Source organism: Rhea pennata, chromosome 13 (assembly GCF_028389875.1).
Source record: "Rhea pennata isolate bPtePen1 chromosome 13, bPtePen1.pri, whole genome shotgun sequence".
Classification (NCBI taxonomy): Eukaryota; Metazoa; Chordata; class Aves; order Rheiformes; family Rheidae; genus Rhea; species Rhea pennata.
The window spans coordinates 22,299,677-22,528,347 of NC_084675.1; the positions used below are offsets into that span (position 1 = coordinate 22,299,677).

The window sequence follows — 228,671 nt, forward strand, 5'->3', positions numbered from 1 at the left end:
GAAGGGTCTAAGGGAAGGGCAGGAAGGCCTGGGAACCCCAACGGGGCGGGGGGGCTGCAGACCTCATGGGGGCATTGGGACCCCAAAGGAGGGAGTTTGGGGGAACCACAGCAGGGCTTGGGCACCCCAAAAGGGCGGGGGATTGAGGGCCTTTCAGGGGGGTTGGGACCCTCCAGGGGGTTGGGACCCCCAAAAGAGGGGGTGGGACCCCACAGGAGGCGCTCGGGTGACCCCCAAAGAAGGGGGGAGGAGGTTTCAGACCCCCTCCCCCCCCCCCCAAAGCGGGGAATTGGTGGACCCCAAAGAGGGGGCTGGGACATCACGGCGGGACGGAGGGGGGGGGGGAGGGCTCGTGGGCTCCCCCCACCCCCCGCGGAACCACCGCCCCCTCCCAATGCCCCTCCCAGCCCGGCTGCGCGCCGCCCCCCGGCCCCGCCCCCGCCGCGGCCCCGCCCCGCCCCGCTCCGCCCCGCCCCGCCCCGCCCCGCGCGCGCGCGCGCCCCGCGGCCACGCCATCCGGTGGGCGTGGCCGGCGGTGGGAGGGGAGCGGGGGGCGGCGGCCTATGGGCGGCCGCGCGCGGCGCGCGGCGGGGGCCGGCCCCGCCCCCGTGGAACGTTCCGCGGGGTTGATACATTGCGGGGCCCCATTGAGAAAAAAGAGAAGGGAAAAAAAAAAAAAAAAAAAAAAAAAAAAAAAGCGGCGGCGGCGGAGCGCGGCGGCGGCGGCGGCTCCCGCTCCCGCGCCCGCAGCCGGCCCCGGCCCCGGCCTCGCCCCGGGCAGCGCCGGGCCGGCGGGCATGCGAGCAGCCGGGGGCCCGCACGCCGCCACCCACCTGCCGTCGCGGGCGCCGCCAGCCGGGGCGCCGTGCTCGCCCTTCGCCGAGCGATGTCCAGGAGGAAACAGAGCAACCCCCGGCAGATCAAGCGTGAGTGCGTCCCCCGCCCGCGGCCCCGGCGCCCCGGGGCAGCCCGCCGGCCCGGCCTGCTTTGTCCGCTCCGCCTCGCCTCCCCTCTCCGTCCGGCTCCGGGGCTGCGCCTCCTCCTTCCCCCCCTTCCTCCCTTTGCCTCGCTTCTCAGCGCTCACCGCCTTCCCCCCGCGGTTCGTAACAAGCCGCCCAAGCCCCCGGGGAGCCGAGCCGGGCTCCCTGCCCGCCGTGCCCCGGCGGCCCGGCGCCGCCCCCGGGTCCGGCTGCGCGGCCGCGGCTCGCCCGCTCCTCGCTGCCGCCCTCCCGCCCTTCTCCTTCCCCTCTCTCCTTCCAGCGAGATGTTTCCGATACCGGCGCTCCCGATGAGGGCGCGGATAAAGCTCTGAAATATTCCACTCTGCAAGCCCCGTCCTGATAAGATCGCTCTGTCGGGACGGCCTGAAATTGTGATCTTATCTCCGGCCGCCTCCCGTCCCTCGCGCGGGGCTGCGGCGCGCCGGGGGCCGCCGCCGGCCTTGGCATCGGCGTCGGCGTCGGCATCGCCTCGCCGCCGGCCTGCGCGGCCTCCGCCGGGCCCCCGCCGCCGGGCGCCGCCCGCCCCGCACCTGGGGGGGCGGCGGCCGGGGGCCCGGCCGGCCGGGGCGTCGCGGGGTGCCGGCGCCGGGGCTCCCCGGCCGATGCTGCCGCCTCCGGATTATCGCTCTCCCAGGGATCCGGGCTGATCAGCCGGGGAGGATCTGATTTCAGGGCTGGCGGAGATGAGGCGATTGCTCTTGCATATTCCGAGAAATTCTGTAAAGTGCTGGAACTTTTTCAGCGGCGGGCTCGGCTTGCTTGCTAGCTTTCCCCCCTTTGCGCAGATTGAAGCTGGCGATAGCACTGAGATGGGAGGATAGGGAAGGCTGGCCACCATGTGATAATATAGCTTTATCTCTCTCTTGAAATAATTGCAAGGCTGAGTTGCACCTACCTGTTTCCCTGCCTGGGGTGATTGTTCTGGTGATAAAGCTCAGCTAGACTTTTACCTGGTTAGAGTTAAAAATAGTCCCAGGTGCCTCCTTTTTTTTTTTTTCTTTTTTTCTTGATTTTTTTTGTTTAGTTTTATCCAACTCCTGTAGCTTTCTATTTTTTTCCCCCTCCCTGCAGTTAAGAGGTGAAGTCTGACTAGGAGATTAATCCTTTCTCAGCGACATCTAAGCACACGGGCCGCATCCCTCCATAAGGCACCCGTTTTAATTAGCCCAAGTTAGCACCGAAGCGAGCGGCAGCGTCACTGCTGCGGACGCTCAGCCGCCGGCGTGGCGGTGCTGATGGGCGCAGCGATAGCACGGGCGATACGCGGGCCCTTCACAACAGGAACCCGGCGCCTGGGGCCGCGGGAGCCCCCCAAGGCCGCGGGAGCCGCCGTCCCCGCGGGACCTCCGCGCGGGAGAAGGTGCCGGGCAGCGCTCGCCAGCGCGCTGCCCGCACCGAAGGCGGCTCGTATCTCCTTCCTCCGCTGTTTTCTTCAGCGATGTGAAGAAATGATAAAGTGGGAGGCTGATCTCAAGCCGCCAGCGATGGCCAAAACTGATTAAAAGCTGAAAGCTTGGAACCTTTCCTGTATGTGTCAACATGAAAACAGTCATTAGAAACGTAGCGCGCTGCGAGCGCGTTTCTGCCGCCTGTTCCTGCTCTCTCCTGAGGAGAGAAAAGTATGCATGAATCAGGGCTCCGGTAACCAGACTCCTCTACCGTACAGACCGGACCTGTTTCCACAAAGTCTATCCTTTTTATCATCTCGGCTGAAGCATTAAAACCTCCTCCAGATTCGTATCTCCTTATTTTATTTTCCTCAGTGACGCTATGTTCCCTCTCCTTCTTCATCTTTTTTTTTTCTTTTTTTTTTTTTTTTTTTGTCTTGATGTGAGATGCAGATAGCTCAACGGGGAGATTGTGGGGAGAGCGTGTGATTGCCAAGAGCGATAAGACAAAGCTCAGATACTGGACTATATTTAACCAGCTAGTTTAACCTTTTCTTTTTTCCCCTTTTCCACGCTTTCCGATTCAGCAAGCTGCTTAAAAAGCCAGAGCCGCTTTTCTGCTGCCCCCTGCACACACACACGCGCGCGTGCACCGCGCTGGGAGGTGCCCGGAGGGGCTGGAGGGCGGTGGGGGCCGGGGGCGCCGCGGGGTGTCCCTGCGGCCGTGCCGGAAGGCGGGCGCTCCGCCGAGCATCCCCGCTCTGCTTTAAACTTAGACGGCGTGCGGCATCGCCGGCGGCGGGGAGGGCTGCGCCTCGGCCCCCCGCGCCCGCCAGCCGCTCTCGGAGGCTGCGACAGCGCGGCAACCTCCGTGCAGCTGCTGCTGCTTTTTTTTTTTTTTTTTATTCTTTTTTTTTTCTGTCTTTTGTTCTGCTGGTAGATAGATGCGAGGGGCTGATAGAGAGCAGGAGCTGATCTCCACCCCAGATAGCCTGTTATATTTATTAACTTCAAACATGGGAGTGCGGGCACACGTATGATGAGTGAGGCTCCTGGCAGCTGCGTGTGCATGCAGTTGCAGCGCCGGCCCTCTAGATTAGGGAAGCTGATAAGCAGGAGATTGATCTCATGTTGCTGATGTGCCTCTGTGCATGTTGGGGTTTTTTTTAATACATATATATTTTTCTTCCTAAATTAACTGGAAGTGAACGTTTTTTTTTGTAACAGTTGCAGGGCCTGCCTGTGGGTGTTGTTTTTTTTTTCTTTTTCCCTTTCTATTCTGCTTTCAGCTAGAGGAGATGTGAACCTCGATAAGCGCCGAGGCCCGATCTCCATACTGATACAGATTGCCAAGTGCGATAAGAGCTACTTATCTCTCCCGACCAGACTGGAGCAGGATTCGCTACAATAACAAACACTGAAAAAAGGGGCAAAAGGGCTCCAACAATTTGTTCCATTGCAAATGTGATTAATGCAGGCACTTTAATTATCTGGTGGGGAGGAGGGGGGACTGCCTATATATTTTTACTTCTTAGGGTGTTTTTCCCCTCCCTCGCATGCACGCTCTCTGTGACACGAGCTTCGTTTAGAAGACGAGCTCTCCTCAGCGCCTTTTATCAGCTACAGATGTTGCATTAGTTTGGAGGAGGCTGACTTTCTTTTTTGATCGCTATCTCTCATTCTGCTAAGTGTAGCAAATACATTGGGGGGGGGCGTGTGAAAGCGAAGTGATATTTTCGTGTGTGAATATTCTTTAATTGCTATTAGATGGTGTCAGATAGCAAGCGCGATCTACGCTGTTATCTTCACGATTGGGGTTTTTTGTTTTGTTTTGTCGCTCAGCCGGGGTCCGTGCCGCTCCGGGGGGACGCGGCCGGCCCCGCTGCCTCGGCGTCACCCGGCGCCCCTTGCCGCGAGCCGTGCCGCGAAGCCGAAGCGAATTGCTTGTAAAGATTACAGTAGCCGGCCCGGAGTCTATTTTTAGCGCCGGCGCGGGAAGCCGGTGTCTTCGGAGCCTCCCGGCACGCCTCCTGCCCTCTCCTCTCCTCCCGTGTTTGCTCCCCGTCCGCGCCGGCCCTTCACTTTCGGGAGCGCACGGGTATCGGGCTCCTGCCGCGTCCCCTGCTCCGGCGAAGCGCCGCTGCTCCGTGCCTCAGTTTCCCCCCAACGCGTTATTCCGGGCGGCTCCGCAGGGCTGGGAGTCTCCGCTGCCTCGGCCGGGACCCGGGGATACGCGCCGGCGGTGCCTCCCCGCGTGGCTCCGGCTGCGGGAACGGGTATTTTCTGAGGTCTGCTGGCTGCCGCGGCATCGCCCGCAGCCCACCAAAAAGAGCCTTTCCCGGCCACGATGGCCCGGGAGCTCGGCAGCGCCGCGGGAAAGCCGCCGCTCCGGGCGGGACGAGGGGCTCGGCGGGCCGGGATGCAGCCGGCCGCCGGTGGGGCTGGGCCGTGTCTCTCTTTCCCATCGGTTTTCCAGCCGGAAAACGGCAGCGGTGACCTGTCCGGCATCCGCGGGCGGAGTGGCCCGCAGAGGGCTCGCTGCGCTCCCGGGCCGGGAGTGGAAGGGCAGAGTTTGCCTCCGGCTCCCTCCGGAGCAGGACACGGGTTTGGGGCGACGGGAGCGCTGCCGCTGCCCGGCCGTGCCGTGCCGGGCCGGGAGCCCACGTCGGCCAGGATGGCTCTGGCGTTTCCGCCTGCCTGACGACGTGCCTGGCTGGAGAGGAAGCACGCTGCTCCTCCTCCTCCTCCTCCTCCTCCGGGGGCAAAAGGCAGGTGGGAAAGCGGCGGGGCACCCCGCTCCGCGGTGGGGCAGAGAGGCACTGGGGGTTGTTTGCTTTGTGTCCGATGCCGCTCTTTCTCCTCCTCCTCCTCCTCTTTCTCCTCCCGCCGGTGCCCGGCGGTGTTGCCAAGGGCCGGGCGGCACCACGGCGGGGATGTTCCCGCGCCGGGCAGCCACCTCCAGCGGGCACGGAGACCTCTGGCCGCACGCTGGGGTGGCTGGGCAAGGTCGTATCCTCCTCCGAGAGCCGGGAGGTGCCGAGCCGGGCGCCGGTTCCCACAGGCGATGGGCGTCCCCGGGAGAGGGGCAGCGCCCGGCGCCGTGGGGACCCGAGCCACCCGCTTCTCGCGCGTGCCGGTGCTCCCGAGGCGCCCGGCCCTCGCAGCGCCGCCGGGATGCGCGCGGCGCGGGGCGAGCAAACAGCCCCCGGCGGAAGCGGCAGCGGCCGAGAGGCCCGGTGGCTTTCCCAAATTTCCCCTTTCCTTTCACTTCTTTGGCTTTTAATAAAGCCGAGCGGGACATTGCTGTTGGAGGAGCCCAGCTCTGCTCCGGGATTCCCGCCGTTTCGCCCGTGACCTCGTTTTTCCTATGCAGGATGGGGGGATAAAAGGATATTTCAGGCCGCCTCTTTGCGCGCAGAGTGTGAATGAAACCTGTGGGCCGTGTGTTTCCCCCCTCTTTTTTTCTGCAGCATGTCCCATGACCATTTTTTGTTGCCTGACTCAGGAGTTTTGACCGCATCAGCTTGGCAAAGCCGATGTCCTGCTTCGGATTTTATCAGGAAAGTTCAAGTGCTTCGGGGTAATAAAGTTCCCTCTTCCGATTGCCACGGCGCTAAAGGCTCCTCATTGTTCCTGTAGCAACGTGTTTTTTGGGAAGGGACGAAATGCCGAAAGGAATGCAACCGCTGACCTTGGGCTGCAGCGGGGTTAAGGAGTGTGTGCGCGTGAGTCACTGCAGATAAGAGCCTTCCACGGCTCGCTTTTTTTTATTTTTTTTATATTTTTTTTCCTCCAAAATAATTCTTTATCTCCTCTTTCTCACATCAACATATTTTCTTGACATCTCCCATTCAAGAGCGCATGGAGGAAAAGCGCGTCTCTAGTTTGGTAATCTGATGAAGCATGCATGCACATATATATATATATATATATATGCACATATGTGTATATATATATATGTGCATATGCATGCGTAGATGTATGTGCATATACAAATATATATACATACGTGTATATCCACCCATATATCTGCGTGTGGGGGGACGGGAGGCTGGTCCCGCGGCCGTCGCCTCCTCCCGCCCTGCCGCCTTCCCCTTCCCGCGCCGTTCCGGAGGGGAAGCTCAGGCGCTCGCTCGCTTCCCCGTCTCCCGGCCGAGGCCTCTCGCGCTCGTCGCGGCTCCGATGATAATGCGGAAAGTTGAACTGGCCCCATTACCGCGCCGCGATGGTGGCCGCGATAAGGCGCCGATAATGGCAGCGATAGCGGCGGCTCGGTAGCCAATGGCTCCGCCGCTCCTCCCATTAACATTCCCCACCACGGATCGGCTCGGAGCTGCCTATCTGCTCTCCATTTCCACTCCTCCGCTAGATAAGAATGGAAATACTGACTTCATAGCTCACTGATTAAAGTGTCTGGATTTCTTGATAATACACAGATAAATTATGTTTTTCAAAAAGAAGGTAGGGAAGGGAGTGCGAGGGGAGGGAAAAACCGCCAGCCCTGTTCCTTTTTTCTTTTCTCTTTTTTTTTTCCTCCCACCCCCCTCTCTTTTTCCCTCTTTCTCACCATGCCCCGTGCGTTTTTGGCCGGGAAATGCCCTTCCCGGTGCCGGCGGTCACGCGGAGCAGGGAACGGCTGCGTCCGGGGCCGTTCGCCGCCCCGCCGCGAGCGACGGGGACCTTTGCTTCCCGCTTCCCCGCGAGGCTCCCGCTCGGAGGCGGAGGTCGCCGGCTCGTCCGCGGCATCTGCTCCGGGCTCGAGGACGCCCAGGCGCGGCCGTCGGGGCGGCCGGGCTCGCTCGGCGCGTGCCGACCCAAGCCGTCCCGCGCCACGCCGGCGCCGCCCGGAAATCGCGTTTCCAACGGGGGCTTTTCTTTTTTTTCCCCCCTAATTTTATATTAATTTAGATTGCTAAGCTGTTGCTGGCGGAGGAAACGGGGCTTCCACACTTTTAGGTTCCTTGTGCTAGGAAAAGGTACTGACCGCAAAAATCTAAGTTTGTTTCATCTAAATATAAAACTAAAGAGCAAACAGTATAAAGTTCATTTTTTAATGTGTTGCCCCATTCCAGTTGGGCTGTTCTCTTTATTTTTTTTAAAAGGAACTGTGATAAAAAGCAGCGATAAAGCCAGGACTGTTTTGTGTAGGAGTCGGTATCTGTGTTATCTATCTCCCTTTTTCACTCTCCGAGCAGCTCTGTTGTTTTTTACTCTTATCTCGCTCCACCAAAATGCCAAGAACAGGAAAAAAAGAAAAGAAAAAAAAAAAAAAGAAAAGCCCAGGCGCGCGCAATTGCGCAGACCCAAACTCGGCCTCCGCGGAGCCGGGGCAGAAAGCGCGGCCGCCGCTTCGGGAGCGGGGAAAGGAGAGGCCGGGGGGGGTCCCGGCGCCGTCCCCTGCCCTCGCCCCCTCCTCTCGCCCCTGCAACGAGCTGCGCCCGGCGGAGGGGCGCCCACGGCGCCAGCCCCGAGCCAAGCATCCCGCCGGGACGCGGGGAGCGTTTCGGCACCGGGACGGGACCGGCCGCGTACCCCGGACGGAGCTGCCCTACTGCAATTTCTTTCTTTTTTTTAGGGGGGAAAAAGCAGCAGGACGGGGGGGGGGGTTGCAGCCCCCGTGCCGCTCGCCCCCGGCCTGTGCACCCCATCCCCTTACGCCGCGTTCGCTCGCGCCGCCGCCGGCATTGGGGTTCGCCCCCGCGGCGGAGCGAGCGGTTTGCAGCCGCTTCCCCCCCCGGCCCGGCACCTCGCGGGGTCGCCTCTCCTCGCCCGGCGAAGCGCCCGCAGCTGGGGCCGCAGCCGGCTCCCTCCCCATCTCTCCTCTCCTAAAAACCTATCGGCGCCGTATCGGCCCCATCGGAAACGCGGAGGCGCTTCGGCGTCGCCGCTGCCGCGCTCTCCCTGCCCGGCTCGCCCCGGCTCCCGCGCGCGCTATTAGTGGTAGCGATCGCGTCGCCCCCAGCGCGCCGATCTCCTGTAATCTATCAGCGGTTTATCGGGACTATCTGAGAGCCGGGAACGGCCGGGCTCGGCGATGGCGCCGCGCTCGGGCGCTGATAAAGTTACAGAGTTCAGCCGGTGATGAATGTTAAGTAACTACGCCCCGCGCAGATAGGATACGGACTTGGCAGGGCGAGCAGCTCCGGCTGAAACCAATCTCCCCGATAGCAGCAGGGCTGCTTTTTCTCAGGCTCTGCCTCTCCTCGGCTTTTCTGCCCTCCCTCCCCTGCCCGGTTTCGGGGGCGCCGGCGGCACCCGGCTGCCCCAGCGTTTCGCCCCCGGCGTTGGGGGGCCGCCGAGCCGCGGGAAAAGCCGCGGCGGGTTTATCTCGGCGCGGCCCGGCCCCGGCGTTATCGACCCCTCGCACCGGGGCGATATTAAAAACGCCGATAGCGGGGGCAGCCCGGCGCCCGGGATGCCGCTGCGGAGCTGCGGCCCGGCTGATAGCAGCGGGGGCTTTGCTGCCGGGCGCATCCCGGAGCGCCGGCCGGCGTCGCCCGCTCCTCGCCGTTCGGCGCGCTTTGCAGCCCCTTTCCCGCCCGGTTGCCCTGCCCCGGCTGCGGGCGCCCGGCGCCCGTTTCGGAGCGGGTGAGCGTCACCGGGTGCCCGGGCTGAGCCCTTTTCGCCCGTCCCCGGCGGCTTGCCCCCTTCTTGCAGCGCGGGGACCGGCGCCGTGCCGCAGCCGCTTGGATGCTGCGGCGTTTCCCGCCCCCTCCGTCCTCTGCAGAGCCGCGGCAGCTGCGGGATAAGGTGACCTTTGGGGACCCCGCGCCGTTTCGGGAACCCGAAGCCTCGTTCGCCCTCGGCCGCGCCGTCGGCGTCCGTGCTCCTCGGCTGCCCGGAGGCGCCGCGGGGTCGGGGGCATCCGAGGCCGCCCGGAGCATCGGCGCTGCTCGGAGTCAAACCCTAATAGCCAGCGCGGCGGAAGGAGAAGCTGGGCGAGGGGCGCAGGCGCCCCGCGGACCCGGTGGGAAGCCTCAGCTGGCTCGCTTGCCGTTTTTCTTTTTCTTTTTTTTTTTTTTTTTGAATTGAAGACGAACTCAGGGTCAGCATCGGGATAAGGAGGAGCTGGAAGGACGCAGCGGGCAGGAAGAGAGGAGGCGTCGGGGGCTCTGCCGGGGCCGGCGCGCGGCCCCCCGTGCCCGGGCGCCCTGGGAGCGCGCCGGACCGCGAGCTTCCCACTGGTTTTCGGGGCGGCCTGGGGGCGGTGGGGGCTCTCCCGGCCCGCCGCCGCCGCCGCCCCGCGCGGGCTCCTCCTCCCGCTCGCCAAGCCGGTGGGAAAGTCTGAATCTGTTGCTATTTTCTATCTGTTATCGAGGCCTGTTATCGCTTTGCTCTTGTCTGCGTGCCTGCTTTCGGGTAGCCCAGGGTCTCTCTCTTGGCAGCCTGGAATAAAACCCCTTTTATCCCCCCCCCTTTTATTTAATTTACCAAATACGTGCAAGGAGTGGAGGAGCCGTTCATTGGTCCCGGGCCGGGAGGACCTTGATTCGAGTGAAACGCTCCGCTCTCGTTACCTGGCTAACGAGGTCCCGGGTTTCGGGGACGGCCCTGGACGCAGGGCGCCGGCGTGTCCCCCCCCCCCCCCCGCTCTGCAGGGGGCCGGGGCTCGGGGCGCGGAGCCGGGGGCCGGGCGCGCGCGGCCCCTTTGCAGCGGCGCGCGGGCTGCGGGCTCGGCCGGGCGCTGCCTCCGCGCGTGGTGGCGGCGACGACGACGACCCCCCGCGACTTAGTTTTCCTCGTGCCCGCGCAACCGAGAAGTAACCCCAAAGCCCTGTGCGGCAGGCGCGGAAAGCTGCTCCGGGCGCGTGCGGAGGGCGCGAGCCCGTCCCGGCGGCGGGGTGGCCGGTCGGGCCGGGAGCGCCGCCGGCTCGGGCTCCGGAGGAGCCCCCGTGCCGTCCGGCGGAGCCGCGGTGCCGGCCGGTCCCTGCTGCTGCCGCGAAGCGCCGCGCCCGGGAGCCGGCGTCCGCCCGCGTCTGCGGCCAGCCGGCGCCTGGCGAACCCGGGCACATCGTTGCACATTATTGTAAGTTTTTACAATCGCTATAATTTAAAAAAAGAAATCCTTCCTTGTTATCAAAAAAAAAAAAAAAAAGGAGAGAGAGAAGGAAGGCGGGAGGGAGAAGAGTTAATCGTCTAAGCGGAGTATCTTGGAAGGGAGCATTTTTTGGCTCTTCCCCTCTCTGTAAAGCCAGCCTCAGTAATTCAGTTTTAAAGCATGAAAAAAGGGAGTTGATGAAATTCCACTATCAGCACTGAACCAATATGCAAAATATCTCGCCGAGAATCAAATAGCTATTATGTTTTCATTTCCATTTCAGCGTATTTGCTTAATGAAGAATAGACAGATCAGGCAAGCTGAGGGAGGCTGTGAGAGGTGATAACTGCGCGAGGCTTCCAGCAATCCCGGAGAAATGACGCTCCGCTCCCTGCTCCGGCTCGCGCTCCCTCTCTCTTTTTTCTCTTTCCTTTTTTCCCCCCCCCCTTTTTTTAAAGCTCTTTGGCGGCTCGCTCACCCCGCGCGGCGGCCGCCGGTGCTTCGCAGCCCGGGCACGTTCCCGGGGCCGAGGCCGCGGCGTCGGCGGGCTGGCACGCGGCGCGCGGGGCCGGCAGCGCTCTCGCCCGTCCCCGCGCCGAACCGGCCGCCCGCTCCCGGGAGGGCGGCGAGCGCCGGGGAGGAGGCGACAGTCGGGTTAACTTTATCGGGAGCCCGAGAGCCGTGAAGGCGTGAAGGGAAAAATTAGCCTAACAATGTTTCATTTGCAGCGAGAGAAACGATTTGTTAGCCGGCGATTGTTTCTGAATATTATCAGAGCCGTTTTAATTGTGCTGGAACTGAAATTAGCAGAATTAGAATAAATTGCCTTCCCTTCCTCGGCAGCCTCTTTATTCACGCTCATTGTTGTCTGCTTTGTATAGATTATGGGGCCTTTGTTCTGCCGGTGTAAATATACACGCCTGGAGTCACGGCGAGCGGCGGCCCTGCGCCGCGGCGCCGCGCCGGGGCCCCGCGCTGCAACGCTGCACCACGGCGCTGCAACGGTGCGCCGCGGCGCTGCGCCGGGGCCTTGCACTGCAACGGTGCACTGCAGTGGTGTGCCGGGGCCCCGCGCTGCAACGGTGCACTGCAACACTGTGCCGGGGCACCGTGCTGCAATGCTGCGCTGCAGTGGTGCACCATAGACCCGCACTACAGTGCTGCACTGCAATACTGCGTCGGGGCCCCCCACTGCAACACTGCACTGCAACACTGCACCGGGGCCCCACGCTGCAACAGTGCACTGCAATGGTGCACCATGGCCCCGCACTGCAACGGTGCGCTGCAACGATGCGCCGGGGCCACACACTGCAACGTTGCACTGCAATGGTGCACCGTGGCCCCGCACTGCAATGCTGCACCACAATGCTGCGCTGGGGCACTGCACTGTGGCCCTGCACTGCAATGGGGCACTGCAACGCTGCATCATGGCCCTGCACCGCAGCCCTGCTCCGCTCGCTCTGCCCAGCCGGTCCCCTTGCAGCAGCCTGGGATGGAGCGCGGGGGCGACGGCTCTGGCCGGGGAAGCATTTGCCAACGCCTCTCCCAAGCGCCAGGAACTGAGCACCCCTGCGTGCCCTGAGCATCCCTGCGTGTCGCTCGGAGCCGGCTGCGTTTTTATGTATTTCTTTTCTATTAGTATTATTTATTTATTTAAAGTGCTCGCGGTCTGCTCCTCAGTGGGATGCTGTGTTGCTGGAGACGGCAGCGCCGGCACATTTTGGGGACCATGCCGCGGCGGCGGGGGCGGCCGTCCCCCTGCCCGTGCAGCCCCACGGCGCGACCCTGCGCCGTGCGCAGGCACCGCGGCTTTCGCCCCCCGAGACGTCTCCCTCAAGGACGCACAAATAGGGCCGCCGCGCAAGTTTGTAAAACCAGCAGTAAAATCTGCATTCGCACCCCAAAACCTTTCCCTCGGCGATGCTCAGGTCGAGCCCCCAGCAGCCGCGGGGCGCAAGGGGGGACGGGGTGAGCCGGGGGGCCGAGCCCATCCGCGGCGAGCGGGACGAACCTAACTTCAGCCGGAGCTTTGGGGCGGTTTTCCTCGGAGAAGGAAGGGCAGGGACCCTCCGGAGAGGAAAGGCCCCGTCACCCACCCCGCGCACCCTCGTGTTTCGGCAGGTTCCTTGGGAGAGATGGAGGACGGCGAGGACGCCGCGGCGGGGGACGCCAGCCCCTTGGCCGGGGAGGGGGCCGCCTCGGACCGCGAGGGCTCCGCCGAGCGCGACGCCCCGAGCCCCGACGGCGAGCTTCGCCGCGACCTGCCCGGTAAGCGAGCCCCCGGCGCGCTCCGTCTGCCCAGCGTGCAAATAGCCCGGGGGCAACGGTGGGGGGCTCGGGCCGGCCGGGCGCCGCTCTTGCCGCGGTCTGGGCGGTTCGGGGCAGCGATCTTGGCTTGCACGGGCGCAGCCGGGATGGCGCGAGCCGGGACGCGGCTCGCTCAGCTGCCTTCGCCTGCCCTGGTGCATCCTGGTGGAGGGATGTGCCAAGCGAGCCGCGGCGGCCGGGGAGAGGAGGCGGCTCCGCGCGGCGCGGCGCGGCCGGGTTGCCGCCTGCCTGCTGCCGGCGGCCGGCCGCGCGCCCCACCCCAGAGGTGGCTGCGTTTCAGGGCCGGGCCGAGCCAGTTCCTAGATATCCTCCCGGTTCCTTCCTGGGGAGGTGGGGGCGAATCCTAATCGGTTAATGTTTGCAGCGCCCTTTGCGATAAACGGCGGCGGGGCAAGGCTGCGCGGCGCTAATGGAGCCGCTCGGGCCCCGGCGCCGGAGAGGTGGCTCCGGCGAAGCGCCGGCTTCCTTCCTCCGCCGGGCACCGCCGGCGCGGCCCCCCGCAGCCCGAGGCTTCCCGTGAGCCCCCGGCAGCCCCCGGGCCGGGAGGGGGGACCCCAGCCACGGGAAAGCCCCGAGCTCCCCGGGGAGAGGCGGCCCCGGAGCAGCGCGGCGGGCGGCCCCGCTCCCGCGCGGAGGAAGCGGGTGGCTCCTATCTGATCTGGGTGCGGGGCTGGGGGCGAGGGAGCTGGGAGCCCAGGCGGAGAGCTGCACCTGGCACTAGCCTGTTTTGATAAAAAGGTGATAGCAGAGATAACGCCGAGCAGCAATAACGGCCACTAAAGCTTTCAGCGCGATGGATAAAAATCAATATGCCAGGCACTTTGATTTATAGCCAAAAATAATAGGACTTTTATACCCGGTGATTGATTTATTTGATGTTAATCATTCCGCTTATCACCTGTATTAATAATCTCCGATGCCGGTGACGTCACCCCTGGGTGTTCTCTATGGCGCCTATCGATTGGGCTCTGCTCCGGTTATCCGCCCTGGACGCGAAGGCAAACATGTACTTTGGGCGCTAATCTTCCGCACTGTCATATGCAGATACGCCGTATCTGCTGCATCTCTAACAGCGGCTAATGGAGAAAATAATTGTTATCAAGTTGCTATGAATACGCCGCAAACAGAGCCGCGACAGGAGCGGGGCTGCGCCGGGCGCTTCGACGGGGGGTCCGGGGTGGGACGGCGGCGGGGGGCCGGGGGCGCCAGGATGCGCGGGAACGAGCCCCGAGCAGCGGGGGAGCTGCCCGTGCCGGGATTTGGGCTCCGGGGTTCGGCCCCCAGCGCGCATCTCGGGGAGGGCGCTCCGCCTGGCCGGTGGTCCCGGCTCCGGCGGGACGCCGTATCCGAAGCTCCCCGAGCGTGACGCTGTGTCTTCCCACTCTTGCTGTAGAGGCTAAAGACGCCCCGGAAAGTCCGAAGGAGCCAGAGAAACAGGATCCCGGAGAAAACCCTCCGGAGCCGAACTCCTGGAGCGGGCCAGGTGAGTGCCGCGCGCTCCCCGACGCGCCTCCGCTCGCCCGGGCCGGCCCCGGAGGCTGCCGAGGACTTTGCCGCCTGGGTTTTTTCCCGGCTGCTTCCCGGCTCTCGACCCGCCGGCGGGGAGGTGAGGAAGTGCAACGGGAGGGGCCCGGGCGCTCTTTCCCGAGCGCGGCGGATCCTGCCCCGGCGGAGCGCCGCCCGCGGCGAGGGGGGGTTTGCAGCCGCCGGCTTGCGTTTGCGCGCGCTGGCGAGGGCGCTTTGATAACGTCGGGGGCGACCGCAAGAAGAAAGCTGGAGCGGTTTCGCGATGGTTATCAAAACCCCAAGTAGCGAATGCAGCCGTCTATCACCGTCTCGCCATCTCCGTGCCGAGCCCCGGCCGCCGGCGGGGCCGCGGCACGGCCGGAGGCGCCCCCAGGCTCCGGCTCGTGCTCGGGGCTCCGGCTCGCGCTCGGGGCTCCGGCTGCCGCCGCGCTATCCCGGGAGGTGTTTTTCCAGCAGCCCTGCGGAGCAGCGCGCTTCCTCCCGCCGCAAAGGACGGGAAGGGGCGACCTCGGGGCCGGATAGCCGTCGGCCTCCGGGAGACGCGCGGCCGGGAGGCGGCGCGGGGGGCTGCGCCGTCCCCGGCTCCGTGCCCACTGCGGCTCCGGCCCCGTGCGCCTCCCGCTGCCGAGATGCCCGGTGCCGGGGCAAGGAGGGGATGCCGCGGTGCAGCTCCACGCGGCCGGCCCGGGGAGGAAAGGCAGAGCCGGAGGGCGGCACAGCGCCGGCCCTCCCCCCACCCCCCCGGCGCTCCGGCCTTCCGGGATGCTGCGGCAGGAAGGAGCTGCGGGGCCGGGGCCGTCGCCTCTTCGCCCGCTCCGCGGCCGCCGGGCTCCCGCGTGCCCCGGCACATCCTGCGCCGCGCAGCCCGCCGCCTGCCCCGGGCCGGCCGAACCCGCCGCTCGCGCCTGCCTCCCCTTCCCCCTGCCTGCGCCGCAGTTAGTTATTTGCATTCTTTATGTAAAAGAGATTTTATTATCGCCTTCTCCCAGCCCATCGCTATTCTGGTAATTGGAGTGGTATTAATTTCTGTGTGGCGGGGAGTTGATGGCGGTCCGGCGATGCTGCGGCGATAGGGTGTTCCTCTCGCGCTAACCGCCGCGATAGCCCGTCTATCAGGCGCTCTGCAGGCTCGGCACTTATCAGGGATGGAACGGGCAAAAAGGGAAACTCTGAGCAGCCTGAATTTTCTTTTTATCTGGCAGGATCCGCCGTATGTCAGCAATGGCAGCGGCGGAGATGCGGCGGCGGGGGGGCGGCGAGGGGGCGGCGCGGCCGCGGCTCCTGGGCACCGTGCTCTGCTCCTCGCCGCCCTTCCCGGGCGGCTGCGGCCCCACCGAGCCCTGCGCCGGCGCCGCGTGCGCCCTCGGGCTCGGCCGGCCCGGCCGGGCGCGCTGGACCCTCCCCGCGAGCTGCCGGCCCGCGGAAAGGCTCGCGCGAAGCCCGCGCGGAAGGCGAGGGAGCAGGAGTGGTTTTTTTATCTTTGAAATGACCTTGTTCGCTGGAGGGGGCTGGCTGCTTGAAATTCTGATATGCAAATAGCTGATAGCTATAATCTATAATCCTCAACTTGGGAGCGTTTGCAGATGTACCGTGCCATTTCACTTGCCTCCCGTTCGCTCGGCTGGCTGTGCCGCCCGGCTGGCAAGCCGGGGCCGGGGCCGGCCGTGCCGCCGGGCAGGGGGCGGCCGGAGGGCCGTGCCCGCCGCGCTGCTCTGCCCTCCCGGGGGCTCCGGTTGCTCCGTCCCGGTGCCGGCCCCTCTCAGCTTTCGGGAGAGAGCCCGCCGTGCTGAAGGTGGTGCACGTGCCCGAGGGCGCGTTCGGGGCCGGGCGTCGCGCCCGCTTGGAGAGGGGAGTTTGCATCCTACGGGATCCCCCCAGAGCCTCCCCTGTTCCCCCAGGGCCGGCTCGGTGCTCCGGCTCCCCGCCGGCTCGGAGGCGTTCGGGCGCTCCCGCTCCGGCCCCCCGGCCCGGCGGGCTTCGCGCCTGCAGGACGGGCGCGGAGGGGATCGACCGCGGCGCTGGCCTGGCGGGTGCAGATCCGTCGGAAACCAGGCCCGGCGGCTCCGTCTGCGGGGCGATTCCCTTTCCGCGAGGGACAAGGTGGGATGAAGCAAAGAGGTTTCTGCCTCGGTCCCTTGGCGCTGGCGGTCCGCGCCCGCGCCCCGGCGGGGGATGCTCCTCGCGGGAGCTGCCCCGCGCCGCCCTGCTCCGCATCCCTGCGCCGAGGGATGGAGCAGCCCGGCCAAGCGGCCCCGGCGGTCCCCGGACGCCCGGGGCACAGCTCCCGCCGGGGCGCGCTAACCCAATTTTGCTTTCTCGGCTGTTTATTCCGGGGCAAGCCAGGGCGCCGGCTCTCGGCTCCCAGGGCTTTGCTCTTCCCCGGCATGGCACGATGCCGCTGCCCGGGCGCCAGCCCCGAATCCGGCCTCGCTGCAAACGCTCCGTGCGGCGCGCGGGGCAGGGCTGGGGCGCGAGCATCCCCGCGGGCGCACGTGTCGAGCCGGCGGGGTCCGCGGGTCGGGGTCCCCCGGGGTAAAGCGGAGCGGCGCGGGCTCCGTGCCGCCTTGGCATCGGCCTCACCCCTCCGCCGTGGAAAGCTCCCTGCACGTGCCAAGGATGGGGAACTTTTCTCTGGTTTTCTGTTTTTCTTTTTTTTTTTTTGCACGCGTCGAAGTGAAAACTGCAAACTTTTTTCCTTTCCTCCCCGCCTCCCCCCTTCCCGTTCGCCTCCCTCTCTTGTTCGGTTGTGTTTATCTGCACTGTGACTCCTGTCTGAATAATCTCTCGCCGCCTGGAGTTTGTGTGCAAACCTCAAGGTTTATTATCGGGCCGAGCAGGGCACGGCGAGGAGGGACAGCCCGTCCTGACGGCCAGGCCCGCGCGAGATCTCCCCGATTGCGCCGGGCCCTGTGCGCGCGCCCGCCTGCCTCGCGCTCCTAGTTTCCCCTTTTCCCTCCGCTTTGGTATGTGTGGGCGGGAAAAATTATTCCAGCTATTTCTCTTTATCGCTCTGAGCTGTGCCGAGCCGCAGATAGATGTATTTGTTTTAGATTGCCGGGCTTCTGGGTGAAGGGAGCATGCGAGAAGTTGGGGTTTGGGGCAGTGGCCCCCCCAAATTGAGGGGTCCATGCGGGCCCTGGTCCCCCCTGTCCTGCGCCGCAGCTTGGGGCAAGCACAGTGCAGGCAAAAGCTCAGCGCCCGCACCGAGGGCAGCGGCCGGGCCGGGGATGCTGCCGGGCCGGAGGGACGTGGGGTGGGTTTGGGGACACTGCCAGGACGGAGGGATGCCGGGCAGGTTTGGGGACGCTGGTGGGATGGAGGGATGTGGGGCAGGTTTGGGGATGCTGCCGAGATGGAGGGATGTGGGGCGGGTTTGGGGACGCTGCCGGGACGGAGGGATGTGGGGTGGGTTTGGGGACGTTGCCGGGACGGAGGGATGCCGAGGGGATTTGGGGACGCTGCTGGGACGGAGGGATGTGGGGTGGGTTTGGGGACACTGCCGGGACGGAGGGATGCCAAGGGGATTTGGGGATGCTGCTGGGATGGAGGGATGTGGGGCGGGTTTGGGGACACTGCCGGGATGGAGGGATGTGGGGTGGGTTTGGGGACGTTGCCGGGACGGAGGGATGCCGAGGGGATTTGGGGACACTGCCGGGACGGAGGGATGTGGGGTGGGTTTGGGGACGCTGCCGGGACGGAGGGATGCCAAGGGGATTTGGGGATGCTGCTGGGATGGAGGGATGTGGGGCGGGTTTGGGGACACTGCCGGGATGGAGGGATGTGGGGTGGGTTTGGGGACGTTGCCGGGACGGAGGGATGCTGAGGGGATTTGGGGACACTGCCGGGACGGAGGGATGTGGGGCGGGTTTGGGGATGCTGTCGGGATGGAGGGATGCCGAGAGGATTTGGGGACACTGCTGGGACGGAGGGATGTGGGGCGGGTTTGGGGACACTGCTGGGATGGAGGGATGTGGGGCAGGTTTGAGGACGCTGCTGGGATAGAGGGATGTGGGGCGGGTTTGGGGATGCTGTCGGGATGGAGGGATGCCGAGGGGATTTGGGGACACTGCTGGGACGGAGGGATGTGGGGCGGGTTTGGGGACACTGCTGGGATGGAGGGATGTGGGGCAGGTTTGAGGACGCTGCTGGGATAGAGGGATGTGGGGCGGGTTTGGGGATGCTGTCGGGATGGAGGGATGCCGAGGGGATTTGGGGACACTGCTGGGACGGAGGGATGTGGGGCGGGTTTGGGGACACTGCCGGGATGGAGGGATGTGGGGCAGGTTTGAGGACGCTGCTGGGATAGAGGGATGTGGGGCGGGTTTGGGGATGCTGCTGGGATGGAGGGATGCCGAGGGGATTTGGGGACGCTGTCGGGACGGAGGGATGCCGGGTGGGTTTGGTGATGCTGCCAGGACGGAGGGATGTGGGGCGGGTTTGGGGATGCTGCCAGGGTGGAGGGTCCACGTTGACTGACGGCTGCCAGTCAGGGCCACCCTCCCGCTCAGCTCCTGGCCCGTCCCTGGCTCCCGGGCGTTTCCAGGCTCGTGCCCACTCTCCCGGCACGGCGCCGGGGCTGGGCGAGCACCGGCCCGCGGCTCCCCTGCCCGGCCGCAGGCTGGCCGTGCCGCGGCCCCGGGCGGCCCAGGGCTGCTGGCCGCCACCGCGGTTTCCGCCTCCCCCTTTCCGGGCCGGGATATCTCTCCGCCTCATCGTATCGGGGCCGTGACTCCGGCCTCTTAACTCCGCTTCCTCCTCCCGCCTCGGCTTCCTGCGCGGCCCCGCTCCCCGCCGGGCGCCGGAGCCCGCGGCCGGGCGCCAGCCCCGGCGCCTGCCGTCCCGGGCACCCCGGTGGCTCTCGCCGCCGCGAGGAGCCTGGACGTTTTCTGCCTTCCTGTCCTCCCTGAGCGCTTGCTAATCCGACTCCCGGTGATGAGTCCTTGCCCCCCTCGCGGCGGCTGGCCCCGGTGCCCCGATGGCAGCGCCCGGTGCGACCGAGAGCCCCGGGGCTGCAGGGGCCGGTCGCATCCTGGCCCGCAGGGCGCACAGGCAGCGCCGCGGGAGCCGCGATAGCGTCTCACGCCAGGGCAGCGCTTGCTGTCTGCGGTGATGAGGGTGGGCTCCGCTCTTCCTCTCCCACCCCCCTTCCCGCTCCCCTCCTCCTCCTCCTCCCTCGGCCCTTTCCTCCTCCTTGCAGCGGGCGTTTGTGTTGCTTGTGGCCGGCTGCTCGCCGGGCCGTGCCGGGACGCGGGATGCCCCTGCGCCGCGGGAGAGCCGGGGAGAGGCGAGCGGGTTTGCAGGAGGCGGCAACGTCCCGGGAGCCGGCGGCTTACCGGGCCGCGTCCCGCGCGGGCACGGCACGGCACAGCACAGCACAGCACGGGGCGCTTGCGTCGCGGGCGGGGAGGACGGGCGCCTCTCCCGGCGGCCGCCGGCTCGGGCACCGCTTTGCCCCCCAGGCCGGGCTGCCCCGGCGAGGCCGGGAAGCGCCCGCATCACTGTCCGGGGTGGGTAACGTTCAGCTCCTCCATTAGCCAGGGTCAGGGTTCAGCGCGATAAAGATTTGCTGTTGTACTGAGTCAAAAAAATCAATAACTTGCAAGCGATGGCTGGGAGCGATAAGGGCAGCGAGCTCCCCGCGGCGCCCGGCCCGCCGTGCCCGCGGCGCCCGTGCAGACCCTCCGCCTGCCGGCGCCGCCGGGGCGGGATCCCGCTCGGAGCGTGGCCGGGCTCAGAGCCGCGGCGCTGCGGGACGCTGCGGGACGGCGCCAGGGGTTTCTCCGGGAGCTGCTCGGTCCCACCGGCCCACCTGGAGCCGCGGTTGCACCCTCGCTTTGCCTTCCCGCTCTCCAGCAGCCTCCTCGCCGCCTCCGGAGCGGGGACGGAGCCGGCCCAGGCGCTGCCGCTCTTTCCGGGAGGATGCTCCAGCGCCCGGGCCCTGCTGCGTCGCATCCCGGGATCCTGCCCAGCCCTCGGCGCCCGCCGGCGCCCGCTCCGGGTCCGGGCCGGCTCCTCTGTCGGTCCCGAGGTGGCTCTGATTGCTCGAGCAGCCGGCGCGGCAAAGCCGGGATAATCTGCTTAGCCCCTTTGGAGAGATTTCCCTTTGTGAGCGGAGGTGAAGAGTGGAGATGCTGCGTGTTTGCAGCTTAAGACTCTTCCCAATCGGCTCCCTCCATCTTATCGGAGCGGTGCCATCACATCATTTCGCTAGTTGAGTTGTCAGGATTTATTCCTTCCGCCTCGCGTTAGCAGCTGCTAAAAACAGAAGCTGCGGTGCAGGGGCCCCGCTGCCGGCATCGGCCCGGGCGCTCGCGGGGGGCGCGGGGCCGCCAGTGCTCGCGGGGCTGCCGCCGCTGGCACGGGGCTGACCCGCTCCCGGGAGCTGCCGCCTGATTCGGTTTTCGTTGCTTTTTTTCCGCCCTTTTTGCTTTGCTGCTTTCGCCCGGTTTTCGCACGCCGCGGCGGGGAGGCTCGCGCCCACGTCCAGTCCTCCTGGCACCGGGCGTCCGCTGGCACCAGAGGAAAACCGCGGGGCGCCGGGTGCCGCCGGACGGACAGCCGGACCGTCCGCCGGCAGCGCGCTGCGGGGTCCCCGCGCGGCGGGCACGGCCCCGCGCCCCCTGCCCGCTCCTGCCGGGGGGCCCGAGGCCTCCCCCCGCGCCGGGGCCGGGGCCGGGGCGGCAAGCACGGTATTAATAGGACGAAGGCGCAGGGCGCTCGCGCTGCGAAGCGGTCTCATGACTCCCTGATAGCAGTATTTATCCAGATAGTATCCAGGGAGCTGCAAACACCCCGGAGCCTCGAATCGGAGATCCTTTCGGAAGGGCAGATCTGATTCCTCAGCCCCCATTTGACTGAAGTCTCGGGAGTACGTTCGGGGGAGCGGAGGGGAGCCCTGGGAGCGAGGAGCCGTTCGGGAAGGGCTCGGCGGAGGGCCGGGAGGCGGCCCGGGCTCACCGTGGCGGCGGCGCGAGCCCGGGCGGCCCCTGCCCCTCCCGCTGCCTTGGCGCCCGCGTGTTTCGAGGCTGCGCTGCGCTCCCAGGGGAGAAGCTCGTGTGTGTGCACACATGCATGCACGCACATGCGTGTGGATGTGTGTGCACGTGCGTGCGTAGGTGTGCACCTGCGTATGGACCCCCGGAGCAGGCAGGAGCAAACCTGGGACGCCGGAGCCGGGCAGCGCGTCCTCCCCCACCTCCTTTACGCCATTTTTCCGTGGCCGGTTTGGGTCGTTTGTGGCTGGGTTTGTGCAGACGCATGTTCTAGCCGCGGGCGAGGGCCTGGTGCTGGGCTGAGCCCGTGGCGGCCCGCGAGCGACGGGGCGCCGCGCGAGCCGCTGCCCGCCCTCCTGGCCAGCGGTGCCTTGCGGCGCGGTGCGTCCTTCCCGGCACCGAGCAGTAAGCAGGGATTTACGCGGGAGGTTTAATTCCTCCTCGCACACCTCTTCAGCGCGAGAGCCCCGGCCCCCCTGCTCGTCCCGGCCGCCCCAGCCCGCCCGGGCTTTCCAGGAGGGAGCTCAGATGGCAGCCGAGCTTTTCCTCTTGCATTTATCAGCCGATAAACGGCAGCGGTGCGATGACAGGATTAATCTTTGCTCTCCAGCATAGCTCAGGCTATTTCTTTGAAATCTCTCGATGAGGAGATAAGCACAAAGCGCTGCGCCTAGGTGAGCGAGCGCAGTTGTCCCACGGGCGAAAATCAGGGTGCGGGGAAGCAGCGCTGGCGCTGGGCTGCTCCGGGGAGAGCCGGGCGGCCCCGTGCCTCCGAGGGCCCCGTGCCTCCGAGGGCCCCGTGCCTGCGAGGGCCCCGTGCCTCCGAGGGCTCCCTGCCTCCGAGGGCCCCCTGCCTCCGAGGGCCCCGTGCCTCCGACGGGCGCGCGCGTGCCCCGAGGCGCCTGCGCCCCGGGCTCTCCGGCCCCGGCGGCGCCGCTCCGGGAAGCTCAGCCCGCCTCTTCGCAAGCCCCCAGACCCTTCCCTGCGGATGTTCCCAAGCTCCCCGAGATGCCCGGGCTGGGGTGGGTTTTTTCCGTCTTGCCACGCGGTGCGGCGCTGCCGAGGGCTCGCGGGGCGGGCGCGAGCAGCCGGTGCGCGCTGCCGCCCGGCGCAGGTGCGCCCGGCGCGGCCGAGCCTCCCGGAGCCGACCGCTGTGTTTTTTTCCCTCCTTCCTTTCTTTTCGCTGCTTTTCTTTGCAATCCAAAGCAAACAGCCCGATCCGTGCCCAATTTGGTTAATGATCTCGGAGATAGGAATTCCTGCGATAACTCCAGGGCCGGAGCCAATGGGGAGCCGCCTCGCCGGGAGCCGATGGGGAGATTAGATAGGCGGGGGTTGCGTTAACCCGCGGCGCGGTGGAACGGCCCGGCCCGGCACGGCACGGCCGGCGGCGCAGCCGCTGCGAGGAGGGCGGCCGTGGAGGAGGGCGGCCGTGGAGGCGGCGCGGCGCGCACGGACTTCGCTCCCCTGCTCCCGTCCGCTGGGACGTGGCTGCGAGCGAGCTCCGGCACCGCACGCCTCGGTGCACGGCGCTGCATCGCTGTGCATTTATTTCGGAAATCGCCGTTTTTCCGCCGCTCGCCGGGTCGGTGCATCGAGGCGAGCGGCTCGTCCCGAGGGCCGCTGCCACCCGCGCACGCCGCTCCCGGGCGAAGCCACCCCGGCAGCGCGCCGGGGCCGGAGCATCCCGCGGAGGCGCTGGGCGGCGGGGCCGGCGGCGGCGGCGGCACTATTTTTGTCCCGCTGTCTGGAACGGTTTTCTCTTTATCAGCGCCTGTGTGTTTTCTCTGCTGGGGATTGATACACAGAAGATGAAGTGCTCTGACATGGGAAGTGTCAGGCGAACGCTCTTATCTCGGAGACATGGTCTCCTGACCCACACGCAGCTGATTACCAGCGAGACGTGGGGAAGGGGGGCAGAAAGGGGGGGCAAGGGGAGAGGAGGCGGCAGTTGGGCTCCGATGGGGATGGGTTCCCGAAGAGCGGCCCGTTCCCTCCGGCAGCGCCGGCACCAGCGCTCCACGGGCGGCTCGAATGAGCCCAGCACCCCAGGCTGGGCCGCCCGGCGCCAGCGGCTCTCGGGCCGCTGCGGGGCCCGGCTCACTCGGGCAAGGCACCGAGGGGTCGGCGCTGGCGCTTTGGGAATCGGGTGCAAGACACTCGTGCAAGACACGGGCTCAGCCCCGCACCCCGACCGCCGACTGCATCGCATGCAGGGTCCCGGCCGCGTCCTGAGCCGGGGTGGCTGTCGTTAGCCGCGGGGTCCCCGGGAGCGGTGGCCGCGGCGCGGGTGCCTCTGCTGTCGCCCTTCCCCTGCTGCAAGGAAGAGCCACTCGCCCCGGCGGCCAGCGCCGCCGAGGTCCCGTCCTCCGATCCGGCTGCCAGCGGATGGTGCTTTCCTCCGAGGGGCCCCGTCTCCGCCGGGATGCGCGTGGAGCCGGCGCGTTCCCGGGGCGCGGGAGGCTTCGCCCCGCCGCGGACGGGGGGAGCCCGGGGCGGCAGCGCCGGCGGTGCCGCCGCGCCACGCTCGACGCCCAGCGCTTCCCGGCGCTCACCTTAAATAACCCCGGCGCAGAGAGGATCCAGATGTCAGCCCGGCTAATAAACACATCAGATTTCAATCTCTGCAGCCATGGGATCGTTTTATCCTCCCTGCGTTCCTACTTCTGAAAGCAATTTGCCTTCAAACACGCGGAGCCTCCTGCCCGCCCACCGCATCCGGGTCCCGGCTGCGCCACGGCCGCCGCGCTCGGACGGGCCCGGGCAGATCGGCCCGCTGCTTGCTCCGTTACGGAGCCGTTTCCGACGGGGAGAGGCGGGCGTGCGCGCGCAGGGGCAGCAGCGACGGGTGCGCGTGGCCGTCCGGGGCCGGCGCGGTGCGGCGCGGCGGGCAGCGGCGAAGCTCGCCGGGCAGCTCGGGTGTCCGTGCGTCCGGCCGTCTCCTTGCGGGGGCCGCGGCACGGGGCGCGCGGAGCAGCCGGCGCGCGTGCATCCGAGTATTGGTTACCTGCCATGTTATCTGCGCTCCGAAAGACAAAGGCGCAGTTAAAACATTTTAGAGCAGCCTTCGCAGCGTATTAACATGTTATCTCGCCCATTAAACCAGGGGCTTATCTCATCATCGGAGCCATTAAGCCCTGAAGCCGCTGCGACTTTGGGCGCTGGGACGGGAAGCGCTCCTTCCGCTGCGCCGCGGCGGCGTGCCGAGACCCCCCGGGAAGCGCCGGGGCCGCCGGCGCCCTCACGCTCTGCCCGTCTCTCCGCAGATGAGCTGGAGCTGGCCGTGCTGGAGGGGCAGAGCCGCGTGCGGGCCCGGCGGAGCCTCCCCCAGGGCTTCTCCTGGGGCCCCTTCCAGGGCAGCGTCCACAGCGAGCCGGCGTCTCCGGGGCAGAACGAGACGGTAAGGAGCACCGCGGCGCGGCACCGGCAGCGGTGGGTCCAGGAGCCGGGCGCCCACCCCGAGCGGGAAGCTCCCACCACGAACAAGAGCCGGGGGGGCAGCGAGCGGGTTGCGGAGGAGCTTTCCACGCTGAGCGCGCTGGGCCCCGGCTGCCCCGCACCGATCGACTGTGCTGCCGAAGCGGCTCCGGCACGCCGCATTCGGCGCCCGCCCGCCGGAGCCTCCTGCTCCCTCGACCTCGTTAACGGCAGTCACGGCGGGGCTGGATCACCGCCCCGCGCCCTGCCCCAGGCTCCCCGCGCCGGCAGCGGGCTGCCGGACACCGGGGACGGGTGAGCGGCGCCTCGGCGGCGTTGCCACCGCCCCGCGCATGGTGCAGCCGGGGATGCTTGGACAAACGCGCCGCCTTGCAAAGCAGATCGGGATCCGGGTTTCCCACCCCGAGTTGGCGCCACCGCGACTCCGGCTGTGCGCCCGCCGGCGCTGTGCCTGGAAAGCACCAGGCTCTGCCGCCGGCTGCAGAGGAGCAGGAGAGGAGGCAGCGCGGTGCGGGCGGCGGCTGCGCCCGGTGCCAGCGGCCGCCGCAGCCTTTCGGGCCGTGGGGAATGACAGGAGCGACGTGGCAGGGCGAGAGGATGGGAGCGATTCCCGTGGGTTTTGCATCGTTTTTGTTGGAGCAGGGACGTGCTGCGGCGCGGCAGGAGCGCCCTGGGCCCGGCGCACTGCTGCCTCGGGGCACGGCTGTCGGTGTGCTGCAGCCTGGGTCCGGCCCGGCACGGCACGGCCCGGCACGGCACAGCACAGCGGTGCAGCTCCGTCTGGCCAAGGCAGCAGGCAGCGCGGCCTCGGGCGGGTTTGGGAGAGCGCGGCGCTTGGGCGGGAGACGGGCGCTGCTGCGGCGGCGGAGCGCGCGTGCGGGCGTCCGTGTGCTTGCACGCGCATCTGTGCCCGGGCGTGCGCACGCGCGTGTTGGCAGGATGGCCGCGAGCCTCGCGGCCCGCCCGGGGGGTGCCGGCACGCTTCCCGGCCGGTTCGGCGGCTCCTGGCAGGGCTCCGGGATCGGCCCCGTCCTGCCTGCGCGTCCCCGAGCTCGCAGAGTCCCCTCCCGGGGCCGCCCCAAGACGGGGGAGCCCCAGCCGGGGGTCTCCGAGGCTGGCGGATCTCGCAGGAAGTCTTGGCTCCATCCCCACCTCCTCCCTTTTTCTTTCTCTCTCTCTTATTTTTTTTTTTTTTAGCTCAGGCCCGTTTATCTTTGCCGAATTAAATCCTTGATTAACCCTTATCTGCCCAGTTTGGCTCCCTATCTCCCGGTTGGCGCCGTGTGTCCAGACACCCGGTACAGGATGATTGATTTCTTAAAGATATGCGCGGCTTTTTTTCTGATACTTCATTTATTGTCTAAATATTTTTGCTCCCATTTCAGCAGCTCCCTTATCGAGCCGGGCTGATGATTCCCAGCCCTGCTTTCCTCCGGTGCTCGCCTCCCGCCCTATCTCTGCTTGGGGAACCGAGGAAGGAATCGCAGCTCCATCCCTGATACGGGCTGTCGCCCTTGGGTCCCTTCGCCTTTGCTGTTGGCGCTGGCGGGGGAGGCGGAGGAGGTCGCCCCCGAACGCCTGGCCGAGCCGCCGGGGCCGCTCGGCTCTCCGTCGCGGGCCGCAGCCTCGGGGCCGTGCGTCCCCTCGGATTCGGCTCGCGAGCCGAGCCCCCCCCCCCGTCGCGGGGGGCGGCCCGGGCTGCCCTTCCGCCGGCGGCATCGCTCCGCGCGCCGGCGTGCCCGCGGGCGGCGGGACGGGCTCGGGGGCCGCCGGGCACCCGCGGAGCTCGGGGCTCCGCTCCCCGCGCCGGGGGCCGGGCACCGCGGGCTCGCCGCCGCCCCGGATAACGGCGGCCCGGGCGGATGCGGCGCAGATAGGGTTTCCGATGGTTATCGGGGCCGGTTCAGAGCGGAGACACTGACCTCTTTGTTCCAGGGAAAACAAGGGAGGCTTCTCAGCGCGGGCTGGGGGCCGCCGGAGGGAAGCGCGGCCGGGCAGCGGAGCGGGGCGCGCTGCGGCACCGAGGGCGTCCGCCGGCCGGACGGGGCTCGCGGGCTCCGCAGGGAGCCGCCTCCGCCCGCCGGCACCGCCAGCTGCGCCGCGCACGCGGCGAAGCTGCGAAACCTCTGCGGAGCGGCCAAACCCGCCTGCCCGCCCCGCGGCCGGGGGGCAGCACACAGCCAGGCCGGCGTGGCGTCCCCCGTGGCACCGCGGCGTGGCACCGCGGCGTGGCGTCCCGCGTGGCACCGCGGCGATGGTGCGGGCGGGTTTCTGCGCCGTCGGCAGCGGCATGCGCGCGTCCGCGGGCGCTTTATCACGCTGCGAGCGCTCGGCTCCTTGCGGTGATAAGGCCTAAACCGGCTGAGACTGTCAGTCTGAGTTTGAGGGTTTAGAAATATTGGGACGAATAATTAGATTTCATATCGTTACCGCGGCAGCCATCGGAGGATCAGGCAGATTAATTTCCCCCCCCCTTCCTTTGCTCATCAGTATTCATTAGCGATGCAGGGAGGCAGCGCCGGGCCCAGGCTGGCACGGGCTGAGCGGCGAGGGCTGCGAGCCCCGCGCGCCTCCCGCCGCGGTGCTGACTCGGCGCCGCCGCGCCGCCCCCGGCGCTCACCCGTCCCTGCCTTCTGGCTGTCGGCAGAGCCCGCCCGTGACGCTGGTGCTGGGAGACGAGAGCTGCTGGCTGTCCAGGCTGCCCCTCGTGCCCGCAGAGCCCGACGCCAACGCCGTCGTCTACAGCAAGGGTTGGTATCTGCAGCGCGCCGCACCGCCGACGAAAGGGTCCCGCGAGCCGGGCGCCGGGGCCGGCTGCAGACGATGTACCGGTGCCCGGGGAAGCTGGAGCCCCGGCGCCCCGGTCAGCGACGCAGCGGCGGCACCCTCCTCTCCGGGCTCTGCGCCCGGGGAGCCGCGCCTGCGCCCGGCAGCAGCCCCCGCTGCCCACCCGGGCGAGTCCTGGTGGCCCCCTGCGCCCCGCCAGCGCAGCGTCCCCCCCCCCCCCCGTCTCGCTCCCCCTTTGCTGGGAGTCCCCTGGGCTTTCCCGGCGTCCCAGCCTTCCTGGGCTCTCCCCTCCCCGGCTCCCCTTGCAGACGGGGCCTGGGGATATGAGGCAGGAGCATCAACACGCAGCAGCTGGTGCAAACCTTACCGCCAGCGCTGGTGCAAAATTGGGTGCAAACGCTGGTGCAAAGTTTGATGCGAGCGTCGGTGCCAGCGTCGCTGCAAAATTCAGCGCGAGCATCGCCGCAAGCGCCCGGCCGTGCCAGGCGGCGCGGCTCCGGCGCGGGCTGACACTGCCATCTCCAGGCAAGCCCGAGCTTAGCCGGAGCCGCGCCGGCAGCGGGGCTCCGCGGGCAGTCCGGCGCGCGCGGGGGCCGCCGCCGACGGCTCTGCCCTTGCCGCCCGCCAGGCGAAGCCCTGTGGTGCAGGACGACGCGGGCCGTGCGGGAGGACGAGGCGGTGCGCGCCTTCGTCGTGGCCGAGCCCCGGGCCGTCCCCGAGCAGGCGGCGAAAGCGGAGCCCGGCGACTCGCCCTACCCGGCCGCGCTGCGCGCCGACATCCAGCTGCTGCCGCAGCAGGCCGGCATGGCGGCCATCCTGGCCACGGCGGTGGTTAACAGTGAGTGCGGCGGCGGGGCCGGGCCGGGGCCGCCCGCGTTCCCGCGGCGCTGCCCCCCGCCCGCCGGCCCACGCCGCCCGCCCCTCCTCCCGCTTTCCGCAGAGGACGTCTTCCCTTGCAAGGACTGCGGGATCTGGTACCGGAGCGAGCGCAACCTGCAAGCGCACCTGATGTACTACTGCGCGAGCCGCCAGAGCGCCGCCTCGCCCGCCGCCGCCGCCGCCGACGAGAAGCCCAAGGAGACCTACCCCAACGAGCGCGTCTGCCCCTTCCCGCAGTGCAAGAAGAGCTGCCCCAGCGCCAGCTCCCTCGAGATCCACATGCGCAGCCACAGCGGTACGGTGCCGGTGCCCGCGCGCCCCGCGCCCCGCGGCCCCGCCGCCCGCCCGGCGCCCATGCGCGTCCGCCTGTCCCGTCTTGCAGGGGAGAGGCCGTTCGTCTGCCTGATCTGCCTGTCCGCCTTCACCACCAAGGCCAACTGCGAGCGTCACCTCAAGGTGCACACGGACACGCTGAACGGTGAGCGAGCGCTGGCCGGCGGCCCCGCGGGCGCCGCGCGCCTGCGCCGCGGGGGCCGCCCGCTGACGCCCGCGCCGCGGCGCTCCTCCCCGCCGCGCGCCCCTCCCGCAGGCGTCTGCCACAGCTGCGGCTTCATCTCCACCACGCGGGACATCCTCTACAGCCACCTGGTCACCAACCACATGATCTGCCAGCCGGGCTCCAAGGGCGAGGTGTACTCGCCGGGGCCGCCGAGCCTGCCCGCCGGCAAGCCCCTCGCCCCGGGTGAGTGCGGGGGGCGCGGGGCACGCCGCCGCGCCGCCGCCGCCGTGCGAGGTGCCCCCGGCGGTGACGCCGCTGCCCCTCTTCCTCCCGCTCCGCCGGCAGGGCTGAGCCAGCCGAACAACCCGCCGGCGCTCAAGTGCAGCCTGACGGGCTTCCTGGGCGAGGGGCTGCCGGCGCTGGCGCCCCACGGGGCGCTGCGGGGCCCGCCGGCCCCCGCGCCGCCCGCCTCGCCGCCCGCCCCGCCGCCCGCCGCCGACGGGCCTTCCTCCGCCGCCTCCTCCTCCTCGTCCTCCTCCTCCTCCTCGGCGTCCTCTGAGCCCCCGCCGCCCGTCCGCGTCAAGGAGGAGCCCGGCCGGAGCCCGGCCGGCGAAGCGGAGGCGCCCAAAAGCGGCGCCCGAGCGGAGCCGGCCGGCAGCCCCGTCTCGGAGCCGGACGCCGGCTCGCGGACCTCTTCTCCCCGCAGCCCGCGCTCGGGCAAGGTGAAGTCGGAGCTGGCCAGCCCCACGCCGGGCTCCAGCCCGGTGCCCAGCGAGCCGGGCGCGGGCACGGCCGGCGGCACCGTCTTCCTGCCCCACTACCTGTTCGGGCACGAGGCGGCGGTGGTGCCGCAAGCCTCGGAGATCCTGGCCAAGATGTCGGAGCTGGTGCACAGCCGGCTGAAGCAGGGCCCCGGCGCGGGGCCGCCCGGGCTCTACGCCGGCGCCCCGGCACCCAAAGGCGCCACGTGCTTCGAGTGCGAGATCACCTTCAACAACATCAACAACTACTACGTGCACAAGCGGCTCTACTGCTCCAGCCGCCGCGTGGCCGAGGACGGGCCGCCCGGCGCCCGCAAGCCCAAGGCGCCCGCCGGGGCGGCCCCGGGCGAGGGGCCGGCCGACGGCGAGGGTGGCCGCGCCGGCACGCCGCCGGAGCCCAAGGCGGAGGAGGGCCGTGCCAAAGCGGGCTCGCCGGCGGCGTCGGAAGGGGCGGCGGGGCGCTGCAGCGAGGACAGCCAGAGCCCCGGCAGCTCGGTGGACGAGGGGGACGAGGATCCCAGCAAGACGCTGTGCCGGGCTTGCAACATCCGCTTCAGCCGCCACGAGACCTACGCGGTGCACAAGCGCTTCTACTGCGCCTCGCGCCACGACCCGCCGCTCCGCCGCCCCGGCGCCGCCAAGCCGCCCCTGCCGCCCCAGCCCCTCCGCACCCGCAAGCGCCGCAAGCTCTACGAGCTCCACGGGGCGCCCGGCCCCGCGCGCCGCCTGCCCGAGCTCCCGGCCCCCGCGGCGGTGGCAGCGGGCGCCGCGCGCGCCGAGCCGCCGGCGGCCAAGGCGCCGGCGCCGGCCCCGTCGCCCAGCTCCAGCCCGGACGCCGACGGCCCCATCGACCTGAGCAAGAAGCCGCGGCTGCAGCAAGGCGACGCGGCGGCGCCGCTGCTGCCGCTGGCCGACTACCACGAGTGCACCGCGTGCCGCGTGAGCTTCCACAGCCTCGACGGCTACCTGGCGCACAAGAAGTACTACTGCCCCGCCACGCCGCTGCAGCCCGGCGCCCTGCAGCGCCTGCAGAAGATCAAGGGCGCCGTGCTGCAGGGCCGCCGCAGCCCCGCCGGCGAGGACGCCAAAGCGGAGGCGGCGCAGCCGCCGGCGAGCCCGGGGCTGCCCGCCGGCAAGGCGCTGGCGCTGCCGCCCGCCTACGCCTGCGCCGCCGGCGGGGACGGCCCGCCGCGGTACCCGCCCGGCGCCAAGGGGCCCCTCTCCGTCTGCCCCTACTGCCCGCTCAACGGGGCCGTCCGCGGCGACCTCGCCGAGCACCTGCGCAGCGCCCACGGGCTCCTGGTGGCCGTGCCGCCGGCGGCCCCCGAGGCGCCGGCGCCCGGCAGGACGCCCGAGCCCCCGCCGCCCGCCCGCCTCCGCCAGGACAGCCTCAACGGCCGGGAGGCCAAGGAGGCGGCGGGCGGCGGCAGCCCGCGGCCCCCCGCCTCGCCGCGGCCCCCCGCCTCGCCGGCCGCCCCCGAGGCGCCCCGCACGGACAAGGGCGTGCAGACGCCGCCGGGCAAAGCCGCGCCGGGCGCCGTGCCCAACGGCAACCCGCGGTACTGCCGCCTCTGCAACATCAAGTTCAGCAGCCTCTCCACCTTCATCGCCCACAAGAAGTATTACTGCTCCTCGCACGCCGCCGAGCACGTCAAATAACCCCCCCCCCCCCCCGCCGCCGCCGCCGCCGGCGCGGTGCAGCCGGCCGGCGGGCAGAGCCCGGCGCCCGGCCCCGCTGGTTGCGTATTTATAGAGGAACCGCGGCCGCGCGGGTTTGCAGCGACGGCGGCCCCCGCGCAGCCCCCCCCATCTCCCCCCCCCCCCGCCCCGGCCCCTCCGACGGCGCCGCTCTCCGCACCGTGGGGCAGCTGGCGTGGGGGACCCGAGGCACGGCACGGCCCCTTGGCACCCCACGTCTCCTGCTGCCGCGGTTGGTGGGGCGGGGGGGGCCACATAGACACTACAGGGCCGGGGGGGGGGATTGGGGGCGCCCCGGGAAGCGCGTGCCTGTCCCTGCACCCTCTCCCCACCCCCAGGCGGTCCCATGGGTCGGAGCACCCGGCCGTGGGCCGGGCCCTGGAACGAGAGAGCACTGAAGCCGCGAGCGAAGCTGCCCCGGGCGTTGTGTGTATAAGCGTGTACAGAAATAAATATGTCTAATAAAGCTGGGCTGGCGCGTGGGTGCGCGGGGGGGGGGGGTGCAGGGGGGACCCGGCCCCCGCAGGGCCACGCTGCGCCGCGGGCCCTGCCCGGGGACGTTGCGCTGCGCTGGGCACGGGGGTGCCGGAGCCGTGTGCTTGGCGTAGGTGACCGCGCGGTGGCGGGGACAGCCTGCACGCAGCGGGGCCAGCGCAGCGTCCCTGCCGCCCCGCTGCCACGTATGCGGGCCCTGCACCTCTGCCACCCTCCCTGCCGCCCTGGGCATGCCGGGCATGTCACCCTCCCTGTCACTGTGTGTGCAGTGCGTGTCACCCTCCCTGTCCCCCATGCACGCCTTGCACCTCTGCCACCTTCCCTGCCACCCTGGGCATGCCGGGCATGTCACCCTCCCTGCCACCCTGAGTGTGCTGTGCACGTCACCCTCCCTGTCCCCCGTGCACACCCTGCACCTCTGCTGCCCTCCCTGCCACCCTGTGTATGCTGTGCATGTCACCCTCCCTGCCACCCTGAGTGTGCTGTGCACGTCACCCTCCCTGTCCCCCGTGCACACCCTGCACCTCTGCTGCCCTCCCTGCCACCCTGTGTATGCTGTGCATGTCACCCTCCCTGTCCCCCGTGCACACCCTGCACCTGTCACCCTGTGTGTGCAGTGCATGTCACCCTCCCTGTCCTCCGTGCACACCCTGCACCTCTGCCGCCCTCCCTGCCACCCTGAGTGTGCTGTGCATGTCACCCTCCCTGTCCTCCGTGCACACCCTGCACCTCTGCCGCCCTCCCTGCCACCCTGTGTATGCTGTGCATGTCACCCTCCCTGTCCCCCATGCACACCGTGCACCTGTCACCCTGTGTGTGCTGTGCATGTCACCCTCCCTGTCCCCCATGCGTGCTGTGCATCTGTGCCACCCTGTCACCTACGTCTGCCGCATGTCTGTGCCAGCCTGTCCCCCATGTGTGCCGTGCATCTGCGCCACCCTCCCTGTCCCCTTTACACACCACGTCTCTCTGTCACCCAGCACGGCTGGGGCACGCGGCAAATGCTGCCTGCTGCCGTGGGCTGCACGGGGCCTACGACAGCCACCTGCCCCCAACCTCCCCCCCCCCCACCCCCGCAGCAGGTGCTGGGACCGGTGCTGATGACTCCTTAATTATCTGGCTAATGAGGAGCCCGGGCTGAGATGAGGCACAGCTGGGCTGCATCGCCCAGCAGCGGCTCGGGTCCCGGCGGCGAGAGGGCTCCTGTGCTGGCGGGCAGCCCGGGATGCCCAGCTGGGAGCACCAGCGGGGGGGGCTGCGAGCCCTGCCGAGGAGCGGCGGAGGGGCCGCAGCCCGGCTAGCGGGGCTAGTGCAGGGGGGGGGGGTGGCTCCTGCGCCGCGCTCGGCGGGGAGGGCGCCCGGGGCCCCGGGCTAGCGGCCACGTTTTTAGGGCTGTTTTCTGGCTGTAACCACCAGCTGCAGCCAGCGAGCTCTGGGAGCGCCAGCGCGGGTTGGGTGCCCCAGCACCCCTTGAGCATCCCCTGCGGGTGCTGCCGGCGGGGGGGCAGCTGCAAAAAAAAAAAAAAAAAAAGGCTCCTGCCCAGAGGCAGGTCTTGCTCCAGCCTGCTTCCCTAGTGCAGATTCCCTGCGCCCGGTGCAGCCTTGCATTTCCAGGACACCAGATGGGCTCAGAGCCTCCCTCCCCCCGCCGTGACCCTGTGCCAGGTCGCTTGGGGCAGGCCCAGCCGTGTCCCCTCCACCCGCCGGGTCATCATAAGCCCTTAACTAACCCCCGCGCTGGTTCCCTTCCGCGGTCGGTAGCCTTGGGGCCGCGGGGGTGTTTGTTTCCCGCGGTCCCGCGCGGCGGCCGCCCCCGCCGCGTTGCATCGCATCGCATCGCGGGCGGCGTGCCAGGGGCCGCGCGGCGCGCCTGGGGGCGGCACCAGCTGCCGGAACGGGGTTGTGCAAGGCCAGCGTGCCAGCGAGGGTGCTTTCCTCCCTGCAGTCCCTGCTCCCGGCGCCAAAGCGGGACCAAGGCAGCAGTTGAGGCCTTGCAGCTGTGCTGACTCCTGCAGGTACCACCGAGCCGGGCGGCAGGGCTGCCGCCCGCGCAGAAACCCCTCCCCGCAAAGCTGCGGCACGCGAGTGCGCCGTACCTACGGCACCAGGTGCCCCACGGGCGGGGACAGGTCTGGGCACAGGGGAGCCGCTTTGCACCCTTCCCCGGGGAAGGCGGTGGCAGGGCACCCAGCACCCTCTCTGGCTGGCGGTGCTGGTGGGGAGGGCTCAGCCCCCCCGCCCTGCAGCAGCCCCTGTTTATCCCCCCCGCAGCAGCTGGGATTGCAGGGAGACGGGCAGAGGCACCAGCTCCCCGGGTGCCTCTTGCGACAGGCTCCCTGGCGCGAGCACTCTTGCGACACAGCCCAGCCCGGCCCGGCGCCGAGCGGGAGCTGCGCAGAGTGGGGCAGTGCCTCGGCGTGCGAGCGGGAGCTGCGCAGAGCCCCGGCACAGGAGCGGGGCAGGACACCGAGGAGGTCGAGTCACCCACCCGCCCGGGAAGGGGCCGGTGCTGCCAGCAGCCCTCCCGCAGCAAGGCGGGCGGCGGAGCCCAGCTCGGCAGGAGGGAGCATCAGCGCCGCTGCGGGCGAGGGGACACAGACCACGGGGACGGCGCTGGCTGGAGTATATAGAGCTTTACTTAAATAAATATATTTACAGAGTAGCAGACACCACAGAAGACCTGGCCATGTTCAGCCAGCAACGTGCAAGGGAGAAGCGTCCAGGCAGATTCCAGCCGCCCTGGTTGCGCCAAGCCGAAGAGGTGCGTGGGGAGGGAAACGGGTGCAGGTGCCAGAGCGGGGTGCAGGCAGCCTCCCCCCGTGCAGTGACCTCGGAGGGACGAGAGGCGCATCCCTGGAGCGCCGAGCCCTCATCGCAGGGTCTTCCTGCAGGGCAGGGGCGGGAGGCTGCGGGGCAGGAGGCTCTGCAGGGCCGGGGCTCTCTCCGCGTGCTCCTCCTTGGGCTCCTCCGTGGCATCCAGGAGCTGCTGCATGTAGCAGGAGGTGCCCAGCAGCACGTGGCCCGTGGCCTGCATGGTGAAGAGCGTCCAGCGCAGAGCTTCCCTGTGCGGGGACAAGGAAGGTGAGCACCCCGCGTTGCACCCACGGGCCGCCCCGCAAAGGGGGTCTTGCGGCCCCTGCCAGGGCACCCCGGCCCCCCAGCGCTCACTTCATGAGCCGCTTGGCCCCGTAGCAGCGCAGGTCGTAGGACATGCTGTAGGTGCCGTAGAGGGTGGCTTTGACGTTGAGGCAGCCCAGGTCCTTGGGGCTGGTCTTGTAGAGGTCGAAGGTGATGCAAGCCACGTCGATCCTGCGGCGCGGCTTGTGGGACAGGCTCAGCTGGTAGCCCGGTGTCTAGGGTAGAGCAGTCTGAGTTATGGGGCAGTGTTGCCTCTTCCTAGAGCATCTCCAGCCTCCCCGGTACCTCCCAGCCGGCATCACAACAGCACCCTGCTGTTCCCAGGGCAGGATGCAACCCCAGTACCCAGGGCTCCAGCCCACCCCAGGACCCTGTCCGGCAGCCGGGCGCTCACCTTGGAGGCGCACCACGTCTGCCCCTTGCTCAGGGCCATGAACACCGTGCCCTCCTCCAGCGTCTGGAAGAAAGCCTCCGTCTCCACAGCCGTGCCGTCCTCATCCAGGACCAGCGAGACGGGCCCCGGCGCGAGCAGGGCGCTCTGAACCTGCAAGGGGCGATGGCAAGGGGAGGCCAGGCCAGACAGACAGCCCACCCGCCCTGCCAGACGGCCGGCGCCGGGCTCACCTCGCGCAGCAGCTCGTCGAGGCTCCGTGCCATGACGCCCTTGCGCAGGCTGCGGTCCCAGTTGCAGACGCGGTAGGGCCGGGGCCGCGGCGCTGGGCTCGACAGCAGCTGCTGGGTCATGGAGGCGCTTGCGGAGACGCACCTGGGGAGGGCCAGAAGGATCAGGGGGTCTCCCAAGCCCACCACCAGCCCCGGGGAGCACCGCCCAACCCGTCACCGGTCACCAAGCACATCCAGTCCGGGGGCCAGGAGGCACCAAAGCAGGGAGGGCTCCGACACCCACCACGGCCAGGGCCACCCCACGGCGCTTACCTGGAGATGGGGTCAGCTAGGCGCAGACTCAGGGACTTGGCGTAATCCATCCCAGCGAGGAGCGCGGCCGAGCCTGCCGGGAGGGAAGGATTCAGCCCGGGGCAGCAGCGTCCTCCGGCCTCCCGCCGCCTCCAAGGAGAGCCCTTCGCACCGGCCCTGCGGCTCCGGCGCGGCGGTGAGCCAGCGCCCCGGCACGGCCGCCTTTACGCGAGGGCCGCGCCTGCCCTTTGGCCGGGGCCGGGCCGGAGGCGGCGGTGACGGGCTCTGCCAGCCGGGCTCTTGCGCAAAGCGGCACGCGGGCCCCTGAGTCAGCGCTGGAGCAAAGGTGAGGAGCAGACACGGGGCAGCACCTTTGCCCGGGACCCCCCCCACCCGGGGTGGGGGGAGCAATGGGGTCAGGGGTGCCCAGGGGGGCCCCGAGCCTGAGCCCGGTCCCGCCCTTGGGGCGCCCGCCAGCAGCCTCCACGCTCCCACCCCTTGCTCCCACCCCCTGCTCCCCACTCACCTCCCACAGACACCAAGCTCTGCACCAGCTGCCCCCGCCCAGCCCCTCTTATAGAGCTGCCACCCGCTGGCCCCGCCCCTGCCGCCCGAGCCAATCCCCTCCCGGCCAGCTGGCACGGGGGGGAGGAGCCAGAGAAGGGGGCGTGGCCAGCCTGGCACTCCTGCCCCACTGCGAGGGGCGGTGAGCCAGGACCCTCCCCGGCTGCCCCCCAAGCGAGCATCTCCTGGTGCCCTGAGCAAGCACCCTCCAGCTCACCGCAAGCAAGCGTCCTCCGGGCTGCCCCATGGGCACGTCCTCCACGTGCCCCATGGGCGCATCCTCTAGGTGCCCCGTGGCAGCATCCTCCTGGACTGCCCCATGGCAGCATCCTCCAGGTGCCCCATGGGTGCATCCTCCTGGACTGCCCTGTGCAAACATCCTCCTGGGCTGCCCTCACTGGAGCATCCTCGTAGGCTGCCGCATGGCAGCATCTTCCAGGTGCCTCATGGCAGCATCCTCCTGGACTGCCCCATTGGAGCATCTTCCAGGTGCCTCATGGCAGCATCCTCCTGGACTGCCCCATTGGAGCATCTTCCAGGTGCCTCATGGCAGCATCCTCCTGGACTGCCCCATTGGAGCATCTTCCAGGTGCCCTATATGAGCATCCTCCTGGACTGCCCCATTGGAGCATCTTCCAGGTGCCCTATATAAGCATCCTCCTGGGCTGCCCCATTGGAGCATCCTCCAGGTGCCTCATGGGAGCATCCTCCTGGGCTGCCCCATGGCAGCATCCTCCAGGTGCCCTATATGAGCATCCTCCTGGGCTGCCCCATTGGAGCATCCTCCAGGTAGCCCAGGAGAGCATCCTTCCCATGCCGCAAACGAGCATCCTCCAACCTGATCCAAGCAAGCACCCTGCGGGCTGCCCCGAGCAAGCACCCTCCGAGTACCCGGCAGGCCTGCCCCACGGACACGCTCTCCTGGGCTACCTCGAGCGAGCCCGCGCCCGGTGCAGTGCGGCGAGCAAGCCTGCGGGGGCCCGGAGCAACGCCCCGCCTCGCGGGCGTCCTCCGAGACGAGGCTGGCGGCACGCAGCCCGGCGTCGGCGCTCGTGCCGTTCGGGGAGGCGCGGTTCAGGGCTGGTGGTGCAGGAGAGTGGGGAGGGAGCGCCGGAGGGGCAGGCTGGCCCGGCCGCTCGCGCGCTGCCGGCCCCGCAGAGCCTCGCTTCCCGGCACGCTCACCTCGGTGGATTCTCCGCTGGCTGCTAGTGCGGTTGGGCTCCGTCTCCGGGCCCTCCGCCCTGGGCCGCCCGACCCGGCTGGGCTCAGCCGTCTGTTGCGACAGCCGGCTCCCTCGGGAAGGGCGACGGGATTGCTAACGCGCGGTCAGACCGGGGGCCAGCCGGAGGGGAAGGAGGGCGGCGGGTGCAGGAGGCGAGAAGCCACCGGCCGTGGTCTCGCACGGCGAGGCCGGGCTGGCGGGAGCGGAGCCGTGCCCGTGCACCGAGACCCCGCCGAGCCGGCCCCGTCGCGGGCTGCCCCCCCCCCCCCAGCGCGGCAGCGCCCAGGACCGGGACAGGCACTGCACAGGGGCCCACGTGCAAAACTGCTGGGCGCCGGCGCGACCCTTTCGCTGGTGCAATCGGAGGGAAGCTCCTCGGGCCCACAGGATGAGCCAGGCGCCCTAACGAAGGGCTCGTTAACACGCTGGTCCCAGCGCAGAGGGCCTGGCTGCTCCCGGGCTGGGGGCTGCTCCCGGGCTGGGGGCTGCCGCGTCCCTGCAGGCGCACGGCCCGGGACGCGATCCCGCACGGGCTGCTTCCGTACGGGAGCTGCTCCTGGGCTGAGCGGCTCTGCCGTGAGCCGTCACCTCCAGCATGTATGCACACGTGCACATCTGCTGGCACACTTCTGCACACGTGTGTATCCTCCACGTGCATTTGTGCACACACGTGTACAGCTCCACGCGTGCATCAGTGTCTTTGTGTTTATACATGTCCAGTTTTACGTACGTTTATGTCTCCGTGTGTGCACACATTTAGGTATGCCCAAATGTGCCCGCATATGCGTGTATCTAAATTTGCAATATAGGTATATGTAGTATCAGTATACCTAAATGCCTAAATGCGCACGCGTGTGCATATGCACGTGTGCACACACGTCTGTGCATCTCTGCGTGCATGCGCGTGTTCAGGGCCATGTTCACACGTGCATGCACACGTAGCTCCGTGTGTGCAGGCACACGTGTTCACGCGCCGCGCTGTGCGAACACGCCCACCCCCGCGCGCGTGCCCGAATGCCTCTCTCCACGTGTCCATCCGCGTCCACACGCACCTCCCCACGCGCGCCCGGTGCGCGCCCCTCCCTGCGTGCCCGCCGCACGCGGGTACCCCTAATGCGCGCCTAACCCCACGGGGCACACCTCTGCACGCTCCGCAGCTGCGCACGTGCGCGCCCCCCCACGCGTGCACGTGTGCTCCTCCCCTCCACGCATGTGCCTCCACGCGTGTGCGCGCCTGCAGGTGCACCCGCCTAGACAGGCGCGTATCCCCCGTGTGCCTGCCGCGCGCGCGCCCCGCCCCCCGCGCGTGCCCGTGTGTATCCCGCCCCCCCGCGCGCACGCTCCCCACGCGGGGCCGCGGCCGCACGTGGCCCCTTTAAGGAGCAGGCGGGGCGGCGGCGCGCGCGCGCGCGCAGGAGGAGTGCGCCCGCCGCCCCCTCCCCCCGGCGCGGAGGCCGTCGCGCCCGGATGACGTCACGCCATGGCCGCCCTGCGCCGCCGCGAGTAGAGGCCCCGGCCCGTCCCGGCCCGTCCCGCGCTGCGCGCCGGAGCCGCTTCCTCGCCGCCGCCCCGGCCCCGACCCCCGCCCCGGCCTCGGCCCCGGCCCCGGCCCCGGCCCGCCCGCCCGCCCAGGTGAGCCGCTGCCCGCGCGGCCGCGCTCCGCGGGCGCCGGCCGCGGCCTAGCGCCGGGAGGGGGGGGCGGGCCCGGGCGCCGGGGAAGCGGGGGAGGGAGCGGCCGCGGGTGCGCCGGGGACGGGGCGGCCCCGGGCGCGGGGAGCTGGGGGGCGGCCCGGGGGGGGGGGTCTGGGCAGGGGGCAGCCCCCTCGGGGGCGGCGCTGGGCAGGGGGGGGCGGCCCCGGGGGGAGGGTGCTTGGGAGGGCCGCAGCCTCCGTGGGGGGGTGGAGGGGACCCCGAGAAGGAGGGGGCAGCCCCAGGGGGAGTGGACTTGGGGGGGGGGCAGTGCGAGTTGGGAGGGGTCCTGAGATGGGGGGGCGGCCCAGGTTGGAAGGGCCTTCGGGGGGAAGCCTGTGGGTGGGTCCTGGGAAAGGAGGGGCAGCCCAAGTGGGGTTTGTTTGAGGGGGGCAGCCCCGGTGAGAGTGCTCGAGGGGGCAGTAGCAGCTGGGCAGGTGATGGGGGACAGCACCAGTTCTGGGCGATTGCTGGGGCCGTGATAGGGGTGGGCCTGAGTTTGGGGGGCTTGCTGGGTGGGTGATGGGGGGGCAGCCCCAGTTTGGGGGGCTTGCTGGGCAGGTGATGGGGGGCAGCCCCTGTTTTGGGGGGATTGCTGGAGAGGGTGCTGCAGGGGGGGCGGCCTTAGTTTGCAGCAGAACTGGGGGGGAGGTGAGGGGGTGCAGCCTCGGTTGGGGAGGTTTTAGGAAGCGGAGCAGACTCAGCTGGGAGAGGGGTGCAGCTTGGCCTCAGGAAGGTAGCAAGGGGGCAGCCTGGCCCCCAGGGGTACCCGCAGGGCTGACCGTCTCCCCTCTGCAGGCAGCTGAGAGCAGGGAGAGCTCCAGGAGCCGTGTCCCGGGGCTGCAGCAGAAGGACCTCAGCCTGGCCGGAGGCCCTGTGAGGTAAGGGAGGCCCTGGGGTGGAGGAGGAGGAGGGCTGGGGCGCCGCAGTGGCACCTGCGTTCAGGCGCCTCCTGTGACGGTCTCGTAGATCAGGAGCCTCCTCGCTGGGTGCTGCGGGACGGGGAGGTTGCGCGGCCCGGTCCTCTGAGCCGGCATGGTCTGGGCACTGCGCGTCCGTCTAACGCCACTTGTGCTCGCCTGTGCAGCGAAGCAGCAGCCGTAAAGCGCGCTCTGCTCAGAGCTCTGGTCACTTTTGCAAGTGTTACAAAATGCTGCTGCAGGTGATTTAAATTCTTTGAGTCTTCAACAGTAGTCTCTCTTCTTCAGAGCTGTGCTTTGGGATACACGCTAACAATTTTTCCTTTTGCTGCCATCAGTAATTCAGCTTTTTTGACACAACCGTTAACAGTGCTGTTTTGGCCACAGCAAGAGCAGCATCTGCAAGGTGTGAATTCTTTCTCCTGATCTTCTTAAGGTTTGTCTAGATTAAATAAAGAGGTCAAGGTCTCTTTCTAATCAAGTCAACTCCTTGCAAGCCATCTCGTGCAATGTTCTGAGTGGAGTTAGACTCCTGAGTGTGATTATTTATGTATCCTACAGAATATAGGAGCAATTGTACTTATTTTTTGTCACGGGACTGAGGCTCCAGTAATTCAAAATTAATGTTCAAGCTGCAGAAAGAGTGATGCATGTCCTAGTAACAGGAAAATCCATTACACTGTGAAAACAAACTTCAACTATTTACAGCATTTCTATTTGAGTTTCAATCTTAAAGTCTGCCTGACACAAAGTAGTGTGGTGTTTGGTGTTAACATTCTGGATCAGAGCTCTGTAAGCTCTTTTTTAAATAAGAAATAAATAAGTAAACTTACTGAAAATGGCTGTTACCAATTAGTTCTCTTGAATTAGTCCTGAAAAGCAGCTTAGTTTTCTGCATTAAAAGCTTTCCTGACAGCTGCTAGATAATTGAAGTTTGCTATGCATCTTCAAAGTCAGTGCTTCTCTAAGAGTGTCAGATAGGTATGTATTTTATTTTAATTAACCCTGTTACCAATCCTAGTTTCATTCAGAACAAAGAACTGGGTGCTCTGCTTTTGTTCTACACCTCTTTTTGTTTTTACACGATGCTTCTTCTGTAGATCATGATACATTTTTATTTCCTTCTCTTCTGGTGGTTGCTGCTCTTCCATATTTTCCCGTCTAATTTCCTCCATTCATTTCTGTTTTGCTTTTTTGTTTTTTACTTCTCTGTCCCACAAATGTTTTTTTGCTGTGTTTCTTTTTTTAGCCTGCCCTGTCAACCCTATCTCCCATTCTTTCTCCTCAAACCCACTCATCATTCTTCACCCATTCTTGTGACTTGACTTAGGCCATGCTCTAGAACTTCTTTCTCTTCTGCATAAATCTCTATCCTTTATGCCTCTCATTAATTATAAATGTTTTGATCTTGCATTGAACCATATTTGGCTATTAGAAAGAACGCTTTCTACAACCCCTAAGAACTCTGCCTGAAACAAAGAGGCCTCCTTTCTATCTTGGCAGCAGCTTTGAAAAGGCGCTGCTGTTTCCTTGCTGCTTTCCTGGTGTCTGTCCTGCGACCCGCTGTGGAGCTCTGAGCTCTCTGCTCTGGGGAGGTATGGCACTTGGCTGTGGGCTTTGTTCTTGCCATCTGACTGACAATTTGTAGAATTTCAAGGTTGAAGCTGACAGCTCTGTCAAGCTCCAGGTTTCTATAGTACTTGGTACTTTCCTGCTGCCAGAGGTGCTGGAGTTGTCCAAGATGTTGGTTTCCACACTACCACATCCAAGGTGCATCCTTTGTTTGGATTTTATTTTTCCACCATGAAGGCTCAACCTTGGAGGGAGGAATTGAATTTAGTGAATGGAAATAATGCTTGCCAAAATTATTTTTCCTTGGTGGCTGTGTGTTTCCAATCCTATCTTAACTGATAGCTTTATTCTATAGATGGCATGATAGGTTAGTGTAAGGCACCTTCTGGAGGTTAGATGGCAGCAAGCTAGTCTTTTCAGTAGTAGTTCCAGATAATCTGCTGCCAAAAGCCTCGCTTCAGCAGCAAGTCAATTAGATGTAGACAAAGCTTAACTTTGTTGGCTTAATTAAAGACACTGCCTAAACTTTTAATGAGTTCTAATTGAAAACAGCACAGCGCAGAGGAAGAGGAAACAGAACTTGAGCATCCTGCCAGTAACAGGCACTGTCAAGAACCACAGATCCATATGCAAGTCAGTGAAACACTGCGCTGAGTTAGAGCAGCATATGAGGTACATGCATGATCACAGATTCAAACTTAATTGGCACTTCTTCCTTCCAGTGCTACATCTTTTGATATGGTTAAATTAACAGAGAGTGGAAGTTGGACTTGGTCTTGAAAATAGACCTGAAGCGAAGAATTCCAGCACTCTGACTTGTCTACCTCTTGCCTTGGGCAAATCACCTAATAAAAGTATAAGGTTAGAAATACTACTTAAAATGCTTTACCTAGCAACGTTTGAGGTGAATTTTAAAAAGCAGCTTACCTAACAAAGTTTTTTTTTTTTTTCTTACTGCAAGGCTTCTTGGACTTAGTACTGTATTTTAAGTTAAAAGAAGCCTTGGATATTGTTAAACTTTGGAAAAAGTATATTATAGTGTGGCTGAAGCTGATAAATTTACATTCTCCTAAGATCTTGTCAACACACAACACCCTTTTACCTGTCTGTAAGGTGCAGATGGGGGAAATCTGTGTGATTTTTAAATGTCTTCAGTAGTATTGTGAGACATATGCAGAAACAGAAGGACAGTTCTGCTTTGTTGTTGCATCCGATTCCTTGCAAGTGAAGACAGCCACGTGAACTGCTAACTTAGAAGGAGCATTTTTTTGTCCGCCATATACGAACCATGAAACACTGACAAATTTAAGGATTAGTTAATGTTTCATTCTCTAATTCAAAAAATGTCAGAACTAAGGTGGTCTGTGAAACTTCATTGTTGCCTCGTGTTGCATATATGTTTTGTAACTAAAAGCCTTTCTTTTTCCACAGGCCCTAACTGTGTGTGTGTGGAAATGGGTCTGCCCTAGAGATAACCAGGGCCGGGTGTTGAGTGAGGGTGCTGTTTGCTGACTGAGTGAGGATGTTGCTGCTGGACGTGTGCATCTTTCCCAAAAGTTTGCATATAAGGAATGAGGCAAGGGACTGCCAAAAGAAAAGCCTGTTTTGTGACTAAGAAAGCTGCAGACTATGACAGCTGAATGTCATATGAATGGATGCTAGACTGTACCTGTCTTTTCCATTCTGTTCCTAGATAATGCTAGGCATGTTTCTTTCTGTCCTTTCTCAATACCGGTGAAGAGAGGGCTGAATTTAGGTTTGCAAAAACCGCCACATGTTCTTGGTTGTAGCTGATTACAGTGGGATTCTGCTTAAGTTGCTGAGCATGATACAAAAGTCTTAAAATTGAAAAACAAGTTTAAAAGTTCAGGGCCTCTTGCTTTTGTGGTTTTTTTTTTTTTTTTTTTTGCTTTGCCTGACTATATCCTTTTATTTATGCTGGACTGTTTAATACTGCTAGATCACAGCACCGGCAGGGACATCGCAAGCCAGCAGAGACTGAGTGGGGGCAGAAGGAACAACTGAACGGAAAGTCCTGCTCAACCTATGGGATATCTGTGGGGGCAGCAAGTGCAGCCTGGTTCACCCTTGGCATCTGAGAGAATAGCATGTGCTTACTGCACGTGGAATGGCTGGAAAGTTTAGCTGCCAAATCCTCAATTCTCTACTGAGAATACATGAACTGCTTTTAAGGGGCTTTCAGCTTGATGAGACACACACAAGTGCTTTTAGATACGGTTAGAGAAACAATATTAGCTGAAAGCAAACTCCACTGATATATTTGCTCCAAAGACTCTTAATGAAAAGGCTGTAGCAACTTGTTTAGCCTGGCAGAGTGAGTGTGTTGTAAGCTACATCTGAAATGCTTTAGTGACCTACTCTAAACTGGTCTATTTCAGACACATGAAAAATTAAAATTTGATTCTCTTCGACAATGGAAGTGAGTTTTATAATAATGATTGTCAGGCAGCTTTGATCAAAGTTGATTGTGCTTGAACTACCTGTAATTTTAAAGATACTTTTGAAGAAAAAATGCTGCTACTGAGAATTATTATTATATAACTGGTTAACTGCCCCATCATTTTAAGTGGCAAGACAAATACTCTTATTTATAAATTAGTAGTTACTTTTGTTTTTATAACTGGTTTTGGAAACAAATTAGTAGGAAATTAGCTTGGCTTTATAGCACCAAAATTCCACACTTTTGCTGAGTTTTTATGCTGCAGATTTCTGCTCTACTTCTGAACTTGGTATTAATCAATTTAAAATAGTTCCATGCAGTCTTTTTCCTTAGCTGCTTCTAGTATTCGTCTGTATAGGTGACTGTGTGTAAAGAAGGGTGGAAAGCAATAAACCTGCTGGGATTCCAGAGATATGGGATCAACAGTGTTTTGCAGATGATTCTGAGACAGAGCTTGGGTGTTAAAAGTTGAAGCTAAACTTACTGCCTTGGAAAGAACAAAATCTGCTGGAGCTCCCAAGGAAGCTCTCGTGACTATAGCTAGCTGTCTGGCATTTCATAAGGTTCTTAGTATACTGTTCTTGGCTTTCAGAAAACTTAGTTATTTCTTTTTTTCATAAATGAGTAACTACAAGTAATACCGATTAGGTCAGTGACGAGGCATTCTCCAGTTGTGCTTCTGCGATGTTACTGTTGGATGCAGGCTTGTCGTGTGGCATTACAGCTTCGCTCGCTTTCCCTATGGGCTCCTAGCCTGCACGGGGGCTGCACAGAACTAAGGAATAGTTGGAGGGCATGTTACTGTGTTTACCTCCTCCATTACAGGAGGGGTTGCTGTGATAGTGAATTAATGAGAGTCTAGGCAAAACTTTGGATCACTGCTAGAGTAGTATCTTGTCTTCATGAAGCAGAAACTGTATCTGCTCCTGTTACATGATTAGTTTGATAGTTTTCTTTTAATTTTCATTTTACTTTATTATTATTATTATTATTATTCCTACTTCTAATTTTACTTTTGCATGTGGTGTGCCTGCTTTGGGGCATTTCCGTGCTATCGCAAATGTGAAGACTGAAGCAAAGTTCTGATTCTTCGGTCTTGGAGAAGGTTTCCTTGCATGCTAGTGAACTTGGAGCCATGGCTTTGGAGACTGGCTGAACTGCAGTTCTTCAGCGAAGTCCTGCGGTGTAGGAAGCTGTAGCATAAGCACCTTCTGTGCGTTGCTCTAGGGACTGCAGAGATAGAAGCAGCAGGGGAGAATGTAACACCCTTTGCCAAAGGGAAGTTTACTGTTACTTCTGAATCTAGGGAAGTAAGCACCACAAATGGACTGCCTGAATTTTGGGAACTTTTTTCAATTGCACTGTCGTTTATTGCATTTCTTATTTGTGCTGATAGAAATTAATAGAAAATAACTGACCAACAATCTGGATTTTTGTAATAGCTTTAATAGCTACTGATGGAGGTGAATGTTTTATGCTTACCAACTTAGCTGGTGATGATGAAAATGCATTCATATTCATTTTCCCCCATCCTTTTCAGGGGCATTCTGTCAGCTACAGAAAGAGATCTAGTTTACTTAAAAGCTTTTGCTTTGGTGCTGCTTATTTGTAAGAAATCAGAAAACAAATTTCCTGAACACATCTGTACATGACAGCTTTTATATTTCTACTGACCTCTTAAGGCTGACCTTTCGGATGTAATATGCTAAGTTGTTGTAGTTGCACTCAAAGTGCAACTTCTCAGGCACTTGGACAATTAAAATTGCTGTCATAAAATTGTGCTTACAGTCAGTAACAATTTGTGCCGGCATTTCTGGACTCAGCATTAACTGTTATGTGCTTTATAAGAATACAATTTGTTTCAGATTACATCCTGTTTAACTACCCAGAGCTGCTATCACCAAGAGGCAACTGCAGTCTTTTTATTTGGCTTTTAATTTCTCAGCAATATTCACAACTCTGGTTGCAGAGCCAGCCTGCTCAGATGTACTAAGAAAACAAAAGTAGCCATCAGGAAACTCAAAAAGTGGCCTTTCTAATCCTGAGGGCTCTGTGATGTGTTTAGATCCTCCTCACGCTTATTAATTAGCTAATATTTGTGCAGTGTTTTGAAGTAGAGCAGAATTATTGGGTGTCACTATTTACATATACTTGTACTGCTTCTGGGAATGTTTTTCATTTTTGAGAAATGTTCTTAGTTCCTTTTCTGCAAACTGTCTGTAGTATAACGAGCAGCATTTCCTTTAGTGACTTTCATCTTGAGAGTCTGCTACAAATGCTAACTAATAATGTCTTTGCTATGGTGAAGGCAAGAGATGTTATCTCAGTGATGACAGTACATCTGGCAAAGCACAAGACATCAGTACGACAGTCTCAGTCCTGGGAAGTTCATACAACAGATGAGTAGCATGGATAATAAAGTTGTAATGCCTTCCTGATATCCAGTTGTGTGCTCCTAACACATGGAGGAGGTGTTGCATGTTCCCTGTACTTGCTCTGCTATCATATATCAGTGCTGAGATCCCCAATTCTGTAGTTACCAAAAGGTTTCAGTTTTCAGATTCTGAAAAGGCTTGGATTTGCTCTGGTAGTGTTTACATTGCATGGCAATCTGTTTGAATGCTGTGACTTAGTGTGCCTTCTGTCTGTTTGTTATTGCTATTTTTATGGTAAATGGCAACCTTTTTTTATGTAGAACCAGTCAGAGGAACATAGCAGAGAAGAGTGAGGGAGTTTGGTCAGGAAGGCTTAAGTAGTGCAGAGCTGGCTAGTGATAACAACTTTTATTACATAGAAGACTCCTGAATATGTTTAAAGAAGCTATCAATGTCTTGTAGTATTTCTTCTCCAAAGGCATTAAAAATGGGGGCTGGGGGAATCTGACAATTTATGCAGTGTTTTTGTTGCACCAGTAGTGAATGAGCTTGTGGGGAGACTGTAACTAGAAGTGGCTGAAGTACAATTTCTTCAGATGAAGAAATCCTGATGATTTGTAATCCCATGGCTTTCCTTTAGCCTTAAATATGCTTCTTTAAGCCATGGGTTGGTCTTCTCTTTAGCTTTCCACCTCTAGCTGATGCCTACCCAAGCTTGTTACTGTTAAAACCTTTCATTTTTTCCTTTTTTTTTGGGGGGGGGGCGGGGGGAGGGAGGAGGAGAAGGCATATATTTTCAAATGGTGAATCTAGTTCTTTGGAAAGAAGCCATCCTGAGAGAAGCTGATGCCCCTGTTTAACTATTCCACTGGTACAAGACAGAAAATTGCAGTATGTGCTTTTCTGCTCTCTCTGTTAGCTGCCTCCGTGTTGGAAGACCTGCCTAAACACCATTCACAGCCTCGGGCTCTTCTGAGGCAGCCAAATGCTCCTGGTTACCGATGAGGGGAGTAAAGAAGGAGTTTCAATAGCGTCTGGTTTTAGGACTAAGGACATGGTACAACAGCAGACCACAGCCAAAGGGCAAACGTTTTTAATCACCAGCAGCCTTTGTCTAGATGTGAACGAGTAATCATACCATCAAGAGAGATATCTTGATTCTTGGGTCAGACAGCCCTGCTGTAAATCTTTTTTTTCTTCTCTAGGGCAAAATCATTATTTTTTTTTTTTCAATATGAAGGATATTTTGTATCTTTGTATATGAAGGGTAGCACACTTCTCAGTTCTGGCATAATATTGGGATAAATTCTTTAAGCAATTTAAGCTCTATATTTTCTGTATTTTCTTCTTGAAAATGCTATGATAAGCCATGTTTATGAGTTCAGGCAACTTTTTCCTCTTTCAGAGATGAAATGCAGGCATACAGGTTCTGTGGCAAATGAAGTGCACCCTTCTGAATTTCCCAGCTTATTCCCTGTAACGATTGTTGGTTTTCACTCCCTGCAGACTACTGAGTACTGATGGATGTTTCCGACAGCCCTGAGCGAAACCCCTGCTCTCCTGTTGAGGAGGACCAGCAGCTTTCCGATGATGAAATCCTGAAGGAGAGTGGTTCAGATCGGGACCTTGATGGAGGTGGGCAAGGCAGCGTTTTGGAAGAGGAGGAAGAGGATGCAGCCAGGGGGCTGAGTCAGGGTGAAGAGGAGGACCGCTTAAGCGAACCCAAGTCTCAGGACTCTGACAACAATGAGCAGAGAGGGGAGCTGAAGAGCCCTCCACCTCACAAAGGCGAGGAGGAAGACCGGGCAAATGACCTTGGTGATGAAGCATCTTCTGTCACTCGGGAACTAGATGAACATGAATTAGACTATGACGAGGAAGTTCCTGAAGAGCCTAGTGCTGCTGCTGCAGAGGAGGATACTGAGAAAGCTGGAGGTGAGGATGATGAAGAAGAGGAGAAAGGAGATGATGCCCATGAAGATGAGAAAAAATCTAGTGGTAAAAGTGATGATGAGAAGGATGGCCAGGATCCCCTCAAGGAGAAGAAGAAAGAAGATGATGATGGAGAAATTGATGATGGTGAAATTGATGTAAGTAGGAGGTTATCCATGTTAGGCAGGGTTCTGCAGGGAGAGATAATCTGTCTTGTCTTTGTTTCAGAACTATTTGGCTCTTAAACTGCCATACCTTTTTTCTTTCTAACATGAATATATTAGCTGTGTCCCTACTGTGTGGATAAGACGCTTTGTTGTTGGTAAGACCATATTATGTACCAAATTTAATGGTTGTGGTATCTGTTGCCACATACTGCAGAAAAATTTTCTGTGCCAAATATTGTCAGAACAGTCACAAGTAAGCTTTGTTCCCACCAAGTATAAAAGGGTTCTAGTTCTTTAAAATAACTCTTCTGCCTTGAGTCTCAAATAACTAAATAACTTTTGGTTGATGCTGACAGCAGATCACATAGCCGTGAACTAGGCATTCATAAAGTCTCTTTTCAGTTTTGCTTGGAAGGCTGCTACTGCAGAGTGGTTACCGTACCTGAGGTGTCAAGAGTATGAGCCTAAATTGTTTGTGCTGCTCTAGTAGCACCTGAGAGCATGGAAGAGTACCAGATTGCACTGGATAGTCTGTAAAGTGCATAACCAGCCAGACATTGTTCCTAGTCTGGGTAATCTGTTTAGTGATGTGCAGTCCCAGTAGCTGCTCTTCCAAGGTTTAGAACAAATGTAGGTATTTAGAAAAAACAAAACCTGATTCTAATTGCAATAGTGATTAGGGCAAATGGCACTTAATTATCCCTGTATGTCTTCAGGTAAGAGGCACTGCAATGCAGCAGTTGTATTTAATACAGCTTAGTATTATTCCCTCTTACAAGCAGAAGAGAACAAGACAAAGCGACTTTAACAGTGGAGTGGAGTCCTTCCTGTAGGTTCCTCGCCTGCTTGAGACCATACTTAAATCCAAATAGTAGGACTACAAAACATTACTAAAGAGTCCTTGGTCATTAGGGCTCTTTACTCTCTGAGGGATAACCTGGATCACTTGGCTGGCTCTGCTCCTTGCTGTCTATGCCAAAATGCTCCTGCAAAACTAGACTAAGTGTGCTCACTATTGTGAGCACACCCTGATGAGCTTATGAGAAAGCAGTGGGTTATGGATAGGATCACTGGTAGCATTTCTCGGCCAAGGAACAGAGGGTTAAGATTTGGCAAATGGGATTGCCTTCCAGTCCTCCTGAGGGAGCAGGAGTTAACTGTAGAATCGTGACCTATTTCAGTCTGCGTTTGAGCCCAGGCAAAAATGATTGCATCTTCCAGATAAGCTTCCAAGCTTATCTGGAGGATGAGCTTGTTTCAGTAGCAGTGAGTAGAGTTCTCGTGATCTGGAGTTGGCTTGGAAGAGAGCTAGCATTTTGCTATCCAGCTAACCTGTCCCTGCAGCTGGCCTCATGTTCAGAAAGCTTGAGGAGTGATGTGAAATCCAGCTTGCGGGGGCCTTACTGGAGAGGCCCTCTTGCCTTTTTATTGATTTGAAGAGCAGCATATTCCAGCGTACGTATAGTTGTTAGGTGCTTTGGTTACCCTAAGGGCAAAACAGAACCATTTGCTCCCTTATCAGCTATTTTCTGACAAATAAATGAAGAAGTGGTGATTTGGGGTTTTTTTTTAACCTCTAATTGGTGCTTAGACAAGTTCTATCGTTTAAAAAAGGTGAGGTAATTTTTCTTCTTCGTGCCCATTTTGGCAGACGATCTGGTTAAACACTATGTATCTTTGAAATGTTTTGTGTATTTCTGATTTGGTTAGAAGAAGGAATTTCTGCAGGTTGTAGGAGAGTCCAGGCCGTTTTTTTAAAAAAGAAAAACTTTATGGAGTTCTGACTCAATGCCTACTTCTTGATTAAAATATGAATGCTTTCCTCTAGAGTCTAAAGCATGCTTAGGAGCGCTCTCCCCACAAAGCATGAGATGAATCTGTACTTTGATTTTCATACATTAACTCATAACACGGTTCACAGCTGCCTGATTCCAAGGAGACCTCACAGAAATAAATACTTTCGCTTTTGTTCAAGTACAACATTTGCAAAGACTTCACACAGTTCTTTTGAAAGAAGCTGAGTTGAGCTGGTTATACCATTCACATTTCATTGAATGCCAGACACAGCTTTTAGGGAAACTGTTAATTCTCTGCATTTTATTATGCTTTCAGACTTCTATCTTTATTGGGAGCAGGGGCAGTATCAGTGCAAAACTTAATTTGAATATATGTGTAGTCTTTAAAATGAGTTCTTGTTCAGGAGAGCCCTGCTTGTGTTGCCCTCAAAGGAATGTAGCAGAAGAAGTTGTTAACCCAAGTTTCTGTAGTTCCTTTGTTTATCTAGAGCCAAGTGATGATTTTTGCTCATTTCCAGCTGCTAAATTGATCGAAGTACATAAAACTTTCTTAATCTTTTCCATGTAGACAACTGCTGTCGTTGCCACAGGGATGTTATGATTGCTGTGCACAGGGAGGGCCTTCACTAGATGCTGTCTATGCAGATGTGCTTCGTATACTGAAAATGTTTGAACTTCTGTAGTGGTGAAATAGAGACAGACCAAGGCTAGGGTGTCTTTTAGGAAAAATAACCAATTTCCCTGAGAGTGCAAGTGTCAGATACCTCTGACAGCTCTCCATTCATGTGTGCCTTGCCCTTCATCATCACCTCTTTTTAATTCCTTTTGACTTCTCAGATATGGCCTAATGAAGCCAGTGAAAGGTTTTCCCTTGAGAACAAAAGCAAAGGCTGGTACTTTTAAGTTTCAGTTACTTTCTTCTGGAGATGATTTCATAAATGTAATTTGGTTTTCATCCCCTGTGGTTCTTAATCTTCGAAGCAACCTTCATCTTCCAGAATTTCTTTCTGTGGATGTTATGTTGTATAGCACTTAATGGTAATGTAGGGTTTTGCTGGAACAGATTCTTATTTCTTATGTGGAGCTAAAGAATAAAAAGGAAGGTGTCAAACTTGCTACAGAGAACATGTGACATTCTTCCTGAAAAGCTTGGTGTGAGATTGTTGCTTAATGCCTTGGGGAAGCATTTTATAGTTGTTGTAGTAGAAATTGTCCTCCAGAATTAGGCACGTGATGTCTGTATTATCACTATGTTAAATGCCATGTATGGGTCATTGTGTTAAATATTTGTACGCTGGAGTACTGCTGTGTATTTTAAATCAGCTAACAGAAGGAGCTGGCTTGAACCAAATTGGTATGGTGCGAGTGTTGAGCTGGGGGCAGCCCCAGTTTAGAGGCCCTGATACATGGGAGAATTACCCTGTGTCAGCTAAGCCACAGTCACTATCAGTGTGTGCGCTTTTAGCCTGCGGGAAGGAAAGGTAACGCAGTTTAGCTCATATGCCTCGAAAGAGCATGAAGGGACTTCTAAATTGCCTTGTGCTTGCTGTGGGCTAAAAGCGCACGTCCAGCCTTGTTCAGCTGAGATATGATAAAATCTTAATTCACTGCACTGTTGAATTTGAGCCTTTAAACATACATTGGGTGAAATGATGCAGCTTGAAACTGTGGCCTATATTGTGGCTCCAAGATGTCCATAATGCCTCAGCGGTTTTGCGGTCATACTTGAAACACTGAAACTGATGTTTTTTCTTTTTTGTAGCTGTATGTTGCAAAGATGCTCTGGGGTGTTTATCGCAGCTTTATATTTCATTTCTCTTGTGCTTTGCTCCAGGGTGTGTTTTCAGTGACTGATATTTAACTGTATTGTGAAATGTCAAGTTGCTGCAAAAAATGCACCACTTGAAATGTCAGCTTCTCTGTCTGTTCCAGGATGATGACTTAGAAGAAGGAGAAGTTAAAGATCCCAGTGATAGAAAAGTGAGGCCACGTCCCACCTGCCGGTTTTTCATGAAAGGTAATGACGTACTGTAATGGTGGGGGCACTCCAAATATGCTGTGAATTTTCTTGTTCAGTTGTGCACCTGTTTAGCTGCTGTCTACATGATAAAATTTGCCCCAGGCATCCTCAGTATCACCTTCCTGTTTCTTGGTGACCAGGTGCTGAATTTACATAGAGTTGATTCAAATTTTGATAAAATTACTTTGTCTTAAGTATGGTGATCCCAATAGAAAAAAGGAAAGGAGAACTTGATGATGTTTTTTGAAACATCATGGAATAAAACTGCTTGGGCTGATTTAACAATCAAATGTTGCTTGAAGAGATTCTGAAGTGTTATCCCACAGAAAACAAAAATGACAAATACTCATCATTTCTTATCAAGTTCTTGCCTTGCCAAAACACAATTGATGCTTGAAATCCCATACTCAGTTCCCCAAACAAGTGTTAAAAAACATTAGCTGCTTTTCTTTTTTTAATTGAAAGTGAGGCTAGAAATACTGTTTTCCTTTAAGAAATAATGTGACATCATGCTGACTCCTCCTGAGCTGCTGCAGCCCCCACAGATATGCTTTAAAATGCATCTGTTGAACAGATTTCTGCTTTGGCTGTGTAGTGGTGTCAGGTGTTGGCAACTCGAATGCAGGCTGTTTTCATGAGCAATCCAGAAGCCCTAGAGCAACGTTTGGTGCCATTGGGCCTGACAGGATGAGGAGTGGTGGTGGCCAGTTCTTCCACTGGACAGAAGAAATGGTCAGCTGGAAAAAAAAATCCTCCATTTAAAGAGAAACATTTTCCTCAAGCTGAAAGATTGCTCCATACTCTATCAGATACTGTCTTTTTGAAATAGGATTAGTATTTTCATTCTCGAATAGAAGAAACGCAGGGCAGGAAGTCAGAAAACAGTTCCTACTGCAAGTGAGACCTAAGACTTAAATTTTTTTAAATCTAACCACTTGTATTTCTTAGTTTTTGTTAATTCCTTGTCATGAAACATTCTCCAAAGTTTCTGCAACTGTACCACAGCTGTTTTAAAATAACTAACTTTTTTAGTCTAAAGAGTAGGTTCTATAGCTCTGTTCTTCTTTCTTCAGCTTCACTTTACTTAAAATTTACTTGCTTTATTTACAATTGCCCTTGAACAATTTATTAACATCTGAATTAAAAAAAAATGTGGAGAACATGGTGGAGTCTCCTATTCCTTGCATCAGTAGCATATGCAAGGTAGGGAGCTGGCTAGGGGGTTTCCAGAGACATGACTGTCAAATATAGCTTACCTGGCTTCCTGAATGTCTTCCGGTATCAAATTTTCTGCCTGTGCTGAAACGTGAATTTGGTTTAGTTGTGATGGAACAGGGAAGTGCCTTACAGGTAGAGTTGTTTGTTCCTTAATTCTTAGCATGACTTACACCCTCATGCTGCAAGGAAATATTTTCCTGAGTCAAAGTTCAAGCTGAAGTCTCTCCCGCTGTAGCTGTTTCTCTTTGAGTTTTGTGCTATTCAGGTAATGCTGACACTGACTCTTGCTTGCCCCTCAAAGGCTTTACTGACATCAAGGAACTTAGACACTGCTCATGTGGGACCCTGAGGATGCTCAGATTTTAGTCCTCACTCTGAGGAGCATGTCACATGGTTGCATCTGTCCAGCTTCATGAATGACTAGTTTGTAAAGCCTTCCAGTGAAATACCTTGGGATATGTTCCAGGGCCTCTTACTTGTCAGGGTAATCATTCTCCAATAAGAATAATAAGTGTTTGCATAGGTGCCTGTGCTCCGCTTTGAGATCTCTTCTGGCAAGTGTTCAGCTAGTCATTGAGAAAGGATGTGTCAGTCACTGAGAGGCTCGGTAAAGGGATTTGCATGCTCTGGATATATTTGACAGTACAAAAGTACCTAGTATTGTCTTGGATTGAGAATACCAGTGTAAGGTTAACCTGGGACTGTTGAGGAATGTTTCTGGAGACTGAATGCTTCCCTGCCCAGGTGCAGTGTAAATTTTTGACAAGTGGCCCTCCTGGGGCTCTCCGTGGGTGACAGCAATGTGAACTCCGTTGCCCCTAAACTGCCCCTAAAATCAACATGTTAATGCCAGAGCTAGCGCAGAATTAACAATGACTTTGCAATGCAGATGTCTACTGGGAAACCTGCAAAATGTATGTCCCTTGATATTGGGTGAATTACCAGAAGAAGAGGTGGATTTTGTTTTTAAGGCAAGCTGAATTTGAGTTGGGAGCTAGCTTTGTGCCCTGTTACAGACCCCTGAGTGTTTCCACCTCGTTGGGGTGATAACTTGAGTTAATCAACTGAGCAGCTTCAGATTTCTGTCCCTGGCCCTCTGTAGTGATGTCTCCTTTCCTGCTTTATGCTGGTAAGCGCAAAAAGTCAGCTGAAGAGAAAAACTGTGATGTATTTCCTGCCTCACTATAGAGCTCTGTATTTTTAGTATGCTGTAATTCTTTCTTTGCTGTCAGGTTGTATTTATTCCTTTCTATAAAAAGTAAACTAACTTGAAGCATTTGTAATTAATAAGACTTGAGGAACTCATTGGCTTGTTACTACATTCACTTCGTGACGTGTACGCATCCATTCCTCCCTTACTCCGACAACAGTAAGATTCTCATGTGTTCGTTCATCTGTGACTGGATCTATTGAATTTGTCCTTTCTGGGAAGATGGGAGGTGGCAAGTGTCTGTCTGTGTGTACGGAAATAAGTAATTTTGGACAAACGTGGAGAGAAGAAAGTTTGGGTGTCTGAAGACAGTGTTATTTCTTAACTGATTTTAGATGGTTGTGGGGCTGAACAAACTCTCACTGTAGTGTTCAGGCATACAGTGGTTTAATGAAACTGTGTTTTTCCACAGGTCACTGTACTTGGGGAATGAACTGTCGATTTATTCATCCTGGCGTGAATGACAAAGGAAACTACTCTTTGATCTCCAAGCCTGAGCCCTTCTCTCCAAACGGTGCACCTCCTATTGGCCCTCATCCATTGATGCCAGCCAACCCTTGGGTACGGACATATTTTGGGTGAATTTATGGTTTTTGGACATAGTTTTTGTCTCCTGCCCTAGCAGAAGGGGGAAGATTTTATTTGAGCCAGGATCTTAGCAAGATTCAGTACATCTATTGGATATGTATATATTTTTAAAGGGTCTCCTTGAAGTTGCTGGTAGAAGGGAAATATTTTCCATGTGTCCCTCAGCTTATATCCTATTGATATTTCCCTGAGGTATCTGGATGTACTCCAGAGTAACTGGTTTAGAAAGTATGTGTTTGCTACGTAAGAGCTGAAGTCAAGTGTCTGTCTTTTTCTTACCCTCCTAACAGGGAGGGCCAGTAGTTGATGAAATCTTACCTCCACCCCCTCCAGACCCTCCAACAGAAAGTGCCTGGGAGAGAGGTCTCCGACATGCTAAAGAGGTAAATACACGGACTTTTCTCCAAAATCTACTGACCTGTTTCATTGGTGGCCGAATGCTAGAGGAGTGTATTTTGGAGCATGTAATGCCTTGCTCATTTTAAGGAGCCTTTTTCCTTTTGCCTTTTTTTTTCTTTTCTTTTTCTTTTTTTCTCTCTTTTCTTTTTTTTTTTTTTTTGGCTTTTAACCTATTAACTGCTGCTTGTTGCATATCACAGCTATTCTACAGTGAAGAGGAGCTGACATCCAGTGAGGAGGGAGTGGGGTTTCTTATGAGTATGATCTAGAGAGACTCTGTAGCCCTGAGCAGTTCAGGGATGTTGAAGTCTAGTCCTCAGTAAAGGAAAACTGGTTTTAAGCTGGTGCAGTTTACCTCATTTCAGTGCCACTTTCTTGGCACCTGTAGCATCCATGCCTTTGATCAGCTCAGAAAACAGAGCTTGCGTGTCTGAAGGTTTTATTGCCTGTCTGCTGTTCTTCTGAGCTGAAGGGCGAGTGAATTATGCTTTCTATGTCAAGAAAATTCCAGTATCCTACGGAGAAGGACACTTTAGTTGAAGAACTAGTTTTTCCAAGATGAAGGGTTTTTAATATTCTAGTATTTATTCACTGTGTCTCAGAAACACTCCCCCTTTACAATATTTTTATTTCATGTTGTGGCAGGTATTAAAAAAAGCAACTATGAGAAAAGAACAAGAGCCTGACTTTGAGGAGAAGAGGTTCACTGTGACTATTGGAGAAGATGAGCGTGAATTTGACAAAGAAAATGAGTTTTTCCGTGACTGGAATTACCGCATCACCAGAGATGTCAGAGATTCAACGTAAGATGCAGCTTTGTTCTTGCTATGCGAAATAGATGGGGGCGGGGAAGTAAGTGCAGGATGGCAGTCTTTGGTTAACAGACTGCTCTGAATCTGAGGAACAGTCATCTCAGAATATGGCAACAACTTTTGTTACAGTAGTCTATACACTGATTAAAAACTTGAGCTGCCTCCACTTACTCCAGTTTAACACTATCCACCTTTACAGTTGTCTTTATACCTTACTACCCTCAATGTCCTTGGCATACAGGTCTCTCAAGGACACTATCTACTTGTATGTTCCCTTCCTCATATTCCTTCTCCTATTTTTTTTCCTTTTGTTTTTCTTCTTTCAACCCATGAGACTGTTAAAATGCTAAACAAAGTTGGGAGTATGCTCAACATCCGAGAGCTTCAGGGCAGCAGTAATACCATCGAACTACTGGACTAGCTGGGCCTTTATGTGAAAGGGTAACATTTGGAGTTGGTGCGGTAGTTGGTTTAACATCTGTACCTATCCCCAATAAACGATTCAGTAAGACACCGGTCAGGAAGCAAATCTGTTAGCTGCCAGAGCATGGCTTGGGCAAAACCAGACTTCTAAGACTTCAGAGTTTAGTTGATCTTTCTTTCTTTTTTTCCCTCTCCTCTTCCCCTGCCAAGGATGTGAAGTATAAAATGATGGAGGTCTCCTTCTGTCATGACTGAGAGCAGGCAGAGTTAGAAGCAGGTGCAAGGATGCAGTGATGGACTCTGCGAGGTTTACTTAGAAGTTTTGAAAGCAAAAAATGGAACAGAGGAACAATTTTTAAAAGGGAGATTTGTGTTCCTTGGGAATACAGGGAAATTCCCATTTCTTTATTGCACATACATTCTCTGTTCTTACTACATCTACAAATTATGGAAATATTCCTGTTTACACACAGAGAAAGTGTTTGCAAGGCTTTAGTTCCATTTATTTTGAGTAAATGAATTGCGGGAGGGGGGAAAAAAGGCAGATTAGGCTTTAATTCAGTAGGCTTTGATTAGCTCTGGAGTGAAGTGAAATCCCTTTCCTCTGATTTTTTTTTTTTTTTTTTTAATAAAAAAGCTATATGCTCAGTTTTGCAGACTGTAACAAAATAGTTATATTTTTTTTTCTATGTAGAAATCAGTTTGTATCTTGGTCTTATGTTCCTCTGAAGTCTTTCAGTTGCACTTGGGATGTATTATCACCAGTGCTCTGTAGATTGACTGTTGCAGTATCCTTATTTTTTAATTTTATATGGGAAATTTGCATCTTAAATCAGTGTTCTAGTTGTTTTATGCCACTGCCTAATTGATATAAGGACTATTTTTGTTAGATACAAGCCTTCTTACTTGAGTATATGAAAAAACAAAGTGTTACATTGTATGTAGCTAGTGTCAAATAGAAGTAATCAAACATATGGAATTTTTAAAAATTCAAGAACCTTTATGTATAACCAGACTGTGGCATAAAATATATTTGTTCCATGTAAAGAGAAAAATTATGAAGTTGCTACTTTTATAAACTCTAGGAAGTGGTGGGTTTTGTCTTATATACACACTCATTGCACGAATTGACACTTTGCGGCAAACTAACCACTAGTGGTTCAGGTGGAATGTTAATAAACTGCTTTCAGGACTGTCTTGTGACATGTGAAAGATGCCTGAATAGTTCATGAATCCCTTTTTCTTTTTTGAAAAACTATAGGGAGGTGGACATCAAAGAAAACATTAACTATGGGTAAGCAGGTCTTTGATTCCAGTACTGTTGCAATTGTAAGAAAATACTCCCTCTCCTTTTTTTTTTCCATTGCACTTCTTAAAACTTCCTAGGCCACAGACAACTCTCTCATCAGGTGTGGTTGGCAGTTCATTAAGGGAATAGATGTATTTAATGTTTGGACAATACCAATTATTTGCGTAAGGATTTAAGAGCTGAATTATCCACAGTTGCCTAAATGCATACCAACAGTGCTTGTTTAAATGAATAAACATGCACAAATGTTATAGGAAGGGCATGGGGGGCTTTGAATTTGAAGCCAAAAAGGAGGTCAAAAAGTTAAGAGCTTCCTTGGTGTAGTTCGAGATTTTTTTTTCTCTCTTTTTGAACACCTGATGTCACTGTAGTTAGACTGTCACCTAGTCGGCATCAGGAAGTTTACTGCTGAGTTGAGCATCAGTATTCAAGATTCGCTGGTGTTCTTCCCTTTGGCTTATCATTTCAAACAGAAAAATAGAAATTTTAAACCATTTAAAAGCACTGAAAGAAATGCAGGTAGCAACCTGACTAGCAGGGCAGCACTCACGTCTTTGCTTGTGTTAGCTTATTTGTTAAAACAATAATGTAAAATAACATTTTTTAAATAACAATTAAATAACATAATTGTTATTGCCTGTAACTCCCCCTACTTACAAGTTAGAGTCTGATTTAAAGTAATTTAGAACTTGAAAGCAGTTACTGTTACGCTTAGTTCTGCCACTGACTCCTCTGTGGTCCTGGAAGTTTCTTGCTTTCTGTACCCACCTCCCCACCTTTACAATGGATCTGCTGTTTTCAGTCTCCCCAGGCAAGGATTGGATATTGTTGAGTATGTGAATTCAAAACATCAAATAATATTAACAGAAGTCATTAAATGGAGGAAGTGTTGTAGATTTTAGGAGGGTGGTTTTTAGATCCTCTCCCTCACAAAAGTAATTACAATTTTGCAATTGAGGCGGGCGTGTTGTGCACGGTGCTTGCGAGTCCCTTTGTACGCTGGAGGGCCGGCATTTGTTTCCCACTGGAGAGCCTCAGCTGCAAACGTGCTTACCGTCCTCGCATGCAGTAACTTCACACGCAGGGCACGGCATTCCAGGCCGGCCTCTGAAGCTCAGCTCCTCGCGGTGGAAAGCTAAGCGAAGGCTTGTTTCCTGTACAGCTGTAACTGATGTGTGGCCCCCACCTCCGACAGAGTAGTAGGAGAGATCACAATCTGTTCCACTTCTGATGCTCCTGTATGGGGGTGCCTGAGGTTAGCGATGTGTGCACGGGCAGAAAATGCCGTTCCAAATCAATGGGGTAAAACATGTTCTCTGTTACATTTGCATACCTTTGAAGTAGCTATAAAAAGCAATTGGTGTGTCTGCATTTTTACCACATTGATTTGAGGGCTGGATGTGTTTATCAGGAAAGTTTTGTGCTTTTTCTGATAAGCATCATTTTTAAAAGACTGTTTCTGTCCGTCTGGGATACGTAGAAAACAACCGCTTTGTATGGTCGTACTCCATCGAACATGTTTTTTCTTGTCAGTATGCAGTGACTAAAACCTGACCTAGAATGTGTAGTGTTTCTGTACAGTGACAAGGTGCTGTTTCCCTTTCTAACCTACCCTGTTTTTCATTGTAGGCTTGATCCTTATACAGATCCCTATTATGACTATGAAATAGAACGGTTCTGGCGTGGTGGGCAGTATGAGAATTTCAGGGTTCAGTATACAGACCCAGATCCATATCGTAACTACAGAGTAAGTAAGGTAATATCCCTTTCCACACTTTTCCTGTAAACTTCCTTCCAGGTACTTCTGGTGCTTGTCATGTTTCCAATATAGTTGATGAAATGGGATTTGTTTCCTGTATGTTCAAGATTCTTAATCCTTCAAACAGTTAAATCTTGAATTACTCAATTACTGCACAGAACACACACTCTAGGTGCACATATGCTAATGCGTTCTGTTTCAGCATGATGAGGGCAAAAGCATGTGTCTGAGACAGGAAGTCTGACGCTGCCAGATGTAGCCCTTCCTACTCCTAACCCGAGATGGTTCCTCTTTGTGTGCGTTAGCTGTTCCTCTCTTGCGTGGCCCAAAGGATATAAGCAGTTGTGCAGCGCTTTCATTTACAGTTGCAGCCGCAGCCATTCTTGGAAACGTTGGAGAGGGAGGGAGTTTCCAGAAAATAATCGGACTGAATAATGGTTTACTTGTTAGTTACTGGGACAGATGGAAAGGGTTAGATTTGGACAGGTATGTTTTGTCTACAGAAGTAGGCTCTGGTATGACTGTCCATCACTGGTGGTATTGCACACTTGCTGCTTTGAGTCAAATAAGGGCATATAGCTGTTTACTAGAAACCCTAGATGCAGTCAGTTGGTGTTGCACTGCTGTAAGGTTTAGTGCTCAGTGAAAATAAGGCTACTAACCCTTTCCCTTACCTTCCTTTAGCCCTGGTACAAACTGTTGTGCCTTGGCAGAAATGGCTAAAAGGTAATTTCTGCTCAGTGGGATGCTTTTCAGTAGTATTTGGCATATCCTTGAAAAAGTGGCTTTCCTTTTGCTGTTTAACTTTGCTATTTTTCACAAATGGTGCATAAACAGGAGCATGTCCTCACTGTTGCTACACAAGATGCACCATGAATTGTTCTCATATTGCTTATTTGCAAAGTTAGTTAGCTTGTTATAAACATGATTAGCAATGTGAGTAAATACTTGTAAACATAAATGCATGTTTCTTAAATGGGAATAATAAGCCAATTCAATCTTTGACTGTTGCCTTTGAAAGTTATAAATGTGATGAATATGATGCAGTGTTTTGTTCCCCTCCACTTTCTACCTAATGAGGAAATACTGATGGCCACCATACTCCAGGCTTTCCTCAGTATTTTGCTGTAATGAGGGAAAGCTTCTATAATTGCTTGCAGTCTGAGACTTCAAAACTCTGCAGTCTTTTTTTGTTAGGAGATGTTACCAAACTGTCATGGTGAATTCTCGTTTATCTTTAAAGGAAAGAGAGCGAGAACGGGAAAGGGAAAGAGAGAACAGGCAACGAGAGAGGGAACGAGAGCGGGAGAGAGAACGAGAGCGGGAGCGACGCCAGAGAGAGAGAGAACGAGAAAGGGAACGGGAACGTGACAAGGAACGGCAGCGGAGGAAAGAAGAGTGGGAACGTGAGAGAGAACGAGTGAAAAGAGACGAAAAAGACAGGCTGCACAGGGACCGGGACAGAGATCGAGACCGGGACAGGGAAAGGGAACGTGAAAAGGAGAAAGAAAAACCAAAGCCCAGGTCCCCATTACTACCAAGGTAAGTGTGTGTTTGAAATCAAACTTGAAATTTGACTTGATGTTGTTTTAGCTGTAGGTAATGAACCAGGCTCACACTGGTGAGAGTGGAGATCCCTATTGTCCAAAACTCTTCAGCAGAGCAGTAGTTTCGAGAGAAAGGAGGCACTTCAAATTAGCCTTTGTGGCCACTAAGTGGAGCTAAAATGCCAGATAAGAACCAAGCGTATTCGAAACCTGACTGAAAGGAGAAGAGTTTCTCTCCTGTGGTCTCTGTAGATACTGAGATATTCAGCTTGTTCCCTTGAATTTAGAGCATATCTTGGAAAGCTGAGTCCCCAGTGCTGAAGTAGTCCTGCAAACGAAGGTGACTCCCTTTGTGACCTTGACACGTGTGATTTGACAAGAATCAGGGCTGGCATGGGAGTTTGTGGATAGCAAAAGTATCTGGCATTTTATTAAATATGGAGAAAAAAATAGAGGCTAGAAAGGGTAGAATGATTTTATGCTTTAAAGTGAATCTGCTGCTGGGTGTTAGGGTTGAACTGTAGTGAGGAGTCAGGTTTCTTGTCTCTGACTGCCAGACTTTCTTCATTTTTTTCTGGAAATTGTTTCTGACCCATATGAAAGAGAAAATTGAATGAGATAGGCCAATAGTCTGGGAATTTCTGAAGTGGATCATATAGTCTGTTTCTTTGTCAAGTACAGTAACTCATCGGTGTATTATGTATTAGGCTTATACATAATGCATTATATAAATATCAGAGCTGAATATAGAACTTCTCTTATGGGAGGCTCTAGTATTGCGACATCTTTTGGTTCAGAATCAGGAGAAAAATATCCAAATTTCCTGCTGAAAGACATCTCCAGGAAAACCGATCAGCAGTGCCAGTATCTTGGAAACTAATAGCAGATGCAGTCTCCCAAAGGAGCGTTGAGGAAAGCGTGGGCACGCAAGTGTGTATGTGTGTGTGTTTAGGAGAAGGGGAGCGGTAGAGAAGCTGCATTTCCCAAGACGTATTGGAGATTCTCCTGGCTGAATATCTGTTTTGCTCCTCAAGCACTGGAGGAAATTGAAACATTGTGAGTGTGGGGAGGAGCGTGTTTTAATGAAAAATAGGGCTAAGAAGGCCTAGAACTAGATGCCACATAGAATTACTTGGTTTCAGGTGGAAGCAGGGATTAGTCTTGAATACGAGCCAGAATTTTTGTTTGTATTACTAGATGGAAAACTGATTTTTGATGATGAGTTTTTTTTTTCTGAAAGGAAGTGTCAATTTCAGCAGGGATTTGGCCATGCCTTATGACAGTTTTGGTGCAGTAGCAGTGTCAACATGGTTGTAGTAACAGAGAACTACATATAATTATAATCTTCACTTGCAACCATAATTTGTGCAGTTTTAATTACCACATTTGCTGTTGATTTGTGCTCATGTTAGGTTAGTAAGGAAGAGCTCTTACTGTCCAGAATCATATGATGATGATGAAAGTGGTATCAGCTGATTGGCACTTCTAGGAGCTGGTCATTAAGAGTCACCATGACCATACTCACTGCATGCAAGACAGAAGTTGCTGGTTGCTCCTTCCTTTTACACTTGTGCTGGGTTGAAGGGCTTTGTGGAAGAGCTTTCACTGTTGCTGTTGCACAAGATGTGCTGGGTGGGAACAATTGCCTTATTCACCAGTCTTAAATCCAACTGACCTCTTGTATCTATTTGTGTCAGGCAGTGGTACTGCCTGAGCTGTGAAATGGGATTTACAGAAGCTTTTTTCAGTGTGGCTGTTCATGACCGCCTATGCTCTGTATATGTAAGTTCCCTGCTTCCCTCTCATGCTCCTTCCCTCATACTAGCAACACTTAGGTGGGCTATGGACTACCTCTTTTACCTCCCAGACAAGCTTCTTAGGTCTTTGGTAGAAAAAGTCCTTGATATATTTCTTTGCCTTTTTTGTTATTATTATTATTTGTGCTATTTTTTCTAGAATTGAATAACAGATAATCTGCTACTGGCAGGGTCCTGAGCCTGGTACTGTAATGTGAGAACTGATGATGGGAGAGGCAGAGGGCTCAGAAGGAGGGGGAGCAAGCGGGACCTTCTTTTGGCTTCATTTGCATTGGGCTTAAAAAAGGAGGAAGGATGATGGCAAGAACTATTTGTATTTTTCTGTGTTGAATGAGGAGCTAGTATTAAGTGAAAGCTTTAAATTGTCAACAATCTTAGGTCAGCACCTACACACAGTATGACTTCTCAGAAAAGAATGGAATTGTTGAGAATACTTATCAATAAACCTGAAAGTCCTACTTTAAGGCAATACCCCAGGTACTCCTAGTTGGACTTTAGTTTTCACTGTAGAAAATCCATGTCAAAATGAACACCGCTCCTACAACATCTATGCACGTACATACGTTTTCAGAGGAAATAAAACTGCAGAATTAAAAAAAAATAAACATTTTAATAACTGAAGGCACAATTCAGTAAGGAACATAATTTCTTTTTCTTTGGAAAAGACATCCCCTCATCGAGCAGCTTGTATTTCCACATATTGTCCTTCCCCCAAAGCCGCTGTTAGAATTTCCGTCTCTGGACAATGCTGTTTTGTCCCATGTAATGTTTTGTCTGACTTTCCCGTGTGCTCGTGACAGTGCCACGGGTAGAGCCGTCTCGCCTTTTCTCCAAATACCTGCGTGCCAGATGGGCTCTAGAGCCAGAGCCATGGGTTCAGCTTTGGCATCTTGCTATTCCGGGGATTAAACCGTTTCCCAAGTTTGCTCAATGCGCGAAGCCGTTGCAATCGTTCCGCGTTTCCCTGATAGGCAGCATGCACGTTAGTGGAGCAGCGCTCACCTATTAGTCTATTTATAGACTCCGTGCTTTCCCTAATTGCTAGATCCCGGCTTTTGGCAAGCGCGGCCTTTCCGGGTGCTGGTGGCTGGCGCTGCGTCACGGGCCGCGCCGGCCGCCCGTTAGCATTCCTCCGACCGCGCCAGCGCCTCCCGTGGCCTTTCCCGCCGGAGCCCCGCTCTTCGCTTGCTCGCGAGCTGAAGAGATTTGAAAACTGCTCCCCAGAGATTATGCAACTGTTGAAGTATGAGGGAACGTCGCCAAAGGCAGGGGGAGGACGGCTGTAATGGCAGATAGGTGCCCGCCTGGCCACAAACAGACAAGTTCCCTCAAGTAGAGGCAACAGAAAGGAGCACGCTGTGGCAAATAGAAAGTTAAGCTGCAAGGGTTGAAAGAAAACTTGAGAAGCAAATAGTTGGGAAGGTGAAAGCAAACTCTTTCAATTATATTAAAGCAGGAGACTTTAATCTGATCTCTAACAGCAGCAGAGTAGTTAGGGCTAATGAGGGAAGAGAAGAAAGCAAGTTCCTTGCATCAGTGCTTGTCACATCTGAGGAGAATTATAACTTAACAGCAAACAAACATTGTTTAACCTTACAGACCCGGTGGTAAACATTTCTCCTTGAACTTTTTCAGTGAAGAGGCTGCTACATTTGAGGTTTTTTTTAAGGATCTGCTTGTTATATGGGGATTGGACTTTTTTGAAGGAGTATGCAATTCTTGCTTTATGCTTTATTTTTTTTCTTAAGCTTCAGATGAGCAGTTAAAGAAATGTATAATCTGATATTGCAATGCTAGTAAAACTGTTCCTCCTCCTCCTCCCCCTCATCCCTCCTCAGGCATCAAACACTTGAACAAGCCAGGACACTTTGTGATCTGTTAGAGGGATAACGTGGCTGTCTGGCCCCGTGTTCCCCATTTCCAGAACGAGTTCTGGTGCCTCAGGCTGTGACTGTTTTTGCTGAGTGCAAATTTTCAGCTTTATATCCATATCTTGTCTGCATAGGCTACTGTTGTGCAAAGCACTTCAGGGATAAAGAAACTGTGTGAAACACTACTTTAGGAGAATTGTAGCAGTGCGAGATGCTCTAACCTGAGCACTCAATATAGCCGTAAAGCTGCTGGCCCTCAGCTAGCTGCGAGCAAAGGCCCAGCGCAAACAAATAGTAATTTGGGTTAATCCTCCTATTGTTGCAGAGGTCCTTATCCTGTCGTCATCCGCGCAAATCTGGTCGTTTCAGTCGTGCGTTGAGCAACACAGTCAGTGTTGTGTGACTTGGTAATATTTGTATTTCTAAAGCATCAAGAAACATTAGTATGAAATAAGACCCATCGGCTCTAGCGGGAGCTTCAATATGCCTGTGCCGCTGGCTGGGGTAGTGCTAGGGCGCTGTTGACCCAGCAGGCAGAGAGAGCAGGCAGGGAGGCATGGTGGGCTAGAGACCATCGATGCAGTGAGCTTATGCAGCCATAAAAAAAAAAAAAAAGAAAAAAAGAAAAAGGAAAGGAAAAAAACCCGCATGCAAAGATGCCTTAAAATTCAAAGTAATGTGAGAAAGGTGGATGTTTTGTACCAAACCATAGAATCCTTCATAAAATAATAAAATCCTCCTAGAAAGGAGTGCTGTGCTTCGTCTAAGCTCATGCTGAAGTTGAAGTAGTCCTTGACTGAGATGCTCTGCGTGGCTGCAGACCCTGTGACGAAAGGTTAAATAGTCCCTCTTCAGCACTCACTCGTGCACTACTTTCAAGCTCATTGAAGCTGCCTTTAAATAAGGCATGTTAATGAACAGGATAACTTGGCATTTAAAGTCAATGAATGCAAGTTAGCCAGGGTTTGCAAATTAGAAAGTGTTAGAATGGGGTTGATCTGGGAAAGGAGTGGCAAAAGTAAGGCAATGCAAGTGGAGTGATTCATGATTTTGTGTGTGTGTGAGATCACAAACTGACTGAACTTGTCTTTCAGAAGAATTTGTAATTCTAGATGTTCCTGGTCACCATCATCTTTCCTAACGGCTTCTGGTGACACCCCCCCCCCACCCCCCGCCATGCTGCTGGCTGTGTCTGTTCCTGGCTTGTTTTGAGTTCTGTTTGAGGGGCTCTGTATGAAAGCAGCTGTTCAGACAGAGGTAGATATTCTGGTGGGCTTAAAATAGCATTTCATCCTATTGTGTAGAGATGCTGTGGACTTTGTCCCCTTTCGGTTGGCCTGAGGAAATGTTGGTTGTTTCTTATAAGAAGCCTTCGTTCCTTCCTGTTTGTTGTCCTGCCACAGGAGGAAGAGCGCGTAGGGTAGGAAGAGGTGTGCTCTTCCTGGTGTCAGTCCAAACATCCTCTTAATGGACCACAGGAGCTCTCTGAATTAGTCTTAAACAAGCTGTGACATGTCCCTGAGGGGGGGAAAACTAGTCTTGTTAGTAGGCTTAGCTTTGCTATCCAGGTGTCTGCATCTTCACTGGACGGCTTTTCAAAGCGCTGCAAGTTCAGAGGAGCAAGGAAGTGGCCCCGGGCCCTTGGGTTTTGCATGCTGAAGGGAGGTAGATCAGCTCCAGTCTGGAGCCGGACTTGGGTTTCTCCTTGTCACGGGAGGGCTGCTGGGCCTCCTTTGGTGTTACTTGGTGCAGTGCTGCTCATCTCAGAAGACTATTTCCTTTTTCCCTGCTTCAGGCACATGCTCTTTGCTGCCATACGGTTCTTTTTTCGTATGCAAGTGCCCCTTATGGTAACATTGCGGTGACAGACGTTGTAATAACTTGTTTACGTCTCCATTTTTTGCAGCGCAGCTTCCAGCCCAAGCAGTGGAACCTGGTTAGACAGCTTCCCTTCTGTTTATTCTCCCAGTTCATTTGGGAAGCTAGCTGTAATGTTTAATAAGATATCTCTGCAAACAAAATCAGCAAAACTTTTTTAATTCTTCATAATGCATTCCTGTTAACTGGAGGGTTAACTTCAGGATTCTTGAGACACTCCCTCCACTTCCACAGTAAAAAGAGAAGGGTTTTGTAAACATAGATAACAGTCAAAAAGAGCATTGAATGACTTAGATGTGGACTTCAAGGAATGCATTTTTTGGTGTTTCAAAGTTGGAATTTCTAGAAAGTTTTCATACACTGGATTGTATTAAAACATTGTAAAGAATGGGGCAGAATTGTTGCAGGCTGCTACCTCACATTAGAGAGGGCTCTCAAGGCATTAAAGGCTCAGCCCTTAGGGTAGATCACATCCCAGATATGTTTATCTATCCGCTGTGATGATTTCATGCTAGAGATGCAGATTTTATCTCCACTATTTAATTTTGAAGCCTCTCCCTGTCAGGCTTTGAAGAAATCTTTTAAGTGACTGATAACTGCTTTGGACTGAAGCATCTTGAGAAAAGTAGATCATTTGCTAATAGTTCACCGTGATCAATGAAAGCATTGTAAATATTAGCACTAACTTCCAAGTAGTGAATTTCCCACAGTAGCTGCGCTTCAGTGGCTCTCCAGAGCTGTTGTCCTTCTCTGGACCCACAAGCTCTGGGGAGCTTTGTTGTTGTGAGACTGAAAATCTGTCGGTGTGCAGGCGCACTGCTGAAGCTTATTTTGAAAAAATTACAGGACCTTGACAACTGTTTTGGCACATGCTTCCAAACATTCCTCGAGTTCACTTCCTCTGGAAAATTCCACTGACAGTGAAGGAAAACTTGTGCTGGTGACGCAACATTTTACTTTCCTGCAAGAAATTAGATGTCTTAAATACTAGATGGACTTTCCTCTTTCAGAAAATTGAGTTGTAACTGCCGGCCAAAATAGTAGCCCTGGAGCCAGGCTGACGTCACTGGTTGCTGCTGGTGATAAGATTTGCCTTACCTGTGGTAGTCATGTCACATGGGGAGGGGAAAGGAAGGAAGCACTTTCCTTGGGAAGCTTATTTTCCATCTAAGATTAGAAATGCTTCAGGGTCATTTGCATAACACATGAGGAGGAAAACTTGGGCCATGAGGCTAGACTTTCCCCTCTGAATCGTTGCAGAATTCAGTGACGTGCTTCAAATCTGGTTTATTTGCGAGCTGCAGTGTACGTTGTTGGGAACTGGCTGACCTACACTGTGGTTTGCGTTGCCAGCTGTAGTTACCTTTGTTCCTCCTTTTGTTGCCAAAGCCACGTTTAGCTTCAGTTCTCCACTTGATTGCTGTAATTAAATTCCAGCCAAATGTGCATTAATGTGTTCATTCTGGAAAATAAAGCATTTAGTTATTTTAAGTTTAAAACGAGCTTCGGAAATAGCTAAGCTCTGCAGACCTTGTTCATGCCCTGGATGACGCAGGATGCTGCTGCTCTGGGCTCTGTAAGGGAACTGAGCTGCTTTTGATCGGTCTGTCATGTCAATCTTTTATTCCCCCTCTTTTTTTAACCTCTTGGCACAGGTGTACCTAATTAGGGGATTAATTCTCAAAGACATTCCTACATGTTTCCTAAAAATTGTAAGTTGATGAAGAAAACCTGGATTTATGTGCATACTTTGGTAGCATATGACTTAATAACTTCCAGCACTTCTGTGCTGAAATAAGCTGGGTTATTATCCCTAAAGCAGCCAGGGGTTGAGAAGATCAGGAGCAGGACAGGACAGCTTTGCATGCAAAAAGTGTGGAAGGATGTTGTACACAGTCAACCAAGAGGCAAAGACCCACTATAAAACCAAGCATTGGTAGTTTTTTTTGCTCATGGGCTTCTTGTCTGATGACCCTAACAGGGGTAAGCAGTGACTGCCCACCGCTTGAGATTTGCCCACAGCTTGGGTTGCATCGGCCCCAGGTAACTGCTGATCTGAAGATGAACTTGCGTAAGGAGGATGAGCTGATCTCGTGCCTACCATGCTGAAACAGTGAGGCCTCTCTCTTCTCCTCTCCATTAGCCTTGTGTCAGCTCCAGTAGTTATTCAGACCCTCCTATGGGCTGGCTTTACTCACTGACCCAACAGGAAACTTTGTTTTCTTCACCCTCCCTATTGAATTAAGGATTTGAGCTTGCTCATAGAGAGCTCCAACAAGTGTCAGGTCTAGATCAAGGTGAGAAGTGAAAATTACCCAGTCTAAGAGTGAAAGTGAGGGAGAAAGACTACCCATTCTCAGAATCAAATAAATTAAGTCTACCTAGTGGTCATTACTGTGAGCAGTTATCATAGTTGGCATAGTTAATTCTTTGCAGCCTTCCTGCCTGATCTAAGGGCTATAAGCTAGTTGCTTGCCTTCTCCTTCTCAGTGAGCTTTCTGTTACCTGCAGAAAGGCTTCCTCTGCTTTCATCCCAAGAACTGCGCAGTATCAGTAGGCAGGAGTAAATTTGATTGAAACATAGACTTTCATGGGCTACCAGCCTTTAACAGGTCCCTTCAGTGAAGCTCTTAAAAGCTGCAGTTGAGATGTTACTGTAAGGGAGATGAAGAAGATCTTGTTAGTTACTCAGGCTTACTTTGATTTCTGACTCTTGAATCCACTGGAGGAAAAAAGCCAAATGGTGGCAGATACCAGTCTTAAGTTGAACAAGTTTATTTGGTGGTGCTACATGTTGGGCATGCAGGTAACTCTTGAGGAAAGACTTTGAAAACGTTCTGACATAAGCATCATGCTTCTTTCTGGGCTGTAGTATGGTGACATGTTTACTGCTGAGTCAGTAGCCAAAAAATATCCAGAAATGAGGCTTTCTGTTGTGGTTTTCCTGGGGAAAAAAACCTCTCCTCCAGAAAATGACCTGATCAAGAGGGAATTGTACCAAACCAGGTAGTAAGTGCAAGTAATGAGATTTGCTTTCATAGTTCTCTTGGTTCTGAACTTGTGCCCAGGTTGTAGAGTTGAGAGCAAGTTGCCCTCATGTAGGGTGCTAGCTGAGGTCCAGGTTCCCAAATGTGCTGCTTTTGGACCTGACTTTAGGCAAGTTTGTCTTTTCTTGAGAGAAAAAGATGTAGAATTAATTCTGTAGGAGACCTTTCTGAAAACTATTGCTGCAGAGAGTTGAACCTGGACGAAGTGCTTTGACGCTATGCTGTAAAATGATTCTCAGTAGGTTACGTGCAGTTCCTGAGGTGGAAACTGCCTCTCTATCTACCTGAGCCAGCAGAACATTCCCCCAACATCTCCCAAACCATGCAAACTGGTCTCCTGGGAAAGGACTTCAGAGCGGGACGTGGTCATGCATTGTTCACTAGCATCTTTGCATGATGCTCTTCCTCCTGCAACCCTTTAGCTTGCTGCTTGATGTAAAGTGTGTAGACTGTACCCCTACCTCCTTTTCTTCCTACTTTGTGCTTAATTGCTTTGAAGATACTCTAGAGGTCAAGATGGCTTTGTGATAAGTTTGTACTGCATCTACTGATGTGAGAGACTGATCCTGGCTATGACTGCTTAGCATTATCAGTGTATAATAGGTGCAGTTTATCTCAACCCTGTATTCAGAGTCATGCTCTTCATCCCTGATTAGATACTCAGATATAGTTGTGGATGTAATATGACAAAAATTAGATCAAGCCATTGCAAATAACATGTGTTGTGTTGAGTAGCATGTGATGGAGCAGTGCTAGAAAAGCGTGATGCTAAATGAAGATACTCATGAATAATGCTGAGCCAAAATCCTGCTTGGGACTCTCTTCCTAGGCAGTCAGCAGTTTTGTGTACTAATATGCAAACATCCTCTTCTGAGCCCAGAATGAGATTTGTGGGACAGGTGAATGTGAAAGAAGAGTTTCTCTTGCCATCAAAAGCGGTGTGTTGAGACAGATGTGGGACAAACTAGAACTGAAATGGCTAGATCAGGAAAGATGGGGGAAGGGTGGGATGCTGTGCTGTACTTTAAATATATTGAAGTCCTGGGGTCAGGAAAGAGTTTGGAAGCACATGTTTCTCCTGTCCATAGGACTTTGGTAACTTTGTGTTGATGTTAGGCAGTTTGATACTGCCTAAGAAGGAGAGGATGAAACTTGTTAGTGACAAACAAAGCCTTGAAAGGGCAGAAGAGACTGCTGATGGGGAGCTTTAATTATCCGGCTGTCTGTTGAAAAATGTTGCAGCAAGAAGTGCGCTCCATAGAATTATTAGAAAACTTGGAGGTTGCTTTTTTTTTATCTCAAAAGGTAGAGGAAATTGCTTGGGGAGTGGTTGCTTTATAGTGGTGTGTGACTGATAGGGTGGTACTGACTGAACCTAAAGATGGAAGATACGTCCCCTCCTCTGCCCTCCCAAAATTCTCAGTGAGAGAGTTCATTATTTTGAGAAAAGGAATAAACTCACAATTGTACTCGTAATTTGATGAGTGTAATAGACTTCATAAAACCTCTACACAAGGATAAACTTTGCCTACAACCTGATGGAGAAGGCCATGACCAGGTAATTGACCAGTCACATGCAGGTTAGAATAAGGGTGAGGAAAAAAACCAAGTTATATCCTCTATAGATAACAGATGTAACAAAGTCTAGGCCTGAAGAAACTCACCCTGGAGTACTTTAAGGAACTAGCCAGTGCAGAAACTGAAAAATTAGCACTGAATTGTTTTGTTTTGTTTTGTTTTGTTAAGAGCTGTGGAGAACAGAAGCCCAGAGCACTGAATACTGTTAGTGCATTAAAAAGAGAAGGGAAGAGATCAGGAGTACCTAGCCTGCCTGCCTTGTCAAAACTTCATGGTTATAAACAGCACCAGAGCGTGTGTTCGACAGTCGGTTTATAAGCACCTAGAGAATATTACAGTGATAGAACAACCACTATGAACTGCTTTATGCTCACTCACTATGAACTGCTTTACGCTCACTTGGTGAGGTAACTGACCCATCAGCAAGGGTAAAGACAGATCAATGTGTCTTAACTACGATAAAGCTTGTGACACAGTCCCACATGATATTCTGATAAGCAAACTATGGGAAAGTAGTCCAGATTAAATCTCTTCTGTTATTGCTTACTGATTGTTTCCAGCAGCATGCTGTGTCAGGATGGGGTAATGTTTCAGACGTGCGCTCAAAGAGCGTCCTCAGTCTAATTCTGTTAGTATTCTCATTGCATTGGGGGCTGCCTACTAGTTTTGGGTTTCTTCCAGCTCTAACTACCTGGCACAGGTGTAGGAAGAGACAGGCTTTCAGTTCCCCTTCCCTCTTGCATGTTTGTGTCTGCTTTTTTGAGGAAACTTCTTGAAGCTGAAATCAGCTGGCCAGCTACCACTTGGTCAGTGAGAAAATATTTTCACAAAACTTGCAGGTATTACTGTTCTGAAGGGCTTGTAGTCACGTTGCAGGACGAAACAGATTTGAATTTATATTCGCTGGCTTCACACCAGACCTTGTTTTAAGAGAGGATGCTCTAGCTCCGCAATAACAAGCTGCAAGCAGTATCATGTAGGGAAAGTTTCTAATGTGTAAAAATGTTGTCGGATAACATTTAACAGCCATATTCTTCATATCCACTGAAAATGAGACTAGAGATCAATGTTGTGGTAAATGCTGATTTACAGAAGGATAGTTGTTCTAATATTTCATTGCCCAAAAAATGATGCTAAATATTCTTTAGTGGAGGTTAAGAGCAAAGAGAGAATTCCTGTCTCATGAATGATCTAGGTGCTGATGTTAGTACAACTAGGTGTTAGTACAAAGGATGAATTTGAGTTCTCTTCCTGGCCCTGTGTTTCTGTTAGCCTTTTTATGTACAGGAATCCCAGTTACTTAAAGCGTATTTATTTTCCAGCCGTCAGCCTGAGCCACCAAAGAAGGAGAAGGAGGCAACTACAATTACCACCACTCAGTCAAAGAGAGCAGATGAATGGAAGGACCCCTGGCGCCGATCCAAGTCCCCCAAAAAGAAACTTGGTGTGTCTGTCTCTCCCAGCCGTGCGCGTAGGCGCCGAAAAACCTCTGCTTCTTCAGCATCTGCTTCTGGCTCTTCAAGGTAGGTGAAGGTGAAAAGCACGTTACATCTAAGCCTTGTTATGTGTCAGGGCATGTGATGTGACTCCTACTTGTCAGTAGAAGGAAGCAGCACAAGTCTTGCTACCCTATAACAGGTAGGGACCCAGGCATATAGGTAGTGAAATGGAAGCCAAAGAGAACCCACCATTGTGGATGCTGTGAAGAGATGTGATTTGTTGAAGACTAAGAAAAGACAGAATTTTGGAAAAGTATTTGCAGTTCTTTAGGAAAATTTGACTTGAAAGCAGTCTGGATTATTAGTAGCTCACCTAGATGAACGCTGATCTTAATAGGTGTAAAAGCTGGAAGCTGTAAAAATTGGATCCTCTTTGCTGCAGGAGTGCTGGAGGGATGAGATGAACCTACTCCAGGAAGAACATGCTGTTGTTGCTACTACTGAGGAAACATTGGGGTCATAGAGACTGGCCCTCAAGGGCTGCAGCAGAGCACTGAAACCAGGGCACAGAGATAAAGAACACTTTTCAAGCATCCTGAATCTGGGAGACCTGGGGCATAGCTGGAGCTGTTCTTTTTAAAGACTTGAACTTGAGGCTCCTAAAAGGAGGAAAAAAGTATCAGAGAGGAATGAAGAGCGCACGGAATTGAAGATGTAGTTCTAAATAGCAAAGCTCTCCTAAAGTACATCTAGCTTTCTAGAGTAGCTAGATGTAGCTTTCTAGAGTCATTGCATCTTTTATTTTTCTATTTTCTCCTAACCATGTGACCATTAGGTCAGGCTGACCTGTCATGGGATTGTCTGGTGATGAGGTGGAAAATTATGTGGAAGAAGTGAGTTCCCCAAAAGGGATGTAGAGTCATTAGTTAAAGGAAGATAGTCCTATTTTAGGACTCAAAGAGGGTAGCAACAATGGGTTCTTGTTCTAAAACAAAAGGTGGGATGAAAAGAGATGGGGATTGAGGAGGAGTTGTAGTCCTGGCAGCTCCTGAGGAGAAGGCAGGCAATTTCTGGAGCAGTGATTGAAAATTTTTGGAATAGTATACTGGAAACAAGAACTTGGTCTCTGAAAAATTCTCAAGATACACTGAATTTCATTCTTTTTCTTTCAGGTCCTCTTCTCGTTCATCCACTTACTCTGGTTCAGGTTCTTCACGATCTCGTTCCAGATCCTCCTCTTACAGCTCTTATTCTAGTCGCTCTTCAAGACACAGTTCTTTCTCAGGCAGCAGATCCAGGTAATATCTCTTTGGGTTTGAAAGTAATGGTATTCTCTTTTCCAAACACTTACTAGCAACTATTTTTGGCGCTACTTAAAAGCAAATGGCCAACTCTGGAAATAAAATATTCAAACCGCTTTCCTGAGTGAGGGAAATATGATAGACTGCAAAGCAGCCTGCTACTTCAGTTGTTGAATGGAGGAAATACGTCAGTCCTCCCCCCTTTTCTCCCCTGTATCCCTGTCCCTGTGTACCATACTGCTGTGGCTGGGCTGTTTCCCATACCTGTGGTAACTGAGCAATTGCAGAAGCCTGGCTTACATTACGGTTTCCATCATTTGCATTTTGTGACTGGAAGAAGTTATTGGCATCTCTTTTCTATTTGACTGGAATTTCTATCTAAAGAGGCAAATCACCTTTCTTTATTAAAGCAGTCCATGCAGTTTTGTGTTTTGATAGTCCTGACTCTTCAAACCAACAACTTAGTGTCCCATGCTGATTAAATACAGGCATGCTTATTTCTCTGCCACTTCCTTGGTCTTGCAGACAGTTTCACAAATCTGAAATATGCATAATCAGAGAACAGGCACCCTAGATAGGCTTCAGTGCTAAAATCGAACAGAGACAGAGGCTCAGAGTGTATCACAAGGTGGTTTATCCTAGTAAAGACTCAGGTGGGAATTGTTCTAGAAGCATGTACATATATGCTTCTGGGTAAGCTAGAGGAGAGAGGCTGACTTTCCTCCGTCCACCCCATGTCAGCCCCAACTGCCTTGTTCCTTGCAGGACAATGCCAAGTGTATGTGACTGTTCAGTTTGACACACTTGGATTAACATTCCTGTCTCCAAGGGCAAGGGAGTGAGGAACACTCCAAATGCTTTCTGAAAAGCCTTCCTTACCTCGGTTATACAAGTCACCAAGGTGTCTGGCTGTCTGAGGTACTAGACTGCAAAGAGGATACTTCCAGGCTTTGCGGTAGGGTGATCCCTTCAACATCAGTATCTGGTGTGCTATCTAAGTGACTTGCCTCATTGGTTAGTCTTGATCTAGGAAGCAGCTCTTGTCGTTTAATCTGTTGGCTTTGTTATACTCTACTCGATGTTTCTCCTTGCTTTCCAGAAATTATAGGTATTCAGTTAGTTTTACTTCGTGTCTGTTCCCCATGAGGTTTTTACTGCTATCTAAAATACTGGAGATTGCACTAGGAGTTACAGGAAACACAAATCAGGTGAAATAAATCATGCAGAAACTTGCAAGTCCCAATCCTACATACTTTCCTGCAGACATGTTCTCCCCAAGGTATGTGGTCTCCAGGTTTTGATGTGGAATACCTAAGGGTGACTCTTTCTTGCAGTTGATCCATATCTTTTTTACTTCCACCACTGGTCTGGTGGTGAAGTTTTTTTATTTTTCAAGCAGAGCTCAGATACAAAAATTGGACAAGTTTAGACCCGCTGAGACTAATTTCTGGAACGTAGTCACTAGCGTAAGGAAGGAGTTATGGCTGAGATGCAAAAGCCAGGGAAGCCTTCTGCCTTCCCAGAGACGGAGCTGACTGTGTCTTTTTTTTTCTAGATCACGGTCCTTCTCATCTTCGCCGTCTCCTTCCCCAACACCATCTCCACACAAGCCGCTTGTGAAAGCTAAAGGGGATTTATTACCACCTGCTGGAAAAGGGTAAGGCTTCATATCTATTTTGATAACAGTGCAGAAAAGACTAAGCAGTCGCCTTTTCTCCGATCTGGTGACCTCATTCAGACCCTTCTGACCTGGTCGACAGTTTCAGGAAGAAATTGAAAATACAAAATATGACCTGCATAGAAGAGTATTTAGCTTGGAACATTTAATTAGTGATGGCACTTCCACTTACTAAATTGAAGTTAACTGTACGAGTGTGCTTAACTGTGATATGGACATGTGAGTGTTTAAACACATGCAGGATTTACTATTTAAACATTCTGTATGTACAGGTAAGTTTATATTGGAGCTGTAAGAAAGTTCAATTCATTGCTCTTCTGTAGCTTTAGTCAATACACATCCTTAGAACAAAGAAATGCTTCAGCCACATCTACTTTTAATATTGGGGACAAAACAATCATCGCAGCAATGAAATTGTTCAGCAGATTATGCTCTTTTAAATGCCTGAAATTGCTATTTTGCAAACTCCTTTCATAAAGAGTAAATCATGGATATATTAGAGGGTGTCAGAGCATTATAGCTATGTTGCTTTAAAAAAAAGTGACTTTTTCAAATAAATTACACTATGAGAATTCCCTGGATTCTCCAGAATATAGTACAGTACCCTTTGCCACATTTCTTGTACCTGATTGAGCTCCTCTTCTGCCTCCTCAAGTTGGAGGGGGTCAGCTTTTTAAGGACTTGCTCTCTGCCTGCAGCAATGCCTTTACAATCTGGTGAACATTGCAGTGCTGGTTTGGTAGCAGCACAGGTCAGCAGGCTGTGCTAGCACGGGGATTGTTTTCCCTGTGTAACACTTCATGCACTTAGTCCTGTGTTCTGCAGGGAATGAATGCAGGCATCCTTAAGCACAAAGGAGGGATTAACAGTCCCTGGGTTTTTTTGTATGCAGGCCGCAGCTTCCTTCTCAATTAATAGTAGATGTGACATCACTGCTGACCCTAATGAACAGTACTAACTACTAGACTAGAGAGTGGAGTACTCTGAGCCCAGGCATTAGCAGCACTGAAAGAGCTGAATTGATTCCAGAATCACAGAAATATTGTGTAGCGCCATCACAGACTACTGCTATCTGTTACGTATTCTGTGGTGTAACGCAAGACAAGGGACAGGTGTTGACATTTGCACAAACATGCTGATTATACACTGCTGATCATTGTGAAGGAGTGAAAAGAGCATTTTTGCATAAACTGTGTACATTTGATCTTGAAGCCTGACTGACAGTTTGTAAGCAGGCATGTCTGTTTTAGATAAGAATCTGCAGTGTTGAACAGATAAGAATGAGAACCAACAGTGATTTAACATGTTCTGCATGTGAGTTAACTAATGAAGTAGCCTGTCTCTGAAGCTGACTATCACATCTGGAAAGATGACTTGATCTATACTAGTAAACAGATCCCTTTTAGAGAATCCTTATTGTTTGAGTGTTGTGGTGAAATCAGATTTATGTTTTCCAAGTTTCTCTAACTGCAGCAGTTAAAATGGTTTAGTCAACTGCAAATAGGGGTGAATTTCATGGCTTTCAAAAATATCTGTTCTGTGCCTCCGGAGTTTGATCATGCACTTAAATATTTTAATTTTGTAGTGAAAAGTCTGTGAAGAAACTAGCTGCCCTTCCAGTCCCTCAGCCACTCACTAAAATTACAGCAGCTGCACCAGAGCCAGCCAAACCAGGGGATAATAGAGAGGCAAGAAGGAAGGAACGTCAGACCAGGACTCCACCTAGGAGGTAAGAAAGCTGGGGCGGAGTGAGGCTTGATCTCCTGGAAGATAGGAGTTCTGGGTTTCTCTCTGGAGTACCAGTTGCAAGGACTCCTCCATATTGAAGGAGAAATCTATGGATTGGGAAGGAAACAGGAAGAGACGGAAGGAGTGGAGGATGAACGTTAGCAAACAGCTGTTCTCTCTAAAGGGCCTGTTGGGTCAATGAAGTAGGTGGAATACCTGAAAAGTGCCAAAAGGCAGCGTCTGCAGAGAAAAGGAGAGAAAAAGGGGGGATGGGTAGTGTTTTGGAGCAACTGGTTGTGGAGGCTATCAGCCAGGAAGCAAAGGCATGCTTAATCTGGAGACCCCCTCTGACAGATTGGAGGGTCAAGATTTATGGTGACAGGTTTGGACCCTGTTTACTGTAAACACTTGCTAGCATGTAGAAAGTGTTTCTACTGTGTGGTCCCAGGAGTTGGTTTGTCAGCCATCCAGCAGAAGAGATGAGAAACTCCACTGCTTTCAGAGTCCCCAGTATACAGCTTGCTGGCTGTATATTGCTCTACTTTCCCTTCCTGGCTTTGTCCTGTGTGACTTGTCTGAATGTTTCAGAGACTTGTTTTGTCTGCTAATCATTTTTGTTTTAGTTTTTCCCCTCCCTTTGCATTTGAAATGAGAGAGGCTTCTGATGGTTTTCAAACAAGCAACACTTGCCCATATTTAAATGTTTATTGTGCTTAATCTGTTGTGTGTAATTTAAAATGTTACAGAATAAATGTAGGTATGCCTATAGTAAGGCATATGTCAGTTTTCTTGGATAACTACATGATTTTTTTTATCAATGTTTCTTGAAGGTGGCCATGAGTCTGTTTTCTCAGTTTTTAATTTTGCATGGGATTGCATCTCCTGTTTTTTTCCAGTAGCTAAAAGAAAAGTCCTGGGCTGAGTCATTATGTCCCCATACATGAAAACTGATCCCCACAATTTATTTTCTCTAGAAACTGCATTAGTTCTGGACTTTATTTCACTTTAACTAGTTAATCTTGGATGTCTTTTAGACACCTTCCATTAGTCTTCATTCCTGTTTTGGTCTTTTTCTTGCTTATACTCGAGGAAGCCCCACTACCATATGAGCTCCCTGCTGTGCAAATGAGAAGACCAGCACTATTTATGTTAGTACTGGTGTGTTAGTCACAAGAAATGTGTGTGATTATATAGCCTGAAACAGAAGATGGTCCCACTGTTTTATACAGTTAGCAGTTTTTCATTGTAGGAAGTATTTGGTCTGGTATCAGTGCAGGATTAAAGGCTTTAGCTCATTCTTTGTCTGACTTTAATTAGCATCATTCAGTCTCGCATAAAACGTCTACTGCCCAGAACCGAGATGTCAGCTCAGGGTTGGGAAAACATTTTTGGGAAGAACACCTGAAACAATTACATCTGCAAAGCACCATTCTTTTACACGATGCAGGACAGTTGTGTTTCAGCATCATGCTCAAACTATCCCTAGATGTTTGGGGTTTTTTCTAACCTTGCTTTAGTGCTGAGTGCAGTCAGATGAGATAGTTTTTTGCTGTGTTGCAGACGGACTATCAGTGGCAGCATCAGTGGCAGTGCCAGCAGCTACAGTGGTTCCAGTTCCCGATCTAGGTCCTTGTCTCGCTCTCTCTCCAGATCTCATTCTAGATCAACGTCTGCCTCAGTCTCCCACTCCCCGTCTGGGTCCAGGAAATCCAGGTACAGCGTTGACCCTTAATAACCTTTGTCAAGGTAGCAGGAAATTATAACTATTTGTAACCATTGAGGTTTCCTGCAACAAAAGCTCTCTCCAGGGTGAAATACCGAAGCTACACGTAAGTAGGACAATGAAATAAGATTGTTCTTTAGTATAGTGTTACGAATCCTGAGTCTTGAATCATGAAAGTGGAACAATGTTGGTAGTGTCCGTGGGGTTATTCAAGGAAATGATTCTTCATGTGGGATGAACTGTTTATATTTACTTAAATTATGATCAAAACATCTCCACATTGACAGGTTTTAATTTAATGTTTTATCTGGCTATGAGGAAAAAAATAACCATAATCTGTTTACAAGGTAACAGTTTCAGGCTATAGAGCTTTGCTATTCTAAACTTCTACTACCTCCAATTACTGAACGTCCTTAGGGAAGATGCTGGCTTGTCAGTTAGAAGTAGATCAGAAAATACCTAAAAGGCCCGGCTGATGGCCTTTTTCCTTTGCAGGTGAAGTTGCACGACCAGTTCCCTCTGCGTTTAGCCCCAAGTGAATAGTTATATGACTGTTAGTCTGTGGGATTTGTAAACAGCTAACTAACTGCAGTAAAGAGTCAAGAAATTAACCCCTTTTGAAATCTTTCGTTCAGGTTTTTTGCATCTGTTGATACACAAGAATCTCTGAAACTTCACAGGTAGCTCTTAACTCAGAGCTTTGCTGTGCTAAAGTATAGGGTTAAAAGTGAACTTGTAGTCTAAAAATAGCGGATAAAATAGAACTTGGCTCTGACCGGAACTAATTCACATATCTGAACGCTGTGAAACTCCAAGGTTGAACATCCGCAGTATTTTGCGGAAATACAAACATGTTTACTACATGCTTGTCTCATTCATCAGATGAGGCAAGGGTGATGCAAGAGGTTCAGAGAGCACTCGGGCATGCTTACTCTGCACTACTGTGCTCTGAAAGGGAGTTGAGAGGAAGAAAATGTGAAAACCTAATGCAGGTACCAGAGGTGTGCTTGCTGCTTTTACAGGTATGTGGAAAAGGAGGTTCCTGCTCCCTGAAGCTTGCTTTCTGTATGTAATACACATAGATGAGATGTAAGGGCAGAAATGGACAGTGAGTAGTATTCTTGCTAAAGTATGAAAGGAAAGGTGGCTGGCAGATTTAGTGTTTGTTGCCACGCTGCATGCTGCTGGTTGAAGCTAACTGTGTGTACTGTTGTTGAAACACAGTGCCCACTTGGATTTTGGGACCAGAGCATTTCTGCAGCAAGGGCAATATGACCTGTGCCTAAACCAAGCCCAATTTACCATCGCAATCCTGTAGCTGGGACCTTTCCCAGAGAAGGAATTCCTGGCTCATGGAGTCACCATCGTGGCCTTCATTTAGACCTTCTCTCAGACCTTGGTTCTGTCAGAATACCTGCAGGTAGTGACTTTGTAACTTGTTCTAGGGCATGTCTGCCTTTCAGTTGCTGCAGCCTGTTCAGACATTTGCAAGCTGGCTTTCAATTAGCAATTTTGGATCTTGCTAGCAGGTCAGTCACTAGAGTGCAGAACTTGGTATGGCCTGCAGAACCTCCTTGAGAAGCTCCATAAATATTTATGTACTTGGCATACACCTGATCTGTATGGCCATGGTTACCATGTAAGCCAGTTCCCAGCTAGCAGGGAGTTTTGGAGCCATTTCAGAAGAGTAAAGTTGTAGCAGATACATCCCTCTGAAGTGCAAGTCCACCCATGAATATCCCTGTATTCTTGTCTGATACGTTGCTACATAAAAAATGTTTCTTAAGGGAATATGGTGATTGTCTGACACTTAATTTTGTGAATCCCTTATAAGGTAGCTATCTTACAGGTACCCTTACTTCCCTGTTGTTATCCCTCTTGATAGTTTGTGCAGCCTCAGAATAGGCAGCAGGGTTTTCCTGGACCCTGGGGAGCTGTGCAGGAGCTGTAGGCTATAGGACTCCAGGTCTTTTAAAGTCTCCATGAATAATTTTGTACCACGCAACACACATGCTGCAGGGAAGCCCTTGACATGAACCATTACCACTGACATGTGTGATAGTGCACACCTTGCTTTCACTTTATATTTACCTGGGGGAACAGTGACCTGTTTAAGTGTTGCCTTAATGCTGTTTATAAATAAATGTTATTTTCTAGACTTGCATCTGACACATCTGAGGTCTTCATATCATTTACACCTCAGGAAACACAGCTTTTGTCTTGTCCTGGGCACTGCTCACCTTAGCAGCTTTTTGACATCTCAGCCTCTCTTTTTGGGCACAGCAGGGGCATTAAAGGTGTTCATCTCATTTCTGCCTGGTTTTTGTTGCATTAACTGTAATGGGTTGTTGGCTCTTTCCAGGTCCCTGAGCGTGAGCAGCGTTTCTTCTGTCTCTAGTGCCTCCTCCAGCAGCAGTTCTGTACGCAGTGCCGACTCCGAAGACATGTACGCAGATTTGGCCAGTCCTGTTTCCTCGGCCAGTTCGCGATCCCCAACCCCAGCACAGCAGAAGAAAGGTAGAGGTATACGGTTTGGTATTTTCTTCTCCAAGGGGTCCTGTGTAAATAAAAGGAGCTGTTTTCTTGGTGATACTGCAGCCTCCAGGAAGATTGTTGGGCAGGGCTTGACACAAGTTTCGGCTACCGTAGGTCTCCTGTAGACTAGGAGGGTCCAGAGGCTTCAACTGAGGAGGGGAGGGTGAAGCATGGAGCAGGGCAGGCTATGGAGCAAATCTTTGCATCCTTTCATCCATGTCTGTGCTGGAAAGATGCCTTTTCTTGCACAAGGGTCTTACTTGGTGCTCCCTCTTTTACCTTGTTTTCTTTCACCCTTTTTAGATGATGCTAAATTTTCTGGACAACTCCAGTATCGTGTTGCTCTTCCTCTGTTCTTTGTAGCCCATAGCAGTAATGATGGAGGCAAGAGTCTTTTGTTCCTCATCTTCTATGTTAGGCATTCTCTCTGTGAAAATTCTGGTTTACTGGGTCTTTTAATCTTGGGGCCACATGCTATGCTAACTGGTGTGGGCTTTTTCAGTCCCTGAAGCATGCTCTTGGCCTGCCCTGCGCAGGGAGGGCTGGTAAAAGGAACTAACTGCAGGTCACTGATGTCTTCATTCTGGTTTCAACAGGAAAGTCGAAAAAAGAAGATAGTGCTAAGGAGGAAAAGCGGAAACGGGATGTGTCTGCTCAGCTCCTGAAATCAACCAAGCCCACCCAGGGGAGCAAATCACAGCAGCTTCTCCAGACCCAGCAGCCTTCAGCCCCCCAGTCTCAGCAAGGAGGCTTCAGTGCTCATAAAGAGATCAAACTGACACTCTTGAATAAGGTGAGAGGTGGGATGGAGTATGATTTCCTCTGTGTGTATGGGTCAGAAGAGTGGACAGGACCAGTACCTGGGCTCTGGGCTGGTAGAAGGGGAGCTCCAGGCTCCATGTTGTTGGGATGAGCTCAGTTGGCTTGGTCTGCAGCTGGGATTGGAAATGTGGCCGACAGAACCTGTCTGGCAGCCCACACCCTGTGGTGACTTGATTTGGGACTGTGTTGGCGGCTCCCCTGGGGCACATTCCTCCTGCAGCTTCAAGGGCTGTTACCTGGTTTCTCGAAGGCTGCAGCCAGAGCACTGAGGTGAAGGCATGCACAGCACATCCCACCACGGGTTCTCCCACGTTTGCTTGGGCCTTGCCTACTGAAAGTATGTTTTCCACACGCTTCCAAATGAACTGTCCTCCCACTAGCCCACTCTGGAGTGAACTGCTGGCAAGTCATTAAATGAGGCAGGAGGTAAAAGTGGCGATTGCCTCACCTCACTGCACTTTCTGCCAAAAGCCTGGCTCTTTCCCTGGCAGTTATGATCGAGCCTGATGCCCTAGTTTGGTGCCTTCAGCTGAGATGCAATCCAGATCATGTGAAAGAGTTTGGCCTTGTGGGGTTTTGTGCTGGAGCAGGGTGTTGGCTCCAGTCACGTGGTTAGGTTCCTGTTTTTGAAGTGTTAATGTTTTTTCTTTTGTCAGCCTAAATTCCCCTGTGCAGTTTGAGGTCGCAGTTTTCCCTACTTCCCTGTCCTGTGACGTGAGGTGCCTTTATCAAATTTGTGAAGCATGTTGGGTGCCTCTGTGGGGAGGAGTAGGCAATTACACACAACTTCTAACAGGCATGGTAGGATCCTGGAAGAAAGCATGACTACACATGCCTTGTTGACATTTGCTATCCTTGGTGCTGTTGGAAAAGACTGCAAAAATGCTTCTGTTTTCCCTTTTCTGGTTGTTATGAAAATACCCCATGAAACAGTGTACAGTGTTAGCTCCAGAATGTATTCTAGCTGCAGAGGATGTTGCCATTTGCTTACAGTGGTAGGGAGTTAAATGGTCCCAGTGATGACTGGGACTGGCATGCACTTTAATAGGGAACATGCTTATGTTAGTGAGCGAGCACATCCCTGGCCTCGTCCCAGGAGGTGTATCCACTTGCTTCTGTCCTTCCTCCCTGCAAGGAGATGGCTGTTCAGCTCCATTGTCTGTTTAATTCCATTTTAGGCAGCTGACAAAGGAAGCAGGAAGAGATACGAGCCAGCAGACAAAGACAGGCCGACCTCTCCTCCAGCCAAGCGGGTTAACCTGTCACCTGACAGAGGTGAGACATCAGTCTTCGGAGGGATTCTGCTCTGGGCTGTCTGGCATAGCTGGGTTCCTACTGCTGCCACTAGAGGCAACCCTCGAGCACCCCGCTTGGGGTGACAAATGTCCTGCAAAAAATCTCTGCTGCAAGAGTCCACTTGCTGGAGAGGTTAATTGCAGGCATGTGTCCTTCCAAAACCTGCTGCCTTCAGTAACCTGAAGGCAGGTGTATGACTGCTGCAGGACAGCACGTGCATAGTAGCCGTCGTGCTGTAGAAACGTGGTGGAGGTGAGACATTTCAGTTTGTGAAGTAAGTGAGGTGAGGTCAGCCCTGGGCAGGCCAAACCTGACTTTGTCTAGCTGTTTTGTGGTGCACTTTGCGAGTGCCTTGGCTCCGCTATGCCTGCGTAACTTAGCTGTGAAAACAGAAGCCCTTGCTTTGAAGGTGCAGTGTGCTCATTGCTGCTGCGGTATGCATCCATCTGTCACGTGAAGACTTGCTGTTCTCTAATACTATCACTCACTGAATATGGCTGTTGAATTTGTAGGGATTTTCCTTCCTGTATCTCCTGTGTTTTCTAGCTTGTAGTTCTAGGAATCATAAGGGATTTTTGTCTCTTGATAGAAGGGCTTGTGGCACTGCTTAGATAGGGAGCACAGGCTGCCAAGGCCCCAGGAGGGATGCAGTAATTGGCTAGATCACCCATCCTGTGAAATGAGATGATTTCCCCACTTGTGTGACACAGTCCGGTCTGCCTCCTATGTTTGGAAAGACACAGGCTTTCCAAGTGTTCTCTGAAGCCTCAGCAGCAGTGTTAGTCCCTCAGAAAACCAAGCTAGCACAATGCTTCAAGAGGGACCTAAAACTGCAGTACTCCAACCTTTGCTAGCACTGCTGAAAAGCAAAGAGAGGAGTCATAAACAGAGGTGCTTCTGTTTGTGTCGCACAAGCCGGCATTGACACATGATGTTTTCCCTGATGTCTCAGCTGTAGGTGTATCTTGTTGACTCTGGTTGCTAGCCAGAAGAAAATTCTGTGCTAATAGCCCGGTTGCGTTTTACTACTGCAAAGGCAGCTTGGAAAGGGACTGGGTGAGGTTGAAGTTCACTAGGATCTAGTTCACAGCTACTGCTGAGCTGCAGACAAGTGAATGGGCCAGTGTAGCAAACTGGTCTGATTTATTGATATAGATATGTAGAAACAACAAATAATATACTATAAAACATATTTTTAAGCAATGGCAAATGAGACATAAGCCCTGAAGGTTACTCAGCCTAAGTTTGTAATGACAAGTGACTTTGGCTGAGTTAGGACTAAACTCAAGGCACAGTCTGATAGGCAGCCTGTGCTCAGGTATCACTAGTGCAAACCTCATCCGTGTTTGTGCCTTGAGTCTCAGTTCCGTGTTCTATAACTTCACTGTGGTAAAATCTGCAGTGTCTGCAGCCTTGGTTTTTCTCGTGCTATCAGTCATCTGGAGCAGAGAGAGCTGCCTTAGCGAACACTGGAGGCAGGTGACTGATGCCCCAAGAAACTGGGCACTCTTTCTCTCCAGAGTGCCGATGGAAGTGAGGTCAGCAGCCACTGGAATGTACTGTCGCGGTACAGCGCAGCAGGTTGTGCTGCTCTGCTAGTCCTCAGGGCTCGTGCGCAGCCCTGTAGGCATACAGGCTGCCTTCCAGGCAGAGTTGCTTCTGCATGCTCTGGGATAACAATTGTTGGGAAACTCATTGTAGCAAAACCTGGATTATGCTGTTACAGGAACCCAGCTGGCTTTCCTCCACTTCTTGGTCCACATAGCTGTGATGGGGCAGCCCCATTCTGGCACACTGTGTCAGTTCAGTCCGTGTTCAGCAAATACAGTGATGCTGCCTGTGGATTGGCCTCAGCTGGCTCCTAAAGTAGCAGAGTTGTGCTCATATAGCACTGCTTAAGCTAATACACCCTCTTTGCTGGCGAGCACAGAGCCTGCTTGGGTGTTTCTGTGCCCATCGTCCACAAACTGGGTTATCCTCCTAGGAATAATGGAGCGCTGACATGGTCTGCAAGGAAAGACCCTGCCCCAAAGGTTTGCAAGCAAAGAACAACCTAAGAGTACAGTAGTCAAGCCTTGTTTCAGAAATCAGAGTGTAAGGAGAGGGCTGTTACAGCTTCCTGCAGGTGCCATTTTGTGTAGTCGACTATGTGGCACAGTCTTGACTAGCTTTTTTTTACCCCTCGTCTCTGAAGATAAGTAGGAGTCTTTTCTGGCTGCTGCTAGACTTGGCCTTCCACTGGCATGATCTGACTGGTCTCAAGATACCACCCTTAAAGTGCGGAAGCAGTACGGTGGGCAGGGTGGCACACCGCACCTTTGTGGTGGGAAAGATATCTCACCTTTATTTTCCCGATAGGCTCTCGTGACAGGAAAGCGACTGGGAGACTCTCTTCACCCAAGCAAGAACGACAGAGAGGCCAGAACCCGAAACCATCTCCTGCTCAGACAGACAGGTCAGTTGCTGCTAGCTCTCCTGGCTTGTGGACCAAAGCCATGATTTGTCTCAGCGGGACCTGATCTCTCTAAACTAACAGCACTGCAGAGAAAAACGTCCTGCTTGTGGTCTCCTCAAACTTCATCTAGGTGAAGTGGGGCTCACATGGAGAAGGTGGGAGTTCCTGGTGCATCTCTGGCATGCATGAATCATTTCTGTTGGATCGCATTTCCCTGCTTGTGCAGTGGTTCAGCTTCTCTTGGGGAAGCTTTAAGGCTCTGACCTTAGAGTTTCCAGTTGCCATGGAGGCACAGAGAGCAAAGACATGAAGCTCCTTGGACAGGAGCCACAGGCGCTCAGGGGTTCAGCTCAGCCCATGAGGAAGCCACCAGGTAGACTCCTCCCTCTCAGAAAAGAGCAGGAGCCTGGGAGTTTTCTTGAGGTCAGTCCCAGCAAAAGGTGCCAGCTGGGTTAGATACGGTGCCTCTGCCTCCTGCTATCACATTTTAGTGCTGATGAGGAGGAAACTACAACACCTTCATCCACATCCCTCCTGCCAAGCTACTCTTGGCCTCTGGTTTGGTGCCCAATTCTTCTTTGTATGCTCTGGTATACATTAAGCCAATCGGTTTACTGCTGTTAAATGTTAAAATATGGCCCCTGGATGAGATTAAATGGTGACTATTCCTGGCTTGTTGCCTGTCTGTCCTCTCTCATGACAGATGTCCTCCCATGTCCAGTTTGTTGACATCTTGCACCTGTTGCTAGCACTGGGAATGCCCATCACAGAACTGGATGTGTGGCTCCAGGGGCTTGGCCTGGGCTCTGCTCGGGGCCCATTGGCTAAAGGGTTGTGGACCACCTTCTACATTAACGTTCTACATTTCTTCTACATTAACATCTATCCTCTATCTTCCTTGCCCATGGCCAGCCAACAAATGCAGCCCCATCCTGCACCTCTGCCTTCCTTGGCCGGCCGGCACGTGACTAGTCAGGCACCTGACTAGTGTCATCCCCTCTCTCCAGCCTGGGGCATGAGCAAATCTCAGTTCCTGTGTGTCAGTCTTCCCAAATCAAAGTCTAGCCCCAGCTGCCACAGCCCCATCCTTCCTCTGGCCCTGAGGTCCTATTTTCTAGTGCTGAAGAGGAACCTCAGCCTTTCCAGATTTGTGTTTTTGACTGCATCCCTGGTTCTTGACCCTCTTCTGCCTATTGGTGTTTGGGTTGGCTGTGTCGCCTGTCGGGTTGGACACACCCTGTGCTCAGGGACTGGGCGGTTGAGGAAGCAACAGGGTTCTCTAGGGCAGCCAAGCTGTAGATCTGTGTCCTGTTTTGAACTCTTTGGGGCTTTGGTTCATACTGGCACAGTGCCACATCTGTCAAGTGCAGCACAGAAGGCTGCAAGCAATGTTAACAGGAGACAGTGACTCCTGCCCTGACATCTGCCAGCACGTTGATGGTGGCAGCTGCCTGGGCTTCCCCAGATGGGTCCATGTGGTTCAAGCCGTTAGAAGGAGCCAGCTGAGGCTCAGACCATGCCTTTGCTGAAAGCTGCGCGTAGCCCTCTGCCCTGCCAAGCTAGCAGGACTACGAAACCCAGCAGGCAGGTCACGAGGCAGCAGGCGTGGGACACCACTCTGCTTGCTGGTCCTGTCCTCCTCTCCCTCCCGAGGAGGGGACAGTGACGAGGGGCAGGAGGAGCTGCAGGGCGCACGGAAGGCGAGCCTGCCCTCGCGGGAGCCTTTGCTCCTGCAGCAGTGTGTCACGGGAGCAGAAGGGGACTGTGGGGTGGGCTGTTCACAGGGCTCCTCGCAAACGCCAGCGAGATTTGTACTGCAAAACCGAATAGTTGTGGCAGGCACCCGGCTGCAGGGCAGGGTCCCTTGAGAACCGAGGCCAGGAGGAGCCTGCAAGCCTGTCTTGTGCTCAACTGTGACACCGCGCGCTCCTCTCCCCTCTTGGTGTTTGGGATGTTCACTTCGTGTCTGTGAGCTCCCTTGCACGTGCGCTCCTCTGCAGGCTGCTCACAACAGCAGCAAGTTGGCGCAGCCTTGGGGGCCTGTGCTCCTAGACGCTGCGGTGCTGAGTTTGAATTTCAGGATTCCTCCGAGGCCGCTGATCCTCTACCATTTCAGCTGATTTAGGAACCTAAAGCCTCGCGTCTCAAACCTGTTCTCTTCCACCAACACTTAAGAGTAGTGCTTTCTTCCAGAGCAGGCCCTGACTGGTTTTCCTTCCATCACATTTGTACTATTTCGGAGCAGACTACGCAGTGCCACGAATACCCCTCTTACCACCTTATGCCTTTCTCTCCCTGCCAGGAAACGCCAGCTGTCACCTCAGTCCAAGAGCTCCAGCAAAGTCACAAGTGTACCAGGCAAAGCATCCGAGCCAGGCCCCACGGGCACCAAGGCGGGCAAGTCTAGCACGCTGTCGCGACGGGAGGAGCTCCTGAAGCAGCTCAAAGCAGTGGAAGACGCCATTGCTCGCAAACGGGCCAAAATTCCTGGGAAAGTATAGGGGGCCGTGCGCGGAGCGCCGCTCTGCCCCGTTAGTGACTGTTCATGTTTTTATAAATAGTGTAAAAGCGGCCACTTTGGGATTTTGCAGTTCTGTCTTATTTTGGCTGCGATTCTTTTTAAAAAAAAAAACAAAAAAAAAAATTAAAGTTTGTCAGCTGAGAACACACAACCACAACGACTCGTTCTGGCTGCCCCCGCCACGGGGTGAGAGCGTCTAGTCCCTCCGCTCTGCCAGATGTGCACGGCAGCCCGAGCTGGCACTAGGACGGAGGCCACCACCGTGTTTTCCATGTAAATTATGCACAGAGGACTCCAGCCCTGTTGGATATTCTCGCTACTTTCTCTTTCTCTCTCTGCCCTCTCCTCTTTGCTAGCCTTGAGTTGTATTCTTCTAGTTAGCCCTGCTGTGTGTTGAGTGTCTTCAGCAATGCAGTTCTATATACTGTGTAATGAGAGAACCGAAAACTGCTGTGAACTACTGGCAACATCACCTTCTCTCCCTGCCCTCCCCCCCAGGAACAAAACAAATATATATATATTCTTGACTAAAGTCCGATTGGGAAAATGACCTGTCTTTTATTTTAAGCATCAGATTGCTTTAGTTGATTTAAAAGGAACCCTGAAGGTATTGTCGGGATGTCTGTCTAACAAGGAGGGTTCTTTTTTCTTTGTTTTTTTTTTTTTCCTTTTTTGAGGGATCTCCCTGAAATAAAGTATTTTGATAACCAGTTCCTTCCCCTCTCTTCTGTTCTCTCCAGGGCTCCATCCTCCCTCCCTCCCTCCCCCCGGTCTCTGGGGGCCTGTCCTCTGGTCTGTCTTTGGGCTGTGTTAGTGGGTTTTGCTGCTGTGCTGCCAGCTCGGCAGCCACCCTCACGCAGCAGCACCCGCAGCCGCGTGGAGCTGGCAGCACTGCCGGGGCTGGCAGTGGAGCCCGGCTTCCCGTGGGGCTGGGGCCTCGTCCTCCCGCAGCCTTCACCCCCCAGCTTGTGCTGCACCTTTGCGGCACCCAGGAAAGTCGCAGCTGAGTGCCAGAGGCAGCAGGAGATGCTGGACCGTGCGCCCGGCTCTCCGCAGGCTCCGCGAGTGGTGGGATGCGAGGAGAGGAGCTCTGCGAGTCCCGCGGGCCGGGCTGTGGCCGAGCCCCGCCGTGCCGCTGTGGCCGGAGCCGAGCGCTTGCAGCAGCGATGCAGCACGGGCTGCTGGAGCCGGGAAGACGTTGTTCAGCCCCGGGTCCCTATTGCCACGTCCTGCTGCGCCCTCTGCTCTGCTCTGCTCAGTGCCTTCAGCCTGACTGAGGGTCTCCGTCAGCGCGGGCCGGGGGCGCTCACCCTGCCGCAGCCCCCGCCAAGCTGGGCAAGGAGTGGGAGGTAGCAGGGTGCCTGCTCCCCTCTGTCCACAGCCCCGGCGCTGCCCTTGGCTGGGGGCGATGCAGACGGAGACGTTGTCCTTTGGCCAGTGCCAGGATTGCCCAACTTGAGATTTCTTGGCCTTGCTGCAAGCCTGGAGCGCGGCTACCCCAGGAATGTGGCAGTGCTATCGCCGCCGGGCTTACGCAAGGGGGCCAGGGCTGGGCCGGAGGAGACGGCTCGGGGAGCGGGGACCGTCCCCATCACCACTGGGGATCCCTCTCCTTCCCCGCTGCTGCCAGCGCCGGGCGCGAACGACAGAGCTGGAGGGCCGGCTCCCAGGGTGCCGGGCAGGCCGGTGGTGGCCGAGCGAGCCCGCGCCACCGTGCCGCTCTCCGCGTGCCCCTCGCTCCGCGCCCGGCCCAGCCGCTCTGCCCCAGGAGCCCTTCCCTGCCTCGGTTTCCCCTCTGAGGGGGCCGTGGCTCTGCCCTGGCCGAGGCAGCACACGCGGGGCACCACCCCGACAAGCCACCCGCCCTGGGGTGCCCCGAGCCCGAGCCATCGCCTGCGCCGGGGCCGGCGGGAGGCACTTTCCGTGCCCCGGGAGCAGGGCTCGGGCGCGCCGGGGCAAGAAGGAAGTGCACCGGGCCCCGCGCGGGGAGGAGGAAGGGAGCCGGGAGCTGGAGTTTCCAGGTGTGTGTACATCACCTGGGCCAGCCCTATATATACAGGCGGTGGCAGCAGCGCTGCCACTCGGCCGCCCGCACCCCCGGGGCAGCCGCAGGCAGCAGCTCGCCGGGCCGCCGCGCGCTCGCTCGCTCACCTGCAAGCTCATGGTAACGCCCGGTCTCAGCGCCATGGGGTGGGGGGCTGTGTGGGGGGGGGGGGGGTGCATGTGCATGCGTGTGCACTTGCACTGCGTGTGTCCATACCTATGTCAGCGGGGACAGACCAGCTAGTTGTGTAAGTGTGTGTGCGTGTGTGTGCATGCATGTGTGCTGGTAGCTCTGTGCATGTGCATGGCTCTGGTGCGGCTGTGCATTTTAAGCACACGTGCGTGTGTGTGCGTGCGCGCGTGCGCGTGCATGAACGTGTGCCAGTGCTCTTGGGGGGAGGGGGGCGGTCTGTGCACCTGTGCAGGTCCTGCATGTGCGTGTGGGTCCGTGTGTGCACACAGGCTGCTGCTCTGCGTATGTGTGTGTGCATATGCGCACTGGTGCTCTGCACGCCAGTTTGGGGCGGGGGGGGGGGTCTGCACACTCGCTGCAGTGGGCCCCTGCACTGGGATGGGGGTGGTCCCACGTCCCTGCGGCGAGGGGCCCGCTCAGCTCCCCTCTTGCGGCAGGGCTGGCTCCGTGCCCTGGCGCTGCTGGGCGCCGTGTGGCTGTGCCTCGGGCTGCGGCGCCCGGGCGGCCCCCCGCACGTGCACTGCTACAGCGCCGGCGAGCTGCAGGACGCCGAGGCCCCCGCGCACCTCCTCAGCCGCCGCCTGCGCTGGGACCGCTATGTGCCGGTGCAGCTGGTGCCGCAGCTGGAGCGCCTGCAGCAGGAGCCACGGCAGCGCCGGCAGCGCCGGCACCATGAGCATGCCTGCCCCACGCTGCAGCTCCACGCCGGCCTCCGCAGCGAGCCCAACGAGCGCTCCATCTCGCCGTGGCGCTACCGGTGAGTGAGCTCAGTGCTGCCCCGCTGCAGGGCCCGGCAGGCATCTGCCCTACAAGGGTTTGCCCTGCTCCTGGGGAATGGGGCCAGGCGCACGAGCGGCAGCATCGCAGCTGGTACCTGGCAGCATCGCGGCTGGTACCCAGCCACATTGTAGCTGGCACTCAGCAGCGTCGCGGTTGGTACCCAGCCACATTGTAGCTGGCACTCAGCAGCGTCGCGGTTGGTACCCAGCAGTATTGCAGCTGGTACTTGACAGTATCACGGCTGGTACCCAGCAATATTGTGGCTGGTACCCAGCAGCATTGCAGCTGATACTCGGCAGCAGCACGGCTGGTACTTGGCAGCATCACGACTGGTACCCGGCAGCATTGTAGTTAGTACTCAGCAGCGTCGCGGTTGGTACCCGGCAGTATTGTGGCTGGTACCTGGCAGTATTGCAGCTGATACACAGCAGCATTACTGCCACCCAGGTGGAGGGGGTAGTTTTTTTTTTTTTTTTTTGGGGGGGGGGGGGGGCACTGTGCTTATGCCCCCCCCCCCCCCCGGCCTGCAGCATCGATGAGGACGAGAACCGGTACCCGCGGAAGCTGGCCTTCGCCGAGTGCCTGTGCCGGGGCTGCGTGGACGTGAAGACGGGCCGGGAGACGACGTCGCTCAACTCGGTGGCCATCCACCAGACCATGATGGTGCTGCGGCGGCAGCCCTGCCCGCGCCCCGCCGGCGCCGGCCTCTTCACCTTCGCCGTGGACTACATCAAGGTGCCCGTGGGCTGCACCTGCGTGCTGCCCCGCACCTGGCGCTGAGCCCAGCCCGTGTCTCAGCACCCCGCCGTGCTTGTTTTAAAGCACCCGCCTAGCTCCCTTGGCCCAGCACCTTGATATAGATATATATTTTTTTAATTTATGAATTATTTATGAGCCCTGCCCCAGGGGGGCTGCGCAAGGCCTGTTCGGTGTCCTCCCCCCTTTTTTTTTTTTTTTTTTTTTTTTTTTTAACATATATTTATTGCTGATCCCCTGCAAGAGCCACAGCTCCAGCTCCGGGGTGCAGCGTCACCCCCCCCCCCCCCCAAGGCGCCAGCAGCCAGGCCCTGCACGTGCTCCCTGGTCACTTGCTGGTTATTTATTGCCCCGCAATGCTATTTATCGTGCCCTGTACATGCTATTTAATGCTGCCCTGGCTCCACGCAGGGCACCGTGCAAATAAAGCCTGACGCCCCGACGCCCGTGTCGCCCGCTGCGTGCGCTCAGACCTGGCGCGGCGGGTAAAGGACCTGCGGGGGGGGGGGGCAGGCGAGGTGGATAGCGGGGGGCAGACGATGCACCCCATGGTGGGGGGGGGGGGGGAATGCCCTCTGACACCCCCGCACCCAGGCGGGGCCCGGCCCTGCTGCTGACTCCGGGGCACCAGCAGCACCCCGCCACCCACACCTTTCCCACGGCTCTGCCCCCCCCGCCCCGGCCTTGCACCCACGTCCCACGGGCCCAGTGCCAGCTGCCGGGACCGGCTCCGCTGCCCCACCAGCACCCACGGGTGCCGCAGGACATCCCCCTCCCACAACCACCCAGTCCGGGGCCCCTGCTGCCCCGATGCCACGGCTGAGGGGTGACATTAAGAGCCGAGGGGGAGGTGGGAGAAAAGACCAAACTAATCCAGGGAAACAGCACCAACGCAGCGGTGTCTCGGTCCCCGCGCGTGGGCCGGGTGGTCCCCGGCGCAGGCAGCACGGGCGCCCGCGGGCTTTGCCGCTGGGGAGCGATGCTGCGACACGCGGGGGACCTGGCTCGCGGCAAACAGCAGGAGCGGCTGAAGCTCTAACAGCAGCAGCGAGCCAGGAAAGCCTGGGTCACGTTAGGAAACCACGGGCTGTTACGATCGGGCTGTATCGCAATTCGCGTTACGCCCCAGCGTCGCTTCCTGCGGCCGTCGGACGGAGCTGATAACGGCAGCGCGGGGGACGCGGCTGTGCAAGAGCCGTGCGGGACCCCCCGGCCACCGCGACGGCGGCAGAGCAACGCGGCCGCTCCGGGGCCGGCGCTGCCTGACGCGAGGGGACGGCCCTGTGCAGCCTGCTGCTGCCAGGGACGTGCCCCAAATCCCGCTGCCTGCCGTTAACCCCCCCCGCCCCGGCCCAGCGCCCCGGGCAGCCCCCCGATGCAAAGCCCAGGGCGGCCCTAGCAGCGCTCTCGTTCGGCTGCGGCCCGGCAAAAGCCCCTCGCCCCTACAAAGGCCCAAGGTCTGCAGAGAGGTGAGTTCGCAGGCATCTGCCAAGGGACGTGCGTACAGTTTGAGACCCGCGATTAGTCTTAAAAGGCAAGAGGGGAATATTGTGCACAGAGAAATAACCCCGGGAGTCCCGTGTCGTCCCGTGCCATCCCATCCCATCCCGTCCCAGCGGCCGAGCGCTGTCGCGCTCCTGCCCCGCAGCCTGGGCAGAGCCAAGCCGGACGCGGGGCCGGGAGTTCATTCGTTTTATTGCAACAGCAACCACAAAAGGAGGCGATAAAAAACCACGAGAGGCAGTGCAGCGAGCAGAGCTGCGTGCTCCCCCCGGCCCGGCCCACCCGGCCCCCAGGGCTGCCGCCCCTGGCGAGCTTGGGGACCCCAGGGGAGCAGGGCGCTCTCGGGGGGCTCAGGGGTGCTGGGGGCACCCCGACAGCCTTGGAGGCAGGGGAGCGGCGCAGCCGGCGCGGCCTCACTCGGCCTCGACGGGGATGGGGTTCACCTGGCTCCCCGCTTCCGCCGGCAGCTTCTTGCGCGCGTCGGCGGGGGGCCGGGGCGGCGGGTTCGTGGGCGGCTGCTTGATGGTGTCGCCCACGTGCAGCCGCTCCTGGGGCTTGTGCTCGATGGGCCGCCACTCCTCCCCGCGCACCGCCGCCTGCAAAGCCGCCGGGTTCGTGAGGAGAGGGGCCCGCAGCCCCACCAAGCCCCCCGACCCCCCTCGGCCCAGCAAACCCCCCCAAAGCGACTCCTTAGCACCAGGCGGGGAGAGCCGGAGGGGCGGCACCGAGCCCGGGCGTCCGGCCGGGCTGGCTTCTGCTCCCCCCGACCGCCCCGCAGAGACCCAGCCAGGAAAAGGGAGCTTGGGGGGGGGCTGGGACGGCTGGCGGATGCCGGCCCGGACAGACAGACGGACGGAGGAGGTTGCTGGCAGGCCACTACCAGCCCGGCACTCACCAGCAAGTAGATGCCGCTCGCGATGCCCAGGCAGACGGTGCCCAGGATGGTGGAGAGGAGGAAGCCGGCGGGGACGGCCAGCCTGCGCGGGCAGACGCGGCGCTCAGCGGGGCTGCTCCCGCCGCCCCAGCCCCGTGCTCGGCCCTCGCCCCACTTACGCGGCGTGCAGGACGGCCCGGACGTAGTAATTCCTCGTGAGGGGCCCGAACACCTTCACCACAGCTGTCATGTACTTCTGGCCGCTGCGTGGGAAGGCGGAGGCACACGGAGGGGTTTGGGCTGGCCCCCAGCACCGAGGGACCCCCCAGCACCCTGCTCTCACATCGCCCCATCCCCGTGCTCCCTCGTAGCTGCCCCCCTGCACCCCCAGCGATACCAGCACCCCAAGGAGCCTGCCTGCAGGATCCGGCCCCTGCTGGCAAGCTCCCCAGATCGGAAAGCCTGGAAGAGGCTGCTTCCAGCCATCTCCGTGCCATCCTCTCGACCCTGCCCCCTCCGGTGTTGTGCCCCTCATGGGGGGGGGGATTCCCCCCATGGGGTCCTTTCGCCACGACCCCAAATTCCCTGGGCTGGGTTGGGGGCAGCACTTACCACCTCTCCATGGTGGAGCCCTTTTTCCGCTTGCTCCTGGGGTATTCGAGCAGGCAGACGAAGACGCCTGCCGCGCTGGGCGGGAGTGGGTGTCAAGGAAAAGGATGCTCAGGGTCAGCGTGCCAGGATTATTCCCTGGGACACCACCACCACCCCCGGAAAAAGGAGAAGGGAGGCTGGAGAGGGACGTTATCTGCTGCACAAGCCAGGGACAGGGCAATGCAGGGCCAGGGGACAGGCGACCGGCCCTCCATCATCCTCCAGTGATGGGGCCATCGCCCCCACCCTCCCAGGGAAGTTTTGCAGAAACGTGAAGGTCATGGTGCTGTTTCAGGGTGGGGATTAAAGGCCTGCAGGAAAAGGGCTGTTTGGGGTAAGAAAATGGTGGTTTGGGAAAAAAAATGTGTAAAGAAGAGGAACTTGAGAAAAGAAAACGAAAGTAAGTGCTGGTCGTGGTGCTCCAGCCCCCCATCTCTGTCCCACTCCCCTGCAAACCAGCCCGGCTGGTCCTCAGCATCGTCTCCGAAAGGATACATGCCGTACGCCGCGTAATACCAGCCCTTGAACTGCCCCGCCACGGCCACGATCCCGCCGGTCAGCATGACTGCGGGGACACAGGACAGCAGGGTGGGCCAGGCCAGGCACCCCCCCCCCCAGACCGCCGGAGAGGAATTGCTCCGGGGGAGGTGTCGGGCCGCGCACGTCCCGGCTGCCTCGCAGGGACCCGACGCCCAGGGAGAGGAGGAAGAGGAGGCTCCAGCCCTGCTAATCTCCGGCCTGGATGGGACTTTCCCGGGCAGCACCACCCCTCCTGCTTGCACCGCCCCGGGAAACCCCGCCAGCCCCAGGGGACCCAGCACCCCCGGGTGGCCGGCGCGGCCGGAGGGCGAGGGCCGGATGGTGACAGTGGCCCAGCCCGAGCGGGGCGCCGCTTCCTGGGCAGGGCTGCTGCCAGGACGGAGCTGGGCACTGACGAGGAAGGCACCGGCCGGCCAGGGAGCGGGGAGCAAACGCCGGGCCGCTTCCCCCAGCCCCCGGCCGCGGTGGCCCGTCCGTCCCACCGCCCGCCCTTCGGGCTCCCAGGAGGTGACCTGTGTCCCCCCCCCCCCCCCCCCCCAAAGCAGAGGGCAGCGGCGGCTCAGAGGGATGAAATTACTTCTGCACGGGATGAAATTCCGGCCGCTAAGGAGGAAGGAGCCACGCTCCGGCAGTGACCCGACGGCGGGGAAGGCCGGGCCCCGGCGCGCCCACGGCGGGCTCCAGCGGGGAAGCGCCGAGCGCCCACGGCCCCTGCGAGCCCCGGCGCGGGTGGGCGGGTGGGCAGGGGGCCCCCGAGCCCCCTCCCCGCGCCGGGGCCGCCCGCCCAGCCCGGCCCCGGCCCCGCACACTCACTGAGCCCGGCCGCCAGCGCCTGCTCGTTAGCCCACATGGCCCACTCGATCTGCCCCATGGCTCGGCTCGGCTCGGCCCGGCCCGGCTCGGCCGCGGCGGAAGCAGCGCGCTACAATGTAGCCGAGCGGCTGCCCCGCCCCGCCCCGCCCCCCGCGACCCCCCGCCCACGGACACGCCCCCTTCGCGCAGGCCACGCCCCTTCCTCGGGACCCTCCCACGGAGTAGCAGAGGGGACGGAGCCGTGGGGAGCGGTTCGGCCCCACGGAGGGACAGGGGGCGGGGAGGGGAGAAGGGGGCCGTGGGGGTAGGTTCGGCCCCACGGAGGGAGAGGGGGCGGGGGGGGAGAGAAAGAGAACGAGGCCGTGGGGGGCGATTCGGCCCCACGGAGGGAGAGGGGGCGGGGGGGAGAGGAAGAGAACGGGGCCGTGGGGGGCGGTTCGGCCCCACGGAGGGAGAGGGGGCGGGGAGGGGAGAACGGGGCCGTGGGGGTAGGTTCGGCCCCACGGAGGGAGAGGGGGCGGGGGGGGAGAGAAAGAGAACGGGGCCGTGGGGGGCGGTTCGGCCCCACGGAGGGAGAAGGGGCGGGGGGGGGGGAGAGGAAGAGAACGGGGCCGTGGGGGGCGGTTCGGCCCCACGGGGGAACATGCGGCGGGGAGGGGGGAGGAGAACGGGGCCGTGGGGGGCGGTTCGGCCCCACAGAAGGACATGGGGCGGGGGGGGGGGGGAAAGGGGGCCGTGGGGGGCAGTTCGGCCCCACGGAGGGACAGGGGGCGGGGGGGAGGGGAGAGAACGGGGCTGTGGAGGGCGGTTCGGTGGCGGTTCGGCCCCAGGGAGGGACATGGGGCGGGGGGGGGGTTCGGCCCCACGGAGGGGCATGCTGGGGGGGGCCCTTGGGGAGGGGGGCAGGAGCAACCCCGCACCCCACTCGCATCTCTGCCCCAGCGCACGCAGAGTTTACGCACCCCAAGACACCGCTGCAGCTGGGAAAAAAACTCTATTTGTTTACAAAAGAGTAAAAACCAGGGCCCGGGGGGGGGGGGCAGCCCCTGCCTCGCCACGGCTTTGCCCCGGGCCAGGACGCAGGGCACCAAACCCGTGGGGCAGCCCCACGGGGGCACAGCCCGAGTCGGTCCTTGCCCCGTCTCCCTGGAGGGGCTAGGGCAGGGCCAGACCCTGCTGCCCCCCCCCCGGACCCCCCAAACCGCCGCGCGTCGCAGCCGTCCCTCGCAGCGTCACCAGGAGCGCGGCCCCACGGCGGCGGGGGGCTCAGGCGCTGCCTCGGGGCAGCCCGTCTGGCCCCAGGAGGTGCTGGCTGGGGTCGTCCAGGAGCTGGGGGCCGGGGCCGGGCTGGGGGCGCACAGGAGAGGCGTCAGGGGGGAGCCAGGGCAAGCGCTGCAAACACTGCTGGGGAGGGGGACGTGGTCCTGCCCCACCGGGGACGGGGACCCTGCAAACACCCATGGGGACCCCGCTCACCCCCGGGGACGAGGACTCTACAAACACTACCAAGGATGGGGACAGGGTCCTGCAGCACCGGGGACGGGGACCTCCGTGCACCCCCAAGGACAGAGATCTGCAGCACCGGGGACGGGGACCTTGCACAGCCCTGAGGTCGGGGACCCTGCTAACACCGGTGGGGCTGGGACCCCTGAGAGCAGAGGCCGGGCAGAGCAGCCCCCCCACGTGCCCCAGCCCCACGTGGCCCCGGCCCCACGCACCTTGGTGTGCAGGATGTACCGAACGGCCCCCGGCACCGGCTCCGAGACCACGGCCGAGAGCAGCTCCTCCGCCGGCGAGGCCGAGCCGACCGGCAGCCCTTGCAGGAACCTGCCGGCACGGCCCAGCGCTCAGCCCCACGCGGCCGGGGGGGGCACCCACGGCAGGCAGGGCTCGTGCACCCCCAGCCGCGGCGCAGCCCGGCCGGCCCAGCCCCCCAGCTCTCCCCCAGGAGCACTCACTGGTCCCCGTTGGGCGCCGGAGGGAAGCTGCGTCTCACCACCTCCACGAACTCCGCCACGGTGTCGGCCAGCGCGAAGATCACGGCATTGGGGCCGGCGTCAAAAGTGTAGGCCACCTGCAAGAGGGGCGAGGGGGGGGGGCGGGGGGCGCCGGTGGGGCCGGGCACCCCCCCAACCCCCCTCCCGGCCCCCCCGGTGCCGGCTGCTGGTACCTTGGTGCGGCCGTGGTGGGTGTTGTAGCGGTGGACCAGGGCGATGATGCGGCGCGAGACGTCGTTGAGGTAGAAGATGGGGGGGAAGGTGTCGAGGCAGGTGGCGTGGAACTGGTTGCTGTCGCGCATGGTGAGCTGGCCGAAGCCCTCCAAGTCGCGCTCGCGGATGTGCCGCGCCATGCGGGCGATGCGCTCCGGCACCAGGGCCTCCGCGCGGTGCTGCGGCGGCACGCGGGCCGGCGTCACCCGCGCCCTTCCCAGCCCTCCTCCTCCTCCTCCTCCTCCTCCCCCCCACCCAGCCTCCTTTTTGGGGCCATTGCCACTGCCAAGGGCGCTGCAGAGCCCGAGGAGCAATGCTGAGCCCCACAGCCCCCCCGGGCCCTGGGCAGCGCCCTCACCCACGCCAGCACACCCCACTCAGAAGGAAAAACAAAAAAAAATACCACCCACAGGACCCGTGACCCCAGCCCACGGCGTGGCCGGGACGCAGCGGGCGGCCCGCGGGGCAGGACGGGCCCCGGCGCCCCAGCACCGTACCTTCAGCAAGGGGCTGGTGTCCACGCTGGTCTGCATCCCCGCGGTGCTGCCCACCTGCTTCTTGTCGGCGCTGACCTGGCACGCGGGGGGAGGCGGTGGGACGGGGCTGGGGGCCTCGTGCCCCCCACACACACCCCGCCGCCCCGTCCCCGTGCCCCTCACCACCAGCACGAGGATCCTCAGCTCCGGCCAGTGGGTCTCGGGGGCCACCTGCTGCGCCACGCTGTCCTTCCCGTCCGGCCGCTCGCCCTTGTGCCACTGCACGAAGCCGCCGAACATGCTGCGGCAGGCGCTGCCCGAGCCCTGCCGCGCCACCTCGGAGAGCTCGCCCTCCACGCCGTAGAGCCGAGCCAGGGCGAACACTGCGGGGCAGGGCCACGCGTCAGCCCCGGCCGCCCCGCGTCCCCGCCGCCCCGCGTCCCCGCCGCCCCGCCGCCCGCTCACCCAGGCAGGCGTAGCCGGCCGCCGACGACGCCAGGCCGGCCGCCGTGGGGAAGTTGTTCTCCGTGGCGATGTGGATCTTGTAGGTCAGGCTGAGCGGGGCCGCGTCCTCCTCCTCGCCGCCGCCGCGGCGCTTCCGGGCCAGGCGTCGCACTGCGAGGGGACAGACGCAGCCGAAGGGGGGGGGTCGGTTTTAGGCAGCGGGAACGGGGCGAGACGGGAGGGGGGCTGGCGCGCCGCCGCGGCATGCACCACCGCTCCCACCGTGGCACATGCTCTGCCCCCTTCCCCCGGGGAAACTGAGGCGCAGGAGGAGTCTCACCTTCCCGCAGGCAGGACTGCAGCCGGGGATGCCCCACATCAGCCTCCTCGCCGTTCAGCCACAGCCGGTCCTCCTTGAAGTCCCTGCTGATGGCAACGGTGGTGGTGGTCTTCAGCTGGCCAGGAGAGGACAGAGCTGAGCACCTGCGTGGAGGGGTCCTGCAGCTCCCCACGGGCGCAAGGGGCCTGTCCTGCAAACACGGGGTCGCCTGGCCGCAGCGCGGCGTCATGCACCCACGGGCGAGGCGGGGAAGGCAGAAAGGCCGGGAGACGGAGGCAAAACGGGGGCGAAGCTCCAAGATCCCACAGCTGCCCGCAGCTCTGGGCGGCTCCACCACCCGAAGCTGCCACCCAGCCAGCTGCACCCAGCGCCGGCAGAAAAACAAGCACCGTTTTCCGAGGACCGACTGTCCCCAGGAACAAAGACGGTCCTGTTTTATTCCCTGCTCCCACGCGAGCTCCCGCACCCAGCGGCGGCCCGCGATGGGCGATCCCCACTCGGTGCAAGGCCCCGGCTCCCCCTTCCCCGCACCAACCTGGTCCTGGTGCAGCGTCACGCTCAGGGAGGAGTTGATGGGCAGGATCAGGTCGCTGTCCCGCTTGCCCCCTGGAAGAGCCACGCAGGTGGGGTGCGCGTGGGGGCAGTGCGGCCGGCCGCCAGACCCCGGGGGTCTCCGCACCGGCCTGCCCTGCTCACGCCCTCCTGCTCCAGGCTGATCCGGGCCGTGGCACAGCACGGCACGGCTCGGCACGGCTCCTGCCAGCGTGAAGGCTGGTGCAAGCTGGCGTCTTTGGGGTTGGGCAGACCCCATGCAGGGGGGCACGACGGCAGTGGGTTTTGCTCCTGCTGCACTCACCCCCATCCCGGTGGCAGCCCAGGGGGTGTCCTCAGGGGTCCCAGGCCGGGAGGAGCATGGATTTAGGGAAGGGGGAAGCCCTGGAGTCTCATCACTTTGGGGCAGCATCAACCCCAGGGCTGTCTTCTGCATCACCCCACAGCGAGGTGCGCCTCCCCCCCCCCCGCCGCGGGCTGAGCCCCGCCGTGCCCAGGGCCCTGCGGGCAGCTCTGCCCCAGCCCACGGGCCGGCGGGGACGCCCGGGCACTCACAGTACTTGATGACAGCGATGTTGACAGGGGCCGTGCAGGTGACCACGGTGAGAGCCTTCTCCTCGGACATGGTGGCGCCGCGGCCGCGCACGCAGCTCCCGGGCAGGATCCGAGCCCTACAGGGGCAGCCCCGACCCAGGTCGCCGGGCGAGTGCTCCGCTTGGCCCCACGCGGGACCCGGCGCCCCACGCGGGATCCGAGCCCCGCGCGCCGTCGGGACAGACCCCGGCCCACCCACGTGTCCGCGCCGCGCAACATTGTAGCCAGCTGCCGCCGCCCCATTGGCTGGCGCCAGGGCGGCCGGTTCCGGGCGCCCAATAGCCTCGATCAGACCACGGCGCTGGCCACGCCCCCCGGAACGCCAGGGCCGCCCCCGCTTGCCCCCCCGCCCCGCCCCGCCCCGGGGGGTTTCGGGCCGGGCGCAGCGGGGAGGGAGCGAGGCGGAGCGGCGCGCGGCGCCATGTTGGTGCCTGGAGCGGAGCTCTGCGCATGCGCCGCTCCTGCTCGCCATGACACCATAGAGACGTGTGGGGGAGAGGGGAGGCGGCGTGAGTCCGCCACGGTGGTCCCAGCGCCCCCAGTGCCCAGGGCTCCCAAGGCCTCCAGTGCTCCCAGTACCCAGGGCTTCCAGTACCCAGTGCTCCTAATGCCTCCAGTGCACCCAGTACCCAGTGCTCTCATTACCCAGTGCTCCCAGTGCCTCCAGTGCGCCTAGTTCCCAGTGTTCCCAAAGCCCCCAGTGCCCCCAGTATCTCCAACACCCTCACTGCTCCTGCAACCCAGTGCTCCCAGTATTCCCAGTACACCAAGTACCCAGTGACTAGTGCCACACCTCCAGTGCCTCCAGTGCTTCCGGTACCAACGTTCCCAATGCCTCCAGTGCCCATAGTGCCCCCAGTGCTCCCAATACCCAGTGCCCCCAGTACCCAGTGCTCCCGGTACCAGTGTTCCCAATGCCTTCAGTGCCCGTAATGCCCCCCAATACTCCCACTACCCAGTGCCCCGTGCTCCTGGTACCAAGTACCCAGTGCTCCTAGTGCCCCCAGTGCTCCCAGCGCCCAGTGCTCCCACTCCAGGGCTTCCCCGGCCCGGGACACCCCGCACCCCAGCGGTGGCACGCGCCCCTGGGGTATTTTTATGCACCGGCCACTCGTAGTGGAAAATATTCCGCCTCTCTCCATGCGGGGGGGGGGGGTGCCTGGCCCCGGCGTCGCACACAGCCCGCCCGGACTGCCGGGAACAGCCGTGGGGGCACCGCGGGCTGCGCGTGGGGCAGCGGCGCTATCCGTGGGGCACAGGCACCCTGCCCAGCCCACCCCAGCCCCTCTTGTCCCCTCTTGTCCCCTCTCATCCCAGCCCATCCTGGCCCATCTCACTCCATCCCATCTCATCCCATCCTGTCCCTTCCCTTCCCATCCCATCCTGTCCTGTCCCATCCTGTCCCATCCCATCCCATCCCATCCCATCTCATCCCATCCCATTCTGTCCCATCCTGTCCCACCCTGTCCCATCCTGTCCTGTCCCATCCCATCCCATCTCATCCCATCCCATTCTGTCCCATCCCATCTCATCCTGTTGCATCCTGTCTCTTCCTGCCCTGTCCCATCTTGCCCCATCCCATCTCATCCCATCCCATCCTGTCTAGTCCCATTCCATTTCATCCCATCCCATGCCGTCCCGTCCCATCCCAACCTGTCCCATCCTGTCCCGTCCTGTCCCATCCCATCCCATCCCGTCCTGTCCTATCCGATCCCATCCCATCCCGACCCGTCCTGTCCCATCCCATCCCATCCCATCCCATCGTGTCCTGTCCCGTCCGATCCCATCCCGTCCTGTCCCGTCCCATCCCGTCCTGTCCCATCCCGTCCCGTTCCATCCCATCCCGTCCTGTTCTATCCCATCCCGTCCTGTCCTATCCGATCCCATCCCATCCCGACCCGTCCTGTCCCATCCCATCCCATCCCATCCCATCCCATCCCATCGTGTCCTGTCCCATCTGATCCCATCCTGTCCTGTCCCGTCCCATCCCGTCCTGTCCCATCCCGTCCCATTCCATCCCATCCCGTCCTGTTCCATCCCATCTTGTCCCATCCCGCCCCGTCCCATCCCGCCCCGTCCCATCCCGCCCCATCGTGTCCTGTCCCATCTGATCCCATCCTGTCCTGTCCCGTCCCATCCCGTCCTGTCCCATCCCTTTCTCACCCCCCTCCCGGATATTTATAAGCTTTTTCCATGGGCAGGAGGCGAGGGGAAAACATGCGGGTTATTTTGGCGCTGCGGATTCTTTCCCCCCGGCCGCCGGGACAGGTGCGAGGCCGCATTTAGCCCGGCAGAGCTGCAAATAGCCCGGCGCGCGCAATATATAGCAGCCTGCAGGCACCGGCCGCTATTTATACCGGGCGAAAAGCCCCCCGCGCTGCCCCAGCGCCAAGATTAGCGCCGCGCTCCCGCCGCCTTTCTGCTGGAGGTGACACCGGCGCGGCCGGCCGGGGCTGTCCCGCCGCCGCCGCGCTTGGCCGCGACGCGGCCCCGTCCCGGGGGGCTCCCGGCCGGAGCCGGCAGCAGGAGCTCGGCCGCAGCCCGGAGCCGGTCAGCCCTCCGGCGACGCGCGGTGCAATAGCTGGGGACGAGCCCGCGGCGACCCCGGTGCAGCCCCCAGTGCCCCGAGGGCGTGCGGAGGAGCCCGCGGGGGCGACACCTCCCCGTCGAGGAAACGGGGCCGGGGCCGGGCCGCGCACGGGTGCCCCGGCCGCTCGGGTTACATCCCGCGCTCAGCAAAACCCAATATCCCTGCTCCTATTTTTAAGGCCGGGTTGGCACCCCGCTTCCCACCGAAAGCCGGGCAGGAGGGTCCGGCGGGGGCGGGGGAGAGCCGGACCCTCCAAGCCGGACCGTGTCTCCGGACCCGGCGATGCCACCGGAGCTGGGCACGCAGCGCCGGGGACGGCCCCAGCAGCAAGGGACTCTCGGCTCAGGCCCACGGCGCTCGGCTCCGCTTTTAATTCTTTCTGCAGCAAAACGTCTCGGAAGCCACGGCAGCGCCGGCGGGAAGGGGCTGGGGCGCCGCGGCCCGGCGCGGCGCCGAGGTCCCCGCCGAGGATGAGGACGGTGCCGGCGGAGGGGAGGCAGTCCGGGGGTGTGCCGGGGCGGCGGGCGGCTCAGGACGCGGCGCAGCCCCCGCCGTCCTCGTGCCGGGCCAGCAGCGACATGCGGGAGAAGGTCTTGGAGCAGGCGCGGCACCGGTACCGCTTGACGTCGGAGTGGGTCTGGAGGTGGGCGCGCAGGTTGGAGCGGTCGGCGAAGGCCCGGCTGCAGTGGGGGCAGGCGTAGGGCTTCTCTCCTGCGGGACGCCCCGGGCAAGGCTGTCAGCACCCGGCTCGGCGCCCCGGCCGCCCTCCGCGCCCCTCGCGCCTGGCCGCGAGCCCCCGGCGCCCCACGCCCCTCTGCAGCCCTCCCCGGCCGCCCTTCCACACCGCCCTCATCCTCTTCCTCGTGCCCCTGCCCCGGTGCCCGGGCGCTTCCCAGTGGTCCCTGAAACGTGCTGGGACACCGGCGCCTGCAGGGCTTCACCCGTCCCGTTACAGAGGGGAAACTGAGGCACGGGGAGCCCCGGGGAGGCAGCGGGCGCAGCCCTACCTGTGTGGGTGCGGATGTGCCCCTGGAGCAGCCAGGGCCGGGAGAAGGCTTTGCCGCAGATGCTGCAGACGCAGGGCAGCGTGTGGGTGCGGATGTGCATCTTCAGGGCGCCCAGGCTGCCGTACGCCTTCTCGCAGTACTTGCAGCTGAACGCGCGCCGGCTCGGCAGGGCGCGGGGCGGCTGCCCGCGGCAGCCCGGCCCCGGCGAGGGGCGGCAGGGCTGGGGGCAAGCCAGCCGCCCCCGCAGCCCCCCCGGCGCCGCCGGCAGGTTCAGGTTCTGGTTGTCCTTCAGGGGGGTCCCCGGGCCGGCGTTGGGGGGGCCCTTGGTCTCGGCGGGCAGCGGGAAGCGGGCGAAGAGGGAGCCGCGGTCCCGGGGGCGGGCGGCGGAGCCGGCGGGCGGCCGGAGCACCGAGAGCAGCAGCCCCCGGCACGAGCCGCACGAGCCGGCCGTCTCTGCAGGAGCCGGAGCGGGGACGCGGGGCGTCAGCCCTCACGGACGAGGCCTGCCTGCCCCTTTCACCGCCCCCTGCCCCGCTCCCGTGCCCATCGTGCCCCATGGCGGGTCCCCCTTCTGCTCCCCCCCCCCCCGCCCCGCTGCAAAAAGCAGCAAAACCAGCCCCCCAGACGGGAGCGCGGGAGCCGCAGCCCAGGGGAAGCCGGGGGGAGCGGGGTCCCGGGGAGGCACAGGCAGAGCCTTACCGTGAGCACGCGTGTCGAGCTGGCCGTAGTTGGGGATGCGGGTGCTGGAGGGTTTCTTCACCAGAAAAGAGCGGGGCATGGCCGGACCGGCAGGGTGGGCAGGGAGAGCCGGCGGGACAGACGGACAAGGCAGGACAGGGATACCCGGCAGGACAGACGAACAAGGCAGGGGCAGGCAGAGCAGGGAGATCTGGCAGGACGGGGATAGCCGGCAGGACAGACGGACAAGGCAGGGGCAGGCAGAGCAGGGAGATCTGGCAGGACGGGGATAGCCGGCAGGACAGACGGACAAGGCAGGGGCAGGCAGAGCAGGGAGATCTGGCAGGACGGGGATAGCCGGCAGGACAGACGGACAAGGCAGGGGCAGGCAGAGCAGGGAGATCTGGCAGGACGGGGATAGCCGGCAGGACAGACGGACAAGGCAGGGGCAGGCAGAGCAGGGAGATCTGGCAGGACGGGGATAGCCGGCAGGACAGACGGACAAGGCAGGACAGGCAGGACAGGGAGCCCCGGCAGGGCAGGGAGACCTGGCAGGGCAGCCGGACGAGGCAGGACAGACGGCCGAGGCAGGCCGGGCAGGGCCGGGAGCGCGGGCGGCGCGGACGGACGAGGCAGGGCCGAGCCAGGCGGGAGGAGGGAGCGGGGGGGGGGGGGCGGCAGGCGAGCGCCTCGTCCCCGCGCCCGGCCCCCCGCGCCGCTGGGACACCCGGCAGGTGCCCTAAGGCCGCGGGCTCATTAGCATGGGCGGCCCCCGGGGCAGCCCCCGGGCCAACCGCGGCCCGAGGGCTGGCCTCGGCGGCCGGCACGCCCCGCCGCAGGTGCGGGGGCCGCGGCCGGACGGCCCCGTGCCCCGGGCTGCCGCCCCCCGCCCCGGCCGCGGCCCCGGGGCGTCCTGGCGGCCCCAGGGCCGGCGCGCAGATAAGGGCGCTCCTCAATGTTATCAGCCCGGGCCATTGTGTCCCGGAGCCGTTTACAGCCCCCCGCACCGGGGCCGTAGCGGGGGGCAACGTGCGCCGGGACAGGAGGTGCACGCGGGGGCCCCCCCGGCTCCCGCGAGCCCCCGGGCGGCGGGGCGGGAGAGGGGCTGCGGCGGCTCCCCGTGGCCCCGTCCCTCGGAGGGGACGCGGCCGGGCGCCCGGCGGAGGGCGAGAGCGGGTCCCCGCGGCCGTGCCGCCCCCAGCGCCCGGCTCCGGACCCCTCCAACGCGCCCCGCAGCAGGGCAGGATGGAGGGCCGGGGATTTCCAGCCCCGGGGGATCCGGCCACGGTCCTCGATCTAGGCTAAACCCATCTCACCGCCCCAGCTCAGGGGTGGGAGAGGAGCACGGGAACGATGCCACACCAATGGGCTCAGCCCCAGCGCCCGGACCGAGCCGGGAGCGTCGCAGGGTGCCGGCGGTGCTGTTTGCCCCCGAGCCTCCTCTCCGAGCCTCCGCCTGCTTTGCGCACACGCTGCTCTGAGGGCTGCTTTGACCCCAGCTACACGTCCGCCACCTGTACGCAGCCCGGCTCGTACCCCACGCTCACCTGCGGCAGGGACCAGCACGGGCATCGGGCTCCGTGCACAGCCGCCTGGACGGTCCTCGGGAATCGCTGGGGGGGGGGGTCCTCTCCCACCCCCGGGAGCAGCAGCAAGAAGTTCAGACTGACCAGAGCTATGGGGTGACATCCAGCCTCCCTCCAAGGGGTCACCAGCCCCCTAGACTGGGCCCAGCACGAGGCCCATCCTGCTCAGCCCATGCCAGCTCCCCCACCCAGCTGGGACCCACGTCTGGTCGTGCCCAGGGTGTCTGCTTGTCCCCCACCTGGCTGGGCCGTGGCCCTGGGGAACCCCAACAGCCTCATGGAGCCAGGATGTCTCCCTGAAGACACCTGGGAGAGAAACACCCTATGCGGTTCCTCAGAGGGGCTTTGGGGATGGCACGTAGTGCTGAGGACCCACAGCTGCAGGGATGGGGACAGGACCTCCCCGTGTCCTCCTCTGCATGCCCCAGATCAGGGCGCCAGAGGTGGGGGGCAGCAGCAGAGGCTGCCAAGGGGCAAAGCGGGGAAGCCGGAGCCCTGCTGGGGCTGTGGGGCCGACCACAGGACACTTGCCAGGTGGGCTCCCAGGAGGCAGAGGGACCCCCCCAACAACGCAGCAGCACGCTCCAGCTCTGGCAGCCTTGCCACGAGGGAGGGACCTGTGCCACCAAGAGAGGGATAAGCCAGAGATAAACCTCCAGGAGATAAGGGCAGGGAGAGCATTGTCGGGGAGTCAATGGCAGGGAGGGCTCCAAAAACCCCGGAGGGAGGAGGGCCCTGGTGATGAAACCGCATTGCCAAACCCTCCATGGGCCCATTATCAGGAAGAGTTAATGAGTCAGGGGATGAAGCTGTAAAGATGAGTCCTCTGTTTGAGAAGGGAGCAACCGAGATAACCGGTGCAGCGGGGCACGCACCTCCTTCCCGCAACCTGCCCTGCCGGAGCCGAGCACTCCCCCTCGAGCAGCAACAGGTTGGACACCTGCGGCCATGGTCCAGTCAAGGCTGCGAGCAACGTGGGAGCCGGGCATCCCCGGTGCCTCCGCTTCCCTGCTTGCCGATGGCCCAGGCTCCCGGGCCTGCAGGATTCCCAGCGCGGTGCTCCTGAGCCAGGTCTCGGCGTGAGCCAGATCTCAGCCCTGTCAAGCAGGTGGCAGGGTAGGACGAGATTGAAACACGGGCAGCAGGCAGGGTGGCGGCAAAGCCCCGCTGACGGTTCGCGGGTACCTGTGCCCCATGGGGGAGACGCTTCACACCAAGACAGCCTATGGATGAAACTGCCTTTATTGAGAAAAATGGTTTGCTACAAATATGTCATTGATTTTTGTTTTCTTCTTCTTCTTCAAAAAACAGTACGTCTCGTTAAAAGTTCTAGTTGTTATGAAAAAAGTCACAAGTAACACACTGAACAGCATGGCCACTGGCACGGCGGGAGCCTCCCTGTGCCCAGAGCCATGGGCACAGCCCGGGCGGCACCACGGCCCGTCGGGCACGGCCGTACCCAAACCCCTTGCAAAGAGGAGGTGAGACACGCGCGGGAGCTGCCTGCAGAGCGCAGCGCATGCCTGCAGCATCGCAGCCTGGGCCTTAAAGTGCTTTACAAAAGCAGCGGTTGCTGCCCCTGCTCTGGTATTGCTGGGGCAGAAAGGAGGAAGGAAGGAAGGAAACAGAGACGTTAACAGCGCTGCCTCAGACAGGTGAGGGGCTCAGCTCCCACACGCGCAGCTGGGGTGCCCCCCAGGAGACTGCGGTGGGAGAGATCCCGCTGCTCACCTTCCCCTCGGGAATTAGGGAAAGTCCTGGGCAAGGCAAGAGGGCTCTCAGTTTGCTGAGCATACAGCGCTGGTAAGAGAAGACACTGTCCCTTCACGCTAAACCCCACTCGAGGGATGGGAGTAGAGAAGCTCCAGCCCTTTCCATGTGGCCTGCACCCGTTGAGCCCTCAGCTAGGGGACCAGATGGTGCGAGGGGGCCTGTCCAGCTCTGCGGGCTCCTCGTAGGACTGCCAGCGGCTCTGGGAAGCTCACAGCCCTGCAAAACACTCGTTACTATTTCGATCAAGGTAAAAAAGATACAGTATTGCTAAAGCAGAGCTGGAGGGAAACAAGTCTCTTGGGTAAACCATGAAAGGGTGCTCCTCCCGGCAGTAATGTGCAGGGACGGCTTAGCAGCCAGGCCTCTGGCACACTCGAGGCACCAAGCATCAGCTGCACCGCAGTAACCCAACACAAGCATGTCTCCTCCAGGGCAGAGGCAACAAGGGGTTTCAGTACCATTTTTTAATCACATTACTGCAGTTCAGCAACCACATGGGGTCAAACACCTCCACATAGCTGCTGTACAGAGCCTGACCCCATAGCAAAGGCGCTCCGATAGCCCACAGCCCCACCAAAGAGCTCCAGCATCTTTAGAGGTGGGACTTGATCCTTTGAGAGGCCATTCTCAAACCAACAGGCTCTGGAGAGGATTGCTTTCTGGGCTGGGACGCAGCTCATCTGTGTGCTTCCCAGGCTACAGGGAAGAGCCCACGCACCCCCCTCTCCTGCTTGAATCATGTGCTAGCAGCACAGATTCAGCAGGCACAGGAGATATCCAGAACAAACAGACCATCGAGGACACCGACCTCTCTCCATCCTGGTTAAGACAGGCTCAGCAGTGGAACAGCCAAAGCCACGTACAAGCCTTGCAAGGACCACACGACCCCAAACCCTGCATCCTTTCCTCTGGGGGCAATCCAAACCCCTAGACTCTCTGTGCTGCAGGGCTACAGATTTAGTTGGACAAAACCAAACCTCAACAGCCAAGACATTAAACTGAGGGGCCTTTCCACCCCGACAGCTCTGGCCAGGCAGAGCCTCATCTGCCAGGGCAGCTCGCGCAAGCAGAAAACTGCCCCAGGACCACGGAGGAGCTGTTTGCCTCTAGCTTGCCCACACTGTTTCCCCTGCCTGCAGCACCTTTCTCAAAGGGATTCCCAGCCTCCACCCCCAGCGAGCGACCCCCAGGCATCCTGCCACATCCGCAAGGCTCCGGTATCCTGTGCCTCTGGGCTCCTGCCGGGACCCACTGCCTGGTGAGGCCCCAGCAGCAGCAACCATGGCTGAGCAGACCCCAGGAGCGCTGACAGCACCGGACACCTACACGAGTCACCCTCTCCTTTGGGCACCTCTGATAAATCACAGCCTCCACGATGTGCGTGGCCGCTGCTCCCCCTGCAGGGACCTGCACAGTGGGACGCAGCCAGCATCTGGGTCCCCTCCCCTGACAGGGCACAGCACGTCCCCAGCTCCCCGCCTGCAGGGACATACCAGGCGACATGCAGAACTGGGCAGGGCGAAGCAGGCGAGGGGAGCAGGGTTTCCCTGCGATGTCGCTCTGTGCCTGGTAACTGCACTGATGTCACAGATCTGACACCAGACACATTTGTCACCCAGCAGCCCAGGTGACACTCCACTTCTGCTCTTCTCTATAGCATCAACTGAACTGGCACTGCCAAGGGACCAGGCGTACCGCGCAAGCTCTGGCATAGCTGCCCAGATAGTTCTGACCTTTACAGGTCCCTTGATTAATCTCCAAACAGAGGCAGAGCTGGTGGGAAGACGAGGTCAATACTGACCTCTACACAAACCGGTGCAACTTCTACCAGGTCCGCTCTCGAGCGGAGTTGTGCCTCCCGGCCTGTATCCCGTGACACCCCGGCAGTGCACAGCGAGGGGCTGCTGCCCATTTTCCCACCCCCTCTCCGCAAACCCCTGTATGAATGAGACGTCAACTTGGCTGCAAGTTTAGTGCTGAATCAGCGGGTCTGCAGACTTCATGCACCATCACCTCGCTGCAGTTAATTGACTGCGAGGCTTGTGCTGATCTTGCGTGACCCCAAAGGAGGGCAGGGCCCCAGCACATGGCTCCAGTGACATCTCTTTAGATGGGAAGTGATTTTTGCTGCACGTGGGGATCGCTCCATTGTGCTGAGGACAGCAGCAGCTGGCTCAGAGGCTGGCAACAGATCTCCCTACCACTTGCACCCAGTTGAGCAGACTGGAAGCAACCAGCAGCACGTACCAAGAGCAAAGGGATGATGTGCAACACAGGTCAGCTGGCCTGGGCAGGCTGCAGCACAGCCAGGGTGAGAACGACAGAAGGGGCCACGCATGGGGAAGAGGCACGGCCTCTTCCGTAAGTCCTGCAGTGCAACCCGAACTAGTGCAAGGGCAAAACACTGTGGCCATCCCACTGCATCACAAGGGCAGGAGCTTGAGAGCAAGCAGAAGAAAGCTGTCCCTTCCACCTCGGACCAGGGCACCACATCACATGAGGGCAGCAGGCAGACACAGCGCTTGCTTCGGAGGAGTATCTCTCGGATCAGCATCTGCCCAGGTGTGCCTTATTCCCAGAGAATCCTGGGGGAGGGAGATGCAGTCCTGTGTTTTGGAGGGGGGACAAGATGCTCTGCATCAGGGTTGGGATTCTAGCACAGAGAGCACATACAGATGTCCCTCCCCGCCACACATCACCTGGACACAACCCAGCCGCTCTGCACTGCCTGTCAGCTGCCTGGAACTAATCCACCTGCTTGGTTGGTTGCACACTGCAGACAGAAACTGCCACTGTGGATTACACCTGCCATCTGTGTGCTCCTGCCCACAGCCACATCTAGCACCAGGCACCTGCTCCCACCACAGAGCAGCTCTGCCTACAGAGATGTTAATGCTGCTTGCTGTGTTAGGAATCTGGCATACGAAGTCTCACAGTGAAATCCTCCTTCTAGTGCCACGCTAGATCTCTTTTGCCAAGAAGTTACAGGAGCGTGGCAGGTTTTCTGTGGATTCCCAACTGTCCCAGATGGAGGAAAATCAAACCTGGGCATTTCCTGGCAGAGTTTTCACAAGCCTACCACTGCAGGCTGGACCCCCTGCTCTTGGCTCTATGCTCAAACACCATAGCTCATCGTTTAACTACAAGCATTTGAGAGATCAAACTTCAGGTAGGGGAGGGAAACCCATCCATCAACATTAGGCCTGCATTTACAGCAGAAAGCACTGCTAAAGCCAGCTGAGCGAGAGTTGCTCCAGTCATCCCACTTGGCAAGAACACAAAGAGCCTGGCCACACACACTGGAGAGGGTTAATGGCCCGGAGATCGCAGCCAGCAGACCAGCTCTTGGAGAGCACAAAGGGCTGCTTTCCCCCCCAAACAAGGCAGCCCTCTGAGCCACTCGGCACACTGCTCGTACCTTACTGTACAATTCTCTTCCCAAAAGGGACCCAATGGCCTAGCTGTGTTTCTGATTTGCTTCTCCAGCCAACAAGCTCTGCCCACAAGGTGCTGCTCTAACCTGGTCTCTCCTGCAACATCACTCACGTACAAAGAAACAAACTAACGGAGAAACAGAACAGCCCAGAAATAACAAAACAGGAAACCCATGCACTTCCCATTGCCCAGGCAGAGCCCCACCCACAGGTCCAGGGTCCAACATCTCCCTCCCAGCCAATTGCAAATCCACAGCATGTTTGTTTGTTTTTTTAAAAAATATACTTTCTTAATAATGTTCCATAAAAATACTCTTGTCCCCAGTCACAGATATTGCAGTGTGAAGAGTAATAGCTTCTGTTCCTGCTCTATAAAACGTGGAAAAGGTATCACACCGATTAATGTAGAAAAATGCAAGAACTCCTAGTATCACAAGAGCTAGTACAAAATGAGAAAGGTAAGAGTTTCACTGAATGCTGGATGCCAGGACAGTCCATGGCTCCCTGCAGACTCTTCTGAACCCTCTGGCGTCACAGTGCACGAGGGCAACAGTCTTGCTTCGGGATTTAGCCCAGTCTGTTTTTGGCCTTGCCTGTGCAGTAGCAGGAAAACAAGGCAGCTCTTGCCCACAGCGTGGGGGACAGAACAGACCAGTATCTCCAGAAATAGCCACGTGGGGTTTAAAAAAGGCTCCATGCTGTTTTCTTCCTTTTTTTAAAAGAACATGGATGATTCCAGTTTAAAACTAGCGCATTTTTGCATAAAATGCATCATAGTTTTACATACCTATTAAATTGCAACAAAGAGCATGAAGACGAATGGTGCCAAAAAGCATCTAATAATAAATAGATCTGGATACAGGTATATACTCCGTATATGGATATGAAACGCCCAACTGAGGAACAATCCCAGTCCTCCGGCACAGACATCACTCTGCTCCCAACAGGGAATGTCTCTGCTCACTCACCAACCAGTCCAGTGTGATGCTAAAGAGACTCCACCTTCTTAAACAAGGTGGGATCAGCCCAGAAAGAAGTTGGAAGAGAGGTGGTGGGTCTCTGGGGGTGCCGAGAGGCCAAGGAGCTCCGTACCTCCTCAGCAGGAAGGCTGAGTGTGCAAGAGGAGAAGAGATATGAGAGAGGGGTCTGAACCGATGCTCCGCAGTCACCTTCAGTTCTCGGAGAGGGACAGTGCCAGGGCAGCCTGCAACGCTGCTTCCTCATCGATATTATAGTCCTGGAAACAGAGAGCGGCCAGTCAGAAGAGCCAGCACTGACCACAGAGCCTCCTCAAAGCAGTGGGAACAGGCAAGGGGAGGAGCCTTTCTGTTCCCGATCCTCCCTCCAGGCTGCAAACAGTGCAGCCCCCCTTTACCTCTGGCAAATGGGGCTGTGAGGTTCCAGGAGCAACACACTCTTTGGGGCATTCTGGGTCTGTGCCTACAGTCCCTTGCCTGCTTGGGTCAAATCTGGTAACATCGCTTCTGCTCTTGGACCAGCTGTGTGCATGGGTGAAACAGGTCCATGTGAGAAGCAGTTCCATGTCTCCCCAATTGAAGCTCCTAATTAGGTTTCTCAAGAGTTTAATGGAGCATGTGGAAGAAGTGACCCATGTTCACAGACTGTAGTAACATTTCCCTCCTCCACTTTCAGTGGTGTTTTCTTGGGTACATGTTTGTTGAGGACCAGCTCAAACTCCTCTGCAGGGCAGGCTGGGGAACCCAACTTTGCACCCACGAGCTCTCCAAAGTAGGGCTAACGTGTGCTGCACGCATCCTGCAAAGCCCAAAGAAGGAACTGTCCCCTTGCTCTCCTGCAGGGATGGACACCAATTTGGCCTGGTACCGGCATGAAAGGGCAACGGCTGGTTTCACTTCCCAGCCACTCAGCAGGGGACACAGGGAATACGACTCAGCTTTGGCTCATGGGCGTACTCACCACAAAGGTGTCATAGGAGAACTTGTGCCTGTGGAGGAGATGCTGCAGGAAGTTGGCGCTCTTGTAGCTCGGGTCACCCCAGGGCATGGCTGAGCAGACTGGGCACACCTGCAGCAAGAAAGGATAGGGGAATCGTGACTCACAGGCACAGACCCCCCTGCCTGCCCCCAGGAGGCCTCTGTCTCCCACAGAGGGGTGGGGGCTAGCGCAGCTGTGACACAAGATGAAGGTGAGCAGCAGTCTCCCTTCATGACAACGTGACCTGCAGCAGGTTGCACTAAGCAGGGGGTTCATCCCTATTCCCTCCTGCCTTGGTACATCCCTCAGCATGCAGAGCCTCCAGGTATGCAGCCCAGACTGCTTTTAGCCCGGTGACAAGTTACACGTGGGTGCACACGCACCTCTGAAATGGTGCCAGAGCTGCAAGTTCCTCACCTCAGTCACCCACAGCTGGGCTGAACCAGCAGAGCTGGGGGAGAGCAAACTCAGCACCTCATGGATGGCATGCATAAGGGGACAGAGGTGGCTCATTCCAGAGAGTCTTACAAAGCTGGCAAAGGCAGTTCCTTACCTCTTGTCAAAGAGATTCAAAACAAATTAAATGACCTAGAAACATAGCTGCACTTCCTGCGCAGCTCTGTGTTCAGGCAGCCTTAGATGAAGCACTGGTTAAGATATATTTGGATTCCAGGGGTTACCCCACACAAAACTGTCCAAGCCCAACAGGTCGGCCTCGCTCACCACTTTGTTGGGGTCATTGCGGTGATTCTCCATGCAGTGCTTGACTAGCTCCTGCTGGTCCAAGTTCCGGGCCCCACAGTATGGACACACGAACGTTGAGCGATTGGGAATATTGCTAAGGAAAGCAAGAAGAGCTGAGATACTTGCAAAGGGCCTGGACCAACTTCTCCCAAACTAATCCAGCCTCCCTTGCTGCTTCCTGGTCTGTTTTGTCCCACCCACCCAAGGCAGAGGTGGGTCACTCTCTGAAACAGCACTGGGCAGCACCCTGGCTGCAGATGCCATGAGGGAAAGGGTGTCAATGCGTCTTCCTGAGACCACTCCAGGATAATGAGAAAGTGAAACATGTCCTGGGATTTTAGGGCTTATAACAAAGAGGGATGCAAGCATCTGTAAGGTCTGTAAGCAGGGACAGCTTTCCCTTCCTGATGCATGGCAGTACCTGGGGATGGGCTGGGATGTGGGGACGACAGGGACGAACTTCGGGCAGTTGGCCATCTGCTCTTGTACCTTCGCACAGGATGAGATGTGAGAGCGCATTTTTGCTAGGGTTACCTAGAAAACAAGGAGAGGACACATGTTCCTGGAGGCTGCAGGAACCCCTTCCCCTGCCAGATGCAGCATTGGAGCATCTGGTCTAGTTTAGTAGAGCAGTTTCGGCCACACTTTGACCAATCAACATCAGAATGAATATTGGTCCATGCAGGCTGACCCCCACCAGCGCATAAACTCTGCACCAATCCTTCCTCCCCTGCAGAGCAGAGCGATTTGGGGTTGCGTGCTCTCAGCACAACATGCCCCCAAAGGTTAAACACAGAAAGTTACCCAGGCTGCATTACTGCAGCGTTAGCTCCATTTTCCTTTACACTCAGAAACCAGGAGCACACAGTGCTATGCAGCTTGGCTGACAGGTGGTAACCCTAGACTGCTGACACAATCACATGGGATCATCTCTGGGCCACAGCCAGGGAGTTACAGGAAGATCCCCAAAGTATACGGAAGCCAGAAAGGGCATCAGCCCAACTTGTAGAGACACATCATGAATCATAGCTTTATAGCTGGTCCCAGAACTGTCCCAGACCAGATTGTCCCGGGCTGGCCCATGTGGTGCCTATTGCTTGCTGCCAGTTCAGCTCCCTAGCAGCTGTCAGGATCACAGCACCTTAAGCAAGAGCTAAAACCTTATCCCCAGGAGGAATGGCAGAGCTGATCTGTCTCAGCCTCTCTCATGTTGCAGGGAAACCTCAGCATGCATCTGAAGGTCCCCACTGTCTAATAACAGCTCCATTCTGCGGACAAATGCAGCTAGGAGAGCACCTTCATCTTCGCACAGCCCTGCTTGCCTCAGGCAGTCATGCCTTCCCGGCCTGTGGTAGCAGCCTTCCCACAGAGAAGGTCCCACAGGGGCCACAGTATCTTATAACTTGGGAGCTTGCTGAACGGGGAACTTTGCAAACCCAACCACAGACAGCAAGTGACATCCTTTTCCCTGGCATCACAGCAGCAGGGCCAGGAACCACATCAGTGGCTAGCACACATCAGCATCCAAATGAAGCTGCGCCCACCTGGGAGAGGGCAGCTCCTTCACAAGCTTTACCTTCTTGCTGCAGCCTCTGCAAGGAGCCTTGTAGGACGACAGCTGTTTCTCCACATTGGAGGCCTTCTCTACCTTCTTGGGGTCGAAGGGCATGCGGCAGAGCGGGCACAGTGGAGAGGGCACTTGGAGGCAGGGCTGCAGGCACTCTCCACAAAACCTAGGGGCACAGAGAGCAGTGTCGAGCGCCTCGGTGGGAACCAACGTTGTCCCAGCCCAGGAGAGTCAGGAGCAAGACGCTGGCCCTGGGGCAGGGCATTGGCCCTGCTGTGCACCTGCATCCAGGGAATCTTGCTTGCCTTGGGCTGCGCTCCCTAGCAGGATCCAGGACAGATTTGAGGACACTCAGAGGAGCCTTAACCACAGAGGAAACAGCAGAGCCTGCACTGGAGGGTGTGGAATCAGCTGTCCCACCTGGATCCTTCCCATGGGTGTAACGGGCTCAATGTCCACTGCGTTCATCTGTCTCTGGCCATGCATACCCTATCCACATTGCTGACCTCGGCATCCCAGTAGCTCCCAGATGCCCCAGGGGCTTCTTCTTACAGCCATCCCCACTGACTCACAGCACTGTCAGACTACAGGGCAGCCCCAACACCGAAGATTAAATACCTCTGAGACAGATACTGGGAGTGATCAGACAGAGCAGGTGGCTTGGCACTGGGTATAAGGACGCCAGGCTCAGCCCAAATCTCACGTCCTTTCACACGCCCCGTGGAGAAGGAGCCACTCTGCAGGAGTGGAGCTCTCTGCTGCGTGCCCTCCAAGTCCTCCTCCACACACACACACCAAACAGTGACCTGTACACATCTGGGACAGAGTCACGGTGCACAGATAAAGCCCCTGCCTGGAGACCCACGGCCAGACACTGAGAGCTGCTCACGTGCCTGGGTTGTGAGTGGAGGGACAGATTAAATGGAGCCAAACAATAACCAGTGCCAAACATCCAGGCTGCATAGGAATAAAGCAAGTGGGTGAGCTACAGATTTACGGCCTGGCTCACTTCCTCTCAAGGTCCTTATGCCTGCAGGAGCAGAGATGAGAAATCAAAGTAGCAGAGAGGAAACACAGCGAAGCCACCCTCAGGGCTGGCAGCACACAGAGAGGAGGGAGCAGGCTGCCTCTCCAGCACAGAGCAACGTGCTCAGAGCCCAGCAGCTCCAACCAGGTGGGTCTGGCGCACTCACGTTTCCCCTTTGCTCAGCTGTAAAGGGAAGCACTGCTGAGATGGAGCAAAGCAGCGGCCTGAGTTGAAACCACCAAAATCCCACCTGGCACCCCAGACAGGGGCAAGAGCTCAGATTCCTGCACCAGTGCTGATGCTGCTCTGAATCCGCCCTGTAGGACAAGCACCAGCAAGTCCAAACTGAGGGCACATGCCTTGGACCTGCTCGGACCGGGCAGCACAACCCTGCAGGAACCTCCTCCACCTCCTTCTTCCATGTGAACACCACACCAGGAGGCCAAGCCTCCTCCCTGGGCACTACGGAAGGTGGCCTGAGAGCTCTCTTCCACCCATGGTCTGTGGACGCCTCCACAGTCCCACAGCGAGGCAAACAGATTTGGCCCTCACAAAGTAAACAACTTCAGCCTCTGCCCAAAGGGGTCACAGCCACGATGGGCCACCACTGGGGTCACGGCGAGCCAATATCCCCTTGTCACCCACAGCAGTTCCAGCCACAAAAGAGGTGTCAGGGCAGCGTTCGCATGGAGTAGGAACCTGTGGGAAATACTGCTCCTGCCTTCATCATCCGCACAGAGCCACATCCACAGACAGATCTGAGGCCCACCATCAGCATGGTTGCTGATACCCACCTGCAGATGAAATCTCTCTTACAAAGCCTGGGAGAACCACTAGGGGTTTCACATAGACCAATACTTCGAGTCAGCCAAGATCTAAACCTCTTTGTGCTGTTCCCTGGCCTGCAGGAAGCGCAGTCACACCATCCTCGTCCCCTCCACCTACCAATTGCCCTTACAAATCCATGTCACCTAGAACCAGGGTACAAAATGCTGCTCAATCTCTACAGCCGCACTGGGACCAGGCACAGGAACACAGTCACCACCTTGTCCCTGACTCTCCACACGAGCAATGACTAAGCCCTTCCCAATGCAGATCTCTCCTTCAAGGGGTTCCCAGGTGGCCTCCTAACACACTTAGAGCTGCACCATCATGCAGTGGCCGAGGAGCCATGCAAGGCTACAGCTTGCAAGAGGGAAGTCATTGCAGCTCCCTGACCTCACTCCACCACCCAAGTGGGCTGAGGGTTGCCCTCAATCCCAAATGATTCGGAGTTGAGAAAGAGCCAGATCTCAATGCGAGAACAAGTTGTCTCAGATATCAGCTTTGAAAGAGAAATTGAGGAGCCATCACTGAAAGTTTTCCTTTTTGTCTCTAGAACGAGCAGCTGGAGTGGGGCTGCAAAGCTGCCATCAGCACCTACAACCTCCTTGTCCCCAGCCAGCTACCCACAGCCAAGCTCCTGGTTGGCACCAAGGTCCCAGGTTGCACAGGCAAACCCCAGCTCCCACGCAGTAGGACTCCAAGATCTCCTGACCCTTTTCCAGCCTCAGTAACCTTCTCCCGGCATACCAAGGGACCAGAGGAGCAGGGCACAGCTCAAACCCAGCTTGGCCAACGTGTGATCTGGCCTTGGGTGGCCCAGATGCTCACAGAGTGGGCTCCAGGCAGGATTTCCATCCAGGCGAGACCACAGTGGCTCTGCCAGGGAAAGGGTGTCGGGGGCTGGGCAGAGTTTGGGGGAGATCCTCCCACCATGAGCTCCGGGGGGCACCCCTCTGCTTCCCCATCGACTCCAGGGTAGGGACAGGGTGACAGCCCAGCACCTGGGCGGCTCTTGTGGAGGGAAACAGAGGGTGCTCAGAGCAAAGAGGATCTTTGGATGCACCCCACAGTGAGAAGCCCCACTGTGGGGGCCAGGAACCCAGGTCCTGTCTGCAGGATGAAAAGAAGAGGTCCTGGTCGGGGGAGCATATGGGGGGCCTCAGCCACAGGACAGGGACCCCGGGGCCAGTAGGTCCCCACTTCGTAGGAAGGGGGCAGGGATGGGGGGCAGAGGCCGGCTGGGGAAAGGCCTCCAGCCCTCCAGTGTGACCCGGCGCCAATGCAGGAACGGGGGATAGGAAGAGGGTCCCGGCAGCGGCGGGGGGAAGGCGGCAGGACGGGAGCCCAGGTACTGGCGCGGGAGGCCGACCCAGCTCGGTGCGGGACGGGACGGGCAGACCCGGTACCGGCTGAGGGGCAGGACAGGGGTCCCGGTACCGACTGCAAGAGAGCGGGGCGGTCCCGGGCGAGGGGCAAGAGAGTGGGGGGCCCAGTCCAGGGGCGAGAGCGGGGCGGGGGGTCGCGGTCCCCGTCCGGGATGGGGCGGGGGGGGGGGAAGAAGTCGCAGGGGTCGCGGCGCCCGCCCGCCCCCCCCCCGGGCCCGGCCTCACGTGTGGCCGCAGCCCGCGATGCCGACGGCGCGGTGATAGACCTCCAGGCAGATGGGGCAGCTGAACTGCGCCTCCAGCGCCTCGGCGGCGGGGCCGGCGGGCGGCGGCGGCCGGGGGGACCCGCCCGGGGCCTGCGGCCGCTGCGCCGCCGCCGCCACCAGCAGGCTGCGGAACATGGCGGCGGCGGGGCGGAGGGAGGCGGGGGGGGGGGGGAACGGGGTGCGCGCGGCCTCTGTGGCGTCACCGCGCCGGCGCTGACGCGTGACGTCACGGCGGCGCGCCGCGAGCGGCGCGGGAGCGGCGCGGGGTCGGCATGTGCCAGGCGCGGGAGGACTACGGGCGGCGCGGGCCGGGGCGGCGAGCCCCGCCCCCCAGGTGGGAGCCCCGCCCCCCAGGTGGGAGCCCCGCCCCCTGCAGGCCCCGGGGGAGCGGGACTGCCCCCCCCCCCCCCCAGACCGGCACCGGGACCGACCCCCGGGAGGAACGGGACTGCCCCCCCCCCCCCCGACCGGCACCGGCACCGACCCCCGGGGTAGTGGGACTGCCTCCCCTCCCGGGACCGGCACCGGGACCGACCCCCGGGAGGAACAGGACTGCCCCCCCCTCCCCGGACCGGGACCGGGACCGACCCCCGGGGGAAACGGGACTGCCCCCCCCGGACCGGCACCGGCACCGACCCCCGGGGTAGTGAGACTGCCTCCCCTCCCGGGACCGGGACCGGGACCGACCCCCGGGAGGAACAGGACTGCCCCCCCCTCCCCGGACCGGGACCGGGACCGACCCCCGGGGGAAACGGGACTGCCCCCCCCGGACCGGCACCGGCACCGGTCCCCGGGGTAGTGGGACTGCCTCCCCTCCCGGGACCGGCACCGGGACCGACCCCCGGGAGGAACAGGACTGCCCCCCCCTCCCCGGACCGGGACCGGGACCGACCCCCGGGGGAAACGGGACTGCCCCCCCCTCCCCGGACCAGGACCGGGACCGACCCCCGGGGGAAACGGGACTGCTCCCCCTCCCCGGACCGGCACCGGCACCGGCACCGGTCCCCGGGGTAGTGGGACTGCCTCCCCTCCCGGGACCGGCACCAGGACCGACCCTCGGGGGGAACGGGGCTGTCCCCTCCCCTGGACTGGCACCGGGACCGATCCCCGGGGGGAGCAGGACTGCCACCACCAGGACCAGGCCCAACCCCCGGGGGAACCGGGACTGACCCCCGGGAGACCAGCACTGCCGTCCCCTGGGACTGGAACCGGGACTGGCCCTGGGGGGACCGGGACTGACCCCGTCCCCGTCCCTAGCCCCTCCCGGAATGGACCTGGGACTGATTCCTGGGAATGCCCCAGGAGGGCCAGCACTGGGAGCGACCCCGAGACTGACCCCTGGGACTGACTCTGGGGGGATCAGGGCCAGGACTGACCCCCCAAGGGGACTGGGACTGCCCCCCCCGCCCCGGGACTGACCCCCAGAACTGACCCTCCAGGGGAGACTGGCACCGGGACTGATCCTCTGGGAAGGGTCCGGGACCCAGTACTGCCCCCTCCACCCCGGGATGGGACCGGAGGGGTCAAGGATTGCCGAGGTGGGGGGAGGGCGGGGGGTTGGTTTTGGGTCTGGGGTCTCGGTGACACCTCTCCTGCCAGCTCGCCGCGGGCCTGCGTGAAGTGCAAGGAGGGCTCTGCCGCCGTGGTCATCCGCCTCGGGGACGCCTTCTGCCGGTGAGGACCCCGGGGGCGGGGGGGACGGGGACGGGGCGGCGGGGGGGGGGGTCCTGCCGTGGCTCAGCCCCCGCCCCGGCTGCACCCCCGCAGGGCCTGTTTCCGGGAATACTTCGTGCACAAGTTTCGGGCCGTGCTGGGCAAGAACCGCGTCATCTTCCCGGGCGAGAAGGTAGCAAGATGTTGGAGGGGGGGGGGAGGGTGGCGAGCCGGGCCGCGGTGCCAGCGTCTCCTTCTCTGTCCCTCTCCTGCCGCAGGTGCTGCTGGCGCTCTCCGGCGGGCCGGCATCCAGCGCCATGCTCCGGCAGGTCCAGGAGGTGAGCGCGGGCACGCGGCGGGGGGAATCCGTGGCCACGAGGCCGCGGGAACCGGCGCCGGAGGGCTTTGCCTCCTCCCCGGCACCCTCCGGCGCCGGTTCCCGCGGCCTCGCGGTGTCAGGAGTGGCACTGCCGGGCTCATCTCCCCGTCCTCCTGCCAGGGGCTGAGCCGGGAGACGGCCAAGAGGCTCCGCTTCGTCCCCGGCCTCGTCTACGTTGACGGTACGGGGACCCTGCCGGCTCCTGGCCCCTCACGAGCAGCAGTGCCCGGAGCGGAGGCTGGCACCGGGGGGTGGGGGGGGTTGCCAGCCCCTTTCCGCTGATCCGCGGGGATGTGCCGCTCCGGGTGGGTCGGGATGGGTGCTGCCCGCGGGGAGGGTGACACGGCACCGCTGTGTTTCCTGCGCAGAGGGAGCCGTGTGCGGGCAGAGCCCGGCGCAGCGGGAGGAGAGCCTGGCCCGCGTGGAGGCCATCCTGCAGGCCACAGGCTTCCCCTACCACCTGGCCCACCTGGAGCAGGTAGGGAGCCGCCCCGGGGGGGTGTGGGGCGGCGGAGAGCCCGCCTGGGCTGGGAGCACGGTGCCCCACGGTGCATGATTGCCCTAAACCCCGCTGGAAATTATCCAGCTGCCGCGGAGGTCCTTGCTTTGCACCCCGTGTTGGCGCCCGCCTTCCCGCAGCTGCCGCAGCCTCCCCCAGCCCGGCGCCCATCTCTGCCCCCCTCCCCAGGCCTTCGACCTGCCCGGCTCCGTCCTCCGGCGGGGGCCGCGGGGCGGCAGCAAGCCCTGCCCCAGTTACAAGGAGGCCGTGGAGGACTTCATCCAGCAGCAGCGGCAGGCGGCGGCGGACGGCGGCGGAGCTGCCTCCGACGGAGCCGCCTCCCTGCCCCGGCGCCCGGCCCAGCTCCGCACCCAGGACGTGCCTGAGCCTGCCGGAGGGGAGCCGGCAGCCCCCGGTGCCCGGCTGCCCGCCGCAGCCCGCACCGAGGAGCTGCTCCGGCTTTTTGAGGACGCAGAGACCTTGACGGCTAAGGAGGAGCTGCTGCAGATGCTGCGGTGAGCGGGGGGTCCCGGCCCCTGCGCTGGCCTGCCCCACACCTGGCTGTGGCTCCGTGGGCATGAGCGGGAATTGCTCTGTCCCTCCAGGACGCACCTCATCCTGCACACGGCCAGGACCCAGGGATACACCAAGGTCATGATGGGGGACAGCTGCACGCGTGTGGCCATCAAGCTCCTGACCAACCTGGCCCTGGGCCGTGGCGCCTTCCTCGCCATGGACACGGTGAGTGACCACACACCCTTGGTCCTGTCCCCGTGATGCCACAGTGGTGCCTGGCACAGCCTGGTGACAGCTGTCCCTCCCTGGGGCGGGGGACAAGCTCCAAGGGGCCATGCTGTGGCCTGCTGGCAAAGAGAGAAGGGGCAGTATGGACTTGTTCCAGACCCTGTTGCGTCCCTCCTTGGAGGTCGTGCATGGCTCAGAGCCACTGCTGCAGGGCCTGGGGGCTGCGGGCCCATGCCACGGATCCTGCTGTCCCTCAGCACCCACTCCCACCCACGCAGGGCTTCATGGACACCCGTCACGGCGACGTGGCCGTGGTGCGGCCCATGCGGGAGTACATGGCCAAGGAGATCGCCTTCTACAACCACTTCTTTGGCGTCCCCACCGTCATCACGCCGGCCCTCCGAGCCAAGGTAAGGGTGTCCCCCGGGCACCCTGGGGGCCCAGCCGGGCTCTTCAGGGCTACAGAAGCTGGGGGGGCCTCCAGAGGGGCACAGCTGTCTGCACCCCGTTGTGCCCTGCCCTCTGCTCGCTCCCCCAGCGCCGCGAGAAGACCAGCATCCACCGCCTGATGGAGGACTTCCTCCTGGGGCTGCAGGCAGAGTTCCCCTCCACCATCAGCACCGTGTACCGGTGAGGCCTTGCCCCATCCTGCGCACGCACGGGACTGTGCACGCCCTGCGGGGACAGGGGCGGGTGGCACGGAGAGGGGAGCGCCCCGGGGAACCGAGGCTGTCCGCCGCTCACCGGTCCGTCCTCTGGCTGCAGGACGGGCGAGAAGCTGAGCACGGCTCCCGCGGAGGCCAGCTCGGAGCCGGGCGCCGAGCCCCAGCGCTGCCTGCTGTGCCTGTGCGCCCTGGACACCCTCGCGGGTGAGTGGGGACCGTGGCGGGGACGCGGGCGGGTGGCACGGGGGCAACCGTGGGCCCCGAGCTCCCGGCTGCCTTCGGGCTCTCGCAGAGGAGGACTTGGCCCTGGAGCCCACCCTGATCGCAGAGGAGGCGGCGCAGAGGCCGCAGGAGCCGGCCGGGGACGGCTGCTGCCGGAGCTCTCCGATGCCGGGGTGAGGTGCCACGGACAGCACCGGCGCTGCACGGGGACCGGGGGGACTCGGCCACCCGCTCAGCGCCGTCTCTCTCCGCAGGGCCGAGAGCAGAGCTGCCTTCCTGCCACTGCTCTGCTACAGCTGCCGGCTCACCTTCAAGGAAATGGTAAGGTGCTGCCGGGCGCGGGGCTGCTCCGCCTCCTCCTGCGGGAGCCGCGCGGGTCCCCGCGGGGGACGGGACGCGGGTCCCCGCAGGGGGATGGGACGCGTGCCCCCTGTCCCTGCCCGCCCAGCGCGGCCCCTCTCCCTCCCGCAGGGCCGCCCGGACACGCTGCCACCCTACGTGCGCTCGGAGGCCCAGCGCAGGAGCCGCAGGTGCCGCGGGGACACCGGGGCGCTCCTCTGTGCCGGACCAGCACCGGCTGCGCCCCGTGACGGGCCGGCGCCTGGCACAGCCGGCTGGACCCTCAAGGGGGGGGTTTGTCCCTTCCAGGGCTGAGATGAAGCAGCAGATCCAGGAGTTCCTGCTGGAGGATGATGACGATGAGGACCCCAGCGAGAGCTGATGAGCCTGGCCCCGGTTTTGCCTCCTGCTGGGGACAAGGGTCCTGGGGACGGGCCCCCTGTCCCTCTGGGAGCCTGGCAGGGCACGGTCCCACCGCTGGGGACAGCCGTGGGGACACGGCGCCTGTGCCCCAGGCTGCGCTCACCAGCACGCCTCGTAGGGTGGCGAGGGACCAGAGCCAAGGCTCGGGGACTTGCTGGAGCACCCACGGTGACACCTGGTGCCCAGGCAGCTGCTTTTAAACCCAATTTAAACGATTTGGTCAGCAGCAGGGGGGTCAGAGAGAGCCTCCTGGCCCCAGCTGTGCTCAGCCCACGGCTGCCAGGGCGGCCCTGGTCCCACCAAGCGAGCCCCCCACTCCCAGCCCCAGGAGCGCGTGAACCGGGGAGGCCTCAGCTTTACTTTTATTATATATCTGTATAAATAAACCATTTGAATTAAAAAAAAAAAAAGTCTACAGTCCAGCTGGAGGTGCGAGGCACCGCTGCTGGGGCAGCCAGCAGCCCAGCGCCCGCCGGCGCTGCGGGGCCGCAAGCCCCAGGGCGCTATTGCTTCGAGTTCAATGTGGCTGTGGGGCAGGGCTGGGGAGGGGGCTCGGCGGGCACGGGGCCAGCGCTGCCCCCCCCCCCGCCTGCCCGGGGCCCTGGCGAGGAAGGCACGTCGTGGTCTCCGCGGGGCGGGGGCACGGGCGCTGCCGTCCCCGTGCCAGAGGGGGGGGGGGGAGCAGGCCGGACAGCTTGAAAGCGACATTTAAGAAAAATACCCTCCTTAAAAGCAGGAGTCCGGGCTCCCCTACGCGTGCCGGCCCGCACCGCACGGCGACCGGAGGGGCTGGTGGCTCCATCCCGCAGCCGTGGGGACACGCAGCGGCCCTTGGGGCCCCCCCCCCCAGCGGGGCTGCTGGCTTAAGGCATTGGCGGTGACGTCCCTGGGAGGGGACCGCGGCAGGGCTGGTGCTGGGGCACCCGCCGGCTGCAGCGGCGGCCGGTCCCCCCCCCCCTCCTCTTACTCCTTCTCTCGTGTCCACTTGATCATGGTCTCGGGCGAGCGGTAGAGGAAGATGAGTTTGGCGTAGAGCTCCTCCTCCAGCTCCAGCTCGCCCGTCTCCCGCACGAGGAAGATGTCCTGGCACAGCTTGAGGATGCGGTCCACGCAGGGCAGCTCCTCGAACATGATGGAGTGCGAGATCTCGCTGAAGAAGCCGCGCACGAACTTCCCGATCACCAGCACGATGGAGACGTAGAGCCCCATGATCCTGCAACGGGGCCGCGATGAGCGCGCGGGGCTGCCTTCGGCCTCGCCGCCCCGGCACCCTCCTCCGCGTGCCCAGTCCCGGCGGGGCAGCCGGCGTGCCGCGGGCACCCCGCCCCAGCCCGCCGCTAGCCCCACGCACCCGTAGCCGGCCAGGAAGCCCAGGCTGGGCGGGCTGACTTTGTCGTTGAAGATGACCATGGGCAGGATGTTGCCGTCGCGCGGCGGCGCGTCCTTCAGCCGCACCACCCACCACTCCAGGAAGCTGTCGCTGCCGCGGCCCGAGCCCACGCGCTCCCGCTTCAGCTGCACCTCCACGTCCAGGTAGCTGTCCTCCCCGTCTGCGGCAGGCGCGGGGCCGTCAGGGACCGCGGGGGCCCGCGGCGGCCCGGCGCCCTCCGCCGCGCCCGCGTGCCGAGCGGGCGGTCCGGCACCCACCTGGCAGCAGCTGCTTCACGGGGTTGGCCTCAGGGCCGTTGGGCGCGCGGATGTACTTGGGGAAGAGCTTCGGCACTTGCCTGCAACAGAGCGCGGCTGAGCGCGGAGAGCCGCCGAGGGGCCCGGGCCAGCCCCCCACGCCGCCCGCCCGCCGCCCCGGCGCGCCCGGCCGCACTCACACGGGGGTGTTGCGGGTGCCCTGCAGCAGCTCGGCGAGCTCCGCGCGCTCGGGAGCGCCGGGCTGCAGGTCGGTGGTGTGCTTGTCGAAGGTGTGCTCCACCGTGCCGCCCTTGCCCAGGTCCCTGCGGGCAGAGCGGGCGCTGAGCGGGGCCGGGGCGCAGGGGCCGGCTGCCCCACGCCCCATACCCCGTGCCCCGTGCCCCGTGCCCCACGCCCCGCCGCTACCTCTGGAAGGTCCAGGTGAGGCGCAGGGTGATGTCGGAGGAGCCGTTCTGCAGCTCCCGCCGCATCTGCTCCCGGCTCGGCGGGCTGATGCTCCAGAGCGAGCCCGAGCTGCCCTCGATGCGGGCCGTGACGATGTCCTCGTAGCTGTACAGCGTGATGAACTGCATGGCCACCTGGGCGCGAGGCACGGGGCACAGCTCAGCCCCCGGCACGCGCGGCTCTGCCCCCGGCGCCCGGCTCGGGCGCCCGCGCGCGTGCAGCAAGGGTTTGAGGGGTGCTTTACCGGCTGCCTCTCAAACTCGTTCGTCAGGGCTTCGTAGTCCTGGGGGGTGAACGGCTGGATCGACTGCTGCTGGGCGCTCATGGTGAACAGCGGCTGCGGGGGTACAGGGGTGGGGTGGCATCAGCCCGAGGGGCCCAGGCGTCCGGGCTCGGAGCCGCAGCCCCAGGAGCCCGGCGGGGCATGGCCACCGTCCTGCGGTGCCTGGCCTGGTGTCCTCACCTCATACCCCCCCAGCTTGAGCGTGACGGTGACGTCGATGGGGTGGTTCACAACGCCCACCACGGAGCGCACCAGCGACATGAAGAGCAGCGGGAACCAGATGATGGCCACGAGGAAGAGGATGATGAGGCCCCCCATGCCGTACTTCACAATCTTCTTCTTCTTCTGCCCTTTGGGCTGCGGGTACTTCTGCAGGGAGACGGCAGGCTCAGCACGGTGCCAGGCTTGGGGGACCAGCCAGTGACACCCCACTGACATGGGCCCATTGGGCACCCTTCCTAGGCTGGCAGAAGCGGGGGGAGTTTGGGGGGGGATATCAGAACAAACTGGCCACGGACAAGGACGTGGGGCACTCCCAATTGCTTCCTGATCCTGTACCCCAACACCACCTTCCCCTCATCTCTGCCTATGCCCCTGAGTCCCCCCACTGAGACCAGGGCTGCCAAAAGGCTCCAACTCCAGAGCTGAGCCATGATCTTGCACCTCTTGCCCTACAGCTCAGCTAGGCTGGAGGAGAGGAGTCCCCATACCCAAACCACATCCAGGCCTGGGCTGCATGGCCAGCTAGTCCAGGGCTCACTAACAGGGGTCTCCAGCTCAGCCAGGATGGAAGACATGTGCGTGCCCCTGCCTGGCACCTGGGAGCAGGGGACAGGCAGAGCAAGGCTGAGGTCCCACCTTCTCTGTCTCGCGGCTGCACTTGATGATGAAGATGTTGGCATAGATGTCTTCCACGCACATCCAGTTGGACAGGGACAGTGTGGTGTCAGTCCAGACCCAGTCCATAACAGCCCGGAGCTCCACCAGGAAGGGCACGAGGCGAAACCTGCCAGGGACAGGGAGAGGGCGTTGGTATGGTACCGTCCACCCTGACCCACCGGCAGCCCCGCAGCCAGGACAGCCCCTGTCACCCAATGGGGGACGCAGGGCAGCTCAGCCCCATGCCAACCCCTGCCCTGTGCCCAGCACTCCATACCCTTGGAAGAGGAAGAGGTTGAGGTGGTTGTATTTCTTGGTGAGGAAGTTGCCCAGGATGCGGGTAGGGTAGCCACAGCGGATCTGGTAGGCTGACAGCGAGAAGTAGATGCACTTCACGAAGTACCACAGCTGGGCCACTGTGTTGAGGCTGAACAACCTGCAGGCACCAGGAAGGGGGGGGGAGGATTGTAACTCTTCCAGCCACCCAATCCCCCACCCCGCTGGACTAGACTGGGCCACCATGCTCTCAGCAGCACCAAGGACTGGCATCATGAAGGCAGCAAGCATGTGCCATGTGGCCTTGGCTCTGGGTATCCCCAAGCACCCTCAGCCCCAGCATGGGCTACTCAAAGAGCACCTTGCACCCTCTACCAGGCACCCCCAACGGATGCTTCACAGCCCTGTGTTGGGGGCACAGTGGGGCTGGTACCTTTCAGTGACGGCTGGCAGGATGAAGAACATCCACAGGTGGATGCTAAAGACCAGGATGACCTGGAAGATGAGCTTGCCCAGCACTGTCTTGCGGAGGTAGAGCGCGCGGTCGATCACCATGGTGGTGAACTGTATGAGCAGCATGACCAGGAAGGCCTCCGGCACCTGGTCATCTGACAGCGAGGACGTGATATCGGCAGCCGCGGAGTGTTTCTGGAGACACAGGAGACGTGAGGATGGGGCCTGGCCTGCCCCATGCCCACCTCAGGGCTGGCTGGTAGGGTGTGCGAGCAGAAACACCTGTGGCCCCGCTCACCCCAAAGGCCCAGAAGCCAAAGATGATGATGATGAAGTCAACCACATCAGCCAGGAACATGAAGGCGTAGACGTCAGTGGCAGCCCGGTACTGGGTGTGCAGGATGTCCCAGAAGAAGTTGCGCACGGGCCGGTACATGTTCTGCGCCCTGGAGGGGACAAAGCGGACGGCTGTCCTGCGGGCTGCATCCCACAGCCCCCCACCCCAGCCGCCACACCACCGGGCACTCACATGGTGAGGAAGAAGAGCTTGACCTGGAGCCCAAACGCCTTCAGCTTCTCCTGCGAGTGGCTCTGCTTTGCCTCCTCCTCCTCCTCTTCCTCCTCCTCTTCCTCCTCCTCCCCACCATCCCCTGCAGGTGAGACATGATACAGGTATCAGCTTAGGGACAGCAGGGCCAGGGTACATGGGACTGCATCCTGCCCAGCCCCAGCACCCTTCACCACGGGTGACACGAGGCCTGGTGCTCAGCACCCTCCAGGGTGCAGCGGCTGAGAAACGCCGTTCACCTTCCTCCACAGCCTCCTTCTGCTTCTTGCTCCAGCGTTTCTTCTTCCTCCTGAAGCGGAGGTGACTGCTGCCAGCCCCGTTGTCCTTGTCCTGCCCCACGGCATCGTCCTCCTGTTCCGTCCTCACGGACGCTTCTGGCGCCCCCAGCTCTACCTGTGCCTCCACCCCCTCCTCGCCAGCTGCCGGGGGCTGTGCTTCCTCCTGCCTCTCCTCCTCATCCTCGTCCTCCACTCGCTTCTTGGCAAAGGGGTCCTCCTCATGGTCCCATAGCCCGTAGCACTAGGAAAAGCCATGGGTTAGTGACAGCCCAGCCGGGACCCACCGTGGCCGTGTTTCCTACCACCCTCCAGCTCCACGTGCTTCGCCCCACCTCGCCACCACCAGCAACCTGTACGGGGAGCCGGGTGCTGCCCCAGCCATCCGGCGCGCCCAGCTGCCTTGAGCATCAAGGGCCCTAAAGCTTCCCGGTGGCCAGAGGCACCAGAAAACAGCGTCTTGGTTGGGAACAAAGATGGAGATACCCAAGAGCATGGACCACCTCTGACGGCAAGGGTCCAGCTGGGCAGTCCCCAGCACCGGACAGGAGGCCGGACAAAGCGCTGTGCCGCGAGTGCCCTGCCCATGGCGATGCCGGCACCCCGGGGCTCACCAGCAGGAGCGAGCGGTGGAAGAACAGCGCCAGGAGCTGGAGGAGGTCGTACTTGATGTAGCGGTCGGTCTTCTCCAGGCCCAGGATGCGGGGCGGGAAGAAGGGCTTGCCCTCGTTGCGCACCAGCGTGGCATAGCTGTTCCAGGGGAAGAACCCGAACTGGAAGAGGTATTTCACCACCACCATCACCTGCGGGGACGTGGGGGTCAGCAGGAGGCAGCTGGAGCCTGGCAGCTCCGGCGGCGCGAGCCCGGCAGCGGGCAGCGCGAGCCGGCACGGCCCGTGCCCACCTCGGTGAAGATGATAGCGGTCATCCAGAAGCGCTTGCTGGGCCGGGGGACGGAGAGCATGGCCCAGAGGAAGACGAGGATGGGCAGGAAGAGGGAGATGACGGAGGCGGTCACCATGTTGTTGAGGATGATGATGAAGTAGCAGAGCAGCTCGGAGTGGGCGGCCACGCAGTGGTAGACAGCCAGCAGCAGCTTGAGGAAGCGGTTGTGGGACTGGTAAAACCGATCCGACTCGTCCAGCGTGGCGAAGCGGAGCTGCCTGCGGGGCACGCGGGGGCTGAGCCCGAGCGGACGGCGCCGCGCCAACCCCCCATCCCAGCGGCGGTACCTGTTCTGCAGGAGCTCGCTGGCGGTGCGGGTCCGGTTTTGGGGAAGGGCCAGGAGCTCCCGCGAGCCGGCCACCTCGTCCCGCGAGCCCAGGGCCGGCGCGCGCTCCTCGCCGCTGCGCCGCGCCGCGCAGCCCCCGGGGCGCTCGGCCCTTTGGCCGAGGTCGGCTCCTCCGCGCCCGCTGGGGACGGCAAGGGGACGGGGCTCAGCCGCGGCCCGTCGCGGCGGGCACCGCGCCCGGAGCAGGGGGTCAGGGGGGCCGGGCCGGGACGGGCCCCCGCCGCCCAGCCGAGCCCCTCCGAGCCGTCTATGCACCTGCCTTGAAGCGACGCCGTTTTGGGGGTCGGTTCCCGCGGCCGCCCGCTGGCTCGGCTCCTCGGGGCCGTCGTCCAGCGGCTTGTAGAGCTCGTCCAGGACGCCCCGGTGCACGTCCTCTCCCTGCAGCGGGCACGGCGTCAGCGGGGCTGCCCCACGGCGCGCCGCGCCGTGCCCCGTGCCCCGCGCTCACCGTGGCCAGCCGCTGGGTGAGGACGTATCTCTCGACCCGCAGCACCGTGGACATGTCCGTGTGCTCCTTGGTGCAGGCGTGGAGCCACTGGGTGAGGCCGTCCACCGTGGCCTGGCACAGCACCCACAGGAAGCGCAGGGTGTTCAGCGCCCGCTGCACCACGTTGCCCCGCTCTGCGATGGCGAGGAGAGAGGGCGGCGCTTCACACCAGCTCGGCCCCCACCCCAGGACCCTCGCGGCCCCCTGAGCCGTGGGGCTCCTGCTTCCCACCTACCTGAGCCTTCCTCCTCCTCCTCCTCCTCCTCCTCCTCCTGGCTTTGGGCCCCGTCAGGCCCCTCAGCCTCCGACGCCCTCCGCTCTCCGCCGTCCCCTGCAAGACGGGTGATGGGTCATGTCCCCCCAGCCTGGCCACCGCCCCCCGAGAAGGGGGTGCGCAGGCACACTCGCCTCTGCCCCCGACACCCGTGACGCCCTCCCGACCCGCTCACCGGCGGGCACCGACCTGCCCCTCTTGAAACCCAGAACAGAGCCGGAGGAGAGCTTGCGCTCAGCCCCACCGCGGACGTCGGAGAGCCCCCTCGCAGGCAGGAAACCCTGCTCAGACGACGCTCTCCTTACGGGATCCGACAGGCCAGCGCCTACCGGGCCGGGCACGGCCCCCTCCCCGCGCCCCGGCCCCGTTTCGGAGCCGGGCCGGCGAGCGGTCCCACCTGCAGCGAGCTCGGCCCCCGGCTGCTCCAGCTTCCGCTGCTCCCGCTGCTCCTGCTGCCTCAGCGCCGTCTTGGTGTTGGTCATCCAGGCTTGATAGGCCAGCTGCGCCGGGAGGAGACGGGGCCGTGAGCGGCCAGCGGGCGCAGCCGGGCCCCGCCGGGCCCCCGCCGGCGCCGCGCTCACCTGGAAAGCGCTCTGCTTGCCCGGCCGCGGCTCCTCCGGCACGGCCGCCTCCTCCTCCTCCTCGCTGTCCGACTCGAAGAGGAAGTATTCGCCCGAGTGCAGCACTGCCGGGGCGGCACGGAGCGTCACGGCGCTGCCGGTGCCCGGGCAGACCCCGCTGCCGTCCCCGCCGGAGCCGGCGGCCCCGAGCGCTCGGGCCGGGCGTCCCCGAAGAGGAGTCCCTCCGGAGCCGGCGCTCGGAGCGGCTCAGGGTGCGCGGCGCTCTGCAGCTGGCCGGGAGCCGCCGCCCCGAGCGGTGCCGGTGACCCCGGACCCGGCCTGGCCCCCCCAGGCCGCTGCCCCGTTAGTGCCCGGTAGCAAGAAGCAGCAGCTCCAAGTTAACGTCCTGCGGCCGAGAGAGGGGACGGGGGACATGCGGGGTGCCACCTTGCCGAAAGCACCGTCACCGCCGCTCCGTGCGGCCCCGCAGGTGTTAGCGGCCCCGGCGGAGGGACCTTGCCGAGGGGCTGCGCCCCGGTTAACGCCCCGTGCCGGGGCAGTACCTGCGGCGTGGTCTAACCATGGCCGCCACCACCGCTCCCTCCGCCGGGCAGGGTCCGCCTGGCCGCCGGGCTCTGTGGAACGGCACGCGTGGGGCTGAGCACTGCCGCGCTCGTTGCACCATCCCCCAGCGCGGGGCCGACCGGAGAGGGAAGGGGCGGTTCACCGCAACGCTCTGCCAGACGGCGCGGGGGCTTCCTCGTCGGCGGGGACGGGTGGTGGGACAGCCTGGATGTGCCGGGACCCCCCGGGCTGCCCCCAGCTCCTACCTGGTCTGGCCTCGTCCTGGCCCTCGCCAGCGCCGCCGGGCAGCCGCTCCTGGTGGTACTTCTCCTGCTTGGCCCGGATCCGCTCCATCCTGCGAGGCACAGGCTGCTCCGGAGCTGCTCCCCGCGGCGACAGCGCTGCGTTCCCAGCCGCAGCGGAGCCCCAGCGGCTAAGGGGGGGCCCAGGAAAGCAGGGGGGAGACGAGAAGCCCCCCGAAACCTGACTCACTGCCGCTTGAGCTGGGCCAGCGACTTCTTCTCGGCCTGCCGGTGCGAGCGCATGCTCTTCAGCATGCTGGCCTTGAACAGCGCGACGCCCCTGCGCAGACCGGGTGCCGGGGTGAGGGAGGGCATGGTGGCCCCCCAACCCCCCGTCGCGGGGAGCTGGCACCCCCCAACCCACCTGGAGGCCTGCAGGGCCGAGGCCTGGAGATCCAGCATGACGTGCAGGTAGTAGCGGCTGAGGAAGACGCGGCGCTGGAGCAAGAGGAAGAAGAAGCAGATGCTGTCCCAGATGATGCCGGCCTCCTCCACGGGCAAGGAGCAGTCCTGGTCCTTGCCCATCTCCTTGGCTGGCGGGGGGAGAGGGGGGCAGGTCAGGCAGTGCCAACCCCCAACCCACCCGGCGTTCCCGGGAGCGAGGGCGGGCAGGATCCCCCCAGCAGCCCCCTGCCCGGGCACTCACGGTCGTAGTAGCCCTTGACGGTGCACACCAGGCTGAAGAGCTGGATCACCCAGCAGAAGTTGCTCTGCATTTGCTGCACGAAGACGCAGGAGAGAAGCTGCCAGGGGAGAGAGGGGCAGAGTGTGGGCTCAGGCAACCACCAGACCCCCGAGCTGCACCAGCGCCCAGGGCCCGGCGGCAGCGAGGGGGCTCCCAGGCTTTGCCCAAATGCCAAGGGCAGGAGAAGCGTGCTGGGGTGGCCAAGCGGCACCTCTGCAGGGTGGGCAATTGAGTGATGGGCTCTTGGGGTACTGAGGAGCAGCCCCAGGGCCACTCCATGATGTGTGGATGGGGTAGGGGGTCCCGGCAGCCTGGTGCCCTCACCGACAGCATATTTTTGGAGATGATGACAGTGATGTTGTAGAGGATGAGGCAGTCCCAGAGCACGAGGCGAGCCCGCACCGGCTTGCGCAGCATGGCGGTGCCAAAGAGCAGGAGGTAGAAGCAGGCAAGGAGGTAACCGAGGCCAAAGAGGCTGATGCGGGTGGCACCGGTGATGAAGACCACAACCAGGACAAACCAGAAGAGGTAGCGGAAGACCACTACCTTCGCCATGTCCAGGTATGACCTGCAGGCAGGGCTGCTCAGAGCAAGGTCCCCATCCCCTCCCAGCACCCATGTGTCTTCAGGGGGCAGAAACAGGGCTGCCAAGCAGGGAAGGGAAAACTGGGCAGCTTGCCACTGCCTCAGTTTGGGGTGCAGCAAGGTTGCTACTCATCCCATCCCCACCCCGAATCAAACCAGCAGGACCCAAGTCTACGTGTCAGCCCTACCTGGGGGCCCCAGAGCCTTCTGGGGGAGGGTCTCATTGGTCATCTCAACTTGAAGGTCCTGGGGTACGAAACCCCAGGGTCCCAGCCCTGCCTTGAGGCAGCCCTGTCCCAATCCAAAGAGTACTGTCCTTATCCCATGAGGTCCTGTCCCAGCCATGAGGGTCTGGTCCCAGCCCAGCCCTAAGGTGTCCCAGCCCCAGGGAGTCCCATCCCAGGCCAAGGGGGTTGTCCCTGCTGGGGGTCCCGTCCCAGCAGATCCCTGGGTCCCATCCCATCCCGTCCTAGCCCCTGGGGGCCGTGCATGCCGCGCCGGGCGCCCACCGGCAGTGGATGAAGTTGGGTGTGGGGCTGTGGGGGTCCCGTGCCAGGTCGAGGCGGTCCGCGTTCTCGCCGGCAGCCTGCAGCCACTCCTCGGTGCGCTCGGCCACGAACACCCGCCACTGCTGGGCCACGCACAGCAGCAGCACGAAGTCATCTGCGGACACGTGGCTCAGCCCCGGCACAGGCCACGCCCCCAGGGAGGCGGAGCTCTCGAAGGCCCCACCCCCTCACTGCAAGGAGGTGGGCCCACCAACAGGCCCCACCCCAAGGGGCAGGGCTGCTCCCAGGCTCCACCTCCACATGGATGGAGCCTCCACCCCCAGGGAGGTGACCTCCACCAAGCTCCTCCCCAAGGGGGCAGGGCTCTCTTCAGGCTCCTCCTACCCAAAAGGGGTGGGGCCCACCCCAGCTCCACCCCAGCTCCACCCCAGCTCCACCCCAGGTGTCCTGGCAGGGGCCACCTGCCCTCTGCTCACCCTGCCTGGGGGTACAGGAGGGGACCCCCCCAGCGCTGCGCCTGGGTCCTGGGCACTCGTGGGGGACAGGGGCATCAGAGAGGGGCCAGGGCTGGGGCCAGGGCACCAGGTACTCACTGATGAGGTTGGTGGATTTGGGGGCCGTGTAGAAGTCAGGCAGGTAGAGCCACTTGATGAGCGCCGAGTTGATGGGCAGGGAGCGGCTCCACCGCCAAGGGTAGTCTGGGGGCGGGGGGGACCAGCGGCCTCAGTGGCGCGCTCACCCCCAAGTCCCCATGCACGGCCCCCACGCCCCTTGCCCATGCAGAGGGTGAGTGGCGTGCCCACGCGTAGTCCCCCACGACCCTTACCCATGTCCCCTTGCCCGTACCCCCTACCCGTGCCGGGGCAGTGGCAGGCCTGCACGTAGACCCCACCGGCACCTCCTCGCCCCTTACCCAAGCCCCCTTACCGATGCAGAGGGCGGGCGGCATGCCCACGCACAGCAGGTACTGGTAGAGGAGGAAGATCACGAGGAAGAGGCAGTACTTGGGCCAGAGGCGGGCGATGGCTGCCCGCCGGCGCCGCGTGAGGATGACGACGAGCCAGCAGCCGTGCAGGATCACCATGAAGTTCATCCGCTGCCCGATCACGTTCACCGTCATGAGGAAGCAGATCTGGGGCGGAGGAAAGCAGCAGCTCAAATCCACACCCCGGGGTGCCAGAAGCAGCGGTGCCCCCGGGTGCCAGGCATTGCCCGCTCCTCACCTCCAAGCCAAACTTGTAGTAGAAGTAGTTGAGGAAGTATTTGGCGCAGCTGACGAGGCCATGGTCGAGGTGCTCACAGGACACGTCCTCAAAGATTGTCTCGGTGACGGGGGCCGCCAACTGGAACTGCTTGCGGTAATATTCCTGACGCCGGTACACCACGGCCTCAAACACCAGCAGCAACAGCACCAGCAGGTGGTTCTGGGTAGGCAAGAAGGTGCTCAGGGCCTTAGGATGGTGCAGAGCACCCATCCGCTGTAGCCCAAGCTTGATGCCCATGCTGGCAGCACACAGAGGTCTCCACGGGTGCCCCAGGGCAGAGAGCACCAGGCAGACACGTATGGGGGATCCGGCCTCCCCCCCTCACCCACCTGGATGTAGCCCAGGTTGGGGAAGCCCTTGCGGATGCCGAACCAGTTGGCGGGGTCCACAGGGCCCCGGTACAGCGTGGAGTTGCCCAGCTCCTCTGGGCTCAGGTTGGTGGCGTTGTGCTGGGGCTGCAAGGGAAGCGCGAGCTGGGTGTCAGCACCCTGGGCAAACCCTGCTGGCAGCCAGATCCCACCCAGAGCTGGGCATCTCCGGGCAGACTGTGCTTCTGCAAGCACCTGGGCACCTGGCACGCACAAGTTGGCGGCCATGGTGCCCCGCTTGCTCCTCAGGCACCTGGGTGCAGTTGCTGGAGTACTCGCTGGGGTCGACGATCTTGAGCTGGTAGAGCATCTTGCAGACGATGATGATGCAGGTCCAAACAGTGGAGAGGCAGGAGGCCATGTGGCGAAAGCGGCAGTAGGGCATGGCGAAGGCCCACAACAGCACCAGCAAGAAGTTCATCAGTGAGACCTGCGGAAGCAGCAGGGTCACAGCCTGGCCACCACCAGCAGCAGAGGTGCTGAGGCCCCCTGGGGCACATCCTGACAGGTGGCCCTACCTCCTTCAGAGCCACCCAGACGGTGTAGAGAGCCACGAGTTTGAGGATGTGGAGCTCGAGCAGGCGCCTCACGAAGACCTGCACGCAGGTCAGCCTGTCCGAGAAGGTCTGGCCCAGCACGATGAGGCGCTCCAGCACCAGCCCCCACTTGGTGGGCACTGCGGGGACACAGCCTGTCACTGCCCATCCCTGCACCTCCCTGCCTTATCCTGGCTTGGAGGACACCCTATTCCACCCTGCGTCTCCTCTTCCGACTCCAAGGGCATGTCATCCCACCTCGTGCCCTCCCTGCTCCATCCCGGCTTGGCGGATGGCCCGTGCCACCCCAGTACCCTGCGAAGCAGCGTTGGAGTCATCCTCCTCGGCCCTGGCGCTCTCGGCAGCAGCCGCATCCCGCAGCAGACGGCTCCCGTGCAGCTCCTGGGACCTGCGGGGAGGAGGGCTCAGCCGCGGGCCCGGCGCACCCACAGGCGCCCGGTGCACAGCCCTGGCGCAGGGCCCTACCTGGGGATGTGGCAGGGCTGCGGCTCGGCCGCGGGGATGTGCTCCAGGTCCGTGATGTGCATGAAGGGCCGGTGGAAGTAGTGGAGCTGCAGGATGCAGGCCAGGAGGAAGAAGCCTGGGATGAGCGTGCTGGAGAAGAGCTCGGAGACGCTGAACTGCTCCAGGCCCAGGTCGCCCAGCCTGAGCAGGAAGAGGAAGGTTAGCACAGGGCCAAATCCATCCCACCTCTCTCTCCTGGACTGGCAGGCATCCTTGGCAGAGCAGGTACAGTGGGCAGCCCAGCCCAGCCCAGCATGTCTTGGCCATGTCTCAGTGCACGCCACCCTTCCATGGGGACAGCGGCGGTGGGAACGCGGGGCCAGGGACACTCACTGCTCGTTGGTGAGACCCGTCAGGTTCCTCCAGTACATGGGGAAGTCCTCAAACTGGAAGGTGTACACGGCGATGAGCACCAGCATGGTGTACGCCACCACCAGCCACCAGAAGGCCTTCAGCACCTTGCGCCACAGGCTGTAGTACACCTGCAGGGACAGGACCACGACACCCCCTCGCACCGCTGCCTGTGCCTCGGGGACGTGGGGTCCTGGGCACCCGGACAGGAGCGGCCCTACCTGGAAGAGGGTGAGGCAGAGCAGGAAGAGGAACATGTAGACGATCTTGTAGACGACGAGGCGCCCGGCGAAGCTCACCACGATGAACATGCCGGCGCACACGCAGATCCAATACTTGGCGTAGAAATCCTGCACCAGGGCTCCCAGCGCCTTCAGCACGTCCTGCTGCCGGCTGGGCTCTGCAAGGACGGAGCTGCTCGGAGCTGGCCGTGGGGCACAGATCCACCCGGACAGCTGGGTCCCCCGGGAGCGCGCCGGCTGCCCGCGGCACGTGGCTCAGCATGCTCACGTCACCCAAACCCCGCTCCTGCTGGGCACAGCGGGCATGGGGAAAGCCTGGGAGGGGGGTGTGCCCGCTGGCAGTGCCCCCTCGTGCCTTCACCCAGGCCCGATGGGGAAAGGCATCGCACACCTGCAGGCCATGGGGTGCCAGGGCCGGGGGGGGGTCCCCTCCAGGCACGGGGAGCACCCGTGTCCCCAGGCTGGCCCCAACGTCGTGCAGGGACCCCAGCGCCCTCACCCGTGTCCGAGACCGTCACCTCCAGGAGCGGGGTGGACGGGCACTTCCTCGTGAGGAGCTTCTCCTTGACGAACTGCCGCACCAGGAGCCAGAAGGTGAGGGTGAGCAGGAGCTGCGGGGAGAGGCGGTGAGCGGAGACAGCCCCGGCCCCGCTGCCCGCGGGGACGGGGGCGGCGCGGACTCACCTTGGCGCCCAGGTCCAGGCAGGGGTACTTGGGGCGCACCAGCCCCAGCTGCTCGAGGCTCATGAAGCCCACGCGGGTGGGCAGCTCGGGGGCCAGGTCCATGCCCCAGACGTACTGCAGGCTGCAGAGGGCGACGCCGTAGAGCAGGATGAAGGGCGAGCAGAGCATGGCGAAGTGGTGCCGGCTCCGCACGATCCAGATGAGGCAGGCCCAGAGCAGCAGCACGAAGGTCAGCCAGCTGTGGTACGTGATGCTCCACACCTGGAGCAGGGAGGCAGCGCGCCTGGGCTCTCCCGCCACCCCGGGGCCCTCCCCGGCCGGCCCAGGGGGTGCCCGGCTGCCCCCCAGCCCCGCGCAACCCCCCTCACCATCATGGCAATGAGGGCGCAGACGTAGCTCTGCTTCATGACGACGTGACCCAGCATGTGCAGGGGCTGCCGCTCCGAGCGCCGCTTCTTGCCTGGCCGCGGGGAGGGGGGAGCCGTAAGAACCCCCCCCCAAAGGGCACCCACCCCGGGGGGGGCCCGAGCGTGGAGCGGAGCCGCCGACACTGGGCATCACCCCACCCGGCCCTGGGCACCGGCCACGGCGGGGGCAATTGCCCCCAGCAGTGCCGGGGGTGGGCACCAGCTCTGCCCCACGCTTGAAGGGGGCAACTGCCCCGCGCGCAGGCAGGGCGGGGGTCTCGGTGCCAGGCCGGGGGCCGGGCACGCGGGTGGGCTTACCCAGCTGCGGCGCGGGGCCCAGGACGTGGACGGTGCAGTTCTCGGGGCCGCTGCCCGGCTCGGCGCGGGGGGACAGCATGGGCTGGGGAGCGGGGTGCAGAGAGGGCTGAGCCCCAGCGCCCTCCCGGGGCACACCGCCGGGCCCCCCTCCCCACGCACGGGGGAGCGGGGCCGCGCACCCGCCGCCCGCGCGCCCCGAGGCGCCACTCCCCCCGCCGGGGCAGCGCGGGGGGCACGGCGCCCGCGCGCCCACCTTGGTGTCCTCAGCCAAGCCATCGCCGTCCTTGGGCCAGCTCTCCAGCTCCAGCAGCTCCCTGTTCGGGCACCGCTCCGGCGGCCCGGCTCGCTGCGGGGGGCGGGAGGGGGAGCAGCCAGCTCAGAGCAGCCCTGCGGGAGCTGCTAGGACCAGGGCGGGGGGTCTTGTCCTGTCCCCCCACCACTGCAGCCCGGCCGCGGGTGGGACGAGCCCCTCACCCGCTCGCCGGCGTCCAGGCGCCGCAGCTTCAGGAGGGTGGCCACGGTGTAGTAGAGCACGAGCAAGATGCCGGGGTTGGCGTAGACGGGCCAGGGGTGGCCGGCGTTGAGCACCAGGGCGTTGGGCTGGGAGCAGTTGGCGTACAGGACGATGTCCTTGAAGCCGAAGACCCTGCGGGGACGGAGCGGGCAGCGTTCGCGCCCCGCGCAGGGTGCCATCCCGGGACGACCCGCAGCCGCTGGAGCCTGGAGCGGGCCGGGAGCCGAGCCGGCCGCTGGCCCCGGGACTCACCGTGCCCAGATGGTGGGGGGCGGGAAGACCCCCTGGATGAAGGGCGTCTGGTAGACATAGAGGCAGAGGAGGTGGGCGCCCGCGTAGACGCCCACGAGGACGCAGAGGGCGTCGAAGGCCGGGCGGCTGGCGGGGAGGTGGCAAGCCCACCACGTGCACAGCCCCACGAAGAGCACGTAGTAGACGCTGGACGAGGCGGAGGGCAGGGTGATCCCTGGGGGGCAGGGCCCCGCGGGCGGTCAGCGCGCGGCCGAGCATCCCCGGCCAGCGCCGCCGCCGCGCCGGGCACGGTGCCCCTGCCGAGACCCCTCCAACTCATCGCACCCCCCTGCACCCACCTGCCAAGGCCAGCAGCAGGACGGCCAGGCCCGTCCCGGCTGCCCGGAGGAGCCAGTGGGCCGTCACCCGCAGCTTGGCGCTCAGCGGCGTCTCCTCGTCCCGCTCCACATCCTCCTCCTCCTCCTCTTCCCCCTGCGGGCACGGGATGGCTGGGGCACAACAGCAGCGGGGGCCTGAACCGCTCCCCACCAGCCGCGGCATCCCTGCTGCTGGCCGGGGCCACCCTGCAACGCTACGGCCCTGGCTCCAGGCTCGGTGCCGTGCCTCAGTTTCCCCACGGCCCTGGGGAGAGCTCAGGCGGCTGCGGGGTGACGGAGCCGCAGGCACGGCCGCGGCGAGGGGGGGACCCCAGAAGCACCAGCACGCCCAGCCCGGAGGGTATTTAGGGAAGGCAGGGGGCTGGAAACACGTCCCCGCGCAGGGCAGCCCCCCCGTGCCGGCACCCTGCCCGGCGCTGTGCCGGCGCGCAGCCCTGCACCTGGCCGTGTTTATCTCGTTAGCCGCTTGGAAAGCTCCCCCGAAAGAAACTTGTTTTTCTTGGCACCGGGCGCCGGGTTCCCAGCGCTGAGCTTTTTTCCAGGCTGCCTTCCGCGCTGGCCCCGCGCTCACGGCAAAGGCATCCGCATCTGCCCGGGCTCCGGTTACAGCCCGCGCTGCCGAGCGCCCGCGCCAGGGCCGGGCCCCGGCGGGAACGGCCCGCGAGCGCCCGGCCCCACGTAGCGCGGCTCCGCGGGGCTCCGCACGGCTCCACGCAGCCGGGCTGTTTGCAGGGATCCCTATGGAAACGGCGGAGCAAACACGGGCAACTCCTCCGCTCTGCTCCGGCGGCCGCCGGCTGAGTCACCCTGGCTGCTACGAGGTGCCGCGCGCGGGGACCGGCGCGTGGGAGCCGCGGGGACGGACGCGGCGCTGGTGGTCCTCAGCCCCGAACCCCCCCCCCACCCTTGCCGAGATCACCAGCCCTGGAGCTGGGGCGACCCCGGTGCAAAGCGCCCGTGCCCCGGGCAGCCCCGGGGATGCCGGAGCGAAGGCGGTGCTGCCGGGCGGGCAAGGGGCGCAGGAGCCGGCGGGCCGCGGGCAGGGCTCCCCGGGCAGAGCCGCGGCAGAGGCTCGGGTGGACGGTGCCGGACGGACGCTCTCACCCGCTCAAGGGGCTCCAGGGACTCCGGGCTCCGGGCGGCAGCGCCGGCCTTGGGGACGAGGCGGCGGCACAGGCACAGGCAGAGCGACGACACCAGCAGGATGCCCGCGTCGGGCGCCACGAGGCGCACCGAGTTGAGGATGTCGTTCAGGTCCAGCCTGGAGGGGAGCAGCAGGGCGCGGGAGGACTCGGCGGACGCGCGCCCGCCCCGGCGGCACGGCACAGGGCCGGCTCGGCGCGCCTCGGCGCCCGGCGCACCTCGGCGCTGCCCTCACCTGGTGACGCCGACGTGCCGGGCGAGGATCTCCCAGGTGCTGCCTGCGGGGGACCACGGAGGTGCTGAGCGCGGAGGCATGGCAGGCGGCGCCCAGCCCCAGGACGGCGATTCCCGGGCTCGCCGGCCATGGGCGGAACGGGCCGCACCGCTGCCCGAGTGGGCGCCGAGGCACCCACGGGCGCCCGTGCACCCAGCGCCGCGCCGCAGAGCGGCACAGACCCTGCCGAGCCTCGGCACCCCCTCGGCGCCCAGCAGGATGGATGCACCAGCTGCAAACCGCCCAGCTGGCGGACGTTGCCCGAGGACGACAGCTCGGGGCCGGTGCCAAGGGGAAGAGCCCGGCTCGGGGGCTCCCTGGCAAGCGCAGCTCCGGCCGGGGGCCAGACCACGAACCCAGCGCCCCGCCACCCTGGGGTGGGTGCTGGGGGATGGGGAGGGGGGGCACGGCGAGGCCGCCTGCCCCGCGGCGGAGGGGGCTGCTCTGCCCTTTCGGGTGGGCAGCGGGTCCCTGGGGAGCTGGCAGGCGGCTGGGTTTCCAGCCGGCCCGGGGACGGGGAGCCAAGCCGGGCTCTCCGAGGGGGAAACGATTCCCGCTGCCGGGGCAAAAAGGGGCTGCTTCCCCCCGGAAAGGGACCCGCGGTCCCGCCAGCGCGGAGGCGCCGTGGCTGTTTGCCAGGGCTGGGAGGGACAGGGCGCCCTGGCCGGTCCCCGCGCTGCCCCGCACTCACAGCTGGGCCCCAGCAGCCGGTCCAGGCCGGGCAGCGTGTAGAGGCATATCTGGAAAACGAAGTGGGCAACGAGGAAGACGATGCTGGTGCCCAGGAGAGCTTTGAGGAGGCGGCCGGTGTGACCTGCAAGAGGAGACGAGGTGTCGCCGTCACCTGCCAGCCCGGGCGGGCCCCGAGGTGGGCACGGAGCACCCAGCAGCTCTGGGGATCCCGGCTCGCCCTCCCCCAGGGCATCCACCCCTTTGTGCCTGGGGAAACTGAGGCACGGGGCGCCGCAGGGCCCCCACTCCCTCTGCTCTGCGCCACCCCCTGCGGAAGGGGCTGTTTCTCGGCCACCGGAGCCACGTCGAGGTGCTGCCCATGGCCGCGCGCCGGGGGGGACGAGGGAGGCGGGGAGCAGAGATCCGCGCGGCCCCGGCCGTGCCCAGCACTGTGCTCCGGCCGGCACCGAGCGCTTCCCCATCCCCGCTCCGCGGGAAGCCGCGTCAGCTGCTCTCGCCCCAGGCCGCAGCGCTCCGCTTCCCAAGCCCGTCCCATCCTGCCCACGCTGCAGCGCCGGCCCAGCGCCGCCTCCCCTTCCCACGGCTGGAATTTCCCGGGGGCGGCGGCACCGGGGCCAGCGGCCCCCCGCACCGTGCCACTGCCCCGTCACACCTTCCGCCAGCTGCTGCCGTGACCCCGGCCCGGCTCCGCTCCCGCCCTCCCTGCCGCTGGAAAGGCCGCGAGCCCGCGGCCCCCGCGGCAGCTGCGCGCACCCCGGCGGGCGGCCCCGGGCCAAGCTCTCCCTCCGCTTGTTTTTTCCTGTAAATCCACGCGCTGGCTCTCGGCAGCGCCCGGGCTCCAACGCCGTGAAAGCCCATGAAATATTCAGAGGGCAGAGCTTTTAGCGACGGCAGCGCCAGGCGCTGCTGGCTCACATTGCAGGGCGGCTCTGCCCGGTGCAGAGCGCGCGGGCACCCGGAGCGGGGCACGGCGCTCGCCGCCTGCCAGCCCCGGACGGGCAGCCAGACCCCGGCGGGAGGCAGGGTGCCCCCCTCCTGCTGCCCGGCCGCTGGCTCGGCTCTCCCCCAGCACTGCCGCCCCCTGCCTCCGGGTATCCACCCCCTGCGGGCACGGGGTGCCCTCCACGGGGGACGTGCCCTCCACGGGGGACGTGCCCTCCACGGGGGACGTGCCCCGTGCACCCACAGCATGCACACCCACGACAAGGACCGGCCCTGGGCTTCCACGGCGTGCACACCCACCATGAGGACTTGCACCCACAGTGTGCACACCCACCGCAGGGATTTGCCCCATGCATCCACGGCGTGCACACCCACGACAAGGACTTGCCCTGGGTTCCCACAGTGTGCACACCCACCATGAGGACTTGCACCCACAGTGCGTACACTCGCCACGAGGACTTGCCCCGTGCACCCACAGCGTGCACACCCACCACGAGGACTTGCCCCCACAGCGTGCACACCCACTGCAGGGATTTGCCCCGTGCACCCACGATGGGCACCCGCCACGAGGTGTGTGCCCCGTGCACACCGGCCACGGCGTGCACACCGGCCACGAGGACGCGCACCGCACACCTGCTGCAGGCCACGGCGGACGGGCGCGTCGCAGTACGTCCCTGCCTGCCCCACGGGCGCAGCCCAGCTCTGAGGTTTCTGGTTAATAAGGCTGGTGCTCAAAACTGGCCTTTTCATAGCCAGAAGCCTATTAATAGCCGGGCCGGGCTATAATTAACAGAGCGAGGCCGCCACACGGAGCCACACGCCCCCGGGCTGCCCAGCCGGGGGGAAACCACAGAGGAAGGAGAGCAGGTACCCGCTTGAGGGCGGCTCGCAGCCCCCTCGCCCTAAAAATAGCCCCCGCGCGCCGAGCCGCCCAGTCCTGCCGGCCCGGGGCCGCCCACGCAGCACCCCCCGCCCCAGCGCCGGGCTCCCCCCAGGGCAGCGCCGTCCCCGCCACGCTCCCATCGGTGCCCGGAGCCTGTCCCGGGTGTACGGGGTGGGGGCACACAGCCCCTGGGAGCCCCTCCGGCACCCGCGGCAGTGCCTTCCCGGAGGTCGCCCTCCGGCAGCGATGGGTCCCGGTGCATCCGGCCGCACGGCGACACGGCAGCGGGACTTGGGACGGTTTCGCCCCGGGAGCGGGCTGGCGACGAGGCGGAGCCGGTACCCGCGCCCCGCGGCAGCCGCTCTGCAAGGAGGGGGGTGCCGCGGAGAGCGCCCACCCTGCCCCCCCATCCCGTCCCCCCCCCCCCATCCCTACCTTTTACAGTGTGCTCGGAGGGTCCCAGGAACCAGGGCAGCAGCAGGAGGTAGAGCAGGTACACCAGGGAGAGGACGTTGAAGCGGAAGATGCAGGCTGGGGGCACAAGCACGAGCAGAGTTAGCACCGGGGTCCTGCAGCGACAGCACCCACGGTGGGACAGCCCTGGCCGCGTGCCCCCCGCCCCAGGGCCCCCAGCATTGCCCTCCTGCACCCGCCCTGCGGCGCAGCAAGGCAGAGAGCCCCCCCGGAATAAAACAAGCTGCAAACCCGGCAGCGATAACCCGCCGCTCTGCAGCGCCCAGGACCCGGCACGTTGGGGGGGTCCCTGCCCACCGGCACAGCACCAGGGTCGTCCAGCGCCCCCCCGCCAGGGCGAGCCGCAGGGTCGGAGCGGGGCACCGCCGTCCCCGGCGCCCGCGGGGCTCCGCGGTCTTCCACGCGTTCCTGTCCGGGCCCGTCGGGAAGGCACCGTCCGAGCGGCGCAGGCAGCAGAGCTCGGGGCGCTCGCCCGCCTCGCCGCCGGCCTGCTCCAGGCACGCCACCAGCTCTCCACCTTCCCCCTCGCGTATTTTTAGCCCTAAATTACAGCTCGTTTGCAGGCGCAAAACCGTCAGAGGAGCTGGGCAGGCAGCTCCGCGCCCGAGCCAGCACCCCCCGGGGGCTGCCACCAGCCCGGCCGCGCGCCGGTGACAGATGCCGGCACCTGCCTCTGCAGGGACGGAGGCGCACGCCGGGCGAGCTCGCAGCAGCCGCGAGGCCTGGGCGATGGGCACGGCCGCTCCTGTGCAGAGCCGGCCGTGCGCTTGGCCCCACGACGCCGGTGGGCGGGTGGGTGGGCGGCTGGGCAGGGGAATGGAGTCGCGGGGTGGTCCCGGAGCCCGGCTGCTTTGCTTTCGAGCCATATTCCCCCTCCTCGCTGTCCCCAGGCGGGGAGGCCGCCCGTCCCCTGCCAGAGCATCATGTCCCCAGGCAGGAGGGGGGGGTCCTTGGGGGTCCCCCGAAAGCCAGGGGGCCACCCAGGGAGGGGACAGTGCCTGGGGCCGTGGGAACGGCGCGGCCCGCGGGACCCGGGGCCGCCCGGCCACGGAAGTGGGGCACGGCGCGGCCGGGGGCAGCGGGCCGGCTGCCAGGGACGCGCTCGGCCCCAGCGAGCCGGGCACAGCCCTTCCTGTGTTTATGGCTCGTCCCGGGGAGGGCGCGCAGCCCCCCAGCCCCGCTGCCAGCGGGGAGCCCCCCCCCTTCCCCGGCAGCGGGGCGGCACGGGGGACGGCGCGGCACGGCACGGGGAACGCGCTCGGCAGCCTGGGGCCGGCCTCTCCCAGGCACCCGCGGCCCCGCGCCGGCCGGCTCCCGGCGGTGACCCCAGCCCGCAGGACGCGTCCCCTCCCCGCACGCCGAGGGCTGCTGGCTACGTTTCGGCAAGCCATGATCTCATGGAGCAAATATTCCTCTTCCCGCGCCAGCGGCGATGAGGCCGAGAGGAACCTCGCCGGGGAGGGCGGCGAGCCGCCGCGCCGGCTGACGTGGGAGGGATCGGCCCTCCCGCCCCGTCCCGCCTTCCGGGACCCCGGCACCCCGCTCCCCAGCGCCGGAGCCGCTGGCCTGAGTCACGCCGGTGCAGAGGGACCGCGCGGGGCGAGCGCGGCGGCCCCCGCGCATCCCGCGAGCCGGGCCGGGCTGGGGCATCCCGGCGCCGAGAGCAGCGGGGCGACGGTGCCGCGCAGGGAGAGCTCCCGCGTCAGCCTCCCGGGAGGCAGCAAGAAGCGCGGCCACGGCTCTTTCCGGGCTTGGGGGTGAAATACGTTTTCAGGGAGCCTCCCGAGACGGGCTCCGCTGCGGGAGGCGCCGCCGGGTCGGGGCGGCCCACGTTCGGGACGTGCACGCGTCGCTCGGCTTTGCGCCCGTCGGCTGCGCGCCCCCAGCCAGGGCCGGGCGCGGGCTGGATCCGCATCCCCGAAAAGCCTCTCTGCAAGCCTCGTCCCCCGCCTTCGGGGACCCGGAGCGGCCAGGACAGCTCTGACGTCGCCAGAGGATTAATCCCTCGCTGCAGCCGGAGCTGGCAGCCAGAAGCACTTGAAACATTAACCAAGTTAACGTGCTGAGAGGAGGATAAATTGCAGTGCCGGGGAGCACAGCGGGACGCGCTGGACTTGTTTAAACACCAGTCTTTAATCTCCCCCCTGAGATCTCCCGGCGGCCCCACGGTGCCGGCGCTCCCTCCGCGCAGCGCTATCCGCGGCGAGGCCAGCCCCGGCTCCCGGGGGCTCAACCCCCCGCGGCTCGCCCCAAACGCGGACCCCAGCAGCGCCCGTGGCGGGAGCCGTGCACCATCCTGCTGACGGATTGGCCCCGGTGCAGCTGCTCTGTGCTGGCACTCGCGGCCGCTCACTATTAATTAGCTATTTAATTTGTTGCATGCGCTGCTTTTTTTGCACAGCCCCATCACAGGCTGCAGCAGCCAGGCAGCACGGCCTGGGATGCCCGGCCCTGGCCCAGCTCCGTCCCGGGCAGCAGCACAGCTGGAGCAGGGTGGATTTGGGTGCCCGGGAAGTGTCCCCAGGGCGTCACTTTGCACCCAGGGCCGCACGCGCTGGGCAGAGCCAGACAGGGGCCAATGGACCCCAGTCAGGGAGGGCGCCGGGGCGGCTCTCCCTGCTCCCGGGAGGATGCCATGCCGCAGCGACAGCGTGGCTTTTGCGGCATCCCAGGAGCCGGGCAGCTCCATAGGGCCGAGCCCCAGGGCACTTCTGTGCCCTCGCTCCTGGCACTGGTGCTGCCGAGCCCAGGCGGGACCCCCGGGAGAGCCAGCGCCAGGCACGCGGGGCACATCCCCAGCTGCATTCCTAGCAAGCCCCGACTCCTCTTTCCGGGATGAGGGACCGGCCGCACCGTTTCACCCGCCGTATCCTGTTTTTGTGGAAAAATGAACCCGCACGCTGCTAGTGCGGAGAGGCAGGGACCGCCGCGGGAGAGGCCCCAGCGCCGTGCCCACGGCTGGCTGCTGCGGTGCCACCAGCCCCGGGACTGCGCAGCAGGGCGGGAAAGCCCCGGACCGCTGGGAACAAGGGCTGCCGGCCCTGGAGCAGTGCTCAGCCCCCCAGGGTGGGGTGCTCAGCACCAGGACACTGCCAGAACCCCGACAGTAGTTTGCACACACAGCTCAGGGGCTCGATGGCTTATGCCACGTAGCAACGTTACCAGTCCAGGTAGGAACGAGCCCTCCCTTGGCAGCCCGGGACGTTCCCGGCTCTGCAGCCGCGGCCGGGGCGCGGGAAAGCCCCCGCCGTGTCCGGACTCCTCCGGGCCCGGCTCTAGCGCAGGGGCGAACATGGGAGTCTGATAAAGTCCCCGCAAATCCAGCCCGGGGTGACCGTGAAGAGCCGCCCAACAGCGCGGCTACCCAGCAAGCCGGTCCCTCAGCCACGGGCACAGGGTGCCCAGGGACGCAGCACCCGGTGCACCGCCCCAGCGGCTCCTCTCGCCCCCGGTGCCCCCGCAGCACCGGGGCAGCCACCCCGGGCTTCTCCCAGCACACTGGGGGCCCACGTGGCAGCCCTGGGGGGAGACAGCAGCACCCCAAAACGGGGATGGAGGGACATGTGCCGAGGAGCCTGCGAACGCACCAGCACCACGGGCCGGCCCTGCACCCTCCCCGCCCTCCTCGGCCCTGCCCCGGGAGGGAGCGGGAATTAGTCCTCTTGGAGACACCCGTGATTTTTTTCTTTAAATTTCCCTCATTTGAAAAGAGGAAGAGCACCTGCCCGCCGGAGGCAGCCGGCTGCCCGCACCCGGGCGCACACGGGCTCCCCGCGGGAGCCAGGCGCTGCCCGAGCCCCGGCCGGGCCTGGCTCCCAGCGCCCAGCTGGCCGGGAGCCGCAAGCAACATCCTCCGGATGTTCGGGAAGAGCCCTAATTGCAGGGGAAGGAAGGCCGGGGGGGGGGGGGGGGGCGCGGGCGGAGGCGGGCTGTGCTGGGGGGCTGCCGCTGCCCGCCGAGCCCGGGCCGGGCGGCACAGCCCCGCGCCGCGCCCCCCGCACCCGGCAGGGACCCCGCGCCCCCGTTTTGACGGGTGGCCAGCTAGCAGCAAGAGCGCACTGGGTTCGCTGTCCCTGCTCGCCTGAGCGGGGCTCCAAATTCAGACAGATCCCAGCCGAAGCAGGAGGAGCGTTACACCACGCTACGAGGGTTTCCGGAGCCCGCCCGGAGCGGCCAGGCCCCCGGCGCTGCGAGCCCAGCGCCGCTCGCGGCTGCGACGGCTCGGCCGGGGGCTCCGGGCACCCGCCAAGCCGCGGGAGGACCCGTGTCACCCGGCGAGGCGGCACCGGCGCGGCAGGAGGGGGCTGGCGGCTCCGTGCAACCGGCGCCCGGACACCTTCCCAGCCCGCTTCGTAGGCAGGGTTATAATTAACCTCCTCACATCCTGCACGATGCACTGAGTCACTCCCCGCATAAGCGAGAGCAAACAGAGACGCTTTTTCAACAGTCACCAACTTCCTCCGCCAGCAAGTCTGGCCCCGCTCGAGCTGCCTCCGAAGCCCGGGCTGCGCCGGCAAAAGCGGCCGACGCGCCGCGGCCGCTCGCGGCCCCCCGCTCCTCGCCGAGGTCGCGCTGCGGCTTCTCCTGGCTGCGGGCGCCCCGCGGCACCCTCCGGCCGGGCGCCCGTGCCGCCGGGCACAAGGAGGCCGTTGAACGATGCTGTTTACGGAGCGCCAGGCTCCGCGGCCCCGCAGAGGTTTTCCTTTGCGCCTATTTAAAGGTAAACCGAGAGTCCCCGAACACGTTTTTCCCAAGCAGCGCAGGTTCAAAGAGCTGATTCTTGTTCTGCAAGTCTCGGGACACTGGTATTTTCCAGGCTAGTAGCCAGATGATTGCCTAGGTGGGTGGTGCATCTGCCTTCAAAGGCCAACATTGCTTAAAATGGGCTTAGAGCAGCGCTGGAGTGACGAACGCAGCGTCGCAAAGCCAGAGGCTGCGGCTGAGGTAGGTGTCCCGCGGCCCCCGCCGCACAACCGAGCCCCTTGCAAAAGCGCCTCGGCGCCGTCTCCCAGGAAGAGCCTCACGAAAGCCAGCGGAGGAACACAGCCCTTCCGTGGGCAAGGCCGCGGCGGGCCCCGGCGCCGCCAGCCTGCCGGCAGCGGCCCGCGCCTCTGGCCCGCTGTGATAAAGCTTGCAAAACAGCCGCCGCTCTCTGAGCTCCCGGGAGATGGTTTCAGCCCCGACCGGCTTCCACGCGCCCGTCCGTCGCTGGCGGGTGCCGCTGCTGGGGCGAAGGCACTGGCACCCTGCGGGGCTGCAGCCGGCAGCACGACGCGGGGCCGCGCTCCCCTCGGAGCGGCTCCGCCGGGGGCTGCGGCGGACGCGCCTGCCCGGGAGCCGGTACCGGCCCGCCGGCGGCTCAGATCTTGCTGCGTTTGCAGGACGAGGCAAGTTCCCTGTTGAGCGCTCCGGACGGCGGCGAGGAAGAGGAGCCTGCCCGGAGCCAGCGCCCCCGGGGCGGCGGGGGGAGGGAGGGGTCGCTGCCCAGCTGCGGCGGCCGGCAGAGCCTGGCGGTGCAGGCAGAGCCGCGGCGCCGGGCGCGCTGCGGGGGCCACGAGATGCCGAGGCCGGACGAAGGCTCCTCCGGCAGCGCCGCGGAGCCGGGCGCCGCGCACCGCGCTCCCGCGGGCCGCCAGCTCCGGCGCGGGCCTCGCCCTTCCTGCGGGGCGCCCGGCACTGATTCAGCCCCGCGGGGCGGGGGCGTGCTCACCCACGGGTGGCCTCGGCAGCCCCCCAACACCCAGCCCAGCCCACCCTAGGTGGGAGCAGGGGGGTCCTACCCAACACAAGCCAGGCTCACCGCCCCCCCCCACGGGTGACCACGGCACACGCAGCGTGGGCACCCCAAATGCACCCCCCCACACACACAGATCGTGGTGGGGGGAGCACCCAAAAGCCTTGGGAAAACACAGCGCCCCCCCCCCCCGGCCCCGCTCCCCCCGGGGCGCCCCCGCCCGGGCCGCTACAAAGTAGCGCCGGGCGGATACAAAGTACCGGGGGGCGTGGGGGAGTTTTGGGGGGTCCCGCCGCGCACGTGCGCCCGCGGCACTCACCGGCCAGCAGCGCCAGCGGCAGCAGCAGCCAGTAGAGCCCGGCGCAGAGCACCCGCCGCTCCATGGCTCCGGGCCGGCCCGCGCCGCGCTCATGCCGCCGGGCCGAGCCGCGCCGAGCCGCGCTGCACCGCCGCTCCCGGAGCGCCGCGCGCCGCCCCCGCCCCGCGCCCGCCGCCGCCTTTATAGGCGCCGCCGCCGCCCGGCCCCCTCGGCGGGCTGGCGCGGCCCGGCCCGGCCCGGCCCGGCGCGGCGCGGCGCGGAGCCGGCACCACCTAGCGCCGCCCGCCGCGCGCTGCAGCCGCGCCGCGCTGCTGACACGAGTTGGCCGGTCTCAGCGCCTGCTGCCGCCGCCGGCCTGCGGGCGCGGGTTGTTTTTTTGGGGGGTGCAGGGGGGCCCGTCGGCGGGCAGGGGGCTGGAGCGGGGCCGCGGGAGCGCGGGGTGGGCGCCGGGCACGCTGCGGTGAGGCCCCGCAGTCCCTCGGCCACGGTGAGCAGGCCGGCTGCAGGCAAGGGCATTTGCGGCAAAAAAAGCAGATTGTGCGTTTCCTGTTTGTTCGCCTTAAAAAGAAACCAGCACGGAGGATAATTGAGGCTGAGTGCTTCGCTTAGGGCGCCGGGCTTGGCGAACGGCCGCAGAAAGCTCTGAAGCCACGGCAGCGGGCTGGGAACGTCACGCGCTCCCGTAATTCGCTGCAGCCAGCTAGCACGCGCCCCAGGAGCGGGGTGCCCAGGGCTGCACCCGGGAGTGCGGTGCCCAGTCCCGCTTCCCAGGAGCAGCATGCCCAGTCCTGCCCCCCGGAGCTGGGTACCCAGTCCTGCACCCCAACTGCAGGGTGCCCAGTCCTGCCCCCCAGAGCTGGGCGCCCTGCCAGGCCATGCCCGCCCCAGGTGCGTGGCCTGGCACCCCGGGAGCTGTGGGGCGTGCAGCGGCAGGGGGATACCCCAGCAGCGTGGGGAGCACCCGGGCGGCCGGCGCGGCAGTCGCGGTGCCCAGCAGCCCTGGGAACAGCAGCGCCGCTCGGCCGTAACAGGAAGCATCAACCCATGAAATTCTCTGCATTCTTTGGCTTTCTCACTTTTGTTTTCCAAACACACTTAATAAACTGGCACCAGCTGGCGCGGGGTAACTCCGCTCCCCACCTCGCCAGGCTCCGCTTCCTTCCCTGCGCTCCATCCAGCTCCTCCGCAGCTCCTCTCCCGCCGGAGCCCCGGCACGGTGCCCCGGCGTGCCGCCCCAGCCATGCGGATGCTGCGCCTTGGCCCTGCGCCCCCGCTGCCTGCGCCCCCCGCGCCCAGCACCGCCTCTCTGTGCAGCCAGGACAGGTGAGCAGAACGCCTCGAGCATCCCTAGGGCGAGGACTCGGCCCCCCTGCCCGGTGGGCGTTGCCGTATTGATCCTCGGGAGTTGGGATTCAGAGGGATTTGCTGAAGTAAAACGTCCTTCGCTACCCAGCCGCAAAGTCCTGCGCTAACGAAGCATCCGCAAACCCGGGCTTCAAAACTACAGCCGCAATGCTCTGGGCCGGAGCAGATATCGGTGCTCCAGGGAAAGACGGGACGAGGGCAACGCACGCCGGCCTCCCAGCTCCAATCCCCAGACCCAGAGCGCTCTCTGTGCGGCCATCAGCATTCCTGCCCGGCCGGGAGCCTGGCAAACGCCGGCCTGCTTTGTCGGCCGGGGATGGGAACGGAGGGGTAAATGGGCGCAAGGAACGGCACCCCAGAGCCCCGCCGCCGAGGCAGAGCGCAGCACGCGGGGCTGGAAGCGGCTGCGGAGCAAGTTCTGCAGCCGGTCCCTGGCCTCGGGGGTTTTGCACTGGGAACTGCAATCACTTTTGCAAGCTGGTTCCTCCTGCTTGGGATCTCGGAGGGGGAATCGGCCTCAAATTCCCATCCCGGCGCCCGGCAGCCAGAGGGAAGCTGGGGTGGTGGGTGCTGCGGGTGCCTCTCCTTGCCCGGCACTCGCACGGCGTGCAAGCCTCCTGCCTGCGCTCCTGCTGCGCTTTCCCAGCAGCGAAGGGCAGGACACGCTGCCGGAGCACGGGACGCCCCAGCCCAAGCAGCAGCGATGGACTGAAGCTGCAGAGGTGTGGGAACGCCGTGGCGCCAGCGCTGCTGGAGAGACCCGCAGCAAGGCGAGGGCTCTTGCTCCGAGGGCAGACAGCGCAGAGGAGACCGGGGAGGCTGAGCCCGGAGCCCCACTGCTGGAGACAAGCCGCTCGGCCCCAAAGCACACTGGGGAGAGCAGATAAGCCCAGAGGCAAGTGCTGGCCTGCGGCTGGTGGGGGCTGCAGCAGAGCTGTTTCGGGAGCTGTTTGCACTCCTCTCCCCGCTGCTCTAGGGTCTCTCAGACCCCGAGTCCCCTGCTGACGAGCAGGGCCTGGTTTTAGGTGTGCTCTGAGAAGCTCTCTTGCACCCCACACACGCTGAGGGCTGGAGCAGCCCCAGCCCAGTCCCCGAGGGACCAGCGGGACACAGGGTAGCCCTGCCAGGGGGCCGCATCGTCCCTGTGGGAGGGAGGCGGGCTGCAGGCGCAGGGCTGTCCGGCGCACCCGGCACACTGGCTGACCCACTGCTGAGCAGGATGCCATCGACGGGGTGCACCAGCTGACGCGCCACGGAGCGGGACCGAGGCACCGTGGCCTCGCAGCTGATGCACCACGGAGCGGGGCCTGATGTCCCACGGAGCAGGGGCAGATGCGTTTGTGCATTCACTGGTTTGCCGGGGACCATAAGCCACAGCACCAATCTGCCGCACCATGGCGAGGTCTGACTCACCCACCGAGCACTGAAGCTCTGTGCCAGAACTGAGGCACCACGGCAGTATCTGGTGCAGCACAGTAGGGTCGAATAGACCACAGTAGGGTCTGATGCACTACAACGCGGTCTGATGCACCCTGGAAGGGCCTGATGCACCCCAGATGGGCCTGATGCAGCATGGCGGGATCCGATGCACCATGGCAGGGTCTGACGCACCACAGCGAGGCCTGAAGTGCCACGGTGGGGTCCGACGTGCCCCAGCAACGTCTGCTGCAGCACAGACCCGCAGAGCCGGGGCCAGCGCAGCCGGGCCGGCCAGACCCCGGCCAGACCCGCTCTGCCCCATTGCTTCCCCCTTCCCTCCTCCCCCAGCGCCGTGCACAGCGCACCGGCTTCCCACGTGGCTCCTCGCCGTGAAGCGGCGCGGCGCCTTTAAGAGCCCAGTGGCGCCAAGCCGGTCCCCGTTGCGCCACGTGACCGCGCGCGGCAGCGGCGCGCGGCGAGTTCCCGCCAAAGCCGGGTCCATTGTAGCGCGGCGGCGCGCGGCGAGTTCCCGCCAAAGCCGGCTCCGCTGCGGCGCGGGCGCGCGCGCGGCGGCGCGCCGGGCCCCGGCTCGTCCCGCGGCCCCGGCTCGTCCCGCCATGGCCCAGCTCCGCCTCACCGATTTCTTCGGCCGCACAAAGGCGGCCGCCGGCGCCGGCCGCCCGCTCAAGGCCGCCCTCCCCGCGCCGCCGGGGAAGCGGGAGGCGGCGGCCGGCGGCGCGGCGGCGCTGAGCGCCCAGCCCCCGGGGCTGCCCGGCTCGCCGCGCACCCCGGCGCGGCCCGGCAGCGGCGCCCCGGCGGCGCGGGCGCTGGCGGGCAGGAAGCGGCGCCGGCAGGAGCTGGAAGAGGAGCCGGGCACCGCGGAGCGGAGCGGGAAGTCGGCGCGGAAGAGGCTGGAGCTGCATCGGGACGCGGAGCCGGGACCGCCGGCCGCGGTAAGGAGCCGCCGGGGCCAGGGCTGAGCCTTTTCCGGGTTGCAGCCCCCGGGGCTGGTGTTGGCGCAGGGAAAACCTAAAGCCGGGACATCATCCCCGGTGCAAACCGCCGGCGGTTGCCCCCTGCGCCCCGGTGCAAGGCCGTGGGGAGCGGGGGGGGGGGGTTCCCCTGCACCCCTGGGCAGCTGCACACCCAGCAAGGCCTTGGCCGTGCACCATCCCCGCTCTCCCGCAGGCTTCCAGCCCTCCGGCCACTGCTCGCCCCCCGACACCATCCTCGCCAGACAAGGCAGCGAAGACCCTGGTTGAGGCAACCCCCGGCACGGGGCAGGACGGAGGGATGCAGCCCGGCCCCACCATGCTGGGCCGGAGCAGAGGCTCAGAGCAGGTATGGCTTGGCGGGGGATTTGCAGGTCCTGGTGCCCACCCTGGGGCTCGAGGAGCGCTGCCCACGCTGGGCGAGGTGACCCAGGGCGCTGCGTCGCGTCACCCCAGTTTACCCTGCTCCCTGCAAACGCAGGAGCTAGCGGCTCCCACCAGAAGGGCTCCAAATATCCAGCAGGTCTCTCTTGCTGCAACCTGGAGATGCGCTTGGTAAAGGTGTGCTGGGCCCGGGTCCGTCCGTGCTACGCGAGTGCTGGTGCTCAGCTGCCCCGGGGCAGTGCGGGCCTGGCAGCGGTGGGGCGGCCAGGGCAGAGCCCGCGTTATCTCTGCGTCTTCCCGTTTGTTTGGAAATCCCTCTTCCTAACCTGTGTCCCTTCGTCCCCACCGCAGGAGAACGTAGCCGAGCTGAAGTGCCGCTTGCAGAGGATGAAGGCCCTCGCTCAGCTCGCAAAGCTGCCGTCTGCCTCTCCCGAGACCAGCGCTGACCTGAAGAGCCGTCTCAAGCGAGTGCGGGAGTTGGAGCTCAGGATCCGTGAGAAGAGAGCGGAAAACAAAGCGAAACTGGAAGCGCAGCCCTCGGAGGAGACCAGCGGTTCAGAGGCGAGGTGAGAAGCAGGTTTGGGGAGCAGGAGGGAGTCCCCGGCTTCACAGCGCGCGGGGTGTCCCGGCGGCTGCCGCAGCGCCACGCCGCCGCTCCTGCCTGCCGCCTCGGCACGGCAAACCGCGATGCAGCACGGACGTAGCGCGGCCGCTGCGCGGCAGGCGGTGCAGCTCCGCAGGGCCCTCTCCTGCTCTGCGGCAAGGGGCCGGCAGTGGCGAGCGCAAGGGCAGGGCGGGGGCTCTGCGGAGCTGCTGGCAGCTCCCTGCTGTCCCCGGGTGCCTGGGTGGGCACAGGCAAAGCACTTCTCCGAAAAGCAAACCTATAGCGTAGCCAAAGGCTTCCCGAGCGACTGATGGCCTGCCGCTGGCGTGCCCGGGAGCCTAGCGCGTCTCCTCTCTTCCCTGGCAGCGAGAAGGCACCCGCTTACCAGCGGTTCCACACCTTGGCCCAGGACGTCCCCCCGGGGCTCACACTGCCCTACAAATTCAAGGTGCTGGCGGAGATGTTTCGCAGCATGGATGCCATCGTGGGGATGCTCTTCAACCGCTCGGAGACGGTCACCTTTGCAAAAGTCAAGCAGGGGGTGCAGGACGTGATGCGCAAGTAAGTCCGGCGCTGCGAAGGGAGGTGGGCGGCCCTGGGAGGAAGGGTCCCGCTGGGAGAGGCGGTTGGAAGCGCAGTGATAACGGGCTTCTCCGTCCTCCAGGGCGCCTCCGCGCCGCGGGCAGCACTGCGAACCGGCCGTGCGCATTGATCTTGCTGATGCGCGCTGGGCTCCCGTCAGGCTGCCGGGCTGGATTCCCTGCTGCCAGCCCTGGGGGTCTCTGAGCTCGCGGGTGCCGTTGCAGGCAGTTTGAGGAGCGACACGTGGGCCAGATCAAGGCGGTGTACCCCACGTCGTACAGGCTCCGCCAGGAGAAGAACATCCCCACTTTCAGCAGCAGCGTTAAGAAGTCAGACTACCAGCTCACGCTAGAGCCAGTGCTGGGGGAAGGTGGGTGCCTGGGGTCCCAGGAGAGCTGAGGTGGGCTCGGAGCGCCTGGGTCCCTGCGGGGACCTCCGAGGCCCCAGGAACACTCCATGCGCGCTGCCTTGCTTTGCTCTGGTCCATTAAACAATCTGACTTCTCAGGACCTGAACATGCTAAAGTGGAAAATGCTTTTGGGGAGTGGGAAGATTTAAGCCACAATTCTGGCAGTGAATTAGCCCAACAGGTCTCTTATCCTGTCCTTCAAGAGGCTCTTGAAACTTGGTTCACACCCAGCCAGCTGTAGGGGTGTTCTGCTTTGCTGCGATGCCGCAGCCTGGCAGCAGACGAACCGGCTTCACGCCCAGCCCGGAGCGCCCCGGGGGCTGCGCCGGGGGCTGCGGAGCCCGGCCGTGCCGCAAGCACCGGGCTGCGGGCGACGCTCAGGTCTCCCTTTGCAGAGGAGAAGGTGGACGGCCGCCCTCACTTGTCGGCGTCGCGCCTGCTGGAGCGCAGGAAGGAGTTCAACCGCAACCTGGTGAACATCGTCAAGCAGCACCACAAGGTGAGCGCCACGGCACGCTGCTCTCGGCATCCTCGGAGCCGCCGCCGTCGGCATCCCCTCGGGTCAAACCTTCCCTGGAGGTGCCAACGATTTCTCGCGTTCCCTGGGTTGCTGGTGGGTTTTGCCGTTGCGGGATCTGGGATTTCTCCGGTTGCTATCTAGAGAAGTGGCTGGAAGGACTGGGCTGGCATCCAGGCAGGAGCACGGCACGGGCCGCGAAGCCGCTGGCTTCTCTGGATATTCTTGGCAGGCAGGCGTGGGTGGGGAGCACGGAGAGCCGAGGCAAAGATCAGGAAACGCATCATTCGAGAGCTCAAATCTCCTGGCTCTGACTTTCCTCCGAGGCTGCTGCCACGTAACGCCGAGCCGTGCTAAGAGCGTGGCGCCGCTCGGGGGGTAGCGGCCGGACCCCCCCTTACCGGGCTCGCAGGTGGGTAATGCTGCTGCCGCCCCGCTCTAGGCGTTCTTGGCCTCCCTGAGCCCCCCGATGGCGGTGCCGGATGACGAGCTGATGCGCTGGCATCCCCGTTTCAACGTGGACCAGGTGCCGGACATTGCCCCGGCGGAGCTGCCGCGGCCGCCGCCGGGCGACAGGCTCAGCACGGCCCAGGAGGTGCTCGCCGCCGCCCGGGGTGCGATGACCCCCAAGGTGAGCGGCGAGGGGGGGCTCGCTCCGGCGGCGGCCTCGAGCCCGCTGCCCTTCCGGGAAGGCGTTACTGGATTGAACTGTCCCCGCTGCCTTAGAGCCTTAAGGCTCGGAGCGCTGGGAAGAAGTCGGCAAGCGAGGGCTCGAGCGCGAGGGCTCGAGCGCGAGGGTCGCCGCTCTGGGCTGCAGCCCGGGCCTGGCCGCGGGCTGGGGAGGTCTTCAGTGCTTTCTGCTGGGCTGGGAGAGGAGACGAAGGAGCAAAAGCTGCCCCTGTTGCAGGTGGGGTGGGTCGGAGCCGCGTGAGATGGGGGCTTCGGGCCACTAAGGCGCAGCCGGGCCGAGGAGCGTGGCAGGGGGGGACTTCTCCTTCCTGCGGCGTGAGCAGCTCCCAGATGTAACCCAACGCCTCCTCCCTCTTCCACATGAACAGATGGAAAAAGCTCTTGCCAACATGGCCTTGAAAACAGCTGAAGCGAGCGCGGGGGAGCCGGTGGTTTCCAGCGCGGCGTCCCCTGCCAGCACCTCCAGCGCACTGAAAGGGGTGTCCCAGGCCCTGCTCGAGAGGGTGAGTAACTCGGTCCTGGCGGGGACCGCGGGGGCCCTGCCGAGGGCACCCGCCGCGCCTGACCCCTCCTCTCCGCTCCCCAAGATCCGGGCGAAGGAGGCGCGGAAGGTGCAGGCGCTGCTGACCCGCGCCCCGCAGCAGGAGGAGCGGCTCGCCATGCTGGGGCGGCTGCCGGCCATGGCCCGCGTCCTGCGCGGCGTCTTCGTGGCCGAGAAGAAGCAGGCGCTGACGCTGGAGGTGGCGTGTGCCCGCATGACGGACAGCTACTGCACGCAGATGTCGCCCGGTACGAAGCCGGGGCGACTTTGCAGCTCTCTGCGGGGGCCTCTCGCGTGCCCGGCGCGAGGCTGAGCGCCGCCCCGGCGTTTGGGGAGCGCGGCCGGGCTCCGAAGCCTGGAGGCAGCCGGGTGGGTGCCGAGGGCGGGTGGCCTCGGCAGCCGGGCGCTGCTTTGACCCGCTGGTTCCCCGCAGGCGCCATGGAGAAGCACCTGCGCCTCTTCGCCGAGCTGCTGCCCGACTGGGTCAGCGTCCACACCGTCAGGACGGACACCTACATCAAACTGGACAAGGCCAAGGACCTCAACGCCGTTGCAGCGAGGCTCGCCCAGGCGGCGAAGGAGGCGGAGGCCCGCTGAGCTCCAGCAGGACGTAGCTCCCCCGACCCGCAGGAGCCCCGCGGGCGAGCGGCCGACGGCGCCCGCTCAAGCGGCCAAGAGGAGCGGGCAACCTCTTCTTGACTCGGAAGGCTGCTTCTCCTCGTCCTCCGGAAGGCTTCCGCGGGGAGGAGAGCTTCCTCCCGGCGGGACGGGCACGGGGAGAGGGTGGCGAGGAGGAGGGAGCGAGAGAAGTCACGAATCGGGGACACTTCGGAGCTCTGGGCCACGTTCTGTTTTTAAGGGAGGGAAGCGCATCTCCGGCGCTCGCTGGAAGCAACTACTGGACTCGTCAAAACATCTTTGTATTAAATGTTTTAAATATAGCTGACTTGCGTTAACCCCGCGCTCCTCCTCCTCGCTCTGCCGCGCCGGAGCCGGGTTGTCATCCAGCTCCTGCAGGAAAACTCGCGGGAAAACACGAGCTGGGGCCCGCGGAGAACCGAACGCAGCTTTTGCGAAGACGGCTCTGTGGAGGGTGTCCCGGTGCCCCTCACCGGGCCCCGAGCCTGGCCGTGGCGGGAGCTCGGGCGCAGCCTCCGGCCGCGGCTCAGCCCTGGGGGGCACCGACGGCTCCGCTACGGCAAGAACAGCTCCGAGACAGCTTACAAAAAAGCTCAGTGTTTATTTTAGAAGCGAGTTCGGCCCCTGTTAAGCCGGGGACACCAGCCCCTAAGCGTTTTCAGGGGAGTTTTGGCATGCTGGGACGTATCTGCTCTCGCCAAGCCACGCTGGGGGGTCCGGGCTCGGCAGCGGCTTTGGGGCAGCACCAGCCCGCGCGGCACGGGCTGCCCGCAGCTCCCCGGGGCCCGGACCGCTCCTGCCTCCGCAAGATCCAGCAGCGGCCAAGTTACCCCGTGGGAAAAAAGAAAGAAAAAGAGGGATTTTTTTAGGCTAAATGCACCCTGACGTGCGGCCTGGAGAACAACCGGGACTCGGGTTTCAGGGCCCCGGCTCGGCAGCCGGAGCGGTGCTGCAGGGTCGCGCGGCGCCGGCCGCCGGTGCCCTCAGTCGTACTGCAGCAGCGAGTAGAGAGGCACCGGCTGGAGCTTCTCGGAGCCTTTCAGGGCCTTCAGCTCTACGACGACCAGGCACTCGAGGATCTCCGCCTTCAGCCGCGCCAGCAGCTCGCAGGCCGCGCGCATCGTACCTGGGGCGCAGCGGAGCCGTGAGCGCGGCGCGCGGCCGGCTCGCCCCGCGGCGCCCGCGCCCGCCTCTCACCTCCCGTGGCGAGCAGGTCGTCGACGATGACCACCTTCTGCCCCGGCTCCGCGGCGTCGCGCTGGATCTCGAGCTCGGCCTGCGGGACGGGACAGGACGGGGGGGACGAGCGGCGCCGCGTTATCCTGCCTCGCAGGGACCCGCACCGCGTCGGCCCCGGAAAACGCGCGAGCCGGGGGGCGGCGGGGGCTCGCCGGGGCCACCGCGAGCTTCCGTCCAGCGGGAGCTGCGCTCCCGGCGCGAGACGCTGCCCCGAAACCGCTCCCCGCTGCGGGAAGCCTCCCGGTGGGCGCCGGGCCGGCGCCTCTGGGCAGGACCTGCCCCGACCCAAACCATCCGCAGAAATAACGGCGGCGTCCCGGGTTTCCGCTGCTGGTCTTTGCCCGCTCTCGGTTAGTCCCGGTGTTAGTCCCGGGTCAGCGCCCCCCGGGCTGGAGCGGGCGCGGCGTTAGGGGGTGAGCGCCGCGTTTCGAAGCCGTGCAGTTAAGGCGTTCGTCGATAGCACTTACTGGAGGGGCGGGCACCACCCTCGGGGTTCATGCATCCCCCTTTCCTCTCGCCCGCCTGCTGCGGGGGCCAGGCTGCGGCTGGGCTTTGCTCCTCACCTAGGCTTCAGCGCCCGTTAGTACCGCCTCGCGGCAAACCACCCTGCGGGACCCGCCAGGCAAGGCTATTTAGCACCGTGTCCAAAAGAAAAAAAACCCACAAAATACAACAAAAAAAATCCTCGTGGTTCCCCGCTCCCAGCGGAGCACGGACACCCCCCCCCCCCCGGCCCAGCCGCTGCACCCGCCTGCCTGGGCGCTTCGCCCCCCCCCCCCCCCACCCCCAGGTGTTACCTGGCCGTATTCGAGGGCGTAGGAGACGGACTCCGTCGGACCGGGGAGTTTCCCCTTCTTCCGTATCAGCACAAAGCCGATGCCCAGCCTCTGCGCGAGCGGCGGGCCGATGAGGAAGCCGCGGGAATCCAGGCCTGCGGGAAGCGGAGCAGCGGGAGTGCGGGCGGCCGCCTGGGCTCGCACGCCTCCCCGCGCCGGGACGTTTTGCCTCCCTTTTTCTCCTATTTGCAGAGATAAGCTCAGTTCAAGGTGCTGTATCAGCAGGGCCACGCTGCCGGGGACTCTGCCCCGCTGCGGGACGCGCCGCGGTTATCGTTAGCGCTTGGGACCGCGCTCGGTCGGGGCTCGCTGCACTTTGGGCTATCGCCGAGCCCCAGCGCTCCCTCCCGAAGCGCTTTACTCTCAGCGTTGCAACACGTTATCGCTGCGAAGGCTGCTTCGAGCAGCTTGGAAAGGGCTTCTGAGAAGGAAAACCTGCTGGGACGGGGCTCCCTGCCGTGGGCGCTGCTCCGGCCCTTGCAGGCACGGCATGTCACAGACCGTCCGTACCGACTGAACGACCCGGTCTGAGCAGGCAGCGCTCTGCCGGGGGCCGAGGACAAGCACACACCTGCAATGAGGTCGATGTTGGGGAAAGAGCCCCTCAAATGAGCTTCCAAAAGATCAATCAAAGCGCTGAAAGCTGCAGGATCCTTCAGCAAGGGGCTGATATCGCTGCAAACAGAGGGATGGGAGTCAGCTGCCTCCTGGGGCTGCTCTGGCTCCCAGGAGCTCCCATGACAGAGAGCTCCCAAAGCCACCGGGAGCCCGGGTGCTGCCCCGGCCGGAGCGAGCCTGGTGCTGCCGGGCACAGGCAAGAGCAGCTCACAGCTGCCTGAAAAGGGCAGAGCCAGCACAGGCCCCGCCTCTGCCCCAGCGCAGCCCCAATGCAACCCCTGCACCAGCCCCAAGGCACCTGCTCCCCAAATGCACCCCAGCTAGCATGCCCCCCCATCCACATCTACCCCCAGCCCAAATCAAACAAAACATACCTCCTCCCCAGATGCACCCTTGCTTCAGCCCCAGTGCCCCCCCCCCCAGCCCAAACGCGGCCCCCAACCCCTGTGCATCCCCCGCCCAAATGCCGCCCCCAGCCCCGGTGCGCCCCCTTCCCCAGTGCATCCTCAGCCCCAGCGTGGTCCCTGCCGCAGGGCACCCCGCAGCCCCAATACAGCCCCAGCCCACGGGCCCCCCTAGCCCCAGCGCAACCCCTGCCCAAGTGCACGCCGAGCCCACGTGCGCCGCTGCCCCAGCCCACGTGCACCCGGCCCCCACCCACCCACGTGCACCCGCCCCCCACCCACCCCGGCCCAAGCCCCGCGGGCGCGGGCGCGCGCGCGGGCGGGCGCGCGCACCGGAAGAGCACGCCGGGCACCGGGAAGTCGGGGAAGGGCCGCACGCGCTCGCGCACCCGCCGCAGCCGCTCGTCGCTCATGGCGCCGCCGCTCTGCGCAGCCGCCGCCGCCGGACGGGGCGGGGCGGGGCGGGAGGGGGGCGGTGGCTGCCGCGGGGCGCGGTGTCGCCGTGCACAGAGCCTTGGTAGCGCTGGGTGCGGGGCCCGGGTACCCCCGGTGCACGGAGCCTGGGTGCACGGAGCCTGGGCACCCTGGGTGCACAGTGCCTTGGTACCCCAGTGCATGGAGCCCGGGCACCCTGGGTGCACGGAGCCCTGGCACTCTGGGTGCACAGTGCCTTGGTACCCCAGTGCACGGAGCCTGGGCACCCTGGGTGCATGGAGCCCTGGCACTCTGGGTGCACAGTGCCTTGGTACCCCAGTGCACGGAGCCTGGGCACCCTGGGTGCACGGAGCCCTGGCACTCTGGGTGCACAGTGCCTTGGTACCCCAGTGCACGGAGCCTGGGCACCCTGGGTGCACGGAGCCCTGGCACTCTGGGTGCACAGTGCCTTGGTACCCCAGTGCACGGAGCCTGGGCACCCTGGGTGCACGGAGCCCTGGCACTCTGGGTGCACAGTGCCTTGGTACCCCAGTGCACGGAGCCTGGGCACCCTGGGTGCACGGAGCCCTGGCACTCTGGGTGCACAGTGCCTTGGTACCCCAGTGCACGGAGCCTGGGCACCCTGGGTGCACAGAGTCTAGGTAACCATGGAGCGTGGGAACCACCTGTGCATGGAGCCCTGGTCCCCCGGTGAACAGAGCCCTGGTGCTGCTGTGCACAGAGCCCTGGTACCCCCCCCCACCCCGGTACCCTGCTGAAGGTGACCCTGCTCCAGCCCCCGTGTGACCAGCTGGCAGCTCCACACCAGGCCTGGCCCCAGCCGGCTTGGCGAAAGGGGTCCCATGCTCCAGGGAAACGCTTGGGCTCCCCTTCAGCCTGTCCAGTGCCTCAGGTGGCCGGATTGTACGGACTGGACTCCCTGCTCGTAAGGACTCTTGCTCCGCTCTTCCCTTGTCAGCCTTCACAACCCCTGAACTGCATTTTGAGTTCGTCAAAACTGTCGGCTTGGATTAAACTCGCGAGGGAAGACAGAGCAGCGAGCGGGAGCGCCCTGGGTCCGGGGGCGACAGCTCTGCAGCCGCCGGCGTCGGCTCGCTGGCCGCGGCGCTCGCGCAGCCCTCGTCTCCCAGCTACGACCTGCGAAGAGCAGTTTGCTTACAAAGTCCGGTGCGGTCAGGAGACGTATTGCTGAACGCTCACAGGGTTCCTCTCGCATTAGCAAATACGACCTGGACGTGGTCCCAATGCCTCCGAGTGAACCCGCCGCAGGAGGGGAGCTGCGTGCGCCGGGCCTTGGCCCCAGGTACGGACGGAGACGAGCGGAAGGTCGGTGCGAAGGTTGCTCTTGGAAAGCCCCGGCCCGTCGGAGAGGGCCCGCGCAGGAGGAGGTCAGCGTGGCCAGCTTTCACAACAGTTCCCTCACGGACTAAGATTTTCCCTGAAGTCAGATTATCTCTTTGGCACCAGAAAAATCCCCTCTAACAGCTGTTCCAGTGAAACGGCCACAAATCAAGCGCGGAGCCTTCCCCCGGAGCGGGGGCTCTGCGACATCCTTGCTCCTGCGAAAGAACTGGAAAAGTTTCTCTTTTGCAACTCTACCAGCTATGATACCGGATAAAGAGCTTTTCCAGCAGCTCCTCTCTTCCTGGCAGGAGGAAGCGGTGGACGTAATCTGCCTACTCTGGAAACACGCAGGAGCTGCCTCCAGCGCAAACCGCACCCCCCCCTCCCGCCTTCTGGAGGGGGGTCATGAACCGGGGTCTTCATCACCCTTTCCGCTCTGAGCTACGGCTCGATTCTTCCTCGGGACCCTCCTACGCAGCCCCCCGCGCTGTTGGCAGAAGATCCCCCCACGTTTTCTGAGGCTAAGCAGGGCTGCCCAAGCGCCCGGTGCTCGCCGGCCCCGTGCGTCCCTCCGGGTCCCGCAGCCGGGGGGCGAAATGGGTAGGGGGGGGGGAGATCGTTCCTGCCCCGGCGCCAGATCAGGCCGCTCAGACGCTGACAGCACCAGCCGGGCCACAAAGATAACGGCAACCAGCACTTCTAAAACGTCAACTGCCAGAAATTACGCCATGTGCCGGATTAGGTTTAAAAACGACGTTTCTCAAATCTCTGGAATAACTGTACGTCATTAACCCTCCGTCTCAAGGGGCGCGAATTGCAGCTGCTGCCCAGAGGCTGGTTTCTGGCTTCCCAGGCAAACTAGTTTCCCTGCAGTTGTTCAACCTGTCGAACAACGGTGCCGGCCCCAGCTGCAGTTCCCACCCGCAGAGAACCTTCCTGGGCCCGATTTCCGAACGCGATGGCGCCCGGCGCTCGCGCTGGAGCACCGTGCAGCTCCGGGGCGCCCGTGCCGGGCGCGGGAATCGCGGCCTCAGCTCCGGACCGCGGAGGGTGTCGTAGCAGCGGGGCCTCGTGTCTCCTCCCTTTCACCCACGTAGGCAAGCAGTGGTTTAAAAGTGCTTTGAGATATCCAGGCATGAGAGATGTATTAACCTGTCAACACAGATAGCGTGGGTATAAAACCTGATGGCAAATTCTAATCTTCTTAACCAGGCAATTACACGAGCTGTGCTGAATTTGGAAGTTTTGTTCCGTTAAGGATTTAAAAACTTCAGTGTGAAGTGGAACAAAATGCCCAACATTTCAACACACCCCACGAGGGGAAAGGGGAACCGAAATCTGCTTTCAGCTCCGCTGGAACGCTTCGTTTCAGTTTCAGCCTTAGACACGCACGCACTTTAAACCAATTTTTAAAAACGAATTTGAAATATCTGATTTCAACAGCACAAGAATGCAGTTCCCTGGCCAGCTCCCTAGGCTTTGGGCTGAAGTTTCAGCCCCAAGCAACCCGCTCGCTTTGTCCCCCGTCTCGGAGGCGAAGGGCTCGTGAAGCAGCCCGGCCCCTCGGCAGCTTTGCAGCAGGCCCTGGGAAGCCCCGAAACGGCGCTCGCCGTCCTGCCCGGCTGCGATTTGGAGCCTCATCCCGGACTAATGGATTTGGCACGCGTTCCTCGCTGCTGGCAAACGAGCCCGCTGGCTTCTCAGCCCCTATCGCTTCCAGCTGGGAGCCGCGCTACCAACCTCCATAGCACCCAGAAGGGCATTAAGCGATTCCAGGAGGGAGAAGGCACGGAGAAATGCCGGCCAGCTGCCGGACTGGCTCTCGGGAAGCTGAACAGCAGGGATTTGTTTGATTTATTTTTTCACTCCTAAGAGAGCACAGACTTTTGGCTAAAGATCCATCTTCATTTAGGATTCTTTATGTGCATGTGTATAATTGAGACTAGACTTTAAGCAGCAATGAAACTATAAGCTGTGGAAGGGGCTATAAAGACACCCAGCAAGCAAGGGTGATATTTTGGTTCTTGCCTTATTACTGTTCTGTTCTCTGTTCTGAAAAGCTCACAGATAAATGCAGGAGGCACCACTGTATCGCTTTCCATTAACTTACAGAAAGCTCAAATCAAATACTCTCAGAAAACAAAAGTATGTTTCCAACTGTTATAACTTTAAAATAAAGATGGAGAACAAGCCTCTCTAACTGTAAAACAACTATTCGGAGGCTGAACAAGTACTCGTAGAAAGACAGTAAACGTGCACATAGGATATAAAGCTTCCCAGTGCTGAGGACGACAGCAAGATCCCTGGGGAGAGGTTTCTCTTCTAGCTGTGCTGGGGAGGCTGCTTGCAGCTCTGCACAAAATAAACCGCTTCCAAACACAGGCTTTTCTCCCCGAATCCCTGATTTAAACAATAACTCTCACCTTCAAAATGTCTTTCTTTGAGCGCCAAGTTAGCATTGTGACTGGGAAGATGTTGTCTTCACTGGATACAAGAGCATCCTCAGGCCTTTGAAAGATCTTTGTCTGGGCTGCATCACCTTCTGCAAAACCACGAGGCTTTTGGAAGCTGTCCACCAAATATGGGAAAGACTTGATTCGACAGGTAGCGACGGCGGCCAGCGCCGAGCAGGCTTCCCCGCAGCCGGGAGCGCTCCCGAGCTCAGCGGCCTCCTCCTCAGCAGCATTAGTTCCACTTCCTTTGCTGAAAGACCCCACTGTCATCCTCAATATCCCCCTGGAAACTCAGTCCCCTGACACTGTAACATTTTATTAGCAAATATGTGACCATCATTCGCTTTCATTCAGTTCAGCTCCTTCCCATTTTCACTTTTAATATTGTATTCCATGGCTTCCATTTAAAATGCAGAGGCATGTTATCTCCCATCACTGCACTCAATACTCTGCACAGGGCATTAACCTTGGCTCTAAGTGTTTGGAATTGATCTTCTGGTTTCCAATTCCAGTGTTCAGATCGCCAAATTGTTGGCCTACAGAGACTAATTTGCCACCGAAATAATCCATTTGTCGCTGCAGATTTTTAAATCAAGACTCCATTTTTGCAGCCATAGACTGTAAATGTGGTAGGACTTTTTCCACGATTATTACTTACATCAATTTCAGAGGCCTCTCTGCATGGAGGGTCTGATGATTACATAGCCTCTGGGGCAGAGCAGGGAGACTCAAGAGGCTCAGCTAATTGGAAATTAAAGGCGAGCAAGAAATTCCTTGGACTCTTAGCCCAAGAAGGTATTAAGCTTTTAGCATTTAGGAGGCGTATTTAAATACAAAGAAAGGAAAGTCACATAGTTAGACACAGTCTCAGGCAGATATCATCTTTGGTCCAGTTCTTCTGTCTTGCTTACGCAGCTTAAGAAAGGAAGCCACTAGCCAAGCAGCTCCACTGCTGCGGCCCCCGGCCCCCAGGAAACGCTGCCAGAGCCGTTCCCCTGCCGCCGACACACACACAACCCGGGGGAAGCCGACAGCTGCCGCGGGATGCACAGGACCCCAAAGTGCGCTGGGCAACCGTCTCCCGGACCAACCGCAGGTCGAAAGCTCAGGATAAGCAATAAAGGCGGGTGAGCTAATATATGCTGCCTGCTCTGCCACCCAAGACACACACCCGCGTTTCTGAGCTGCCCCATGCAGGCTAACAGGCATTTGTTTCTGCAGCTGTGCAGGTGCCTGCAGCCCCAGGCCGCTCATTCGCCTGCTCCCCGCTCCAGCCTTGGAATTACACTTGGGCAGCTGCATGGGCTGGAGAATTGATCCATGGTAAAAATAATTCAAGGAAAACAAAACAAGCTATTTTTAACCCAAGCCAGTTGCATGATCTTGGCATACCTGTGAGACTATTCCCCAAACCAGGCGATAGTCAGTTGTTTTACAGGTGTGTGCAAACAAATCAAATACTGCCTATTTGATAAATTAGTTTATTTTTGTTCATCAGTTCCTCATCTCACAACTTTAAATGTACAACTTTGGAAAAGGCATTGATTTAAAAATTCTTAGTTTTAAAATTTTTAATTAATTTAATTAAATTTTAATTAAAATGAAAATTCTTCTTAGCTATCCAGCTCTATTCTCATTTAAATTTAAAGCAGTAGTTTCCTCATATTAAACTTTGATCTTTTATAATAAACGAGCATGAAGCAGGTAAGTAAACATCAACTCAATTCATTTATAGCAGGCAGCTTTCTAGAGCTGTGTGTATGAAGTGTAGGTGCAGCATCCGAGCTTTGAGAAACTACTTTTTCCAAAAGAGATGAGGTCTTTGCGTGCTGGGTAACCAAACACTGAGTGCACTGAGAACAGGAGGTCTTGTCCAAGCAAGTTACACAGACAGGGGAAAAGCAGCATCTTCAAAACTGTAAGCTGTAGAAGAGAAATGACTGAACAGCAGGCCAGCAAGCAAGGTACACGGGTAACTGCATCCGGTGCACTCGCCATGTGCACGCTGCGAACGCCGGCAGCAGGGAAAGCGAGTCTAGGCTAGTAGGCACAAGATGCGCTGCGATCCTGCTGTGTGATCCCTTAATAAACGGTACATACAAACACAAAGCATCGTCATAATTTGCAGCAGACACGTTCACAACTGTTTGGGAGCTGACGGCAATTTTCTGGGAGTTGTAGTGACAGACTCCCTCATCTGGTGGTATTTTTATTTGCTGATAACAGTAGACTGTTAGGCTCTGGACATTTCTAGGTGACAGAAGTATTAAAGCAGGAGTGAAACAGGCCCAGAAAATGAAAAGCTATTGGTTTTGTCCGATTTCCTGTGCCATTCATGACTGCTGCAAATCCTCCATCACTCCTTCTCATTGCATCATTCAAGAACAGGCTGATCTGAATCTCGCAAGAACTTGTGCTATCCACATTGTGTCAGAACAAGGAGAAACATTATGGATGAACTGGAAATGCCTTGAAACACTGGGGGAACAAGGAGGAACATCACACGGCAGTAAAGAGATGTCTGGACAATAAAAAAGTCCTGTTTGCAGATGAGCAGATGGTGAGAGTCAGGGAACCAGTGAGGGTGTGCTGGAGGATGCAGCACGGGCTGCTGCCGTTGGTTGTGATTTCTGATAGGTGAGGCAGTAAGAGCCAACACAAGAGCCGTACCTACTACAATCTTACAGGATTATCCAGCTTCATGAGATGCATACGAGGAATTACTGTGGCAAGGATTAGAGGTAGCGTACACCATGGGAATGGATGGAATGAGAGCATTTGGGTTTATGGGGAGAGTAAGAACAAAAACGTGAACACGGTAGCAGGTAGTACCGCAGCAGTTGCCACACAAGCAGAGCTTTCAATCCTTCTGCAGTCCCAGGCTTTGCTTGGGAATTAAGCAGGATAGTTTACTAGTACGGAAGAGGACATGCATACTGTCTAAAACACTGGAGGGGTGGAAGTGGAGCAGTCAGTGCCCAAATAGCCTGCCCAGGATTCCTTCTAGCTACTCCTCCAAGGCTCCAGAATAACCTCATTAGGTTCTGTACAAGAAACAGTTGCTAGCAGTAGCAATGGCTGCGAAAAGCACTCAGAAGTAGATGAAAAACCTCCAGTATGAAACTGTGCTAAGGATCTGGATTTACTATGAAGTATGCTTAGAGAAGTGCTACACCCAGGCTGTGGAAAGTTTGCACAAGGAGAATTCCTCAGAGAGCACTGGAAACAGGGTCAAGAGTTAACATCTGATGTAAACGGGCATTTCTGAGCCTCTAGTTGGCTGGGCCCAGATCATGCGACTTGAAACGTGACTTGAACCATATTTGGGCCCAGATTTCCAGAAAGGAAGAAAACCCCTTAAATGAACAACGGACCCCCAGCTTCCCAAGAACATCCTGCATACCAGCAGTAAAGCAATACTTACACACGCACTGTCCTCACCAGTCTTTATAACATTACCTAGCGAACGTCTGCAGCTACAGACGGAAGGGCCGGGGCGTTCTCCTCCCTAGAGCCGATCCTTTATTCTAGAGCACAGGAGGGAGCGCTTGTTTGCACTCAGCCACGCACAGCAGCCATCTGGGCCGTACAGCTGCACCCAGTACTCACAAGTTTAGGAAGAAAAGAAAAAAAAAAACAAGCTCGCGCCCAAAGATCTCACTGTGGAAATCAAACGTTGAAACAACAAGTTACATGCAAACAAAACAAGGCCAGTTTGAGCAGGGCTCCCAGTGGCTGTAGCCTCCCTGCACATCCCCTGCAGTCACTGTGGGGCATCAGAAGGAGGGATGATTTGAGAGGGCAAGTTGGGTGGAAGGAGCAAGAGGAAAGATGCATCCATGACATTTCTGAGGTAACGGCAGACTTGTGGTTCTCTAAAGGCCTTTTGCAGTTGAAATTGTCTTCACTGAAAATTTACCATTTACGGCAAAAACTAAAACAGAAGAAGAGTACTGGCTAAAACCCTGAGCGCTACCAATATAAACACTGGTCCTTTTGGAAGAGCAAATGATGATATAATACATCACACCCTTCCTGTGTAAACGGGAGTGCCAACATGAGAAAACATGCATTGTAAACCATATGTCCAGTTGGTTATGGCTTTTTTGAGTAGTTCTTGAGGGCCGTGGAAAAGATCAGTGAGGCCAAAAGCACTTCTTAGGATCAGACTGAGGCGGTTTCAGGCACTTCCCTAGCTTCTCGCAGCCTGGGGGAGACCAATTCTGTTAAAAACAAACAAAAGGTATACAGAAAAATGAAGTCACGCGTTCACATTAAATACTTTCTAAGCCCTGTACTCTAACTGCACCCTTTTGATTCTCACAAAGACACTCTTATGTCCTGCTTGAAAAATGAAACTTCTCTTGCAGCCCCTCCTAACTCCAAATCCAGTCTTTCCAAAGAAAGACTACAGATCTTTTTGCAACTCTCTTCTCCTGGGACAGAGGCAGTGGTCTCCCCTGTGCGTGCTGCAGTCTGCTGGGACTGTGGTGACCTTCCTCTCTATTCTGTCATGCCTTGCAGCAACCAGACCATGAAGTTTTACTGAAACCTCTCAGTTTGCCTGGGATCCAGAAAGGAGTTATACTTCTCAGCACTAAGATATCTGTGCACTTGCTTGAGGAAACAAGCAATAAGTAATAGTCTTTGAAGGCCAAGGGTGAGAGAGGTAAGAAAGCTTGTATTTTAAAGAGCATTAAGATGAATTCATGAATAAATGGAGTAAGAGGCATTTATAATGACAACTACTCCAAGGCATGCAAACTAGAACTATTTGCTTCCCTTGTTTCCATGTTTCTTGAACCAGCTTGCTTCACCCTGAGTATAACAGAGAGACGTCAGCAAGGGAACTCACTGCAAACCCCAGCTTCCAAGTGGATTAAAAGAGGAAGGAATTTGGCTACAAGAATCTTTTCATTTCGTTTTTGTTGTTTTTTTCATTTCATTGTTTTCTGCATTTTAAATTTGAGACCATAGTAACGTGAACAAAAGGTTACAATTCCTGTCGTGCCTTCAGAAATCTTTTGTGTTCATTCTCTAGCCCTCTCTCTCTCTATACCTATCCATCCATTGGAGATTCGCACTGTCACCTATTAAAGATCAATTCAGCTCTGACCTTACTGCCTTTTATTTTATTTATTTTTTTCCTCGTTATTTGCATTTGCTTTAACTTGAATTCCTTTGGGGGAAAAATATTATTCCTAAAAAAACGCTGAAGCAGGTTTATATTCCATATAACTGACAACAGATGGCAGTGACACACCAGCTATCTCCGTAGCCAAGGGAGAAGGCAGAGGGGAATTTAGGCGGAAGGTACCTCACTGCATGAAGGGCTTCAGACAATGTAGAAACAATTAATGCTGTTTTTAAATCTGTTTCTCATTTTCCAAATGCACAATCACTGCAGGAAATTTTATATGCTTGACCATTCTGCAGGGCAATAGAGATCCAAAGAAACAAAGAAAACGTTCACTCGTTTGAAAAAACTAGATTGTATCTGCTTCAGTCTCACAATTCAAGTCAGCTTTCCTGGATTCGCGCTTTAAGCACTGGGAACTCTGTGCACACTGTGTGCACTGCAAGTCAAACACACAGGCAAGCCAGCACGGCTCCCCTGCATGGGACAATTTCTCCCATACTTCCACAAGAGGCAAACACAGCAGAACTGGCTCCACAGGGGCTTCATCTACACTGCTAGTAGGACACTTCGCAGACGTGCCAGCAAACACATCCCCTGCTCAGAGGGGTGGAAGTTGCTGCACTTCCATCAATTGCAAAATTGCAGTAGCAGCTACAAAATGATGCATCTGCTTTGCTCATGGACAAGCAAGGACAATTCTTCACTTCTGTTCCCAAAAGGATATTAAATGTCCAAATCAAATAAATGGGTGACAGAATTTAGAAACCTGTTCAGCATAGTATTACTAAGTGATATTTATCCCTCAGCATTCTCCGAAGACAGATCTAGGGTAAAAGCAACCTCAGCAATACTATCACTCAAACAAGATTTGGTTATCCTCATTGCTTGTCGTCTGAGACCAGACATAATTTGCTGCCTCTGTTGATTTTAGTTTTGTGACTGCATAATTAGCCAGTTAGAAGTTTACAGTGGAATATAAAATCCATACTGTAAAAAAGCTTCCCTCTGGGATTTGAGCATTTCTCCAGGGATTTGAATACTACCCAGCACACCGGAAAGAGCTTTCTGTCTGAGACAGCCTGAATAATCTGGTTAGAGCTGGGCCAAGCATCAAAGCAGTCATTCACTGCTTCTGCAAAACACAGCTGGACTTGGCCAAGCCCAGGACATTACCATAGCCAGATCAGAGCCCACAGTCTGGCAAGAGAAAAGGCAGAACTTCTACCTAATTGAGATAGGCAACAGGACATCCTCAGGGAACAGTCTAACTAAGAGAGGGCTGAGGCACAGAATGAAGCACAGGACCTTGAATCCAGCACTTCTTCCATTACACAACCTAAAGACACAGCGTGTTGATGAAGCTGGATATCAGATACTTTCACAGTACCTAAACACATTGCACCAGGGTAGCTGCAAAATAACAGAGCGTGTCACACTTTATGAACCAGTTTTGGAGTTGCTGTCAGTAGAGAAGAAATGCTTTTCCAGTCTCTGGCAGCAGCAAGGCACTGGGGAGAGTGCCTGAACCCATAAGGTCCCCGAAGAGCACAGAATAGTGTTTATTAAGTTGAATAATGAAAGAAAACAACACAAACAATGGTCCTTCAAATCTTTTTCCTACTTAACATCCAAAAATAAAAAGACGCTACAAAGCTAAGAAAGGTCTTTGCTTCCTTACTAAGGAGAGACTCTTCCACTTTTTGCACTTTTCTGCCCAGCTGGAAATAGACCCTAAGCAGCAGGTACTCATCTTCTGCCTCAGAAGATTATTTTAGCCTCAGTAAGATTTTGCCTGTTATTATTTTGTGCCCTTAGACTACAGAAGTCTTTACATCTGAAAACTTTATCCCCTTCAAACCATGCAGTTCCTTCTCCAGGTTCTAAATAAATGAAGGACCATTTCAGAGGAAAGCCATACTGTAACTTTCCAATATGCTGTTCAAAACAACACAGAATTAGAAACAAGTATGATATGCTCCAATTCATAAAGATTTTGGAAAAGACAGGCATGGGTGGATTTGGGGATACTAAGTGCAAGACCAAGGACACTCACATACATCACTGAAAAGACAAGAGCCACTGTCCCAGTCCCAACACTCAAAACGCAGAGGACTTCTTGAGATTTGCAGAGGGGGATTAGAAAGGAGGAGAAGGACCTACAGCTGTAGATACTGCAATATCTCTAAGGAAGGAAGTGACAGAGTTTATCACAGTGTGTTGGTAGACTTTCCAGACCTAATTCGACTCACTTTGTACTAGGCCTTCTGTGCTACTGCATTCCACAGATAACAAACAGCTGGTTCTTCAGTGCAATAGCCAGATAGCCCTTCAAAAGGGCTATCGTGCATTTCTTCTCCATCTCCTCCCAACATTAGGTGAGATTTTCAAGCCTTTAGAAAATATATTTTAAGCCAAGGATTCTCATATTTATTTATGTTTTAACCCCTTACCATGACGGCCTTGTCGCATACATTAAGCTGTGGCTCTCCAGGCACCATAGTCTCTTTGTGTTGTTGGACAATACCAGATATTCGCTCCATAACTCCTTGATATTCAGAGCTGGCAAAACTGGAATGCAAAAAATTTAGAGTTACTAGAGAGATTCTCAGAATACATATAGCTTGATACACAGCACAGCTAAAGTGTCTACGTCACTCAGCTAATTCAGAACACCTTTCCTGGGCAATAGCAAAGCCAAAGCGCATGTAAACATGCGGTCAACACTGACCGCCCACAGGTTCCTACAGGAAGGAAGCACCCAGGCTGTCTGGGATGGGTGGCTGTGAGTCTGAATTGGTCTGCCTGGGGCAGCAAGGCAGGCAGACAGCCTGCCCGCCCCAGAAAAGGGGCACATGGCAGACCATCTCCGTAGGGCATTCAGCTTTGAAAACAGCTTGCCCCAGTGGTCCCAAATGCCTTGCTTTCCAGTTGGCTGTGTGCGCTGCGAGCTTGTGTTGATTCCTGAGAGGATCTAATTGACAAATTGGCATGTACAGGAAAGGGTGCTTTGGGGTTTGTCCTGAAGTTCAACTGTGTTTTAAATGATTATCTAGGGAGACTTCCTAGAACACAGGACAAACACCTTGCCACGGACATTAAGTAACCGAACAAGTTTGCTGAGGAGATTCTTGTAATGTGTCTTATTAGAGGTCAGCTAGTTCTCTTTGCTTTCATCCTTCGCACTTTCAAGTGCTTTTCAGTAACATATGCCATTGCACAGAGGCATTTATTGTAGGGAAATGAAGGTAACAACAATACTTTGTTTTTCAAGAGTTCTCTCAAGCTCAGAATTTCAAATCATCTTATTTATAACCATTGTCTAATAAAACTTCACAATCACCAAGATGAACTAACGCTATGCAAACAGGAAGATGGAGAAAAAGAATAGAAGTGACTTGCCCAAGACAAGAATACTTCCTCCATTTCACAACATCTACCCTGTGGTTCTGCCCCATTTACATTCTTCCATCACAGCTTTTTTGTTCCAAGCTGGGACCCATCTGTCATGCTCAAGCCCTCATACAAAGTTTTCTAAGTAATCATATTTTTATCCAAAGTATTACTCCAGTAAGTACTTGTTTAAGTGACACATGGTGTACTTCACTAATACTTCAAGTATTTCTAAAATGGAGGCTTATTACTCAATGATCTCATTTTGTCCATCACATCAAGACTCACTTGAAAAATAGAGAGCGGCAAATTGCTTCTGAAGATAAAAGAGAAACAATGCAACTTGGTCCTGACCTCAGGCTCCCTTTGCTTATAGTCCAAGCTGGCCACCAGCCCCATACTCCAGCTAATTTCCTTCTTTGAAAAACAATCACATTTTGAAGCCCAGTAATGTGCCAACAGTTTCCAGTAAACCCTATAAATATCACATCTCGGCAGCCATCCAGAGAGAAGCTAATTGTGGGGATGGGCCTGAGCTTTGCTGATAGAGAACCGGATGGGAATTTGAAATGACAAGCGCAAGCAAACTAATCTGTTGCTCTCACACCCAGCTAGCTGTATCCTGGAGTAGAGGCTATCACCAGGACTGGCTGTATGACCTGTACAGATCACCCTGAAAGACCATTTCTTGTGAAGCTCTCAAATTTGCCTGCACCTCTCCCCACACATCCTACCATAGCTCTAATAGCAGTGAACTGCATGCTCCTGTGCTCCTCCAAAGACTATGCTGAAAATGGAGGGACAGCCAGAAGTTTGGAAGCTGCCAGAGACCATCTATGACTCACAGCCTTGATGAGGACACTGAAGGCAGCAATCACTTGGCTCAGAGAGTTTAGGCAGTGTTGCATCCCAGTGGCATAATGGCTTTTCAATTCGTCAGGATTTTATCTGGAAGCCCTCTGGTCACATTTCAAACACACAGGACTGCCAGCACCGCAGCGTGCTTAAAGAAAGAAAAAAAATCAAAAAAGATTTTTAAAAGAGGTTGGCAGGACTTGAAGCTAACCTATGTTGACATACAGACTTCTAACACAAGAGAGCCTGCACATGGAGGGAAAGTGCTGCAGAGGAAAACACAGAACAGGAGTATACCTAAAAACATGGGAGAGTCAGAGATGTACACAATAACTGTAGACATCTGGACTGGATTCTCCTCTGCTGAGACTAATGAAACAAGGGAGTCGAAATGAAAAGATTTTTAAAACTAAATACTCTAGTAATGCAATCTGAGATAAAATGCAGTTTAGTGGAACACATATATCTCAGTGTTTTAGATTTCTAATGCACCTCTTGTTCCAGAATTTGAAAGCTCTTTCCAAACCTTAACTAATCACACTTTATTAAGACCCTCATATTAAGGATTAATATGAATTAATACATATTTTAATCAATTGTTAGAGTCCAACAGATTCTAGATATCTAATCATTTAATACCTTCTGCTGCTGCTTTTATAACCATCTAATGTGTTTATTTCTGTCACGTACTTGTATCATCTCTCTAGCATTTAAGAACTTCTTTTGGAAGTGGACTCATAAGATAAAATGTTGCCGCAAACTAATTAAGCTCCACAGCATCTTTGCAAATATTTAAGTGCTTAACAGATAGCCCAATTTCATCCATCGAAACGGCTTCTCATACACAGGATTCCAAATTAACCATAATCTGGACAGACCAGTGGAAAACACAGCTGTGGTCTGGATGAAAGATAAACAATATGTTGTCATGACTGCTGCTTTTTGCTCCAAATATGCCAGTCCTCTTGCAGTGAAAAAAAAAATCTTTTGACTATAATCTTAACTACTGCACTTATCCACAGCATTGTTGCTCATTAGCAACCTAAGACACATGAATGCTGTGGTATAACAAAATAGGCTAGAGTCATTTAAATCATCTTTGTATTTTGATTCTCATGTTCAGAATACTCCTAGCATTTTCAGCTAGCTCAGCAGTGACAGGAAATCTTGGCCTAACCTCAGTTCCTGATGTTTTGAACTGCTCTCCCCTGCAGCTTCTACACTCTTAGATTATTTCAGCATTTAGCATAGGCTGAATGACTTCCCCAAAGCATGATAGAAACAGCTTGGCACATATAAAAGGCTCACACTTCTCACATAAGTACAAAGCTGGCTAAAGCTAAAGAACACATATAGATTATGCTCCAAGTCATACAGCTAACCCATAAACCTTGTCTCAGTAGGGTTTAACATGCTCTTAAGCAGGCTAAACCTGTTGACACTAGCTTAAAAATATCCGATTGCAGCTGTCTTCCTCATATTTAAGTGCGTGACAATGGCAGGACCCCAAATGCTGCGAGGAATCATTCAGAGGAATCATTCAATACCATCCCAACCACAGATCGTCTTCAAAAGCCTCCATTAAACACACTATCTTCCTCACCTAGACGTACAGCAAGCCTCCACGCACGTTAGGGGACCGCAGTACCTGCAGGCTGGCACTAGCCCTGGGGCTTGCACTCATGTTTCACTGCATGGAGTCATGCACTGAAACAAAGTGGCGCTGGCTGTGGGAGATGCTTTTTTCCTGTTGAACTACTGCAACGCTTGGTCACATGGAGAACCTCCCTCATCACTCCAATGACCTTAGGTTTTGCCCAGACAGATTTACCTCCACAGCGTGTACGAGATCCAACATCCATGCAGTGTTTTGTAAATGTAATGTTTACTGACTGCATATACTGGGTTAAAACCACCTCCAGCCATAGGAAAGAAGTGCATTTTGAGATAAATCTGCAACAGAAGAGTGCCTTTAATCTGAATGTAAGATGGGGATAATTACTTCACAGTAAACAGTCTGAACTGTTAATGGGTCTGGGAACCCCTCTTGTTCTTACAAGGAGTCCCATCATTTCCTTGAGTGGGAATGATAGATTTGGGCTGCAAGGGCAGGATCTGCTATAATCTCCATTCCAAGAAAAAAAAAAAAAAAAGAGAGAGAGAGAGAGGGATAATACTATCTATACAGGTGTTTAGGCATTGTTGTCTGAATGAAGATCCAGACTCACTGCCTCCAGGGCGTGCTGCATTTTGTATTCTAGTTCTGCAGGACTGTTGAAGGAGAGCTGGGAATAGCACTGAAAGAATGAGCGAGCAGGAGCAAGGGTGAGCAGGTGGTGTTGTGAGGAGTTTGCTAAAAGGGATCCCCCAGTGTACAGGAAATTATTCCATGCTCAGAATGAACGAACGGAGTGGACAAAGTCCAGGGTCATTACACTAATTGACACTTTACCTCCAGGAAGTCTCCGGAGAGCCAATCAGGGCTGGATTGCAAGCGCCAGGTCCCAGGCACAGGTGTGGCCTATGCTTAGTTCATTTAGCGTAATTGTGCCTTGGCAATCTGTTCTCATCTCCTCCCTCTCCAAACAGCTCCCAGTGTAACCTGCTCTACCATTAACCCCACCATGCCCTGCAGTGAAATTCAGGTTTGGAAGAAGGGGGGTTTTTCCTTGCATGCTGCCTTCAATATTAGAGCACCATTTTAATCTTGGAATCGTCAGTCTTTCACCTTCAGGTCTGCTATCACTCCGAGATGTAAGGAAGAGGAGAGAGTAATTCTTTATCATAACAAATACACCGTCAGACATCAGAACCCAAGGAAATTAAAAAGCATTTTCAGTATTTTTTTTAATCTAGATCTTGATGTATTAATTTATACATCTCCCCGATGATTCATTTATAGGCACAGTACAGTATCTCTATCCAAAGAGCAACAGGATTTTGACATTATCGAGAGAAACCTAACAAAATGATTATTATATAGTGTGCTTCATGGAAATCTGACAGTGGGCTCTTAACAGCAGCTTTCAGATTTATAGCATGTTTTACCAGACTCACATGAAGCTAGGGAAAGACCATAAACTTGGCTAATGATTTGTGTCTTTAACTTCCTTCTCTACTGGAATTAATTTAATTAAAAAACATTATTTTTAATTGTGAAATACTTGCACCCAGATTCAGCTAATTTGATTTCATCTGTTATCAGTGCTTTGAGGCTGCTCAGCATTGTCGTATCCAGTCTTGATTTCGTCCTATTATTCAATCTTTCTGTGCTCCTATTTTCTATTATCAAGTTTATTTGCAATTTAAAGTCTGCACAATACATGATGCAACCAACAGGTTTAGGGCTCTCCTGAAATATGGCAACTTGTGATTCCTGGAAAAGCTCACAGGGCCAAAGGAAAACTAGAAAGGAATCAAACAGAAGAATGCTGGGTGGCCTACACTGTAATTCACCTTCCTAGTCCAGCCGCATCTGCAGGCCTCTAATGTAAATGCTCCTGGAGGTGTGTGGAACATTTGGCCATTTAGCCTTCTCTGGCTTGGGATACTCCTGATGTCTCTCAACTTTGTGGATTCTCCAAGAGCTTCTATAGCCTTTCTTTCAGCAATCATAGCTGGTCACCTATTTTCATGGATGTTGCAATACCCTAGCTTTGGCAATCTTACCTCTCTGTCAAATTTCAGTCTGACTTACCAAAGGGATCAAAAGGTACAAGGGAAAAAGGCAGAGTGACTACATAAGGCCTTAGTCTTTGCATAAGCAGGCTACAAAAAAAAATAACAATTGTCCATCTGAATCTCTAGTTATTTACTTCAGTGGTATTTCTGAATCATAAGTTGTGTAATGGGCTCTCAGACTGCTCTTAGGCTATGGTTGTGGCCTGGACCCGTCTTGTAGAAGATGTCATCAGTTTCAAATAGAGTTTGTGCTTCTCAAATTATTTCATATTTTTTTTTTTTAATTCTAATATTCCTCTTCATACAGCATAATTCCAGCATAGATACTTATTCAGCAAAATACCTGCACGCTGTTGCTCTGTCACATTTAAGTGCCAATTAACAGTTCATCAGATGACACAAAGTCCTAATCCTGGAGTGGGCCAAGTGAAGATCAGTTACTGATTTAGACAGCTTTGCCTCCATTGCTAGTCCTTAGGCCAGCAACTGTCCTCTGCAGCCTACTGTCCTTCAGACCTCCTCCCTCCAGAGCTGGATGCAGTTAGACAGTCATGCCTGGCTGACATACTTCTTGACAGTCTTTGTGTGTCCAATCCTTGCTCAGTTGCTGCTGGACAGCAGGTTTTTCCTGGCATCACTGTGGCTTTTAATCCACAGTTCTCCACAGCTTTTCCACAGTTTTGAAGTCTTCCTCAATACCACCTCTCCTGCAGCAGCAGTTAATTCACCCCTGCAATGCAGCTGCTGCCATCTCCTTGTTTTTGAAGAAGATGAGGAGTCAGCATCTGCCCTGGACAAGATTCTGGTGCTTTGTTATACACATTTTTTCCAGTTTTGCACCTTCTTTCTTTTCTCAGTGGAGAGGTTTCAGCCCTGATGAGTAAGGTAAGACTAGCAACTTTTCTGTCAGATCCTTTGCCCTTTAGCTTCCCTTCAGGAGCTTCTTCCCTTCTTTTCTGATTCCGTAACTAATGCAATTACTTCTCTGACTGTTTCCAAGATTTTCCATCTGCTCAAAACAGGCACTTGTGCGTTCTCTTGCTAATTAATGTGTTCTAAAATCATTATGTTCATCAACCAAGTTTCATCACTTCCATTTTTTTCTGTAATAGTCACCTCTATTGCCCTAAGTCAAACACTAGTATTTCGACATTCAAAATTTAGTAAACTCAGTTTTGAACAGAGACTAAACACTTAAAGAAGTCACTGCTAACCTGGAGTACAGACAAAGCATTAGTATGCTGTACTTACTTGTTATCAAGCTTCATACCTCTGGCTCAAACTGGAAGAAATTAAGACATTCCTAGTATCAATTCTTTCTGCAGCTTTGGAGTCTGACTCAAAACACTGTCTACTGCAGTCTGTATTGGGTTTTGTTAAGTATATTTGAAGCTGTGCCAGCTTTTGCTTTATCTTACTACTTGTGTTCTTCCTGACTGTTATGAAGAATTTTAGTACAGGCATGTATAAATAGTAATCTCCGATTCAGGTGATAAAACTGAACTATTTTCAACAATTGGTTGTGAAGATGTTACCAACAGATAATTTTACTGAATTTGTCAAATTCAGTTTGAATGCACTGCATTCGTGGAGAAACAAGTTCCCTATGTGGTACACAGGGGAAACCAAATACTCGGAATTTAGTAACAGAATTTAGTAAAGATAAAAACTTATCAGATCCTTTAGTTCTGCTTCTGGTATATTTGACAACTAAGGCAGCGCACTGTTCATGTGTCTTTAAATGAAACAAAGAACCCCTAATAATTGCATCTAGGGAGAAAACAAAATACTGCTTAGATATAAAAAAAATGCTTTAGCTTTGTGTGGTGCTTAGCACACTATCTTATTGATACTTAAAATCTGAGAGCTATTAGAAAGATCTATTCCACAGCCTACACACCTAGTCAATCTCTTAGATGACAAAAGACACAAAGGGTTTACTCTTTACCATACAAGGACTAAATAACAAGGTTACTCTTACTGATATATACAGAGTTACTTGACCACTTTTGGCAACCAAAAGAAAAATTATTTACCAGTAACTACACTTCTTTGAAATATATTGGCCATATATACCTTTGTATTGCTGGTGTTCTTATTGCAAGCACCCTAACCAGATGCCTATTTTGTTTTATCATTATCTATAGGCATGTTTATGCCCTCTCTCATCCAGCAGCCATATAAAGGTAGATTGTGCCCTGTGGTGCTGTTTCTCTCAACTCAAGGACCTAAGAATCCTGTGGTTCTCAGGAAAACTGTCTTTTCAGAAGAGAGGCAATAAAAGCTTGGTAGTGAACCTATCTGACACTAACACTACATATACCAGTCCTGAAGATCAACTATAGAATAGGGATCCTGTGCTATCCAGTCTGTTGATATATGTATGGCATGATGATGATGTAAATATGCCATCATTTGGGCAAACACAGACAGCATGCTCCTGGACATGAGTGAGAATTCATAACATGCATTTGGCATTGCTATGAATTCTAGTTATCAAAACGCAAAGTCAGTGAGGCTGTTGAATTACTAGGGTGAAGTCCCCAACCAGGCAGAGAAATACCTGCAATTATCTTTCAAGGCAAAGGTGGAAAACCCAACTGTGTCCCTTGGTGGAAATTGGGAGGAGGGTAGCCACTGACAGAGGAACAATAGCATCAAAGGAAAGAACCACCACAGCCCTGCTGGGAGGGCTTGTTCGTAGAGTCAAACATGCTGAGGGACACAAGCACAGCCTTACGTGAAAGGTAACATGAGCACAGGGCGCCATATGGCTCAGGACTGCCAAACAAGTCCACAATGTGATGACAGGGCCTGCCTGTAATTGCCTGACCAGTTTTTCCACTACAGAAAAAAATGCTCCTGTGGGAGACAAGCTTTTGCAGTTATTGTTTCCAGGCAGGCTCCAGGAAATCCAATCAGCTGTGTCAGGAAGAGGAAGGACTTTCCTGGTTTACCAGTTTACCATGAAACCCAGGCAACTGATAACTTTACATACTGTCTCTGGATCTTGAAGGACTTCAATCTTCAGTGATCCATTTAGCAGCTGCTTCTCCAAGGAAAAAGTAAAAGACTAATCCCCATCTCTGAGATGAATTGAAATCACAGCCACAACTTCGAGAAAGACTCAGTGTCATGCAGTACCTTATGTACATAGTGTCATGACCCAAAGACATTTCAGATAGGGTGGCCTGAACATAAGCACTGCAAGTCAAGACTGTTGACTCAGTTGACTGAGCTGACTGATTTCTAGAATGCTTTGGGGTCCCTGTAGGCTCCTAAGGAATCTCAGAGCCAAAGATAAATATTAAATCTCACTAGAGATGCAAGTCTGATGCCTGGCCTTCAAAGGAAGCAATGAACCATCTTACACGCTGTTGTGTGCCTGCTCCTCCCCCAAACCAATGTGAATTAAGAGATATGACAGGTGATAAGTGCAACCTTGTTTTCTCCCTAAAATGATTTTAAAATAAGGAAAAAAAAAAGGCAGAAAATGAGCAAGACAGGCAGAGGAAAACATAGGTCATGAGTGTGTGATATAGCTCCTCCATAGCCTCCAGAACAGTAGCAGAAAAAATAATAAAACCTAGTACAGATTTAGCAAATGAAAGCAAACAGCAAATGAAACAAAGGAAAAAGTACTGAGAAATCAGGGGCATAATTTCTGCAGGCTTTAGCAAGATAAAAATGCTCCAGAGGAGCTAAGCTAGTGAAAGAGTCTTATGATACACCCTGCTCCTCTGGGACTGCATGCAGACGAACAGAGGAACGTGGCCAACAAGTACTGTGAACATGCACAAAAACCTTGGACTGGACCACAAGTGATATGAACATACCCCGTATGTACAGATAGACAGATGCACACTTGGAGAAGAAAGCTGGATTCCCTTCTGAGAAGCATTAGCATAGGGACTTCCAACAGGCTGTCTGCCAAGGGGGATAATTAGGCTAAATAAAAATACACAACAGTAACAGCCCCACAAATGAGGATAATTTAATTACCACGTTGGATATAGGAGACCCACTTCCCATGAGTTTTCCATTGTGACCACAGAGAAGACGATAGCAACATAACATGCTCAGAAAGGAAGATTCATTTGCTAAAAAGAAGAGGCTTTCTATTAGGGTCTGCACATTAAACAACGTTACAGCTTTCTATAATCACGTCATAATCTTTCCATAATATTCAATCAAAGCAACAGCTTGTGAGTATCCAAAAATCAATGGAACCGTATGCGAAATGATTGCAGAGGTAATATTGGAAGTTATTTCAATACTCAAGCCATGGTGGCTGTAAGGAACATCTAAATAATAAGGAAGCAGCTGTCCTGCAAATACCTCTTACAGAAAGTCTCCCCTCCCTCAAATTCAGAGAAAACAAAAATGATACACAAACTGCAGTTCACTTAACAATACCAAACCATTTGATTTTTGGACAGAGGCCACTTCCACCCACCCATCTTCCTAAGATAAAATAGCTGTTAAACTGGACAGGGCATAGTCTCATCTGGAATCCCAGCCCAGTAGTGTAGTTTCACTGAGCTGAATTTAAAACACAGGAGCTGCAGATTTGCTTTATTCATTAGTGCAGAAATGCAATATAAGGGGAGAACTAATGTGTTGGGCTTCTGAAGAGCTTTATACACTGTGTAACATACCTTTCAAGTGCTCATCTGTTACATGAGAGAGAAGGGGAAATATTTTCCCTCCCTTTCTCTCTAGTGAAAACACTTAGCAGACAGTACATGCTCAGTTCTTTTGAAAATAACGGAGCGAGTGTTCCCACTCAATTATTTAAAAGAGTTGAGTAATTGCAGTCCTGTCAGCTCAAAAAACTTCTCTCTGACTAAAGCCACCGTACAAAAACATTTCTGTGCAGGTGGTCATAGTACTGCTAGTTTCCTTTCTATTTACTTTCATATTCTGCGAGTCAAAGTCACTAGCGAGGGATGAGGTTGGACGCCCCAACCCATGTCTAGTTCTGCCTAAGAATAAATCTCAGTCGCTAAAAGGAAGAGGGGCAGAAGGTGAGGACACCTTGAGAGCCTTTTTGGAGGTAGTAAGTTAATATGTGGATTGTGCTGGCTGATGGCTATGTAAATCCTTACAGAAATCTCCCAGGGCATGGTGTGTGCTTGAGATAAAGATTACAATAGTAGACTTATAGAAAAATGGATTCAGACAGCCAGGATAGTCCAAGGAGGGAATAGGCCTGAGCAGAAAGTCCTCTTGCTAAAGACTCTCTGGAGAAGCTCCTTTAGCGGGTGCTAGGGAATTGGAAAGCTACCACATCTGCCTTCTGCAGATTCCAATGTAGCACAGACAAAAAGTGCCACAGAGTATGCAAAAATCACTAAAGGTATTTCCTCCCTACCCTTCAAAACACACAGAGAATTGCAGCAGACTACCTCCAACGCACACTCTCACTGTCACTATTTCTTCATTCTAAAGCTGCCCAAAACTTAATCCTGTCCAGAAAAGCGAAAGTGAGCATTTTGCCCTCTCTCTCAGGGGTTGCTGGACACAAGGATAAGAATCACTGGACTGATGAGTACAACCAGAGACTGGTGGGCATCCATCTGGCCTGACCATTCGAAAACCAAGGTTTGTTCCTTCTTTGCGTCTCTTACCAACTATGGCTTCCTGAGACAGCTTTCAAAAGACTGCAATAAACAGCTACCAAGGCAAGTGAATTATATAAAGCATACACTCACATGCCTCTGGTATCACCACGTTACTGTGACGTCCATGCTGATATTATCATTACCCCACTTACTTGTTAGAAATGACTGTATTACTCCATGCAGTCACATGTGCTAATCACTCATTTGTTTCAGTGACTACCACTTTTTAAAGCTATTTGCCAGGTTATGTAGATAATTATCATTGCGGCCATCAGCAGAGATGTTGTGATGAAGGAACACAGCGAAATGCAAATCTTATAAATGCTACTTCATTACACTGCCCCTAATCACTGAAAGCAGCCTATTTTCTTCTTACACAGCAACAGTTGAATAAAAGCAATAAAAAAAAGACGATTAGGAAAGTGAAGTTAGCGGAGCAACAACATCTGCTGCCAAAGAACGATAAAAATGGTCTGAACAAGCCTGGATGTTAAAGCCAGGCAAACAGAGGCATGCAAAACTTCTCTCTACCCTGCAGCTTTGCTCCTCAGGTCCTCTGAACACAAAAACACTGACAGTGACAAGAATTTTCACTTCCTTATTATCAACTGGCTCACCTTAATGGATACTTTTCTCCAGGGTCTCTTCCCAAGTGGAAGAGCAACGGCAGAGTCGTGTGCTCCTCTTGCGTATGTGTTGTCACTCCAGAGACATTCTGCCCAGGACAGAAATCGATGCCCTGCATTAGAGAGGAGGAAACAGGTCACCAAGGGTAAAGGAGAGAGAATTCTGGCTGACGCCACTTGATCTTCAGCATCTTGTTGTTAATCGAAACAGGTTAACTTTCTCCAGTGCTGCCAAATATACCCACAAAGTACAGAATTAGTCTAAAACCAGGGAATTTGCTTTAGTCTGCAAAACAGATTCTGATCTGATGGGGTAAAATAAGGTGACAAGGTTGCTATTGCACTAGCAAAAAAGCTGAAGCAGGCCTTACATTTTTGCCTCATAAAAAAATAATCTCTATAAAATATTCATTAAAATGAAATGCCAAACAAAAGAAAGAGCTGAAACCATTTAATCATAGGAATTCTGCCTGTGGAAAGTATCTTCTCTGCCTTCTATGGCTCAGAAACGTGCAGAGAGGTTCTGATCACTTGGCAACTCTGATCTAAAAGCAGCAGTCACAGGGAATCATCCAGCAAAACTGCAGGACATAATCTTGCGAGGCCACAGCGGGCACCCATTAGCCTCCCAGAAACTCTGCATGCTCAGCATCTGACATCAGACCTAAAGGACCTATTTCACTGAAGAAAGAAGCAAATATGGTTAATTTTAAAAAGAAAACAGGTGCATTTATTTATTCAACTTACAGCTTCTCAGGAAGCTGGTATCGAGGCACTCACCTGCGAATGACAGCTGGGCTGGAAGAACTGTGTCAGGCCTGGAAACGTTCCTGTGACTAACACTCAAGTCTACGGGGTCAGAAGTCAGGATTTCCCTGGCAGCAGTAGTGGGTGGGAAGGCCAGAAGTACAGAGACACTCCATTTGCCAGCAGCAATGGGTTAAAGAGCTCAGCAGCCACCCGAGGGACAGACAGGGCTGTCTGCTCAGCAGTCCGGAGCAGCGAGCTCGCTGCATCTGTGCCTTTGCACGCCGCGCCAGGTTGTGCGTCTCCCAAACTCCAGCCAATTGTTAGCCAGATGTCAAACTCGCTAACAGCCTAGAGCCCGGCCTGCTGTCTTGCGGGCTAAGGGAACCCACTTAGCCCTGGGAACAGCAAGAGACTTAAAGTGCTAATTTCACTGAAGAGGAAATAAAGCAGGGGGCCCCATCGAGTAGCAAGGACTACCACCTAATGGACTTGTAAAACTGAGGTTTTACAATTCCAGCTAACCTGCTGTGCTACTTACAATACCTCAAAATGCGCTGAGACATGGACAGAGACATGGAGAGAAGGTAAATAGGAATATTTAAGTGGAGGTGGGAAAGCAGCTGTAGGATTTGCTTAAAAAACAAACATACTGAAAAGCTCTCTACAGATGTTGGTTGGATTTGATTGGCAAACAATTTTCTAAAAATATCCTGTGTTTTTAATGGACAGCTGGTCAGTGGAGCAGTTAATATGCTGCTTTTCAATAAAGCAAGAAGGTTAGAAGCCCATGAAATCCCATTTATCTGCGCAGAGCTATAGATTCCTGAATCACTGACTGGAAAAATAAGAGAGTTGCTTGATAGGTTGTAGTGGCCTACCAATAATGGACTTTAAATGGATACAAAAATGATTGACCTTTCCACCTTCTGATGCCACAGACCTCTGAAACACAGAGTGAAAAATAGATTTTTTTTTTCAAAAGGAACAGTTAATGAAAAGGTATCAAAGCTGACATAACATCCAAATTATAATTTGGATGCAAATCAAACAAGCTATTTAATTAAGAGCCTTCTAATTGGTACAATACTCTTCTGCTGCAAATGCTTTAGTGTGAAAGAAGATTTTAGTCTCTTGGGCATTCGTTTATACATTCCTCTGTTTACAATTTATCTTTTGCTTTTTGTAAAATCCTTGTAGCAGAGACTCCAGAACATAGTCTAGGTTACGTCCCAAAGGTTCCCAAGAAAGTGCCTTGACAACCTTGCCTCATGCCACTAGCCAAAAGGTACCTGTCTTTCTAATCTAAACAGTCAATGCCCTCTTCAAAAGCAGTCTAGGGAGGAAAAAAAAAAAACCCACAATTTTCAAACATACTGTTTCATGACCTTAATAAATAATACTCTTAAAATGTGGCTGAAACCACCAGGTAAATTTCTAAGGCTTTTCAACTTTATCTCCACAAATACAACTATTATTATTTTGATGTACTATGTGACCACCAATATTCAACCTGCAGAGACAGCTTAATATATTTTCTACTTCATCATCAACAAACGAGCAAAACATATGTGCTGAAATCATATCCTCACATCTGTCATTAAGGCCCTGTCCAGCATAATAACAACTAAAATACTGTAGAAACAACTAGAGCATTCTCTTGTAGTTCATGGAAATGAGCATGGTATAAAACTGTAATGGGGAGAGCGAGAACCCAAGTAAAAGCTAATGAAATGAGCCAGTAGAAAGCAAGTAAGAAGGTAATAGATACAGAACTAAGTACAGTCACTTAAGACTCTTGTTTTTAGAGAAAAATGGTTTTACTTGCTTCCTGAAATTATAGAGGTTAAGCTCAATCAAGAAGCAAGAATGAGCAAACCTGGTGTGGAGCTGGGCTGCCTGGCAGCAAATGAACAAACAAGGACTAAAGCGCATGAAGCTTGTGGAAAACCAGATAGTCCGTGAGCCGAGTCAGCCAGACGCGGGCTTTCCGAAGCCTGCCCGTCATAAACTCGCAGTCACTTCCAGAATTCACTCGCATGCGTCGGATCACGGGGGGAGATTTACTCATTGCACACACGCATGTCAAGTCATGTGTTGAAGAACCTTAACGTGATTCACCACTTCTCAGCACCCAGCTCACAGGAGAGCGAGCGGTCACAGAGGTAGCCACTGTACTGAAAGAAGGATGGGGGGAAAAAGGACTCTCACGGTGCCGCGAAAGCTCTCCAGAAACAGCTCACACGTCCAGGAGAGGAAACTCTGATCATGCCACAGTGCAGCAAATCTAACTATTTCTAATTAAAATGTGTATGTGCATGTGCCTCTTCTTGACTGAAAACTGATGGGTATGATGACAGTGGTCAGTGCTGCTCAGTTCGACTCAGTAAAATAGTTTACATTTGATAGAAAATAAAATTTAACTTGTCCCTAAGCTCTATCTCACTCTGTTTTGTAACTCAAAGCTATTTTCAGTTCTCAAGAGGGAAAGAGAAAATTAGCTACACCAATAAATCAAAAATCTAGGATCATCTAGTCTGGATTGCTTTTATTCTCTGGAGCAAAACTATTACAAAATAAAATTTGCTTGAGATTTGAGAAGCATTTAAAGACAAGACGATCCACACTTTGGAACACTGGGACAATGGCTCCAGTTGCCTGGAAAGCATGCAAATTTGGTCATGCTTGCTGCTGGGAATTGGGGCAGAGGGACATGCCAAAACTCCTTATATATGTCTTTGACAGGAGAGAAGAAACTGCCGTCTGGCAGGGAAGAACGGAAAGTAGCTCTGCTCTCCTGTACAGGCTGAAACACAACCGGACTGGTAACGGAGGAGAGTGCTCCTTCCAGGTACCTCTACCGATGAAGGCCACCAGAAGGGAATTTTAAATTGTGTCACCATTTTGGATCATTTCCTGCTCTTCAATAAAAAAAAATGTTTTTTCTTTTAAACGCACTATCTGACAACATGGCCCATAGAGCCACGTGAACACTGCATGGTTTAACAGTAAATAGAAATGTGCCAAATTCTCTGCTGGAGCAAAAGCAACATAGTTCCATGGGCAGCAGCGGAGCTCTGCTGATTTACACTTACAAGAAGCAGCTCAGCTCTCTGGCACTTCCAGCAGGCGTTCCAGGCGGCAGCTTTGCTCAAAAAATAAAGTTATGCTAGGTGGAAGAAGAGCAAAGAGGTAGGTATGCTTGCCCTATCCATCAGGATAACATAACCCAAATCAACCACCACTTCATCTGCTCTTACTTCCTTAAAACTATTTCTTTGACACTCTTAATAACAGCAGGAGGAAGATCAATAGCCAGTTAAAAGCACAGCCCTGATATTTTACTCTGCACACTACCAAAGGTAATATGCATGTCTGCAGGTAACACCAATCAAACAAAGCAGAAAGGTCACTGCCTTGGTTTAGGAAAATTCTTGGATCTTTTCTCAATTGTAAAAGCACGAAAGCTAAATCAGAAGATCCTACCTATGGCACAAGTCAGCTCTGTGCCTCCTAAGAGAGGCAATAAAAGACTATCAGATGGCAAACAGAAATATCTCAGCTCATGCACTAGGTCTCCCACACAGGCATAGTGTTTTGTACCACTGCACAAACCTGTTTGCTTAAAAAACAAAAATCCTGCGCATCAGGTAGACCTTTCAGGGAACATACCTATCCACCCTTCTCCCCAGCAACTGTGCAACCTAGATTGTTCTTTCTGCCTTTGAAATATCTAGTGGCTATTGGTTGCACAGCTTATGCTTTAATTTCCAGAGCAAATAGACCACAGATGCTATGTCAATATAGACATGAGACAAATACAGCCGGTTGCCAGTTTGGGCTCTTCGCCAAGCAATGGAATCACCACTCGCGTTAATGTAAGCCCTTTGGCAGTTCATCACCCTGGCGCTGTCCCAGATCAGTCTAACTTGACAGGCAACTGTGCATTCTGATAGTGGCGCAGCAAATCTGGGCTCTGTCTCCTGGTCATGTTTCCTCATTCCAGCACACAAAACCCAGAGCAACAGCAAAACTGTATTAACATTGGAAAGCAGGAGAGAGGAAAAGAATACCGGCTAATTAAAGCCAGGAATGTTGTTTCTTGCCACAGCACTGGTAAGTGGTAATTCGCACTCTCCTAGAAATTCCCAGCAAAAGCCTCCCAAACTGAAGCTCAGAACAACCAGACACCCGAAAGTGTGACTGCCGGTTTCAACCCTGTTGAACAAAAATTGCTTCTAAGTGTTAACTGCCTGGAAGAAACCACAAAAGATGGGCAAATCAGAAAGTCTCCACTGGCTCTCAAGCAGAAGCGATCAATGGCTAGCTCATATGCTCAGAGGACCACAACCAAATGTCATTATTTGTGAGGTTCTACTTGACTTCACATCCCCCTTGCAGAAAAGGCTTTATCGATTCCTTCATGTTGACGAGAAGGGCAATCAGAACAGACTGCAGCGCACACAACCCCGTTGGCATTTTACATTAAAACAATAGACATATACACAAATCATTTAAAGACACAGTAGCCTTTATGAAAAATCACTGAAGACTACTAACAGGATATTAAGCTGACAACAGAAAGCTTGATGTTATCAGCCATTCTCCAGCAAACCAAAGGACTTTTCCACATTAGATTTTTTTTTCCTTGTACCACTGCTCATGGAGGGCACAAGAACTATTCTCTGCTGGATAATCTCAGGGGCAGGCAGAGGGAAGATTTCATTTCTCCTGCTAGCTCATGCTCCTTCCTCCTCTACACAGCATTAAATTAGGAAATTTCTGCAGGACTAAAGTAAATCCACAGAGAATACCCATCTTTTTCCCCTTTCAGGCCTCTTCTTCCAAATAAGGAAGATCAAACGTACATCTCCTGTCAATCAGCTGGACAAAAGAACTCGTAACAGTACAAACTCCGGGTGTTCATATTTTAGGAATGGAAAACTTGCCTACAGTGGAAATACTTCTTTAGGCTAGTGAGTAGGGGACCTCCTTTTCCTGAGTCACCCCTGTCCTTTTCCTCTGCTTCCACTTACAAAAGTCAAGCCTTCTGGGCAACTGTGCACTCAGCATTACTGAGGTGGCCACCAAGAGACTGCCAGGGAGAAGGGCGCTCAGCCTGCTCCGAGGGCTGCCTTTGGCAATATAAGGTAATGTAGGCACCACAGAGCCACGTAACTTGTAGGAGTGCAGACAAGTATTTTAACAGAAGGAGCAAAGTCCTTGCATTCAACCCAGCCCTGTTCCACGTGCTTGTCCCCCTTCCTGCAGGCTTAGAAGTTACCCTCACCAGTCTTCCCCAGACCAGAGACCACAGATGCGTGGTACAGGAATGCTCAATTCCTTACTGCCCTGGCAGAAGTTTGACTCTAGCAACAACACAGTTTTCCTTGGATGCAGCCTTCTAAAGAGGAAGGTTATAGAAGTTCATAATGCCCTTTAAGGAGAAGGTGGTGAAAACCATCTCTACTTTTCCCTGAGACTTGATGTTTACAATTGAGACCTTCTAGTAAAAATACAGTAGCAATAAAACAGTAGCATATGATATGCCAAGTTTTCATGCATTATTTTTCATGCATTTCATAACCCAGGCCAAATTTGGTGATAAGCAAGCATTATCTACAGGCTAAATGATGGATGAAGAGGGCAACAAGAAAAGCAATTTGCAGGAGACTTGCAGAAGACCACCTATGTGTTTTAAGCTATACAGGAGAGGGAGCTCCCCAGGTTTCTCCTTAGTTATCACTTTTCCTGTAGCATAAGCCCTTCTGCCCCTTGCTTAGTAAAGCACAGTTATATCACTAAGTGTTACCCGGGTGCAGTTTTAAATTTTGAGGCCAAGGCAGAGCTGCGGTCCTCTAGTCTTACTTCCTGAACAGTGAAAGACACAACTGGTCCAAAATGATTTGTCTAAATGAGCAAAATACATCCAATCTTGATCTTAAAATTGCTAAAATTAGTAGAAGATGTCCTACAATCCTTGGTAAGGCAGTCTTACAGTGAATTATGTGAATTAAATGCAGCCACAGCAGAAATACATATACTTCCAAATGGTCTGCATCCACCTACAACCTGGCAATCCACATAGCTGCTGATTTTAGCTTCTTCTCTCTGGCACGTTATTTCTATATATATACTTTATATACATACACACACACACTTATACTATATATTTCTACATACATACTTAACAAACTTACATTGTATTCAAGCAAATAGCTTTCCAGGTTAGAGGCTAAAGTTGCACAAATTGTTTCTAGTTAATCCTGAAAGGCCTGGTAGTCTTAAATCAACATGCATGTACGCGTGTAACAATTTCACACTTTCCAACTCTACATAAAAATGTGATTCTGGCTGCTATAGTAGTATTGTCATGTCTAAAAGTCAAACAAAATCAGATAAACATGGATTAAAAACAGTGCAGGTTTTTATTTTATTTTATTTTATTTATTTATTTCCTACACTGTCAATTAATAAGGGAATTCTGAAAGTAAAAAGAGGTTGGCTAAAATGTGCACTAAATCTATAAAAATAACGAGATACTCAATTATGCATAAAAGAAGGCTCTTAAAAAATCTCAGACAGCTGTTTTGACACATCTGGCCAAGTTCAAATCTCATTCAAGTGGATGACATACCAAGCTGATACACCTGTTTATCCCAGGTGTGAGTTTAGACCCCCAGATTCACATTTAAAAGTCTAATAAAATGCCACACTGGACTCAGATAGTGAGGTAATAACTGAAGATCCTACAGTTACACAAGGCCTTATTAGCTAAAGTTCTACTAGGATGGTAAATCAAACTTATCAAACAGCAAATCTGCCAACAGTCGGAATTTCTAATGCCACACACGTGCATGCATTTAAATGTCCTTTCAAATTAAATTAGCAAACAAATTGGCCCCTTTGATTCCGGTAGAATAACTCTAGTCCAGTATCAATACAGCTGAGGACACCAGTCACCGAAAGAGGCAACTGCATCATAAGGTGAGATTACAAAACTTCTAAAACAAGACTCAGAACTGTAGAACTGTTCTGCATCCTGATTTACTTCTATTTTTAAACTTGCAAGGCTTGTAATTAATGGCTTGAGGATATGGGGAGAATTGGAACAAATTTCAGCCTCAGCTTCCTCTGCATGTTGTTAATGGCTAGTCTGTCCACTAATGTGCTCCAATTTTACCCACATCAACCACATGTGATACAAGCTGCAGGAAAGCAAGTGAATTTTTAATCATCTCTCTGATGTACAGTATAATTGCTGAGTTTTATCAGACAGTAGTTAAACAAAGACTCAGAAAGAAATAAATAATCCTTAATTGCACAACTGCCACTGCTCACAATAGGATAGCCTTTGAAATGAGTAACTAGTCCCCATTATCACAGCTACACACATACTCAGACATGTACAAATAGCCTTAGATCAATGTAGACATTTATTTATTTTCAAACGAGGCATGTAAGTAAGTGTATGTGCTTATATTACAATGCAGAGCAATTATTTGTGTGTGACATTATCTTCCACACACATGGAAAAAGCATGCATCTGAGCACATTCATATGTCTATACACATGCACATACAACCTCCGAGTGGGTCACACAGGAAAAATCCTCCACAGCGTCATGTGTGATATATGGGCTTTATGCACACACTAACATAGACAAATATATTATCTCATTTTAGCTGTGGAATATTAACATTGACACAAAGCGTGCAATGCATTTTTGGAGCCAACTTTCCTTTCCTTCTTACTCTGTGTAAAACAGAAACTTTGACTCCTTGAGCCTTACAGCCTTAAAAAGACAAACACACATTCACAGCCCTGAAACTAAATGGCTCCCTTGGAGCTGACGTTTCCTTCTACTCCCAAGACATCCCCACCAAAGCAACTATGCACTTTTACATCCACAAATGTCACCAGCACTTATTTCTGCACCTGTGATGCCTTGAGGACCTACCATAAGCTAAATATATATATATTTTAAAAAAAGCATACAAACAATCCCTCCCCCAAAACAGCCTGCTGTCAAAATTGCTGAGAGCTGTGCCATAATACATTTACTTCATGTCTAAACGTATAATCAGCAAGGCACATGTGTGAACGTGCCATTCAAGAAATGGCTCAGAGTTTAGTACCCAAGTTTGAGGCAAGAAAGATACAAAAGAAGAAAAATAACAGTGCTTAACTTCTAATTGTGAGAGGATAAGCCAGGAAATTACAAAAGCAGGGCCTATTTGGCAAATAAAATGTAAAATATGTTAGAGAGATGTGAGCTTGCAAAAGTGCTGGTAATAGATTAAACATATGTACTCTACTATTTTCAGTAAGAGCTGGTTTTTCCACTGTACAGTTCCTACAGCCTTCCTTTTCCTTTTCAGGAAAAAAAAAAAAAAGAAAAAAAAACCACACCACCTTACTCCATTTAAATAGCCAAGGGCATCAGATTTTTTTGTACTGTATATTGGCCATATGACCAACCTGGTACCAAATTCTAAATCTAGTATGGGAAGGACAAGAATGCCCATAATTCACCAGGGAAAGGAGCTTAATATTAAGGGCTAAGGAGCACTGTTGAAAGGTAGCACCACTCAGGACAATTCAGAAAGATTTTGCTCATTTTCCTTCTTTCTCCTTAAAGGGCCATTTCTGCACAGGAAAGCGGCTGGGGAAGGGGAGAGCGAGGGAAAGGAGGGAGCAGGTCCGTGTCTGTTACCTTGTTGTACTCCTCCCAGGAGTTGCTCCAGGTCCAGTAGTGAGCCTTGTACAGTCCAACTCTCACCGCCATCATCTCGTTGCCACGGTAATAGAATATGGGCCTGAAAAGGATGCAGAGGGGAGAGCACAGCCGCATGAGAGCCGCAAACGCGCCGGGCCCAGGCAGCCTCGCTGATAAGGGAGCCAAACGCTTTAACGGCGTCTGACTTTCGATTCAGCTATCAGTCAGAAACAGGCTGCTTTCTAATAGTCGCCACTGCAAGGTTTTCAATTAACGTTTTTTAAAGTGTTCATCAAGTTGAGAGCTCACATTGCGTGAGAATGAAACGTTATACAGCTTGGCTGCCAGTGATTGTTAATCCTTGAACTATCAGACCCTGTTATTTCCTATAGAGCGTGCTGATTTAAACACCAAATGTCTCAGAAGCGGCGCGCACGTGCGCGTGAGCAAGGGAGACAGAAACAGGGATTCACCGAATCCGTGATGCTTAGTCCCCCTTTCCGGCGGAGGGCAGCCAGGCAGCACCAAGCGATGTGCCATTGCTGTCAGACACGCAGGATGGCCAGGGAGGACACCAGAGGCTGAATGCCACCCCAGAAAAACTCTCTATAAAAAAGCTTAGTAGCCAAAAATGCTTTAACTCCTATCAATTTCCTTTCCCTAAACCCTCCCCTTACACCATCCACAGATATAACTAAAAAATGCTATTTTTTTTCTCTTAAGTTCTCTCAATTAAAGATACATTTGAAAAATTTATTCCATCCAGAGCAGCTGCTGGTTCGTACCCTTGTACGTATACTACCCTTCCCCCAGGCATCCCAGCAATGGTCCTGTTCGGTTTCCCTGATAACGTGCTCTCATTTCTTGAGGGAACAGCCCAGAATTTTTCTGAAATGGACTATCTGCAGGAGAGAGGATTGATCTGTCGGCAGAGCTCATCATGCAAGAGCATCAGACTTAGCTCTTTCCAGCTGTTTCAGGCTGCTGACAGGATGAGAAACTAAAGTTGTTTATCACTATTTGTAAGAGTATGCATCTTTGTCTTCGATTCAAAGATGCCATGAGGCAGAAACTGCTTGCTCCTACGATGCCACTTTGAATAACAGTCTGTAAATGTACGATAGGATTAAAATCACCAGGACTGAAAGACAAGCGTGGCCCAAGATATTTTCTATTTTGAGTAAAATTGTAGCCTCCTTTACAGATTCCTTGCATAATGAGCCTCGTGTCCTTCCTCATTAGGAACTGCTCCTGAGCAAAGGGGAAAAGGCTGCTCCCAGCAGGGCCCAGTCCTGCATCCTTAGTGCACCTGAAATGCCTGTGAAATCAAGGCAGCTTGAGAGATCCGCCAAAATGCAGAACCTGATCTAAATTAGCCACATTAACAAAATTAAAAGCCCCAAACAAACATGCCACAGCCAGACACACACCAGTCTTTTTTCCTTGCCATAAACACTCATTATTTGACAAGCTATTATGTGCCCCTTTGATTTGAAGGTATGGGGATTAGTCTTTGGTTTTTTTTTAAATAAAAGTAAAGTATTTTCTATTTTTGAATGGGGACAGCTTATTAGCAAAATTTTGCTACTACTGGTTTCATTTTCTGCCTTTTTCTTTTTCATTCTAATTAAAAGAACACTACAATTTAATCCACTGTAAAGTTCTTTTTTTTTGGGGGGGGGGGGGGCTCTCGGAAGTGTTACTTCCTGGTCAGATCTGGGAGGGGAAAAAAAAAAAAAAAAAAAAAAAAAAAGAAAAAGAAAAAGAAAAAAGAAAAAAGGAGTACCCTGGAGTGACTGTTACTGTAGCACAAATGGCACTGTTACAACACGTTGGTGGCTGCAATGCAATTTTCTTTTATAGCAAAAAAATGTATTCAAACTTTTGGAAATAAAGATGGGAACAGACTGTGTTTGAGGAGCCTGCAATGCCTCATGTCAGCCACTGGCTGACTCTCAGGTAATACCGTTCATGCGCTTCTTGTTTTAGTGGACACAAAAGCAGTTTTACTGAACAAAGGCTCAAGTTCAGCACGGAAAAGAATTCAAGTTTGTTCTGCATGTGTATGTTTCCATGTTATCTCACCAACAAAGAATGTATTCCGTACTCTGATTTCCAAGGCTGCCAAATTCTTCATCAAAATCACAACTAAAACACCTCTCAATCTACTAACATTCAAATGAGAGCGCCAAAGATACTTGTTGTCAGATTTTAGTGCCTGTACCCAGCAGCTCACAGCATTCCTCCAGGCCCATAAAGGTTCCAGAACTTTAACGCAAATCTATCCTTATAAAAGTATCTGCAGGAACAGGTCTTTCGGAAGAAGTGAGCTTCCAGATCACTCTCAGTGGCCCAGCCTTTGACTCCAACCTCCCTCACACAGAGGCTGCAAAAACTGCAACTCTTCTGCAAAGAGCCAACATACTCTTAGATGTTTCTCCAGTAATAAACAATGTATTTTCCCCTACCTAGGCTACAGCTCACACGCTTTTATCTCTCCTGTTGCCATATGCTGCTCCAGGGATCCCTGCTAACCCCCTGACATTTGCATCTCTCCACAAAATCTACTATACAGCAATATGTTGTGCATCAGGAAATCCCACCTAAGCTAGCTCCAACAGAGAATAACTACCTACCATAAAGCTCTGGTGCTACCCCATTTCACCTAGCAGGAACAAAAATACATTACTTCTATTTATAAAATATATGTGTAAATTTAATTTAAAGAAATTAACCGAAGTGTGGGATCACTTCAGCTTGGAGGCATGGATGAGAGCTCTCGGTTCATAACTAACCTGTCAATTAGCCGTCCCTGCAAGATGGCAGGTAAAAGGTCAATGCCGTCAATCTGTCTGTCACTTGGAGGCTGCAGTCCTGCCAGGGAGAGGCTGGTGGTGAAGAGATCCATCACATTGCCCAACTGATGACTTACCTGAAAAATCAACAGAAAAGCACTTGCAAAAAAGCTTTCAGTTAAAGCTAAAGTGGAAGAAGCTGGTATCCATCAAAGCAGAAGCACTGTTTTCCTGATCTCCTTCTCTGCTAAGCATCTTTAAGAAAAATCTCCCTTTAAGGGGCAGCATCATCAGCAAACCTCCTAAAGAAAAAGGGAGGAAAAAGAAAAAAGAAATCTAGACCCAAATTTCTTCCATTTCCATACTGTTTTCTAGGGAGCATTTACATTTTGTTCATTTTTCTTTCTTTCTTCTCACTTTTTTTTTATGTATGCATTCATAGGAGCATCTTTTTTTTCCAGAGTTCAATTTCCTTTTGCAAATTCCGAGTCATTTGTGGTTTGAAAAATCAGCACTTAAAACAAGCAAAAAGTCCTCACCAGGTCATCTCTGGAGACCAGAATATCCTGAGAGAATTCTCAGAAAGCACAGGAATAGAGGGATAACAACAAAAAGAGCCTGATGACTTCATCAGCAAACCATTTCCAACAATTCAAGAACTGTAAAGTTGTTGTATTTTTGGTATATGTTTTAATAAGGGAGAAAAACATCTGGCTTTTCCTCCAAAGAAGATCTGCAAGTTCTTTTACTTTAATTGGAAGCCATAGTTATCTCTCTGGTCTTAATTATTTATATTTAAAAACCTAAAAAATCTGTTCTGACTGAGTTTTTGCTCCCATCATCCTTGCAGCGTGCTACTGTTATCTGCTGCAGAATGTTTAATTAGCCAATGACACACTAAATTGAAGGAGATATCTTCAAATCAAGAGCAAGAGCAAGCATGTTTTGCACTAAGATGCACCAGCACAAGATGTGACATGAAAAGAGCCTTTTCAGCCATACCACTTGTTATGAGAAAGAAGCCATCTGATACAAAAGCACATCTGTAAAGTACAGAAACACATTTTGACTGAAATCCAAATTCTGCCAGCAGACTTGCTAATGTCAGTGTGAACATTATGATGCTGGGACTATCAAAGACTTTTTTATCTTTGAATCTTCTTGCTAGTCACAGAGCCCCAGCTTGTGAGCTGATACTAATTACTTAAATACGATTACAAATGATAACATGATAAACGAGTATTTGCAACATGTTGGTTTGCTTGCTGTGCAGAAAAATTAAAGGGGAAAATGCACCTTTTTGCTGGGATACCAAGTCTTTTCATTAAGAGGCTAGGCTGGAAAAAGTGAACATTTAAAGGAAGAATTAATAAGTAAAAAAACTGGAAGAAGCAACATGCAGGAAACTGATTACAAGTTTAACATTAAAATAGCACATCATTTGATTATAGCAATTTCAATTTTTAATATCTGTCATTCATCAGAAGGTGTTGGCAGGAACATGTAATATTAAAAGTAGGATGTAAGAATGCTTCCACAACTCATGAAGAAATCAAAGTGCAAAGCTCCAAGCAAAAGAGGAAGTCTGACCACGGAAACTCTTGCTCAGGAAACCAGTTGGATCTGCTGACCAAGATCAACAGGTCTGGCAAGCCCACCCTCCAAGAGGCATGCTGCGCTACATCCTGGAGCTGCACCCAGGTGCATCTCCCTGTGGCCTGACAAACACTGACCACCAGGGAGAACAGTAGCTGGCCAAATCCGCAACAGCACGCGCTGCGGCGGGCAGTGCTGTATGCTCTCCGGATGGGCTCAGAGGAGCCCTTACACAGGCTCTTCTCTGCTCTTGGCATGCAGTTGGAAAGGCCTCAGAATTAAAAAAAAAAAAAAAAAAAAGTGTACACTCGTTCAAATAAGCCATAAACAAGCCATCACTTCACTCCTTACAGACCTGGACAGCTTCGTGAACCACTGGTGCAGGGAATGCCTCACTCCCCCTGAAGTCAAGGAGGATTACAAGTGCTCAGCATCTCGGCAAAGATGCTCAGCCCCTCGCAGGCTCGCCTGCTGGTTAATTTACCCTGAACATGCCTGAAGAGCACTGTGGGGTCAGCAAAACACCATATGCAGAGCTCAGAGTTTAATAAAAAGCAGATCTGGCACACGCCTGCTCCCTGACTCCTGCTACATCAGGAGCAGGCAGGCAGACTGGTGTCTGGGACTTTTTGTAATTAGGCCTCTTACAGTCTATAAGGCGAATCCAAAAGTCACTTTTCTTGTTGTCAGTCCATTCCCTCGCCTCAATCTTTTGATAACAGGCAGCAAAGTGGCAATCACTGACCTGAGACTCGTGCCTCTAATATCACCTAATTTATACATCGCGTTTTGACAATCCTATGGGGCCACCATGGTCTTCTTGCACTGGCCCTTATTAACCATAACCAGATGTAGATGACTCTCTTTAATCATCCAATTACACTTCTGGTCTCAGACAAAATTTTTCCGTGAAGCAGAGAAAACTTCTTAAGGAAATTAAATGCCCATGCCACAGCCACTTGGATTTATCTGTGCTCTGCAGCACCACACTGAAGAAGGGGAGAAAAAAAAGGTTAATATTTATATAAAACTTTGAAGTATTTTCAGAGAAAAATAAAAAAAAATTACCATTTTCTCCTGTCAACAGTGCTCTTTCATTCTAGTTGCCTTTCCCATTTTTTTAAGAAAAAGAAAAAGAAAAATCCAGAGGGCAACAGCCCAGAGAAAATAAATAATATATAAAAAAGAGTGAGATCAGATATTGCTCGTATCAGCGAGAAACAGCTGGTATTACGCACGTAAGAACGGATTTTTCTCCCCCTCCTTCCCCCCCCCTTCTTTTTAATAAACTCTCAGTATATACATAACGTCTTTAAGAAAATGAAATCCTTTTGCTGTGGGCCACGTCGCTGGAAGAAATAGTCACCACTGCTGTTATCAGTGCTTTCAAGCTTTAACTCTGAATCAAAGGCGACAATTAATAAAGTCGCCCCCGCCAGGAATGGAAAGGAGGAAAGCTAAATATTTGAAACTGGGTGAACAAATGTCAGGGTGTTTTTAAATAAAATCCTTTTACAGTTATCACAGCAAGCAGACCTGATATCCCTGTCTAATTCAATTTCAATTTGCGCCCCATGGGAGATAGTGAAGAAAAGGTTGCAGTGCTGTCTTTGGGTTGATATGTTCTTTTCTCCTTCAGGAAGCAGGCACGAGAGAGGAAGGGGAGGAGGGTGAGGGAAGAGAAGAGGGGAAGGATTCAAATACGAGCAGAGTATGATTCTTTTTTTCCAGCTGGATCCTTCCAGAAGGCAGATGTGATGTGGGGAATGTTGAAATGCTGATTTGTTATGAATTCACCTGGAAAACATAGCCGAGGAGGAAACTGCAGAAAGGCTGTTTGTGTGTGAATAAACACGCCTGACGAGGGACCAGAATTAACTGAATGTTGATGCCAACAGCAACATAGACTCCCGAGGCAACCCCCTCCCAAACTAAACTGTAAATTCACTGATTGTACCAATTAACCTAACCTCTATCAGTATCCCCGTCAACAGTGTTCACAATCCTGTCACCTAGTTTCTTTTGTTTAAATAAAAAGGTGTTCCTTTTTTAAAACACATATGCACTCTTTAATAAAAGTAAAAGCCTGTATATCAATAAAAGCAAAAACCTATATATAAATGAGATTAATAATAAACTGCCAGACCCCATCAGCAGGATGGGGATGAATCTTCCAGCCAATGTCTAAATTTCCATGGCCAGAAGGCTGAGGCCATAGATACAAGTCCTGATTTTCTGGCTGCAGTTGTGCCAGCTGAAATGGTCACTAGCCCTCAACCTCCTCTTCAAAACATCCATGACTGGAGCTTACTGCCTGCTCTGATCTCCCGGCTGAGCTGCTCTCAATTGCTCCCTGACCCATTTCACTCAGAAGGTCAGGATTAGTTCAAACTGTTTAAATAGAAGGTCTTTGCTAAACCATCTGATTTTAAGTGAAATGTTAGGGAACAGAGCTAGTTCCCACTCCATCTGTATCACATGGAAATAAAAGTTGCCTTCATCTGCAGCTGTCTGGCTCACGAGACAGCCGATGTGCAAGTCTACATCAGTCTCCCACAGGGCGCTGCTGGAGCTCGGTGGCAGACTTGTAGCTTCACAGAGACTCCTGGGAACCACGCTAGCACAGGAGGTAGGAGTCTGCCCTTCAGCTTTCTGTTTGGCACTCCTGAGAAGCTCTTTGCTTCCACCCTGGTTTAAGACTCCTAAGCTTTTGTTTTCTTCATTTCTTTTGAAAAGAAAGAGCAACAAGAGACTTTGAAGCAGTTTTTCCATATTTTACAGTTAGTCGGACTGAGCATGACTTAGAGTGATTTCAACTCACAATAAAGACGTTGTTGAACTACAGAATTCATAAGATAACGAAAAGAAGCCAAAAACATATTAGAAAACATACGGCTCTTCACCTACTACATCCAAAGAGGCAATTATGAAGCAATAACTACAGGCACCCTATATGCAGCGTAACGTGAGCTACATTACACAAAAGCAATGCCAAACCTCTCACCTGCGGTCAGTGCTGCTCTGGGTATCAATGCTGGAGCCTCGATGGCAAGAATACAAGCAGAAAAGACATATAAGTAGCTATCACGTATTTACTTATCAGCAGCATCATATGTGGGTTCAATTCAGAGCAAAGTAGCACATCCTGGGGACAGAGCTCAGAACAACCTTCTGAAGATACTTAAGAGAAGTCCAAGAGGATGTCTGGGAGCATAACACCTCTGGGAGTCATGTCACCTGCCTCTGCAGACATTTAGCAGAGGGCATCATGAACTGGAGCTCAGGATAGGAAAGATTTAAAGTTAAGCACATGCTTAAATGCTGAGGATATCAACAGTGATGCAAGAGGAGATCCTCAGCCACACACTTGCCCGATAAACCATAGGCACATACCTCAGCTTGCTGAGCAGGCGTCTCTGTGCACGTGCTTGTGACAGTAAGGCACCTGGGCACCACGCTCATATATGCAAACATGTTAACTTTGCACAGAAATAGCTTTCACAGAAATTCAACCGTGGCCCAAAGCAGGAAGCCATGCATCACATCAGACTGAGAATGTTTTTCACCACATGAAGTTTCATCATCTGCTACACTACATGCAAAAGACTATCTGTGAGAGTGGCTATATTCTCACAAGCAAGTTATAGCTAAAAAATAAGCAAGCAAAAAGATTTCTCTACTTATGTTCCTAATTATCCTTAGAGTTACTACAATGGAAAGAATTTTTAAAATTTGGTATTTACTTGTCCCTATTTATAATGCATGTTTACTTTTAGCACATTATTCAGTTTGGACATGGAAAACAAAACAGTCAGCTTCAGTTTCACATTCTCATATGTTAGCCCAAGGCTGTTGTAGTTGGCTTGTAAAGGCTTTATGGAAATGTTTAAACTTAAACAAAAAGACTGCTTTCATTTCCAATTAAAAAAAAATATAAAATATATTCCTAGTAGGTTTTGTGAACTAAGCTACCCTTGCTGCCCTCAGTTGCAGACCTAAGCTATCTGACGGCATCCTCCTAAATGTAAATAATAAATTATCATTATCCTGACTCAACTAAACCACTGAAAAGGAATGTAACTTAGAAAAATAAATGCTTTATTTATGATTAATTTGTAGTCTTAAGCACAATGCCCAATTAATGAAGTATCACTTTCTTCAGGGGTAAGAGATGCTCACAAAGGGGAAGGAATATGTATTATTTACAGTGAACCCTGCCTGTAGAAGAATTAGTTGCATCTTTCTTCAATGAGAACTGAGTCAACAGAGGCGAAAATTGCCATCTGAGGATTATTTTGAAGTGATCATATATGAATTTGTGTACAGGCAGGCAAGTGCGATATTCTGGTATCTAGACCTCCATGAGTGGATCTGTTACCAAACACCAAAGTGAGAATGGTGAGGGTCATATCACTGGATGCTTCAGGATACAGCGTGTGGGCAGCATGCTCCTATCTTAGACCAGGATATACAATAACAATGTGTCTTTGTAGCTCCAATTGCTTTAAGTAAGTAACCCACTAAAAATACAGTGGGCCAAAAGAGTAAAGAGTTTAAATAGACTAAGAAGACAAAAAGAACAGATTGCTTGGAGTTCACAAAAGTGTTGATCATAGACACTCTAGATGCAAATAATGAACAGGAATGGCATCATTCTATAGGCGCAGCATTCAGCTCCTTATTTACATAGGTGTCTGGACTGACAGGTGGGACATGTTAGAAATCTGATCCAAAGTCCACTGAATCCAACAACAACCATTCCCTCCACTTCCATCTGTGTAAGATTGAGAAGAAACTGTTAAAAGCATATACTCACTTCTCCTGCAGGTATATGTCCAGGCCACCAAGCAATAGCTGGCTCTCTCATGCCACCTTCAAAGGTGGTTTGTTTTCCACACAGAAAACGACCATTGCTTCCACCTAGAGAAAGAAGAGAAGTCACATAACCTATGACATGCCAATATAATATTTCAAAGAGACACTGTCAACTAGGAAATTTTTAACAAATTTTGATTTCTGCACAAATCCTTCTTCAAATAACATGTCCAGAGTTATTTTATTAAAACATCTCTTTATGATCAAATTTTAGGAGTGCCTTTTCAACACAGGGAGAAACTGACTGTTAAACACAACTTATTATTAACAGAATAAAGAACAAAAAAACACACAAAAGACTGCTGGCATTTTCTTTCTCTTTAGGTTTGTTAACTGTTGTTTATATGCTAAAGGAAATCTGACACTTTCAGACAGAAATAGCTTTTTTTTTTTTGATGATCATTTTAAAATACTAGAACAGTATTAAATACAGATTTGCAAATAAGAAAAATAACTATACATTCCCTGAACGCTTACTCTTGGAGATAACAAGTGATTTTGCAGGAATATCCTGGGTTTTAAACTCAAACTCACAGCTGAGCTTACTGAGAAACAAACAGGGAGGTCCCACAACTGATTCCAGGTCACACAAAGGCAAACATAGAGGCTCAGCTAGAATGAGAACTTAGGATACTCCTGGATTTGTGGTCCAATAACCACTAGACAGTCTGCCTCCAAATAAATGAGAGTTGGTTACAAAATCAATTTGCAATGACTCCATTTGAGAGAAACAATCACTTAAAAAAAAAAAAAAAAAAAGGAAAGAAAAAGAAAAAGAAAACCTGTGAAGTCATGCAATTACTTTTTCTCCTTGATATTTTTCACAAGAGCTAACAAAAGAGGGACTCTTGAACCCTTCCTAATTACTCAGAAAGCTCAAATACACATTTAGCAGATAGACTAAAAAACACTGCTAAGTTACTATGCTTAGACCTAAATACATTAAAAATATTCACCCATTGACAGTGGAGCACAAAGTGGAAATGTAAGCAGATGAACAGCCATACTCGATTAGGTCAAAGGTCCACTTAGCCAAGGATACCTTTTCCAACAGTGAGTTGACTCTAAAATTGAATGCTTTGGACTTTGAGGCTTTTTGTAATCACAGAAGGAACAAAAGAGAAAACTCCAGATCCAGGTCTCTCTCTCTCTCTCTCTCCCCTTTTTTCTTTCTTTTTTTTTTTCTTTTTTTCCCCCCTCCTCAGACATGGAGACTGACACCTTGACTTCAACGCCCCAGTCCAGGTTTTTCATCTGAGACTTACCTTGTTTAGGAGCTGAAATGAGAGCAGCACCATTATCAGAGGTGAAAAACACAAAAGTGTTCTCACTAATACCCAGCTTCTGAAGATGTTTTAAGATTTTTCCAATGCTATCATCAATTTCTCGCACAGCATCACCATACCTGAAACAGAAGCAGATGCAAAACATTAAGGCAGCAGAAGAGGAAGAGCCCCACACAGCACAATGAACTGTAATAAGCCATGATGCTTTCAGTAGACACAATTTTCACCTGTGCTGCAGAGAAATTAATTCTCATGCATCAGATACTGTAATTAAGTTTTCCAGTGTCACTGCAAAAACTCATGTCTCTTACCTTCAGAGAGCAGCTCCTCTTGGATATTAAGACTCAAGAGTTCGTTCAGATCTGAGCCACTCTTGGACAGAGACCAGCAATTGAGATAAGTATAACTAAAACATTGTCAAATATAGGTGAAGCCACTTCAACACAGGCTTGAAGCTAATAACATCATTTTGCTTACAGACGTCAGTTTGAAACTTCAGTCTCAGAAGTAAGGCTTACAAAATCTACACAGCTACCCTTTGCCTCCTATAAGCTGCATTTTTCACGTATGCTTTTCTGCTTGCTGTTCTGATTTATATGCTTTTAAAACAGGCACTAATCATACAAAAATCTTCCAAAAATCATCTATGCCACGTTCAGCACTTCATTACTCACACAACTGGCAAAGGAGCTTAGACTCCACCACTCTTCCAACACATTTTAGTCATATGATCTTCATTTCAGGTTATAGCAAAAGTATTAAAGAACACTCCAAGCAAGACTCTCACTAATTAATATATGGTCATGTATTTCAGCATGCACAAACACTTTTGAGAAACGATCCACATAGCTGGATATAATAAACATAGCTTTGTTTTTCTGTTTCTGCAGCATGAGGTATTAATTAAAATAAAAATAATAATAAAAAAGACTTACAGTCCTCTCTGACTAGTACCCAGGAAATGTTTGGAGGCATAAACAGGAGCGTGGGTAGCATCAATTGCCCAGTATAAAAAGAATGGCTGTTGGCTGGCCTGCTGCCTGCTAATAAAATCGAGAGCTTCCTGTAAACAACAATAAAAATGAATTTAACAGAATCATCCTCTGCCATCTAAGTCTCTCCACGAAAAGGAGCAAAAAGTCACTGTGCGTTAAAAAAATCAGTATTAAAAAAGACAGTACCTGCAGGTAGATCTGAGTTAAGTTGGCTTCACCTGTTTTCAGATCAATTTTGAAATCTTCATAGTATCTTAAGATAAAATGAATCAGACAGGAAAAAAAAAAAAGTAAATCTTGAGGAATATACAGCACAAAAGGCTTTTTGTCCCCACTACTTACATACACAGGTCACTGTTACTACTCAGCACAGGGCACAATCACTTACATAACCAGCCAATTCTCTTTAGACATTAAAAAGAATGTCACCCTGTTTTTTCTTACAGGAGAAAGCAGTACAATGAGTAGATCCAAATTAATGATGGCTACAAGATTTGGACAAACCTGAGTCACCAGTTTTTCACTGGAAACTGATAAGTATGCAAAACTGACTGAATACTGATACCAACACAGGTAGCAGTTTAAACATTGGATTTAATCTCATGCTATTAGAATAGGTGCAGTATAGTTAAAATCATATGATGCTACTTCTTGAATACAGAATTGTTTGATATGTGAATAAAATTTTCAGAAGTACACAAACAATTTCTGTGAGATAATGCAATCTTGGAATCAGAACCTGGGCTGCTCTGAAAATGCTCAAAAAAGCTGAGGTATTTTGAGACACCAGTTAAGCAAAGAATGGAGGGGAAGAAAAGTCCTCAGGTGAGTAACAGAAAATGAAATAAGATGGTAACAGGCTCAAAACTCAAAACAGGCTCAAAATGGGCAACAATGGTATAGACTGCAAACTTGGAGCCTAGAATGGTGTTACACAAACAGACAAAAGGTTATTACAAACAGGAAGAGAAGGAATAAAGAGGTGTTTCAGCAGGGAATGGGACCAGCTTCCAAGGGCAGTAGTGGACTGAAATCATCACAGCAAGTCTTTAAGGCACCACTGAGTAAGCAAACTTCTCCAAGAGGTAGTCTACAGCAGTCATGATCTCTCGACGGTCCATGGGCAACTTGCAGGTTGGTCTTGGCACTCAGACCTTTATTAATTGTCAGGATCAAACACCTAGCTTTGTATTTAGCTGGCCTGCTGACAGCCAAATCTGGCACATCATCCCATGCTGAAGTGTTCTCTAGCACCTAAGACGATCTTGGACACTCCTAAATCCCTCTGATGTGCTGAGATTTGAAGCCTCTCAGACTGTACTGCATACCAAGGTAGTCAAAAATTCAGAGGTGCTACCCTATAGTTCAGTACTAAAGCAGCTGGATTTTAAATTTAGATGATAAGTTAGAGATGAGAAGACAGCATTCCTGCAAAAAGGTGTTTATGAGTATAGAATAAAGTTTAGCAATCATCTAACATGCCAAAACTCTGAGAGGCTTTAAAAAACAAGATCAATATTGTAAAGGTAGGTCTGTATTATCTCAGCTTTGACAGAAAAAGTCAGAGCCATAATCACAACTCAGAAGCAGCGGGCACTGCCCAGGCAATACTGCTCCAATACTCTTTGCTGCTAGCACTGCCTTCAAAACCTCTTCTTCACCCAATTAAGATTATCCTTGCCTCCTCTCCTAGCTGTTAAATTCACATACCTTTTGATGGTTAATCTGTACCTTCTTGTCTCCTCCTGCCTTGTGCATTTTCCTACAAGGCCTTCCCTTCACTCTGTCTTAGCTCCAACAAAAAATTGCCACCTAGGCTTTTAAGGCTGGATATTGGCCATCCCTGGACTAGAGAGAAACTCCTGTTCAGAGGTGTGAGGACAAAGCAAGAAGTGAACTAACTGACACATGATGTTGTGGAGAGCAGGAAAAAAAACAGATGGGTTTAGAAAAGAGATAAGACTAATTCACAGAGGACAAGTCAATGGCTATTAAAACAGAAAGACTTGGACACAACCTTCAGTTTAGGAAGGTGGACAAGTATATTAAAGGAAGGACCATTCCACATGTTCATTTCTTATGCCCCTTCCATAAGCATCCACGACAGATTGTCATTGTGGAGCATAATGGATTAAATCAGCCTTGGACCTGACCCAGGGTCAGAAGGGCTGTTTATGTGTTTCAGGTTCTTTAAGTATCTTTTCTGTATCGGCTGACTGCACACAGCAGAACTGAGGAAGTACAGGCATTCTGTAACGCGTATTTCAGATCCTACCGAAGGCAGGATATTCCTCATGCCCGACATGCTATAAAAGTCAGGCTGGACAGGCTGAAGTCACCGCAGATGACCACCCACCCAGCTAAGCCTGCAAGTCTGATTCAGAAGCAGCTTCTGTTTTCACCAAGTCTTTTTCACTGAAATGGTTTGTTATGGTAGCACTTGTCTCCCAGCATACTAATGTGAGCAGCAAAAGCACAGAAAATAGAGTGCCAGCAACTAGGTAATGTTTTTGAAAGCAATTGGCAGGCAAGTGGCTGAATTACCTGCCAATCATCTCCCAATCCCTATACACAGGGATATTTGGGAGTGCTCTGTTATCATAAGGTCCAAAATGGCAGTTAGGGGATCCAAACCATTCATCAAACCCATGCTTCAGGGGGTGGAATTGGGGCCTGTGACCCAGATGCCTAGGAGCAAAAGACACAGAAAAAGTTCAGCTTCTGCTGCATAGAAGGAAATAACAATTTCATGAGAACAGCATGCAAGAAACAAATCTTTGCCTAGGAAAAAACCTTCAAGTATTTTAATCAAATAAACAGCTGCAGACCAATGTCTTGAGCTTTCTTATACTTGTTGTAAATGGATCCATGCAGACTCACTTCACAGCTTACGTATATATCCTTTTTAGCCTACCACCCTGTCTTTGTTGTGTCTTCTCTCATGCTGTCTCAGTGATCTGTACTGATGGACTACACTGCCCAAAGCTATTGCAGAGAGGCATATAACATTCCCCTTAAGGATTCTGATCAATGACAAGTCACTTTTATCCTAAGCTGTAAAAACATATTGAATTTGCATTTGTTTTATGGAGTTTTCATGCTGCCAAAATGGTACAAGGGGACCTGAATGTAAATGAGAATGAGTTCTTCACATGTACATGTGAACATAAAATATGTTTAGCTACTCCTGATGAAAGCTCCATTCCAGTATACAGCTTAAAAGATTTTCCATCTTTAACTTCAGGATGAAGCTCCTTTCTAATCTACAACTTCTGGCCTGCAAACTCTCCACTTCCTTCATTTATACTATCTTGAAGGCAAAAAATGTCCATCCTCTCCCTGTCTCTACAGGAGATCTCTGTAGCTAAATGTCTATTCATCATTCTAGGTTTGATTCACAAGCCTACATCTGCAACCTGTCCATTTTGTGCCATCACCCTCTGCACACTTTTTGAACATAAGGAACATAAAATGCATTACCTGAACAAAAATGATCCATGATGTCATTTTGAGCTTTTCCAAAATGAGTTATAACAGAAAATAATCATCATTCCAGCTATGATCACATCTTGCAATGTAACTAAAATTGCATGTCTTATGCAGGACTCTCCTCTTTCTTCATTTGTATACATTCATGTGCAATACAAAGCTATGCCTAGCTGTTTCCACAATAATAGGGGACACGAAAATTTATTTTGTTCTAAAAAAGCACCAAGAGAACTTGAAAAGGAAGAGAAGAGACATGAATAAGCTATGAAATAATTACTGAAATGCAGAAGGTAGATTGTTCACTCTCTCTTGCAATGTAAAAGTAGAGGAGTATTTAATGAAACACAGCAAATTCTCGAATGGTCATAGAAAATACCTGTCTTGCACAACATAAACTGCAGAGCTCACTGTCATAGGACACCATGAAAAGTCTTTGAAAAAGGACACTAAAAGGATACAAAATCTTATGCTGTAAAGCTTAAAAAAAATCTTTTAAAATTCTAAGAGGGAGTAGGATGAGACTCCAATTTAACTACTGCACTCTGCATTTTCTTATACCTTTCTAGGAAGTAGGTGATGTCCACAAATGCCAGAGACTACTGCTATGCAGTATTGTTCCCCGGTCCTGTCCAGTACAACTCCTGAGTGCCCACTGATAGCACATTGTACATTATATTTAGTCTACTTCTTGCTAACAGATGCAGGTCCTTCCAGAGCTGCCATTTTCCAAATAACTGTCTGGAACCAATCTGTATTTACATTGTTTATTTCTTTTCCCTGGGTGTATGAATTTACATTTATTAGCACTGAACTGCAACTTATTGCATTCAGCCCACTGATCTGATTCTTCATGGCCACTATGCTATTTGGATTTGTGGTAATAAATAATTCACTGTCTTAGGTTAGTTTGCTTCTTTTCCAATTTCAGCAGCACTGTTGAATTCAACTTCAATGCAATCACATTTTTCTCTAACTTGTTAATGAAACTGTTAAATAAAATGTATTTCATTACCTTCCTAAAGAGTATCCCCCTTGGTACCACTCCTGTCAAAAGTCTTTTTATTAACAATTACTCTGTTAACCAAGCAGTACTTGTCTGCAGTTCTGAAGCTGTTATTTATGTATTTATTTATTATAGCACTATCCCAAACTGTGAATTAACTGTTCAGATATCTCCAAACCTAATGAGATTCCATTACAGCCCACAAGCTCATTTGAAATTTGAATGTTATAAATACACCAGTTTCAAGTATTAAACCGGTAATTCCACCAACTGTAGTTGTTTGGCACAAGTACCTTTCAGGTTTTCCCCTTCCTGCCTTCACAGGCATTGCTGAACATTGTTGTTTGCAGAAGATACAGAACAACTTCTGAAAGGTTTACTGTACTCCCATGGAAGTCAATAAAGCCAAAGCAGAAAATTCCAAAGAGTATATTCTGGTCAAGTCTATGTCTCTTCACTTTGACCTTCTATGCTAGGTCAATGGTTATCAATATAGCTCGGACATTAATCCAACTGTCTTCATGCATCTGCATCTCTGTTTCACAGGAAGATGCCTCTGTCCTAAGAATCTTGCACAATTTAGTCTACTCTATCAACAAAAGAACAATATATAGCAGAAGCCAAAGATAAAAAGCATGTAGGTGCTGAAGGCAAGTTCTAGCAGAACACCTTAGCATTTTTTTTTTGGGGGGGGGGATTAAATTATGTAGTGTGGTACATGGATGAAAGCCCAAAGAGCTGAAGTGTTTGTATATATATGAATTATAGTATGTATTTATAATGATAGCACTCAGTTCTGAAATTAATCACAACAGGGGAGGAGATCTACCACAGGTTTTGAAAGAAAGATAGACATCTGAGCTTCAGCACATTTTTTCCTCCCAGCTCCAGTTGTCCTCCTCCTTCACAATATATGTACTTGAAAACTGAATCTTAAAGCAAAAGATCTTAAAATGAGTTTACCATTTGCCAATGATCTTATTGATGTATCCTGCTTTCTTCAGCAACTCTGGAAGCAGTAGTTCAGAATCTGGGATTCCTCCTACTATATCTTGTGGCGTGTATGCTGTGGAAAACCAAAACATTCTTTCTGACTCTTACAAATGTTAGGGCAAACAGCTAATGGCTATCCATGATTAGAAGGATTATTTAAGCAGAACAGAAATAGCAATTAGTTTGATGTTCCAGCAATATCACTCTTTAGGAATCTAATTATCTGAGACTAAGAGATGAAGAAAACAAGTTGATTCAGCAAATACATGTCTGAAGCAAAGAGAGATCTCCACCCACTTCCATACCATGGCCAACAAACAAAACGGGCTTCGGGCACAGCATTAAGGTGAAGCCCTTGAAAGGGAGGTCATAAAGAAAACAAATACTTCAGGAGTGCACTGGAGTTGTTTCACTTTTACTCCTGCAAATTTACTCGGTATTTTCTAAAACAAAGGCATTTTCCTAAATCAAATGATTAATAAACCTGACTAGGCTGCAGGAGCTGAAAGAAATGGTACCACTCACACACTGTCAGCAATTCTTTGGCCCTTGAAAATCTAAGATGTGACTTTGGTTAGCAAGGAGATAGCCAAGCATGCATTACTGATTCACATGGTGTGAATCAGTATGTAGCTGCTGATTCTTGCCCAAGCATGTATGGTCTCACATGGTGCCTGTCATTTTGGAACCAGTCACAGTAACTAAAATGAACACAGGGACATCATAAGTTGATACTCTTCCTTGGAAGCACCATGGACACAATGGTACTACACAACCGCCCTGGCTAACCTAGAGAGGAAACTGGCTCATGAATAAACTTCTAAGCAGTTTGTAGTTAACCTAGGATGTTAACGGTATACCCCATGTGACTGACTTTCACCAAATATCAACTAGCCTACCCAGAGGAACCATACCTCAGCCAACAGACCAAACAGATTAACCATCCCTATTTGTCTCTTCATTTGAGGAAGTTTTCTGCCTTTAGCTTAATGAGGGGGAAGCAATACATTTCACACTTATTACCAGCCATTATCAGGGTAATCTTCCTGTGCCACTCTGGAGGATCCATAAAGGAAAATCACTGAGCCAAGTCTTTGTTCAAAGCAAAACTTCCTAATAAATACCAAGTAACAAAGAGAGAAGGCAAATCTGTAATAAGGCTCATACCGTTTCTGGCATGTGCATTTGTGGTGTAAAAGCCATTCCTGATTGGGAGACGGCCCGTCAACAGTGCTGCCCTTGCTGCAAATAACAACAAAGATCATTTTATTTTACAAGCACTCTCTGCTTAATATTACGGCATTAAGGCTGAGGACAGTGCACTCAATGACTGATCACTCACATGGGAACAGGTACAACTCCCTTCCCAAGTGAGCCACAGAGATAATCAGGTTCTGATATGACACCATCACAGTCAAATCTGACTGGAATTTAGCACTTGTATTAAATTAGTTTACCCACTACTGAAAAGTAACTCCTTCCAATAGGAAGCGAAGCAGCCATTCTGTATCAGTAATGATAAATGGAATACCTAGCATATACATTTAAGAGGAAATCATAACTCAAACAGACTGCGGGCTTAGGCTAGCATGCCAGAACAAAAGTCATGTAAGAGTGAACAAAAAGAACCTGTCTCTCTCTGATGATGTCCTGAAGGACAGTCACTAGCACATTGACAAATTTTTTCCTAAATGAAACACCAAATAGAAAGTCTTTGTTTCTTATTCTTGTTTTGGTACTTGGTTGCTAATCAAATTGAAAACAAAACAAAACAAAAACAGCAGTACGGATACAAAATAATCTGCATCTCCCAGACTCAGGTGCTTCTTTTGTCTGTTGTCCCTTCCCCAAGAATCTTGCAAGCCACCAGGGTCAACGGTAGGACAAAACCTGCTGTTGTTGCTTGCATGAAAGTCTCACCAAAGACAGCAGAATCAGATAAATTATGTATTTTTCTTCAACAACAATTTAGATACTGTTTTGTCTGTTAACCCCAAAATAATAAAGAAGAAAAAAACAGTGACTGAGGCTAGAATACTAAAATGGAATATTAAAAAAAAAGATCCTTCAGTTGGACTGATTTGATGACTAAAACACTGCTTTGTATGAACTAAAGATTGCAGGCTTTCCTCTCAAAAAATAAATAAAAGGAAGCAAAATAGAAGATCAAAGCATCAAATGCAAACTCTGCCCTGAGGGTAATCACTGGTTTGGTTGCTAGTTCATGTCAGATGCTGGCAAACATCCCAATCTTCTCAGAAGGTGGCACACTTATATGCTAGTTTAAAACTCAAGTTTACTTACATGGAGAGCAGAGGGGGTTAGCAGTATAAAAATCCAGGAAAAGCATCCCTTCTGAAGCCATCTGGTCTAAGTTAGGAGTTTCCTTAGAAGGCTCTCCAAAAGCTCCCAAATCACCCCAACCCATCTGCAAAAAGAGCACACCGAAAGATGTAAAAGTACTTTTACCTTTCAACAAATGACAATGCTTCTGGGCCCACATAACATTTTTATTTTATCCCTTCATTTCTAAATCTTTATAGCGCTCATCTCTCTTCTCAGGGAGTACTTTACAAATGTGATAAAGATTATCTTCCCAAACATTGTGAGGCAGAGAACTATTTGATTATTCACTGGCAGATGGGAAACTGAGGCACACACGAGATTATATGACTTGATAACGGACACAGAATCATTTATAGCAGCACTAGATAAAAACCCTAACATCTTCACTCCTACTGCAGTGTTTGAAGACCAACCAGTGCATGTGTACCAGGGCAACAGAGGAAGTTACACACAATATGCTCAGTACTGTACAAACCACTCAGTCCCTGGCTACATCTGCCTTTGTGTTGGACCACTGACCCCCAGTCCATCTCTCAGTCATCTGCATCTATCTATCCATCTACACATACATAATTAGTAATGCAAGGAAAAGGGTCTAAATTCAAACGTAGCGCTGCAGGAAAAGAGAAAGTATGTATTTTAAAAGCAAGCTCTGGAGAAAAACCTGCCAGAGGCATTATGTGTCACTGCTTATTTGCAAGACAATAATTTCACCCTGTGTCTCCCCTAATTGAGTGAGGTCACACAGCCCCTGACCAGGAGAACCAGAAAATTGCCATCATGTCTAAATTCACTGCTGAAAACTATTACTGGTAATAATACAAATAAAACTAAGTGACTTAAAACAGAAGGATCTAGAAGAGAACAACTTAATGAGCAATTAGGCACCATGGTTGCTAGAGATTATATTGTGCTTTTAAAAAGGCAATAGCTTTCTTTAATACAGATGTGTATCAGGTGAGCAACTGATATGGAGGGCATAATGTACCTAGAGCTTTAGAAAACCATCTGTCTGGTCCCATTTGAGAGTCTAACATTAACATTGTAGTGGTGCAGTTTGGAAAAGAAAATTGTTGGAGAGCTGCAGAGCTGGTTGTTGAAGACTGAGTGAAGAAGCAATTAAATGGTATCACATACCACTAGGATGCAGAATTAAAAAGGCTTCAACAGGGTCACCTCTGAGTTCTCAGTTCTTCTATATCTTTATCATCAAGGAAGAAAGAAAGGATACTGTGTTGTTCTAATTCACACACAGTGAAAGAGTCACAGAAGTTACAAAAGGATCAAAGGAAAAAAGACCATGAAAATGTATTTTTAATGAATAGTATATAAATAAATAAATAGTTCACAGAGGCTCCAGTCGGGATCTGTGCCTCATCATGTCTTACGCTGTACTAATGCTTCTAGAATGGGCTAATCGCCGTCCCAAGGAGCTTTCATCTTGAAAATTACACATGCTGGCTTGGGGGGGAATATTCTTGAATGGGAAATTCAGATAGACTGCTGGAGGCTCAACTGACCAGAAAAACCCGGCTTACAAGGTAATTATCTTGTACAAGAGTGTGGAAACACTATGAAAACAACAGCGAGATAGTCATGTTGAATTGTCAGAAGGGAGCCAAACAGGCGATAAGAGCTTGCACACCCTTCTAGTCATACACCCACCCTCATCATTTTTTCAGGCAGCTTAAAATGGCACACAGTGCATTGCTATTACAAACATATCTAAAAGACAGAAAAAAATTAGAAGTGAAGCAAAGCAGTAAGATGCTACCAGCTTAAAGGTTGCGCTGGAAACACATACATTTCCTTACTTCTGTGGCTAATACCACTGGAGATTGGAAAAGTGAACAGGTTTTCAGTTGGAAAGAAATCTGTGATTATTTTTGCTCTCCAATGCATTTTTCTCAGTTCAGAAAGCAAAAATTAATGGAGTTAATTCACTTTTAGTTTACTTTTAAGGTAGCAAATCTGAGTTTCTAAGTGCATTTTCTGAAGTGTGTTGGAGTTTCTTTGTCTATACTTGTAGCTGCACCATACTGAGTGCTGTTGCAACTACATCCATTGCTGGTATTAGAAGATACTGCCACAATTATTTTTGTAAGCTACAAAAACAAGTCTTAAGTTTAGAGTGACTTTATTAAGGTTTGAAAAAACAAAATACCCCTCTTCCCAACACTGTTACTAGTTAGTGAGTGGAATCCTTTGCCAAGGACAGTGGAACTAATTGCTTAATCATTATGAATGGACCAGTAGATAAGATGATTAGACACCTAGATAAGGAATGTAGTTGTTTTAAGTACTGACTCCAAAAGACTTATGCATAGGCTTGACTTTACAGATCTGGAAAGTCTTTTTTAAAATTATTTATTTAACAGGACATCCACAGAGAGTTTTGCATTAATACTGTAATGCCTCTAGAGTATGTCACCAAGGGCAGCTCTCCACTACAGGAGGGGCAGGAAATAGAATACGCTGGGCCAGGGTCTTCCTTTTCGATTCACCATTTTTTACATAAATTCTGGAAAGGACTTGAGACAAGAAAGCAACTGAGCACATCGGTTTTCAGAGTATGTCTGAAAGAACACAAGCTTATTAAAATATCCCTGTAGCACACTGCTGAATCTGGAGATCATGCCGCCTAGAAGGGATCATACGTGAATCCAGAAAACAGGCCGCCTAGAAGGGATCATATGTAAACCCAGAAACGATGCCGCCTAGAAGGGATCATACACACCAGGGAGAGCACCAATCAGCAAGAGTGAACAGGACAGTGCTGTGGGGAGCACAAGGAGGCAAATAAATGTGCAAGACACACTCCGAACAAGTCTTGACAGACCTGCCAGTGGCCCTTGATGTGGGCTTAGGGGAAAGAGTAATTTGCAGAAGGCTCATGGAGAGCCAGCCAGTCTGATGAAACCCCTACTTGAAAACTTCTGCTTTAGCACCAGTACAGACTTTGGCCCAGCACGTGCACCAAGGATCCTGCGAGCTCAGGGGCGATGGTCCCTGCCTCGCAGCATCTCTGTGATGCTGCACATGCCACACCAGCACATTTCTCAGATACCAACAGACCGTTCGTGCCAGCCCAGCCATGGGAGGCGCGGGGCAACCACAGGACCCGCACTGACAGCTGGGGAGGGGCTGCCACCACCCCAAACATCCTCATCCTCCACCCTGCCAGCACTCCCCATCGTCCCCTCTGCCCACAAGGTGACTTTTCCCAAGGGAAGTGTCCCTGCCACATGTCCTCTCCCCGCTAAGGGCCCATGCCTGGTGACAACGTCTCCCCCTCAAAGGGGACATCTTCCAGTGTCCTGCCACAGTGACAGCATGCCCAGCCCCCTGAGAAGACCCTGCCTGGTGACAAGTGTCCCCTACCCAAAGGGACACTCCTCTGTGACAACTGTCCTCCCCCAAGGGGACATCCTTCTGGTGACAAGTGGCCCCTGTCCCCTCCCCAGTGGTGCTCGCCCAGTGGCAATGTCCACAGCCCCCCACGACGGATCCTGCCTGCTGACAAGCATCCCCTGTGCCCCCAAGGCATCCTCCCTGGTGGCAAGCGTCCCCTCCCCGACGGAGACACCCCTGAGGACACTCCTTGGGGGCAAGTGTCCCCTCCTCCACAGAGGAGCACCTCTCTGACCACTGTCCCCCCAAGAACACCCCCTCCCCCAAGAGGACACCCCCCCCATGACAAGTGTCCCTCTGAGGACACCCCCTCTCCCAAGAGGACACCCCCCATGACAAGTGTCCCCCATGAGGACACCCCCTCCCCGAAGGAGACCCTCCCCTCGTGACAAGTGTCCCCCTGAGGACACCCCCTCCCCCAAGAGGACACCCCCCCATGACAAGTGTCCCTCTGAGGACACCCCCTCCCGAAGGAGACCCCCCCCCGTGACAAGTGTCCCCCCTGAGGACACCCCCTCCCCGAAGGAGACCCTCCCCTCGTGACAAGTGTCCCCCTGAGGACACCCCTTTCCCCAAGAGGACACTCCCCCATGACAAGTGTCCCCCCTGAGGACACCCCCTCCCCGAAGGAGACCCTCCCCCGTGACCAGCGTCCCCCCACGGACACTCTCCCCCTCGTGACCAGTGCCTGCCCCCCCCCTCCCTCCCCCCAAGGGACACCCCCGGCGCACTCACGTCGTCCATGAGGAGCAGCAGGAGGTTGGGCCGCGCACCGCCGGGGCCCGGGGCCCGGCCCGGGGCCCAGCACAGGCCCAGCAGCAGCAGCAGCAGCAGCAGCAGCAGCGCCCTCGCCATGGCAACCGCCGCCCGCCTCACGTGACGGGGCGCCGCGCACGTGACGCCGCGCGCGGGGCGGGGCGGGGCGGGCGCCAAGATGGCGGTGTGCATCGCCGTGATCGCCAAGGAGGTGGGGCGGGGCCCGGCCCGGCCCGGCGGCGGTGGGGCCGGGCCGGAGCGGGGCGGTGGGGCCCGCGCAGGCATCAGGGAGGCGGGCTTGAAGCCTCAGGTTGTGGGGCCTGAGCAAGGCAGTACAGTACGGGAGCAGGGCCGGGGCTGGGGCTGGGGCTGTGGGGGCCTAGTGGGGTGGCAGGACTGAGGCTGTGGGGGTCTGAGCGGAGCAGTGGGGCCAGGGCTGAGGCTGTGGGGGTCTGAGCGGAGCAGTGGGGCTAGGGCTGAGGCTGTGGGGGCTGAGCAGGGCCAGGGTTGAGGCTGGGGCTGTGGGGGCCTAGTGGGGTGGCAGGACTGAGGCTGTGGGGGTCTGAGCGGAGCAGTGGGGCCAGGGCTGAGGCTGTGGGGGCTGAGCAGGGCTGGGGCTGGGGCTGTGGGGCCCTAGTGGGGTGGCAGGGCTGAGGCTGTGGGGACCTGAGCGGAGCAGTGGGGCCAGGGCTGAGGCTGTGGGGGCTGAGCAGGGCCAGGGCTGGGGCTGTGGGGCCCTAGTGGGGTGGCAGGACTGAGGGTGTGGGGACCTGAGCGGAGCTGCGGGGCCAGGGCTGAGGGTGTGGGGACCTGAGCGGAGCTGCGGGGCCAGGGCTGAGGCTGTGGGGGTCTGAGCGGAGCAGCGGGGCCAGGGCTGAGGCTGTGGGGGTCTGAGCGGAGCTGCGGGGCCAGGGCTGAGGCTGTGGGGACCTGAGCGGAGCAGTGGGGCTAGGGCTGAGGGTGTGGGGGCTGAGCAGGGCCAGGGTTGAGGCTGTGGGGCCCTAGTGGGGTGGCAGGGCTGAGGCTGTGGGGCCTGAGGGGAGCAGTGGGGCCAGGGCTGAGGCTGTGGGGCCTGAACAGGGTGACTCAGTGAGGGCTGAGGCTGTGGGGCCTGAACAGGGTGACAGGGCCAGGGCTGAGACTGCAGGGCCCAATGGGAGCAGTGGGGCTAGAGTTGAGGCTGTGGGGCCTGAGCGAGGAAGTAAGGCCATGGCTGAGGTTGTGGGGCTGGAGCGGGGTGAGGGAACAGAGCTGGGGTTAGGGCCACAGCTGTGGGGGTTGCAGGGCCCCAGGCAGAGCTGTGACAGATGGGGGGTTGTGGGGCAGGTGCCAGAGACAGAGGTTGGGATGAGCTGGGCAGGAGCAGGCTGAGGCCAGGACTGGGGGGAGGTGGGGGGCAGCTCGAGCAAGGGCAGGGACAGCAGCAGCAGTGGCATCCTGCTGCCATTAGAAGGATTTCCCTCAGAAATCCTGGGAAGGTCCCGCGGGCTGGGGACGGGCCTGGCTGGGGTAGGAGTCGCACCAAGCTGTCAGGAGGCCTGACACTGGTGCGATGCCTGCGCAAACAGTTCTGCTGCCACTGGTGCATGGGGCCACATCTCTTCCACAAATGCTGCAGGATGTAAAGTGCTGTGATGCCCTTGAACGTAACATACTCAGAATAGCTTACTTCTGATGATAGCCATGCTTAGAGCGAAAGCACTGAGGTCACGCTAGCCGTCACTCGCAGGAGTGAGTTACCAATCCCGGTTAACTGAGTTGTCATCCTCTGCAGAACTATCCCTTGTACATCCGAAGCGTTCCGACCGAAAACGAGCTGAAGTTCCACTACACCGTGCACACTTCCCTCGATGTCGTGGATGAGAAGATCTCTGCGATGGGCAAGGCTCTTGTAGATCAGAGGGAGCTGTACCTGGGGCTCCTCTACCCAACGGAAGACTACAAAGTGTATCTTTCTAGTGCCTAAGCAGCACACTCCACTTGTATTATTGCCTTCTTTCCTTTCTCCAACTTCCAATCAAGTTCTTAATTTAAGGAATTGAAGGACTAGGCTTTTATGTTCACCAGGGTGCCTCTTCTAGCATGTGTCATTGTTTTATTTAACATTGCAACAGTGATATCAAAGGTAACAAAAAGAGTGCCAAAACAAGCTTTTTGTCCTTAACAGACGAGTGGCATCCACTGTGTTCCTTTCCTAGCTCAGTGGCCTGCACAGTTGGCTGTTGCAGCCTCAGAGAGAGAGAGGGAATGTATTTAAAAACAAACTTGTGAGAAAAGGCTGAGACCAAGGGAGATATTTCAACTATTATGAAAAGTTCAATGAAAACAGTTGGTTTCAGCTAACATGCTCTAGTGGTGAAAGCCACAGTAAAAGAATAAATGTGAAGCAAAACATTATGCCTCTTTATGGTTTATGTAAACTAAGATAAAATAACGATTAATTTTGCCAATTACTGTAAAAATTATATAAAGTAGCATTAATTTTCCCTTGACTGATTTATGTCAATTCAGCTGTCATTGCACTGGAGTCAGTGGAACTATGCTGTTTTAGAAAGCTTAGTATCTTTTGCCTGTATTGCTGGAACTTACTTTGCTTTGTTTTAAAGCCTTGGCTTCAGGTGGTGAGCTTTTTTTTTTTTTTTTTTTTTTTTTTTAAAAAAACCTAGTATAACTGTCATTAGGCAGATAATATTGACATCCAGCATTCAACAAGACTATGCCTAGGCCGTGCAAGCATGCGTTTATATGGTCTTTATTGCAAAAGCCTCAACAGGGAGAATCTGTTTTCTTATTTGGTGCTACGTTAAAAACATCAGCACAAAATAGACAGACTCATTGACCAGATCGTTGTGTAAAGGTTCAAGTTCGTCACCTTATTTAGCAGCTGCTTCATTGCCCAGCTAGCAGTAAAAAAGCTTACCCTCAGCCTGTGTGTTGTTTTAGCACACAAGGAGGTGCAGTGTCTGGTTTGTCTAGATTTCATAAACTGGATTCTTTATGCTCTGCCTAATTAAAACTGACTGTGACTAGGACAGAGCTTAGACTCTTCAGGTAACATTAGTGAAAGTAGCAGGAGTATGAAGACATCTGTGGGTCGGCTCTGCAGGTGTCTAAATCCTGTACATCTAGCTCAGCTTCTCTAAAATAAGTAGTCAAGGATCACCGCTGTTCTAGTGTTTAACTCACAAAGTTGATCATTTAAACTTTCTTTGGCTTTTTGTGTCTCATAGAATCCCATGGATGGAGGATGTCTGCTGTAACAGACGTGATTTCTGGGTTTTTGTAAACTCACTTTTTAATTTTTGAAGTTCTAGATCCCACTGGCTGGTATTAGATGCCAGTTTTTGCACTTCATCTAATCCTAGTTATGTGCTGGGTACTGTATAAACACAGTGTTTCCTCTCAGCTTGTTTCTTTGACTATATTCCAGACTTGTTTTAGTTACTTTTCCAGTCTCTAGTGTGTCAGAAGCAAATTCCTTAACAGCTGTGCAGATATGGCTACGTGACAAATTCCAAGGTGAAGTTTGTTATGGTGGTAGATTCTTCAAACACAGCACTTCGAGACAATGAGATCCGCAGTGTAAGTGCAGGAAATCAGAATGCAACTAGCCACATCAGTATTTTTGCTACTTCCACTTATTCAGAAAATGCTGAGAAGCAAAAAAAAAAAAAAAAAAAAAAAAAAATTAATTAAACTACAATCCCTTTTCAGATGTTCCGAAAGCTGCATAATTCATATACAGACATAATGTGTAACCCTTTTTATAACCCTGGGGACCGTATCCATTCCAGGTAAGTAGGCTGACCACACAATCTTTGAGCTTTGTTATCTTTTGGCGACTTGCATGGCACTTAAAATCTAATAGGACCAAGAACGTAACACCAGTGGTTGACCAGCACAGATGGAGGTGCTGTAACTTCTTAAAAGCTCTGTTCTCCTTGGGCCATCACTGCATAATAGAAAACTATCTGCTATTCTCATTAGACACTACACTGAGCTTTTTCTAATCTCAGTACTGAGATCAGAAACATTAACTCAAGAAAATAAGAGAGAAGAGTTACCTCTTACTGCAACATAGGTAAATAGACCAGGTTAAATGTTAAGCAGCAGTATTTCTCCCAGGTTTATCCTGGAGTAAGATCTGTTGGGCTCTTCACTATGCATAAATCCTTATGTGGATTGCTAATTGAGGAGTGCTGCCTCCCATTTCTCATCTGGAATCCCATAGCAAGTTTCTGGTAATGTTGAGGTTCTACTGCCTCGGAAAGAACGATTTCTTTCATGTTTTGCTGAGGCCAGGATAAGACCCGTGCTTATTTCAGCTTAATACAGAAGTCACTGTTTACTTGTGGAACATGTTAGAGAGAGAGCAAAACCATCCACTCAGCCCAGGAAAAGCCAGCTTGTTAGCCAGTAACAGGCATTTCTGGTAGTGTAGAGGAGATCTGGTATGCTTCCTTTAATATTTGTTCCTTTCTTCCCTCTAGGGCTTTCGATAATATGGTGACCTCCATGATGATGCAGGTGTGCTAAGACTGTCCAGTCTCTTCAGAGTGCAAAAACATACCCTGGGTACAGGAGCATGCCTACAAAGTGATGTATATATCATCTTCTATGTAATATATTAAATTTATTGTGTAAAATAAACTTGACACTTGCAAGGCCTGCATGCATTTCTACTCTAGCAAATGCAAGCATAGCACAGAAGTCACTGTTCAGCTTTGGTCTTGCCTTCAGGTAAGATGTAAAAGCCAGCTCTTCTTAAAGGTCAACCATGTCAGATTGTTTAGATTTTTTTTTTTTTTTTTTTTGTAGAGAACAAACCTCACACACACAAACATGCAGCTGTGCTCCTGTGCAACTCAGATGTTTCCCTAGAAATTGGGCTTTGTATAACAGCAATTCCTGCTGTGCATATGATTAGAGCAAGGACAGCTACACAAGAGATAGCTAAGAGATTATTATTGGGATCAACCTAGATTTCAGTCAGCTGAAAGGCAGAGATAGCAACAACTGGTGCTGTGTTCCTCACACGCTGGTGCTTCAGAGCAGTTGTTCTAATGTACAAGGTGCACATCAGCAACAAGTAGTCATACTGCTGCTTTTGCCAGTCCCCTTAGCTGCTGCTCCAGACTGTTCATTCCGATAGGAATGTTATGAGCAGTGCTTACCTCAAACATACTTGGTCTCTTTGTCCCATTTTTCCTTAGCCAGCACCGCTCAGATCTCTATGTAACTTAGTCCAGTAGTTCTTGGAAAGAGGGAACAGTGCATAGGTCAGCCAAAGGCTCCAGCTTTCTTTACAACCAGCCCCTGTTCATGTACTCAGAGCTCTGACAAACAGAACAAACAGTTGGTTTCAAACCTTGACCGTGATCAAGTCCCACACTGATCTTGCCTTCCTGAGCAAGTTTTTTTTTTGAGTGAATCACATTTGACACTATTTCCCATTTTCTCCTTCAGATACCCATTTGCACTTTCTTTAAAGCAGTGTTTCAGTGTTTCTAGGACAGGTCAGGGAGCACAGGTAGTGCAGTTGGGATAAATCCCTGCCAAGAGATTAAGACATCAGGACTGCACAGCTGCCTGACTCATCCCAGACTAATCTGTTAGCATCTCCTCCCACTGCAGCTCCCTGCTGTTCTAACTGAAGACCACCAAATCAACAGCAGGTATTTTATATATATATATATATATATAAAAAGTCAGATAGGAAAAGCATATCCACATCCCAGCTTTGTCACTTGTGCAGTACACTAATACTATAGGAGGCTGTGCAACTACAGCAAGTTCAGAGGTAATGCAGGCCCCAGATGCTAACAGTTCCTCAGTGGCTCTCCCACACCTCTTGCTCCATGCGCTCTTTCCTGCCCCACACTGCCTTGCTCCTGTCACCTGACAGCTGTCCAAACACCTTTTGCCAGACTTTTAAGCCAAAGCAGCCCCTGGAGCAGCTCACTGCATGCAATCTTGGTGAGAAGGAAGAGCAACCTAGCACACTCCATCACTGAGGCAGCTTCCAGCACCTAAACGGTTAAAGCACACACACACAGCACTACATGGCTCTAGAGGATACAAGAAGCCTGGAGAAAGCCAGGTCAGTGGTGTGTCAGCTCACAGCCAGTGTGGTCTCACTGTAGATGAAGTTCACACAGCAGGATCATTTATTTTAAAAATAAGTGACATTTACAATACCTTTCAAACAGAACTTAAATACATTTACTCAACAACAACCTGTCAAATAATGGGAGATTAAAGTGTCTGAGCCTCTCCCACCATCTAAACAAGGCACAGCTGTACATTGCTATTCTGAAACATTTCCATATAAAAGTGTTCACTCTTTTCACTTGCAGAGACTGGAGTTCAGCATTTCCTCTTCCACAAGTCATTACAGGGTAGTCTAGACACTCAAAAACAGTTTGTTAAAAAATTAATTTTCAAAAATTTACAAAGCCTATCAATGGGAAGTGTAAAGTCCTAGAAAATGCCAATTTTATTGAGCCTAGAGGTAGCCTGGATCAAGAAAGCAAGACCAGCTTCACCAGCATGGTCCTTGCAGAAAGTGCAAAAAAAAAAAAATCAACACATGAAGAGTTAAGGCACCAAGCTTTAAAAACCCCTGAGGTACTAAGGAGGGAAAAAAAAAAAAAAAGAAATCAGCAGGAGTTTTAGTCTGGCAGTATCCCTTGAGCTGTGAAAAGCTGCTTTAGGAGTCAGCAGTTGCATCTGTTGCATCTGGGTTGGAGGAATCCTAGACAAGGATCCCAAAAGATTAGTGTGAAAATTACATAATAAAATTTTAATGCAGAACTTAACAACTAACACTGCTGGTTTTCCCAGCCCATTTTTTTTAAACACAAAATTTTCCTTTAAAAATGAGCAGTTTCAGAGCTCATAAAGACAAGATCAGCAGCAAGGGTAAGTGCCAGGCAGCACAAGTTCCCTTCTATCAGACTCCTTCTGTGTGTTTATCCCAACCCACTAGTTCAGCTGAGGTTACACTGATGCCCAAACAGGGATCCAGACCAGGAATGGTGACAGGAGTAAAGAGGAAGATCAAAGCCAAACTCACCACAGTGGAGGCTATTTTGAAATGCTGCTACTGCTAGAAATGAGGCAAGATGTGTTAACTGCACCCCTTGCTCCTGGTAACTTCACTTCCTGATAGAAGCTGGGGTGGAGGGGAAAGGGGTTGCTGACAACCAAGTCTTGGGTAACCATGGCAGATGGATAGAGGCTTCCAGAGAAGCAGCACGGCTTGATTTTTCCCTCTGAGATCTTAGATGTGAAACAACAGCATCAAGCTAAAAAATAGACCCAGAAGTCTCACTCAATCGTCTTTCCAAGGTCAGAAATACACAGCACCAAGGAAGCCTTTACCATTAAGGAAAAACCTCACCAGAAGCCAGATCTACAGCTGCATCCCCAGACTTTCTCCATTGCTTTGAGGGAAGAAAACAGTCTTTGGAAAGGTCTTTAGGATCTTACAGGCACGAGAAGTCAGCATCCAGATCCTGCAGAACCAGCTGGCAGAGCATGCTTGCAGGCTGAGCAGCAGGACAGGGCCAGCTGGACCTCCTTCGCTGCAGGGCAGGGGGCATTTCTGACACCGAAAGGCCAAACCCTCAGATATATCCCTTCTCTGTGGGAGGGGGATCAAACTGATGGTCTGGGAAAGCTCTTCCCTTCTCAGGGTGCTCTCTCTGGCAGGAATGAGACTGTTTTCAGTTAAAAACAAAAAAAACCGCAATCTCCAAGCAAGTCTAAGGTGCCCCCTCCCTCCCCCGTCCCGGGAGGCAGCAGGGATCTGGCTCAAGTGCAGGTAGAACAGATCGTCTCCCTTTAACAGCTCAGCACTCCAGCTGCACAGCACATGATTGCCTCATGAGTAATCCTCACGGCCAGGCAGATGGTATTTTAAAATTAATCTTTTTTTGGCTTGGGCAGGCTTTTTTTTTTTTTTTTTTTTTAATCTCTCCAATCTCTTCATTTCAGTCCTGTTGGCACCACCAGGGTAGTCCAATCCTCCTTTTAATACGGAAAATACCAAGGCCACAGTCTTGCCCGACCCCTAGACAAGAACAAAAAGTGTCCTAAAGCACAGGACCGTATCTCAGCCCGCCACGGCAGTGGTCAGGTACTGCCAAGAAGCACAGCTACCTGCTCCTCCGAGGTTGGCCTCCCCTTTCTGCCCCAGCCAACCCAGACCAAACCCAGCCTGGCCCGTGCACCCCCGTGGGACCGCAGGAGCCTGGAGCACGTCCAGGTCCATCTCCGGGCAGAGGAGCAGGGCAGCTCTGCTCCCGAGCTGAGCTGCACGATCGCGAGGCAAGGCTCCGGGACCCCAACCACCGGTGGGGCTGGGAGCGCAATCCCCATCCGCCACCCTCCCTCTCCCTG

The 228,671-nt window shown here is 55.9% G+C and overlaps 14 protein-coding genes across 25 annotated transcripts; 6 read left to right on the top strand and 8 right to left on the bottom strand.

Moving 5' to 3' along the window:
• The first annotated feature begins 790 nt into the window (after nucleotides 1-790).
• ZFPM1 (zinc finger protein, FOG family member 1) lies at nucleotides 791-31,802 on the top strand. Its single transcript, XM_062586173.1, has 10 exons — nucleotides 791-926; nucleotides 12,549-12,695; nucleotides 14,149-14,238; nucleotides 24,541-24,674; nucleotides 27,360-27,462; nucleotides 28,128-28,337; nucleotides 28,440-28,673; nucleotides 28,761-28,856; nucleotides 28,968-29,120; nucleotides 29,223-31,802. Exons 1-10 carry the CDS (start codon nucleotides 887-889, stop codon nucleotides 31,295-31,297), a joined length of 3,282 nt encoding a protein of 1,093 aa, XP_062442157.1. The 5' UTR covers nucleotides 791-886; the 3' UTR covers nucleotides 31,298-31,802.
• A 2,647-nt stretch (nucleotides 31,803-34,449) lies between these two features.
• On the bottom strand, nucleotides 34,450-36,418 carry CIDEC (cell death inducing DFFA like effector c). Its single transcript, XM_062586383.1, has 6 exons — nucleotides 36,411-36,418; nucleotides 35,906-35,978; nucleotides 35,594-35,735; nucleotides 35,364-35,513; nucleotides 35,000-35,184; nucleotides 34,450-34,893 (listed from the first exon to the last, which is right to left on the bottom strand). The coding sequence occupies exons 2-6, from the start codon at nucleotides 35,953-35,955 to the stop codon at nucleotides 34,701-34,703; spliced, it is 720 nt and encodes a 239-aa protein (XP_062442367.1). The 5' UTR covers nucleotides 35,956-35,978; nucleotides 36,411-36,418; the 3' UTR covers nucleotides 34,450-34,700.
• Nucleotides 36,419-39,280: 2,862 nt separating this feature from the next.
• On the top strand, nucleotides 39,281-90,266 carry ZC3H18 (zinc finger CCCH-type containing 18). 9 transcript variants are annotated; one of them, XM_062586589.1, is made up of 20 exons: nucleotides 39,281-39,302; nucleotides 40,158-40,240; nucleotides 48,194-48,777; nucleotides 52,515-52,599; nucleotides 55,443-55,591; nucleotides 55,909-56,001; nucleotides 56,663-56,820; nucleotides 58,514-58,546; nucleotides 60,191-60,317; nucleotides 61,564-61,862; nucleotides 73,381-73,581; nucleotides 74,670-74,795; nucleotides 76,354-76,455; nucleotides 78,062-78,205; nucleotides 79,765-79,917; nucleotides 82,290-82,450; nucleotides 83,059-83,255; nucleotides 84,463-84,559; nucleotides 86,939-87,035; nucleotides 89,338-90,266. In XM_062586589.1, exons 3-20 carry the CDS (start codon nucleotides 48,208-48,210, stop codon nucleotides 89,534-89,536), a joined length of 2,991 nt encoding a protein of 996 aa, XP_062442573.1. In that variant the 5' UTR covers nucleotides 39,281-39,302; nucleotides 40,158-40,240; nucleotides 48,194-48,207; the 3' UTR covers nucleotides 89,537-90,266. The 9 variants fall into 9 exon arrangements, with proteins under 9 accessions (XP_062442573.1, XP_062442578.1, XP_062442580.1 ...); XM_062586594.1 differs by having other exon boundaries at nucleotides 82,326-82,450; XM_062586596.1 differs by having other exon boundaries at nucleotides 79,855-79,917.
• Nucleotides 90,267-91,969: 1,703 nt separating this feature from the next.
• Nucleotides 91,970-93,352, top strand: IL17C (interleukin 17C). Its single transcript, XM_062586864.1, has 3 exons — nucleotides 91,970-91,975; nucleotides 92,230-92,549; nucleotides 93,103-93,352. Exons 1-3 carry the CDS (start codon nucleotides 91,970-91,972, stop codon nucleotides 93,350-93,352), a joined length of 576 nt encoding a protein of 191 aa, XP_062442848.1.
• A 1,654-nt stretch (nucleotides 93,353-95,006) lies between these two features.
• Nucleotides 95,007-97,837, bottom strand: LOC134146150 (cytochrome b-245 light chain). 2 transcript variants are annotated; one of them, XM_062586371.1, is made up of 6 exons: nucleotides 97,710-97,837; nucleotides 96,852-96,921; nucleotides 96,318-96,392; nucleotides 95,885-95,968; nucleotides 95,727-95,808; nucleotides 95,007-95,427 (listed from the first exon to the last, which is right to left on the bottom strand). In XM_062586371.1, the coding sequence occupies exons 1-6, from the start codon at nucleotides 97,765-97,767 to the stop codon at nucleotides 95,245-95,247; spliced, it is 552 nt and encodes a 183-aa protein (XP_062442355.1). In that variant the 5' UTR covers nucleotides 97,768-97,837; the 3' UTR covers nucleotides 95,007-95,244. The 2 variants fall into 2 exon arrangements, with proteins under 2 accessions (XP_062442355.1, XP_062442356.1); XM_062586372.1 differs by lacking the exon at nucleotides 95,727-95,808.
• Nucleotides 97,838-98,691: 854 nt separating this feature from the next.
• MVD (mevalonate diphosphate decarboxylase) lies at nucleotides 98,692-102,531 on the bottom strand. Of its 2 annotated transcripts, XM_062586386.1 has the most exons (10): nucleotides 102,287-102,531; nucleotides 101,715-101,785; nucleotides 101,180-101,294; nucleotides 100,861-101,010; nucleotides 100,579-100,778; nucleotides 100,417-100,491; nucleotides 99,880-100,098; nucleotides 99,668-99,783; nucleotides 99,428-99,536; nucleotides 98,692-99,056 (listed from the first exon to the last, which is right to left on the bottom strand). In XM_062586386.1, exons 1-10 carry the CDS (start codon nucleotides 102,354-102,356, stop codon nucleotides 98,976-98,978), a joined length of 1,206 nt encoding a protein of 401 aa, XP_062442370.1. In that variant the 5' UTR covers nucleotides 102,357-102,531; the 3' UTR covers nucleotides 98,692-98,975. The 2 variants fall into 2 exon arrangements, with proteins under 2 accessions (XP_062442370.1, XP_062442369.1); XM_062586385.1 differs by lacking the exon at nucleotides 102,287-102,531 and having other exon boundaries at nucleotides 101,715-102,269.
• A 2,913-nt stretch (nucleotides 102,532-105,444) lies between these two features.
• SNAI3 (snail family transcriptional repressor 3) lies at nucleotides 105,445-106,700 on the bottom strand. The gene is made up of 4 exons (XM_062586865.1): nucleotides 106,622-106,700; nucleotides 106,155-106,375; nucleotides 105,923-106,103; nucleotides 105,445-105,626 (listed from the first exon to the last, which is right to left on the bottom strand). The coding sequence occupies exons 1-4, from the start codon at nucleotides 106,698-106,700 to the stop codon at nucleotides 105,445-105,447; spliced, it is 663 nt and encodes a 220-aa protein (XP_062442849.1).
• A 2,712-nt stretch (nucleotides 106,701-109,412) lies between these two features.
• On the bottom strand, nucleotides 109,413-121,300 carry RNF166 (ring finger protein 166). Its single transcript, XM_062586250.1, has 6 exons — nucleotides 121,123-121,300; nucleotides 117,670-117,826; nucleotides 116,515-116,627; nucleotides 116,073-116,187; nucleotides 115,332-115,439; nucleotides 109,413-114,630 (listed from the first exon to the last, which is right to left on the bottom strand). The coding sequence occupies exons 1-6, from the start codon at nucleotides 121,296-121,298 to the stop codon at nucleotides 114,565-114,567; spliced, it is 735 nt and encodes a 244-aa protein (XP_062442234.1). The 5' UTR covers nucleotides 121,299-121,300; the 3' UTR covers nucleotides 109,413-114,564.
• A 115-nt stretch (nucleotides 121,301-121,415) lies between these two features.
• Nucleotides 121,416-126,488, top strand: CTU2 (cytosolic thiouridylase subunit 2). 2 transcript variants are annotated; one of them, XM_062586911.1, is made up of 15 exons: nucleotides 121,416-121,497; nucleotides 122,763-122,837; nucleotides 122,931-123,009; nucleotides 123,095-123,154; nucleotides 123,316-123,376; nucleotides 123,564-123,673; nucleotides 123,884-124,209; nucleotides 124,300-124,435; nucleotides 124,717-124,848; nucleotides 124,977-125,068; nucleotides 125,204-125,307; nucleotides 125,396-125,498; nucleotides 125,580-125,646; nucleotides 125,797-125,855; nucleotides 125,974-126,488. In XM_062586911.1, the coding sequence occupies exons 1-15, from the start codon at nucleotides 121,436-121,438 to the stop codon at nucleotides 126,044-126,046; spliced, it is 1,539 nt and encodes a 512-aa protein (XP_062442895.1). In that variant the 5' UTR covers nucleotides 121,416-121,435; the 3' UTR covers nucleotides 126,047-126,488. The 2 variants fall into 2 exon arrangements, with proteins under 2 accessions (XP_062442895.1, XP_062442896.1); XM_062586912.1 differs by having other exon boundaries at nucleotides 121,433-121,517.
• Nucleotides 126,432-152,579, bottom strand: PIEZO1 (piezo type mechanosensitive ion channel component 1 (Er blood group)). Its single transcript, XM_062586909.1, has 51 exons — nucleotides 152,471-152,579; nucleotides 146,379-146,474; nucleotides 144,117-144,239; nucleotides 143,387-143,429; nucleotides 143,113-143,269; nucleotides 141,970-142,102; nucleotides 141,632-141,845; nucleotides 141,340-141,511; nucleotides 141,119-141,211; nucleotides 140,866-140,947; nucleotides 140,509-140,600; nucleotides 140,141-140,401; nucleotides 139,956-140,067; nucleotides 139,436-139,614; nucleotides 139,197-139,345; nucleotides 138,825-139,004; nucleotides 138,653-138,747; nucleotides 138,321-138,478; nucleotides 138,056-138,232; nucleotides 137,764-137,889; nucleotides 137,393-137,593; nucleotides 137,097-137,301; nucleotides 136,763-136,867; nucleotides 136,170-136,323; nucleotides 135,400-135,643; nucleotides 135,037-135,133; nucleotides 134,755-134,923; nucleotides 134,581-134,670; nucleotides 134,355-134,443; nucleotides 134,088-134,159; nucleotides 133,546-133,649; nucleotides 133,362-133,464; nucleotides 132,926-133,021; nucleotides 132,652-132,824; nucleotides 132,463-132,581; nucleotides 132,145-132,324; nucleotides 131,817-132,075; nucleotides 131,527-131,715; nucleotides 130,877-131,156; nucleotides 130,599-130,719; nucleotides 130,368-130,515; nucleotides 130,050-130,264; nucleotides 129,618-129,776; nucleotides 129,320-129,467; nucleotides 128,642-128,830; nucleotides 128,423-128,515; nucleotides 128,140-128,312; nucleotides 127,914-128,036; nucleotides 127,735-127,814; nucleotides 127,439-127,637; nucleotides 126,432-127,300 (listed from the first exon to the last, which is right to left on the bottom strand). The coding sequence occupies exons 1-51, from the start codon at nucleotides 152,532-152,534 to the stop codon at nucleotides 127,051-127,053; spliced, it is 7,533 nt and encodes a 2,510-aa protein (XP_062442893.1). The 5' UTR covers nucleotides 152,535-152,579; the 3' UTR covers nucleotides 126,432-127,050.
• A 1,131-nt stretch (nucleotides 152,580-153,710) lies between these two features.
• On the top strand, nucleotides 153,711-160,645 carry CDT1 (chromatin licensing and DNA replication factor 1). Its single transcript, XM_062586866.1, has 12 exons — nucleotides 153,711-153,793; nucleotides 154,482-154,605; nucleotides 156,013-156,207; nucleotides 156,443-156,595; nucleotides 156,982-157,196; nucleotides 157,601-157,795; nucleotides 158,041-158,186; nucleotides 158,621-158,724; nucleotides 159,185-159,373; nucleotides 159,801-159,935; nucleotides 160,020-160,221; nucleotides 160,407-160,645. Exons 1-12 carry the CDS (start codon nucleotides 153,711-153,713, stop codon nucleotides 160,568-160,570), a joined length of 1,905 nt encoding a protein of 634 aa, XP_062442850.1. The 3' UTR covers nucleotides 160,571-160,645.
• Nucleotides 160,646-161,193: 548 nt separating this feature from the next.
• Nucleotides 161,194-164,146, bottom strand: APRT (adenine phosphoribosyltransferase). The gene is made up of 5 exons (XM_062586436.1): nucleotides 164,043-164,146; nucleotides 163,259-163,362; nucleotides 162,649-162,782; nucleotides 161,810-161,888; nucleotides 161,194-161,738 (listed from the first exon to the last, which is right to left on the bottom strand). Exons 1-5 carry the CDS (start codon nucleotides 164,120-164,122, stop codon nucleotides 161,596-161,598), a joined length of 540 nt encoding a protein of 179 aa, XP_062442420.1. The 5' UTR covers nucleotides 164,123-164,146; the 3' UTR covers nucleotides 161,194-161,595.
• Nucleotides 164,147-169,486: 5,340 nt separating this feature from the next.
• Nucleotides 169,487-220,379, bottom strand: GALNS (galactosamine (N-acetyl)-6-sulfatase). The gene is made up of 14 exons (XM_062586707.1): nucleotides 220,248-220,379; nucleotides 216,060-216,183; nucleotides 214,923-214,997; nucleotides 213,726-213,828; nucleotides 210,815-210,958; nucleotides 208,457-208,523; nucleotides 208,211-208,338; nucleotides 207,255-207,394; nucleotides 205,931-206,034; nucleotides 199,519-199,655; nucleotides 196,721-196,823; nucleotides 187,249-187,370; nucleotides 175,532-175,649; nucleotides 169,487-172,164 (listed from the first exon to the last, which is right to left on the bottom strand). The coding sequence occupies exons 1-14, from the start codon at nucleotides 220,365-220,367 to the stop codon at nucleotides 172,078-172,080; spliced, it is 1,572 nt and encodes a 523-aa protein (XP_062442691.1). The 5' UTR covers nucleotides 220,368-220,379; the 3' UTR covers nucleotides 169,487-172,077.
• Nucleotides 220,380-220,386: 7 nt separating this feature from the next.
• TRAPPC2L (trafficking protein particle complex subunit 2L) lies at nucleotides 220,387-224,932 on the top strand. Its single transcript, XM_062586710.1, has 5 exons — nucleotides 220,387-220,479; nucleotides 222,043-222,215; nucleotides 223,763-223,850; nucleotides 223,983-224,062; nucleotides 224,759-224,932. Exons 1-5 carry the CDS (start codon nucleotides 220,447-220,449, stop codon nucleotides 224,802-224,804), a joined length of 420 nt encoding a protein of 139 aa, XP_062442694.1. The 5' UTR covers nucleotides 220,387-220,446; the 3' UTR covers nucleotides 224,805-224,932.
• Nucleotides 224,933-228,671: the final 3,739 nt, after the last annotated feature.

Excerpts from the sequence above, each read along its gene's own strand:
- ZFPM1 (XM_062586173.1), top strand. The coding sequence starts at position 887 with ATGTCCAGGAGGAAACAGAGCAACCCCCGGCAGATCAAGC. Across the intron at positions 14,239-24,540 it reads GAACTCCTGGAGCGGGCCAG|ATGAGCTGGAGCTGGCCGTG; the intron begins GTGAGTGCCGCG and ends GTCTCTCCGCAG. Across the intron at positions 28,338-28,439 it reads GGCCACGGCGGTGGTTAACA|AGGACGTCTTCCCTTGCAAG; the intron begins GTGAGTGCGGCG and ends CGCTTTCCGCAG.
- CIDEC (XM_062586383.1), bottom strand. The coding sequence starts at position 35,955 with ATGGATTACGCCAAGTCCCTGAGTCTGCGCCTAGCTGACCCCATCTCC. Across the intron at positions 35,736-35,905 it reads CTAGCTGACCCCATCTCCAG|GTGCGTCTCCGCAAGCGCCT; the intron begins GTAAGCGCCGTG and ends GGCCCTCCCCAG. Across the intron at positions 34,894-34,999 it reads GGGGCCAAGCGGCTCATGAA|GGAAGCTCTGCGCTGGACGC; the intron begins GTGAGCGCTGGG and ends GTCCCCGCACAG.
- ZC3H18 (XM_062586589.1), top strand. The coding sequence starts at position 48,208 with ATGGATGTTTCCGACAGCCCTGAGCGAAACCCCTGCTCTCCTGTTGAG. Across the intron at positions 56,002-56,662 it reads GTCTCCGACATGCTAAAGAG|GTATTAAAAAAAGCAACTAT; the intron begins GTAAATACACGG and ends ATGTTGTGGCAG. Across the intron at positions 74,796-76,353 it reads TTCTCAGGCAGCAGATCCAG|ATCACGGTCCTTCTCATCTT; the intron begins GTAATATCTCTT and ends TTTTTTTTCTAG.
- IL17C (XM_062586864.1), top strand. Across the intron at positions 92,550-93,102 it reads ATCTCGCCGTGGCGCTACCG|CATCGATGAGGACGAGAACC; the intron begins GTGAGTGAGCTC and ends CCCGGCCTGCAG.
- LOC134146150 (XM_062586371.1), bottom strand. The coding sequence starts at position 97,767 with ATGGGGCAGATCGAGTGGGCCATGTGGGCTAACGAGCAGGCGCTGGCG. Across the intron at positions 96,922-97,709 it reads GGCGCTGGCGGCCGGGCTCA|TCATGCTGACCGGCGGGATC; the intron begins GTGAGTGTGCGG and ends GTGTCCCCGCAG. Across the intron at positions 95,809-95,884 it reads CGGGCCGTCCTGCACGCCGC|GCTGGCCGTCCCCGCCGGCT; the intron begins GTAAGTGGGGCG and ends CTGCCCGCGCAG.
- MVD (XM_062586385.1), bottom strand. The coding sequence starts at position 102,167 with ATGCAGAAGACAGCCCTGGGGTTGATGCTGCCCCAAAGTGATGAGACT. Across the intron at positions 100,099-100,416 it reads ACACCAGCCCCTTGCTGAAG|CACCGCGCGGAGGCCCTGGT; the intron begins GTACGGTGCTGG and ends GTGCCGCCGCAG. Across the intron at positions 99,784-99,879 it reads CCCACCACGGCCGCACCAAG|GTGGCCTACACTTTTGACGC; the intron begins GTACCAGCAGCC and ends CCCCTCTTGCAG.
- SNAI3 (XM_062586865.1), bottom strand. The coding sequence starts at position 106,700 with ATGCCCCGCTCTTTTCTGGTGAAGAAACCCTCCAGCACCCGCATCCCC. Across the intron at positions 106,376-106,621 it reads GCTCGACACGCGTGCTCACG|AGACGGCCGGCTCGTGCGGC; the intron begins GTAAGGCTCTGC and ends CGGCTCCTGCAG. Across the intron at positions 105,627-105,922 it reads GCACATCCGCACCCACACAG|GAGAGAAGCCCTACGCCTGC; the intron begins GTAGGGCTGCGC and ends GGCGTCCCGCAG.
- RNF166 (XM_062586250.1), bottom strand. The coding sequence starts at position 121,298 with ATGTTCCGCAGCCTGCTGGTGGCGGCGGCGGCGCAGCGGCCGCAGGCC. Across the intron at positions 115,440-116,072 it reads GCAATGACCCCAACAAAGTG|GTGTGCCCAGTCTGCTCAGC; the intron begins GTGAGCGAGGCC and ends TTCTTGCTGCAG. Across the intron at positions 114,631-115,331 it reads TCTCCTATGACACCTTTGTG|GACTATAATATCGATGAGGA; the intron begins GTGAGTACGCCC and ends CTCTGTTTCCAG.
- CTU2 (XM_062586911.1), top strand. The coding sequence starts at position 121,436 with ATGTGCCAGGCGCGGGAGGACTACGGGCGGCGCGGGCCGGGGCGGCGA. Across the intron at positions 125,069-125,203 it reads ACCATCAGCACCGTGTACCG|GACGGGCGAGAAGCTGAGCA; the intron begins GTGAGGCCTTGC and ends CTCTGGCTGCAG. Across the intron at positions 125,647-125,796 it reads GGCTCACCTTCAAGGAAATG|GGCCGCCCGGACACGCTGCC; the intron begins GTAAGGTGCTGC and ends TCCCTCCCGCAG.
- PIEZO1 (XM_062586909.1), bottom strand. The coding sequence starts at position 152,534 with ATGGAGCGGCGGGTGCTCTGCGCCGGGCTCTACTGGCTGCTGCTGCCG. Across the intron at positions 133,465-133,545 it reads GCAAGCAGAGCGCTTTCCAG|CTGGCCTATCAAGCCTGGAT; the intron begins GTGAGCGCGGCG and ends CTCCCGGCGCAG. Across the intron at positions 130,265-130,367 it reads TTGGCTTCTGGGCCTTTGGG|AAACACTCCGCGGCTGCCGA; the intron begins GTGAGCGGGGCC and ends CTGTGTCTCCAG.
- CDT1 (XM_062586866.1), top strand. The coding sequence starts at position 153,711 with ATGCGGATGCTGCGCCTTGGCCCTGCGCCCCCGCTGCCTGCGCCCCCC. Across the intron at positions 156,208-156,442 it reads AGCCGGGACCGCCGGCCGCG|GCTTCCAGCCCTCCGGCCAC; the intron begins GTAAGGAGCCGC and ends GCTCTCCCGCAG. Across the intron at positions 157,197-157,600 it reads ACCAGCGGTTCAGAGGCGAG|CGAGAAGGCACCCGCTTACC; the intron begins GTGAGAAGCAGG and ends CTTCCCTGGCAG.
- APRT (XM_062586436.1), bottom strand. The coding sequence starts at position 164,122 with ATGAGCGACGAGCGGCTGCGGCGGGTGCGCGAGCGCGTGCGGCCCTTC. Across the intron at positions 163,363-164,042 it reads GTGCCCGGCGTGCTCTTCCG|CGATATCAGCCCCTTGCTGA; the intron begins GTGCGCGCGCCC and ends CTCTGTTTGCAG. Across the intron at positions 161,739-161,809 it reads CGACCTGCTCGCCACGGGAG|GTACGATGCGCGCGGCCTGC; the intron begins GTGAGAGGCGGG and ends GCTGCGCCCCAG.
- GALNS (XM_062586707.1), bottom strand. The coding sequence starts at position 220,367 with ATGGCGAGGGCGCTGCTGCTGCTGCTGCTGCTGCTGCTGCTGGGCCTG. Across the intron at positions 208,339-208,456 it reads TAACTCAGATCTACCTGCAG|GAAGCTCTCGATTTTATTAG; the intron begins GTACTGTCTTTT and ends TGTTGTTTACAG. Across the intron at positions 199,656-205,930 it reads GACATATACCTGCAGGAGAA|GTAAGTCATCAGTTGGGCAA; the intron begins GTGAGTATATGC and ends TTGATTTTTCAG.
- TRAPPC2L (XM_062586710.1), top strand. The coding sequence starts at position 220,447 with ATGGCGGTGTGCATCGCCGTGATCGCCAAGGAG. Across the intron at positions 222,216-223,762 it reads CCAACGGAAGACTACAAAGT|ATATGGCTACGTGACAAATT; the intron begins GTATCTTTCTAG and ends ACAGCTGTGCAG. Across the intron at positions 223,851-223,982 it reads GAGACAATGAGATCCGCAGT|ATGTTCCGAAAGCTGCATAA; the intron begins GTAAGTGCAGGA and ends ATCCCTTTTCAG.